Source organism: Rhinolophus ferrumequinum, chromosome 9, assembly GCF_004115265.2.
Source record: "Rhinolophus ferrumequinum isolate MPI-CBG mRhiFer1 chromosome 9, mRhiFer1_v1.p, whole genome shotgun sequence".
Classification (NCBI taxonomy): Eukaryota; Metazoa; Chordata; class Mammalia; order Chiroptera; family Rhinolophidae; genus Rhinolophus; species Rhinolophus ferrumequinum.
The window spans coordinates 28670445-28958802 of NC_046292.1; the positions used below are offsets into that span (position 1 = coordinate 28670445).

At 42.0% G+C, this 288358-nt stretch overlaps 3 protein-coding genes across 20 annotated transcripts; 1 reads left to right on the forward strand and 2 right to left on the reverse strand.

Moving 5' to 3' along the window:
- The first annotated feature begins 28105 nt into the window (after nt 1-28105).
- Nucleotides 28106-55854, forward strand: CTPS1 (CTP synthase 1). 8 transcript variants are annotated; one of them, XM_033115027.1, is made up of 20 exons: nt 28106-28252; nt 31470-31644; nt 33064-33234; nt 35586-35686; nt 36624-36740; nt 39613-39696; nt 40192-40272; nt 43071-43222; nt 44381-44513; nt 45216-45304; nt 46112-46206; nt 46881-46943; nt 48878-48921; nt 50118-50214; nt 52027-52082; nt 52186-52282; nt 52841-52985; nt 53133-53228; nt 53569-53660; nt 54992-55854. In XM_033115027.1, exons 2-19 carry the CDS (start codon nt 31479-31481, stop codon nt 53651-53653), a joined length of 1872 nt encoding a protein of 623 aa, XP_032970918.1. In that variant the 5' UTR covers nt 28106-28252; nt 31470-31478; the 3' UTR covers nt 53654-53660; nt 54992-55854. The 8 variants fall into 8 exon arrangements, with proteins under 8 accessions (XP_032970918.1, XP_032970916.1, XP_032970917.1 ...); XM_033115025.1 differs by having other exon boundaries at nt 54995-55854; XM_033115026.1 differs by having other exon boundaries at nt 53569-53655.
- Nucleotides 55855-59626: 3772 nt separating this feature from the next.
- On the reverse strand, nt 59627-63867 carry SLFNL1 (schlafen like 1). Its single transcript, XM_033115542.1, has 4 exons — nt 63120-63867; nt 60780-61307; nt 60377-60526; nt 59627-59749 (listed from the first exon to the last, which is right to left on the reverse strand). The coding sequence occupies exons 1-4, from the start codon at nt 63504-63506 to the stop codon at nt 59627-59629; spliced, it is 1188 nt and encodes a 395-aa protein (XP_032971433.1). The 5' UTR covers nt 63507-63867.
- Nucleotides 63868-66094: 2227 nt separating this feature from the next.
- SCMH1 (Scm polycomb group protein homolog 1) lies at nt 66095-212495 on the reverse strand. Of its 11 annotated transcripts, none has more exons than XM_033114028.1 (17): nt 212320-212495; nt 185229-185309; nt 170443-170511; nt 169938-169961; nt 161770-161840; nt 150994-151228; nt 133280-133368; nt 128451-128694; nt 103642-103874; nt 100046-100172; nt 86587-86787; nt 84610-84801; nt 76221-76415; nt 73195-73260; nt 68286-68428; nt 67128-67242; nt 66095-66824 (listed from the first exon to the last, which is right to left on the reverse strand). In XM_033114028.1, exons 2-17 carry the CDS (start codon nt 185251-185253, stop codon nt 66817-66819), a joined length of 2037 nt encoding a protein of 678 aa, XP_032969919.1. In that variant the 5' UTR covers nt 185254-185309; nt 212320-212495; the 3' UTR covers nt 66095-66816. The 11 variants fall into 11 exon arrangements, with proteins under 11 accessions (XP_032969919.1, XP_032969918.1, XP_032969917.1 ...); XM_033114027.1 differs by adding an exon at nt 211640-211793 and having other exon boundaries at nt 66095-67242; XM_033114026.1 differs by having other exon boundaries at nt 66095-67242.
- Between the last annotated feature and the right edge of the window lie 75863 nt (nt 212496-288358).

Genomic DNA, 288358 nt, shown 5'->3' on the forward strand with positions numbered 1-288358 from the left:
TATCTTAAAGGGTTCCTGTGAAGATTAAATGGCATGATAAATGTAAAGTGCTGAGAATAGTACCCAGCACATATTGAGGACTGCATGTATGTTGGCCATTATTATTGTAATAAATGTTGTTTTTTGGTTCACAGAGCTGCTCTATAATAGGGAAGACAGGTGTTGAATAACTGATTACACAAATACTATGTAACTGTTTTGAGAAGTATCGAGAAGGAAAAGAACAGTGCACAATGGGAGTATAAAACAGATGGCCTGGACTTGTCCAGACGGTCAATGAAGTCTTCTCAGAGGACATGACATTTAAGCCATGACCAAGGATGAACAGAAGTTGCCAGGCCAAGCAGAGATTGAAAGGTGTTCCAGGCAGAGGGAACAGCATGTGCAAAGACACAGAGTTAGGGAGGAGCTTGACGTTTTGGGGGAATTCAGAGAAGGCCAGAATAATGGAAGCTCAGAGAACAGTGAACAGAGATGGAAGGTGAATTTGCAGAGTGGGGTAGGACATGCCGGGCTTTGGGGCTTCATCCCAGGAGCTTTGGGAAGTAGTGATCATATCTGCATCTTCACAGAACATTCCAGAGACTGGTAGAGGACCCCAGCCGGAGACTGGTCCAGGTGAGAGGAGCTGGTGCTTAGACTGGGGTGCTGGCTGTGGGGAAGGAGAAACGTGTATCAGAGACTGGCTAGGAAACCAAAGAACTGACAGGAAGGCGTGACTAATCGGAAGGGGATGCCATGGGAAGAGAGGCGGTGAGGATGCACCTGGTCTGAGCAAATGGTCTGAGCAAATGAGAAACTGCAGCTGAACCTGCTCACAGGCAGGGGGACGTGACGGTTCTGTTTGGGGCAGGCTGAGTGTGAGGCTGCCATGGGGTTAATACTGTAAGGGGAGGAAAAATAATACGTTAAGTCAAATCACACTATATTAAGAATATAAAAGTAGGCGAAGTAATTATAGGTTGATTAGAGACTTGGGGTTGAGAGAGAGATAACTTGTGTGTGATATCAAAAAAGACTGGGGCTGTTCCTTTTTTTATGGAAAAGAGATTAAAGTGGAGATGGTTTTCGCACAGAGATGTGGGAGGGGGGCTTTGGTGGGGTTTCGACCATGGCAGGCTCACAGCAGTCCCTGGAACTGGCTGAGGTTAGGATCTTGACAGGAAACACACTGCAGACATACTCACTCACTTGTTCATTCAACAAACACCAACTGATTGACTGACTGATGTTCTAGGGTTTGGGGATACAACTGATCTAAATATTCCTTAGCTTCTACGGGAGGAGACAGACAACCAACACGTTAGTATATAATTTAACATCAAATCAACTGCTATAAAGGAAAACAAAGGAGGATCAAGAATAGGAAAGCGACCCGAACACTTTGAGTCGAATGGTCAAAGCCTCTCGGAAGGAGTGTCAATGAAACAATTGAGAAATTACAGATTTCTGATTTGGAAATATACTTGTATACAGGGGTCCCTTTATAGTTTGGTCATCTTTAAATGTAGATTAGTAAATAACTGATATAAGTATTTATAACTTAATAGGTATGAAATCAAAGCCATAAAAATGAACAATGAAATCAACAGGAAATCAATAAAAGAAAATTGTAACAAAAAAAATTTTAGGTCATTCCAGAAGCAGTAACTCATTGAGAGGGATAGATAAATTTGTAAAGCAGGTATGAAAAGGCTCTGGAGTCTTTGATAATCCAATAAATAAAAATGAGGGGAATCACATGAACCCATTGGAAAAAATATTTAAAATTCTTTTCAGATGACACAAATTACTGAACTAAGAGAACATCAAACGTATAATGAACCAATACAAAAGGACATTGATGACAAACTGGGTAATGAATTTCGTAACTTAAGAGAGGATTTAGGATTAGTCAGGAACATATAAAGCGTCCTGAAAGATTTGACAGAGGTCTTCCCAAGTTTGACAACAATCCTAAAGATTTACTCAATGTGACCAATAGCCAGTTGTGAAACTAGAAAAAGATTTTATAAGTTATCAATAAAAAATGTTTTTCCATGCTGGAAAATAAGTCGTGCTGGAGGGAAGGCAGAATCATCTTTCTCTTCTCTCCATAGAAACACAAAATTACAAAATTGTCATGTATGAAGAGGCAAACAAAGAAAATGCAGCTCAAAATGTAAGAAATTGTAAAGGTATGTCAGACATGCAGTTAATAAAAATGTTATGTACTCTTCTGGATTCTGTGACTTTTGAGGTACTTGTCAGCTATTAAAATTTAATAATCTGTTATGATTTATTCTCATTCATTACAAACCTTCACTTTTACACTTGCATTTTTTAGCTATTGCTATCATAATGCTGTGTAACATACCATCCCAAAACTCAGCAGCTTACGACCACAATTATTTATGTGTATCGATCTGCAAATCAGCTGGGGCACTGCAGCTTTAGGCTTCAACAGCTGGGAGTCAAGGATCAGAAGATGGCTCTGCCCCACGGGTCTCATCTTCCACCTGGGACCAGCATGCTAACCAGCGCGTGTCCTTTACATGGTGATGGCAAGATACAATGTGGCGAGGCCCACCCTCAGAAATGACATGCTCTCACTTCCACCCCATTCCAGAATAGCTGCAGGATGATTGCTCTAACAATGAACATTCTGCAAATAAGAGCTTCAGCCATAGCTTGAAATACTTGATACAACAAAATTCTACGTATTGAATTTAAAGTCCACTTACATCATTTCAAGCAATTTCATCTCTCAATGACAGAAAAGAAAGTGTTGTTAGATTCTTTAAATAAAATTTCAATTTTTGTAAGTGCTTAAATGGTTGCAAAAAAGTGGTGGTAATAATTTGTAGAGGCAATTACTTGCAAGTTTTGATCAGGAATTGTGTGTAGCTGTTGCAAACACAAAATCTGATCTAAAAATTTATGTCCACAGAAGCAAGTTCAGATCTCTAGGTCAAATTTTGAAAAGTTTTTTTTGGGAAGTATTTACAAATTTGACATGTAGTATCTTTGCTAGCTGTCTTTTAAGGGGATCCCAGGTACACAGAATTAGATTATCATAAGCCTTGGTTTATGACCCACACGTAACATTGGTCCATGTATATTATACTTGGTTTAGTTATTTATAATAATGTAACGTGTTACGCAAATAACCATACATTGCCCCTCCCATCCCCTGCCTCCCCTCAGCATCACATTTGGACTTTTGTGGATCCTGGAAGCTTTTGTCTTTGCGGGCCTTATCACTCTTATCACACACACACACACACACACACACACACACAAATATATATGTATATGTATTTGATGACTGCATTGGTATGAAGGATATATGAATATTATATATTAAAACATTCTCTTTTGATGTAAAGGTTTATTTTTTTGCTTCTGATTTTAAAGGAAATGAAAATGTTTTCATGGGCCCTAGGCACTGAGTCTACTATATCTAATGACTCAGCCAGCCCCCACGTGAGGTGCCCATCCCCCTGGCTCCGTGCTCATCATTCCTTGTTTCTTTGTGTATCATAATTGATTGTAGCTACGGTACATGTATTCCTTAAAAGAATACTTTTAATGTTGGTCATTTTTACTTTTACTTTTACAAGGATGTCATATTGTATATATTGTTTGAGATGCACTTTCCTCATTAGTGTTAGATTGGTAAAATGAATTTATATTTCAGGCATGTCCCTGTACCTCATGCATTTTGACTGCTGCCTATTGTATATCACGTGTGAGGATATCACAGTTTATTCATCATTATCGCGTCAATGGGCATTTAGGATGGATATTTTTTATCCTGTCCTACAGGAATGAACAACCCCAATATTTCAATGGCTTTAGCACAATTATTGATTTCTAGTTCTCAGTCTCTGAGACTGAGGATCTGCTGGGGAGGGGTCTTTGCCAACATGGAGGCCTGGCGAAGGTGAAGAGGGAATGAATCGTTATAAACAAGTGATGCAGTTGATCCCAGATGGTGTCCAGGTTTTACTCCTCAGAACTCTGCTCTGAGTAAAGCTGCTGGTTCATAAGTTATGTGAATGTTCAACTTCAGAAGTTAATGCCAGACTTTTCGAAAATAGTTTCACCAATTTACATTCCTTGACAATGTGCAAAAGATCCTGGGGGTGAGGGGCGGTCCATATCCTTTCCAACACTTGGTACGACTTTTAATTATTCTAAATTAAATTGATATAAAATGGTGTTTCACTGACACTTCAATTTGCGTTTTTCTGATCACTGGCAATGTTTAACATGTCTTCACATTTATTGGCTATATGTGTTTCTTTCTCTCTGAAATATTGTGCTCCTACTTTTTGTCCATTTTTTCTCTTTTTTAAAAGTTTTCTTCCTTACTGATTTCTAGGAGTTCTTTATATATTCTTCATATTAATCCTTGGTTGCCTCTGTGTATTGAGATTTTTCTCCTACTTGATCGCTTGCCTTTTCACTTTCTTCAAGAAGCTTTTTGTTGAACAAAATTCTTAATTTTAATACAGTGAATTTTGTCAATCTTTCATTTTGTAGTAAATGTCTTTGGGGCCTTATTTAAGAATCTTTCTCTACTCCAACCTCCAAAAGATATTTACCTATATTTTCTACTAAGAGTTTTAATGTTTTACTTTTGAACTTTAAGTCCCTAATCCATGTAGATCTGATCTTTGCATATGTTGTGAAGTCATGTTTTCCAGCCCCATTGTTTGGACATCTTCCCTTTCTTCATCGTGATATGCCACCTCTGCCAGTTACCAAAGTTCCATACCTGTGTGGGTCTGATTCTCCGTCTCTCCATCCCTTCTCATGGGTCAGTCAGTTTGTCCTTATGTCAACACCACCCTGCATTTATAGGGTAGCTTCATAGTGAGTCCTGATTTCTGGTGGGGCAAGGCCCTCCGCCCTGCTCTTCTCAGAAGTGCCTGGTGCACAGCAGGGGTCAGAGGGGAGTTGGACAATCTCTTACATAAAAATGAGACATCTGTGGCAAAGCACAAAGGGTGAGGGACTCAGAATCAAGTCCAGATTGAACCCCAGTTCTGCTCCTTCCAAATGAGTGGCTTCAGGCATGTCAATTTCCCTTTTGAATCTTGGGTTTCTGTGTGTAGACTGGAAGTAATGATGTTATTGAACAAAAGTGTTCTGAGGATCAGATAAAACCAAATATGAGTAGAGATCTTGGTGCCTATTTGTTGACCCTGAGTGTTCCTGAGATGGAGCCCAGAGATGTTAAATGACATGCTTAAGGTCACACGACTAGACTGACCCCATGCTGCCTTCTCCACTGCCAGCATTCAAAGATAATTTCCAGATAAGTTAGTCTTCTCAGTTTCTTTCTTCCTCCCTCTTCTAAAAAAGAAAAAAAAATCCATTTCCGAAAGCTCATGGTACACCATAGTTCCCAATGACCCCATCTGCTTTGGCTCTTTCTTATCTGATTGGAAAAGAATAACACGGATAAGGGTCTCTCAACAATGTTGGAGAGGAAGCCAGGCTTATTTAAAATCCAACTTCTTTTGGCTCTGTTACCACTGGCCTTGGCTGAGCCGTGGTTCAGGGGCATCCGAAAGCAACCAGGTCTGGGCATGGCTTCCAGGAGTGTCCCTGGGCTGACAGTCAAGTACCCTGGAACTCAAAAATCATGGAAATGGTGGTGACCTTGGGGGTTAATTGCCAAAATCAGTCTCTGAGGCAGGGCCCATATCTGTTTTCCCTCTGTCTCTCCTATTTCCACCATGTTCCCTCGCACAGAGCAGGTGCTCAGTGAGTATTTGTTGAATAAATAAATGGATGTGGTTAGAAAGATGCAGAGTCACCTCAAGGAGACAGCTTGACCTTATTCTAAAGACACGTAACACAGCCAGAGAAATGTGTGCAGCTTACCAACAGATGTGCAGATGTGGTAGTCTCACAGAGAGAAAGGTTTGGAAAAGTTATGAGTGTGTTAAAATACAATAATTAAAGTGTGTAACTGGCTCAGAAACTGGTAGAGAGATAAATGGAGTAAAATGAAATCCACAAATAGACCTAAACACATAAGGAAATTTGATATATGATAAGGGTGGCATTTCACATATGTGAGGGGAAAATGCATATTAAGACAATTTATGGGCCATCTGGAAAAAAAATCTAGCTGTGCCCCTAACTCACTGCATACTGTACACTAATATAAAATCCAGATGGACTAAATATTTATAGATTAAAAAAAACAAAACTATTAAAATATCAGAGAATGTTTGTTTTCATAATGGAGCGGAGAAAATCTTTCTAAAACATAACACAAATCCCAGAAGTTATCAAGGAAAAGATGAACAGAGTTGACTACATAACTATTTTTAAACTTCTATGGGTGGAAAAATCTCATGCACACAAAGCAAATGACAAACTAAACTGAAGAAAATATTGATTTCCTCTCCATATCCATTTGACAAATGAGGGCTAAGAAACTGATATGCAAAGAACTCGTACAAATCAACTTTTTAAAAAAGTACAATGGGAAGAAAAGTAAGAAAGAAAAAGATGAGTAAGAAAAACAGACAAATAACCTGGGGAAATGCGTTTTACAGAAGATGGCATTCAAATGGCCACTAAACACATGAAGAGATGCTCGGCTCCACAGAAAAACCAATGCAAGTGAACACAAGGTGATACTATTTCTCATGTATCAGATTGGCAAATATTAAAAGGTGTTGGGGCAGAGTGTCCATGGGTCCTCTTGTCACTGCTGAGAAAGTGCAAATTGGTCCATCAGTGTTGGAGAGAAGTTCACCAGTTTCTGTCAAGATTTTATACTTATGTGTCCTTTGATCCAGTGCATTCTGCCTTTGAGAATTTATTTTATAGAAACACTGGCAAGACTGAGCGAATGTACATATACAGGAAGTTCTCTGCAATATTGTTGGTAATAACAAAAGACTGGAAATACATGTGTATCAGCAGACGATGGAGGAATTCAAAGTATGCGCACACTATAGAGTGGATAAAGAATGAGAGAGCGCTATCCACACATGCCAACGTGGAAAGATGCCCACACTTAGTATTCTATTGTGAAAAAAATATAAGCAAGTTCAATGCATATATACTGTGTTTCCCCGAAAATAAGACCTAGTCTTATATTATAGTAAAATAAGACTGGGTCTTATATTCATTTTTGCTCCAAAAGACGCATTAGAGCTGATGGTCCGGCTAGGTCTTATTTTCGGGGAAACATAGTATTACCTCTATTAGGTTGGTGCAAAAGTAATTGCATTTTAAAAGGTTAAAAATAATTGCAAAAACCACTATACACAATAGCCAAGACATGGAAACAACCGAAATGCCCATCGGTAGATGGCTGGATTAAGAAACTGTGGTACATTTGTACAATGGAGCATTACACAGCCATAAAGAAGAAAGAGATCTTACCATTTGCAACAACATGGATGGACCTAGAGAACATTATGTTAAGTGAAATAAATCAGAGAAAGACAAATACCATATGATCTCACTTATATGTGGAATCTAAAGAAAAGAATAAATGAATGAACTAATCAGAAACAGTCTCAGAGACATAGAGGAAAAACTGAGGGTTCCTAGATGGGAGGGAGAGTGGGAATGAGGGGGAAGGTAAGGGGATTAGAAAGCACAGTCAGTAACCACAAGATGGCCACGGGGATACGAAAGTCAATTTGGGGAATGTAATCAATAATGTTGTAAAGATTTCGTAGGGTATCCGATGGTCTTGTTAGGGAGACCACCTCAGGGATGATGTAGATGCCTGATCACTGCACTGTGCACCTGAAGCTGAAGCTGAACAATAATGAATGTCAACTACAATTTTATATATATATATGTATATATAGTTACAAGAAGTGGAGTACAGCATTAGGAATAGGGACAGTGGAAATGTAATGGCTCTGTGCGATGTCAGAGGGGTAGTGGATGCGGGGAGGGGGGTTGACACTGTGTGAGGGATATAAATGATAAATGTCTATTACATTGTTTTGTGCACCTGAAAGTAATAAAAAAAATAATAATTGCAAAAACTGCAATTACTTTTGCACCAACCTAATAGTATTATCATATAGATAAGATATATATTTAAATGTTATATCTTTATATTTTTTAAATGATCTCCATATTATTTGTATATAAAATGCACATCCATATGTATATATATGATTACGTGTAACTACGTATGTTGGAAATTTACACACCAAATTGTTGACAGCGATTTAGATTGAGGAAAAGGTTGAAATTCACATTTTATTTCTCTGTCACTTAAAATGTTTTCAATGAGTACATATTACTTTTGTAGCAATATTAAAAATCACTTTTATTCAAAATATTTTAACTGACATTTTGGTTTATGTGTCAGTGTTTGTGAGTTGGTTAGTAAAAGTCTGCCTCTGAAGACTGACTTTCAGCCTGCTAACAAATAAGGTTTTCTGCTGGATCATGTTTCCCTCTCCTAGCTATTATAGACTCCTCACCAAGAAATCTGGCTTTATATTGGAGCTCGAGTTTGCAAGGATTGCCCTCTTTCTTGAGGGAGTCAGAAAGGCCACTTGTATTTGCCCAGGACTCACTGGGGCGTAGTAAATATGCCCCAAGTGCAGTCTGGGTGAACCCTTAGCAATTAAGCTATCTTGTTCGGTGTCCCTTTCGCCGTGGGGTTATAGGAGCTGCCTTTCCCAGCACAGACTGTGAGCTCCCCCAGGGCAGGCACCAGGCATGTCCCACTGTTGTCTGTATTCCTAGGAGCCAGCACAGAAAATGTTACTTGACCTAATTTATTAACACAAACATAGACTAAGAGAAATTGCCCACCAGGCAGATGGTGAAACCTGGCTATAAAAGTGGCATAAGGAAGTGAGATTATAGTGAGCTGTGAATGGCAGGAGGGCAAGAGGAGAAAGGGCAGATACAGCAAGTCAGTTTACTGAAGAGCCACTTTTGAGAAAGGGAAGAGGCAGCCAGCACCTTCTCAACATCTTGGATAGGGCTAATGGGGCGTGGAGCTTGTCCATTTTAGGAACAGAGAGGTGGGCAGAGATGTACTCTCTTCTATCCTGCAAAGCCAGTGGGCGAGGATATAATTGGTGTTGCTGCTGCTGACATCTGCAGGAAAACTGCTTTTGTGGTGGAGATAGCTTAATAAAAGCATGTGGAGACAACGTGTTATAGCGCATGAGAAATGGAAAGGTTGGCATGAAATACTTATTTGTCTTTGTATCCCCAGTGTCCAGGGCCTGGCACAGAGCAGGGACTCGGTAGACGCTTGAGCAGGAAGGAAGCAAGGGAGGAGATGGGGATAATGACGCAAGGACATGCAAGCTCTTTTCTACTGTCACGATATCAGGGATGTTGGAGGGGTCCCAGAAGACTGCCTCCACTTCACTGCCCCTCCTTGGACTTCCATATTCTTATGTAGTGGGTGTGGGGGGACAGAGAGCACGTTGGACTAGCTCAGTGATTCTGACCTGGCGTCCCAGGACCCTAGGGAACTCTCAAGATAGAAATGGGTACCATGAGCTATTTTAGTACTTCTAAATGCATGACAGGAATGGTGCATTTTGCTCAGGATAAGACTGTATATGCTGACAGGCCAGGTACTTTCTTTGTGGCTGGAATTCCATCGTCCTCAAGAAACAGGAAAGCATTTGGATCAAGCCCGCTCTGCGGGAGAGCTGACCCAAGTTAGATCATATCTATCTGGTTCGGTCTTTGGCCAAGTGACTAGTCTCTCTTGAGCATTTTTTTCCTCTTCAGTGAAATGGGGGTGAGAACAGTACCCCACATAGAGGCTTATTATGGTGGAGATTAAATGAGCTAGCACACATAAAGCGCTTGGCACTTAGCCTGTCCTGAAATCAGCCTTTGGCAAATGGTAGCTACTATCATTATTAATTCAGGGTTGGAAGTCTGTACATCTCATGCTAATCAGAATCTCTGTACCTATATATATTGATTAATAAATAATAGGAAATGAATAAATTATTAATTACTTAGGGCAACTTTTTGGAAGACGACATTTTTCAAAACATGAGACCCCGCTGGAGAGAAATCAGGAGTGTACATAAGAGGACAGAGATTGAGCCCCTTTGTGTAAGTTCCGTTTCAGCTGGAGTCTAATAAGAGACTAAGATCTCTCCCTTAGGGCCTTGGCATAATTGTTGTCTATTTGGAATGCCTTTCTCTGTCCCCCTCTCTGCATGGCTGACTTCTATGACACCTCCTCCAGGAAGCCTCCCATGGCCCTGGCTCGTCTGAGTTGGGGCCCTTCTGTAGCACACTGGACTCACTCCTTTGAGGGCAGCCACTGCATTGTGCGGTGCTTTTAGACTGGTGATTCTCAACATTGACCATGCATCAGAACCAAGCTAAGGGCTTATTAAAACAGAGGTTGCAGGGCCCCACCTTCAAAGAGGTCTGATTGGGTCCCGAGAATCTGCATTACTCACATGTTCACAGTAGTTGCTGATGCTGCTGCCCGCAGGAATTACACTTTGAGAACCTCTGGTTTAGACCAAGCGTTCTAAGACACCAAAGAGCTTACCTGTTTATCCCCCACTGCACCTTCAGCAGCACCTCAGTCTCAGTTATTATTACATAGAAAGAGAAAGTCAAATAGCAAGGGGAAATACCAAAGATTTCCCAAGGCCTTGTGTGCTCACAGCCAGACAGTGGTGCTGACCTGGCTGGAAGTGTGTCCAGTGTTCCAGGACTGGAGGTGAGTGTCCAAGTAGAGGGCAGAGAAAGCAGGAGGGCCTTATCCTGGGTCATAGCGCCCTCTGGTGTCAACATCTCAGCTCTGCACCTGGAGTTGCAAGTGGATGACAAGAAGGGATGGGTTTTCCCCTCTCCACCTCGCCCTTGTCACAACCAGAGGTAACTTGCTAAAACCCCGCTCTGACCATATTCCCCTTTGTCCATCCCCTGGGTTAAAGCCCACCCATAGCTCTCCACTGCCTTCTGGACAAAGCTAAACATTCAACGTCCTTTGCTGTCTGCCTCCTTCACATAGACACACGCTTGTCTCTCAGTTGCCTGCTGCTCTCCTCCAGAATCCTTTGTTTTATCCACACAGACAGGCCATGGACTTTATGCCTTCCTACATGCTAATCTTCCTAATGGGACTGCAACCACCTTCTCCCTGTAAGAAAATTACTCTTTCTTTAAAGTCAAATGTGACTTCTTCCAGGAAGCCTTCCTGGACTCTCCAAGGCAGAAGTGATTGTTTGTAGGGCCCTGTGCACAGACAACTATAGCAACCTCACAATGCATATAAGTACTAGCTTGTGGGGGTCTGGGTCTTCCTTGAGACCATGAGCAATTTGGGGGCTCCTGACTCAGCTTTATTGTCTCAATAAATGCTTATGGAATTTAAAGAGCTGTTTTTCTACCTCTACTGCTTTGTCTAGCCCCTCCCTCAAACCTGAAAGTCGCTTTCTAGTACCTAAGGCTGCATAGATCCTTAGATGTTATTCATTCATTAATTCGGTCAGCAAACAAGTTGGAGGCCCTCCTAGTGCAGGGGATGCAGAAGAGAATAAAACAAGACAAAGTTCCTGGCCTCTGAGTTTATATTCTAATGGAGGAGAAAGACAACAAAATATATTACATACTGTTAAGCACTGATAAGTGGTATAAAGAAACCTGAGCAGGGATAGCAGTTGATGGAGGGGGTCTATTTTAGGCAACGTGGTTGGGGAATTCTCACTGATGAGGTCATCTTCGAGCCAAGATCTGGACAGAGTGAAGCTTTGACCATGCATACGTCTGGGAGAAGGGTTCCTGGCAGCGTGCAAAGTCCCAGAGGTTGCAGCAGGCTCAGTGTGTTCTAGGAACAGTGAGAAGGCCAGTGTTTGAAGTCAGGCGATCCAGAAGCAGACCCTGAGGTGAGGATTCACGTGCAAGTGATTTATGAAATGCTCCCTTAGGGGGCAAGGTGGGGAGCAACCAAAAAGGGCACTGGGGAATCGGGGCAGGGAAAGGGAGGCCAAGAAAAGGTGTGACTTCAGACAGAAATTGGGGAGGTGGGCTCAGCCTGATCCCGCAGGGAGCTCTGGCACGTGACTTATGCCTTAGAGTCTGAACCAACCCAAGGCAAGGTTGCTGCGACTTTCATGCTCCCATCAAACCCCAGTTTAGGGTCACCCCAAGGAGATGTGAATTCTCAGATGCTTCATGTGGGCAAAGTGGGCTCCAGGAGGCTGAGGGCAGCCCCTGGTCCCCAAAAAGCTACGGGGAATGGGCATTGGAAGCAAAACCATACAAAGCTGGGGACCACACACACAGTAAGGGAAAATGGGGATCAAGGTGGAGCAGTAACGTGATCTATTATAATCAATAAGGCTGAAGAACAGAAGTCAAGGGGAAGAATTATAAGATCCAAGTCAGCTGAGACCAGACTAGATAAACTAATATCTGATTTTCCTCAAGGAGGCGACATGCCAAGCTAAAAAACTACATTTCCCAGCCTTCCTTGCATCTAAGGGTGGCCAGTTCTAGACATTGAGATGTAAGTAGAAGTGTGCTGGAGGCTTCTGAGAAAGCATGGATTTCCTGATGGAGGTAGCACCTCTTCCTCCTTGCTGCTCCCTTCTTGCCTTGAATGTGAACCTGAGGTTGGAGGTAAAGCAGCCATCTTGTAATCATGAGGTCACAATGAGGCAAACATGAGAATAAAAGCTTCATGCTAAGGATGGTGGAGCAGAAAGACAGAAAGCGCCTGAGACCCAGTGATGTGGAGCAGCTGCCCCAGCCTGGGATACCTATCACCAGACTTCTTTTTTTGGAGGAGAATACATCCCTATTTGACGACGTCGTTGACTTTCTACTCCATGCAGCTGCACATCCCCCTGACTGACACTTCCTCCAGTCCATGTGGCTCTACAGAGACTCCCGCCGTGTATGAGCACTGGTTCCTAAGCAAGCGCATTGCACATTTCTGTGCTTTGCCCATTTACAATTTGGGAGCCAAAAAGACTCCACAACGGGCTCTGAGAACTCCTGCAGTATTAAACCTGTACTTAAGCTTTAGCATAGAATCCTCCCAAATTATTTGACCACAGAACTTGTTTTGTCTCGGAATCACTATTTTTATTAGTTAGGACAGAGCTTTCCAACTGGTGTTGTAGCCCATGAATGGGCTACAGGCATGTTGACCTGTTCAACCACTCAAGAACTTACTGCCACTGAAAATATATTTGAACACTTAGGTGGTTCCCTCTGTAAACTTCCTGAATTTGGTAATAATGATTTATGTGGCTAAAATTTTATACAAAGCATCTGCTGCCAGAAAGGGTATGTCACAGCCACATCATGCCACCTCCCCAGAGGTGCTCATCAAGTCACCTCAAGTAGTCTGATTAGGATCCTAGGCATGGCTTGTTTCACAGCTGCAAACATTTTGTTTTGCAAGTACAGATAAAATATTGACGTTTCTTTTACTTAATTTTCTCTTATTTTCCACATTTTCCCCACAGAAGTATGGATATTATTACTAGTTAATGTTAAATGTTTCCATATTGAAAATATTTTTTGTTAATTTCCTCAGTTGCTAATGTCTTGATCGAGTGAATGGCTAGGGATTTTTAACACCACCCTTCAACACAGCTTGATTCTTGATGGAATTTCAGAACGAATTATTGTTTGCTTTTAAAAATGAGAAAATGTTTCTAAAGTTAAAATATACCTACTTTTCCCCAGCAGTTGTAGTCCTAGGGATTTATTTACCCAATACGCAGTGAGTACATAGTATGTCCACAAAAAGACATGCACGGCATGTGTACAGCAGCTTTATTCATAAGAGACCCAATGGGAAACAACGCAACTGTTCATCAACAGATGAATGAATAAATTGTGATTTAGTCACACAATGGAATACCACTAGGCAATAAAAAGAAACAAACTGTAGCTACACGTAACAATAAAAGGATGAATTTCTCAAACGTGACGCTGAGTTGAAAAACCAAGTAAACGAGCACATATTGTATGATTCCATTTATACTAAGTCCTCAAACAGGCAAATCTAACCTATGGTGCTACCGTGTTTCCCCAAAAATAAGACCTAACCAGAAAATAAGCCGTAGCATGATTTTTCAGGATGACATCCCCTGAACATAAGCCCTAATGTGTCTTTTGGAGAAAAAATTAATATAAGACCTTGTCATGCGCGGTCTCTGCTCCCGCTCCCCACATAAGAACACAGGACATGGCGAGGCCAAAAAGGAACACCCACGGAGCCATAGATAGGGGAGTCATACCATTATAGTCTCACCGGCAGCTGGGTTGGAGACACAGGAAGCAGGAGCCACACTATCTGCAACCTGCTGTCCACTTCTCTCTGCCAACGTATCTCACTTTCTAGCTGCAATCCGCTGTGCTAACTGCAATCCCCTCTTGCTGGCTCAGCCACCATCTTCTTGCTAGCCCCCATTTGCTGCTAGCGTAGCCACAGCAGTTATATTACTGGCCAATGACTCACTGGTTACAGCTGACGGCCAACTAGCCACAGCTGATGGCCATCCAATCACAATTGATGGCCATTTACTACCTGAGCCAGCACCTTTCCACATGAGGCTGAGAGCCTGGAAACTGCACTCCTGGCTCTGTCCCCACAGACCTGGTCTTATTTTCAGGGAAACACGGTAGAAATCAGATCAGTGTTTACTTGGGAAGAGATGAAGCTGATTTCTGGGGAGGGTGGATATGGTCTCTCTTTGGATCTGGAAAAGTTCACTGTGTGAGCTGCAGTTCGTGCACTTCACACACCTCACTCTGTGTATTTTATATCTCAATAAAACAATTAAAAACAAAATATATCTAATTCCAAAAATAATTGAAAATAAATTAATCAGATCAATTATTGAAGAGACTAAGACTTTACAGCTTCAGAAAACTGATTTTCAGAATGTTTTTATCATACTCGAATATGAGTAATAGTATATGTTGTTAATTTTCAGAATTTTAATTATGAAATGAAATGAAAATTAGTATTCAATATTTCCTATTTTGCTTACTGAATTTTTTTTTTTAAAAAACAAACAAACTTGAATGCAATGTGTATAAGACATTCTTATACAGGCAAAAGACCTATAGGTATAAAGGCCTATAAGTACTTTAAATAAATTTAACTTTTATGAATAATTATTTTCCCACCCCAATGAACAACTTTTTAATTAAAACTGGGATGTCATCAGAAATCACAATACACAGTAGTACAAAAAAATGTTTGTCATTCAACCGGCAATAAATATACCAAGGGTGACTCCACATGTGTACTCTGGGATCCTCCCTCCAGTTCTGTCCTTTGGCCCAGGAGTCTTATGTCCTAGAAAACTTGTCATGTGAAGCAGGGAGGCCAGGCCATCTCTGCCTACACCTAACTGCAAGCCATTCAGACCTCTAACATTCCCCTATGACCCCTAAGTACCTGTCCCAGTGAGACCATCCAAAGTTGACAGTCCTAGTGAGAACCATCTATCTGGCATTTCCAGATTCTACCCTGAAATGCTTTCCTCAATCCATCACCTGCTCTGTGGTGTTTTCCAAACCATCTTGTTCCCATGCTGTATACCATATAGAAACATGCTCCCTACCAGTGTCCCTGAGAGGTAACATGATACCACCTTGAACCAAGCATTCTTCATAATGTTGAATGGATGCATCAATACTCTGACCCTCCTAGAATGTGACATTCTTCCTCTGCGGGGCCTGAGCCCAGACAACCACACCAAGATAATGACAGACTCTGGACCGAGCATGTTATATTCTTCAAGAACTATAAAAAACGGCATCTTGTCCTGCTGTAACGTATTATTTTGCATAGGCTGCAGCTGAATTCATTCTTTGCTTTGTGATGCATTTTTGTCTTTCACAAGATCCATTCCTCTTTAAAGATAATACGAAGTAGTTTAAGTTGTCATTCATATATGTAGCTTTGTATTTCTCTTGAATCTTAATTCCAAGATCAAATGGAACCCAATTTCTAAGCCAATGCAATGCTATGATCATTGCTCTAACACAACAAAAACTCACACTCTAATCTATCTCACAGCATATAAAAATATAATGTACAGGAATGTTCACTAATAAGAGGAGGAACTCTAAGATAACATACACATTTTTTCAAAGGTCATCTCTTCTATACCTAACTGCAAATCATTCAGCCACTGCACGAAAATATTGATCTTTGGTAAATGTTTATCATTGCAAAACAAAAACCAAAGTTCTTTTTTGAGCTCTGCTACAACACTTTCAGGCAGAGCTCAAGAAACGGGTGGCAAAGTCCTGCCCTTAATAGTCAAAGTCAAAATATCTCGCCCACTTTCAGAATCACTCATTTCACAAGCCCACAGGAAAATCATCAACACTAAATTTGGGGCTGAAGAAGCAAATAGAAAAGTTGTCACTTCCAAAAAATCCTATAGACACACTGAAAACATCTCAGATGACATAGAACCAAAGCTAATTCAGAGGCTCGAAAAAGCTTTTATTGCCGACTAATGACTCTACAGTCAGCAGTAACTATGGTCAGTTAGAAGCAGCAGCAGAGTTCTCAGAACCGGGGAGGAGGAAACAGTCAGAGGCCAATGAGCACCTTCAATTGACTAAGATATGTGACAACACTGGGTGAGTTTGGTCTTCTGGGGTGGCTGTGACAATAACAAAATGTCAAGGCTTTACTTCACAAGTTCATTCCAAAAACCCTGAGATTTGAGCAATGTTCTTTCATGCACAGAAACGTAACGTATGTAAAGAATGTCCTTGGCAATCTGAATTCCACAACAAATGATATAATCAAAATGATGAATTAAACCCCACGCCGCTCAGCCCTGTATCACTTCAGCCTTATGTGAAACAGGACAATAAAACTACTCTCTGCTATTTCATACAGAAATGGGTTGACTCTTCAAAGAAGAGTTTTGTCAAGAGTTTGTAAGTTTAAAACATAATAAAAATAAAATTTGAAAATTGTGAACCAGTTTCACTTTGCAAATTTTTTTGAAGGATAGTCATTAGCTTTAAAAATCTGACTTTCTTAACTGACATTATTGAATGTCTGAATGAACCTGATCAAAAATTGTGAGAATCATCTTAAAGTGTATTTGTGTAGTAATGGGTTAACTCAAAAGTCCTGGGTTGTCAACACCCTGAACATCCCAAGGGTCTTCAAGATTAGCCGTTGACCAGCTCCTGGGAGATAAACTTTGAGTCCTTGGAATCCTGCCTGATGACAATGCTTTCATATCTCTAAGTCCTTGGACCATGTTGCATCAGCTTGACTTCTGGAGGCCTGGAGACTCAGTGTTCAAGGTCAGTCATATATGATTGACCCCTAATTGAAAACCCTGGACTCCAAGGCTAGGTGAGCTTCTCTGGTTGCAACACTTTGTCCATATTTTCATACGTCATTGCTCAGAGAATTAGGTCCTCTCTGTGTAGGAGGATGACTAGAAGCTTTGCTAAGTGTCTCCTGGATTTCACCCAATTGCCTTTCCCCTTCACTGATTTTAATCTGTAATCTTTCAATGTAATAAACTGTAACCCTGAGTATACCAACTTTCCTGAGTTCTGTGAATCCTAGCAAATCATGGAGGTTGAGGGTGGTCTTGGGGACCCCCAACACAATATTAATATGTGCTAACCTCATTATGGATTCAAAGAAAAAACTTACCTTTGGAGAAGTGAAATTACAAACGGGTTACCAGTGAAGGAAGTTGGAGCTATTATTTGAATCCTAAAGAAAAAGTATGAAGACTAATAGGGCAAAGTCCTTGTATGAAGAAAATTTCATCATAGTCTTAAAACACTTGACCTGAACAGAGTATTATTGTATTCTAAAGCCGTTTATGTTACTACAAGAAATTTCAACATTACATTTTTGTCAAAAAAAGACCATTGAAAACCAACAAATGAGTTTCTGACAATTGGAGGAAAAAATGATAGAGATCACTGCCACTCACAGCATGGATTTGTGAAAAAAAAAAAAAAACGTTTCTGTCCATGCTAAGCTTGAAGAGACCTTAATTAGAAAATACAACCAGGAATTTTGTAGCCATTTCAAATTTAGAATCAATTTTTAAAAATCATCTTCCTTTCTCATCAAAAATTTGAAAAGATGTTATTTGGAAGTTTTATTCTAATTCATTATGTACTATTTTCCTAAATACTTTGTAGTTTGTTTATTTTCATAATTATGTACTATCAAGAAAATGCAATTAGTATTTTCACCCAGTCCTATGCAGACATCCCCAAATCTTGTTTACCTTAGTGTGCCCCATACTTGTATAAATACTACCATTTTCTACATGTCCCACGAGGCAAAACACGTTGGGAAGTACTGAGTTAAAAGAGTTTGATTTCTGTAAACAAATTCAAAATAGTGGTGGCTTAAAAATATAGAATTGTATTTCCCCCTCAGGTAACAATCCAGACATAAGCAGTCCGGGGACGTGTGGCGTCTCCTTAGCTCATTGCTCGAATGCATTCCTGCCAGCAAGAAAGAGAAAGAAACCATCATCTATCTAGTTCACGTATTTCGTTGTTGCATTCAACATGTATTGTTAGCTACTCCCCTACCTGCGTTATTGCCCTATTGACTGTAGGCTTTTGGGGCAGGGAGCATCCTCATTACACACAGCAGGCATAGAGGCAGACAGACGTGGGTTCAAGCCCCCTCTCTGCTGATTATAAAGCTGGGGATTTGGGCAAGTACCTACCCTCCCAAAGCCTTTGTTTCCTCATGTGTGAAATGGAGAGAGGAAGAGAATCAGCCACAAAGGGCTGTGTGAGAATTACGTGAGGAATGCAGGTAAAGCACTCAGTACTGAGCCTGGCGTATAGCGTGGGCTGATGGAGCTAGGAATTTTTCTGTATCCCTGGTACCCAGCATGGAGCCTGGTACAGGGGAGTCTGCGTCAGTGTTGGCTGAGATGAACTGAATTGAATCGGGCTCAGGGGAAGGACATTAATTCTCTAACACAGGAGGCCTGCCCTGTGTGCACAGCAGGCTTTGGCAGCCACAGAAAGCCCTAGGTAAAGGTTTTCAGGAACTGACAGTTGGAAGTCAAGCTAATGTGCTCTGAAGGGCTAAGAACACGGGCGGTGTGATGACAGCATCTGCTATACCAGATGACACCATTTTTACATATTTAGGGAAAATTCTCTAGGTATTTCCCACATTTTATCTGGGATGGAGAAGGAGTATTATCAGAAGTGGGCAGTGGCAGAAGAGAGTGATTATTCTCTAGGCCCTGGGTGAAAGGGAAGCAGCGGCTGTTATTCTCTGAAGCGGGGATGTGGTGACAGACAGATGCAGAACCACTTGATCTCTGTGCACCATCAGCTCCTCTTCCCAGAGGCTTGGGCCCACTGGAGTGGGACCTACCCAGAGGCTTCAGCCTCCCAACTTGCCCCTTCCGGTGACCGGACATTCCTGGCTTCTCTACTTCCCAGAAAGCACCTTTGATCGTTTTTTAGAAGGATTTGTGACTGATTCCTTCTCTGACTTCCCCATCTCCCCTCTCGGGACCTCCACTTCCTCAGCTCCTCCTATAGTTGTGCAAAGTCTACGTCATATAATAAACGCCTCATGCCATCAGTGTAAATCCAATTGGTTGGGTCTGTTTTCCCCACTGTTGGTTTGGGTTTGGGCTTTATTTTGAGTTCATGCAGTTTTGATTCATTGATCTAATTTCTTGCTTCCGGAATTTTTACTCCTGTCATTTCTCCTGTTCGCCAGCCCTTATGGTTTTATGTATCTTTAAATACATTTCTTTATTGTAGTTTTGGTGAGGTTTCAGTGGGGAGGAAAAGTTTGATGCGCTGGTTCCATCTACCATCTCAACCAAGAAGTCTTCTCACCCCGGAGGGCTTCCGCGCAGAGTAAACTGTTTGCAGTTTCCTAAAGGGAAAACTCCCCCTGCCTGTGGGACTCTGCACACGATCCCCCCTCCCGCCCACCCCCTCCCATTCCTCCACCCCCTGGCCTCCCTTCCTCTCTATGTTGGCACGTGCCCATCCTTAGAGACATTGCTCTGGGAAGCTGTCCTTGGCCACCTGATGGGTTTGGTGCCGGCACCCTCCTGGGGCTTCCAAGGCACCCCACTGCTTTCCCCCAATACTGTACTGAGCTCAGTATTTCAATTGCCTGTCATCCTGGTGCTTGGGACAGTGCCTAGCACAGGGGAGACACCTACACACGCTCTGTAAATAAAGGAAAGAATTAGATGCTTATTTTGCTGATCCGTTTGCTTTGTTTGCATAATGAGAATCAGAGGAAGATGATTTCTTTCCCTAAAATGGAAGTGGATCTGACAGGAAGGAAGGAGAGAGAAGGTACAATTTAAAGGAGCTATATAGAATGTGGTGAATCTTAAGATTCTTGAAAAAACAAAGAGCTTTTATAGATGACCATATTATTCCCAGTTTGGCTTTACAGAGTCCTGAGAAAACGAATCTATGGTGTTAGAAGTCAGGGTAGTGGTTACACTTAGGGGCGTGGTAAGCGGACGGGAAAGAGGGAGCTTCTGGGTGGCTGGTAATGCTTTGTTTCTTGGCCTAGGTGCTAGTTACATGGATGTGGTCAAATACTCGTATATAAAAATTCATCAAGTTGTACACTAGTGGTTTTTACACTGTTATGTATGTATGTTATACTTTAAAAAAACTTTACAAAATATAAGTAAATAATTTTCAAAAAAAAAACAGCCCTAATTTTTTTCTCCAGAATAACATCACCTCTACTACCTCATCCTCGTCAATCTTTCCAGCTATTTAAACCCACAAACAGATGGGTGTTTTTCCCATATTCCCTTGAACTCTAGTTAACTATATGATGAATGCAGGTATTTTAAAAGGTTGAATCATTTTTTTAAAAAAAACTCTCATCATGTACAACAGGAATCGACGTGCTAATTATATAAACTTGGTAGTTGCTGGATAACCTATGAGTCCTAATTTCCCCCAGGTGTAAAAGGTGCCTTTTGAGTGAGCATGGCATTAATGGCAGGAGTATGAATTGTTCTTGGAGACAGAAATAGATCTCTTAGAGAGATCTTAGATACAGATGTCTGGAGCCTGGCCCCAGAATTTGAAATTATAACTATTGAGTTCTATACATATATTATGGTTCCACTGAGTACTTCCTGGGTGCAAATGTTTCTAAGTCTGTCCATCTCCTGACTGTCCATCCACTTTGCTACATTCCATTAGGTCACTCAATTCTGTGGCAGTTGGGAGAATACTAGGCGCCCAGAGGGAACACGGAGAATATTGACATACTGATCCCTTAGTGATCCTCAGTCCACAAGTGACCCTGGGGAAACATTGCTTGGAAACACCTGAGACCCTTGGATTACTGAGCTGGGCTCGTGTAAGCATTGCTCTGGTGGTGTCTTCCCAGCAACTGAAACACAACAATTGGTTTTCTTGCAAGAACATTCATTTGCCTTTGTCAGATAGGTGGGGAAAAGCCAGATCAGGAGGACGTTAAAAGTCATGAGGTAATTTCACCATCTTGATGCAGTTTATCAAATATTTACTGAGGGCTTGCTACGTGCCCAGCACTGTGCTAGACGCTGTGGACAGAATGCTCTGCCTCTAGGGTTTTGATATTGGAAGTGTGTCGGGGGCCGCAATGTGGTTGGAAGCACGTGGTGGGAGCTTGTCTTGAAGCTCTGTTTGCATAACGAGCACACAGTTTTTACTAGGTAGAGTTTGTTTGAGGTGGTTCTGGAGAGCCTATGGAAGTCTGGGGGAGCTTTCACCACTCCTTCTTGCAGCTACTGGAGCTGAAGAGAGGCAGTTCTTTCTCTGTGTAGAAAGAAGCAAATCCAGGTAATCCCAATATAATATGGTAAATGCTGGGACAGGTGAATAAAGAGAGGGCTCTCTAGATCAGAGGAATGGTACTCAATGTGCATGAGAGGCTGGGAAGGTTTATCACAGGTGGGGATACTGGACATGAGACCTGTTTGCTATGTTTTCTGAACCCAAAAGTCAAAACACCTGATCGGAAAAGTGTTCATTTTCTTGTCTACCCATTTGTTTGCATTCAAATTCTTATAGGGGTTGAATAACAAAATGACATTTGGTTCCATATGTAACACATTACTTTTATTAAAAATAAAATTTCAAGAAATCAGATTATGCCCCAAATCTGGGATATGTGGTGGTGTTAGCAGCTATGGTATGTTTACCAAGTAAGAATTTATTGTTATGCTTGCACAATATAATAACATGTTTTTATAGTGTTTTCTCTTTTTTACTACATTTTCCCCCCTAAATGTATTACTGAGGCACTAGTGTATGATTATACTAAATGGTCACATATAATAGTAACACATATTATGATATACCATACAAGAGACAGATGTCTCTGTCAGATTATTCTGACATGCCATCATATTCCCTGCGCAGGTCATTCATTAATTCTGAGGTGGATATGAATTTTACCCCTAAGCTCAACTGATGAAAGCCTTTGATTTTACCTTGAAGCTCGGAATAGCTTCATTGCACTTATCTCTGAGAGAGTGTAACAGTGAATTTGCTGCCCCTCAAAATCTACCCAGCACTCGGGTTAGAGAACAACCTTCAGAGAGGAACACCAGCAGATGCTTTAGCATTCACCCCTGAACAGGTCTTCAGAGGCTTCTCCCCCACACGGCGTAGTACTGTCATCCTAGTGACTCTGCAGAATCACTTGGCCTGAATTGGGCTTTGTGGCCCTGCCCTCAGCCCTTACTGAGACTCATGAAGAACTGCCCTGTGCCACCGCCTGTGTGTCTGCTCTGTGATGTTGACACCATTCATCTTTCCATTATATACCCTGCGTCCTCTCCAGGAAAACTCGCAGGAGAAATTGATTTCTGATCTCAGTAGCAGGAATAATGGTCCTTCTAATTCAGTCAGGAAACATTTACTGAGCATCTACTACATGTAGGCAGTGGGACGCAGATACACTCAAAAAGAAACCTAGTCTGGCAGGGAACACAGACATCAAATAACTAATTACTTCATCAATTACTATGGTTTTCATAAATGCTAACAAGGAAAAATAGTAGGGGGGACTTAGAGGTGCCAGTAAGGAGAATTAGAGGGTCAGTGAAGGGCTATTTGAAGAAGTGATACTTCTCCTGAGCAGTTGTATGATTTTCTACTTAATCATACCAACCCTCCTCACTTTGGCTGCTGGGATGTTAAAAGTCAAATTTGTGACTCATCTCTAGAAAGGGTGCAGGATTTGGGATCTAATTTAATTTCTGGATTCATTTATTTGTGGAACAAATATTTATCTAATGTTATCTAATGTCTACTGTGTGCCGGGACCAGCTAGACACTAAGCAGGCGACAATACATCAGATAAAGAGGCTCCAGACCTCACAAGACGGAGGTTTGGACAAGAAAATGAACTATTAAAATACGATATGTAGGTGCAATGCTTAGGGAAGTCCAGGAAGGAATAGAAGAATGGGGGAGAAAGGCTAACCCCAACTGGAGGGAAGGAGGCTGTCCAGAAAAGTTACTTTGGGGAATGGAAGGCCAAGCTGAAATGTGACATTGTAAGACAAAGGGGAGGGGCTAGTCCAGCAGTGGTCTGTACAAAGATCCAGATGTGGGGATGGATGGCATGTGTGGGGAGTTCAAGGAGTTCAGTGTGGCTAGAGCATGGAATAGGTCACGTGGCTAGAGAGGTAAACGGAGGCCAGTTTGTGCCTTGCCTTATAAATCAAGCTGTGGTTCTGCCTCTACCCTGAAGGCAAGGAAAGGTCATTGAAGACAAAAAGTTCCTATCCTTATTTTTCCTGTGCCTCATTTTCTCATATTTTATACACACACACACACACACACACACACACACACACACACACACGGCCTTAAATCCTTTCATGAGCAAAGTGAGGGTATAAGCAACTAATTCACTAAATAACACCCTTAAAGAAAGCTAGCTCAAGTGAGGAAAATCCAACATAACACATTCATTCTGAACTAACACGTAGCCAATAAGAAAGAATGTAGACATATTTACAGAGTATCTCTTGAAAGATAAACAAGAAACCGGTCATAGCGGTTGTCTCTGGGAGGAAAACTAGATGGCTGGGGAATAAGTATGGGAAGGAGACTTTTTCTATGTGTTCCTTTTTTCACTTTTTGAATTTTGTACCATTTATGTATTTATTAAAAACAAAATTTAATTTTAGAATAAGTAACCGTGATCTGGGGAAAAAATTACAAATTTCAGTGACTGGTTGCAGTCTCCCTCCTACCCCGTTGCTCCCCCAGATAATCTACTAGAGAGCCAGATTAGGATGACAGCATATTGATATGAAAATGAAAAAAAGAAACCAAAGGAAGCCTTGCTGATGAAACAATTAACAAGATTTAGTGATGGGTAGGATGAGGGGGCAAAACAGAAAACAGGATTCAAAGTGATCCTGTCCCATGTGCGCTCAGGAGGGTGTTTATACTTCTCAGTCTTGTCTTCGTCATATGTAAATAGTAATAATGATGGAGTTGGCATCATAGAACAGTAGTGGGAATTAAATATACTAGGCCCTGGTTATTAAAAGGTGAATAAGACTGTACCAGATAAGGGAACCGAGACACAGAAAGGAGGGGACAGAGAATAGGCAATTTCAGCGCCCTGTGATAAATGTCTTAGGGTGAGCATGGAGTGGACACGGGAAGGACATGGAGGAGGGGTGCTGCTTTCGGTTGGATTCCCTAGGAACGAAGTCTGAGATGGGGTTCTTGTGTAAGTGAATGATAGAGGAATGGTCTGAAGTGAAACCGGTGAGGGAATAAGGGAAGCAAGAGAGGGCAGGGAAGAAGCTAGACAGACGGTGTGTTTAGCTCAGGGTTGGCAAACTTTGGCCTTCAGACCAAATCTGTTTTGGAACACAGCCACAATTATTCTGTTTATGTATTATAAGCTATGGCCACTTTTGTGCTATGAACACGGAGTTGAGTCGCTGTGACTGAGACCGTTCAGCCCACAAAGCTTCGTTTTAACTATCTGGCCCTTTATAGAAAGTTTGCCAACCACTGGTTTAGCTTGGTTTATCCCCGGGTGAACTCTAGAGCCTGAATAGCATTGCAGAATTGTCTCACCTGAAGACAAGGCACCTGGCCTTTTGTACCTTTGCACAGGGCTGATTTCAGGGCCGCATGCTTAGAAGGGCCCCAAACCTGGAGTTCGAGAGAGGTCCAGACTGGAAATATATTTGGGAGTTGTCAGAATATAAATGGTATTTATTTACTTGAATATTTATTTGTATTGTTTATTCATTTTTTGGAATATGTAACACATACACATGATAAAAATGTTTAAAAGGAACAAAAGACTACCATAGAAGGAATTTTTCACCCATTCTATTCCTTAGACACCTTTCTACTCTCCAGAGACAACTACTGTCACTAACTTCTTGTAACCTTTGGAGATATATTTTTTAATTGAAGTGTAACTGGCATACAATGTACCCTATTAGCTTAAGGTATATTTCATAGCAATTTGGTATTTATATACATATGAAATGACCACCACAATGTTATCAACTATCACCATACAAATTATTACATTATTGACTCTATTCTCTATGTTATACATTATATTCCCATGAGTTATTTATTTTATAACTGAAAGTTTGTACCTCTATTCGCCTTCACCTATTTTGCTTATCCCTCCCCTTCCCCCATCTGCTACCAGATGGTTTTCTGTATCTAGATGGTATTTAAAGTTGGAATGAGATTATCTAGAGAATGATTATAGGTGGAGAGGGGATCTTCTGAGTCTTTGGGCATACTGATGTTTACAGCTTAGGAAGAGGAAAGAATGTAGGAAAGGAAACCCAGAAGGGGAGGCCTGTGAAATAGGAGAAAAACAGAGAAAAACTTAGAAGCCAAGTAAAGAACATACGAATACACATATACACTCATACCATGCATACGCAGCCACATTGGTATTTTCATCTGGGACTTGTCAGTCTAGGCTGGTATGCAGAGCAGAGGTCTGGGAACACAGAGGTTAATTTTTGACAAGAGCAGTTTTAGTGGAATTACATGAACAGTAAATAGCCTGATCAGAATGAGTTCGAGGGAGAGGGAAGAAATTGGATACAGCAAGTACAAACACTTTCTAGGAGTTGTGCTGAAAAGGAGCATGGAGAAATGGAGTAGCCAGAGAATGATGTAGTCATGAGAAGGGTTTTGTTTTAAGATGCGAGAAATTGTATCATGCTAGTACAAATGATCTAGTAGAGGGGGAAAACTGATGATGCAGGCGGGGAGAACTACTAGCGTGACGTTCTTGAATAGATGAGAGGATACGGCATTTGAAGCCAAGAGGAGAGGTCGACCTCTAGAAGCATGGATAGTACAGAAGAGAAGGCAGAGCCTTTGTGCGCAGATAACAGATTGATGAATGTGGTTGTAGGAGCTCAAGGAAGTATTCCTGGAGACTTCTATGTTCTCAAATAGGAAGCAAGACCATCAGCTGAGAGACAGCGTCTAGGGGAGGAGATGGTAGAGGTTTGAGGAAGGAGAAGAAAGTGTCAAGTGGTCATCCAGAAGAGTGGCTGAGTTGAATGGCTCATTTTTGTACCTTCTACAGCATCTTCATTATTTCAGCAAGTACGTTCTCAATGTCTATCATGTTCCAGACACTTTGATAAACACCAAATACTTGAAAGAATGTGTGGCCATACACTTCAAACACATTCCAAGTATGTTTTAGATTTGTAGCTGAGTGTAGCTTGGGCAACTTGGCGAAGTAGGATCAGTGGGGAATCCAGATTTGGAAGGAACCAGAAGCCTCCTTATTTTTTTTTTTTAAATCCATTTGTTTGAGTGATTCTCCTGAAATACAAATCTGATCATGTCACACTTTTTAAAAAAATCCTTCAATGAAGACATATACGAACTTGTGAAAAATTGCTTCTAGTGAAGAAAACAGGAACACTGGGGTACAGAGATGAGAGGCTTACTTTTCAAGTCTACCCTTCTGTAGTGTTTGGAGGAAAAAAAATAAACATTTGCATATATTTACTACTCAGAAGAAAAACAAAACCCCCTCTCAGAAAAGTTTCTATGGTTTTCCGCCTTTATGAGAAAGGAAATCCTTAATTTGGTCTATAATACTCTGCATGGTATGGCCCTGCAGACCTCTCCTGCCTAATCTCATCTCTCTCTTCCTTTGGCTCTCTCCAACTCAGCCGTGCTAGGCTGTTTTGGGCCTCACGGCCTTTACACAGGCTTTTCTTCCTGCCTCACTCATACTGACTCTAACCTCTCCCTGCCCTCTCTTTGCCAGTAAACTTCAGGTCTCAGCTTTAAAGACACTTTTTTGGAGAAGAATTCCCTGCCTGCATCTCCAGCCCCCACCAGACTTGGTCAGTCCACGCTGGGCACTCACTCCCCTAGCATTGGCCGCTTCACAGCAAGCACTTAGGAAAATCATGAAGTGTCATTAGCTTATCATCAGTTGGCCTCATCGTTGGACCAAGGACAGGGTCCCTGGGAGCCCAGTACAACGCGTGGTACACAGTAAGTGTTCAGTGACTGTTACCTGGATGACACTGTACGTCTCTGGACCCTTGTCCAACTAAAGCAGCCACCGTCGGGGCAGATGGAGGGGAACACGAGCCAGATGAGGAAGGAGGCAGCGCCTAGCCGCTCTCTTGGCCTTCCTTTTTAGAGGCTGGGGTTCAAGGGTCGCGGCGGGAAAGAGGGGTTGGGGTTCGCACCACCAGGAACCTTCACACACATGCTTCCCAGGCCAGGCGGCTGAGGCACGGTGCAATGGACCTAGCCTTCTCTGGAAGGCTGCTGGGGCAGGGGGCTGCAGCCAGGTGACGGATTTGCCAGATGTAAATCCCAAAACGGCCTCCTCCCCTTCAAGAGAGGAAGCTTGCACAACCGGCTGTGACAAAAGCTGCTGGGCTGAAATGCCACAACCTGCCCGGTCTCGAATAGCTACTTGTCCAGTGGCGGCAGCAGGACCACAACCCCCAGCAGCCAGCTAAGGGAATGGGAGAACCTGTACTCTTCGCGCCTGCGCACTCAGGCTCTGCGCCGCGCGCACCCAGGCCCCACCTCGGGGAGGGCCTGCCCGCGCGCCCCGCCCCCCACCTCTGCGTGCGCACCGCCTAGTGCCCGCCTCTGTGAAAGACTGCTGGGCGCTTGCGGCCGAGCTGCTTCACTGGCTGCGGAGGGTTCACCGCGCACTTCACCCTCCTAGCAACTGAGCCGACTGGAAGTTTGAAGCCTGCTTCAGGTAGGCTGACTCCAGAGATCCCGGGAGAGCTCTTCTCCCGTGCAGGAATCGGCGCGAGCTGATCCCGGCGCGGGACAGCACCACCGTCGGTGACAGACACCGCTCCCACCAATCAGGGTTGAGGTGGCTCGCCGGTCTGCCCAATGAGCTGCGTGCCTAACGGGAGTGGGGCGGGCGACGAGGCCGGCAAGGAGCCGGCTCCCGCGCTCCGGGCCGCATGGCCCGGCGCGGCTAGGGAGACGGGCCGCAGTGGACTTGGGACAGCGGGGAAGGCCGTGGGGCCGGGGTTGCGGGGCCCGGCAGCGCCCTTTTCAGCGTGGCCTGGCTCGGCTGACCAGGAGACTGGGATGGCTCGTGGGATGGAGAGGGCCGTAAAGCTCGGTAGCTCCCTCTGCTCATCCCTCCGGGCGGCTGTCTCTCCATTTGAACTGCCCCGGGCCACGTCCCTCCGGCCTCGAGGCATGGCCGTAGCCACTCGGGGAGGGCGTACGAAGTCCGAGATAGGCCGGTCGCGGTGGGATGGGTTCGGCGGCCTGGCCTCCGGCCCCTCCCGCGCGCCCCTACCCCCGTGGCGGAAGGGGCCTTGGTGCTCGCAGGGCCAGTCCCCTTCGGCCCCACAGCTGGCCGCCTCCCTTCCCGGCCAAGAGTGAAGACGCTGCATTTTAAAGTTCACTACGTTTGCGTGGCGCACTTACTCATTATAATTTTGAAACCTCAGCAGTCCTGTGGCACAGGCTATGTGGGATTCTCACCCCCATTTTACAGATGTAAGGACCAGGTGTGATGTGACAGGTCTCTGTACAAAAGTGATGGAGCTGAAGCTGGATCTCACAACATTTAACAAAACAAAGAAGCTTTTTTTCACCTTTGTTGAATGCCTCTAATGCATCTTTATTTGTTACTCTTGTGCTTGAAAACCTTCTGATGTCTCCATCCATCACGTTCAGAGTAAAGTTCAGATTGGACATTCAAGTTTCCACATGATTGGGCCTCTTGCCTACATTTCCAACTAATTTCCCTCTCTTTCCCTTCCCTCCTCCCCCATCTCTCATCTTGGTCCTACCTCTGTTTTCTGTAGTTAGCCCACACCTTCCTGTTTACTCTGTTCCCTGTCCCATGCTTTAAGTAATGCATTCAGTCCTGCAGGGCCCATTGCAAGTCTCAGGCCAACAAAGCAGGAGCAGTCTATGCCCTCTCCCTTTGGATTTCTCTTACCTTCTAGGTGAGCCATGGTACTTTACCGTGGTGTTGCCACTGAAAGCTTCCTGCTCTCTTCTTCCCCTTTTATCCCCTTCACGTGTTCTCTCTGCTTCTGCCATCACTGGATTACTCATGTCTTTGAAAATGTTTTGTCTCTAACTGGACTGCCAGCAACTTGAGATATGGGCCCCAAAGTGTGGCACAGTAGCACTGACATAGTGGGTAGTCCATGAACGTGAGTGGATGTGTCCTGTCAGCCCCCCACCTGGTCTTTGAGTGCACTGAATATTATTTATTGCCAGGTACTGTGGGAGATTGCAGGAATCACCCCTAAGGAGAGGTGTAACCTTCTCTCAGTAAAATTGGGGCAAATCAAATGTAAATGGATGAAATGAGTTTTCTGTGTAAGTAACTCACTCTGTAACCCACTCAGTGGCTGAGGAATTTCTAGGAACATCCAAAATTTAGTCAGTGCGACCAGACATAGCCACAGGTATATGCCAGGCTAGGACATACCTAAAATCTAGGCAAGTCTGCTACTCATGTATCAGTAAGTAACCATTCAAATGTTAGGGACTTGGAGTCAAATAAGTTTGGAGAAACTGCATACTCTATACCCCTTTTTGGAGATCACGTTGAACGTCAACTTATTAAAGGCTCCCAGAGGTCTTGCATTAAAGAAACCAGTTGACTGTTAACATTTCTCTGATTCATGTGTCTCTAAAACCCTTTTTGGGACTCCCATATGCATTTTGTAGAAACCAGGAAGCATGATTTTGGAAATGCTGCAGTAGGAGATAGAAAGAACAGGACGTGGTTGTGGTGTCTTTCTTGCTGTCTGGGGGGAAGACATTCTAAGCATTCTTATCTCCTTGCCAAGTGTGTTCATTCCTGCCTTGGGGAGGAGCGGGATGGGGCAAACAGGAGCAGAACTCCCGTTTCCTTGTTCCTTTTCTTAGCTATTTTTATTCTAATTTGGCTTCACAGAAAGTGTTCCCAGAGGAGGACCTGACCGGGCCAAAGCAAGCATTCTCTTCTACTTGGTGATTGTGTTTCTCGTTTTGATCACATCTAGGTTTGCTGACCAAAGATGTTTCTGGGCCTCCGATGCTGGGGACCAGTGATACATTTTCCCTGATGAGCCTGTGGCTGTCTCCTCCACCTCTTGCCTATGCTATTGTCCAACCTGCCCTTTGCCTGTGCTGTTCTTCCATCCATCCATCCATCCCTTTTATCTCTCATCAAGTTTGTTTCTTCCAGTCCCTGCCACAACTGTCCTGCTTTTGGATTTAATCTGCCCTCTTTGAGTCCTCTGCCCATTATATGCTTCAGACTGGTTTATTATCTGATGTTCCTTTCCTCCAACATATAAAGCTCTCTTTAGGGCATACCTAAGAGAGATTGCTGGCAGGAGTAAGTGTTAAATTACAGAACAGAACTACCTTTAATTAAAAGATTTTTAGGTGTAGCTGCAACTTCTTTTAAATGTTTAGGTTCTTTCCTCTTATTCAGTCTTCTGTAACCTAGAGGAGCTGTGTTTTTTTTTTTTTTTTTTTTGGTGCTACATTGTAGTTTAGCCAAAGACACTTTCTTTTATGGCGAATCAGTGCTCATCCAAGAGTGAAATTGTGTTCCCCATGTAGGGAAAATAATGAGGCACCTGCGTGTTATCCCACTGTCTGGTGCTGATGTCATCCAACATTTGGGGCGTAGTGTTCTATCAACAGCTTAAAGCTGTTTTTTTGTTTGTTTGTTTGTTTTTTTATTAGGTTGACTCAGGGTTGTTGTTTGTCAAAGCTTAAAAAAAACGATGTTATTTGATTAGCAGTTGTTTTTTAATCGTTTGACTGAAGCAATCCAGTGATCCAAGAACCCACATAACAATATTCTGAAACGTGACAGACAGGGAAACAGGCTCCAAGAAGATTATAGCTAATAAATAGCAGAGCCAGTATTTGAACCTAGATGAGTTTGATTTGTTGAGGTATATTTTATCTATAATTTTGCCTTCTCCCAGGTCAAAACAATGAAGTACATTCTAGTTACTGGTGGTGTTATATCCGGAATTGGAAAAGGGATCATCGCCAGCAGTGTGGGCACAATCCTGAAGTCATGTGGTTTACATGTAACTTCAATTAAAATTGACCCGTACATTAACATTGATGCAGGAACATTCTCTCCTTATGAGCATGGTAAGCAAAATGCGTTCTTATTTTTTCTTTTAAAAATAATTGTGTAGTATGTGGAAGAACATGGCAGCCCTTGGACACTGTGTATATTTTGTGTATCATAACATCCATTTCTTGCCTTCTAAAAAGGTCCTTATAGTAGAATGATGCTTTTCTCACCTGAGCAGATAAGAAGCAGAAATCTTAATATGCAGTGTAGTGCTTAGAAGTAGGGTACGTGAAAAAAAGTTATAAGGAAATAGATTTTTCCCTGATACATGAAAGAGCTTCATAATAGCAAGAATGTGAGGTAACTTACTTTTAGAAGTTGTGAGTTCTCTTCGATAGAGATGGTCATTCAGACGTAGGCCAAAGGACCACTTTGTAGGGATTCAGGCAACAAATCGATGCTGGTGATATGTAAGCTGGAGAATCAGTTTTGCTAACAGATTGGATAATAATATAAATGAGCATCTTCTGAGGTGAGTGAAAGGGAAAAGTTGAAACCATTAAGGGAGGGTAGGAAAAATAGCACTTTTTGTTATTGCTGAGTCCCTTTCAACTGTGTGATGTGTGACTGTCTGGATTACCTAAAAGATTAATCACTTAAAATTGGGGGTATATGTTGAAACATACTTCTTAAGTTTTTAAATTCTGTTTTCATGCTCCTACTTTTTAATGTTGAGGTAAAAATCTATAAGGATGAGTGTTACTAGAGTAAAAACCTTTATATGATAAATAGCAACGGGAAAACGTGGACATACTGTAGCAGTGTTTAATACAGAATTCTTGAGCAGAGCATGAGCTCTCTCTCTGAGGGGGAAAATAAGACATTCTTTCCTTTCCTATTTTTGAGCTTGTCTCTTATTGTGATGGTAGGAATGAACCATTCTGGGCAAAATTTCCAGTATGACGTTTCAAGGAATGAATATTAAACAAAGGAATGGGTGAAACTTTGCAGTTTCACAACTTTGTGTAGGACTAACGTGTAGCCCAGAAGCTGGCTTTTAGAATCAACATGACCTTAATGTATATATCATGTTTAAGTTTTGAATCAAGTCATGCTTTTATCACACTTCAAACCTTGCTCTGCTCAAGTAGGAGACTTTGTTGAAAACAGCAGATGTGCCATACTAACTGTACAGTCCCATATATCCACAGCCTCAGGGCTGTAGTTTCCTTCCATTCTGTACTGTTTCAGAACTCTTCCTGGTTTAGACTGAGTTTGTTGACAGACTGTAAGTGTGAAGTTATCTTTTGGAGAATGGGTGGTGATTTTTCTTTCTTTTGTGTCCTATTTAATTTCCTAGAAATGAATTTCTTTGCTTCATGTATATGTGATGCAAATTTTGTTCTATTTGAGTGTTTATATCTTGGTACGAAAATTGTGCCGTGTCATATGTATTTCTCACTTACCCTAAACATTTTCCCTGTTTACCACAGGCGAGGTTTTTGTGCTGGATGATGGTGGGGAAGTAGACCTTGACCTGGGTAACTATGAGCGTTTCCTTGACATCCGCCTCACCAAGGACAATAATCTGACCACTGGAAAGATATACCAATATGTCATTAACAAGGAACGCAAAGGCGATTACTTGGGGAAAACCGTCCAAGGTAATACTGGCTTTCTCTACAAGGTTTAAAAAATCCTAACCAGTTGAATTTCTTTAGTGTATTGTTAGAGAAATATGCCTTCAGTTGAAAATTCAGGTTTGTATGGCTGTTTACTCAGAAAATAACTTGAAGAAGCCATCGCTGCTCTGTGGATGGCATTGGAGCTGGCATTCCAGCGGCGTGATTGTGGAGTCCAGAGAGCTGTTGTTTTTCTATAGTGATGAGTGTGAAGTGATGAAGGCAACTAGACTAAGGCAGTAAGCCAGACTGCGTGTGTGTGTGTGTGTGTGTGTGTGTGTGTGTGTGTGTGTGTTGGGCATTTGTATGTTTACGCAGTGATAAGGAAAAGAACGTCATGCACATTGGTTTTCAGACTTGTCATCGGTGCTAATGGGTAGGAATTTGAGAAGTGGGTCTCTGGGTCCTCCTGAGCTTTCACCAGCACAGCTTCACTTGTATGTGTTTGCTGTGTTGGGGTTTTACACAGCATTCATTTGAGAAAAGTGCTGCTTTGAAAAGGGTGGGGTTGGAAAACCACTGATCTAGTATAATGGCATAAGTCCAAATTTTGGGGGCTGCTGCAAAGTGGCTGAGTTACAAGTTGTGAGAGTAAATCTGAGTTATAAGAGTAAATCTGCTTTTGGCTTTAGACTTTGCTGGACTGGAAGCCGAAGGTCCCGCTGGCAATGGGCAGCTCCAGACCAGATTCAAGGCTAACTGGGTCATGTTTAGATCTTAGCTCTGCCACTTACCAGTTTTATGAACACGGATGGATTACTTAACCTCTTTGAGATCTAGTTTCCTTTTCTGTAAAATGGAGATAATAACAGTATCTACATCTCTGGGCTGTGAGGAGGATTAAAAAAGCTAACTCAGTAAAGTGTTTCTCTTGAGTTTCTAACACAAAGGGATCAATTAGAAATTATCGTGATCTTCATCATACAGTTTATTGTTCCAGGCCTCCAGTGTGTTTGTCCATTTATTTATTCATCAAATATGTCTTGAATGCTTACTGCAGTCTAACTTGCCTGGGTGCTGGGAATACTTGATGAACAAGATGAAAGAGGCCATTGCCCTCGTGGAGCTTACCTTATGGGAGTGACAAAAACAAGCAGATGGAACAAGACGTCTGATAGGAGCTGTGACGGAAGTAGAGTGAAGAGAGATGGAGGAAGTGGTGGGGAGAGCCAGTTTGGACAGGTGGTCAGGGAAAGCCTCCAAGGAGACGACATGTGAGCCAAGAGGCCAGCCATGAGAGGAATGGAAGGAGGAGGCACGCGTGGCACATACAGAGGCCCAAGGCTGCAAAGGACTTGGTCAGGGAATGGCAGGGAGCCGTTCAGGCTGAGCACAGTGACCCAGGGGGATGGTGGGAGAGGTGGGTGAGGTGGGCTGCAGCCAGGTCCTATGGGACCTTCTGGGCCACAGCCTGGAGTTTGGATTTTACTCAGAGCATAAACTTGGGGAGTGGTGAACTCTGATTTGCATTTTTAAAAGATCACTTTGGCTGATATGTGTGGAATAGATAATGAATATCCTGGTGCTCAAGGCACTGCCGGCTATATACATAGCAAGTTGAATAGTCATGTCTGCCCCTTAGGAATTGGCTTTTGGAGCCTGACAGCTATGATTTTAAACAAAGTGTTCAGTGATAGCTGGCATTTATTGAGCACTGACATGCTAGGCATTCTGCTTAGCATTGTGCTAGTACTGTCTCCACATTTCCACAGCTTTATGAAGTAGAAGCTATTATCTCCACTTCATGGATAGGGAAATTGAGCTTAAGAATAGTTAAGTGATTTGCCGAAAGATCTATACCTAATGAGAGGTGGAACTGAGATGTGAATGCAGACATTCTGAGCCCAGATGCTGTGCTCTTGACTACTCTGCTGCACTGTATTGTCTCTGCTGTGGCTTGTTTCCCGTTGGGGAAAACTGGAAACAATGGAACAGGGTCCTGGCTCATTCCTGGGAAAGCATCCCAGGTGTGATGTGCTCGCCTTCAGCTGTAAGCAGTAGGGTGGCCATGTGGTCTGGTGTATGGTCGTGCAGCCACGGTAGACCCTGCGCAGGGGCAAAAGCGCTAGTGTGGGTAGGATGCCACTCAGCCTGCTTTCTTGTAGTGCTTCCTTTAAGCCACAACTTGGGAAATTTGGAAAGGAGGCCACAGGGAGTATGAACCCAAAGATTTTTTTAAAGGCCATTTTAGAGTGGTCCAAAAAATGTTTTTGTGACCCCTTTGCCTCTCTGTACAGGAACGGAGTGCAGCCATTTGTTGTCACAATAAGTGTATCTGCCTCATCGATGCTGACGGAAAAGTATGAGTCACATGCTTCTTTTCTCTTTCTCAGTTGTCCCTCACATCACAGATGCCATCCAGGAGTGGGTAATGAGACAGGCATTAATACCTGTGGATGAAGATGGCCTAGAACCTCAAGTGTGTGTTATTGAGGTGTGTATGAGTCTTTTCTTTTCTTTTCTTTTTTTTTTTTTATTAGTTTCAGGTGCATCAAACAATGTACTTACTAGTTAGACATTTATCATTTGTATCCCTCACACAGTGACAACCCCCTCCCCCATCCACTACTCCTCTGACATTGCACACACCCATTACATTGCCACTGTCTCTATTGTATGAGTCTTTTCTAAAGTCCATGATGCTGGGGTAGGTGACCAGCTGTACATACTTACCTCCTTAGTCATCAGCAGCTGATAATAATTTCCAGCGAAGCCCTTGATCCTCCTAACTGTGAGGTGGCTGGTGAGGGCACCGTACCAGTCGTATGGAATGACTGTGCCCTCGAAAGATAGACTTTGTCCAGTGAGTCTCCTTTTTCAGCATTTATACATTCATGTAGTATGGACTGTGATGCATTTTCATCTGTCTCTTGAGAAAGTCAGCCGACCTTTGGCTTTCCTCTGACAGGAATATTCATCTCTGAATGTATGAGCCTCCTTTAGTTTCAGTTTCTGGACTCCTGCTTTGCTGATTCTAGCTGCTGGATCTCAGTGTTCCTGAGAAAATAGGAGACTCAAAAGTTCCGGCAGTTTGTTTATAACTGATGCCTTTTAATATACAAATTATTTGTGGCTAAGAAAGTAGATAAGATTTAGGTGTCTTTGCTTTGTGACTCTCATACAAATAAAATAATCAGTACATCTTTCACCTGAATGATGTGGAAAGATCCCTGATAACTTTGGGGTATGGTAAGCCCATCCAAAAAATAATCTTTTAGCACAAAGAAATGTCTAATTACTGTTAACTGATGTTATATGGACCCAAAGAGTTCACATTATACTGTTACCGATCAAGGAATTGAGATGACAGAGTGCAGTTGTTAGAAAACTAAACCACGAGAGGAACCTCTAAAATAACTTTGTTCTTTCAGCTTGGTGGAACAGTGGGAGATATAGAAAGCATGCCCTTTATTGAGGCCTTCCGTCAGTTCCAATTCAAGGTCAAAAGAGAGAACTTTTGTAATATTCACGTCAGTCTAGTTCCTCAGGTAAGGCCTTCAAAACTTTCCTTTGTGGGGATGGAGAGGAGGGGAGAAAAAGATGATTTATCTGTTTTAAATATTTGAGGTGCAGGAAGCAGGGAATAAAAAACTTCTTTATGAATTTTAAATAATTATCATACTTTTTGTAAAGATCCAATGGAAAACATTTGGAAAATTAATCAGAAAAGTAGTAGTTAAAGAAAGTGGATTGAACATGTCTATATGTCTTTACCACATAGTGAAACCCCACTACAACTAGAGTAAAGGGAATATTTTTTAGGACAAAAATTCACAAAGATAAATACTGTACTCAGAGGAGTCATCTGTAACAAAAATTAGGAAAGTGGGTGGACAGTGGAGAAACTGAGCTAGCAGACCTGGGAGAGCTGAATCCTAAGCCTACAGCAGGATAAGCAGAGAAGGAACCCTGTTTGCCCTGCAGAACCCCTTACAGGTCAGGAATGTGCAGTGTCCGGAGAGGGGGTAAAAGTGGGACTCGTAACTGCTGTTCCAGAAGCAATTAGTCCCCACATCTCCTTCCCTAACATGCACAGTGGGGCATCAGCCTCTCCCCCACATTGGCAGAAGACTGTAGATTTTTCCTCTGGAGGGGGTTTCTGGATGAGCAAATACTAGGGACAGTTGAGGGCAGTAAAACTGAACTAAAGACATGGGGGATCGTTGTAATTTTATGCTCTTGATACACCTATCTTCTTTTGTTGCTTGATCCCCAGAATCATCAGAGCCAGGCTTGCACTGTCCATATAGGAGAGTGTAAAATACTTCTTGGTGTATATGACTAGCTTAGGAGGAGAAAACACACTGCCCTCAGGGTCACCCTAGTGAAACAGGCCAGCCAGATTCCCACAGTGAGGACCCTGGTGGACAGGTCTACCCATTCATAGAACTTTCATTTGGCTTTTAAATATGAGCTGGCAGCCCGTGATCACCAGACATTTGGAGAAAGTAACATGCAAGAGACCAAAACAAAACAACAAAAAGAAACTTAGAAGAAATTGAGGCTTGGCAGGGAGCAGAAAACTTAAAAAAGAAAACTAAACAACCTGTCATTAATAACCTGCCATTCCTCAGACTTGAGAGGAAATAAACTGCATTCATTAAACAAGAGCTGGATACTCGAAAGAAGGGAGCATTCAGAGAACAGAAAATAATTCTTAGAAGTTAAAAATTAGATAGCAGAAATAAAAAATTTAAGAGAAAGAAGGTATTTAAGAAAATACTCTAGGAAGTAGAGCAGAAAGATTAAGAGAGAAAATAGGAGAGAAAAAGCAAGAAAGTTAGAGGACTGCTCCAGGAGTTCTAACATGCAAATAATAGGATTTCCAAAAAATAACAGAAATGGAAAGGGAAGTAAACTGAACCAGGGGTCTGCAAACTGCCCCATAGACTAAATCAACCTACTCCACTCCCTGTTTTTGAATATAAAATTGTATGGAAATATAGCCATACCCATATGCTTAGGTATTGCTCATGCTGGTTTTTTTATTTTTTTTTTTTAAGATTTTATTGGGGAAGGGGGAATAGGGCTTTATTGGGAACAGTGTGTTTTTCCCAGGACCCATCAGCTCCAACTCAAGTTGTAGTCCTTTCAATCTTAGTTGTGAAGGGCGCAGCTCTGCTCTAAGTCTAGTTGCTGTTGTTCAATCTTAGTTGCAGGGGCACAGCCCACCATCCCTTGTGGGAGTTGAACCGGCAACTTTGTGGTTGAGAGCATGCGCTCCAACCAACTGAGCCATCCAGCCGCCCAGGAGCTCAGTGGCAGCTCGTTGCCTTCATTCTAGTTGGGAGGGCGCAGCACACTGGCCCATGTGGGAATCAAACCGGCAACCTTGTTGCCCAGAGCTTGCGCTCTAACCAACTGAGCCACCCATCCACCCCGTTCATGCTGCTTTTGTATTAAAACAGCAGAGTTGAGTAGTTGTGACAGAGACTGTTTGGCCAACAAAACCTAAAGTATTTATTATCTGGCCCTTTATAGAAAAAGTTTTCTGATTCATGATTTAAACAATTCAAGGAAATATCCAGAGATGAGTTTCTAGAGTGAAAGGTCCCACTGAATGCCTAGCATATTGAATGAAAAATGACCCATACCAAAGCACATCACTGAAATTTTAGAATAGTGGGGCAGAAATTCTAAAAAGCTCTAAAGAGAAACATCAAGAATCGGTATGGCATTCAGCTTCTCACCAGCAATATGGGAAGCAAAAGGAATTAATAGTAAAGCTGTTTTCTTAAAATTTCTTGGGGAAAATGATTTCCAACCCAGAATTCTATACCCAGCAAACGTATCTGTTAAGTGTAAGAGGAGAATAAAGATAATTTTTATACATAGAAACTCCGCATACCAACAAAACAAAAAAGTCAACCAAGGAAAACAAACATTTGAACCAGAAAGGAAAAGTATGGCACATAGTTTAATGGTGGATAGTATTTAAATACTCAAAAGTATGTGAACACTGAAGAGTGATCATAAGATGGGGGTTTCAGGCACAGGATGGGTGCATGTGTAGTAGTAGAGGGAGTGAGTTCTCATCTAACAGGGGAATCAATAGAAAATGCCTTAAACTAAATGTCAAGAAGTAGCAGTGAACCATACCAGAAGGATCAGTTAAAAGAGCGGAGGAGTTGCTCTCTAGAGTTTGGAAAAGGGCAGAGGGCAGATGAGGGCTGGTGCCGCTAATCTTTAGGACAGACTTTGTAGAACTATTTGACTCTAAAATTTATGCATAATGTAACTTTGACAAAAACAAAAACTAAATTAGATAAATGATCAAATTATCTGTTTCCCTATTAAAAGGGGTTCAGGGAAAATTTTTTAGCATAGAGGAATTAACTTTTTTTTCCTTTTGTATGATAGCCAAGTTCAACAGGGGAACAGAAGACAAAACCCACCCAGAATAGTGTTCGGGAACTCAGAGGCCTTGGGCTTTCCCCGGATCTGGTAAGGTTTCCTGATTACCTAGTTTCGGCATCGTCTTGTGTGCCCAATTAAAATCTCTCCTCCATGGCAGATGACCCCTTTATTTTCTTGGCATGCATTTAGTTAGATGGTGGAGAAATTGGTCTAATACTTTGAGCTGGGGCTGTAGTTTACAAAGGTTTCCTTACCTGGCACATGTGAGGTCGTGTCTTATTTCTCCTCTCAGCCAATCACGTATTCTCCTTTCCCCCTTTCCCAAGAAGATTGATCGCGGAAGCCCCAGTTGGCTCTGGTAATTCAGTGATCTGTCTGTTCATTTGTACTGCCACTGTTACGTTTCTCTAATTTTGGATTTAGGAATTTAGTTTTGAAAACAGGTAATATTTTCATAATTTGCAAGCATTGTGCTAGGAGTTAGCTTAACAATGTGATATCTGTTTTAATTTCAATCAGGAGAAAAATCCAGCTCTTTAATCCCTTCCTTCTGTCTAAATGTCTTATTTTCGTTACTGCCAGGTTGTATGCAGGTGCTCAAATCCTCTCGACACATCAGTGAAAGAGAAAATATCAATGTTCTGCCATGTTGAACCTGAACAAGTAGGTAGAAATTCCATCTTCATGTGAATCACTTTTGCTTCTAATTGTTCTGAAATCTCTTAACCACTTTCGTAAGGCTTGTTGTTATTTTAGAATTTGAGACTGTAGACTGTTCCCTAGAAGAACTGATAACTCATTGGCTCTGTGATTCTCCATTACCTAATGTCTTGTGGTTCCCCGAACATACTTCAACCTCTCCTGCCTCTTTCCCCACTCCTTGTACTATTTGCCCCAGCCATGCTGACTGGGTATCCCCTCCCTCTCTCTTGGCCTAATGACCCTTCTATTCATTTTCATCCTTTGGGGCTTAGCTAGGACACAGTACTGTCTGAGAAGCTTTACCTGCTAAACCTCATCACCCTAGGACCTCAGGTTATTCCTTCTCTAGGCTCACATATACTGGTAGTGAGCCCGTCATACTGCCCCCTTATGTGCACCTATGTGTGTGTATATGTTTGTCTCCCCTCATAGACTTTGAGCTTCTTGAGGTCAAAGACCACCTCATTCAACTTGATATTCCTGGTGCCTAATGTGTAAGGTGTTGTAGGCTCTGAACATATTTTACGCTTTTTTGTTACCTGTGCTAATAGAGGGTATCTATGGTACAGGAAATTAAAAATTTTGGAACCTATAATATATCTAAGCGTGGTTCATGGTACAGAAATTCTAGTGGTGATAAGTTGAGACTGTGGCTTGGTCAAGTTTGGCTGAAGGAGGATAGAAGGGAAGTTGAGATCAAGGGATTTATGATTAAGTTATGGATGCTTTGTTTTATTGCTAGGTTATTTGAGGATCGGGAGACAGAGCAGGGGAACCGAGCTGGCCTAGAGAGGGGAGAAGCAGCCAGATTAAAATAAGAGAAATCTGTTTGTAAGACTACCAGTACGTTAGTCTGGAAGTGAATATAAAAACATTAAAATCATTGGCCTGGCATTGAAGCGAATAGAACAAGAGAAAAGCCTTTGACCATTATAGAGGCAGCTGTCATCTCCATCTCTGTGATGGGTCAAGCTTCAGGGTGTGAGGGTAGCCTGGGGCCTGAGGTCTGTGTTCCTGGGTGTGATTCCTGAGCTGGGAGCTCTGTCAATGGGATTCTGCTTCATACTAAGTATGTGGAACATCAGAATAACTTCATTGTTGTGAACAGCCTTCTTATCATGCACTTCAGTTGTTCTACATAGTTCTATCCTAGCAAATGAAGGCAATTCGTGCCTGTAATAGAATAGCTTGTCATTAAAATTATTCACCTTAAAAATGTGACAAGTATTTCTATTTTTAAATTTGAATTTTAAATCTTATGCCTGTTTTTTAATTAGATTGCTTATCTTGTGTTATAAGAGTTCTTTATATATTCTGAATATAGATCTTTTATCAGAGATGATTTGCACGTTTTTTCCTCCCAGTCTGTGGCTTATCTTTTCTTTTTCTTAATGATCTTTTGGAACACAAAAGCTTTTATGTTTTGATGAACTCCAATTCATCCTTTTTTTTCTTTATAGATGGTGCTTTTGGTATCATATCTAAGCACTCTGTTTAACTAGGGTCATAAAGATTTTTTTCTGTGTTTTCTTTTAAAAGTTTTATAGTTTTAGGTCTTACATTTAGATCTCGGATCCATTGTGAGTTAACTTTTAAATATAATAACTTCAGTAAATGTTGAAATACATCTTTTTGCCTGTAGATATCCAGTTGTTCCAGCCCTATTTGTTGAAAGGACTATCCTTCAGTGATGTTCTATAATTTTCTTTATAAAGGTGTTTGTTAGATTTATTTATCTTTGTAAAGTTGTTTTTTTAGATTTATGTATAAGTATTCATAATTTCTGTTATTATATGAATGGCATATTTTTAAAAATTATATTTCCTGATTAGATATGATGAGTGTATAGGAAACCTGGCTGACTTCAAGTCTAGCTAACCTTACTAAAATTCTGTTAGTTCTGATTGTATACCTGTAAATTCCCTTGGTTTTTATAGATAAACAATAATATTGTATGCAATTAGCTGCAATTGTTTATTATTTTCCTATTCACATACTTTTTTTTCCCTAATCTAATTGTAATGACTAATATCTCTAGTATATCGTTGACTAGAAGTAGTGATAGGGGCCAGTTTTTCCTTGTTCCAGGCTTTATATATTAAGCATTAATATTAAATATCAAGCTAAATGGTGTTTGTTGTGGGTTTTTTATATTTTCACATTTTCCCTAATATTCCTAATTTACCAAGAATTTTTATTATGAATTGGTTTTGAATTTTTAAAAAAATCTACATCTACTGAGGTAATCCTCCCTACCCCCCATTTAATCTGTTCATGTAGTGAATTCCACTGTTAAATTTTCTAATGTGTTGGCTCTCAAAATCAGCTTTCAAGAGTGCTGATGCCTACCTCCAACCCCCAAGGATGGTGTGGGGTGCAGCAGGTTTATGGATTTTTAAAAGCTTCCCCAAATGATTCCAGTGTACAGCCAAGTTTGAGCAGCAATACTCTGGGGACGAATCATACTTCGTCCCCAGAACTACATTTTTTTTTTTTTTTTTAAACTACATTTGTGGTTTGGTTTGTGGTTTTTTGTTTTTGTTTTTGTTTTTTAATGATTTTTGCATCCATGTTCATAAGAGATTAGCCACTATTTTTCTATTCTTGAGTTGGTTATTGGTAATTTATGTTTTTCTAGAATATTGCCCTTTTTTTTCTGTTTTCAAATTTAGAAGTTATTTTCCCAAGGTTATATAGCTAGTCAGAGGCTGTCAACCCAGTTAGTTTTTATTAAATAACCTTTGCTCATGTTTTACCAGGTGATTTGTGTCCACGATGTCTCGTCCATCTACCGAGTCCCCTTGTTGTTAGAGGAGCAGGGGGTGGTAGATTATTTTCTTCGAAGACTTCACCTTCCTATTGAGAGGCAGTCACGAAGAATGCTGATGAAGTGGAAAGAGATGGCTGACAGGTTTGCCTCATAAGAAGGAGTTGGCAGTGCGAGCCTTATTTCTTTTTTTTGTAGGGGCTCAGGAAATTCAACTCTTACTTGTGCTATCAACTCATGTTAAAAAAAGTCTTAATGGTAAAGTGGTGTTAAGAAAGGATCTCAGCTCTTATGTAGTTGCATCATAGATGAGGAGGTCCTGATAGAGCTGGCCCAGGTCCCAGGTCACCAGTGAGTTCAGATTACACATCTGTCATCCTTGTGTCCCATCGACTAGAAAATCAATACAAACAGGCGTCCTAGTGTCAGTGTGTTAGTGCACATATCCGAGGCCCACACCTATGGCTGGCCGTGGCTGCAGCACTCATGAGTAGCACCCCAAATATCGGAGCTGTCTTTGGGAATGCCCTACACCAGCAAAGAATCAGCAAGGATGTCCAGTCTTCTTATTACTGCTGCCAGAAATCAGCACTTTGAGAACTGTCCCCACCCTGCTTTCCTCCTCCTAAAGCTACACATCACATCACATATCTTCACACAGTGTCTCAGAGCACTGGATGGGCCTTAACTGTAGTTGCAAAATCAATATGGTGATATTAATAAACATCTGGGGGGGGCACTTATTCCATTGCTCTGTGGTATTTACTTTCGTTTTGACCTTTTCCCTTTCAGTCTTTGCCCATTTACATGTGTATCTTTTGTAGCTACAAAAATGACACACAGTTTTAGGATCTTTTCATAAAATATAAACATTTTTGCTCAGTTACTAATTAAATTTTATAATGAATTTTTTAATGAATATGGACTATTGTGTGAATGTCCTATAATATATTTCACTATTCTCTTCATCACATTAACTCTTGTAAATTGTCTGTTAGTGTCTGTTAATTTTTTTGCCCTTTGGGATTTTAACTTTTTTTAAAAAACAATATGTTTTTAAAGGGATTTTGAAGCCATCTCTTTGTAACAGCTTCTAAATTCCTATTTTCTTAAAAAGCCAGCCACATTGGTCTGAAAATTGTTTCCTCTTTACTCAGGATGAGTTTTCATAAAACTCAGATAATGGCCACTCCCATTATATTCTTCCCGAACTTGTTTTTCTTCCTTTTAGAAGGGAATTTTGATCTCATGCTTGTATGTACATTCCAAGTAATTTGATGTTTCTTGACCTTTGTTTGATAGATACGATCGCTTGCTGGAGACTTGCTCGATTGCCCTTGTGGGCAAGTACACCAAGTTCTCAGACTCATATGCCTCTGTCATTAAAGCTCTGGAGCATTCTGCACTGGCCATCAACCACAAGCTGGAAATCAAGGTAAGAACGGAGGGACAAGTACAGCTGAGGTGTGAACAGGGAGGCCATCCGCAGTCTCACAGATGCTTTCTATTTTTGGAGCTCAGAATTTCTTTTTAGGAATAAAAAGGTTCATGGTGGGCTGTTGGCTTTGAGAACAGCGTTTTCAGGAAATAATGAAGGTGAGAGATGGTCAGAGTAGAAGCTGAGAGACTGAGTGCTTACATCTGAATATCAAGTGACCGAGTAAAATTGCCCCATGGGAATGGGGGAGCCCTGGCTGGCCAGAGGCACGTTGCACAATTGCTGGTAACCGTTAGCCTCGTCTGTGAAGTGGGAGTGCTAATATCCACCATGTAGAGCCGGGAGGTTTCTCCAACATACGTGTCCAGTCACCCAGCTGGTGCCTGGAGCATGAGCGGCACCGGTAAGTAGTCATGTGATCCGCGCTGCAACATGCTGGGCACAGGCTGAGCAGCTGGAGTGTCGGTGTGGGCCCTGCCTGGGAGTTAAATGATTTTGAAGGAGATGCTTAGAATTGGAACTATAAGAAAGATTTTAAAGTTTATTTTTAAATTATTAGGTTTAAGTATATTAAGACGATCATTTTAAAACTATTTTGAAATTGAGAAAGATGGAACATTGATAATACTTAGAAATTCTAAGAGAACCCAACTCTGGAGTCATGAGCTACTTCTTTTCTCCCCGTCTGAATCCCTCCAGTACATCGATTCCACAGACTTGGAGCCGAGCACCTTGCAGGAGGAGCCTGTGCGCTACCACGAAGCCTGGCAGAAGCTCTGCAGCGCTCAGTGAGTGGGAGCTGCCTTTGGTTTCCAGGGGCTTGGGGGCTGTTTTAATGGGCGGAGTGCTGTGCTTTCATGTGCTGGTTGTTTACGTATCTTTTAATTGTTGGAAAGACTACATACTGCATGATTTAAGCCTTACAAAAATACAGCTTATCAATGTGATTGAATGTGAAGAAAACTTGTTCTCATTTCATTGCTGTTCTTTGCTGTATGCATTTTATTGATGAGGCTTATTTAAAGATTTTTCATCTGGAACATGGATGAGTACCCATCTGTAGAGTCTCATGGTTTGTTTTCAGCAGCTGTTATTTGTAATTGTAAAACATTAGCAAGAATTGCTAGTAGTGGAACAATTGAAGGTTATGGCACCACACAACTATGATTGAGACCCTAGGTCAGTGTGGCACTCGGACCTGACAAGGAAAGGCCCCGTCCTACTTGGGGGAGCGCGTTAAGCCAAGAGGTAAAATAATTGCATCTGTGTAAAATATATATTAAAAATTAGGAAAGAGTCCGTGCCTGGAAAAATACTGTGCAGTAGCAGTATTATAGTTATGTATGCCATCTTTTCTTTACTTGTTATAAGCATTTTACAGTGTTACTAAGAACAGTCCATGGTTTTATGTGTGCTTCCTAAGTTCTTAGTGTTTTCATACAGCTCCTCGGCGGCCCTGAGATCAGCCATAGTCCAGGAGCAAAGTATATGGAGTAACTTGATGGCATCGTGTCCTGGAAATGGCTCCTTGGGTGGTTATTGCGAGCTGGCCTTGTGGAAAGCGGCATCACCTTGTCATGTGCTCTCTTGTACAGTGGAGTGCTGGTTCCGGGGGGATTTGGTGTTCGAGGGACGGAAGGGAAAATCCAAGCAATCGCCTGGGCTCGGAAACAGAAGAAGCCTTTTTTGGGTAAGGAGTAGGAAAGAGAAAGGAAGGTGCCACGTGGGAGCCTGTAAATAAGACGGGATTGCCAAAACTGAGCACAGGTGCTGTCTTTCCAGAGAGCAACTCAGGTCAAAGCCTTTTTGGTTCTGTTTGGGAGAAATTCAAACTCCTTTAAAACGGAGAGTTTAAATTTGTGCGCTGCTTGTAGATGTGGCATTTTCGTTGAACGAAATATGAGTTAGGAAATCCTGTCCATTTACGGAACCCAGCTGCTGGGCGGGACATGGGGGACTGTTTTCCATCCTCACTTGGAACACGAGCTGACTAATTGGGCGAAGTGATTTGGGACGCTTCCTTGTGCTGTAAATTTTACTAGTTTTCAGCTTGACCAGTTGTTAAGTGGGAACTTGATGGGAGAGGGCAAACTTGAATTTTTCAGTACTGAATAGAATATTGTTTGTTTCTAAAATTGAATGACTTCCAAAACCTGGCATCTTCATATATACTTGGATCCAGTGTTTGAAATCCGATACAGATGAAACATAACAGGGGTGCTTGTGTATAGCAGGAAGTTGTGAGAGTTTGTGATTAGAATGCTGTGAACAAACAGGACCCACAGTCCCTGGCAGGCTGGTGGGAAATGCAGGAACGTTGCTTTTGGAGTGGACTGTCATTTGTGTTTCTCTCCTACCTGCAAGGCGTGTGCTTAGGAATGCAGTTGGCGGTGGTTGAGTTTTCAAGAAATGTGCTGGGATGGCAAGGTAAGCGGCTACTTTAAAAACTTGTTAAATTCTTGCTTACATGTCCTGGAGGGCGTGAAGCCTGGTGCCCATTGGGAGGTGGAGAGCCCTGCAGAAGATCAGGCCCGGTCACTCAGTACCTCGTGGGGTGCTAACGGGGAACTGCTGTGTTTGTTGAGGGAAAGCAGGGCTCCTCCAGGCAAAACCCAGAAAGAAGGAAACACTGCTGAGCAAGCAGCCTGGGCTCTCTGCCCCTGCATTTCCTGCTCTGCAGATTCTTGCACTTTGGTTACCATGGCCACCGTCCCTGAACTGGTGTCCAGCGAGAAAACTCTGGCCTGTGTGAGGCTGTGTGGTTATTATGACTTTGGGCTGTAGAGCTGGTCAGCCCTGGGCTCAAATTCTGACTTTGTCATTTTATTGTGGGTGATTTTAGGCAAATTACTGAGGCTCTTTGGGCCTCTGTTTCTTCTGTAAAATGGGGTAATGATGGTACCCACGTCACAGGGTTCTAAGAATGAAATGAAGCATTGCATGTGAGTAGTCGCAGTGCAGGGCTGGCAACTAGGCGCTGTGCCTAGCTAATTGTATCACTGTGTCCAGACCACCCCAAAACTCAGTGATGGCTTCCAACAACAATGGTTTGTTATTTCCCAGTGTTCTGTGGGTTGACTGGTGCTCTGCTCCATGTGGTGTGTCTGAGATGACCCAGCCCTGCATGGAGCTCTGCCCAGCAGGGACGTCGCAACGATCTCTCCACTCAATCACTAGTTCAAACTGAGCTTCCTCACAGCCTGGAGATCGACTGGCTTCCAAAATGACAAGCCCACTGTGCAAGCACCTATCAAGCTTGCTCATGTCCCATAGCCAAGCCCAGAGTCAGCGACGGGAGGGGTGGAAGAGAACCACCACAAGGTGTGAACACGGGGTGCTGTTCATCGGGGTCACCACTGGAAGAGTCTGCCACAGTCCCTTTATTCTCTGTAGCCCAGCTGACAAATACTAGGTTTTCAGACAGAACTTATGAATTCTAAGAAAAATAACCAAAGCAACCTGAAGGAATGTACAAGTGGTCTGGCTTTACAAAGTACAAGTGTTTCTTCTGTGGCCAGCTTGCTGTTGACAGGCTGGGCTCAGTTCACGTTTTTTCTGAGAGGCCGCTTCCTCATAACACCAAGGGGACGGTGGCTCAGTGTTGTGTCCTTTAGTTCTGGCTTCCGAGCTGGCACGTACTATCTGACCACTCACCACCCTAGAGCTAGGCTAGCCCTCTGGGCTCCGTGGACCCTTTCACAGCCATTGCCTCCTGCCACCCACTCGGCCTCCCAGGTGGGTGAGGGACCTGGTGATGAGCTTCCCATCCGTTGAGACCGGGCCTTGGCTTAGGCCCAGCACTAGAACGATACCTAGTATATTTACATAGAAAGAACCAGACACAGTTCCAGGAGCTTGGTGCTTTTCCTTTTAATCTTGAGTGATTTTGCTTATGGTAGACGGTAAATTCAGTAAAGGATAGAAAGGTTATTTGAGTTTTGAAATCAGCGAATTTTGATTTAGCTATTGAGTAAGGCAACTCAGTTAGGGCAACGTATAAGATACTGAGGGTGAAAGAAATAGTACTAATCCATTTTAGAGAGAGTGTCTGAAACGAAAGTGAAAAAAATTGAGATGTGTGAGAACCGTCATAAGATGCTTTATCTAAATAAAGATTATTAGGTTATGTCAGTGGTTTCGATGTCCCCCTTTTATCCAGCTGGACCCCTCTCCCAGAGAGTTACAGATTTAATGGAACAAATTCACCTGCGTGTGGCTGTTTTAGATCTTAAAAATGTCAGTCCTAATTTTTGTTCTGATCACTGAATGGCTTTAAACTTAGGGAGGAAATTGTGATTTAGTGCTTAGGAAACAGTTTTGTTTGTAATTATTTTCATAACACAAGTATTTTGATTTTTCAGATGCCAATTCTACAGAGTTTGACCCCAATACGAGTCATCCTGTGGTGAGTCCAGTGTTTGAATCTCACCAGGGCTTAGAAGGGACGTTTATGAAAGTGATTGATGATGGTTAGAGACAGGAAATGAGACCACTTGGGTCCACCCCAAAGAATCCTGAGGTCCTGTACATTCAGACCTACTGGATAGGAAGAACTTTTATTTCTCATTATGTAATTTCTCACTATTCTTCCCAGTTTGCCACAGAAAGTTTTAAGGGCCAGTACCACCCCAGCCGACTAGGGGGATCCTGAGTAAAATAATTCTCCATCCCCATTCTCCTTAGCTCCCAGGAGCACTTTATAACAATACTGACACGAAACACTTCTAGGCACTTACTATGTGCCAGGCACTGTTCTGCTTCATGTGTGTTGATGCATCGAATCCCCAGCAACCCTGGGTGATGCACACATTGTTAAAGCGCTGCTGCAGTACGGTACTGATTTGTCCCATGGAAACCAACGCTTTTCGAGGCTGCATACCTCGTGTCCTATCTCCTGTCAGAGGAATGTGGCTCGTAGGGGGGGCAGTGCTTGTGTTTGTGTGTGAGCCCCCAGCCCGGGTGGCAGGCCTGTTCTTGATGCTGAGGATGCCCTGATAAAGCTCTTCATCTCAGGGCACTTGAGCAGCTGTGTATATCCTAAGCCCTCAGGAGGAGAAGAGCAAAGGATTGGAAGTGTGGTGGGGGTGGGGGTGGGGGTGGAGCAGGGCACAGACGAAGTCCTCGAGGTCAGGCGGTGCCCAGAGGACCATGGGACTGAGCGATGGCTGGACTGTCATGGCTGGGGTGCCTCGGCCTCTCCGTTCCTCAGACGTTCACGGAGCAGCTCATCAGTCTAGTGGAGGAGACGTGTTATAACATATCCTGTCTGGTACCCAGGAGGCTCTGTTAGTCTTTATGAGAACGTGCCACAGCCCAGCAGCACTTGTGATCCAAAGTGCTGGGGTCAGGAACGGCCCCCAAGGGAGGGAGCAGCTGTGTCTGGTCCTGTAGCTCATGAGGATAAGCTGAAGGATCCAATCCCTGCCCCACGAAGGTTTAAAAATGGCTAGTGGGAAGCATTTTCTCCTGTGACCACATCTCTTACCAGGAAAGGCTGGGGAATGAGAGCTTCCTCACAGGGTTAGGTCCTTCAGTGCCGGGGGTCTCTCTCGAATGGAAGCAGAATTTGGCAGTGCGTGTTTGTTTTTTGAACATGTCCAGGTCATAGACATGCCAGAACACAATCCTGGGCAGATGGGCGGAACCATGAGGCTGGGCAAGAGGAGAACCCTGTTCCAGACCAAGAACTCCGTCATGAGTAAGAGCTGCCTCCCACTGGCTGGGCCTTCAGCTCGCCGCCTCCAGGATGCACGTCTTGGGGTGCTGCTGGGCTCTGGCGTTTTGGTTTCCGGTCTTGCTTTTGAAGTTTTTTTCCCCCTTTCTAGTCGTGCTCTTTTAGGATGTACTGTAATAGGCCAAGCAGCAATGTGGGTCTTAGAAAGGTCACAGGCAGTGCCCTCAGGGAGCAGGGGGACCTTGGGTGTGGATGACTCACCAGAATGAGGAGTTAGGTGAAATCTATTGTAATCTGTTCCTTTCCTATGCTACTTGGTTGAACTGTATGAAACTGCCATTCTGTGTGTGTGTGTGTGTGTGTGTGTTATTTTTTAAAATTAAAGTTTATTGGGGTGACAGTGGTTAGGAAAGTTACACAGGTTTCAGGTATACAATTCCATCTGTGTATCACATTGTGTGTTCACCACCCAGAGTCAGTTCTTCCATCATCCTGTATTTGATCCCTTTTACTCTCATCTACCACCCCCCTCTTCCCTTACCCTCTGGTAACCACTAAACTATTGTCAATGGCTATTGAGTTTTTGTGAAACTACCATTTTTGTGGGACAAAAAATAAACTACATTGTCAATTTCATACAATTCAACCTAAATAGATTTAATTCAAAAAGTAATAACAGGTGCTAAAGATTTAGGGAAAATTTGGGGAGGAAAATATTTAAGAAAATGACTCTATTAGGTTTTCTTGCCCACTGGGAAACTTCTGTCTATATTAGTCTGCTTGGGGCTTCGGTAGCAGCATAGTTGAGTCACTTGATTGTAATGTGGGGACTTTGGTCCCGCTCCCCGCACAAGGACGCAGGATATGGTGAGGCCAAAAAGGAACAACAACGGAGCCATAGATAGGGGAGTCATACCACTATATTCTCTCTGGCGGCTGGTCGAGACACAAAGGCAAACATCTGCCAGTACCCCAACGAACGATCTTCCTGTACCTCAGTCTCACTGGTGGCTGAGCGAGACACAGGAAGTAGGATCCACGTGATCCACAATCCACAATCCGCTTGCTAACTGCACTCGCTAGCCGCAATTCACTTGCTAACCGCACTTGCCAGCTGCTTGCTAGCGTAGCCACGGCAGATATATTAGTGGCTGATGGCCAACTGATCACAGCTGATGGCCATCTACTGCCCAAGCCAGCACCTTTCCACGTGAGGTCGAGAGCCTGGAAACCGCTCTCCGGGACTCTGTCCCGACAGTGATCTTTCAGTCCTTCCATTGCTAATGTTCTGTGGATTTGGAAATGTTACCTGGCAGCCACAAACGAGTCCGTAAAGCAGCCCTCTTGCAAATGCTGCACTTGTTCACAGGCAGCCAGCTCCCAGGTGCCAAGGAGCCTTGACAGCTGTGACTTAACCCCACAGTTGTGGCCCCAGCCACACTGTGTTTTAAGAGCACAGATGTTTTAAGAGCATCTGTGTTCTCGTAAAACAGGGCTTCGGATGTTTGGTGCATCCTGATTTGTTTTCCAAGACAGTTTCCAGCAGAAAAATGCTTTGTGTTCAGAAATCATGTCAGAAATCATGTTTTGAAGGTTGGTGATGAAAGTCTGTTTCTGTTACAGTTTCTCTTGGTGTGGACAGAGTCAAGACTCAAGAATTAGCCTAAATTGTGCTGCTACAAACGGGTAGCTGTGGTTGGCAGGAAAGTCATAGAAATAATCTTCAAAAGGCCTAGCTGTGTAGATGCTAAAAAGTAAACTGGGAAGCAGAATGTGGTTGTGAATAGATGTGTGTGTGTGTGAGAGTGTGTGATCAGAATTCTTTATTTTTGCCAGGGAAACTGTATGGAGATCCAGATTACTTGGAAGAGAGGCACCGCCACAGATTTGAGGTGAGAAATTGAGCTTTGTGACCTATACGTTTTTCTCCTTTCTGTTACTCTGGAAACACAGTAAGTCGAGAGGCCAGCACAATTATTCTTCATCCTTCAACAGGTGAATCCAGTCTTGAAAAAGTGTTTGGAGGAGCAAGGCTTGAAGTTTGTTGGCCAAGATGTTGGAGGAGAGAGAATGGAAATTGTGGAGTTGGAAGGTGATTGCTTGGGCAGTTGTATTTAGTGGATAAGTTAGTAAAGTTTTCTTGGCATGTGGGAAAATATAAAAGTATTAGTTGCTGCCCTTGTCCTAACAGACTTAGGAAGCAACACTGTCTTATGAGGGGAGGGGTCTTGATGAACGAGGTTTTTGGAGCCCTGGGGCACCGGGGGTCTGCAGGATGAGCTTTGTGCTATGGCCTCCTGTGGACAGCTGTTTCACTCCGGCCTCACTTCCTTGTTCTCCAGAATGAGAGTTGGACTTGGTACTTAAGCTGCCCTTCTGGTCTGATGTGACTTACATGACTCAACCCCTTGGAAGTCCGGGGAGCCAGTGTGGGGAACCTGGAGAGGAGGTCCCTTCAGACAGGAGGGTGACGGCATTCTGGAGAGAGGGCATCAGATCTCCCATGCTTTGTGGTTACCTTTACCCAGTTGTTTTCAAATAATTTTAGGGTCTGTGGAAATGGGAAACATTTAACAAGATATTTTTCTCCTCTTTGACATATTATGTGTACATAAATAATGAAGCTGTTTCTTTTGCATTTCTGTTTCAGACCATCCCTTTTTTGTTGGAGTTCAGTACCACCCCGAGTTCCTGTCCAGACCCATCAAGCCTTCCCCACCCTACTTTGGCCTCCTCCTAGCCTCTGTGGGGAGGCTCCCGCATTTCCTCCAGAAAGGCTGCAGGCTCTCGCCCAGGTGGGGTCATGCTTCTCTGGTCCTTCAGGTGGTCACTGATTCGTTACAGCGGGCCATCATCCCATTAGTGACAAGCAGAGCCACAGGAGCTGGGAGCCTGGCTGGGTGCTCCTCACACTGACATGCAAGTGACCTCTCCTTCCCCAGGGTTTTCTCAGGCTACTTCTGTGCTGCCCATGACCTTCCCCCGGCATGGTGGTCAGGTTCCCCTCTCTGTAGCATCTGGGTTCCAGGATCACATTTGTAAGTAGGACCCTGTGGTCCAGGGGGAACTGTGGTTTTTCCCAGGGTGTTGGCCACAACCTGGGTGGTTTCATGCCCCAGTGCACCTTCATCTGGAACCAGTTAGTTACCCTGAGTTGGTGGTTAGAGTATCGTGATTGAAGTATAAATTGAATGCGTATCTTTTATAACTAGGAGAAGAAACTCTACAGCTTTATGCTAAATATATAACGTAGTAAGGAGTCTTTCTGATCTCTGCTGGGTGTAGACGAGCGTCCCTGTGGTAACGGTGGCTACAAAAATAGGGAAGTCGAGCGAGTTTTTGGTGGGAGATGATGAATGAACTATCTGAATTCTGCAGGGACACCTATAGTGACCGAAGTGGAAGCAGCTCCCCTGACTCTGAAATCACTGAATTGAAGTTTCCATCAATAAATCACGACTGATGGTAACGTATGTGATATATTTAAGCTTTAGTTTTTGTTTTGTTTTTAATGGTGATAACACTAGAATTGTAAGACTACCCAAAGTTTAGTGTTGAAAACTTTTATCTGCCAGAGAATGAAGGTGGTAGAGTCAGCATGGGTGTCAAATGGGTAAGAGCCCTCCAAGTGCTGGGCAGTTACCCACCCTGCTTTGGGGGCTCCAGAGGGAGGGTACCTGTCACTGGGCGATTGTCTCCTTACAGATTAAGGTGTGAATGTGACCAAGTCGGGGGTAACTGGACTCATACCCCTTGTTATTTCACATATCTATAAACCTAGAGATCCTGGATAATATGGTATGTGTCGTTTTTGCAGAACCTAAAGCTTTCATCAGGAAGTGTCTTAAACCTGACGTACACAACACCTTTATGCTGATTGCCACTTATTCTGGAAATCACTTACAATCCAAACAATTATTGAACAAGCTTTTGAAGGTTTTTATAGTGACAGGATTTGTAAGTGTATAAAGTGTAGTAGTTGTGGGCACTGCCATGAATTGTATAAAGTCCTGTTAAGATATGTGAGTGAACTGTGTCAGCAAAAATACAGTCTGCTGGTGAGGGTATCAGAAGGGGGTTAGGGGTGTCAGTCAGGAATCTGTGATGTGGTGTGGTCCCATATGTGGGGGGTTCCCACCACCGGTAAGGTGAGCCCCTGCCCAGGGGTACGGGCAGGTAGGTAGCACACCTGACTCTGCACACCTTGTGTTCTCCACCAGTGGGCCTCTGCATCGCACAGGTCTGGTTGAATGGGCACACGACTGCTCCCCTTCCGCCTTGGTTGATTAGCCACCTGGCTTGTGATCACCTCAGCAAGGGGGGCAGGTGGGAGGAGTAGGTTGTATCGGGAGGAGGGCAGTGGTTGCTTATTCTCTGCCAGGTGAGCATTGCAGCCCAGATGGACTCGTTAATCCTCCCCACAAGAGCGTGTCTAGGGGCTGTTGGATAGTCTAAGAAACTGCCACAAAGACAAAGGACGCTTTAAAGGGGTAGGTGTTTGGTCAGTTCGATGGAATTGCAAACGGCCTCTCTAAGCAGAGAATCGCTGTCAGTGGCACTGTTGAGAGGCGGGGATGCTGTGAAAAGAACGCTTGTACTGAGGCAGAGGTGGAGGTTCATGTAAGAGCTTGAAAATGTATGATTCGATAGCAAGTATAAATTTAGCTTGTAATTAGGCTCCTACTACTGGTCTTCAATGAAAAACAGGCATAGTTTACCATAGCAACTGACTGTAAATTCTAACTTTTTTTACTTTAAATGCATATATCATATAATTGCTAATTTTTTTTTTTTTTTTAAGTAGGGGTGATTCTTCAAGAGATCCTTCAGAGTTTACAGCTTTGATTTTACACTCGGCTTTTGACACTTCCTTTAAATTATGTTTTTATTAAGAATATTTTATTATGGGGGAAAGGTGTTTGGAAAACTGTGTGACTTGCATGTCCCATCATGTATATCAGCTCCTACGCAGTTGTGCTCCCTGATGTGTTGACACCGTCATTCTTAGTCCCCCAGCCTCAAACGAGAAGCAGGTGTGTGGGCAGGAGTGGTGACCCACGGGGCTGGTGGAGTGCCTGTCAATCGCCACGTTTCTCCAACTACCTCGAGTCATTGTGGATTTGAGGGTGTCACCTGCTGCCTCCCCAGGGAGGCCTAGAGCATTGTCAACAGAGCCCCACAGGGGTAATTTTAGCCAATGCTTACAACACTTGGTGCTGGTAACCCGAGGGCACTGCTTGCTGCCAAGAGCCGTGGGATCTCTCAGTGCCAACTGTGGCTGGTACTCATTGTCCAAAGGGATGGTCAGAGTTTGGTGTGTCACATGAAATGGCAAGAAGTCTGTGTCTCTCTGAAGTGTGATTTTTAGGAAACCCTGTCCTCTGGCCATGCTTCTCTCCCGGGGCTGGGAGACACTCCTTGCATCAAGGGGTCACTAAAAAAGAAAGAATCTTTTGGGGAAACGGCCTCTAAAACCCTCTCACATGTACACAGCTTTGCTTGAGAGGGACTTCTTCCTTCCAGGATGTTACTGCAGTTGAAATGCAATATGAAAATCTATTTTCTTTATGTGATGTAGCGATAGGCACAGCTGTGTGCCCATTATATTCTGGCTGGACTTGGTGTATACTCTAACTTAAGAAATAAACAATGCAGAACCAGAGACACACTTTGTAATGCTCCTTATGTCATGGCCGGGTGGAAAATGTCTCAGCACGGTGCCAGATGTGCCTGTGTGCGCTCAGCTGAACTCCAGGAGAGGAGCCTTTCTTTTTAATAGGAACCAAAATTTCCCCACATCTTCAAATTTACCTTCTCAGCTTATAAAGGTAGAGATTCCAAGAAGCATGGGTGCTGAGTCTGCTCTTCGCTCTTAAGAAAGGGGGGAGTGGGGCCGGCCTGGTGGCTCAGGTGGTTGGAGCGCCGTGCTCCTAACGCCGAGGTCGTGGTTCGATTCCCACATGGGCCAGTGAGCTGCACCCTCTACAGCTAAGATTGTGAACAATGGCTCTCGCTGGAGCAGGGCTGCTGTGTCCTACACAACTAGACTGAGAAACAATGGTTTGAACCGGAGGCGGGGGAGGCGGGGGGAGGCGGGGGGAGGCGGAAGAAAGAGGAAAAAAAAGGAGGGGGGAGTGGACATGTTATTCATGAAGGAGGGCCTTCTCCGCCCCTCTGCCGGGCAGGGCCCCGGGCCCCTCACACACGTGGCCAGGGAACAGCAGGACCACTTTGTCCCCTGCATATCCTCTGCTCCCCCAGCCTCCTGTGTCCAGGTCACGGGCCTGAATGGTTTTTCCTCCAAAGTGAACTTAGCGATACTGAATCCGTGCTCCTTGTGGCATGTTGGTGACATTGGCACCCACTCACCTGCGGAGCACACGCCTACCCAGGAGCTGTGACCTCTGCAAGTGTGAGAGGTCAGACAGTGATCAGACACTGGGTTGCTTGTCAGTAGTCACAACCTTTACTGATTGATGTTGAGGAATTGAGGATTGGGAAGAAAATGTTTCTCACCATTTGGTCCAGCTCCTCCATCGAGAGATCCAGAAAAGAAGTGGGGGCTCCCTTTTATCCTTTTACTTACTAGTCCAATGCTACCATCCCCACTGAGGCCCAGACGCTGGTGTTCCTGCCTCCGACCAAGAGCAACCCAGCTGCCTCTGTCTCCATTTCTCATGGACCAAAATAAAATGTCTTAATTTACAGAGGTCTTCATACCCATCTTGGTACTTTGAATGTGGCTAATTGGGTGGATCCTCACCTCTTTTCCTACCTGGCGGTCCCATCAGACAGTTTTCAATTGTGTTTATAAAAGTCATTCTGTAAACAGGACTGACATGCCGCCGCCTCCGTTGGTGACAGCAGTGCTCCTTGTAGCAGTGAGGGCTTGGCTGGGGGTGGGGTGGTTTGCAAAAGGCTCACGGTGCTCAGATGTTCCCGCCCCTGCCTTTACGAGTGCCTCAAATGACCAGAGGTGAAGTGCTGGCTACTTGTATAACCTTTCTAGAAAAGGGACCTCAAAAGCCTTTCCAGGGCTCGCAAAGCCAAGCAGCCCTGCCAGCCCGGCTGTGGCAGATGAGACCGTGCCAGGAACAAGGGCTGAAGTCCAGACTGCACAGGAGGGTGGCCTCCATGCCCAGTATTGACTGACCAGTACTCAGGCTTCTTGGGGAGGAGACCTGGCAGGTTTCTCTGGGGTCCCTCACTTCGACCCGGGCAGGCTCTTAGCAGATCGTAGCAGCTCAGTTACAACATGGCTTTCCCTTGCCGTTGTGGAAACCGGCTGTTTCCCAATGAACAGTTCTGGGGATTGTGATGCCTGGGCTAGCATCTAGCATGGAAGCAGGAAAGGGAGGAATGCAGTGCTGGGGAGGGGGATGTAATTTAAAATAGGGTGGGGAGGACATTTCTTGAAGGTGGAGAGAAAAGAAAATAGGAGTCAAACAGCTGTCTGGGGAAGGAACATTCCAAGCAGGGGAAGCAGCCAGTGCAAAGGCCCTGAGGCAAGTGTGCTCATGAAACAGGTTGGTCAGTGTAGCTGGAATGCATGGGCAAAGGGCAGGAGGAGGCGTTAAAGGCAGATGGGTCACGTCCGAGAATTGTGTAGACCACAGTTTGGGTTTTGCTCGTGATAAAATGGGGAGCCCTTGAAGGGCTTTGAATCCAGGCCTGGTCTGATCAGACACTGGTTTTATGGAATCTCTGGTTCTGCTGGTGGAGATGGTGGGGGAAGTGATGAGCAGGACTTCCTCTCCAAGGGGTGGAGGGTGCTTGGAATGGAAGTCAGACTCTTTCTGTGCAGGCACAGGTGTGTGTGCTGGAGAGACATCGTACCAAGCCTGATGATGACAAAGTACGTTGTCACTATGAGGTGTCATCAAAAACTACGGTGAATGTTTAAAAAACGTATTAACAGTAAAAGACACATTGCCATTAATCCCCCTCAAAATACTCCCCCTCGCTTCTATCACACTCACCCCACAGTTCTTGCCACTCTCTGCAGCAGTTCTGGAAGCCCTCTTTCCCAGTGTCTTTAGTTGCACTGTCATGGCTGCCTCGATGTCCTGAATTGATTCAAAACGTTTACCTTTTATGGTCATTTTGACTTTGGGAAAGAGCCAGAAGTTGCATGGTGCTAGATCCGGTGAATAAGGTGGATGAGGACACATCGGAATGTTTTTATTTGACAGAAATTGCCATACCAGAAGCCATGTGTGTCGCCGAGACTTTCCATTGTGATCACAAAATATGGAGAATGCTGCTGCCGAGTGCCATCCAAAGGCAAGGCAGGGATCTTCAATACAGGAAGCGGCGTGTCAAACCTTAGTAAAAGGGTGTGACAAGTTTCAACTTGTTTGGTGCAGTCAGTTGGGTATGAGCTACAGTTGAGAGAAGGAGTGTTTTAAAGTGTGCTGTAAATCACCTTCCATCATGACAATGGTCCGTGTCACACACATCGCTCTGGTATACGGCAATTTCTGTCCAATGAAAACATTACACTGTGTCCTCATCCACCTTATTCACCGGATCTGGCCCCATGTGACTTCTGGCTCTTCCCTAAGGTCAAAATGATTCAGGATATCAAGGCAGCCACGACAGCGCAACTAAAGACACGAAAGAGGACTTCCAGAACTGCTTCAGAAAGTGGTAAGAATGATGGGATAAGTGTGTCCGAAGCGAGGGGTAGTATTTTGAGGGGGATTAATGGCAATGTGTTTTTGCTGTAATACATTTTAAAAAAATTAACCATTCACCGTATTGCTTGATCACACCTTGTATCTTACAGAAGAAGAAACTGAAGCATAGAGGTATGGCACTTTGCCCCAAGGTACCCAGTCTTTAAGGCAGCGCTGGATTGGAACCCGACCATCTGCGCTCCTTCCCCGACAGCTCTGTACTGGGAACCCAGGGCTTGCTCGGCTTCCTGGATGGGGGGTGCTGGGCAGGGGATTCATGACCCAGCTGCATCCAACTGGCTGGCCAAGTGTCCTACAAATAACCTTTCTTGCCCCAGGACCATGTAATTTATTAAAGAGCTATGATAGTCAAGTTCCAGCAAGCCAGAGGTGAGGGCTGCAGAGTAGCCGGTTAGCTCTGTAACCAGTTACTGAATGTGCCTTGCCATCTGCTGAGGGCCTTTTCCAAGATGACAAATTCCTTTCTGGCGTTGTCCAGCCAACTGGAGTTGTGGACCCCAGCTGGGCAAAATGAGCGTTTTAGGGAGAGGGACAGTCCCCTCTAGCTCAGCCCTAGGACAGCTCTAGCCAAGTTTTTACAAGTTCTTTCTGCAGGGAAGGGTCCTTGGTGTTGCTGAAGGAGTGAGGAAGCATGGTGCTCCCGTCGTCTCTGAGCAGAGTTTTATTGGGAGGACTTTGGCTCAAATAGGAAATCCCTGTGTCTCCCCCTTCCTGCCCTCGCTTGCCCACTGGGGCCCTCACAGGACGCAGCAGGTGCAGGAGATGGGCCCATGCTGCTGGAGCTGCTGTTGGAGCTGCTCCTTTTCCATCGTCAAGACCTTCACCTTCTCCTCCAGCTTGCTCAGCTCCGCTGTCCACTTCTGAGGGGTCATTGTAGAAACGGGTGTCTAAGCTGACATTGCCTCAGGCCCGCACACCCTCTACTCAGAGTGAACTGATGGAGGCAGGCAAGGCCCAGAGAGCCTGGGGCGGGGGTGCTGCTCGAGGCCACTGTACTGGCACTGCTATGTGGAGAAGCCAGGTTCCCTGGCCTGCAGTCACCCGTGGGGTCCCGAGAGAAGCTGCCTGACCTGAGGATGACCCATCCTCTGCAGCCTCCTTGAGTACCAGAGGCAGGCTCAGGTGGCAGCCGCCCCTACGCACTGCCCCACTGCTGTGTCCTTCCCTCTCTAGCCTCTGCCTTCTGCTTTTCTGCTATCTGACGGCTTCCCTCCAGCACGTACTGCCACCCCCTACTGTGAAGGCCTCCCCTCAAAATGCAGTCTACATTCCTTGGGGTTATCTCAGAAGGTCTCAGTATTCTACTCTCCTGGTTCCCCAGCCATGCAACAGTGGAATACGGGAGGTAGTGGGGTCATTTCTGTACACTAGGGGCATTGGACCACCAAGGGAACCTGAGGGCTCGCCCAGAACTGTTCAGTGAGTGGTGAAGGGGCCCAGCGCCAGCTTGGCACCCCCATCGCATCCACCCAGTCTTGGCTGCTTACCTGTGTGCACCACTCCTGGATGGCGTGGATGGCCAGTGGGCCCTGGATGCTCCCGTCCCGCCGCAGGAACACCTCCCCCTGGTCTGTCTCGTAGAGTTGCGGCTGCGCCTGGGCCTGGTCCTTGGGGCCGTGCACGCTCAGGCGGATCACCTGGGTAAAGGCAATAGCAGCTGTGGCAGACGCTGCACCAGACTGTTTGCAGCCCACATCTCTCCTTGCTAGCTCCTCCTGGCTCAGTCTTCTGGGGAAGCCTGGTGGCGCTAGAGCAGGGCTGTTTCCACCGTTTTCTCCAGTCACCCGTTTCCCTGTCGCCCGCCGCGCCCAGCACTGCACAGAGTAGATGTAGAGTGATGACATGGTGAATGACAAAACAGCCCCAGAGGACTTCTGTTCCGCAGCTCACCTTGAGGGGCGTGTTGGGGGCGGAGGTGCTGACCACCGGGATGAAGGTGAGCGTGTAGGCATCGGGGAAGACCTGGGGCCTGAAGCCCTGCAGGATGGAGTCCACCAGGATGCGCACGCGGTCCTCGTCGCGGTGGCTACAGCGGATGCCCTGCACCAGGCCGCTGTCCTCGACGCCCACGAACAGACTACCGCCCTCGCTGTTGAGGAAGGCGCACACGTAGCGCCGCACGTGGTGCTTGAAGGTCAGGCTCAGGTACTCGCCGCCGCCCCGCTTGAACTCCAGGTTGCGCGTCTCGCTGCCGAGGAAGGCGCCCTGGAAGAGCCGCTCCTGGCCCCGGATCTCCTGGTGCACGATGGCGCTGTCCGAGCGCGTGCCGCTGGGTGGGTGCCGGGAGCCAGGCTGCCCTAGGGCCCGGGCAGGCGGGGTGTTGACTGGTGGGAGGCTGGGGCTAGGGCTGCGGCCGGCGCTGGGGCCGGAGCTGGGGCCGGAGCTGGGGCCGGAGCTGGGGCCATTGCCCTCCTCCTGCTGGTGTAGAACAAGAGTTGGGAGCCGCGACCAGGACAGTGAGGGGGACAGACTACCAGCACCCCCACCTCCAGCCCCCTGGGGCCCAGCCCACTCAGGCAACCTCTTGTCCCTGCCCAGGCGGAGGGGTCTAATTCTGTCTGACGTCCTGCAGCCAATGCAGGAAACTCAGCTGAGTCAAGCATTTGAACCAGCCACTGCTCCTTTCAGGCTGAGCTGCCCTCTTCCCAGGTGGACTGTGAGATGCACGGCAGGTTAGACGAGTTCTACTTCCCGGAGCTGGGAGCTCGGACACCTGTGGGCCAATCTCTTCCCACTTGGGTTGTGGATAGCCCTCTGAGGCCCAGGACTGGATCATTTCAGGAGATACCTCAGTGCCCTGAGATCCCGATGATAGAGCTTCAGGTCTCTGAACTGAGAGGGGTTCCCTGAGACCCCACCCTTTTCCCGATCTCCCTGAAACCTTTGCTGATCACTGTTTGGACCACTGGCCAGTCCTGAATCTCAACTTTCCTCGAGCTCCCCTGAATCCCCTCCCACGGTTTCTGCTCTCTTTGGGGGCTCTGGCTGCTTTCTTGGTCTGGGCCGCATTGGTCCGCCCCTCACTGGACTCTCTACCTCTAGGCTCTCCCCATTCCATCATCCTCTTTACCGACCCTAGATGCGAGTCAGATGATCACTCCTCCCTTACTGGGTTCTGTGCTGCCTTCCGGGCTCTGGCAGCGGCTTCCAGGGCTGGGAGCTCAGTGTGGGCTGGGGCCTGGTGATAAGGGCCATGTTCTACCAGCCCTGCAGCTCCCAGAGGAGACAGATTTATCAGAGATGTGAGAAACTGTCATACAAATACGAATCAGGCTCACAGGCCTTGAAATGTAAGTCACAGAGCCGTTCAGTTCTGTAACAATTTAAACACCATGGAGTTTGCACGCCTCCCTGCCCCATCCTCCCCCCAAAAAAACAGATACCAAAGATCACCTGTCTCATGGAGTGACCTGCACAGCCTCAGTGACCTGACTGTGTCCCCCCGTCCCCCACAGAAGCCAACCTTTCAGTCCCACTCTGCCTTGGTCTCACCACCCGTGGTGGCCTGGCCTCTGTCCTATGGCCCAGCTTTCTTCCTTAGTTCTTCCTGCAGCCTTCAGCCTGAGCTCCAGGGACACCACACTGCCTGCCCTTCTGCATAGGATGCATTCTGCCTCAGTACTCTGTTTCTCTGTACGAGCCATGTCTCTGCTTAGAACTCCTGTCCCATGCGTAAGTGCCAGCCTGGATTTCACTTCCCCTGCTAATCTGTCCCCAGCAGTGAAGACCTTCCTGTGTCCTCCCACAGCTCTAGGAGGCCAGCTTGCAGCTCTGTCATTGGCTGTGTTGGCTCTGCTCATAGACGGAGGGCTCCTTGAGAGCAGGGCTGAGCCTTGGCTCCCTGCTTTGCTATCTGGCACAGAGCAGGTGTTGATATTTGTCAACTGAATGAAGTGAGCCAAGGAGAAAATCAGGACTCCTGTGTGACCTCAGGCTTGGGCTGGCTCAGACCCAGAGGCCTAGCTGCAGAAGGACCCAGGGAGGAGTCCCATGCATTGGCCTTTCTTCACGTGCTTCCAGGCTGGAGAAAACTGTAAGGGTGTTGTCCCTCTGGGAGTAAGTTGGCAGTGCCAGCTTCAGGCCACAATCATTTGGGTAGCAGCCTCCAAGTTTGCAGATTTGTCCCGTTTCTCACAGACACCCCTCTACCGCCACCCAGCACAGGTCTCTCCCCTGGAGTAGGCTCGGGGGCTTGCAGTCCCAGTGGCTGTGGGAAAACCCCCCACTTACCGCTCTGTGGTTTGTGGGGTCCCGGTCCTCACCCAACACCAGCTGCTTCCCGCGGGCCACCAGCTCCTTGAGGATCTGGTGCTCTTGCAAGGCTGTTTGCAGGCGCCAGGGGAGGGAGGCCAGGGTGTCCCCATGAGCGGCTACCTGCACCAGCGCATAGGCCTTCCGGGGCCGCCTCACCACCTCAATGTGCTCCCGCGCCACTGGCAGCTCCAGCCGCTCCAGGGCATCTCGCAGCAGGCAGGAGAGCACTGGTTCTGAGAACTGGGGGTTCAGGTGGCCCACGTAGAGCGTGTGCTTGTTGGGAGCCACCTTGAGGCCCGAGTCCTCAGGCAGGGACTGTTCTGCAGGGAGCTTCTGCGGGGGCTGCTTGCCTGGGGGCTCCATGAGGGGCTCCTGCACCTGTTAGTGCTGAGCTCTTCCTGGGGGTCTCTGGCACAGAGACCTCAGAAGGGCTTCTGTGATTCCTTAGCGCTGGCTGCTCCTCCCAGGGCCCTGGACTCTCAGCTTGGCCCAGAGCCTCCCAGGGGACTCAAGGGGTGCCAAGGCTCCTGGGAGTTTCACAGATTGGCAGGGGCTGGGCAGAGCCAGAGAGAGAAAGGGCAGAGGGCTGGCAGGAAGGGGCCTGCCACCCACGCTGGGCGTAGGACAGGAAAAGGAAAGTTAGGCAGGGCTGAGCCAGAGAACAGAGCAGTGAGCCTGCCCTTCCATTCCACAGAAGGGCAGACTGAGGAGATATGCCCAACGAGGGACAGAAGGGACCAGGACTCAGGTCGCTGAGGGCCCGCCGTATCCTTCCATTGGCCCAGGGGTCCTGTCTTCCTCCCCCGTCCACAGGCTTGGGGCCTCCTAGGTGCAGTCAGGATTTCCTGCCCACCAGAGATAACTGCTGCCTCCAGACACCAGAGAAACCTCTTCAAGGGCCTTTGGAGAAAAGGTTTTAACCCAGAAGCAGGAGTGGCCCCACTGCTGCTTTTGCTTGCCTGGTGTGAGCCTGGAGTGAGCCCAGTAGATGCTCTGAAATAGTCAGGCTTGGGTCAGAGGGTTTAGAGCAAAGGTTCTTATGCTTTACCAGAAAAATGGCATATAAATATATATATAATTTGAGGAGGCTCGTGGAGTTTCTTTCTAAGAACTCGTAGTCTAGACTGAGTCCTCTGTTTCTGGTTCAGAGAGAAGTGAAGAGGGGCAGGACGAGGAGCAAGGCTGGGGCCCTGCGTACCCCCACTCCGCCTCCCACCAGGCCAGGGGCCTCTCTCCTGCGCTGTACAAACACACCAGCCCCTCCACTTACCCCCCCACACCCAGCCTCCGGTCAGTGTGGCAGGTACCACCAGCCTGCATCTTTTCAGATTGGCTCTTTGAGGGAGTCAGGGCTTGGGGGCCACTTCGGCTGGGGTGGGGGCATTCCGGGCAAACAGGAATAGGAGGAAAAGGGAGGCCTATGGCCCTCATGTCCTGATGATTCCTGGGGGGGCTGTGTGTGGGAGGTGCCAGCGCTGAGCTCCCACAGCCCCCTGACCCCTGGCCAGCAGCTCCCAAGGGCACTTGGGGGCTTGGCATGGGAGGGCAGGGAGAACCAGGGCTGTAGGAAGTGGGAGGGGCCTGTACAACCACCTCTGTGATCTCATGGAGGCAACAATGCCTTCTCTGCCAGCCTCAGGAACTCAGGCAGGAAGGGTTGGGAAGTCAGTCAGGAGGTCCCCCCCACCCCCCCACCCTACCCCCACTGTAAACAGATCCGTACAGCTTGGCCCTGGGGCTCCCTCTGGGCAGCTCCTAGAACCCAGGGGCTGAATATGTACCTCCTTCCTCTGTAATGTCTCTCTAGGCTCTACTGCCCAGGCAGGTCCCTGGTGCTACAAATCTCCCCCCCTTGTCACCATCCCAAGCTCCACTGTGCGCTGATAGGGCCCTGCTACTGCCAGGATTGACCAGAATGCACACAGGTGGTTCTGGGGCTCTCTCTGACACCAGGCCCTTCTCTACGCCAGAGACAGAGGCGGCTGTCCAGAAGAGCCCTGAAAGATAGGTCAAGGCCCTTTTTGGGTGTACCCTGAATGAACAGCACAGCCTACGAGACCCCAGTGTCCAGGAGTCTGGAAAACCGGGGCCTGATGGAGACCACGGTTAGAACCTCACGGTGGCCAAATGGAACAGACATTCTAAGTTAATCATGATGTCAGAACTACTCACTGGTGAGCGCGAGCAGGGCCCTCAGAAGTCTGCTCATTCAAACCCCTCAGAGCCAGATGGACCCAAAGAGGAAATGACTGACCCAAAGCGTCACAGGAAATAGCTGGACTGGCTGGAACCTCAGCCTTGGCCCTGGAAGTCAGATCACTGGGCTTCAAATGCCTACTTTGGCACTTCCTTCCTGGCTATGTGATCTCAGCTTAACTTTCCTCATCTGTGAAACGGGTTTGTTGTGAAGATGGAATGAGATCACTGTAATTCATGTAGAGCAGTTTGTGGGGCGCACAGTAAGTGATATAAAAGTGTTACTATCAATTTATAGGGCACCGCGCTGCTGCCCCCTACACCTTCTTCTAAGGCCCCATGAAAAACAGGGATGTGTGGTCCTGGACAAGAGAACCTGGCCCCCGGCCAGGCTAGGCTGCGTCTTTCCTCAGCCCACGAGGATGAGGATGAGCCCAGCCATGGAGGCTCCTGGGAGCTGCTGACCCCGAACATTGTTCTTCCCGTTCAGGCCCGTGTGGCTGCTGTGCTCACTGCTGCCTCGCTGCACCGGAGCGAAGCCCTCTGAGGGCAAAGAATGGACCCCCACAGTGTCTTTCTGGGGGCGCTGAGCAATGCTGGGGCCCCAGTGGGATTGCTGGAATTAGAACTCTTAAGGATCATCTTGTTTGAGCTCCTCATTTGCCGTATGAGGAAAATAAGACCAAGAGGAGGGGCTGACCTGCCCATTGGAGGCACAGTGATTTGGCTGTTGACTGATTAAAAAGACACTGGCATCTATATTGTTTTTTATTTATAAACAAATCAACATAAAACAAGTCCAGATGGCAGCAGGGCAGCTGTTCTGCTGACCTGCTTGCAAAGGAAGCATGCGGACAGTGCAGTGGGTGCAGCCCGACTCCAGCCTGGAGACCCTTCCCTCCCACCCACCGTAGGGCTTTCTTGGCCTAAAATCACTGGGTCCAACCTTCTTCTGCAGCAGTTCTGGCCAGGGCAAGGAGCTGTGGAGGGGGCAGTGTGGGGCAGGGGACTGCAAAGGGCCCAGAGGAGGGGGAGAGGGCAAGGGGACAGGGACCCTCTCCTCCCCACGTGGGGTGTGTGGTCAAGGCTTTCTGGATCTGTCGATCCCAAAGGGAAAGTGCCCTGGGGTCCGTCCCCTGTAAAGGGACCACGCCTCTCTGGGGCCGGGGCAGGGCAGTCTCTCGCCTCCCGAAACCCCATGTCTGGAGTGAGAGGAGTGGGAACTGAGGGCTTGCCCGAGTGCCAAAAACAATAAATTAACAGTAAGAAAAGATCTTTTTTTAAAAAAGGTAGAGGTTTGCACCATGAGTGTGGAGTCTGGGGATTCTGTGAGGAGAAGGCAGAAGCTGGGGGGCAATGGGTGCCACACCAGGCCCAGCAGGTGGTGAGGGGACTGGGCAGGAGTGTCAATTCAGGGCCCCATCTTCTGAGTCCTCCAGGGTCGGCCCCTTCCTCCATCACTTGGAAGGCGTTCAGTCTAAACTCCTGGTGAGAGGCCAGCCAGACGTGAGAAATAAATACAGGGGACCTCAGAGCCGAGGCAGGGCTGAGGGGAAGAGCAGCGCAAGCCGGGGCCCCACACTCTCCCCTCCTTAGTCCTTCATGGAAGGAGGTATCATGACCAGAGGGGGCAGCAGGGGTGGCTCCGCACCGCCTCCTGGAGTCCTCGGCAGCCCTGAACCCCATGAGGCGCCCGGGAGTGGGCTGATGGCCCTCCTTGGGAGAAGGGGCCACCCCGCCTGCTCCGCCCTCCGCAGTCCAGGCTGCGTCTCCCTGTTCAGAACTTGCCCTGCTTCAGCCGGTCGATGTGGTAGGAGAGCTTCAGCGCGGGCCCCAGCTTCAGCCCCATGTACTTCATCATCACGTCGCTGCGCAGCAGCAGCAGGGCCTTGCCATCGATCTCCTGCAGGTGGGAGGGGGCATCTCAGAGGCTGCTCTGGCTGCCCAGGTTCCCAGGAAGAGGCCACCCAGGGAAGTGCCAGCCACGGAGTCCTGCGAGCCTGCTGTGACACTCAGGCCGCCCTGCTCTCCGCACCTTCTGTCTCCAACCATCCCTTCTCCATAACATCTGCTGAACCCACCGCACTGAGCTCGTCACACGTTTGTACCAACTGCCGCTCTCTGCTGCCTGAGGCAGTCTCCCAGCTCCCAAACCTCTGAAATCCCGCTCAGTTCCCTCTCTTCCAGTCAGTGAACTTGTCACTTCTCACAGCCTGAGTTTATAATGACCCTCCACTGGAATTCTGTGAGTCCTCGTCCTTCCTGAGTGGCAGGGACCCTCCTGAGTGGCAGTGAGCTAGGCACAATGGAGGCGCTTCCTGAGCAGCTCTGGCACCTTCAGGCCTGACCTAACCCAGTGGCATGAGATTTAAATGACCAGTGAGAGGCAGCACATCTGTTCGGAGCGCCCAAAGGGCAGAGCAGCACCAAGCAGCAGGGGCTACGGGGAAATGGCTTTGAGCCCCAAGTCAGGAGGATGGCCACTGCAGGGAGAGCACAGCAGTCCCTGCCGCAGGGCAATGGCGCTTGAAGAGATGGTGGAGGGGCTAGGAGAGGACGGGGGACTGATGAGGGTGGAGAGTGGGGGGCCACTTGGCAAGGGGGTCTGTACCTGGGGCTGAGGCCCCTGGTTCTCAGGCCAAGGCAGGCAGATGGGAGAGCACTAGCTCCTAGGAAAAGAGGAGAGCCTGTCCCCGAGACTGAGCCCTCAGCGTACAGCTCAGGGGGAAAGTGGCTGAATCAGACCCTCCACTGAAGGAGTAAGCTGAACTCAGGGCCCGTGAGGGCTGTTTGAGACCCAAGATTCTGTCTCTAACTTTGTATAGTCCCCTGAGCTCAGTTTCAAGGGACCTGGAACAAATATCTAGCCCATGCCCTTTAAGAGTCTACAAGTCACAGAAACAAGACTCCCAGTGAACGTGGCAGATACCAGGCAGGGGCACCTACGTGTTTACGAAAGAGGTCGGCGTGGGGTCCAAGCTGAGGGTCAGCTTCCCGAATAAACTGCATCACGTCCTCGACTGTCCATGAGGAGGGGTCCCGGCCACTGGGTCGAGAGGCGTCCCGGCTTTCCAGGTATCGGTCTGACCCTGCAAGACGGAAGGTCACCTGCCATCAGGGGTGGCACTGCTTTGTAACTACTCACCCACTCTCCCTGGCACGTCCTGAAAGGACCTGTGGATGAGGCTCACAGCCTGGCCAGGGCAGAGAAACCCACCGGAGGCAGCCGAGGAAGGGAAGGGTTTGCACAAAGGGCCCGAGGGGCTGAGGCTCTTCTTACGTCAAATCTTTGTTCTTTAAGGGTAGATCTGGTTTTGAAAATGGTCAGAAGAAATTTTACATTGAGGCTGTGATTCATCCTGGACCTGAGTCAGGATAACAATGAGGTAAAGGGATTACTCGGGTTCAGAGGGGGGCTGGTGGGCGAGACTTCTTTCACCTTGGCTCTGGGGACCATTTCTAGAGAGACCTCGGGAACTGGGCAAGATTAGAGCACGATTCTGGGGGCCTAGGGATAATACCCTGGGCCTCTTCCAAGGCCTGGACAGTAGGTGACCTCACTACAGCCTAATGCACGGAGGCAGAAAGCAGTTTTGCTTTGGCTACCAGGAATCTCAGTGCTAATTTAGTGCTCTGCTCAGAGCTTTTACCTCACTCTTGGCTCAAATGCCGTTCCTCCCACTTCCCCTGTGGGATCTGGGATCTGTAATTGTGATCATCACCTGCCACAAATCATGTTTCATCCCCTCGGCCTGGAAGGTGCCCCATCTCTACCTTCATTTTCTTTGTTTCCTCGGCAAACTCCATCGTAGTTAAGCAAGAGCTGGCTTCAAGGACCAGCTCCTTTATGAAACTTCTGGTGTAACACTTAAATAATTGGTTTCACAAAGCATTTCATGTATTTCTTGGTTACAGCTCAGCCTCTACACCCTTTCCCTCATCACTCACTCTAATAATCTATTCCCTATAAAGCACTCAAAGCAACCTTTAAAAGTACTGGACCATGGCAGTCCCGAAAAGCTCAATGCAATGGCCTCCCGGCACACATGACATGAAACCTCAAGTCCTTACCGAGGTCTCTAAGGCCCTCGCTTCATCATCTGCCCTTTCTGCCCTTAACCGCACATCCCCGCCCCTCCCCCATCTTTCACTCGCTGTGCTCCAGACACACGAGCTTTCTTTCTGCTACCTGAATAGGCTATGCTTTTATTCTTTGACCTGAAATTTCCTGTCCAGAATGTTCTTTTTCCAGATCTTTGCATACCCAATTCCTTCTCAACATTTGGGCCTCATCTCCAATAGCGATTCCTCAGAGAGGACTTCCCTGATCTCCTACTAAAAGTACTCAATTTCCCACATAATCATTCTCAATCCAATTATTCTAGTTTTCTTCTTTCCTAGCACATATGACTATATAAAATAATTTTATGCATTTGTTTATTATCGTCTTCTATTTTGTTCCTTGCTATGTCCTTATGAAATTGGGATTTATAATAAGAAACATATATTTGGTCTTCATCCTCATTTCTGGCACAAAACTCTTAAAAGTCCTTGTAATTTCCCAAGCGGTCTGAGAAATAAAGGTGTATTTTGTTATTCATAACAAGCCCTTTTCCAGCTACACCTGAGTATGTCAATGAAGTGACTTTTGGAAGGCTCCTAAAGATGGGTGCTGGTTGCCAGGGGAACCAACCAGGTGACTAGAGGGTTAGACCTTTCAGTCCCACCTCCCAACCACCTGGGAAGGGAGAGGGGCTAGACTGAGTTCACTCACCAATGGCTAATGATTTAATCACTCACGCCCGTGTAACGAAGACTCAGTGAAAACCCAAAAGGATGGGCGGGGGTTGCAGAGCTTCCAGCTGGTGAAGACGTGGAAGTGCTGGGAGGGTGGTGTGCCCAGAGAGGGCATGGAAGCTCCACATCCCTTCCCCCATACCTTGCTCTATGCACCTCTTCCGACTGGCTGTTCCTAAATTGTATCCTTTTACAAAAAATCAGTAATCTAGTAAGTCAACAGATTTCCTGAGTTCTGTGAGCCGCTCTAGCAAATTAATCGAACCTGAGGAGGGGATGGTGGGAACCTCCAATTTACAGCAGTTGGTCCGAAGTACAGGCAACAACCTGGACTTTCGACTGGCATCTGAAGGGCAGAGGCAGCGGCAGTCTTGTGGGACGGAGCCCTTAACCTGGGATCTGACTATCTCAGGGTCCATAGTGTCAGAACTGAGCTCAATTGTAGGGCCCCCAGCTGGTGTCGCAGAATTGCTTGGTGTGGAGAGAACCACAAGTCTGGTATCAGAAAAGAAGTAGTGTTGAATAGAGTGTTGAGAGTACGTAGGGGAGACACAGGAGAGGGTTTTCCTTTTACAGTCCCCAACACATGAAAGAGAGCCTGGTCTGCCACAGATGGTCACACGTTTGTTCAATGAATGAATGACCATGTGTAAGTTATTTGTGTATTCTTCTGTCTCCCCCACCAGGCTAGGTCCGCCTTCGGACAGGGCCCTTGCCTTGCTCCTGTCTGTATCCTCATCACCTAAGAGATGCCCAGTCACACAACTAAGTGGCAGAGCTGAAACACACCTGTGAAAGTAGAAGGGACCTACTCTTCAACTATCTCCTGTGAAGGCTGAAAAGCTCTTCCTATTTTCCTGCATTCTGGGTCCCAGGTCTAAAAGCTGAAGCACAGTTTGCTTGGCCCAGCCCCTCCTTCCTGGGGAGAGACCAGCATATTATCACTTAAGCTTGTGGCTGGGCACTGAGCAGACCAGGGGACACGTATGCTGGAGCAAGCAGAGGTAAAGAGAACCACAGAAATTCCAATGGCCTTGTGGGGACAGAGCCCCAGAGAGCAGTTTCCAGGCTCTCGGCCTCACACTAAAGGGTGCTGGCTCAGGTAGTAAATGGCCATCAACTATGATTGGATGGCCATCAGCTGTGGCTAGTTGGCCGTCAGCTGTAACCAGTGAGCCATTGGCCACTAATATAACTGCTGTGGCTACTCTAGCAGAGAGTGGTGCTAGCAAGAAGATGGTGGCTGAGCTGGCAAGCGCGGACTGCAGTTAGGATGGTGGGTTGCGGACAGTGTGGATCCAGCCTCCAGTGAGACTATAGTGCCGCCAGCGAGAATATACTAGTATGACTCCTCTACCTACGGCTCCGTGGGTGTTCCTTTTTGGCCTCACCATGTTCTGCGTTCTTATGTGGGGAGCGGGAGCTGGGCCCCCACAGGCCGCCCTGCACGACAGGCCTTTTAGAGGTGGTAGGAGACAGGAAGCTGGAGAGGGCGCTGCGAGGCAGCCACTTCTCTGTCCTGAAAGTCCACCGTGATGCTAAGAGAGAAACCAAGTGCAGAGACTATGGAGGGCAGAGAGAGGATATACGCACGAAGGACCATCTTAGCTAATCCCCCTACCGGGGGAGCTGGGAATCATACACACACAGACATCTTTACGTGTATACACTATTATATACTATGTGTCAGCCGATTCCTGTTAGAATATACACTCCCCTGAGATGACATTTGTGCAAAGACCCTGAGGCAGAAGAGGGATGGGCACGTTTAAGGTTTAGCACGGCCAATGAGCCAGAGCAGAGTGAATGAGGAGAAGGACCTGGTAGGAAATCACATCTGAGAGGTACCATGTTTCCCCAAAAATAAGTGCTACCCCAAAAATAAGCCCCAGTTAAGAATGTCAGCCAGATGGACGCACTTAGTACATTATGACGGTGTTCCAGAAGAAGATAACATGACTGTATTTGAATAAATGTAGACTGTTGTATATGAAAAAATAAGACATCCTCTGAAAATACGCCCTAAGGTGTCTTTTGGAGCAAAAATTAATATAAGACCCAGTCTTATTTTGGGGGAAATATGGTATAAGACCCGGTCTTATTTTGGGGGAACTATGGTAATAAGACCCGGTCTTATTTTCAGGGAAACGCGGTATGCATGTGTGTGATGGGGTGGGTGGCGTGGTGGTGTAGATAACAGAGAATCTCGTATGCCACTGAAAGACCACTGGCTTTTCTGAGTGATGGAGGTTGGTTCTGAGCCGAGGAGTGACACGAACCATCTTACAACTAAAAGGATCACTCTGATAGTCTGTGCTGATAATAGACGTTAGGGAGCAAGGACAGAAGCGAGAGAGGCCGGCTGAAAATGAGGCTCCTCTAACAGTCCAGACAAGAGGTGACCGTGGCCTGTACCAGGTGGGAGTGGTGAACGTAGTGAACAGTGGTTTGATATATGAACATGAGAAAGAACACCCACCATCGTCGGCTCATTTGACCCTTAACACAACCCTTGAAAAGGAAGTAGCACCATCTTCAGTGTAGAGATAAGGGAACTGAGGCCCGGAGGAGTGAGGCCCAAGACCACATAGCTCGGAAGGAGACAAGCCAGTGCCCTGGCTCTCTTTCCCTACTCCCACTTCTGTAGACAGACTCGAGTTCTCCCCCTTCACCCACTGGTACAGCTGGTCGTTACTCTTCAAGGAGGGCAGAGTGTCTCTGTCTGAGAATGACAAAGGCAGGTGAGGCGCATCCACAGAGGCCAGACTAACAAACTGGCCCCAATCATCCTGGGTTAATGAAATAAGAGAAGGGATAGACTCGACATCTATTAAACTCTCTGAGAGAAACAATTCTAGGGCCAACCAAACAGAGTCCTTTCATAGCCTTATGAGGTTCTTCAGGGTCAGAAGAGATCTCGACCAGCACCTGGCCGACAGGCTCACAATGTATTCCAGAGGAAGAGGGGAGATGCCTGGGGGACAGCAGTGCCATGGGAGGTGCCCCTCACAGAAGCGGGGCCTTGGGGAAGACCGTAACAGCAGGAACACCCTCATACCTGGGGAATGAGTTAGTTTCCAAAACGATCCCATAGCCCTGCTTCCATCTGATCCTTTTAACACTCCTGTGAAAAGACCAGGTCGGTATCACAATCTCCGTTTTGCATATGAGGAACATGAAGATGTGAGAGGTGAGATGACTTACCCACTCTCAAGGCAGGGAATCACCTCTCAGCTCCATCTCCACTCCATCCCACTGCCTTGCTGGGGTTAGGGTGGGGGCAGGGGTGTCCCAGGCTTCTCCCCTGTCTCAGCTGTCCTGAAATCTCTCTCCTGCGGTCACTTCTCTCCACTGCAGGCCTTGCTAACGCAGTCTCCTTATTCTTTCGTACTCCCTACATCCGGCTGGGGGAGGCCACAGTGGGGTCTGGAGGTGGCATTCCCCTGTCTCCCCATCGCTGCTTTGAGGCCATCCTTCTGTGAAAGCGCATGTTCTTCAGAGGCCAAACATGTACCTGACCACTGTTGTCTACAGGTCCCTAGGTTTCCATCCCTTGTTAAATGAAGACGTTCTGGTACTTAGCTTACTACCTTCGGTTCCACCACAATGCCGGCCATGGTCCTCAGAGGCAACCCGTTCCACTCCCTTGCCTCTTCCAGTGACTGTCACCTCTGCTCTACTGCAAACACCTACTGCCAAGGCCACTCTCTGGTTCTTGCCATCACTTGGAACAAATCTACTTCAGAATTTTAAGCATCCCACATTTTAGCCCCAACCTCCCATCTTTCCAGCTCTCCTGGGACTCCTGGCCACTGTAACCCTTGCATCACAAAGATCTTCTGCAGATCCAACTCGGTCCCCCTCATCCTTGAGCTCTGTCTCAGCCTTGCGCTGCCCAGCTGCAGTGCTCATGATCTGAACTACTCTCCCTCCAGCCGCAGCGATTCCTTTACACACCCCTCCCCTCCCTGCCCCTCTTGAACTTCTAGCTCAACGTAAAACCTTAATTCTCAAACTGTCTTTTCTCACTGCACGTCTAGGTTTCTAAGCAGCACAGAAGAAAAGCACACCTACTGCAAGGTGGCAAACTAGTCTCGAAGCACAGCTGGTCCTTTGGTGTTTCCTGCAAAGCATCCCCTTTTCCTTGATCCGGTTCCTCCCGTCTTCTTCTTGAGCCATCTTTCAGCACTCCTGAGCCCTTCCCGGCTCAGCCCTTCCCGGCTCAGCCCTTCCCGGCTCAGCCCTTCCCGGCTCAGCCCTCGCTCCATTCGCCCAAGGCCACATCAATCTCCCCTCCAGTCTCAGAGAACAAGGTGTGCCTCCCTCTGGCTGAAGTCTGATCCATCTGCCTGTGCCCTCCACCCCTAATCCTTCTGACCACCCTCAAGGCCTTGCTTTCTCCTCTTTCCTTATTTCTTCTTGGAAGGCTCCAGTTGTCTGCTGATAAACATGCCCAGGGTGCTCCCACTCTAGAAGACCTTCTTTTGAAGACTATCGTCTTCTTCTCACCAAACTCCCCTTGATGTCCCCATCCACTATAATCTGCCCTTGCCACCCTCCACCATCACTGAAGCTGCTTTTGCGAAGCTCACCAATTACCCACTAATCACCACCATATCCGGTAGGTATTTCTCAGTCCTTATTTTACTGAACCTTGGTAGTGCCGTGTTCGCCTTTAAACACTCTCTGTACCCTTGGCCCCCACAATAACAAATTCTCCTGTTTTTCTATTTGACTACTCCTTTGTCTCCTCGGTGGGATCCTCTTCCTGTTCCCATATGCTGAACTTTGTTGGGCCCCAGGACTCCATCTTTGCTCAACTGTTCTTTTCATTCTTCACACACTCCTGGGAAGTGGGTGTCATTCACCCTACAGCTTTTACCGCCATCTGTATGCTGATGGCTCCCAGATATTTATTTTTAGCTCAGTCCTCTGCCCCGAGAATCAGGCCTGTTGAGCCACTGCCTGCTGGGTATCACCCTTCGTGGGTATCCTGCGTGGGTATCACCACGGGTTCATACCCTTCTTTTTCTTCTAGGCACCACCACCTACCCAGCTGCCCCATCTAGAAACCTGGGAGACATTCCTATTCCCTTCCTTACAATCTTTAAATCTGACTGAATTTACCTCATGAAGAGTTTTCAAATCTCTTCTCTCTTCTGCAAACCTTCACCATTGCCCTAATCCAGGCCTTTCTCACTTCTGGTCTGGCCCATGCTAGTAACCTTGTAACTCTTCTCTCTAGTCTTGTCCTTCCTCAAATCCAGCCACACACAGTAGTCCCTGATCTATTGAAAACACAAACCTTTTTAGGTCTTGTCTCTAATTTAAAAGCCTTGAATAGCTTTGCGTCACCTATAAGATCAACTCCAAATTCTTTAACATGCCATTTATGGCCCTCTGTGATATAACCCCTGACCTTTCAAAGCTTTACTCTCTGAAGTCCCTAAGTAATACCTTTTGTTTCAGCAACACCAAACGACATGTAGTTCCTGGTACAATCTGTGCTCGTTCTTAACCCTTTGCCCTTGTTCATGCTGTCCTCTCTTCCTGGGAAGGTCTCCCTCCCCTACTGCTCCTGATATGGCCATTTCATACAGTCACCCTTTCAAATCTCAGACAGGGCAGCATTTCCTCAAGGAAGCTTCCGCTGGCACCAATCTTGCCTTAGGTGTCCCTTGCAGTTTTCATACCACCAAAGCACACCTCTGTAACTGCAGTAAAGAAGCTGTTTTACACTGATCTGATTAAGCATCTCTCCCACAAGACTGTGAGCTCCTCGAGGGTGAGAGGTGATTGATTTTTGCACCCCCATGCCAAACGCAGGTGTTCAAATAAATGGCTAATGTAGGAATGCATGAATCCTTCCCTGTCTCTCTGGCTCCAGGTCTTCAGCTCTTAGTTTCCGTTACTCTCAAGCCAATCCCAGAGTTTCAGTTACCTCCCAGATACCTAGCCAGGCACAATGGTAAGCCCAGACCCCATCCAACCACCAGGCAGGGGACAACAGAGTGACATCCTTTCTGGCCTCCCAGAGCTCAGGAAGGAGAGAGTGAGGGAGGGCAGGAGCTCAGGTAAGCTTACCCCTGGAGCACAGCCTGCGCACAGCTGAGGCCGTGCTCAATGGGAGGCCACAGGATGGAAGCAAAGGCCGGTACCCAGGGGCTCGAAGATTTTGGGAGGTGCTGACAAGGTTGGTGGGATTCAAGGTGGAGTCCATTGAGTCTGAGTGTGGCTCCAAGGACCGGGCCAGACTATTCCCCAGGACAAAGGTTTCACCTGGAAAAAGAGTAAAACCAGAGTTAGAGTGAGGACTAGCTTGGGAGGACTGCCAGGGTGCTGGCTCCCAGGGACCTGTTTGGGTGGAGCAAGAGGCAGCAAAACTGAGAGCCCTGGGCTGGGTCTCGAGAGGCCTGAGTACCAGTCATGGCTCTCGCTCTCACCAGGGGGACTCAGGCCAGAGCCACTCTCTGGACTTGGATCTCCTCAGAGACCCTTCCTCTCAGACTAGATGGTCTTTGAGGTTTCTTTAGGTCTGGATGTCTTACGCCTTTTCTGGATAAGGAGAACCTTAGAAAAGAGTTGCTCTAGGAAGAGGCGGCCTTACACGCAAGATGCTAGAGCAGAGAATAAGGGCGCTGAACAAGAGTCACATTTGCTTAGATGAGGGCACTTTCGAAGCTTACCCTCTCGACCAGCAGGCCATCTCAGAGAAGCTCCCCGATGCCTGGCTAAACGCCTATCTGTAAAAGATCTGCTCCTAAGTTCCCTCCCTCCTTTCCTATTTGCCTTGTTCTACAGAAACATTCCAAGGAAGCTGGATTGTACAGTGGTGAGGGGGTGAGCACAGAGACCAGAATCTGGGTGGGAATTTGCTCTGCCCCTCAGCAGGCAAGATGCTTCCCTCAGAACCCCAGTCTCCTCATCTATAACACAGGAAGCTCCTTTCTTCCCAGGGGCCTGTGAATATCAAAAGAGTAGCTATGGAAGCCTTTGTAAAGTGAATCTCCTCCTGACATTGCTACACCCAGGCCACCCCCAACACGAGGCAGCAGCCCCTAATCACTGTGCTGCAGAACCTGAAGCAGACTCCATCTCATGACTGGGGTCTGCACAGACCCCAACAGCTCCTCAGCCCTGCCCACAGTTCTCTGCTTATGGGGTATGTCGGGTGCTAAACCATACCACTGTCCTTTGTGGTTTTACTTGGAGTTCAGGTGTTTAGCTTGGCATTCATTTAGCCTCTGATGAACACCATATTCAAACAGATTGTCTCATACACAGTAAGGCGCTGTGGCAAGATCGTTCAGGATTTTAGGATTACTTTTTACTACTCACTTAAAATTGCTTGGTAACCATGGGCTGAAAGTCAAATCCAGCATGAGGCAGATTTCACCTTTATCACAGGGAACTGAACTGATGAAGCCCTTTCTTAGAGAGGATTCTGAAGAGAGAAGTCTCTGAGGCCCCAGGGTACCTCAACCGTGTGCTCTTCCTTTCTGCAGATGAGGGTCTAGTTCTTATTTTCCAGGAGAGATGACTATAGCAGTGTCCCACTTGGAGACAGGAACAGGAACCCAATCCAGGGAACAGGAGGCCTGGGTTCTACACCTTGGCTCTTGTCTTTTACTAGGTATGTGATCCCAGGCAAGTTGTTTGTCTTCTCTGAGCACCAGATTCCTCATTTGTAAAATGGGGGAGAATCATCCTCTGTCATGTTGAGAGCATTAAATGAGGACATGGAATGGGATGGACTTTATAACGGTGAAGATTGTTATTTTAGTCTTCATTCAGAGTTAGCGTGGCAACCTCCATTCTCCGCAATAGCTCAAGAGAAAGATGAAGTCGAGTTTCTGCACTGGTTGGGAGGGTGACCGCACCTTTTCAGTCCTCATTGTACTCAGTGGGGATAGTACCACCTGCTTCACATGAACTAACAGATGTGAAGAATAATTATGGTAACAACGCCCAGGGCTCACCAGATACTGATGAAAATCAGTAAGCGTCTCCTCCTCTCAGCGGGGCTAACAGTGGTAAGAGATCTGGATTCTGAGTCGAGGGGTCTAAAAATCTGGCCTGGTGGCACCTGGACTAGGCAAGGTCATTCATCTTACCCTAATGAGATGCAGGAGGAAATGAAGCGTCATACCCGAGGCTCTGCTGACGGCTGATCCGGGAGGCCTTGGCTGCCTTCAGTAGGGTAATGCTTTCAGGCTGTGCGCTGCAGAGCCCCGAGGGCCTGAGGGAGGCCAAGTGAACAGGGCCCTGGATCTCACCCCAGTTTCTATCAAAACAGCTCTGGTTTTAACGTTTATACACCAGAGCTTCACATAATCTTATCTTTGCAAAAAAGAAGTGCTATTGCTAAAACGAAACAAATTTGGAAATTACTGGCCCAGGGGCCCGAAGGTGGGGTTGGATGACTTGAGTTTTATTTCTAGCACAATCATTCGTCAACAATCACCGCCTTTTTTTCTGGTATTCAGTTTGCCCGTCTATAAAATGGAGATGAAAACCCTTAACCTCGTAAGGTCAACACAAATTGAATTTGCTGTCGAGATGCTGGAGACAGGAAAACAATCAGCATGCGAGGGGCTCATTCAGTCATTCAGCAAAAATTGGTCGAGTGTCCTTTATATGGGAGCCGTTATGCCAGGTCGGGGTGTGCGGGGCTCAACAGGCCGAGGAGGACCTTGCCCTTACGCATTTATTTTTAGTGAGAGGCAGAGCTTCTCTGAGTATCACATTGCAAGACTGACCTTACAAACTAGAGTTCCTAGTGGACGGTGACCGGAGTGATGTTGAGAGGCAAAGACAAATCCTGGGAATGTATAGTCTGGAGAAAAGTCAGGGGGAACAAAACCCCAAAGGCAGGCATGGGAAGGGAAGCGGACTGGAGGCAGACTTGTTCTTTTGGAAGGCAGAGTAGATCGGGGCCGGAGTTATAAGAAGGCAGGTTTCAGGTCAAACAGAGAGGCATTTTAGTAATCAGCAGTGTGCACAACACAACTGCCAAAGGCGACAGGTCATGAGCACCTGTCCTTAGGAGGACTAGAGCACAAGTTGGATGAGCACCCCACCCCGTCTGTTGGGCTAGACAGGAGATCGCCTCTAGAGCACTTTCTTTTCTTTTCTTTTCTTTTTGAGGTTTCAATATTTTATTCAAGTTTAGAGCACTCTCTACTTCTGAGATTCAAGGACTTGGTGCTCACAACCATGCTTTCCCCTTCATGGGGGTGAACTGAATGACCAAGAAACTGGAGCTCTGGATCTAAGAAAACTCTTACACCAACACAGGATCCAGAGATGATGTCATGCAGGGTGTCAGCTCCTGCTCCCCACATAGAACGCAGGACATGGTGAGGCCAAAAAGGAACACCCACGGAGCCATAGGTAGGGGAGTCATACCACTATAGTCTCGCTGGCGGCTGAGTTGGAGACACAGGAAGCAGGAGCCACACGATCTGCAACCTGCCGTCTACTTCTCTCTGCCAACCAACCCCACTTGCTGACTGCAATCCGCGCTTGCTAGCTCAGCCACTATCTTCTTGCTAGCCCCAATTTTGCTGCTAGCGTAGCCACAGCAGTTATATTAGTGGCCAATGGCTCACTGGTTACAGCTGATGGCCAACTAGCCACAGCTGATGGCCATCCAATGACAGTTGATGGCCATTTACTACCCGAGTAAGCACCTTTCCACGTGAGGCCGAGAGCCTGGAAACTGCACTCCTGGCTCTGTCCCCACAGATAAGCACAGGTCTTGCCCATGCGTAAGCCTGTCTCATATAGAAAAATGACCTCTGAACCACATGTCCCATTCTCTCTACTACCCTTGCATTCAATACATATTATGCAATGCTTAGTATGTGATCATGAGAATAGTGTGAAAGATAGATATTTTCCTTCCCCTCACTGAATATTTCATCTAGTGGGGAGGATGATAAAAACAGAAACGATTGTAAATATTACTAAGGAAATGAAAGAAAACACTTTTTTAGATGAGGAAACCCTGAGAGGTCCCCGACAACTGGATGTTTAAACTGTGGCCTGAGGAAGAGTCTAAGTGAACTGTGCCAGACAGTGTGCTTGGTTTTAGGGTTTAATGGATGCCCTAAATGAATCCTAAGCATTGTCTAAACATTCAATTGCTAAGAAAAACGTCAAAGGTTAGGAATACAGTCCAGGACCTAGGACCGCCACCCTGCCCCCAGCACATGCAAAGAAGTCTATGGGAAGGCCAAGGAACTAGCTGGCTTTGGGTGGAACCTGACCATGGGCAGGGATCTGCTGGAAGGCCCCTGGTGCAATGGCTAAGGGCTGCTGCCTGGTCACACAAAGACCTGGAGGTAGAAATTAGATTAGAATATTCAGGGAAATGGGGAAAAACAGTGTAGCTGAAATGGACAGAACAAAGAGATAAGTATGGAGAGGTAGGCAGGGACCAGATCACGCAGGACACTGCAAACCAAAGTAAGACATTGCGTTGACTGTACGTGCATTAGAATGCCACTGATGAGTTTTAGTGGGGGAGTACCACAATCTAATTTAAGCTCTAAAAAGACTATTTGGGCCATTAGTTAGAAAATGGACCAAGAGACATAGGAAGGAGACCAGTAGGCCAGAAAGGATCTCTCAGGCCAGGAGAAGGAGGAAGATGGTGAAGGCCATAGACATGAGAAGATGTACGTGGATTCAAGATACATTTTAGATTCCCACTGCCAGCTAAGGTGGAACATATACACCATCCTGCTTGAACAACTAAAAGAAAAGACAAATGAGTTGTCAGTCATTAGGCATCATGCAGGACAGAACAGTGTACTGTACCTGAAAGAGAGGACACAAACACGGTGAGCCCTAGGCTTGCTCCCAGCTTGCTGTCTGGAGAGTTTCCAGGCCATGCAGTACAGGGAAGGGAAGATGGAACAAAGCCCAGGAGATGGAGCTGAGAATCCAGATAGGCCATGGCAGCTGAAGTTCACAGGCCAGAGCCCCAGAGAGGTGGTTATAACTCCATTTCTTATGTTCAGGAAGGTAGAGCAAAGACTGAGCATGTGAAGCAAAGACACTGAGGATATAAAGACGCTTTGGGCTAGATGGTGTTTTCATTTAGATAATTACACTAACGGTACTTTTAGTTATGAAAGATAAGGCCTGGGTATTGTGTAGACGGGCAATGCTGAGACAAAAGGAAAAAAAAATTATTTTGCACCGTAAATTAATTTTGAGTTGCCTGCTGATGACTTTAAAAAAAAAAAAAGAGTAGGTATGGGATGGAGGGAACAGAGAAATCAGAGGAGAAAGAGAATTCCCAAAACCTAGAGTGGGCCCCAGAAAATCGCAGCAGGCCGAGACCTAAGGTGAAAGAGGACAGTAAAGATATTTACTGTAACAGCTGAGAAACATTAAGATAAAACAAAATGTTAAGTTGCTTCCTGTTCTTTGTGGTAATTCTTCTCCCCCCCCAAACTTACGTACAAGCCTATTATACTAAACAGCCTTGTTAGGTTTTCCCTGAGAGAAATGAAGGATGGGGAACTGGATCAAATGTCTGGGGCAAAGGACTGTAGAGAGAGAGAGAGAGAGAGACCATCAGCTACGGAAGTTGAAAGAGAAAGAAGGGATGAAGAACTGAGTCAGAAGCAGGAATTCACAGCTAGAAAGAAGTACGGGCAACTCCCCAAAATGTGACCTTATTCTAGGTTATGTGGTATGGAGGTTTATTTTCTTTTACTTAGATTTGGATACCAAAGTAAAGGGAAAATCCCCAAATCTAGGAGAACTCCCAGAGTTCTGCAAAAATCTCCAACTAGTTTCCTTGCCTACTGTCTTGCTCCATTTCAATCCATTCTCCCACATAGGTCCCAAGTGAGTTTTCTAAAACTCAAATCTGACTGTCTTACTTGCCTGGCTTTAAACACTTCAATGGGTCCTCACCACTCAATGATATACAAAGTCTATAACATGGTCAAGAGACCCTGACTGGGCCTCTGCCTCCCACTCCAGGCTCATCTCTCACATTTCTCTCTTCTACTTTATATTCCAGCTGTACTGGACATTCATTTTCTCTGAAACAGGCCATGTGTCCTCTTGCCCCTCACATTCTCACATGCTAGGCAATACCGTGTTTCCCCGAAAATAAGACCTAACCGGAAAATCAGCCCTAGCATGATTTTTCAGGATGGCGTCCCCTGAACACGAGCCCTAAGGCGTCTTTTGGAGCAAAACTTAATATAAGACCCGGTCTTATTTTCGGGGAAACATGGTAGGAACATTTTTCATCCTTCCCCTCCTCCATTTCTTTGGGCCTGGGGCATTTTCACCCGATTATCTTACTCCCTCAGGTCCAAGCTTAGATGTCATTTTTTTCTGGAAAGTCTGTAGGGAAAAGGGCTCCACTAAGCACTGACACTGAGATAACAGGTGGCACCTTCAGATGTTGAACTAGCAGAAATGTGTAACCAAACAGAAGGGAGGGAGTGACAAACACCAGAGCCAAAGGGCAAAGCAAAACACAGCCCTTGTCCAGATCAAACTCTTTGGCAGAGGTCTGGGTCATTGATCAGAAAAGAGCAGGAAATGATAAACGATTAGAGGTGGAGCAAAGGGTCAGGAAGGCAAGGAGGCGGGCAGGCAGAAAAGATAAGTAAAGGAACACAGGACTCAGAAATGCAGGCAGTGCTCTGACTTGTCTGGGCAGAGTTAAAATGATCCTTTCTGGGAAGGAAACAGCAACGAGGGTGAGAGCAGCCAAGCTCTGAGCACCCACCGTGAGACACAGGTTGGAGAGCAAACGAGGGTGCACAGAGTCGGTGGAATCTGTTGAAAATGAGGGAAGGGAAGGGGGGCTGCCAGGGGCGGAAGGTGATCACTCTGGTATTGGTCTCTTTCTTGGTGAGGTAAGAAGAGTGGCTAAAGCTTGCTTCCTCTTATCTGGTGGCTGAATCAGAGAGATGCAAACTGGAATAGAATTCCCAGGAAAGGTCATGCCTGTGATGTACACCCCTACCAGTCTCTGCATGCTGCTACCAGTACGTTGTTCTTAGTTCTCAATGCTGCTCTTCCATTGAGGAATTCTGAGTTGCTATTTCTTTGAGAACTCTGTCCCTAGACTAGCAGCTACACTCATGGACATGCAACCCCCTCCCATGCATCCATTCTTCCAGAACCCCAGGTAGACCTAACTGTCATTACTGGAGGCAGCTCAGAACCCCTGAATGCCATTAGCTGGGGATATTTAACAGCCTGCCTTTGTCTGCACCAACTCCACTATGCCCAGTTCAGACTCCCAATGGAACATTCTAATAATAAGTAAGACTACCTTTTTCTGGTCTCAGAGAGTCTGATGCTGAAATTAAGCACTCTAGAACAGGTCAGGTGAGAAAAAGGATCAGTGACGGGGTCACAAATATGTCCAGGGAACAGCTGGTCTGGCCACCACAAGCGGTATTTAAAATTCAGGTTATCTTTTTGTAAGTCACGTAAGCAATGGTCATTTGGGTGCAAAAATATAGAGGGGTAGGGGTGGCTGGGGCTGGGTGAGCAGTCACTTCCCTGAGCATATTCTTCAGAAGTGGCACTTCTATCAGAGGTAATTCTGTTAAGACAATGATAAAAGAACTACAGGGTAGGCTGTGTGGGAACAAGATTTGTGTAGAAGGTCAGACGGGGTCACCTTCCAGACTTACGCTCCCCCATCGACAGACAGCACAGCCCTGACACTGACAGCACCACGTCTCCAATCCTCGGGCCAGGACAAGGTCCACAGGCCTCCTTCAGAGGGCCTTTCCTCCCTCTCTCAACAACGACCTACCTCGCTACGTTTAGGGCCGAGCTTTCCTTCCCTCCCTGTCGTCTGTGTCCTGGGCTCCAGATTAGAGATGCCGTTCCATTCACTCTTTAACCTCTCTCAGAAGTGCTTAGTCACTGATCCGGCCACGTGGCATCCGCTTTCCCGTTGTGGCTCTGGTATGTTAACTAAGAAAGTTATTTTCCAGCCTAGTTAGAAACAGCAGGAACTTGAATTGACTTGCTAGACTGGCAGTGCTAGAGGAGTTAGGGCCACATGCCAAAGGAAAGAGCGGATGGCCAATCACCAGGGAGCAAATTTCTCAATCTGTAGCCTGAGCCTAAGCCCTCCTGCTGAAGACCTAAGCTGGGCCGCTGCTGCCGGACTCCCGCTGGGAGGTGCACTGGGATTTCCCAGTGGCTCCACGTGCAGTTTGGAGCTCAGAAGGGGCGCGAACCACCTTTTTCTGGGGAGAACAATCCAGAGGAAAGAAGGTTAATCCTAGAGACCAGGGACAAAATCCTGAAGAGAGTAACGATGAGAGGAGAACAAAAAGTCTCAGATGTGGCAAAGGGAAGGGACAGGAAACCAGGTCTCTGGATAGTAGGTGCCAGGCTGGCAGGTGTGAGGGCTGCCTGCTACGAGTCCTGCCCCCTTTCTGAGCCCAGGCCCCATCCCAGCTCCTACCTGGTAGGTACCTGTCGTGGCTGTGGCTGTACTCTGTGGTGGTGAGTGACAAGTGAGTCTGTGTAAAGGGCTGGTTGCCAAACAGATTGTCACTGCGAAGGTTGTGGCAGAGTTTCTCCAGGAAGCGGAGGACGTAGGTGATGCTGTTGACTGCTGGGAGGTTGAGGGTGTGCTGCTCCCGGTCAAACACGGCTGTGGAGTGAAGTCAACAGGGCTGAGCATGTCAGCCGGGCAGTGCAGTGCAGGCTGGGCAGGAGGAGTCCAGCCCACAGCTTGCCTCGGGCTTACCTGCTTACACAAAGGCAATCAGTGCCCACGTTTCCTCCCTCCCTCCCTTGAGGGTTTGATTTTTGCCTCCAACTCCAAAGGGCTTGCGATAATGGGAGTGGCAGGACCAAGTCTGTTGCACCCGGGGCTCTGGAATGATTTTACTCAACCTGTGAAAACAACTGTGAACATAATTCTATCTGCTCCATCAGTTGGCTGGGCCTTGTCCAGGAAATCTGTTCATTTAGGGTGCTATTTCCATAAGAACTGCCCCAGGACAGAGGAGCTGGGCAGAAGAGGAGAACACAGCCATCGCCAGCAAGGGGTTAGGTGCACGATCCGATCTGTATAAGGGCACTAGGCTTTCGGCGACATTTGGAACTACGCCATGCTTGGTTTTATTTTACTCCTTATCTACTTCTATTCAAAAAGTACCTGTATAAGCCTTAAAAAGCAAAGGCCTCTGCATTTGTCTCCGAGAGCAGCAATGAAGTGGGGGGGGATGGGTCATTCTCAGGAACAAATTTTGGGGCACAGGAAGAGCCCTAGAGGAGGTGATGGCAGCTGGAGAGGCAGTAACAAAAGACTGGTCGCTGCAGACCGCTGACAGAAGCAAAGGAGAGTCCGGGGTGGCCTCGTCCTCAGAAGGAAAGGAAGGCTTGATTTCCCGCAGTTCTCAGCCTTCCATAACAATTCCGTCCCTGCCTGCTCCGTCCGCCACACAGCCAATCATTCCCTTGCCGGGGCTCGCGCACCACCCTGCACATATTTCTCTACTGTACGCTGCTTTCTCACAGTTAGCTGTGAGATTTTCTTCTTTTCCACCAGGGCAGAGCCTGAGCCTGTCATCTCCCTCCCTCTTTCCCAGCCACTGGCTGGCATAAGCTCTGATGTACAGTCAGGGCTCAGTAAACGTTAGCTAAAAGAACACAGTTGTCTTATTTACGGGATTTTCCGTGTCAGCTGCTTCCTGAGGCTGGATTTTGCAACTTTTTAGAAGGAAGGGGCAGGAAATTATGCCGTAGCATACAGTTAAGATCGAAAGGTTTAGGTCAAGTCTTCATAGGTTTGGTGGGTAAACAATAGGGTTTTGGACTAAGGAAAACTGAAACAGAAATGTGCATGGTAGAAAAAGTGAATATTCTCAGTGAAAACAACATCACCAACAAAAAACACTATGCAGTTGAGTCAGACTCACATAGCAGGAAAGAAAGAGGGAATGACTCTTCCCACTCTGCCCTGGGGTTCGAATTCCTTCTATCGGGCCTGCCTCAGGTCTGGCAAGCTATGGAGTCAAAAGAATGAGAGAAGAGTTCTAGGTTCCCTGCTGCCAGGTGGGAGGATGTGGCAGTCTGGAGACACTCCTGTTGCCACAATACAGCCTGCTCTCAATTGTACCTTCTGGAATGCCTTTAAAGCAACACACACATATATTTTCTGTATGAAGAGGCGAAGCAGGCAGAGAGGAGAGGAGTCTGGTTAGAGGCTCAGTTAAACAGTCTGCGTGGTATTCTACTTGGCAGAAGTATGCATAAGGCTCAGAGGGGCGCTGGGAGTTGAAAATGAGGACTCTCTGAGGAAGGGAATACCTTCACACTTCCCCAAAGCCTACAGATGCAAAGTGGGAACCGGGATGCCTGGTCAGAAATCAGCCAGTTGAGAAGGCCTGGCCTTCTCGCTAGGAGGCCACATCAGCCCAAGGGACCTTACCTGAGATGACCTCACCACCGTGGCCCTGTTTGAGGAAGCTGAAGACAGTTTTCTGGTGATAAGCACAGTCGATGCAAGCCTGGACAGCCTGCTGCAACACCACGGACGCACGGGCTGGCCCAAAATGGTCAGGGAGCTGCTGGACCTTCTTCTTGTCTAAGTGGGGGCCTGTGCTGCCGTTCTTGTTCAAATAAATACAAACTGCAGGATACAAAGAATTAAATTAAAGAAGCTTCCAGAATACTCAGGGTAGAGAAGTTGGAGAACAGTGCTCTCTTCCGTCTTTTGTACCCTGGACTCTGGTCCCGAGCAGGACTCCCAGCTGCTAAGCTGGTGACACACTGTGGGAGGAGGTAGAGGGTGGTTGTGCCCAGCTGCTGTCAGCCTAAATTGCATGACCAAAGGCTCTGGGAAGATAGCCTGCTGGAAGAACAGTCCAGACCAAAAGCCAAGACACAGAACTTACGCTTTGTCTTCTGTGCACTGAAAAGAAAATCTAAACAATTTTCCAGATATATGTACTTTCATTTTTGGTGCTTTGTTGCCTTACATATTCTTTGTGTATCTTACCTTATATGTGTCAGGAGTTGTGGGGCCATGCAAGTGTGTGCTGTGTGTGTGTGTGTGTGTTTGTATGTTTGTGTGTATGTTTGTGTATTTGGTCTTGGATTTAGCATGGTTACACCACACCACTGGTCACCTGCCCTGCTTTCTGTTTTGGGCCTTGGGATACCTTTGTTATCTACATCAACACTCAGGCCAAAAGAAAGTAGTAAAAATAGAAAAAAAATAGAATAAAGAAAAACATGAAAAAGGTTTGAGGGTCCCATCTAGAAATTTGTTTCAGTAGTTTCTCCCATTAAGAGAACTGGGCACTCTCCTAACTGCAACCTCCACCTGGCACTGTGTAGGTCAGGGGCGAGTTGGGCACAGGAGAAGGAGGCTGTCCTACACAGAGCTGCTTCCTTGTCTCTGGAGAGACCCCTCAGCAGCCTTCTCAGCTATGACATTCTCCCTGCTGATCTGCCTGCGAGGCTTCCACTTACATAGGGATCGTCTCCTTTCTTATACTGTCGTGGCTCAAGAACTGAAGAGGTAGGAGGGCAAAATTCTCTTTTGTTATTAGAGGTAAAAAATGGTAAGAGCAGTAGCTATGTGAGCTGGGGCTGGATGGCTGTCCTCTTTTGGCCTCAGGTTTACCATTGGTAAAGTGAGGGGCTGAGCTGGATGGTCTCTGAGGAATTGCCTACCTTTATCGTTCTAATGCTGAGGGGAAGCAGGTGGAGTGAAGAAAATGGACAATGAAAACGGGAGAGGATGTGGAAGGTGACAGGTGAAAAAGAAAGGAAAAAAAGAAAAGGTAAACACGATGAATTGAAATAAATATTTAACTCTGTTTTCTCCTAAAACCCACTAAAATGAGCCAGATAATCACAAAAGAGGAGATAACATAAAATTTTGGAAGCTGGAAAGCAGACTGGCAAGGTAGCAACTGACTTAGCAGACCTAAGAAAGCTGAATCCTTAACCAAGGATGGAGAATGACGAGAACCAAGCTGTTTCATCTTATTCACAAAAGGCCCAGGAATGGGCAGGTGCCTCTAGAGGTGGGCAGTAAGGTAGATCTAATGGTAGAAGAATTGGTTAAGTCTGGTAAGAAATAGAATTTCCATGTCAAAATGTGACTCTTTTGCTGAATACAAAACAAATATGCAAGAACTCAAAGGGATAAAGTAATGAAAATAAATGAAAACATTGTAAGTTCCCAGCAACTTAAGTCATAATAGCCCCCAATGAGAACCAACCCAAATGTCCATCAACAACAGAAGAGCTGTACAAATCGTGAAATATTAATTTATTGGAATACCACTTGGCAGTTAAAAAAAAAAGAACTATTGATAGGGTGCTTCTCAAAACATCATTTTGAGAGAAAGAAACCAGATTGAAAAGAGTACGTAGTATATGATTCCATTAAGAGATGATACAAAATGAAAATAATTCTTTAGATCTCCAACCTTGTACAGGTGAAGAAGACTGAGAAGGCAATCTCTGTTTTCTTATGGAAAAGGAATGATGATTCAGAGGACAAAACCCCGAGTAATGACAAAACAACTCCCAGAAAGTAGTATTGGATCTAATTAAATTGGCAACATGTGCCCAGCTGGATTTCAGAATTACTATAAATCAGTGACTGCTGTGTGTCTCCAGTTTTTCTCCCCTTTGAATGGGTATATCTATAAGTTATCCTATGCCTGTCCCATCATTGTATGTTGGGTATGTGGGGAGCAGACAACAGCTTTAGTTCACAGGTCTTCAGATTGAAAAGAAATACACTCAAGGAGCTGTGCTTGAGAAACTGCACCTGAGGTTTCATTTGTACCTGGATCTGACTTAGATGATGAGCTACTACATCTGTAGCTTGATGTTTCAAAGAATTGAGACTCTTAATGGGGAATCTTGCATGGGGAAGAATGAATATTCCAATGGGAAAAAGTGTAAATAATTTATGTCCAGAGAGTGGACTGACAGTCCCCTTCTCTTGAATCTGGGCTCTGTGACTGCTCGATCAAAAGAATATGGTGGAAATGATGCTATGGTAATTTTGGGTTCAAACATTTAAAAAATGGTAGCCTCCGCCTTCCTGTCTTTTGGGACACTGGCCACCACAGGATGAGGAACCCAGCCACCACAGTACAAGGAAGCGCAAGCTACCGTTTGGAGAGGTCTGTGCAGAGAACAGCCAGCACCAATTTTGCTAGCCATGTGAACGAACCATCTTAGAAATAGATTCTCCAGCCCCAGATGAGCCACCTAATTGATACCATGTGGAAGAGAGATGAGCTGTCTTCATTTTAAAATAGTTGAATATATTGATATTATCTTTTTCAGATATATAAAATGTCATATGACTTTTCTTTTATAGTTTATGCTCATTGTCTTGCTTTAAAAATCCTTCCCAATCTTAAGGTCATAAAGTTATTTTTGTATACTGTCATGCTTTGGTTTTCTACTGCATCCATGAAATAAGAATTGGAGGCTGTAAAAAAATTCGAACTAGGGTCCAGCATGTAAAGGAGCTTGGAATTACCCATTCCATCCTAACAATAAGTAAAAAGCTGAACAAACTGAGAAATCAACAATCCTTTTTAGGTCCATCAGAGAAGTGAGGTCACAGGGCAAACTGCTGCCCCCAAATTTGGAGAGATAGGTGAATACAGAGAATGACAATTTACTAGAGCAGAAACCTCACAGGAACCAGTGCTGTGGTAGGAAAATCTAAACTGTAACCGGCGAGTTGCTGGAAGCTCAGTGTGGACCAGCCTGAGAGTTACTAACTCCAGGGCGTCCCGTTATGAGCTGGTGGTGCACTTTTTTGAGTTTTACCTCCAGGAACTCGACCATGTTCTCACAGTGAGTATCAGAGAAAAATCCCCGCATGCTCCCAGCAGAGGGAAGGGTAAAGAAACCATTTTGAAATATACCAGAACATTCTGTTCTTAACAAGGTCTGCCCTCAGGAGAAATTATTTTACTAGAGCTTAACCTGCTGGGGTGTGATCAGAGCCTCACCTACCTGGGGGAAGCAAAATATGCAACTCCAGCCCCCTACATCCGTCCCGTCCCACCTAAGAGGGGTGGTGGGACTAAGAAGCACTGGTGCAGTTTACAGTCCAGGGGCACAGGATCACCAAAGGACTGAGACCTACTTGTACCGCAGAGTATTTCTCCTCCTACACCTTACTATCACATTACTAAAGGCCTATGTACAAAAATTCCTTTTATCCAGCATATCATGTCTGGCTAGCAAAAGAAAATTAAAAAAAAAAAACAAAGACCAAAAAACCAAAACCAAAACCAAGGTTTACCAAAAGGCAACAAATACAATTTGAAGAGACACAGCAAGCATCAGAACCATATGCAGACACGGCAGGGAAGTAGGAATTATTAAATTGAGAATTTAAAATAACTATGACTGATCTACTAACAGGTCTGATGGATGAAGTAGACAGCATACACACAAATGGGCAATGTATGCAGAGCGATGGGAATTCTAAGAAGAATTAAAAAAAGAAATTCTAGAGATCAAAAACATGGTTATAGAAATGGAGAATGCCTTTGATGGGATCATTTGTAGACTGGATATGACCGAGGAAAGAATTGCTGAGCTTGAGGATAGCTAAATAGAAACACCCAAAACTGAAAAGCAAAGAGAAAAAAGACTGAAAAAACAACAACAAAAAAACAAACACCTAAAATCAACAACCCAGAACAGACTATCGAACAATTGTGGGACAACTACAACAGGTATAACACATACTTTCATAATGGGAATATCAGAATAAGAAATATCTGAAGCAATAACGACAGAGAATTTCCCCAAATTAATGCCAGGCACCAAAGCACAGATCTAGGAAGGTCAGAATAGAAAACAAAGCAAGATAAATGCAAACAAAAAAAAACAACAAACCCTAAAAAAACTGCAACACCTAGGCATATTATATTAAAGTCAAAGAAAATCAAAGATAAAGAAAAAAATCTTAAAAAAAAAATTCAAAGAAAAACCTACCTTACCTACAGAGGACCAACAATAAAAGTTACATCCTTAAAAAACATCTGAGCAAGAAGAGAATGGAATGAAATATTTAAGGTGTTGAGAGAAAACACCCACCAACCTAAAATTCTGCACCCTGCAAAATTATCCTTCAAAAGTGAAAGAGAGCTCTCTTCCTGGGAGTGGCCTGAGGTGACCTCTGAAAATGCTTCACTATTCGCTTGGCCCAGAGAACCCCACAAAGTCATGTAAATCGAGAGGTTCAAATCTATGTGTTAATTTTAAGAACACTTGTGAAACTGCCCAGGCCCTCAAGGATATGCTATCCGAAAAGCCACCAAGTATCTGAAGGATGTCACGTTACAAAAGCAATGTGTGCCATTCCGTCAGTACAATGGTGGAGTTGGAAGGTGTGCTCAGGCCGGACAGTGGGGCTAGACGCAGGGTCGGGGGCCCAAAAAGAATGCAGAATTTTTACTGCACATGTTTAAAATTGCAGAGAGTGATGTTGAACTTAAGGGTTTAGATGCAGACTCTCTGGTCACCGAGCACATCCAGGTGAACAAAGCTCCCAGGGGGCAGCGCAGAGCTTAACAAAGCTCACAGGCGGGTTAACCCACACATGACCTCCCCCTGCTACACTGAGATGGTCCTAACTGAGAAACAGCAGGTTGTTCCTAAGCCAGAAGAGGAGGTTGCTCAGAAGAAAAAGAACTCCCATAAGTGTACTCCCAAAAACTTACGGCCTGGGAGTAAATTCAGCATCAAATAAATGCTAATAAAAGTAAAAGCAAAAAAAAAAAAAAAAGGTGAAAGAGAAAGAGAAATACTTTCTCAGAAAAGAAAAATTGAAGGAGTTTGCTGCTAGTAGACTTGCCTTACAAGAAATGTTAAATAATTTCCTTAGAGAGAAGGAGAATAATATAGCTCAGAAACTTGGATCTACATGAAGAGAAAAAGAGCATCAAAGAAGGAATAAGTGAAGCAAAATAAAACCTTACTTTTCTTATTCATAATTGATCTAATAGATAATAGTTCATTCAAAATAAAAATAGCAACAATGTACTTGATTGTTTTACACACACACACACACATATGTGTATATGTATATGTTTATGTATATTTATGTGCAAATGAAATGAATGATATCAATCATATAAGAGATGGGAAGGAGGAACTAGGATTATTTTGTTATATGTGTGAAGTGGTATAGTGTCATTTGAAAGTAGACTTGGATTAGTTATAATGTATATTGCAAACTCTAAGGAACCCTAACAAAAGTAAAAAAAAGAAGTACAATTAATATGATAAGAAAGGACTGAAAAATGGAATCATATAAACTGCTCAATTAAAACTACAAAAGACAGGTGGATATTCTGCATAAATTCTGTATAAATTTATGCATAAATTCTGTAAATGTCTAACCACTATGCTGTACACCTGAAACTAATATAAAATAATAAGAAAAAAGAAAAACAAGAAAGTGGATGATCCACTAAAAAAAAGCATGAGGAATATAGTTAATAATATTGTAATAACTATGTATGGTGTCAGATGAGTACTAGATTTATTGGGGTGACACTTCATACATTATGTAACTCTCTAATCACTATGTTGCACACCCGAAACTAATATAATATTGTATGTCAACTGTAATTGAAAAATAAAACAATTACTAAAAATATAAAACCACCAGTGGCTAAAAAAGAGTGGAAGACAAAAATAGAAACAAAGAACAAGAGTAACAAATAGAAAACTGTAACAAATACTGTAGATATTTATTCAACTATATCAATAATCACTTTAAATGTCAATGGTCTAAATAAACCAATTAAAAGAGAGATTCTCAAAGTGGATCAAAAACAAGACCCAACTCTATGTTGCCTACAAGAAACCCACTTTAAAAATAAAGACACATCTAGATTATAATTAAAGGGATAGAGAAAGATATACCATGCTAACACTAATTAAAAGAACATCGGAGTAGCTATATTAATTTCAGACAGAGCAGATTTTGAAACAAGGAAAGTTATCACAGATAAATAGGGGCATTAAATAATGATATAGGGAGGGGCCAATTACGTGAGAAGACATATCAATCCGTACCTAACAATAGAGCATCAAAATATGGAAGACAAAAATTGACAGAACTGCAAGAAGAAACAGATGAATCCACTCTTATAGTTGGAGACTGCAATATCCGTCTATCAGAAATGGACAGATTCAGCAGGTAGAAAATCAGTAAGAACATTGTTAAACTCAATAGCATCATCGGTCAACTGGATATAACTGATGTCTATAGACTACTTCATCCAACAACCGCAGAAAATATATTCTCCTCAAGCTCACATGAAATATTCACCACGACGGACCACATTCTGGGCCATAAAACACACATTAACTAAATGAAAGACCTAAATTAAAAAGAGTAGAAATCATGTCTGCTCTTAGAATTAAACAAGAAATCAGTAACAGAAAGAAAGGTTAAAAAAAAGTCCTCAAATAATTGGAGATTAAACAACACACTTCTAATTAACCCATGGGTCAAAAAATAAATCTCAAGAGAAATTTTAAAATATTTTCAATTAAATGAAAATAAAAATACAACTTATCGAAATTTGTGGAATGCAGCAGCAGGAGTACATAGAGGGAAATTTATATCATTGAATGCATATATGAGAAAAGAAGATCTAAAATCTAAGCTTCTACTTTGGGAAACTACTTTGGGAAACTAGAAAAAGAGGAGCAAATTAAATCCAAAGTAAGCAGTAGAAAAGAAATAATAAAAATTAGAGCAGAAATCATGAAGTTGAAAACAGGAAGTCAACAGAGAAAAATCAATAAAACCAAAAGCTCGTTCTTTGAAAAGATCAATAAAATCAATAAGCCTTTAGACAGGCTAAATGAGAGAAAAAGAGAGATGATGCAAGTTATTAAATAACACCAAAAATGAAAGAGGGAACATCACTACAGAGCCATGGTCATTAGAAGGATAATAAAGCACTACTATGAAAAATTCTATGCCCACAAATTTGGTAATATAGATGAAATGGACCAATTCTGTGAAAGACACAAACTCACACAAGAGAAAGACAATTTGGGTAGACCTATGTCTATTGAAAAATTTGAATCAATGATTAATAAACTTCCAAAACAGAAAGTAGCAGGCTCAGATGGAGTCACTGGTGAATTACCAAACATTTAAGAAATACATTTTTACCAATTTTCTATAATCTCTTTCAGAAAACAGAGTCAAAGTAAATACTTCTTAACTCATTCTATGAGGCCTGCGTTAGCCTAAAACCAAAATCAGACAAAGACATGTGAACACTGATAAAGGAAATCTAAACTAAAATTGGATTCAGGAAGGTCCTGTAGAGGAAGCTCTCACGTTATACCACTCTACTGTCAATTACCCAAAATTGAAAGATGTCAGTTACTCCAAACGGGAAGACATCAGTTACAGATCCCAACAGGAAGAGATTTACTTTGCACTCCCAGAAAATACAGCTACTTGAGTATTCCAGCAGGAGCAAGGAGGATTTTCCTCTTGCCCAGCAACAAGTCTAGCCAATGGCAAAGCTGCAGCTCAGTCAACAAGAAACCATGGGCATCCGAACTCTTACTTTCTTCCAGTGAACTTTCATTTCTCTCTTGCTGATGACTTCCTTGTCCCACCTTCCTTTCTTTAAAAGCCTTCCATCTTGTATAACCCCTCATAGTATCTCTCTGTTTGCTAGATGGGATGCTGCCCAATTCATGAATCATTTCATAAAGCTAATTATATCTTCAAATTTACTCAGTTAAATTTTGTTTGTTAACAGACATTACAAGGAAAGAAGATTAGAGACCAATATCTTGCATGAACATAGATACAAAAATCCTCAACAACAATATTAGCAAATTGAATCAACAATATATAAAAAGAATTATACACTACTACCACATGGGATCTATCTTAGGTATACAACGCTGGTTCAGTACGTGAAAGTCAATTAATGTAACCAATCACATCAACAGGCTAAATAAGAAATATCACATGATCATGTCAATAGATGCAGAAAAACCATTTGACAAAAATCCAAGTCCCATTCTTGATAAAAACTCTCAGCAAACTAGAAATAGAAGGGAACTTCCTCAACTTGATAAAGAATATCCAGAAAAAACCTACAGCTCACATCATGCTTCCTGGGGAGAAACTAGAAGCTTCACACTAAGATCAGGAACAAGGTAAGAATGTCCCCCTCTCATCATAACTTTCCAACATCATACTGGAAGTCCTAACTAATGCAATAAGACAAGAAAAGGGGAGAAAAGGTATACAGATTGCGAAGGAAGAAATCAAACTCTCTTTGTTCATAGATGACATGATTGTCTATGTAGAGAATGTGAAAGAATCAACAAAAAAATTCCTGGAACTAATAAGCAATTATAGCAAGGTTGCCAGATACAAGGTTAATATACAAAAGTCAGCTGCTTTCCTATATAACAGCAATGACCAAGTAGAATTTGAAATTAAAAACACAATACCATATTAGCACCTCCAAAAATGAAACAGGTACAAATCTAAAATAAAGTGTGTACAGGATTTATATGAAGAAAACTACAAAATTGATGAGCAAAATAAATAAATAAATAAATAAATAAATAAATAAATAAATAAATAAAGAGCGATACTATGTTTATGGTTAGGAAGACTCATCATTGTCAAGATGTCAGTTCTTCCCAACTTGATCTATAGATTCAATGCAAGCTTAATCAAAATTCCAGCAAGTTTTTTGTGGCTATTGACAAACTGACCTAAAGTTTATATGGAGCAGCAAAGATCCAGAATAGCTAACACAATATTGAAGGAGAACAAAGTTTGAAGATTGACACTACTCAACTTCAAGACTTACTATAAAGTTACAGAAATTAGGATGGTGTGGAACTGGTGAAAGAATAGACAAATAGATCAATGAAACAGAAGAGAGAGCCCAGAAATTGTCCCACATAAATATGTTCTTAATATATGATCTTTGACAAAAGAGCAAAGGCAGTACAGTGGAGCAAAGATAGTCTTTTTAACAAATGGTGCTGAAACAACTAAACAGCCATGTGCAAAAACATGAATCTAGACACAGACCTTACACCTTTCACAAAAAATTTACTCAAAATAGAACACAGACTTAAATGTAAAATTCAAAACTATTGGGGCAGCCGGTGGCTCAGTTGGTTAGAACCACAGGTTCAATTCCCGCATGGGATGGTGGGCTGCGCCCCCTGCAACTAAAGATTGAAAACGGCAACTGGACTTGGAGCCGAGCTGTGCCCTCCACAACTAGATTGAAGGACAACGACTTGGAGCTGATGGGCCCTGGAGAAACACACTATTCCCCAATATTCCCCAATAAAACTTATACAAAAAAAACCCCCACAAAAACTATAAAACTCCTAGAAGATAACATAGTAGAAAATCAAGATGACGTTGGGTATGTCAATGACATTTTAGATACAACACTAAAGGCACGATCCAGGAAACAAATACAGATAACCTGTGAACAACACGGGGGTTAGGAGTGCTGACCCCTGTGCAGTAGAAAAATCTATGGAAAATACTGTTTCGATCTGCTGTTGGTTGAAACTGTGGATGCAAACATCGGGGATATGGAGGGCCAACTGTATATTTATTGAAAAAATTTATGTATAAGTGGACACACACAGTTCAAACCCGTGTTGTTCAAAGGTCAACTGTAATTGATAAGCTACACTCATTAAAATTAAACTCTTCTGCTTTTTAAAAGACAATGTTAAGAGAATGAGAAGACAAGCCTCAGACTGGTAGTAAATATTTTTAAAAGACATCTGATAAATGACTGTTATCTAAAATATACAAAGAAATTTTAAAACTCAACAATAAGAAAATGAACAACCTAATTTTTCAAAAATGGGCCAAAGCTGTTTATAGACACTTAACCAAAGAATATACACAAATGGCAAATAAGCATATGAAAAGATGCTCTACACCATATGTCATTAGAGATATGCAGATTAAAACAATAGTGAGATACCGCTACACATCTATTAGAATGGCCAAAATCCAGAACACAGACACCACCAAATGCTGGTGAGGGTGTGGAGCAATAGGAACTCTCACTCATTGCTGGTGGAAATGGAAAACGGTACAGCCATTTTGGAACACATTTCGGCAATTTCTTACTAAACTAAACATACTCTTACCATATGATCCGGCAATCTCATTCCTTGGTATTTACCCATAGGAACTAAAAACTTATGTCCATACAAAAACCTGCACATGAATGTTTACAGCAGCTTAATTCATAACTGCCAAAACTTGGAAGCAACCAAGATGTCCTTTGGTAGGTGATGGATAAATAAATTATGCATATTATTCAGCCCTAAAAAGAAATGAGCTATCAAGCTGTGAAAAGACATGGAGGAAATTTAAATGCAAGTGAAACAGGTCAATCTGAAAAGGCTACATACTGTATAATTTCAACTATACGGCATTCTGGAAAAGGCAAAATTACAGAGACAGTAAAAAGATGAGTGGTTGCAGGGGTTAGGGGAAAGGGAAGGATCGATAGGCAGAGCAGAGGATTTTTAGGGCAGTTAAACTATTTTGTATAATCCTCTAATGATGAGTACATGTCATTATGCATTTGTGGAAACACATAGAATGTACAACGTCAAGAGAGAATCCTAATGTAAACTATGGACTTTGGGTGGTAATAATATTTCTATGAAGGTTTATCAATTGAAACAAATGGGCCGCTCTGGTGGGGATGTTGTTAACGGAGAAGGCTGTGCATGTGTGGGGGCAGGGAGTAGATGGAAAATCTCTATACCTACGGCTCAACTTTGCTGTGAACCTAAAAAAATAGGAAAAAATTCAGAACACAAAAAAGCTCTTCAGAGCAGACGCAAATATCTAAGAGTGGGGAAGCAGAATATACGCATTTCCTAAATGTATGTGACCAAATTTCCGAAATGTATGCAAAATCCTTTGATGCAGAGCATGTTTTGCAGGACTAAAAGCTAAAAAAAATAGTATATAGACATTCCATTTTCATATATGGAAGTAAAGAAAAAAATTTTAATTACAAGTGATTGCCTTTAGTGAGCAGTGAGTCACAGGAGGATGGGGTCTGTTTGTTTTGTTTTCTGTAATAATTCTTGTAGATCTATTGTTCCTTTAAACGATGGGCATATAGTAACTCTTAAAAAAAGTGTTGCGCAGTTTAAAAAACAAAAGCTAGGTAATAAAGGATACAGTGTGGCCCATAGCTTTTAAACTATGATAGCTTTTATTGTTAACATTTGAAGGGACTATAAGGTAACTTGGATTAATCCTATCATTGTACAGGTGAGAAAACTGAGGCGCAGCCAAGGTCCAATTGAGAATGGTGGCATAGTGATCCATAAAGACTGCTATAGCCTGGCCAAGAGCAGGAAACGAATATAAAGTTAGTTCCCATTTTTCCTGGGCTATGAAATTAAGGCCAAGGATGGGATACCAGCTCAGTGACTGTAGAAGAGATGGTCGGCATCGTTTAAGTGGGATAGTCAGGCATAGTCAGGAAGCTCCCGCTGCTGTGGGTCTTCTAGGTATATTGAAAAGGCACCTAAGTGGTATCTAGAAAGATGTGGGGTAAACCAAGCAGGTCTATAGGCATCTAGGGGGCATGTCATGAGATTGGAAAATGTAATCAATATTTTCACCAAGATGTTCATCTATCTTCTTCCTCATTCTTGGAGCTTAGGTGCAAAGGCCACTGTTCATTAATCTAATGCCACTTGGACTAAGCAAACCCAAAAACTGGCCAGGGCTGGATGCAGATGATGCATTCAGAGAAATCATGTGACAGGACCCTGATGAAGTGCCTCAACTGACAGGAAATGACTACTTCCACTTTGGGAAAGATTTAACTGCTCCTTTTATGTTGAGACAACGCCTGTCTGCTTGAGCTTCTGCTGATTGGTTCTGGGTCTGTCTTTGGAACCTCACAGACAAGTTTTTCCCCCTCTTTAATCTGGACATACATTCCACAGGCAGGCTCTGTTGTCTTCCAAAGGTTATTTGGAGAGGAAACTATGGCTGGCCTTCCCTTCTAGCTCTAACATTCTTGGATATGGGTGGAAATACACTCAACTTCTTCCAAGAAAAAGACTACCCTACTTCCATGGGGATCGTTCCAATTGCTCAGACTTCCCTGAAGAATATGGAGTATCTGCAGCGTGACAAGAATAGGTTTCATGCGTGTATCTTAATTTACACATACAAAAGAGTATTTTTCTTTACAACTGCCCCCGTGGGAGGCTGTGTATCTAAAGGGGGAGCTCTTTTAGAGTTACCTTCATAGAGAGTTTATGAAATGGGAAGAGATAGGAATAATCTAGAGTGATTACCCACCCCCTTCAGCTACCAGATTTTGCTTTGAATCAGTCATTGATTGGTCTCCAGAAGTTCAGTCTCATAGTACCAAGTTTACCACCACTAATGATGTTTAAAAAAATCAGAGCAGGTTCATATGTATTTGAGTGGTGGCAGGAGTACTATAATGCTGGGAGGGTTCTGGAAGGGATCACGCTACACGTGGAGCACCCTGAACTGGAAAGGATGAGTCTTATTACAAACTGGGCCAGGGAGCTCCTGGTACTGCCCTGCCTTCACCCCACCCTCATGTCCCAGTTCTCCAAGCCTGAGTTCACAGAATACCTACCCAAGTTTCTTTGATTGTTTTTAGAGAAACCTCTGAAACTATATAAAATGCCAAAGATAATTTTTTTTTTAAAGATCCTATTTTAAGTTTACACATGGACGGGGACTATTTATTGGTTCAAGGCAAGAGAAAGCACAGGCACTAGGGCCTGGGGCTTGTTGCTGCTAGTACGTCATCTGCTCTTACCTGTGGGGGCCTGCATGGCTGAGCTGGGGATGGTGGCAGCATCTTGGGGTACAGTGCTGGTGTCCGGTTCAGGGGTGCTGGTTGTTGGTGAGGTGGGTGGTGGGTTCAGCAAAGTCCGAGGTTTCCTCTGTCAAAATGGATGGGGAAAAGTTTGCTACCTGTGATAGGTAACTTGTCTTCTCATTCCGCTCTTTCTAGCAGTCAATTCACCCATGAAACTGAAGTATATCTGTAGGTGGGACTGTGTTTTATGTATGTTTTCCACACAGCATCTTGCCTAAAGCTGTATATACAGTAGATGCTTAGTAAAAATTTTCTGAATCTATGTACAAGATTCTGGGCTTCTATACAACCAAAGCTTACTTAGCTCACTTTTTTTCATACTAGATTCAATATTATGATTTGAAGTTCTGTATTAGTTGGGCAGACAAAAGCAAAAATGGGGGGGAAAATGTTGTGGCTGAAGACTAATTTGATGTTGCTTTGTACTTTTTGTCTCTCTTGAAAAATGGAAATGAACCTTCCCCTAACTCTACAAACTACAAACTACTCTACAAACTCTTCCTGCCTCTTCAGTTTATTACCTGCCATTTATTACGTTCAACCTTATACTGCAGTCATCTCTAACTATATTACTTCTCTAAAAACCCTGCAGTTTTACCTGGTCTACACCTTAATAATAATAAACCACCCCTTCTGCTTGAAATGCCCTTTCTTTTTTTATCTTACAAATATCTGTTTATCCAGGAAGTATTTCTAGATTTCCTCTAGTTATGGTCTCTTTGCTGCTCTCTCTGTCACAATTACTGTCATTATGTATTTATGTGCTGGTGTACCTTGTTAGCCTGGAACTTTCTGGGAGTCTGCTTCTGAGTACCATTCCTAGCATGGTACTTGGCATATAATAAGTGTCAGTGAGTGTTTTTCAATGAAGCATACAGTATAGAATACCAATAATGGGGAAGTAATAAAAATGATCTGAGAGACATCTAGTATCTCCTCTAAGCTGGTCAGGGCAGTCTCTGGGGGAGAAAGATCTCAGAAGGTTCTTTCTAAAGTTTTCTAAAAGCCTTTCTGAATGCAAGGAAAACATAATCATCACCGAGGTACATAAATCCCTTTTTACTAAATGTCACATAGGATAGGTACACTGCCGGGAGCTGTATAAACCTGTGTGCCTTCTAGGAGCATATTCTCTAAAGAGATAGCACCAACAACAGCAAGCGTATACTATAAGATGGCCTTGCCTGTGAAAGTAATCATAAAAACACTTATGAAACATGCAAAGTATACATGGGACATGGGCATCTCATATTTTTTGATATTACTAAAAGTGAAAACCCAAATAAGCAATAAGTCAGAGAGGAAAGGAATACCCGTTCAACTTTACTGAGTTGTAGGGTCCCTGAAGGAACAATCCTGGTAAGTAAGGTACCCAAATATTATAGAAGAAAGCAGAAAGATGAAATTACCTTTTCACTCGCTGAGGTAGGTATAATTACATGTATTAGATCTATTCATATATTACCTCATCTCCATTTTATTGGTGAGAAAACTAGGGCTTACAACCTTATTTATGGAAGCATTTCCAAAGTCACAAAGGTGGAGATGACATATAAACCTACGTGTGTCTGCCTTCAAAGTCTATGTTCTAGTCACAAGACCACTTTGCTTCAGAAAGGAATAGAAGGATTACGGGTTAAGGGGAAGCATATACACTTCTAGGAGCAAGCAAAAAGGACAGGAAGAGGAATTAGGGAGTCAAGTGCCAGGCCATAAAATACAAGATAAGATGAGAATTATTGTTTTCAAGAGGGTTGGAAAGAAAGAGGACTTTGGCTACCATGGTTAAGACTGCCCAAGAGCAGAGGCAATCATAGAATCATAGTTCTTATGTTTTGAAGGATCTTAAAGGCCATTTAATCCAACCGTCCATCCATCCAATATTTCTACTTCACTGTCCCTGAAAACATCCCTCCCATATTGTCATCCAGTTCTTGCTGAAATACCTCTAGTGACAGGAGACCACTACTTCCACTTTGGGAAAGATTTAACTGTTCCTTTTATGTTGAGACAACGCCTGTCTTCTTGAGTTTCTGCTTATTGCTTCTGGGTCTGTCTTTGGAACCTCACAGACAAGTTTTTTCTCTCTTTAATCTGTCCTCAAAATGTTGTCATATCATCAAAAGCACAGCTTCTCTGGCCTTGGAAACTTAGGCCTTCAGCCTCTCCTCCACAACATGAGAATGAGAAGAGAATAATGGAAACAAAAATTAATCAGGACCTGGGTTAGGGGTTAGTGATAGTAGGGCAGGAGCATTATGTGTTACACTCAAAGATCAGCATGTGGCATTGAGAATTTAAAGCCAATAAATAAGAGACAATCTCAACTGTAACATCACTAAAACCATCCATCTATCCGTTCTGCATACCCTGAACATCTCACAAGAGATTGAGATTTCAGGCACTGCAGGAGAAAGAAAGAAGAAAAAGATTAGGTTCTCGACCTTGAGGAGCTTGTATCTAGAAGGACTGAAGTCAGCTGGGGGTAATAAACCAAACAAAACCAACCAACCAACCAACCAACCAACCAACCAACCAACCAACCAATCAGCCAACCAACCAGCCAACCAACCAGCCAACCAACCAATCAACCCTAGGGAAGAATTAATGAGATTGGAATGGAATGCCCAAGAGAACTGCGTTATCATCTCCATGTTAGAACTCAGGTAGTCTAGCTCAGGACGGAGCTGCAGAGGAATCCTCTGACAGTTAGGAACTGAATGGAGAAGGTGATACCAAAGGAAGCCCTGGAGAAGTAGCTGAGAACTTCCTTAGGGAAGACATGCATGAAGAACTAGTCATGACTGTACTTTCAGGAACAGTGGTCAGTGAAGCTTGACTCAGCAGTCTTTTCCTACACTAGAGGTGAGTGTTATCTCCCTCAAGAAATATGAGAGAGGGAATATGTGGTAGGACAGCAGTGACCTTGAAACTAGAAGACCTGGAGACCCATCTCCGTAGCCTTCGCTGTTTCTTAGCTACGTGTACTTAGAGAAACCATTTCACATCTCTATGTCTCAATTTACTTAACTATTAAATAACATAAACATTACTCATCTCCTAGAGTTTTGTGAAGATTATGTGATATGTATGTAACGGTGTCTGATACAGCGCCTGAAACTTAGTAGATATTCAATGATTTTTTTTCTTTTAAAGAAGGGGAAGGAATAGAAAAAGAAGGACATTTATAGAGCCAACTTTCTCTTTCTGTTCACATGCCTGGGCATCCACTCTAGGTAGGTTAACAATTAGGAGTAGGGCCTTCCATCTATGGAAGACATTAGACCAGAATTCTTTCGATGTGAGTAACTTTCAAAGTCAAACTTTGTTTCTTATCCACACCATCCTATGTTTAATATTACCAACTCCCAGTTAAGTAGTTCAGTAGGGATGACACTCTAGGAGATTCCTCTGAAAAGCTTACACAAGGGAAAATAGGGCTAGACGTGCCCCTTTCCAAGATGGATGGATACGGATGAGTTACTCCTTTATAACCCTTTATCCCTCTCTGGGAAACCCATATTTTTACCTACCTTACTGCCAGGTTTGGGACCCCTCTTCTTTGGGAATTTCAAAGGTTCAGCTGACTTGGATGGGGTAGAGATGGGATGGGGGATTAGAGGCTTGGGTGTCCGGCCCCGCTTCTTTCCTGGTTTACGCCCCCTCTGTCCTGGTTGATGCTCTAAGACAGTTTTGGTGCTGCTGTGGATGCTGGGCTTCTCAGTGTTCACATCAGGTGCAGGATAGGGACTCTTTGGAATCACAACTGCAAGAAAAAGACTCATTCTATCACCCCCTCCTCCCACCTGCATTCCCATCCCAGCCCGAGAAGAAAAAAAGACTTGCTACTTCCACTTGGGTAGTTTTATCCCAAGAAACTTGTTTCCTGGCACCTGACCTAAATGTTAGAAAATCTCAGAGGAAAAGTGAATTTAGATTGGCTAGAATTGGAAGTTTTAATTATTTCTGGCAGATGCAGAAAAAAATATTAAATTTTTCTCCCCAAGGCATCTAGTTAAAGTATATAAACAGAACCACAGACTTAGCGATGTAATAACTCTTAGAAGCCTCCAATCCTTTCCTGCTAGGAATGAAGATCTGAGGCTCAGAAGAGGAAATGATGCCTTCCTCAGATTACACAGTGAGTTGGGATGAGGACTTAGGTTTTGAAACTAGGCTCTTCAACCAAGTCAGGCATTTTCTACATGGATCTACCTAATGTTTTAGTGAGATTATTGCAGTGAAAGTCGTGAAACATATGGAAATATATACATCTGACAGCATCTCTCCTTACCTTAAAAATCTTTGCTTCGTATTATCTTTAAGGTAGTTCAAATTCTTTACTCTGGTATCAAGGACTTTTGTGACTTTGCCCCTGCCTTGCTCTCCAGTTATATCTGATGTCATTTGCTGTCACCTGCCTCTATGTTCTGGACCCACTATTTTCTGAACACCAAGTCACTCAGGTATGTTGTGTTCTCTATTCTTCCTGGTCAGGTATACATCAATACTCAATTTTCAACACTCAGCTCCAGGGCCAACTCTTATTGAGGCCTTGTCTGACTACACCCCAACTAAGTCAACCCTCTCCCAAAGCATTCTGTCGACGTCTATGTTAGAGTACTTTTAATTTTACTCTAATCATTCATCTTCTCCTTAAACTGAGAATTCTTCAAGGTAAAGGATATCTAATTCATTCTACAAATAATTATTGAGCACTTACTATAAGTTATACACTGTTCTAAGCCTTGGAGATAGATCAGTGAACAAAAGCATAGTTGGAGCTCTGATGGAGCTTATCTTCTAGTGGGGAGACAGAACATAGACAAATAAATACACAATATAATGTTAAGTGCTAGGTAAGTGCTACAATTAAAACTAAAGCAAGGTAAGGAGATAGAGGGGTGAGGAAAGTCTTCTTTGAAGAGATGACATTGCCACAAAGCTCCTAAATGAAATAAAGGCAGAAGATCTGAGGAAAGAGCCTTTCAAGTAGAGGGTACATAACAAGTGCAAAAATTCTGAGATGGGAACATGTTTGTGTGTTTGAGACAGAAAGGAGGTCAGTATGGCTGGAATTGAGTGAGCAAAGGTGAGAGTGGAGAGGAATTAGGTGAGAAAGGGAGTAGCACTAAGATCATGTAGGACTTTGTAGACTGTGAAAATGAACCTGAACTTACTCTAAGTATGAAGGGAAGCCACTGGAGGGTTTTGACAAGGGGAGCGGTAGGATATACTTAAAAGGAACATTCTGGCTGCTCTGGGAGGGGGTGGGCGGTAGAAGAACTGGGGAGACTAGTTAAGAAAACTAACTATAGTGGGCAGGTAGAAGGTAATGTTTCTTATGCTCCAGGTAGGATGTAATAGATTATGGCAAAAACTAGAAAAAGTCAGATAAATTATTGTGAAAAACACTGCAGTGTTGTAGAAATCCCGAGGATTAGATGAACTGCAATTCCAGACCTGGGAGGGAAGGGCTTCTGAGGTAGCTGACACTGTTTTCTTTTCTGAGGGCACTGGCCAATTGGCAGCATGAACTGAGCATTCGTCTTGGCCTGTGCAGAGGGGCTCTACTGGAGGGAAGAGAAATCGGAGAGGGTGTTGTGACAGATTGGAACTTGAGGAGCTCCATGTGTGTGGCCAATTTTCCCCATGGGACATTTGCCGAGTTCTAAGCCTACACACTGGAACTGCGAAGCAGCTGAGAGCTTCTAAAAGGCAAAATGAAATCTCCCTTTTAAGAGACAAGGTCCCACTAGAAGGAGGATGTCTACCTCAAACACAGAGCTGATCTCCACAGAGCTGATCTCCTCTTCGTGATATATGCCATATTTTGAAATTTTAAGAAAAGTGAGAGGTCAAAGAACTAAGCCCCAAACCTCTCAAAGGTAGGATGATCTCCTGCAGTTTTTTAAGGCTGAGGAGATGGAGACCTATTAGGTTGTCAATCAAGAGCTCAAGAGGGCCCATGTCCAAGGAACAGGGATATTTTCACTGGGTACAGAACTCTATGTTGGCAGTTTATATATTTTAGCCCTTTAAGGACTATCTAGATGTGTATGTGTGTGTGCGTACGTGTGTATCTGCCAACCTAGACTTCTATACCCAGTGAAAATATATTCCAAAAATGAAGGTGTATTAATATTTTCAGACAAATCAAAGCTGAGAGAATTTGTCACCAGCAGATTTAAACTGCAGGAAATAGAAAAGAAGTTCTTCAGGCTGAAGGAAAGTAATCCCAGATGGAATGATGGAACTGCAGGAAAGAATGAAGAACATAAGAAAGGGATATATGGGGGCAAATACAAAAGAGTATTGACTATTTAGAACAAGAATTTCAAAAAACAGCTTGCTCGGTTTGTAATATATGTATTAGTAAATTATATGAAGTAATAGCACAAGGGATGGAAGTATGCGGTAAATGGTGCCAAACTTTGTTAAAAGTTTTGCATTATTTGGGGAGTGATTAACAACGCTTATTTGAGGTAGACTTTAATATTAGGTTGGTGCAATAGTAATTGCAGTTTGAAAGGTTAAAAATAATTGCAAAAACCGCAATTACTTTTGCACCAACTTGATAAGTCCAGGATGACTATTTAAAACTAATTAAAAGAATTACACAAGAATGTATCACTAAAAGCTAAGGAGAGAAAAACAGAATAATACAACATAATTAATCTAAAAGAAGGCAAGAAAGAAGGAATAAAGACATGAGGAAGAACTCAGACAAAGAGAAAACAAAAAGCAAAACGCAAAATCGTAGACTGAAATCCAAATAAATAATTTCATTAAATACAAGTGGATTAAGAAAAATAATTAATAGGACAAAATTAAAATACCAGGCCAAAAAAAAAATACCCCAAGTCCCAATTATATCTATTTATAAGAGGGTCTTGAAAAAGAAGGACACTTGAAATATAAGGCCATAGGAAGATAAAAACAAACAGATGGAAAAACATACACCCTGTAAATATTAACCTAAGGAGAGATCATGTGGTTATATTAATATCAGACTAGGCAGTCTTTAAGGAAAGGAGTATAACTAGACTAAAAAGGAAAATTTCAGCAAGATAAAATAGTCATGTGCCACTTAACAACAGGGATACGTTCCGAGAAATGTCGTTAGATTTCATTGTTCTGCAAACATGACAGAGTGTACTTATACAAACCTATTGCTCCTAGGCTACAAACTTGTACAGTATGTTACTCTAATGAATACTGTAGGTAGTTGTAACACAATGGTAAGTATTTGTTTATCTCAACATATCTAGACATGAGTAATGTGTAAGTAATGTGTTGTGCTCTGATGTTACGATGGCTATGACGTCAGTAGGTGATGGAGGAGTTTTTCAGCTCCATTATAATCTTATGGGTCCATTGTTGAGTGAAACAATGATATGGGGTGCATGACTGTAGTCAGTTCAAAAGGAAGCAATAATAACCTTAAATTCCTATGTACCTAATAACACAAAATATATAGAGATCTTTATAAAGTAAAGAACTAAAAGGAGAAATAGACAATTATAAAATTAAAAGCTGGAGATTTTAACATGTCTCTCTCAGTAATTGATAGGTGAAGAAGCTGAAAAAAATAAATAAAGATAGGAAAGATTTGAATAACAACCAACTAATAACATAAATAACTAAATACTCAATCAACCTAATTGACACATATAGGACACTACACCCCATCAATGTAGAATACACATTTTTTTCAAATGTTAATGGAACATGTGGGGCAAAAAAGCAATCCTCAATAAGGTTCAAAGACTTGAAATAATACAGAATATGTTTTCTATCCAAAGTGGAATTTAAATAGAAATCAACAACAGAAAATTAATTAGAAAAACCCCAAATGCTAAGAAATTAAGTGACATATATTTGTAAATAATTCAAGTGTCAAATAAATTAAAATAGAAATTAGAAAAATTTTGGAATTTAAAATTCATAAAAATATGACATATCCAAATGTGTGAAGTTTAGCTACAGCAGTGCTCAGAGGGGAAATTTATAGCTCTAAATGCTTATATTAGAAGAGAAGGAAGGTTAAATATCAATGATCTTATATTTAAAAAAGCTAGGAAAAGAGCATCAAACTAAACTCAAAGAAAGTAAAAGAGAATAACAAATATGAGTGAATAAGTCAGTGAAAAAAGAAAGCAGACATATAATAGTAAAAATTAACAAAGTCAAATTTCTTTGAAAAGATAACCCTTTAACAAGCCTGATCTAAATATAAAGAAAACACAATCTATGAATATCAAGAATAAAAAATATCCTTCAGACATTAAGAAGACAATAACAGGATATTATGAATAACTTTATATAAATAAATTTGAAAATTTAGATAAAATGCCCAACTTCCTTGAAAAACACAAAATATTAAAATGGACACAAGAAAAAACAGAATATGAAGAACCCTATACATAATAAAGAAATTGCGATTGCAATGAAAAACCTTCTGCAAAGAAAATTCCAGATGCAGATGGCTTCACTGGTGAACTCTAGCAAATGTTTAAAGAAGAAATAATAACAAGGGGTCCAAAACCCCTCTAGATAAACAGAGGAAGAGAGAACACTCCCCAACTCATTTTATGAGACCAATGTAACTCTTGCACCAAAATATGACAAAGATATTACAAGGAAACAAAACTATAAACCAAGGGTGTCCAAATTGCAGCCCGCGGGCCGATCCATTTTTTATTGGCCCGCAGCAAATTACAAAAATATATTCAGTTTACGTAAATAAACTAAATTTTATTTAAGGTGAGGCAATACGTACTTCACCTCAAGTGAGTGGCCCGGCTGTTTGTGTATTTTACAGAATATGGCCCTTGGTGAAAAATATTGAAAAAAGTTTGGACACCCCTGCTATAAACTAATGTCCTCATGAACATAGATGCAAAAATCCTTAACAAAATATTAGCAAATTGAATCCAGTAATATATGAAAAGGATAATTAATGTATCATGACTAAGTGGGTTTTATCTTAGGAATACAGAGGTGTTTAACAATAAAAAAAATCAGCTGAACTCATTAGATTAACAAAATAAAGAAGAAAACATATATCATCTCAACAGATGCAGAAAAAGCATTTGACAAAATTCAACACCCATTCACGTTAAAAACTATTAGCAAACTAGGAATAGAAAGGAATTTTCTTATAGAAAAGGGCATCTACAAAAAAAATTCTATAGCTAACAGCATAGTTAATGATGAAATATCGAAGACTTTTTTTTTTTACTGAATTATGGAACAAAACAAAAATATCCATTATCACCACTTGTATTCATCACTGTACTGGAAGCAAATGTAATAAGGAAAGAGAAAGAAATAAAAGCTATAAAGGTAGATTGTAAAGAAGTATTATTTGAACATGACATGATCTTTTATATAAACTGCACCCCCTCTCACCTATGGAATTTATTAAAATAAAAAAATGACTTTTGAAAGGTCACTAGATGCAATTTAATACAAAAATCTATTGTATTTCTATATATATCAATTAGAAAATAAATGTAAAATACCCAAAATCAAATATTCAGTGAAAGATGTGCAAGACATTTACACTAAAAACTATAAAACATTCTGAGAGAAATACAAGAAGCTCTAGATACCTGGCCATGAAAGGATATATCACGTTCATGGCTTGGAAAACTCAATACTGTTAAGCTCTCAATTCTCATCAAATTGATCTATAAAGAGCCAATGGAATTCCAAGCAAAATCCAAACAGATTCTTTTAAATGTGTGAATATGTCTGTAAATTGACAAGTTAATTTTAAATTTTATTAGGAAATGCAAAGGATTTAGAATAGCCGAGTCAATTTTGGTGAATAACAGCAAAGCTCATATCAAGACTCATTAAGAAGTTACAGTAATTAAGACATGTTTATTGGTGTAAGGATGGAAACGGATCCATGGAGCAAAACAGAGAGTCCAGATATAGAGCCACATATGTACAGCCATCTGGTTTATAATAAAGGTGCCCCTTTAATTCTGTGTGTATGCATATATGTGGGGAAAACATAGTCTCGCCAATGAAATTGTGGTGAGTCAAACAAATATCCATATGGAAAAAAAGATGAGACCTGAACCCTCCACTTCACAACAGACACAAAAAATTAATGTGAAAGGTAAAACATTAAACTTCTAGACGAACATAGAGGGGACTATCTTCAAAACTTTGGGGTAAACAAAGATTTATTAAACAGGACACATAAAGCATTAATTATAAAAGACTGACATCTATGCCTTCATTAAAATAAATTCTATTCATCAAAATACTAAGAAAAAAAATCTAGAGTGGGAAAAGATATACAAAACACATACATTAGAAAAGTAACATCCAGAATATATTAAAAAACTCCTAAAAATCTGTAGTAGAAACATGGACAAGTCAATTTAAAAAATGAGTAAGACTCGAAGAGCTATGTCATAAAAATGAATATACAAATAGCCAATAAAAATATGAAAATTTGCTGAACATTATCAGTTATCAGAAAAGTGCAAATTAAAAATATGTAGATGATGTAGTATAGAAATTTTAAAAAATCTAAAAGAAAACAGGAAAAATAGAAGAGGAGGAAAAAAATATGAGACTTTACATCTCCACCAAAACTGCTAAAATTAAAAGAAGTGAAAATACCTAATACTGTGAGGAATACGAAGCAACCAGAATGCTTATACATTGCTGGTGTGTAAATCACTCCAAAAAACTGCTTAGCTTTATATCCTAGCACCCAACAATTCCACTCCTTGGTATATGCCTGAGAGAAATGAGTGGTATGACTACCAAAAGAGAGGTACTAGAATGTTCACAGTAGCATTTTTCTGAAGACTCCCCGGGGGGCATAACAGGCATTATCTAATAAATCTGAAGGTATACATACCCTACGATTCAATCTTAGGAATAAACTCCAGAAAAATTCTTGAACATGGACACTAAGATACGTGTAAACAAATGCTCACAGCATGTTATCTGTAATAACTTAAAACTTGAAATGATACAAATGGGCATTATTCGTAAAATGGATTTTTTTTAATTTAAATTTATTGGGGTGACAATTGTTATTAAAATTACATAGATTTCAGGTGTGCAATTCTATATCACATCATCTATAAATTACATTGTGTGTTCACCACCCAGAGTCAGTTCTCCTTCCATCACCGTATATTTGATGTTATGTAGTTAGTTGTTTTCAGAGAATGGTCTGGGAACCCTTGGGTGTCCTTGAAATCCTTTTGAGGGTCTGTAAGGTGAAAACTATTTTCATGATACTAAAACATTATTTGCCTTTTTCACTCTCATTCTCTCACAGTGGAGTTTTCCAGAGGCTACATGTGTGATATGGAATGTGTGCTTGTATATTATTGTTTTAAAAGCTTCTAAGTTTTAATTTCTAATACAGTGATATGGATAACCCACATAAATAAAGTCTCTTTGGGGTTTTTAAGGATATTGAAGTTTCCTGATACCAAAAGGTTTGAGAACCACTGATCCATAATTATAACCACTTCCTTGCCCTTCTTTTTCTAACACATTTGCCTAGAAAAAAACCAATCCAACCCTCCACCTATTCCATGCCTAAGCCTGAGTAACTAAACGTGCCAAATGATTAACTGATTACTATAAACCCTAAGACTGCCTCATATGTCTTCAGTAAAAAAAGATCATGAAATCTAAGCAGGGTAGAGAGGTAAGTGATTTACTTTGGAATTCCTGCCATCATATGAGAAGGTGCTGCGTTCTTAGATGGTATCTAGCACATGTTTGTAGAATAAGAAAAGGAAATAGATATAAGAGAAGAACTGAACAGGGCTTTACTTGGCTTTTTAACGTCAGAAAATATAGATTTTTCCTTCACTTTTCCCTTAAGGATGGACATAAAAGTCCATTATGCCAACCAGCAATCAAGTTTCTGTCTCTGGCCTGAAAGATCCGGACAGAAGAAGCTAACCAGTTAAACTTAACAGTTCTGAAAAATCAGGGCACACAGGTCATGTGTTAAGTAGCTAGCATGGAAATTAAGCTTCATACTAATTTAAAAGCTGCTTAATAATGGATTTCTTAAGCTACCCTGAGGGATTCCAAGATTTGGAAGTTCTTCCCACCAGGAAGCCCTGTCCTGCCATATCCTAACTTAATTATCCTAGTTGAAAAAAAAAAATGGGTAATGTCAGGGGACCAGGGATCTAATTTTAGTTCTGTCCCTTATGGTGTGACCTTGAGTTTGTCATTTAAACACAATCATTTTTTTATTTTTCCAAATGTAAATAGCTAAATAATTTAATGACTGTCCTACTTCAGAGAAAGATGAAAGATCAGAATATTCCCCAACACATTTTGGTGCTACTAAGGTAGACAGAATTATGCCTTTAATCAACAATACTTTGTCAAAATTCTTATACAAGTAAAAAGACTTGGAGGAGAGTGAGTGACCGTGCAAGGGAAGGGCAGAGGGCAAGGAAGACAGGCACGCAAGACTTGTCAGGCAAGGTTTCCTAGTAAGCGACATGTTAACTCATCTTGAAGAATGAATGGATCTTGCATTAGGAAAAATGCAAGGGGGGAGGGTGAGTAAGGTTACTTCAGACAGAGGAGAAAGTAGGTAGAAAGGTGTGGAGCTGTAAAAAAGCATGGTTATATGAGGACCTGTGGGTACTTCTGTGTAGCTTAAGTCCGTAAGAAGGAGAAAGAGGTACGGCTAGAGAGAGATGCTGGAGTCAGCTTGAGAAGAGTCCATACATATGACATTTAAGGAACCTGCCAGCTCTAATACACAAAGACTCTGCCAAGAGACATAGGGTGGGGACTGTGGTCCTACCCATGGAAACCGGAACGGTGAGGTTCACTGTAAAGGCAGCACAGCTACGGCAGGGTCGCAGCACGTGTACAACTGGTCTCCCCTCCCTGACAAACAGCTGATCTGTGCACATATGCGTGTCTCTAATCCTTATTTTCTTGACTATAACAATGATCAATAATGTCACTAAAAGGCAGACAGAAACTGTTAAGACCAAGAATGGAGAAAGGAAGTAGTTTACACACGGATGCCCCCTAATGATGGAGTTCATTTTGCTTAAAAGGAACTGGCATGTACTGAGCACCTCCTAGGAACGAGGTGCTATACTATTTGCAATGGCAGTGTTTACAATCATCATTGCCAATAAAATTTACTAGGGTGCATAAAAAGCAGTACATACTGGCAGTTAAAACAATGGGCTTTGAAGTCTTGCCTATGAAGCATATATTATTATCTCTAACAGATGAGGCGACTGTAACTTGAGTAACTTGGCCAAGGTCACGTAAGTAATGAGGCGAGGTTGGAATTTCAATCTAGCACGCCTGACTCCAAAGTCCTTGTTCTTCCCTTCATAACGTACAGTTTTCCTCTTATTGACTCAAATCCATTCACTCACTCATTTGGTCATTCATTCATCCAACAAACATTCTGCATTGAGACTATATCATTTGGTAGGCTCTATAGTATGAATCAGAAGTATAAATAAAGAAAAAAGGTCATCTCAGATGGTGATAAGTGCAATGAAGAAAATAAAACAGAGCAATGTGATAATCATTGAGGGATGGTCAAGAAAGGCTCTTTGAGACGGTGACACTGGAGCTGAGACTGGCATGACAAGAAGGGATTGGACATGGAAGATCTAGGCCAAAGGAGACAGCAGGTGTAAAGGCCCTAAGAAAATATGAGCTTGACTCGTTTAAGAAACAAAAGGAAGGCCAGAGAGACTGTCACAGGGTGAATAGAGGAAATATAATGGCACAAGATGAAGTCAGAAAAACAGGGGGTGCCAGGCTTTCGGGATGATGGTGTGGACGTGATCTAATTTACTTTGGAAAAAAAGCACACTGGATACTGTGTGGCGAATGGATTATAGGAAGGCAAGAATGGAAGCTGAGACATGAGTTAGGGTAAGAAAACAATTAGGAGCCTAAGAAATTGAAAAAGAAGCAAAACACTACCTATTTGCAGATGACATGATATATAATACCTGGAAAGCTCTAGACATGTGACATCTAACAGAGTAAGTACTAGTCACATACAGCTAATTTGAGCACTTTGAATGCAACTAGTTTAAACTGAGATGTGTTGTAAGTGTAAAATACACACTGGATTTTGAAGATTTAGTGGGGAAAAAAGAATGTAGAATATTTCATTAATATTGCTTTATACTGATTACATACTAAAATGGTAATATTTTGGATATTATGGATTAAATAAAATGTACTGTTAAAATTAATTTTATCTGTTTCTCTTTACTTTTTTAAATGTGACTAACTAGAAAATTTTACATTACAATATACCTCAAATTATATTTCTATTGGACAGTGCTTCTCTAGAGAATTTATGAAAAAGCTAGCTCAAACAGTGAAAGAAATCAGCAACTGTAACAAGATATATAGCTAACATGCAAAACTCAACAGATTTCATATACTCAAGTAATATCCAGTTAGAGGATGTAATGGAAGGGAAAACCCTGTTTACAACATTGTCTAGAAAGAAGAAGTATTTAGAAATAAAGGTAACAAGAAATATGCAAAATTTATAATGAAAAAAATTACTACTGGAAAACACAAAAGTGGACTTAAACAAATAAAAAGGCATCCTTTGTATATGTCACCAAGTTATTAGTTCTTGCTAAATTAATTTACAAATTTAATGCAATCAATAAAAACATCAAGAAACCTTTTTTTCGTCCTTTTGGAGCTAGACCAGTTGATATTAAATTCATATGACAACAACCCCCATGAACACCTGAAACTAATAATAAAAAGAAAAAACCATGAATATAGTTAAGAAAGTAATGAAAAGGAAGAACTATGAGAGGGGACGAGGCTTATCAGATATTATAACAAACTATAAAGGTTCTATAATCTACGTGAGAGGTAGAAGAGCATACTGGAGAGGGTTAGAAATACAAAGGACAAGAGAAAAGCATGCAAGGTGCTCCGATGGCAAACAATATTTGTGACCCCGATAGTTCTGGGACCCGGAATCACTGTTCTAGTAGAAGATACAGTGAGTGGGAATCCTGTCCTAAGACTTAAGGGTCCCACTGGAGACTCTGAAGAGAGCAGACAGGCTGCGGTCCTGCCCACTCCCCTTTTTTTCTCATTCCTCTCATGCTAATAATTAGTATGAGAACATTCTAATGCTTTGCACTTCACATGGGGTGATTTGGGCAGTATCTGGGACCAGCTGCTCTAGGGGCTGCATACATTAGTAGCAATTTCTAGCCTTTTAACCTTAAATTCAAAGAAATACCATGTCTTCACATGCTAGTTTTTAATCACTCTGGGAACTTTCAATCCTGCTCCAACTTTGGCAATGTGCAACGTGACTAAGTACACAGAAGGGCAAGTGTACTCACCTTACATAAATAATGGATATACAGTAGCTATTTATTTTAGTGTCCTTGAAATTAAAGGTATGTTTAGAAATTAAGTGAGCCTGCCAGAAGCTGGCTTCCGAGTGCCTTTAAGGTTAGGAGAAATTGTATCTTTCATCACAAATTCATCTGGAAAACTGGTCTTCTTGGTTTGTAACTCTGTTGATTGATTTCATATTTAGTTTCCCGGGTTTTATACCTGCCTATGCTTACAGCTGACATATTCTGCTGGTAACATGGTCTACCTCCAAGTCAGCCTTTATTCTATTTATTTAGTTTGACATTAAGTCCATGGTTTGCCCAACATCTTTTCTTACTTAGTCTGCTTCCAGTTCTAAGATTCTCTAGCACTGAAAAAATAAAAGAATGTGGATCAAAAAAGAATATACCTTTTGCTAGAGAAATTTCCTCTGATGTCCCAAATATATTTCTTTCACTCCAACCCCACTACCTTAAATCCGATCCTCATCATCTCTTGCCTTAACCACTGAAATGGCCAAACTAGCTGGTCTACCTTCCTTTAACTTACCGCCACCCATCGCTATCTCTAGCCCCTTATCTAACAGGTCGTAAGGATCTGTCTAAAACATCAACACGATCATGTCACTCTGGGTTAAAACCCTTCAACGGTCTCTTCTTACTTTCTGGGTAAGTCTCTCTGAACAGGCACTGCTTATTATTTTACTTCGTGTGATTTTAATTTTCTGACATATGCCCTGTGTTTTGGTTTTCGGAATCATTTTTTTTTTTTTTTTTTTTTTGGTCTTAGCTTGTGCCTTGTACATGATAGTCCCCCTGGAATGGCCTTTCTTATCGCTTCTTCAGTTGGCTACTAATTCTAGGCATCCTTCAGCAAAGGACACGTGTCAAGAAGCCTTCCCCAACCTTCCCTCTTTTCATCTATTCAGTTTTTACGGTATTATTGAGCTCTGTTTCTGGGTAACTCTTAAATATTTCATTCTACTTTTGACAACTACTTTATAAGCACCAGCTTTCGTAATATACATAAGCTTAAAGTTTTTAATAGTATCCATGAAAAATACTCCTTACTTATCACACAAACAACATATGTCATCTGATAGCTAACCCAAATAAAACTTGATGAAGTGACTTACTCTTACCGGGCCTCAATTTATTTATAAAACAACAGAATTAGACTAGAAAATAACTCACATTTTTTGAGCGCTTACTATGTGCCGATTTTGTTCTAATATATGAACTCATTTCACTCCTTACAATAACCTGTCAGTAGGAACTATTATTGCCTTCAATTTATAGTTGAACAAACTGAGGCTAAAAGAAGTTAACTTGTTCAAAGTCACATAGCTAGTAAATCTCTAAAAAGGTCCTTCCACTTGAAAGTTCTGTGAGAATTCTGTGGTTCTAAAAAATACCCAAATCTGTACGCAGCAGTCAAATCATCAACAACTGTTCCTACTCTATATTCTATTTATCTATATCTCATCTCCTCTAATAAAATTATATTCCCTGCAGTACCTAGCATTCTGGCTAATACACAGTAGGACCTCAATAAGTATTTTTGAAAGAATTTACTGATTTTCAATTTATAGCATCATGTATTACACTGAAAGCCAGGTGTAGGTCAGCCGATGTTACAGGGAAAGATGAGATAAAGAAAATCCAATTAGTCCTCAATGCTAACGTGGCGTTAAAAAAAATAACCCTTTTGTTGTTGTTGGTGTGGTTGGGGGTTAGCTCCTGCCAAGTTAATCAAGATGAGAATTTTATTTCATTTGAGATATGTTAACATAATTCTGAAAACACAAACACACATAAACAAATAAAAAGAAAAAGGAAAAAAAGTGTGGTGACACACTATCACTAAAAGTACAAGGAACCAACCGGAGGCACCATAAGCGCCTATCTAAATAGGCTCCCAAGCGGTATAACGCACAGACTACCAGGAGCTATACCAGGAGTGGAACAAAGGACAGAGAAACCTGCAGATACTCAAAATATCCTGGGGGGGTCCTACCTACTGCCCCAGATGGCTTTTTCAATCCCTTTTATTTCCATGAAAGTTAAATTTTCCAGAAATATCTCAGTTGGCATAGTTGGTTATACAAACTATATACACAGGTGGCTTTACTCAATTATGAATGACTTCCCCTGTGAGAGCTATAGTATTTCATTTTCTATGGCTGAACAGCTGGCAGTGACTGGCCTGGAAAACTGACTTCTCTTGTCCCGATGTACAGTAACTACTCATTGGTGCTTTGAAGGATCTATGTCCCACTCTTGATCCTTCTCATTTTACTTCCAGCACACATTTCAAACTCATCCGAACCCCTACCTGCAGGGCAAAAAAGTGCCCTGGAGTTTCTGGTAGATATCACTATGCATTTCCAAAATCACTGATGGAAACGCCTCCCATGAGAATCACACTTCACAATTCTCAAAGTACTTTAACATTCATTAACTCACTTGATCTTATTTACAATGATCTCAGACCTGAGATATTCACCTAACGGTTGTCTCTAAACTTCCTTTGAGGCATAGAGAAGTGAAGCGTGATACAGTGGAAAGAACATGAATTTAGAAGTCAGAAACCCATACAGCTAGGTTCAAGTCCTTGTAAATCACTTAACCTCTTTGAATTATGCGTTATTATGAGGTTTAACATATTTTTGTGACCTACATCCTTTTCCATGGAAAGTTCCAAATAAGACTGGCTCTACAGTATACGGTGAGTACTGACCGTGTGGACGTGACTGAACTCAGCTCTAAGGTAGGCTTGCATATTTCTACAGATCAGATACTGTACGGTCACTACTGATTTGAATGGAGAAAAGTTATTACGGGGAAAGAGGAGGAATCCTCTTATCTGATAAAAACTTGCACTGAGGAAAATACTTGGTTTATCACAGCCTGGTTATTATGATAAAAGAGAATTATAAAATAATTTTTCAAATCTTGTGAATTACCATTCCCTACCCCTCAGTAGCAAAAAAACAAAACTACCAGAAAATCCCCTTACCTCACATGGCCATTATGTCCTGAAATTCAACTTGTGCTGAGACTAGATAAGAGGTAACATTAAACATCTACTGTGACCATTAGAAAACAGAGAAACAGAAAAAATGCAATGCCTTATTTTCAACAAGTCAGGTCAGAGAATAGACCCCTTTTAAGGGAAGTGAAAGTGCTACTCCATTCTGTAGGTGAGACCATCTCTACTGTGTGAGTTCACTCTCAGCACAACACTGTCAACTGAAATGGATCAAGAAGAGAGTCCAAGCTGATGGGGAGCTTGGAAACTATCCAATCTCAGAAATATCTATGAAAAAAGACCTAGAGGAACAAGAGTATCAAGAGCTATCTGAAAAGGTTCCAGTTGAAACAAGAAACAAAATCTGAGCCACTGGATAACTACTGAAAGCAGATTTCAGGTAAAAAAAAAAAAAAAAAAGAATACTTTTAGCCGTTAGAGCTATCACAAGTCGAAGGAAGGTGATCCTTTGAGAGGTTACAATCTCCCTGGCTCTGGAAGAATTTAAGCAAAGGCTAGATGAATATTTATAGGTGATAGTCTTCAGGCGAGGCCTGAATTGTGTGACTTCTGAGGTTTCCTCTGGGATTCCAGGATTCTATGACTTTTTACCTTCCTGACATCTCGTATTTAATATGAAGGCAACTAACTGAATTTTAACCAAAATAATTTCTAGATGAGAGAGATTGTGGTAAAGAGTGACTCTGAAGTCTTTACATATTGGGAAGATGTTAAGCTCATGTTGGTGGATACAAGTTTTCCAAAATTCTAATATTTGCTTGAAAGTTTGAATTTATCATTTACAACGAATACTTATAGGTTCTCTTCCTTGAAGTGACCAGTTCACTTAATTTTGGAGAAAGTGTCTGCCAAATATCTAAGTCAGTTGTTCTTTTAAGTAAATATGATGTTCCATGAAAAAAAGAGTAGCCACTTTAGCTTGCAACTCAAATAATCAAGTAAGTGCCTTTTCCTGAGATAACCATTACACTTGGCTATTTTAAAGATGAAGAATCTAAACTCACAGAGGATAAAAGACTTGCGAAAGGACATAGAGCTAAAGCTAGGATTTGAACCTAGACCTTTCGGTCTCCAAAGTCCATGCTCTTTCCATTATGTTACCCTGACACCAATAAACAAAACAAGAGAGTATCCGCAGATAAAGGAAGATAAAGAACTAAACATGCCTAGTTATAATAATGAAGGGCATCTGACAGAAGTACTCTGACTTCTAGGTTTCTCCAATAATTCTTAGTTAGGAGTCTTAGCTGCCCTAAAGAATTCATTACCAGATCTCTCTTCCATGCAGAACAACATAGCATATGGAATTGGAAACGGATTCATAAAATGTAAGTAAGCCCAGCTTGTGTGTGTGTGTGTGTGTGTGTGTGTGTGTGTGTGTGTGTCTGCACAACACAGAACATAAACAATGGAAAAAAAAAACAACGGGGAAACCCATTTGGTTTATCAGTTTCCTGGACCAGAATCTTGTTTTCATTCATGGCAGTGTATCATTGGTCTTGGCATAGTAATTTAGAGGATGTGTTCTTTATTAGCTTTGCTCAACTTGGCTGGGTTCAGCTATATGCTGCCAGCTGGGCTGATGCCAAAGCTAAAACTCCATTCCTCTAAATTCCAGTTCATTTGATAAAGCATGGGTTGCCTCCTGCTCCTATCTAACTCAGTTAACACGTTCAGTTCTCCATATCCAGGTTCAGTTCTCCATATCCAGCTCCTTCTTTTCCTCATTACTCGTATTCCTACAGTATCAGTAGAGGACCTCTGCAATTATAAAGACATTTCATGTTTTCCTGGGGACTTTTTAGGCTGATAAATCTATACAGAGTGGGGAAAACAGAAGAATAATTAAATCATGCACGATGGGACCACAAGCCAGCTTCAAAAACCTGAAACTCAGAGGAATGCCTGACCTTAGCTGTCTGGGCAATAGGTAAGAGGGTTCAGAAGCAATTTCAGCAAGTGGAGGGCTAGGTCTTCTCAGAAGATGGTCTGCTAATGTGTCTGGGCAAGTCTAGGGCACCCATAAGAGAGGTGGCATGAAAGCACATTGTGACGAAGCACCTGTTGGTCAGCTCCAGTCAAATGAACACATTCCACTTTTCCTTTGCATAAGACAATGAATCTAAAAAGCTTCCAAACTCTTGCCTTTTTGCCATATCACCTTCATAGGCTGTTTTTCTTTGTTCTGTTTAAAAGTTTTGTCAAGTTTCCCTCATCTTCTTGATATACATGAATGTTTATGTTTTGTTTTTCTTCTAGTAAGGCATTACTGATATTCAGAAATTCTCATTTATAACTATAATATTTCCTCAAAAAATCACCTAGGGAATTAAGGGGAAAATGTAATAACACTGAGTTTATATTACTGGTTTCCAATATAATTTTCCTAAGAACCACATACACTTATTTAAATAGGGGATTTTGCAAGTTGACATGTATTGATGCTGGCACACAGTGCTACAATAAAAGCATGCCAAAGAAAACTACAGGGGTCTAAGTATTCCCAAGAAAACAGCAGGTGTGGTCAAATTTATGAACTGCCTAAGTCATTTCTCACTATTTCCAGGAGTTTGAGAGATGGCCAGCTGTTTCATTACACATGCCAAAAAATCACGACCATTGTCAGGCATCTGTGGTTGGTAAAGGAGGAGCGAGAAGTGAGCTGGAAGGGAAGCATGGGACAGTGTTTTTCTGTCCCTTGGGCAGATATAATTAGAATCAGTGAGAGAACCCAAATCCCTTGTTTCATAATCTAGTACCACTCATTTCATTTCCCATATTCTTAGTTCTATTTGTGTGTACCATAAGTATACAGTACGAGAAAACCAGTTACAGGAGGACTGGCTCATTGCACAAACTTCATCTCATAAATATATTTATTTTTCCTGACCAAAGTAGAGCACTTATAATGCCTCTGTGTGTGCAGTTCTCTTTTCTTGGGGTGATTAGGCATCGTCATTTAGATATAACGAACATACAGTGGGCATCTGCTATGTCTGCATGGTGCTATGCATCTGCACACCCATTTTTTCATTTAAATCAATCAACCTGGGAAGGAGACACTTCTCTGTCAACTCTACTGAGCCTAATGGAATAGGAGGCTGCTCTCCAATTGCCGGATAGATGGATGAATAAAGGCCAGAGTTTCTAGATGTGATTAAAGTACAAGACCAAAACTGGAGTAAGGATAGAGATATTCTCTCTCTCTCTCTCTCTCTCTCTCTCTCTCTCTCTCTGTGTGTGTGTAGGGAGGGAAGAGATGGTATGTCAAATAAAGGCAAGGCCTGGAACTAGTATATCTGAAAGGAGAAAAGGAAAAACAGCCAACTGGCTTTCCTCAATAAGGACACCAAATAATTTGTTTCATTAATTACCCAGTGTGCTCTCACTTTTTCTGACATAGTTAGTGAACACACCATCTCAGGAGACAAGAGGGGCATATTGGTGGCCAGAAGCTTCCTGTAGAGAGGACATGCTCTTGCTTGTTGTGGCTTAGTAGAAAAAGAAGTTGGGTGGAAGTTCAGGTGTAGAGGTGTCCGTACGTTTAATGACAGAGAAATGGGTGAATATAGGCTCAGGGATGAGCCTCTCGAGATGAGTGGCCCTTGCCACTTTTATTTTTAGCCATAAGGTTTCCGAAATTTAAAACATTAGCTTAAATAACTTTTAATGTGCTATTAAAATTGCAGTAGTACTCTCACTTTCATAATTAAGTGAACAATGGCTTTAGATGATAATGAATAGAAATGGAATCAGAAAATACAACATGATCTAGTTCACTCAACAAACATTCCTGAATAACGACTATGTGCCAAGGGCTGGGGATATAAAGATGAAGTTAATAAATTAGTTCCATTTAACAACGACACCAGGACACCTTTCTGAGACAGGACAGAAAGAATAGTTTTAACTCCCTTATTAACGTTTATACTGAAAAATCAGCATTATTTTACATGTTGCAGTGCTAGTAACTACCTATTGAATAAATAAAATAGTTGTCATGGGTGTTACACTTTAAGAACTCACGTTTTGGCTTCTTTGTTTAAAGAATGTGCCATCCCCCCCCCCCCCGCCCCCCATCTTATCCTTTTCACTACGATGTCACTGCCTCGATTCACTCTCTCATCTGGAATGTTATAACAGCGTGTTAATTTACATCTCTGTCTCTAGCTTCTGGAAGCCCCCCAACTGTTCACTGCTACCTGAATAGTTCTTCTAAAACACAGATCCGACCTGTAACTCCACTAATTAAAGCCCAATCAATGGCTCTCACTGTCCTTAGGAGAAGGACCCAGATCCTTAAAATGGTCTAAAGGGAAGCTGTGCATTTCCTGTGCCTTCCTCTCCACGCTTCTCTCTTTCCACTCTTCTCCTTACACCCTACAATCTGGTCATTTAAACATTTTTGAGTTTCTCAACTACACTTTTTTTTTTCTTTTTTAATCTTAGGTCTCCACTGCTCTGTTCCCATGGTTAGCCACAACTCTTTTCTCTTCCTTCTCATTCTGCAAGTCTCAGCTTAGATGTCACTGCATCAGGAAGCCTTCCCTAACCTCCAACTTCCAATCCTCCAGTCTAGGTTAGGGGCCCTTTTGCACTGTTTTACTGCAAATTCGTAATTCTCTATTGGTCTATATGCTCACAAAACTATAAACCAGGGGTGTCCAAACTTTTTTCAACGTTTTTCACCAAGGGCCATAGGCAGTAAAATACACAAACAGCCGGGCCACTCACTCGAGGTGAAGTACGTATTGCCTCACCTGGTTTATTTAACTAAATATATTTTTGGAATTTGCTGCGGGCTAATTAACAATGGATTGCGGACCGCAGTTGGCCCCGCGGGCCGCAGTTTTGACCGCCTGCTATAAACTCTACAGGCAGAACTGATCTATGTGGTGTGACCTACAGGTTAGCCCTGCTTGTGTTATTCTCGCCCCTACCCGAGTTTCTTCTTGTGGAGTTTAGAACTGCAGTTTAATCCTCTTTCTGATCCAGAATCCCAAGTGATTACTGTATAGTTTCCTATGCAGTTTTGCAACAGGAAGAGACCATTCATCAAGTATGGGAAACACTTTTTAAATGTTTCACAGAAAAAAAGGAAGAGATGTTCTGAAAGTTTTGTTTTTAAGCATCCAGGGTAATACTCCTACACATCAACCACAGCACTGAGTCAGATTTTGAAGTTTTCTCTTTGTACAAAAGCACAGGTAGAAAGCGCAGACTGAATGGGTAAAAGAGGCCTGGCTGACCATTTATTCCAACAGGTACACTCAGCATTTCTATTGGACTCCTATATTTGTATCAGTATATAGAGAGCAGCCAGACCCAGCTTACATTATATGAAGTCACAAAAAACTGATGTATAATTCAGAATGCAACAGATTAATTTATAATAAAAATATAAATATGAAGTAGCTTGGATCGCATGTTCTCTTACTGTTGTAAAATTACACAGGAAGCTAAGCTAAAATCTGAAACTGGCTTGTCTAGCCTGAAATCAGAGCAAGGAAGAGTTAAGTGGATTATTATAATGGCTAAAGGCCTAATTAGCATTATAGCAATACTAAGTGGATGGAACTTTTTATTTGGTTTTTAAATTTAAAAAGTAACATATGCCTCTGTTTCAATTTTATTTTAAGTCACACACACAAAAAGTGATGAGCTAAAAAAAAAAAGCTTTTATAACCAAGTACACTGGATTAGTTGCAAGCTTGGTATTTGCTGTCCATCAAAGCTGGCTTGGCCTCAGGAGTGCAGGAGCTAAAAAGGATGTGGCTTAGCAAAGAAGAAACAGCTGGCAAGCAGGTGTCCCCTTAGAGAGGCAGAGCCCTATGTGGGAGGAGGGCAGAGTTAGGTGATAGGTGAGCTGATGGATCTGGGACCAAGTAAGAGAGAGTCATAGGAGTCACTTATTTCCATCCCCAAGATCAGGAAACTATACCGTGTTACAAGGGTGGAAGGGCCCTTAAGGACCATTTATGGAGTTCCACCTCTCACATTCAGAATGACTTGCTCAAAGATATAAAACAAGTTTGTGGCCCAGTTTGGGTTAGACCCAAGTTCAGTGCTCTGACAGGACACTACACTGCTTCTTTCCTATTTCATATCTGGATCTGGAAGCCAAAATCCAGGGTCTCAAGTGAAGCTTTGAAGGGAACCCAAAGGAGAATGGGGAAAGCATAGGGGAGATATCTGTGCAAAGGCAATATGGCTCAAAGTGATGGCCCTGCCAGCTGGTCCTACTGAAAGGTCTCCATGGCCTCTCCCTCTAGACTCGGATATCACTTAATCCTCAGAACTTCACTCATAAATAAAACATATCTGAAAATAATTACACCTAGTTCAGAGTTACCAGGAAGACAGAATGAAACAACATGTGTGAAAGAACATTAAATGAATATTGGTATCTTTTCCTATTTACTGCGAGCAAGAAACAATCTCATATTGCTTTAAATTTTTTTTTTTTTAACATTTGCACACTAATGACCAGCGGTAGAGAAGGAGGAGGAGATAGTATGATTAGAAAGAGAACCGCTAATACACAGAGAACATCTTGTTTTGTGAAATGAGTTGAGTAACCACATTTTTTCCACATTGTATCACTTGCTCCTTAGCCAGGACACTGAGATGGCTGAGGTTCTATTACTGAAAGATGCATTGCAGAACCTACTGAGGGTATGGGGTGGGGAAGGCGGGAGTTGTTGGAAGAAAACCACCTGGCTGCTGGAATGACGACCAAAAGACCTGGTCTGGAAATGCCAACTGGAAGAAGGCTTCTCTCTACCTTCTGAGCCTGGTCCTTCTGATCATCTCTGTTAAAAATCTAAGATCTCCAGAGACACACAAAAGAGGAGAGGAAAACAGTCAGCAAATACCTCTGGAAACATCAACCACACAGTGAGTCATGTTTCTTATCTGTACGGTGTGCAGTCAGAAAGGAATGCATGCCCTGCAAACCCTGGACACAAAGACTCTCAGCTCTTCTGGCTCTTGAGAACTGCCTAACTGCTCTGCGAGATTCGCTGATTAAAATAGCTGAGTTCCCTAGGCAGGAAAGTGAGAAAATAAACCTAACTGAATATAGCCTGGATGAACAAGGCTCACCCTGTTTTAGTCTCAAGTAAACAAAACCGACTCTGCTACCTCTCTCAAGGCAGTTCTCCTCTTGCTGCTTCCACAGAGATATCTCACAGGCTTTGCAGAGGGATGGCAACTGACGTCTCAAACCTGTGCCCGGCACTTGCTTCTTGAAGCATATAGAGGAGTAGCACTTCCCCGATGCAGGAAGTGGGTCTCATTTCCCCCACCCCCCACCTCAAGTCCCCTCCACTTCAATGCCACCAACCTAATCCTAGTCACCCTTGTCTCCTTGTCCATAGATGGTCCACAGATGTCCATAGATGTGACCATGGCACAACCCATTCCTCACAAAGCAACCCAAGTGACTTTTAAAAAAAATAACAGCTTTGATGACATATACATAATTCAAATATCATAAAATTCACCCTTTTAAAAAGTATGTAATTCAGTGTTTTTACTAGATTCAGAGTTGTGCAAACATCATCCCTATTTAATTTTAGAACATATTCATTATCCCAAAAAGAAACCTCGTACCTATTAGCAATCCTTCCCTATTCCCACCCCCAACCCCCGCAGAGCCTGACAACCACTAACCTATTTTTGTCTCTGTGTTTTTGCCTACTCTGGATATTTCATATAAATGCAATCATACAATCTGGTCTTTTGTGACTGGCTTTTTTTCACTTAGCATTAATGTTTTTAAGGTTCATGTATGTTGTAGCATGTATCAGTACTTCATTCCTTTTCATTGCCAAATAGTATTTCCTATGGATATATCATATTTTATTTATCTATTCACCAGAGGATGAACATTTGGGTTATTTCAACTTTTTGGCTATAACGATTAACGCTGCCCTGAACATTCATATGTTTTTGTGTGGACATATGTTTTCTATTCTCTTGAGTATATACCTACAAGTGGAATTGCGGGATCACAGGTAACTCTGTGTTTAATATTTTGAGTACCTTCCAAACTGTTCCCAAAGTGGCAGCAGCATGTGACAATCTTACTAGCAATGTATACGAGTTCCCATTTCTCCACATTCTGTCAACACTCACTACTGTCTCTTTTGATTACGGCCATACCCACGGTGTGAAGTGGTATCTCACTACAGCTTTGATTTGCATTTCCCTATTGACTAATGATGTTGAGAATTTTTTCACCTGCTTACTGGCCATTTGTATACCTTTGGAGAAAAATATATCCAAATCTTTGGCCCATTTTTTTAACTGGGTTAACTGGTCTTTTTTATTTGTTGAGTTGTAAATGTTTTTATGTACTGGATACGAGTGCACGTGATTTTTAAAAAATAAATCAGATTTTGTCACTCCCCTACATGGTAACCTGTACTGATTCCTTACTATGTTTATAATCTAAATTCCCACTCTGGCTTACAAGGTCCTATGTGTTTTGGCCACTCTCTCCTCACGCAGTGCCCTATAGTTGGAGCAGTCATTCTCTGTACCTCTGTATGTCCCAGGGGCCCGCCTGGAATTCTCTTCCCTTGATTGGCTCCTTCTCATCATTTAATTCAACTATCACTTCTTCAGAAATATTTTCCTGAAAAGAAATTGTATCTAGAGAAGCTCCCCCTCCACAAAGAACAAGAAAACTTTTGGCGATGATGAGAAACTGTCTATCTAAAATCAACTTATTTATTTAAACTCAAAATGTTTACTATCTCCTCCCACTAGAATGGAAGTGCCATGAGGTGCTGCTGTTCGTCTTTGTAACTGCTGTATTCTCAGTGTGGTTCACAAGGAGGTGCTCAATAAATAGGTGGTAAATTGAACGAATGAATTCGACAGAAGTTTAGAAGCGACCCAGAGACCGTAAGACGGGTGACTTTCCGTTTCCTCAGATTCATTACTTTTTAGACTTAAGGGGATGAGATTCATATTATTTCCTCTATGACGTAAGAGCGGCTGTGTCACACTGTATCCTGGATAAGCTCCAACATCATCATCATTAGAAACATCATTTACTATTCTATTACTCTGTTGTCCTATTCTAGTACTTATATATATTCTCCCATTGGTAGTGGTTATTTTTATAATAATAGTGTTATAATAATGATAATATAGTGTATTGTAATATATAATACAGTAATATATTACGGTGCAATTACAATAAATATAACAGTATATAATTACTATGATATCAGCAGTAATACAATAAAAATGTGTTTAGCACTTGTTATTTGCCAGATATTAAGTGAGCAATTTACCCATGTGATATTATTTATTCCTCACCATAACTTTATGAAGTAGGTATTCTTTTACAGATGAGGAATTTGAAATTTAGAGAGGTGAACTAACTGCCCCAAAGCCACACAGCTGGTAAAAGGCAGAGCTGGAACTCAACCTAAGTCTATCTTACTTCAAAGCCCATGCTTTTTCCATTCTGCGATAGTGCATCGTAAGTATTTTTATAACGCAATGCTACTCCAGCTCCTATGAAAGCCCCTGAGTCCCGAAGAAGATGTACACCCTGAGAATCACATGACTCAAACTCAGAAATGGGTTAGGAACAAAAGTCAGAGAGATGAGAAGCTGGTTGCCTGAGAATCAACCAAGATATTTAGAGCCAGGAAGTTTTACTTTATCACAAACTCCATGTCTAGCTTTATTTGACATTTTATTCTTACTGCTTCTGATTACTCTTGGGCAGACTTTGTTTTTTTACCTAAACTGCTGGCCCATGCTCCTCCTCTGCCTACTAGTGAGGTTTACTGGTGAAGACATGCTGACCCTGAGAGATCTGAGTAATCTCCATTATCATTGGGGACCTGACTTCAAGAGCTTACAGATGGGCCTTTACCTTTAGTGCCCGGCGGCTGTAGGTTGTCTCCAGTCAAGGAACACCAGCCCACAGGGAAGATGTCCCGGGAGTCGAAGCGGCACCAGTAGTCAAAGGCCCCTCGCCACCCATCAAAAGTGACAAGCACCTCTGAGCCCCGCACCTCCCCAATAGTGGCTGGGCAAATGAAATGAGGGTTCTTCCTGTCCACAGCTTCTAGCTTCATTCCCATTTTGAAGAAGTTGTGAGAAGGTGATGGTGGTTCCTAGATGAGAAACAGAAATACATAGACCTAGACCCAAAGAGAGAGACTATGTATGCCAAAAGACTGACTTTTCTTTGGATTATTAAAAAGTGACTGCTATGTAAGATTTATAATGGAGATTTAGTCTTTCTTTTCAATAAATTTCAATGTATGCCAAAGTATTACTTTGTTAATCCAAACATCTTTGCTTCAGATATTTTTAAGAGTAAAAGGAAACAGATAAAGTTGAATCCCTTTTTGTGCCCTTCCCCTAATCCCATTCTCAGGGTATGTTTTTATGTATATTTGCATATTTTAAAATTTTATCTAACGGTATTATACTGTACCTATCATTCTATAACTTGTTTTCTTTGTTCAATTTTATGTTTTTAAAATTTATCCATGTTGAGGAATTTAGCTCCAGTTCATTGTAACTGCTAACAATAGTTCATTATATATATACATCATAATTGATTCATTCTCTTTTTTGGACATTTAAGGTTTTTCCAATTGTTTACTATTTCAAAAGAGTTTTAATGGCCACTCTTGCACTTCGTTCCTTGGTACACACGTGGGAGGGTTTCTTTAGGGTACATACCTAGGAGCAAAACTGCTGGGTTATAGGATATATATATATATATATATATATATATATATATATATGTATATATATATATACATACATACATATTCTGCTTTATTAAACATTGTTAAATTGTTCTCCAAAGTGGTTTTAACATTGTACACTACTAGAGAGAGTCTTCTCTCTTTTTCTCTCTCCCTTCCTTCCTCCCTTTCTCTGATTCACAATGTAATTGCATAGATAGAGTTCACAAAAAAGTGTCGTATATTCTGTTGTTTCCCTGGTTTTACTGTCTGATCCTGGACCAATAACAATCTTATTAAATGGGCCATCTGGAAGAAAAAAATCCCTCTACTTTGTCATTCTTCAATATTGTTTTGGCTATTCCTTCTCCTTGATCTTTCATATGAATTTGAGAATCAGTTTTTCAAGTTCCACAGAAAAACCCTATTTGGATTTGTCTGGAATCCCAATGAATTAATAAATTAATTTGGAAAGAAATAACCTTTGTATGCATGATATTGAGGTTTCTCATCCATGAACATGATAGCATTTTCCATTTTGTTAAGTATTTTTTAATGTAGTTTTTTTTTCTTTAATATAGATTTTAAAATTTACTCTATAAATATCTCATCCTTTTTACTAACATTTTTCTAGGCATATTACAATTTTATTACTACCATAAATGGTATTTTAAAAAAACTTATTTTCAAAGCATTTGTTGCTGTTAAGTAGAAATGCAACTGATTTTTAAAAACTGATCAACTCATTTAACACTAATTAGCTTATGCTGATTGATAAACCAATTTTTCTGTTTGATTTATCAGTTATTGAGAGATGTATATTAAAATATTCCCTAGTGATTGTGGATTTTCCAAGTAATTATGTCAAATTTTGCTTTATATACTTTGAGGCTATGTTTCTTAGGAGCATGTATATTTATAATTGTTTTATTTTCTTGGTGAACTGTACTTTATCATTAGATACTGACATCTTTAATGCTTTTTAGCATCAAAGTCTCCTTTGTCTAATTTCACTATAGTTCACAGCAGCTTGATTTTGATAAAGGTTTGCCTGGTATATCTTTTATGTTCTTTCACTTTCAACATTTTTGCACCATATTTTAGTAGGGTCTCTTGTAAAAAACATGTAGCTAGATGTAAAAACAATCTAATCTATGTCTGACTACACTGATGAGTGTAAGCTCATTTCTTGTGTTAACGTATATATTTAAATTTATTACAATTATTAAATTGCCTACATTTCTATTTTACTTGATAGTTTAAAGTTCTTTTTTCCTTCTTTACAACTGACTGAATTTTCTTCCCTTTTCCCCACCTCCATTGATTCAGATGTTAACCATTCTATTTATAGTCTTTTAGTGGATCCCCTTAGGATTTTAACTGTATAGCTTACATAAGTCTATAACTCATCTTTATCTCTAGTCCAAACAATACAAAAATCTTAGACTATTTCACTACTCCTGAATTAATAAGTGTTTGATAATTTAGTTCCACATTGTTATACTGACAATCACTTTTATTATAATTGGTTTACACATTTACAGGCAATGCTTGATTAGCTTTATCCACATGTTAACTAGTCTTTCCACATCACTGCTTCTTGCATCTCATTCTTTCTTTCTGGGTTCAATTATCTTCTTGCCGAAATACATTCTTCAGTTGTTCTTTCAGCAGCTATATTAGTATCTGCTTATATTAATTTGTTTGAAAATGACTTGATTTCACATTCATTCTGAAATAGTCTAACTAGATATAAAATTCTAGGTGGATAACTAGTTTTTGTCAGTACTTTGAAGACATTATTCTCTTATCTTTGGCTTGTACTGCTGCTGCCAAGAAATGTGCTGTCAGCCTAACTGTAATTCTTTTGAAGGTATTCTGTGATTACTTGCTCAGATGTTTTCTTTTGACTTAGGTATACCAAAATGGTTTAAGGTATATATATCTTTATTACACACTCTGGAAGATTCTGTCATTATCTTTTCAACTATTGACTCTTTTCTATTCTAAGAATATATCTGGATTTCATGTTTAGCATTATTGGACCTTCTAATATGATTCTCCTGTCTCTTCTCTTTAATTTTTTTTTTAAACATTTTTTTCCCCATTTTTTTTTTTAAGTGTGTTTTTCCAGGCCCCATCAGCTCCAAGTCAAGTAGTTGTTTCAATCTAGTTGTGGAGGGCGCAGCTCACAGTGGCCCATGCAGGGAATGAACCGGAAATCTTATTGTTAAGTGCACCGCACTCTAACAAACTGAGCTAACCAGCCGGCCCTGTCTCTTCTCTTTAATATTTTTCCATCTCTTTACCTCTCTGTGCTGCATTCTGGGGAAATTCCTTACACATCTTTCAGTTAATTCTTCTTTATATCTAAGTTGCTTATACACCTACCTATTAATTTTTAAAGTTAATGGTTAAATTTCATTTCTCAATGTTCATTTATTTATTTTCAAATCTGTCTTTTAAAAAATAGGGTTTTAAATACTTTTCTCATTTAAAAAATTCCTTCTTTTCATTCTTTAATCATTTTCAAATACTTAATTTATAATCTCTATCAGATACTTCTATTACCTGAAAGTCCTTGGGGTTCTAATCTTACTGTTTGTTGTGTCTACTGATGCCTCACCATGTTGGATTTGTTTTGAGGGCTCTGTAATTCTGATCTCAGTACTCATCTTCTTTGGGGACTTCTGTGAAATCTGGGTTTAAAGCATTCAAACCCTCTAGAGAGGTTTTGGGTTTGCTTCTGTCAGGCACTCAGAAATATCTCCATACAACACTGGAGTTCCTGGACAAGACAGGTCCAGTGTCTGAACCCTGGACTTCCAGTGGGATGACTGTGGTATCAAGCCCAGGCAGAGATTCTTCCTCATCAGTGTACTAGTCTTTTCACTAAGGAGTAAACATTTGAAGGATCTGATCTGGTTTTGGATGTGGCAGTCTCGGGTCCACCCCATGGCCTGCTGGGGCCAAGGCCTCATATTCTATCCTACTGCGGCTATTAAAAGACAAGATTCTTGGAAAGTAAGACTGGCAAAGCCCCTTGAATCACCTGTGGGGTCAGGACATACATGCAACACTCTGGTTTGCTTTCTTCATCCTGACCTCTGAAGCGTTTTGTTTCTGGTAAGCTCAGCAAAGCATTTAAAAGAATATGTTGCCTCCCCGCCAATATTTTGAGATATTCTGTAGTGAAAGGGTTTTTAAGTTGCCCCATAGACTATATTCTGGGAGCCAGAGTGCTCTCAGGGTTTAGACTTTAATAGCAGTGTAGACAACCCTAATCTGTCCCCTTTATAGTAACTCTAACCTCATTAAAGCAATTGAGAGCAGACTGAGTGCCTCATCTCTGGAGAATAAGGAAAAATGAATGCAGGTTTGGGATCCCTGTTCCACCACTTACTAGCCATGTGATCTTGGGCAAGTTCCTTACTCAAAAAATTTGTTTCCTTAACTGTTAAATGGAAATAGTAATTCTTGTTTCAGAAAGTGAACTGTGGATATTAAATGAGGTAGTATATATAAACTCCAAACATACTGTACAGTATGTACATACTGTACATACACACTCAAAAAATCGTCGCTTTTCTTTTTCTCTGTTTAGCATATGGACCTTATGAAATTCTAAGATCTATAAGAACAGCTCCTTTTGATTTCCATCATATTTTATGTGTTTTACTAGAAAACACATTTTAACTTAACAACCCTGTGAGGTAGACAGAACCCTACTTCATACACGAGGTTAAAAGGACATAGCTTATTATTGGCAGAGCTGGGACTCAAAAACCAGGAATCCTAACTTATAGTCTAATATTCCTCTGGGCAAAATTGCTACTTCATACGGTACTAAAAAATCCTTCTGCAGAACTAGTTACTAGTTTCTGAGAAGGAATCCTCAGGCCATAAATATAATATAAACATCAGAGGCTCAGTAATTGAAAGAATGTAAGCATTTGACTTTAAGCAGTTTGGAGTTGGTGAAATCTGAGGGACACCGTACCTTGTGGAAAATCCTGATGGGAGCCATCTCTGCTCCATTTAGCGTCTTCAAAAGGAACATGGGCCAAGAGGAGGCATTCAGCCGAAATCCTGTAGCAGACATAATGGGTAACAGATAAAATATGTTTCAAAGGGAATGGCCATATCAAGTTTTCCCTTTGGAATCCAGCTACTCCTGCCACAAAATATGCTGTGATAAGTTACAGAATCATGGATTGTTAGGAAAGGACTTAAAGGTTAAATAGAAGAGATGCCTCATTAGACAGGTGAGGAAATGAGGCCCATAGAGGGAATGTAACTTGCCCAAGTGTAATGTTGCAAAGTAAGCAGTGGAACAAAGTCCCCAACCAAGTTGCCTGACTCCAACACAAGTATTATAGATGGTATGTCATAGTGCCTAAAACGTTTTCCTTGAAAAATCCAAAACAGATGTGAGATAGGATTAACAAATACTTAGAAATGATCTAGACAGTAGAGTAGGTAAATTCTTCTTCTTAATGATCTCTTAAGAAAAAACCAAATATGCCAATTGATAAACTCAATATACAAGTAAATCTTTTTGGTTTATTTCAATATAAACTCACTGTTTCTCTCTCTCTCTCTCTCTCTCTCTCTCTCTCTCTCTCTCTCTCTCTTTCTCTCTCTCTCTCTCTCTCTGGCACGCACACACTCTACTCTTTCACACACACACAGTACAAAACATTTTTCATATTCATTTTTACTTAAACAATTAAGAATCAGGCAATGATGAAGATGGAAGGGATCATCCTATCCCAAAATATTCATTTTACAAAGAGTAAAAAGAAGTTTAATTGTCCAGTTATTCAGCAAGGAAAAGCCAGTGAGAATGCACCATTTAATGAAGAAATTGTAAATTTAAGATCGTTACAGTAGTTAGGTCTCTCCAAGTTCTTCTTTTAATCTAGCTTCAACTGTATCCTGATACACCGAAACCTCCTGCTTTTTCAGTCTCCCAGTCTACTTGAGCTTTCCCATTCCTGACAAAAGAACGGACAGGCGGCACCAAAGCTGCAGAGCTGGAAATAACAGTATCTGATGTCATTGAGCCGTTTACTGTGTGGTACACTGTGCCAAACACTTTCTACTGACGATCTAATTTAATCCTCAAGACGACCCAGTGAGGCAGATACTATCTTCATATCTTCATTTCATAGATGAGAAAAGAGGTACAAAGTAAATTGCTTAAGATTTCAAAGTGAGCAAAGAACAAATACAGTATTGAAACCCAGGCACGATGGCCCTTAAGCCCACCTTCTAAACCACTAAGTTAAATTATCAGAGTGCAGGTAAAATAAAAAAGGAAGAATCAGCTTTTGGGATTAAGTATTAATGAATAACTGAAATTAAAGGGGAAACGGTGAGAAGAGAGGAGAAACTGGAAATAAGAAGAGAATGACCAGCCATATGATTTAAACTTTTAGACTCCAAGCTGGCGAGGCTAAGCCAAGCTTCCCACGGTCAGATTTCTTGGGGCAGCCCACTCACATCAGCAATGGCGACAGCAACGTGCACGTTCCTGGCACGGAGTCTAAAACTGCCACTACTCATTTCTTGGCTTGTCTAGCTTTTCACTGTTTTGGAAAAGACCCCACCCTCATTCTATGTGATTTGTTGGGAATGCCTATTACACAGCTCTAACTACCTAGCTGTGGAATGGAATTACTGAGCTACCTTATTCCCCAACGCCAGGGTGATGTGAGGATCCCCCCATTTCTCCAAATTCAAATGAATCCATCATCTGTCTTGGGGAGGTTCACTGAGAGAATTTTAACACTGAAAGGGACCTCAGTAAAGACTGTGTATTATAGATGACAAAACTGAAGTCTTGACAGGCTAGGAAACTTGTTCATGGTCCTGTAAGTCGCTCTTGCAGAGTCAGGCTGGATAAGGACTTTTCATCTGGTTCCATGCTGCCTCCCAAAGGAAGCACTGATTATGCACAAATTATGGGCCAGGCTCCATGTGCTAAGCATGTTAGCTGCATTATCTCATTTAATCACTACTAGGACTCTGTGAATTAGATACGAGAAAAGCAGCACGGGTTCGGGAGCAAGGCTGCCTCGATTCAAATCTAGCTGACACCTACCTGGTGTGTAACTTTTGGCAAATTACAAAACCTTTCGCTGGCTTTGGTTTCCTCGACAATAAAGTGGCATAAGAATAGGAATTACCTCAATGGGTTCTTCTAAGGATTAGACAGATTAACACATGCAAAGGACTTGAAATGCTACCTGGTACATAATAAGTGTTAGAAAATGCTGGCTATTATTTTTATTATTACAGACGAAAACACTGAGGGTAGAGAAACTAAGTAAAATATCCAAGGTTACTAAGATAGTAAACAGCAGAGGCGGGATTTAAACCCAAGTCCTCCATCTCCAGAGCCTTCATTAATCATCACACTAATATGTTCCAATATTTCATCACTGAGTCCTTCCACACCCTCTCTCTCACTAAAAAAGTTAAAGTCAGAAATTTGTGAAAGCAGGAAGAGAAGAACAAAAACAATAATTTGAGGGTATCCTCAAGTTAAGCAATGGCCTGGGGTGTTTGCAAGGAAAAGGAGAGGTGGGTAAGAAATCCTCACCTCTGAAAGTGGGAGTACCTCAGTGCGTGGACATTTCTTGCTTCCTCCCATCTTCCTGTCAAATAGATTGCCAATTTATATCTCCAGCCCAAACCTCTGCCCTGAGTTTCATGCTCATATTTCCAACGGCCTTATTCTATAACTCAACATGGATGCCAAGAGATCTCAAAATGAGTTAAGTCTAAAACAGAACTCTTGATTTCGCTACCCCCTCCAAACCTTGCCTTTCCTCCCGTCATCTCATCGCAGTTAGTGGTACCGCTTATTAAACCCAGGTGATCAGACCAAAAAGCCTAGACTAAGTCACCCTTGATTCCTCCCCTGCTATTACCCCTCAAATACAATTAATCAGCAAGTCTTGATGGCTCTTTCATCTCCTGTATCCCAAGTCAAACCATTTCTCACCATTCTATAATTCTCACCCACTACTAACCACCCCAATCTAAGCCATAGTCGGACTCTGCCTAGACTACTATGACAGCCTTCTACCCTGATTATGTTAGTCAAAAATTTGTATTCCAATATAGATTTCAAAATATAAACAGGGCTTTCATGATTGAACAAAAAGCAAACTAGATTTCAAGAGATCTAGCGGTCAATCAGGGTTTCCCAGATCTCTGCAAGGCTTTGAAGGTGGTAGTGGGGTCCTTGGGCTATTTGAATGTTACAAAAAGCATAGTGGAAACAATAGCCATCATAAAGCCACACAACATTCCATATCCTTTGGGGCTGGTATTATTGCAACTCCTTTAGCTGACACTGGCTGACACACAGGTCTACACGTGCAGGCCCCTGACAAGCTGTGTCCCTCTGCCTCAAACACCCTTCCTTTCCCTCAAATTTTTCATAGTTAGCTCTTTGCTGAAATCTCAGCTCCTCAGAGGCATTCCTAGACTACCCTACCTAAAACAGCCTCCAAAATCCTGATCCCTTCTGATTTATACTTAGCTCTATCACTGCCTGAATTTCCTTCCTTTTTTCCTTGTAATGTATATGTACTTTCCAACTACAAGCTCCATAAGAGTTTTATTGAAGAAAGAAAAAAAATCTTCACTTATTCAATCGTGGGCCAGGAACTGATGGACGCTTTATCATGCTAGTCCATTAATCCTCACAAAAACCATGGGTGGCAGAGTTTAATGATCTGGCAGGTGAGGCAATTGAAACTCAATGTTAAAAGTCAAAGTAAAGCAACTTACCAGTGGCCACATAACTAAACTAGTAAGTGGCTGAGCTAATATTACAAAGCCAGGTCTCTGGAATTCAAAACCTAGGCATGCTGCAAGTGTTCTGTGCTTACCTCAAAATTACTGATATGGAACCAGTTACAAAAAGAGCTTCCGGTTGCTCCCAAGATGGTGGGACCACTGAAGAAATTAGGCTTCAGCTGTTTCAACTCAACAGTGACCTGGTGAAGCTCTGGACTTACATGCAGATCAACAGGTCTAGAATCTAATTATAGTTCATGCCCTCTGGTGGCAAGTACCAGAACAGCACTCACACAGGAACCACATGTTATGGGCCCTCCTCCCCATCCCGCCATTGTCTTATGTAGTAATTCCAAGCTTTGTGGACTTACTAGACTCTGTGGCTGTCAAGATGATTCCATGACAGTCCCAACTCTTCTCTCCTCCCAGGGGAGCTTTACATGCATGTATATGTACAAATCTATATACAGAAACATGCCACTAACTCACTGTACCACTTTGGACAACTCACTTTCCTTTCCCTGTGTCTGTCTTCGTCAGATGAGAACACTGAATTAAAGCAGTGTTTCCAAACCCAGGTTTGGCAGTCTCTCTAAATTCTTCCCCAAGAGTGAGAGAAACAAGAAGTGGAACTGGAAGAAAGATGCTGAACAAACTGTGTTCCATGAAGCAGTGATTGTATTTGGGAAAGACTGTGACAGGACTCTATGACCACTTTGCTGTTACACCCCCATATACACATTTAAACACAAATTAACTCAGATTAATTTAACTGGGGGTGGCAGTTGTGACTAATTTTGAGATAATTGCATACATGCAGACGGTTCTGGCATTATGCAATGTCAGGAAACTTGCTGCAGGAAAAAAGGAGTTCAGAGAATATTTTAAAAATTAGCTTTATAAACATTGAAGCCACCACGGTTAAAATTACTTCTCTCTACAATTTTCTTTTTGTGTTCCTCCCCACACAAATTTCTATGAACAGAGTTCAAATTTCTGTGACCAGAAAATGAGATATGCTTCTTTTTAAACCCCCCTTTTTATTGACAGGCCCTAAAGGTTACTTAGCAAAGGAAGCTGAGCAGTGACAGGAACATGCAAAGGGTTCCTTTCAAGTCAATGTACCACACAGACACTGGAGCACGTGACCAAGTTTGCTGAGTACGAACTTTGTACCGGGACCCTGACCCGCTTGGTTCGGGACCTCAGCAGAGGCCAGCTTCTGCTCTAGACCAGTGACTCTCAAACTTGGACACTGGAATCCCCTGGGGAGCATTAAAGAAAACATCGGTATCACCCCAGAAATTCTGATTTTACTGATCTAAGGCCTAGGCACTGAAATTTTTAAGAGCTCCCTAAGTGATTCTAACTGGCAGCCAAGTTTGAGAACTGGTGATCCAGACAGCCCTGTTTAGAAGAAAGAATCAGTCTTGAGTAGTAAAAGAGGTCAGTAAAACAATGGGATGTGAGGAAAAGGTTGGCAGCATTGAGATAACGTCACCTGTAAATCATTCTACCCTTCTACCATTTTTCCCTGGAGGACTCTGCAAGGGAGTAATGAATGTTCCTATGTGAACAGAAAACACACACACACACACACACACACACACACACACACACACACACACACACACACACACACACCCCATACAAGATTTTAATGGAGAAGTGTTCTTCTAGAGCAATGCTTTCCAAATATAGATAGACCAATTGCGTTAAGAGTCTCGGGAGAGCCATGTACCATGCAGAATCCCAAGCCCCATTACCTAGAGATTCTGATTCAGCAACTCTGGGGAGAGGTCCAGAGGAGGCCTGGGGAACATGAACACACACACATATATATGTATAATTATATATATAATTTATTTAAAACTTTTTATTTTGAAAAATTTTAAACCTAGAGAAAAGTAGCAAAAACAGTTTATGAACTATGTATCCTTCACCTAGATTCAATAATTAATACATTTTGCCACATTTTCTTTCCATATATCTATACACACTTTTTCCTCTGAACTATGTGAAAGTTAGAGACATCATGACACTTCACCCTTAAATACGTCAGTACATTTGTCCCCAGAACAAGGACATTCTCTTTTAACACTGCAACATTATCATACCCAATAATTTTAGTTAAAAATATTCTTAATTGTCCTCAAAATATTCTTTATAGATATTTAAATTTTTTAAATACCAGATCCAATCAAGAATCACATATTGCATTTGGTTGTCATGTTTCTTTAGTCTCCTTTAATCTGGAATAGCCCTGTTGCCTTTTGTTTTCCATGAAATTGGTATTTTTGAAAAGTCTGGGCTACCTGTGTTATAGAATGTCCCACAAGTTGGATTTTTTCTGATTGTTCCCTTGATGAAATTACATTCATGCTAAACGGTTTTGACAAAAATACTATACAGGTGATGTTGAGTTTGTCTCACTGCATTATTTCAAGAGGCACATGTCAGTTTGTCAAATTATTGAAACTAAATTTGATCACTTGTTACGGGTGACTGACAGATTTTACCACTGCAGTTTCCCTTTGTAATTAATGGGCAATCAGTGGGAAGAAACTCTGAGATTATGTGAATACTCCATTCCCCAATAAGCTTTTTACACTCTGGGTTTAGCATTCATTGATTATCCTTCCCTGAATCAACTAAAATGGTAATTTTCTATCATTCCATTTATATTTATTAGCTGGCATTCTGTAAAGAAGACCTTTCCCTGTGACTTTTGATTTTTTTTCCCTTTTGTGTATCATTAGGGACCCATGGATGCTATTATCATTGTTCTTTTATTTTTATTATTCTTTTTGGTACTCATATTGTTTCAATTTTGGTTAGTAAGAACCCCTTCAAGCTGGCTCCTGTGTCCTTCCTTCTGATATGTCCCCATCATTCTTTGAGACTTCTTTGCTTTCTGGCATAATAAGATGTTCCAGATTCACCTTATATTTTCTCTTCGGCTCAGTCTTGGAATCAGCCATTTCTCCAAGGAGCTTGATTCATTTTAGTGGAGAATGGGATTTAGAAACCAAAATCAAGGTGTGCTCATTGCTTTGAAATATCTCTGGGGTGTCATTGCTTCTAGCCCTTTTCAATGGACAGAGCTTGGAAAATATACACATATGCTACATACATATAAATATATTTATATGTTAAAGTTTAGAGTTCATACAGATATCTCCAATCAAATCCTATACTGCACGGTTCTTCTTCATGTGCTCCCATTCCATATTATTTACTTATTTGCTCTATCTTCAATACATGCAAAATAGTTTCAGATTATGGCAAAGCCATTAACAATATTAAGAAAAGGTCAGAATTTCTTCGCAGTTCCACTTTCTCTTTAAAATATGCACATTAAGGATGTACTGTGAAGGTTCATTGTTCAGATTATTTGATTTAATTATTTTCTCAATGTGATTATGATATCTATTTGAAACACAGTTCACTTTGTTTCTGTTTGTAATCAATTTTAGGATATGCTTTGTTCATCTTTTTTTGGTTTAATTTTATTTATTAAGTAAAACATCTACATAATTCAAAAGTCAAAAGAATATAAAAGGGTATTCTCAGAGAAGTGTCACTCTCATTCCTATAATTTCCACCATATTCCCAAACACTCCCAGTAAGTGGCGTTTTCAGTATTTTCTGGTTTAACATTCCTGTGTTTGTTTTCATAAAACTAAGTAAGTACATAAAAAACAAAATTCATGTATAGTATATATGTGTATGTGTATATATACACACAAATTTCCCCTTTCTCAAAAGTGGCATTAAGTACATTTAAATTGTTGTGCAACCATCACCACCATCCATCTCCAGAACTTTTTCACCTTCCTCAACTGAAAGTCTGTACCCAGTAAACAATAACTCTCCATTCCTCCCCTTCCCTCCAGCTACTGGCAACCACCATTCTATTTTCTGTCTCTGGGAATTTCTCTACATTAGGTACCTCATACAACTGGAATTAGACAGCATTTGTCCTTTGTGACTGGCTTATTTCATTTAGCATAATGTCTTCAAGGGTCAGCCACACTGCAGCATGTGTCAGAATTTCTTTCCTTTTAAAGGCTGGGGAATATTCCATTGTGTGCATAGACCACATTTTGTTTACCCATTCTGTTGATGGACACTTGGGTTGCTTTGATCTTTTGGGCATTGTGAATAATGCTGCTAAACACAGGTATACAAGTATCTGCTGGGACCTCTGCTTTCATTCTTTTGCCTATGTACCTAAAAGTGGAATCCCTTGATCATATGGTAATTCTATTTTTAATTTTTTAAGAAACTGCCATGTTGTTTTTCATAGTGGCTGCACCATTTTACATCCCCAGCTAGCAATACACAAGAGTTCCAATTTCTTCACATCTTTACCAACAGTTATTATTTTCTATTTATTTGATAGTAGCCATCCATCCTAATGAGTGTGAAATGGTTATCTCATTTTGGTTGTGATTTGCATTTCCCTAATGATTAGTGATACTGAGCATCTTCTCGTGTGCTTATTGGTCATTTGTATATCTTCTTTAGAGAAATGTCTATTCAAATCCTTTGCCCATTTGTAAATGAGGTAGTTTTTTCTGTTTTGTATTTTGTGTTAAAGGAGATTATATATGTATATATAGTTAATAACCAGAATATATATGTATATATATTCAGAATATGTATATATGTATTCAGCACGTGCGCACACACACACACACACACACACACACACACACACATTCTGGTTATTAACCCCTTATCAGATATTTAATTTGCAAATATTTTGTCCCATTTCATGAGTTCCCTTCACACTCTGTTGATAGGTTGTTTGATGAACAAAATTTTTAAAATTTTGATGCAATTGAATTTAACTATTTTGTTCTTTCGTTGTCTGTGCTCTTGGTGTCATATCCAAGAAATCAATCCCAAATCCAGTGTCATGAAGCTTTTCCCCTACATTTTCTTCTAAGAGTTTTGTAAGTTTTAGCTCCTACAATAAGGCCTGTGATCCACTTTGAGTTAATTATTATATATGGTGTACAGTGAAGGTCCAATTTCATTCTTTTGCATGGGGATATCCAGTTTTCCCAACACTATTTGTTGAATAGATATGATTTAAAAAACAGCTTTACTGAGATAACTCAAATCCCATAAGTATACAATTTGGAGTTGTGCAAAGATCATTCTACCTATCTAATTTTAGAATATTTTCATCACTCTTCCAAAAAGAAACCCCAGAACTATTAGCAGCCACTCCCATTTCTCCCTTCATCCCAGTCCCCGGAAACTACTAATCTACTTTCTGCCTCTATGGATTTACCTATTTTCTCCTGTGTGGGTTGTCTTTTCACTTTCTTGATAGTGCTTTAAAAGCACAAAAGCTTTTAATTTTGATGAGGTCCAATCTATCTAGTTTTTCTTCTGTTTTTGTGCTTTTGGTGCCATATCTAAGAAACTATTGCCTAATCCAAGACTTACTCCTATGTTTTCTTCTAAGAGTTTCATAGTTTTAGCTCCTACATTTTAGTCTAGCACCCACTTAATAGTTAATTTTTATATGTGGTGTGGAGGGAGGGTCCATCTTCATTCTTTTGTATGTGGATATCCAGTCGTCCCTGAATGTTGTTGAAAATTCCCATTGAATTGTCTCGGCATCTTTATTGAAAATCATTTGAGCAAAAATATATGGGTTTATTTCTGGACTCTTAAATCTAATACATGGACCTATATGTCTATCTCTATGTCAATACCACAATGCCTTATGTATTGTAGTTTTACAGCAAAAGTTTATTTATTTATTTATTTATTTATTTATTTTTTAAATTTATTGGGGTGACAATTGTTAGTAAAATTACATAGATTTCAGGTGTGCAATTCTGTATCACATCATCTATAAATTACATTATGTGTTCACCATCCAGAGTCAGTTCTCCTTCCATCACCACATATTTGATCCCCCTTACCCTCATTACAGCAAAAGTTTTGAAATCGGGAAACATGAGTCCTCAGTAGTGTACTGAATTTTGTCATAGTTCATATGATTTTCTTCCTTATCTTAACATGGTGAATTCCATTAATGAGTTTCCTAAAGTTAGGTCTTCTTTTCATTATCAGAAAAAACATTTTACTTTGCCATAATTAATTATTGTTTTAAATATGTTGAATTCTAATTCCTAATATTTTATTTAGGATTTTTGTAACAATATTCATACATGACTCGTGTGTGTGTGTGTGTGTGTGTGTGTGTGTGTGTGTGTGTTTAAATCAAGTTTAGGTATCAAAGTTCTAAGTGCCTCAAAAAGTATTTGGATATTTTCCTACTTTTTCTATGACCTAGAACTGTGCCGTCTAGTACAGTAGTCACCAACCATTCGGGCTTTTAAGCTCTAAATTACAATGAAATGAAGTTAAAAATTCAGTTCCTTAGTTGCAGCAGCCACACTTCAAGCTCAACAGCCACAGGTGGCTGGTGACTGCCATACTGGATGGCACAGATGCAAACATTTCCATCATCACAGAAAGTTCTGTGGGGCACTGCTGACCCACAGCAACCTCAGTAGCACTGAGATTATCTGGTCTTTAAGGTTTTGTAGGATTTCCCTGTAAAATAATCTGCACATGGTGCTTTACTATAGGTACAGTTCTTTGAAAACTTATGTTTCCTATATATCTGTTTAAATACTGTAATGCTAGTGGGGTCAATTCTGACAAACAGTATTTTTCCATTTTACTTAGCTTTTCAAATGTATTTACATAGAGCTATTTCCTCTTTGTCATTTCTACTTTTGTGTATCTGTGCTTATTCCTTTTTGTCTTTATTAGGGTAACTAGTGGTTTGTGTATTTTGCTGACATTTTTTCCCCAAAGGACTAGTATTTTGATATATTGCTTTTCTATTTTCTGTATCATTAATTTCTCTTTATTTTTATTTTTTTCTCCTTCCTTTGTATTTTCTTTGTATTATGACTCTATTTTAGCTTTTTCAGTTGGGAATTTAAATCCTTAATTTTTATTCTTTCATTTTTATTGATGTCAAGCATTTAAGGCTAGAAATTTTCTTCCAACCACTGCTTTAATTGTATCTCAAAATTCTGATATATAATTTTTATTTATATATTTCAGGAATTTTACAATTTTGGTTTAAATTTACCTTTTTTCAAGCAAGAGTTGTTTAAAGAGTTTTAAATTTCAAAGTGGAAGGGCATTTGCCAGGGCATATAGCTTGATTTGCATACACACAGACACACACACACACACACACACACACACACACACACAAACACACACACACACGGTACTTTATTCATTAAAGTTTTCAATACCTTTACTTTTTGTCCTCTTAGCCTGTCTTTCCTTAAGAGAGACATGTTCAGTCTCCTATTGGTGTGTTTGTAGATCTCTTGGCATCTACCACAATCTCTGGTTTGTGAAGATAGATGATTTGTAATTTGGTACTGAAATATTTTTAACTATTACAATTCCATTGTGAGTTGTGATACCTTTAAGCTCTATAAAGTGGCTTCTTTGTCTTAATGCATCTTGGCCTGAATTCTACCTTGTCTAATATTAGAATTGCAACTTCCGCTATTATATCATTTGAATTTCCTCAGTATACCTTTGATCACTGTTTTATTTTTAGCTTTTCTGATTCACTTTACTTTAGGTATGTCTCCTGTACACCGTATAAAGTTGGATTTAACTTTGAGCACCAATCTGAAAAATTTTTTCTTTTAACAGATGAGTTAAAACCATCTACATTTATTAATATAAATTATGCATTTGGTTTTTACTGTTTTACTTCCTGTGCTTTCCATAATTAGTTTATCTCTTTCTCTCTGTGGTCCATTTCTTGATATTTTTGTTCCTTTGGTATTTAGGAAGTTTAGGAATTTTGTTTTAGTAGTTATGTTTATGCTAACAGCTTTTACGATGTCCTTAATTATTTCCCCCTTATTCTGGCTTCTATTATTTGGCTTATCAGTTTTAAGTGATATTCTTTGATCCTATCTAAACATATTACAGTTGGAAAGCGGTTTTCTTTCTGGTTCCAGTGTTTCTGCTTGGCAGGCTCCTGCCATACTCCAATCTTCTTTGTTACCCATTTCCTGCAGTGCACGGAAGCAGGTAGTAACCAGTGGCCAGCAGCAGCTTCCCCACCTTACATAACCACTGCAGCAGTTTCTCCAGAGACACCTTTCCACGAACAGCTTTTCCAGAGCCCTTGAGGGAAAATTTCTCCCAAGTTCCACTGCTGTGGCACCACAGTGACCTCTCGTCCAGGGAGCCATAGCTGTGGCCCCTCGAACAAGGTCTTTAGCTCAGCACTGAGGATGGGGGAGGGACAGTCTTCCTTGGGCCTTCTATTTCAGCCCCAGTGTAGTGGCCTTCCTTGTGTCTGTATTATACTCTTTGGAGTTCTCTTTCCTTTTGAGTAGCTAATCCCTCATTACTCCCATCCTCTGTTAGAGTTAACAATTATATTAAACTTTCTGCGTTCAAATTACTGTGTGGGTTTTCTCTCTTCATTGGACCTAGGCTGATACACATACTATGCTCCTGTTCTTACCTCTGTTTTTGTCTTAGATTGAACATCTCTTTTTTGGATGAAGTTCTTTCCTTAATTCCTCAGGAAGGGCTTGGGGTTACAGGATTTCCTAAGTTCTTGCACGCTGAAAACTGTTTCATTAAGAATCTTAGTACTTGAAAAACAGTTTGTCTTGATATAAAATCCCTGTTCACCTTTTTTCTCTTGAATTTCTTGAAAACATTGCTTCACTTCATCTTGCTTTGTATTTTGCTATTGAGAAGTATGATGTGCACCATGACGTTCCTTCCCCTGTGTATAATTTGGCCTTTTTGCTGGAGGTTTAGAGAACTTTCTTTCTTGTTAGAGTGTACTTGTTTTACTAGACTATGTCTTAGGGTTGACTAATCTGAATCTCTTTTCCCAGGAATAAGGTAGGCTCTTTCAATATGCAGGTTCAGGTCTTTATTTTTTAGACATTTTTCTTGTATTATAATTTTAAGTATTGATTCTATTCCATTGTTTTATCTTCTCCAGGGACTCCAATTATACATGCATATATACATATACACACTGGATCTTTGTTGACTAGGTTCTATATCTATTAGTTCCTTTCTGATACTTTTTAACCTTTTTTATTATCTTGGCAATTTTTATATTATATTATATTATATTATTATACAATATTCTCCGTTGGACCTGTTGTCCCATTTGGCAGCCTGAAATTGAGTTTTCAATTGAGGTTATTTTGTCTGTCTTCATTTTTTTCCTAGAGTTTGGAGAATTCTATTTTTATATCTTCTTGTCTACTGTGCATTTCTAGTCTGATATTTAAAATTATGATCCAAAGTATTTTTTCATATCTATCAATACTTGCTTAATTCAAATTGGGTTGTACAAACGTTTTCCTCTGGTTAGTCATTGATTTTGGCAGTAGAATTTTTAGTAGTTAAAACGGTTTTATCCTCCTCTGCTTTTCGTCTATAGAAACATTTTATGGATGTTGACTGCTGTTTTCTAATCAGTTGAAATGTCTTACATTTTTCTTTTCTGACAAGCAAACGTTGGAGGTTCTGTTTTGGAAAGGCTCTCGAGTCATGAGTATTTCTGTTGGCATAGTGAAATGCGGTTTCTTTAGTAGATGAGCCTGTTTGGGATGGGATGAGAAGGTTGGTATGTCTTTTGATTTTATGATTCTCTTTTGTTTCTGTATAAATTACCACCCTTTGCTTCCTTCTTTTCCTTCAGGATTAAGTCTCCCTTTCCCCCAAATGTAGTTATCTTCCCAAAGCTGCTATCTCTAGCCCCTTACATTTTCAACTCACTTTTTCCCTTCTGATTCACCAGTAGCCAATGCTCTAATCCAGTAGGTCTTAGCTCTGTTCTCTGTATTTTCCACTCTGAATGGGACTATCTTTTTCTGGAGGTGATTTTGGCTACGTAAACCCTCTGCTGCCCTCTCTCTTTTTTAATGTAGTTCCCACCTACATAAAACTCTCCATACTGGTATGAATCTGGTATTGGCTGTATTGGTTTCACATCTCTATATCTGAAAATGTAGGCTAACATCTAATTGAAATTTGTGATATTCTTGACAGCTAGTTATGTTTAGGCGTGAGTTATGGGTGGATTGATTTCCTCTCCTTTTTGATCTGTACATTTATGAAGAATTTATGGAAATATTTTGAGTTAGATGGTCACCATTATTTCTGGGACCTTGTATTTTTTAACAGCCTCTCAAGATACTTCTAAATAATGATTCATAAAGTAGGTTGAGAATAATCCAGTAACCATGTGGCTATCAAAAGGACTGATGAGTATTTCCATACTACTAGGAGTCATTTTAGGACATATTGTTAAATGAAAAAAGAAGGTCGAGAAAAGCATGTATAGTATGCTTCGTTTATATAAGAAGGTGGAGGATACATATCTATATATGTACACACACATACACATACATGGATATATTTGTTTATATTTTAAAAAATGGACTATAAACTATAAAAGAAAGTGGTTACCTATGCAGAGGAAACAAATAGAATGAAGGGGATTTCTCTGAGTATACTTTGTTTTATAGAGTTGATTTTATGAACAATGTATATCATTTATGTATGTATAAAGTAAAAATTTTAAAAAGCAATCTAAAAATCAAAAATAAAATGAAACAAGTCAATCTTGGCTTATATCAAGTTGGTAGCACTGCTACCCAGAGAGAAACTAATCCAGCTGACCTTGTAGCACATTATTTGACTGTACTTCCCTTGAGAGTAAGAAAAAAAAGAAATGCAAATAACTCAAACACTGTTCGTGCTCATAATGGTGGTAATACTGGAATCGTTATCCTGAGGGTATTGTATGAGTACTTTAGGATAAAGCAAATGAGTAATTTTGTTAGTGACATAGAGAACTAGAGTTTTGTTGTGGTACAAAGGAGATACAGGTTTAAAAGAATAAAGATGAAATAAGTAAAAACAGCATGGTCTTGAATTTTAGTAGCAAGTATCAAGATGAACTAATGACTTTTATCTTAAAAAAAAAAAAAGGATGTTCCTACCTCTCTATACCAAAAACATCTGGAAAGTATGACCAACCCACTAGCATTGAGCACTCTAGTGCTCAGATTATGGTCTCTAAATAGTACTTCCCATTAAAAGGAGTTCTAAAAGAAATAGCTGATTCCATTTGGGGCAAGAAATGTACACAATAAGCAAGGAACATTTTGAAATTCCAAAAATCCAAGAGAGCTATCAAATAGTCAGGAAACAACTTGATGAGGTTCCTATGAGGCCAAAGATGGAATGATTCAAGAATCAATAAACACAATGAGTGCAATGAAATGAAACACATCAAATATGTATGAATCTTTGAGTTTATAATACTCAACAACAAGAAAACCCTCCTTAAACATTTTTGGAGGATGTTAGTAAAGCAATTCATAATTTTAAAAATTGGTAAATAAAAGAATTAAGCATTTAAACCATCTTTCTTGTATGCACTATGCCTAAGAATAATCAAATGGTTGCTAGAAGTTTATTGTAATAGGTATATTCCATTTAATTTATGTAGATAGAATGATAAGATTAACATTTCCCATTTTGCAAGCATAGTAAATTACTGAACCTAAATCAGAGGTCAGCAAACAATAGTCAGCAAACTGGCCACCGGTTTTGTAAATAAAGTGTTATTAGAACACAGCCTTGCCTGTTTGTTTACGTATTGTCTATGGCTGTTTTTGCATTATAAAGAAAATTCGAGTGCTGCAATAGAGAATCTATAGCGTGTAAACCTGAAATATTTACTATCTGACCTGTTAGAAAAATCTGTCAGCCCTTGATCTAGACCACAAGCAGTAATGACTGCTACATACACGTATCACAATCGTGAAAGACAATCAGACCACATATGAGGTCTGACAATTAAGGTCGCGAACTGATCCTAGAAAAAGTGCTACATACCTCATTGCTGAGCATCACTACAGTCACCTTCGGAAGTACTTCCCTTGGGAAGCTATGCACCAACAACAGTACCTAGTCTACCCTTCAAAGCAGTTTTGGAACTCTTTTTCTGGAATGGCCATCAGAGCTGTCATCATATTACCCTTGATGTCTTGAATGTCATCAAAATGTCTTCCTTTCAATAGTTCCTTTATCTTCAGGTAAAAAAAGAAGTCACTGGGGGCCATATCAGGTGAGTAGGGAGGGTGATCCAATACAGTTATTTGTTTACTGGCTAAAAGCTCCTTCACAGACAGTGCCGTGTGAGCTGGTGCATTGCCGTGATGCAAGAGCCATGAATTGTTGGCGAAAAGTTCAGGTCATCTTCATTTAATTTTTTCACGCAGCCTTTTCAGCACTTGCAAATAGTAAACTTGGTTAACTTTCCATCCAGTTGGTACAAATTCATAATGAATAATCCCTCTGACATCAAAAAAGTTTAGCAATAGTGGTGCAACAAAGTTCGTGAACTTAATTGCCAGACCTCGAATGCTTCCTAACAGAAGTAAACCATCTATGAAATATTGTTATGAAAAAACAGAACCTGCATCTAATCAAGCCTCTAGATCTAACTACCAATTTCTAGGAAAGAGAAGATAGAGAAACATGTTAAGTGATACTAGAGAGATACAATCGGCAAAATCTAATTGTGGGAAATTATGAAGACAAATGACTTAGGTTTTCAACTTAATAAACTGCAAGAAAAAATTAAGAGAGAAGGAAAACCCAAAGATTAAAAGATATGTAAGGGACGTATCAACCAACTGCAATATGTGGATTTTATTTGGATCCTGATTCAGAGAAACTATAACAGAGAGAGAAAAAAGAGGGAGACAGACAGAGAGAGAGACACAATAGGCAAAATTTAAACACTATTTGTTGATATTAAAAATTATCATTAGTTTATTTACATGTGATGTTATTATAATTATGTTTTAAAATGTTATCTATGAATGATATATACTAAATATTTAATGATAAAATGATACTATGGGCAGTTGGGCAGAAGGAGCAGAGAGTTGTAATGGTACAAATAAAACAAGACTAACTCTGTTGATAATTATCAAGGATAAGGGACACATGGACGTGCTATTCTTTCTACTTTTGTATATGTTTGAAATTTTACATTACAAATAATTTTTAATGGGGGAAAATGCTAAATAACCACCTGGGGAACTCTTTCAAACAGTACATGTCCTTTAATTCTCAATTAATCTAGCACAGCCTCCTGATGGGAACATAGCCCAAAGCCCGTAACCCATCTCTCTCTGTCCTCCATGGAGAATCACTGAAATAATGACTCATAGTAACTGAGACACTGGCTAAATCTCTCAGGTATACTGAGGCAAAAAAAAAAAAAAAAAGGTGAATCTGATCTGGAGGAAAAAAAATCTAGGGGGGTTATTAGTTTAAGTAAAATAATGCATTTTATATTGGATAATTAATTCAAAGTGAGAAAATTCCCAGGACCACATGAGAATTTAGGGGAAAGGCAAAAAGGGACCCTTATAACAGTCATCCTTTCTACTGGGAGATTTTCCCCTCACCTCTTATTATCATTGTAGAATTTGGTGAAAGCTCTGTGGTTTTTTGTGGCAGATTAAATGGCAAAACCTTCTTCCATTCTCTCAGGGTAAATGGGAACTAACAAAAAAGGATGATAGGTTTGGTTTTTTGTTAGAAAAAGGAGAGTTTGAGAGATGCTTGGATGTCATAAGTTAAAGTAGAGAGGAAGATGTCCAGATTTTACAGCTCATTTTATTTTGCGTGGGCCTTTTCTTTTGGGCCATATGAAAAAGAAGGGATAAACAGGGGATCCTAGGCTTTCCCAAAATGGCATGTACAATTTTGGAAAGTAACAAGTTGGCTAAGGAGAGCTTGGGTCTAGTTACTCACCCAGAGGGGGCTGCAGCATACCCCCATTCTTCTCACAGTTCCCCACAGGCTGGATTTCAGCTGAGTCAACCAGCCGCCAGAAGTCATTCTTGTTGTCGCTGCCATCAAGACGAAGACGGAGGCGAGCACCTGTCAGTCCAACGACTGTGGCAATACAGGTGGATGTGGTGTTCCTGGGGTCCTGTGCTTCCAATTTCATGCTGATCTTGAACTCGTTGCTTGGAGGTGTGTAGGACTGAGGAGAACAAGCCATGGGGATTAGGCAGACTAAGGTAAATGGCATTTTCAGTAAGGATGTTAAGAGATGGAACCTGAAAACTTATGCTTTGGACTCAAACATGTTACAGCTGGGCCAGGGACAACCACCCTGAATTATTTATTGCCTAACACTCAGGAAGGGTTACATGCAAAAGAAACACTGAAAGGGAAGATGAAGGGGAAAAAATTACTTTTCACTAAAGCATCAAGTATTGACTCACAAATAAGAAAAGGACAAGAGTGCCTCAGATGGTCTTAACTTGAAGGCTTTCTCATCTTACCTTCTCTAACTCCCTCATCCTCCAGGTATTCAGGTTTTCTTTTCAGAAATCATCCTGTTTACCTATCAGATCCTTAGTGTCTCTTTATGGAGCATTTCAATATATTGGTTTGTATATCCACCACACAGACTAACTACTGGGGGTTAATTTTTTTCTTATTTTGACATTTACTTATAAATCAATTCATATTTTTAAAAACAATTTTAAGTAATAATTGACATACAATAAACTATACACTTTAGTAAGTCTTGACATATGTATACATCCATGATACCATATACATCATATACAGCCTTGAAACCATCACCACAATCAAGATAATAAACGTGGACTTGTTCTCTCATGTCCCTTGATAATCCCTCTGTCTAGCCCTTCCCAGACCCCTGTACTCAGACAAACAAGTGATCTCCTTTCTATCACTGATTGATTTGCACTTTCTACTCTTAAGTGGAATCATAGAGAACATACTATTGTTTTTTGGTTTAGCTTTTTTCACTCAGCATGACTATTTTGATATTCATCCATATTGCTGAATACATCAATAATCCATTTCTTTTGTTTTTTTTAAAGACTTTTTTAAGAGCAGTTTTAAGTTCACGACAAAATTGAGAGGAAGGTTTAGAGATTTCCCATATACACCCTGCCCCCACATACACAGTCTCTCCTTTTACCAGCATCCCATACCACAGGGGTAAATTTGTTACAATGATGAACCTATCTATATTCATACATCCTAATTACCTAGAGTCCACAGTTTACATTAGGGTTCTGTCTTGGTCTTGTACATTCTATGGCTTTGGTCAAATGTATAATGACATATATCGACCATTATAGTATCATACAAAGTAGTTTCACTGCCCTAAAAATCCTGTGATTTGCTTATTCATCCCTCCCATTCAACCATTGGCAACTACTGATCTTTTTACTGTCTCCATAATTTTGCCTTTTCCAGAATGTCCATATAGTTGAAATCATACAGTAAGTAGCCCTTTCAGATCGGCCTCTTTCCCTTAGTAATATGCATTTAAGTTTCCTCCATGTCTTTTCATGCTTGATAGCTCATTTCTTTTTAGGGCTGAATACTACTACTTGGTCTGGCTATACCACAATTTATTTATCCATTCACCTACTGAAGGACATGTTGGTTGCTTCCAAGTTTCGGCAATTATGAATAAAGCTGCAATAAACATCATGTGCAGGTTTTTGTGTGCTAGTAAGTTTTCAGGTCTTTTGGGTAAACATCAAGGAATGTGATTGCTGCATTATATGGTAAGAGTATGTTTAGTTTTGTAAGAACTCACCAACCTGTCTTACAAAATGGCCGCACTATTTTGCATTCCCACAAGCAATGAGTGAGAATTACTGCTGCTCCACATCCCCGCTAGCATTTTTGGTGGTGTCAGTGTCTGGATTTTGACCATTCTAATAGGTGTGTAGTATCTCATTGTTTTAATTTGCATTTGGAACATTTTTTCATTTGCTTTTTTAACATACCTTTTTTGGTGAGGTGTCTAAGATCTTTGGCCTATTTTTCAATTAAGTTGTTGATTTTCTTATTGTTGAGTTTTTAAGTATTCTTTGTACATTTGGCATAACAATCCTTTATCAGATGTGTCTTTTGCATGTATTTTTCTCCCAGTCTGTGGTTTGTCTTATTCTCTTAAAAGTGGCTTTCGCAGAGCAGAAGTTTTTAATTTTAATGAAGTCCAGTTTATCAATTATTTCTTTCACAGATCATGACTTTGGTGTTGTATCCAAAAAGTTATTACTGTACCCAAGATCATCTTATTTTTCTCTTATGTTAAATTTCAGGAGTTTTAAGTTTTACATTTAGAGCTGTGATCTATTTCAAATTAATTTTTTTGAAGGGAGTAAGGTCTAGATTATTTTTCTGCATGAGGCTGTTCAGCTGTTTCAGCACCATTTGTTGAAAAGACTATCTTTGCTCCATTGTACTTACTGCCTTTGCTTGTTTGTCAAAGATCAGTTGACTATATTTACGTGGGACTATTTTGGGGCTCTTTATCTGTTTCATTAATCTATCTGCCTCTTCTTTTGCCAATATCTCTGTCTTGATTATGGTAGCTTTATAGATAAGTCTTGAATTTGGGTAGTGTCAGTCTTCAAAGTTTGTTCTTCAATATTGTGTTGGCTCTTCTGGATCTTTTGATAAACTTTAGAATCAGTTTGGTCAATATCCACAAAATAACTTGATGGAACTTTGATTAAGCTTGCACTGAATCTATGAATCAAGTTGGGAAGAACTGACATTTTGACAATATTGAGTCTTCCTATTCTTGAACATGGATTATCTCTCTATTTTTAAATTCTTTGATTCTGTTCATCAGAATTTTGTAGTTTCCCTCAGATAAATTTGATACATGTTTTGTTAGATTTATACCTAAGTACTTCATTTTTGGGGGTGCTAATATAAATTGTTTGTTTTTAATTTCAAATTCCACTTTTTAATTGCTGGTATATAGAAAAGCAATTGGCTTTTGTATATTAACCATGTATCCTGCAACCTTGCAATAGTTGCTTATTAGTTCCAGAAATATTTTTGTTGATTCTTTTAGATTTCCTACATAGACAATCATGTCATCTGCAAGCAAAGAGAGTTTTACTCCTTCCTTTCTCCCCAATCTGTAAATCTTTTATTTTTTTTTCTTATTTTATTGCAATAGCTAGGACTTCTAGTATGATGTTGAAAATATGAAAATATGAGCCACAGATTTGGAGAAAATATTGGCAAATGATATAGCTGACAGTAATACTCTCCAGAATGATCTACTGATTTGAAGTAATTATATATATTTAAATATATGAAAAGGAGATGTGAGAGGGACACACTTGTCTTATGCCTGATCTTAGTGGGAAAGCTTCTACTTTCTCACCATTAAGTATGATGTTGGCTATAGGGTTTTGTTTTTTTTTTAATAGATATTAGTATGATGCTGGCTATAGGGTTTGTTTATAGATATTATCATTCAGCATAACTATTACGATATTTATCCATACTGTTGAATGTATCAATAATCCATTTCTTTTTATTGCTGAGTAGTATATCATGCTGATGAACACTTGGTGTGCTCCCAGTTTTTGACTATTACAAATAAATCTTCTATGAAATCCATGTACAAATCTCTGTATGGAAAAATACTTTCCATACATATTTTAGAAATATCTAAAAGTGGAATGAATGGATCCTTTAATAGGTATATGTTTAACTCACGTACCAGAAAATTTACATTTTTACAGTGTAATTTAGTGGTTTTTACTATATTCAGAGGCAAACATCACTCCACCTAAACTTGGAACATTTTCATTATTCTCCCCAAAGAAACCCCATACCCATTAGCATTAGCATTCTCCCCTCAGCCCAGTCCCTGGAAACCATTCATCTATTTTCTGTTTCTATGGATTCAGAGATTTAATATATGGATATTCTGGAGATTTAATATAAATAAAATTTTACAATATGTGAGTAACTCTTTTCTTCACTTAGCATAATGTTTACAAGGTTAATCTGTAGTGTATATCACTACCTCATTCATTTTATTGCTGAATAATATTCCATTGTATGGATATACTACATTGTGCTTATCCATTCATCAATTGATGGACATTTGGGTTGTTTCCTCCTTTTGCGTATTATGTATAATGATGCCTTCAACATTTGTGTATAAGTTTTTGTGTGGTCATATGTTTTCATTTCTCTTGGATATATACCTAGGAGTGAGACTGCTGGGTTATGTGGTAATTCTGTGTTTAACATGTTGAGTAACTTGCAAACTGGTTCCTAAAATGGCTACAGCATTTTACAATCTCACCAGCTATATATGAAGGGTCCAATTTCTCTATATTCTCACCAACACTTTATTGTCTGCCTTTTTGATTTCAGCTATCCTAGCAAATGTGAACTGGTATCTCATTGCAGTTTTGATTTATATTTCTAAAGACTAATGATGTTAAGCATCTTTTATATGCTTGTTGGCCATTTGTATATGGAGAAACAGCTATTCAAATTCTTTGCCCATTTAAAACATAAGTTATTTGTCTTAAAGTTGAGGTGGTAAGAGTTCTTCACATCTTCTGGATACAAGTTCCTTATCAGATACATGATTTACAAATGTTTTCTCCCATTGTGTGGGTTGTCTTTTCACTTTACTGAGAGTATCTTTGGAAGCACAAAAGCTTTTCATTTTGATGAAGTCCAATCTATCTAGTTTTTCCTCTGTTTGTGCTTTTGGAGACGTATCGAAAACCACTGCCTAATATGCAAGGTCATGAAGATTAACTCCTAAGTCTTCTTCTGAGAGTTTCATAGTTTTAGCTCTCACATTTACTTCTATCATCCACTTCGAGTTAGTTTTTATACATGGTGTGGAGGTAGAGTCCAGCTTCATTTTTTTGCATGTGGATATCTAGTTGTCCCTGCATCAGTTGAAAATTCCCACCGAATTGTCTTGGCATCTTTATCGAAAATCAATTGAGCATAAATGTATGAGTTATTTCTGGACTCTCAAATTTAGTCCACTGATCTATATGTCTATCTTTACGCAAGTACCACAATGTCTTTCTTGACTACTGTAGGTTTGTAGTAAGTTTTGAAATCAGGAAATGTGAATCCTTTACCTTTGTTCTCTTTTCCGAAACTGTTTTGGCTATTCTGGGTCCCTTGTATTTCTGTATGAATTTTAGGGTCAACTTGTCAATTTTTGCAAAACAGGCAGTTGGGATTTTGATAATAATTACTTCAAATCAGTAGATCAATCTGGAGAGTATTACTGTCAGCTATGTAATTTGCCAATATTTTCTCCACATCTATGGCTCATATTTTCATTTTCTTACCAACGTCTTCTAAGGAGCAGAAGTTCTTAATTTTGGCAAAGTCTATTTTATGATTTTTTTAAAAATGGGGCATGCTTTTGGTAAGCTGTTTTCTAAAGTTTTCTTTACGTAAGTTTTGTATATTTGATATAGTTCATTCATAAATATTAACTTTTTGCTGCTATTGTAAAATGGGAGTTTCTCTTCCATTATATCTCTATTTGAGTTACTTTTTACCATAGAGTAAAATTCTGGCTTTAGTACTGTGGTATCAATTACTTTTTTTCAAGCTAAGGATGTATAATTCAATTCCTAATTTATTTAGTGGGTTTTTTTTCAGTAGTATGCTGAAGTTTTTCTGCTGAACTATTTTCCAAAGTACTTGAACTATTTTACATTTTCACCAGTAGTTTATGAAAATTCCATTTGCTCCACATCCTTGCCATTATTAGTAGGGGGTTAGTCTTTTTTCATCAGAGATATTTAAATAAATGTACAGTGATGTCTCATTAAGCTTTTACTTTCTGTTTTCCTAATGAAATGATGTTGACCATCAATTCATGTGCTTATTTGCCACCCATATATTTTCTATGGTTTTCATTCTAATCTTTCAATTTGGAGCCCTTTAATTTCTTTTTTCTTTTTTTTTTTTTTTTGGCCTGGTTGCATTGGTAATACAACTTTGAATAGGAGTGGCAAGAGCAGACATCCTTGACTTGTTCCTGACCTTAAAGAAAAAGCATCTAGTCTTACCATTAAGTACGATGTTATCTGTAGATTTAGGGTTTAGGATTTAGAAAATTCCCTTCTATTTCTTGTTTGCTGAGAGTTTTTATTAGTAATGGACATTAGATTTTGTCAAATGTTTTTTTCTGCATCTATTCAGGTGATCATATTCTTTTTTCATTAGTGCATTCATATAGTAAATTACACTGAATTATTTTTGAATATTAAATCAATCTTGCATTCTTGAAATTAAACCCCACTCGGCCATGAATTATTTTTATATATTGTTGGATTCAATTTCCTAAAATTTTGTTCAGAATTATTAAATGTATTTTCATGTGCGATGTCACTTTGTAGTTTTCTTTTCTATCAGTGTGTTTGCCTGGTTTTAGTATTAGAGTAATGCTTGCCTCATAGAATGAGATGGGAGGTATTCCCTTCTCTTAAATTTTTTGGAAGAGTCTGTAGAATTTGCATTATTTTTTCCTTAAATGTATGTAACAATTCACCAGTGAAGTCATTGAGGCCTGGAATTTTCTACAAATTAAATTTCTGTAACAGAAATAGTGCTATTCAGATGTTTTATCTTCTTAAGTGAGCTTTGGTAATTTGTGTCATTCATGAAATTATCCATTCATCTAAGTCGTCAAATTTAAAGACATAACTTTGTTCATTATTATCCTTTGTTCTTTATTATCCTTTTAATATCTATAGAATCGATAGTGATGTTACCTCTTTCAGTTTTGATATTAATAATTTGTGTTTTCTTTCCTTTTGTTCTTGATCAATCTGTCCAGAGGTTTATCACTTTTATTGATCAGAGCCAAGAAGCAGCTTTTGGTTTCAATGATTTTCTCTATTATCTTTGTTTTTTATTAGATTTATTTATGCTCTAATCTTGATTTATGCTCTATTGCCTTTCCTCTAATTACTTTGGTGTTAACTTGCTCTTTTTTCCTTGCTTTTTAAAGTGGAAATTGAGGTCACTAAATGAAACTTCTCTTCTTTTCTAACATAGGTATTTAGTGCTATATATTCCCCTCTAAATACTGCTTTAGCAGCATACCACAAATTCTTAAATGTTATGCTTCCATTTTCATTTAGTTGAAAATACTTTCTAATGTCCCTAAATGTCCCTAATGTCCCATGGGTATTTAGAAATGTGATATTTAGTCTCCAAATATTTGGAGATCTTCCAGATAACTTTCTGCTACTGATTTTTAATTTAATTCCAAAGTATCAGAGGACATACTTTGCATTACTTAAATCCTTTTAAATTTATCAAGCCTTATTTTATTGTCCAGAATATGGTCTAACTTGGCAAATGTTCTGTGTGTAGTTGAAAAGAGCATATATTCTATTGTTGTTGGAGCGTGTCTATCAGGTCAAGTAGGTTGATAGTGCTGTTCAAGTCTACTATATACTTGCTGATTTTCTTCTACTTGTTCTTTAACTATAGAGAAGAGTATTAAAAGTCTGACCATAGATAAATTTCTTCTTACAGTTCTATCATTTTTTGCTTCAGGTAAGGATTATCTGATACCTTAGCATGATGGAATTACCTTCTTTAGCCCTGGTAATATTCTTTGCTTTCAAATTAATATAGACAATGTCAGTCAGCATGGTATATCATTTTTCATTCTTTTACTTTTAACCTACTTGTGTCTTTATACCGGGGTGTCAAAAAAATGTATACAAGTGGACACTTTGGTCAACGTTGCTCAAGCAGTAGTTTGCTGTAATCAGAAGTGTCTGGACGCTGATGGTAACCACTTTGAGCACCTCTTGTAATTGCAGAAGCCAAATGTGACTTGTATTCATCTTTTGTTGTTGGTATATATTGAGTATTACAATTTTAATACAATTTTCCTTTCTTAAAATGGTATACATTTTTTTTGGCACCCTCTGTATTTAAAGTGTAATTTCTTTCAAACAGTATGTAATTGCATCTTGCTTTTTATCCAATGTGACAATCTCAGGCTTTTAATCAGGGCATTTAAACCATTTATAATTAATTTGATTATTGATATGGCTGGATTTAAATCTACCATATTGCTATTTGTTTTCTATTATTTTAGTGGTTGCTTTGGGGTTTATAGTAAATATATTTAACTTATCAGTCTATCTTCCAGTAATATTATACTACTTCATGTGTAAGACTCTTACACTAGTATATTTAAGATTTCTCCCCTCGTGGCCTTTAAGCTTAGTGTTATCATACGTTTACTTATACATCTGTTAGTCACATCTACAATGAAATATTGTTGTTGTTTACACAATTATCGAGAGAGATTTAAACAATATGAAAAAACACCTTATGTCTTTACCTTTGTATTTACAACTACCAGTGATTTTCATTCCTTTGTATAGATATGTAATTCCATCTGGTATCATTTTCCTTCTGTTTGATGGACTTGAATATTTCTTTGTAGTGAGTCTTCTGGTGATGAATTATTTCAGTGTTTGTATGTCTGAAAATATCTTTACTTTGCCTTCATTTTTGGAAGATCTTTTTGCTGGATATAGAACTCTCGGTTGACAGTTTTTCTTTTGGTACTTTAAAGATGTTACTCAACTTTCTTCTTGTTTGTTTTGTTTCTGACAAGAAAATATAATGTCATTCTTATCTTAGTTCTCCTGTATGTAAAGTACCTTTTTTCTCTGGCTGCTTTTAAGATGTTCTCTATTACTAGTTTTAAGCATTTGTGATATGCCTTAGTGGAGTTTTCTTCTTGTTTCATTTTCCTCTTTGGGGGTATTCACTGAACTTTTTAGATCTGTGGATTCAGTTTTCATCAATTTTGGAAAATTTTTAGCCATGATCTCTTCAAATATTTTTCTGTCCCCCACTCTTCTCTCCTTTGGGCATTCCAATTACATGTTCTATAAAGTTATCACATGGAACTTGAAGTTATCCAGTGGCTCACTGATGTGTTCTTTTTTAAGTTCTTTTTTCTCTTTGTGTTTCATTTTGGATAGTTTCTATTGCTATGTCTTAAAGTTTACCAATCTTTTCTTCTACCATGAATACCATCCAGTGTGTATTTTATTTTGCACATCATAGTTCAAAGAGTCTCTTTTATATCTTCCATGTCTCTGCTTAACTTTTAAACATTTGGAATACAATTAAAATAATTGTTTTAATGTTTTGTCTACTATTCTAAGATCTGTATAGGTTCTGAGTCTGGTTCACTGATTGGTTATTCTGCTCATTATTGGTTGTTTTCCTGCCTCTTTACATGCCTGCTTTGATCAGATGCCAGACATTGTGAATTTTACCTGATAGGTGCTGGATAGTTTTGCATTCCCTTCTTGTGCTTTGTTCTTAGATTCAGTTAAGTTACTTGGAAATATTTTGATCATCTTGAGTCTTGCTTGTATGATTTACTAGGCAGGTCCAGATCAGTGTTCACTTTAAGGCTAATTATTTCCCACCAGTGAGCAAGATCTTCCTCAGTATTTCACCCAATGTCACATGGATTGAGATCTTCCAGTCTAGCTGGTGGGATCAGGCACTATTCCCAGCCCAGTGTGAGCGCCAGGCTCTATTCCTTCTAATCCTCACAGATGTTTTTTTCCCTTGGCTTTGGGTAGTTTCTGCACACTCATACACAGAGTAATAGTACTTTGCTGAATACTTGAAGGGAGATCTCTGCAGATCTTTGATTTTTTTCTTTCTGTGCAGCAATCTCATCTCTGACACTGCATCCTGCAAATTCTAGCCACCTTGATTTCCCTGGATGCTCAGCTCTATCTCCTCATATTAGGGAGTCACCTGGGCTCAGCTTGGGTTCCCATTCCCTGGGCCATGGTCTCAAAACACTCTTAAGGCAGTAAGCTGGGAAATCATAAGGTGCTCACGTCATTTGTTTTCCATTTCTAAGAGATCACTGTGCTTCAGTAACTTGAAAACAATTGTTTAAATATTTTGTCTTTTAAAAAAAATTATTTTGGGTGGGAGTATTAATTTAGTCCCTATTATTTCAAATGAGCAGAAGTTCTGAGTTTGTACTTTTATTTAGCGTATAGATAAAATTCAAACTCAAAGTAAAATGTTGACAGTTTGAGGAAATAACCATAGAATACTAAAGGAAGGGAGTGGTAAGTAACTTCTTAATGTTTAGCTCTGCATAGCACAGTACACTAATTTGCTTACCAGAGTTAATATATACTGATATAGTCAACATTATCTATGCATTGTGTGGGGCACTTAATCCTACGTGGGAAGCTCTGAATGACCTGTGATGAACTCCTAAACACTCCCCCTCAGGGAATCCTTCATAGGTTTCAGTGCCAGTATTTTTATGGAAAGAGAAGACTGTGGCAGGGCTGTTGAGTACAGAGAAACAAATACTTCTCTACTTTCAAGAACTGCCTAGGAGCTATAACTATATTTTCTACCTGTCCTAAAAGAGCTATAGTATAAATTAGTTATTATTTTCAGTAACACAGAATATCTTCAAGGAGGTGAAGAAAGAAAAGGTGTTACTTGGGATGAAGTTGAGGAGAATGTCTGCTGCCAAAACTCATAGTGAGTCTTAAGTTGCATTCTTTCCATAGAAGTTTATTCTTGGTCCTTCAGGTGAGAAGCCCAAGGGTTCCCACCTCATGTTTGACATGTCCAAGGACCAGAAAAAACCTATTTGCCTCCCACCTACTGAAGATGTTGAGAATCAATTACCTGCTTGAAGCAATGGACAGGCGCTGGGACTGAACATGTTTCTTTTAGGTATTTGTCCCAGGTAAAATGACCTGTAAAGGAAATAGAAATCTCTATCACAGTCAACTTCCTAAAAAATGCTTTCAGGATGTAACCTACACTAAACATTAGGTTCTTTTCAGACTGGTGTGGAGCATAAGTAAACTTATTTTTCCCTGTTTGGGCTCAAAGGAATATTAGGGGGAGGAATCTAGGTGACCTAAGTGTATCATTTTAGATCTATGTTTTTAAATCGTAGTCTAAAGATGATCTCAGGTGTTTTTCATGTTAGTCCCGAAAGTGATCCAAAATACCAGAGCAAGATATACCAGTTTCTCAAAGAAGTGCCCAGGAAGTTTGTGGAAAATAGAACAAAAGATGTAAAAAGTGGATGAGGAGATTCCTTCTGAACAACCTAACTCCTGGAGAGGTCCCTTATTGCCATCAGGTGATAGCGTATAACACCCAATATGGTTGGATCCTTTCTCAGCTCAAAAAGAATGAAGGAAAGGCTATCCGGAGACATTAGGTAAGAGGACTAGACGGTAGAAAAAGCCAGAATGAGTAAGATTATACTTGAATCCTCACTCTAAAAACTGGTTATCTCTCACCCACCCCCAGCCCAACTCCTGTCCCCACCACTGTTCTGAGGCGCAAAATGACAAAGATCTGGTAATTTAGAGATAAGTAGGTCCTCGGTAGCATTTATGATGACAGTAACTAAGAATAAATTGGGAGTCTACAGAATCTTCTAGCCTCTTGAAGTAGCCTTAGTGCCTCTCAAAGTTTAAGGAACACTGCACTAAAGAAACAATCTTTATGTGACATCATGCTGGGGCCAGGGAAAACATTTTTAAGAGACATCTTATTGGACTGCAAAAGTTTACCAAGTTCTTTATTAAAGGTTAAACCAGTTACCAATCTCCCCCTAATACCCACCCAGAGGAGACCCCATGATGGTGCAGGGAAGGTCCTAGAGACTGTCACAAGCTAAAACAGTGTAGCAAACCAGCATTTCCTGAAGTTTCCTCTGCAGTGCAGCAGCACAGGGCCCCTTTGGGCCATGCAGAAAACACTAGATGCTGGGAATAAAAATGAGTCACTGAATGATGAAATCTAAATCACTTCAAAGATGATGCCAAGACTTTATACTCTATTGACTTTATAGCTTCTGTTTTAAAACCAGTTCCTTTCCCACAACTCTTAACCAAGCCAAATAAATTTGGCCAGAAATCACTGTCAGTTCTAAACCATTACATGAACTGGCCAATGATTAATCATCTTGAAGAGACAGTTAGTCCATAGGGTAAATGAGATGGATATTTCCTGGAGCCAAGATTTAAAGAGCTTATCAGAATTTAATAAAGAGTTTGCTCTTAGCTGAGACGGCCCTAAGGCAAGGACTGAAAACATTTCATCAGTATTTGCTGTTAGAAAGGGGAAACGTTACAAATTATTATTCCATTCTCATAAATAAAAGATTAAGTCAAAGAATAAGTCTTAGATTTGAGTGGACTGCAACTCTTGAACTCTAGCATCTATAGCAGCACTGTCCACTAAAACATTCTGAGATGATAGAAATGTTTTTGTATTTGTGCTGTTCAGAAATGTAGCCACTTGCCAAATATATCCATTACACACTTACAATGTGGCTAGTGTGAGTGAGGAATTAAATTTTTAATTTTATTTAATTTTAATTAATTTAAATTTAAATAGCTACATGTGGCTGACAGATACTGTGGAGGCAGTGCAGGTCTAGAAGTGTAGTCAGTCCTGGGTAATTGCCTGTATAATATTAACTTGAGTTCTGACCAAAAGCACCCAAGAGACTTTGGTTTTAGGAATTATGGCAGCATCAGGGGTACCAAAATCATTCAGATATTAATTACAGTTCTCTATTACACATATCAATTATGGTAATCAATGCCTATTATACAGGCAAGAAACCTCATATCTGTCCCCTATTACCAACAGAATGAAAAGCAATCTCTTCGTTAAAAGCAGTTCACCCCCTGAAGGTTGACTGGTTTGAATCATACCTAGATTAGTATTTTTCTTATATTTGACTCCTTAGGCTATTTAAGGCTTAGTCTCTTATTATCAGGTAAATTGCAAAATAACTTAAGTTTTAGTTTGTCAACCCCTGGTGTATATCATTGATTCCTAAATGTCGCCTATCGTCACAATTTCCTGAACAATTTTTCTCATTTCTTTAAACAGAGTTCTGGGCCCTACCTTCAGAGGTTCTCATTCAGTAGGCTCTAAGGGTGGTATGAGAATCTGTATTTTTAAAGGCTCACTAGGTGATTCTGATTAACATCTGTGTCTAGAAACTGCTGGTGTAGTTAAAAGAATGTGATATTGAGAGTCAGAAGCTGCCAGTTGAAGTCTTGTTTCTGTAAGTAACTATCTTGGATAAATTACGTAAGCCTTCCAAGCATCAGTTTGCTCATCTAAAGGTGGAGATGATATCTGTCTCACAAGATTGTACATACACTCATTCATTCAATAAATATTTATTAAACTTCCAAGTGCAAAAGCATGGAGTTAGGTGTTAGGGGAAAAAGATGGACATGGTTCCTAAATTCATGGGGCTTGCAGTCCAGAGATAAGCAGAGACAGTAAATAACACAAATAATCTGGTACAATTATGATAAATTTAAGTTAATAAGGTAGTACAGGTTGCTTTGAGAATGCAGAACAGGGAAATCTAATCCATACTTGGGTGTCAATAATTATTGTGAAGATTAACATTATTAGCTAATGTAAGTATAATGTTTTATAATTTACAGAGTGATTTCAATTATACACTCAACTGATGATTGAATATCTTCTGTGTGTCTAATTTTGTGCTGGGATAAGGCAGGAGGTACCTGCCTTCATGGCATTTACATTCTGGCACATGATGAGACACAATTAACACATACCAAATAAATAAGGTAATAAGGGATAAGTACTTGAAGGAAAAAAAATAACGTGATGTGACAGAAGGAGACTGGAACTATCTTAGATGGGAATTTATGGACACTCTACAAAGGAAACATCTGAGCTGAGACCTTATATTAGCATTACTGAATAATGCTAATAAAAGTGTTTTATAAACTGTAATGCACACATCATGATAGTTAACATTTATTATTAGGAAACAAGATCTCTGCCCTGAAGAGTCTTACCAACTACATAGAAATACCTTTAAAAAAGTAAAAGTCCCCAAAAGCACAAGAGATCCACCTGGTTGTATGTGTGAATCCCTTTCTCCAATATTCATTGATTCAACAAATATTTATTGAGCATCTACTACTATATGCCAAGCCTGGTTCTAAGCACTGGTGGAACATAGCAAAGAACAAAAGAGCCAAAGTCTCTGCCCACATGGAGCTTACATTCTAAGGAGGAAGAGACAATAAATAAATGAACAAATAAACATGTATCAGTTGGTCCAGAGGATAACAGAGACACCAGATAATAATTATGCAATTCCTGGCCCTTTTCGAATAAAGAAATAATAAAGCAAGGTAAGAGGGAAAGGGAGTGCCAAGAATGTGTGTGCTAATTTAGGCAGGATAGTCAAGAAAGGAATCTTGATGCGGTGATATAACAGTTAATACCTGAAAGGTTTCTCCAGACTCTGTTTGAATACTTCCAATGATGAGAAACTCATTATTTGCTATTGTTTAATAGTACAAATGGATAGCCTTTAACCTTTACAGTCAGCCAAAGTCTGCCTTCTTCTAACCTCTACCTCCTGATCCTTGGCATAATATATCTAATCTCTCTAAATATGTCCCAAATCCCTCAACTGCTAATTTGGCATGGTTATGTAATAAGGTACCTCCCTCCAGTCATGCTGGCTACTGTTCTGGCCACATTCCTCTACAAGAATCTACTTCATTCTACCTAAAGTGTGTAACCCAAATTCCTAACAGCAACAGTCTTTAGACCAGAAATTCCACTCCAAGATTACTGTTTGGAAAGTGTTCCACTGTGGAGATGTACCATAATTTACATAACTTAACAACAGTATTTGTTAAATGCTATTAATGGTCATTTAAGTGTTTTATAATATTCAATGATATCTTTGTGCACACATCTTTTATCACTTTTAGTTCCTAAGAGTGAGATTAATGGACAAAGAGCATACATATTTTATATTTTGATACAATATAGTTCCTGCCAATAGTACACAGAACTACGTTTCTTAATTCTTGCTAAAACTGTTTGAATAATTTAAATAATTTTGATAAATCTTATCAGTGAAAAAATTGTATTGTTAGACTTTTATTTGCAATTCTTTGATTACTAATAAAATTGAAGGCTTACTAGTCAGTTTGTATTTTATTTTTGCCATTTTTCACTGAGATATTCTTTTGTTTTCTCACAGATTCTAAAAGTTCTTTATAGATTAAGGACATTTGTATTTGTCATATGTTGAAGACATTTGTCTCAGTCTGATAGGATTTGCCCTTGAATTTCTCAGTCTTTTCTTTTATGGCTTCTTGGTTTTCATATCATGCTTTCTTTACTTCAATATTTTAAATTTTAGCTCATGTTTTCTTCTAGGATTTCTCAGGTTTCATTTTTTTTTTTTTTTACATTTAAATGTTTGATCTATTTGCCCTATTTGTGAGACAAATGAGGCAAAGATACAGCTTTCCTTTTCACCTTTATCCAATAAATGTGCTTCAACATCACTTATTGAAAACCATCTTTTCCCCACTGATTTGAAACGTCACCTTGATGATATATTAATTTCTTATATACACTTGGATCTATTTCAGGTCTCTATATTCTGTTCCTCTTATCAGTCTATTCCAGTACCAGAAGTACTTGGTTTCATATAATTTCATAATCAACTTAGATACATGACTGAGCAAGTCCATTTCATAAGTCATACCCTCAACCTTATGTTTTCTTGGCCTTTTCAAATGATTAATAAGTTGTGGCACATCTAGCATGAATAAAACCCAGTTACTCTAAAATATCCAAAGCTCAGTTTATGAGATACACAGTAGTTCATTCTCAAAACATTGCCCGTAGGTCTTTTAGATCAATAGCTTGATATTTGTTAATGGATCATCTAAAGATAAAACACCAAACCAAAACCAGAATTTATGACACTACCTGTCTTCCCAGAACAAATCCATCCATTTCCCTATCTCCTATAACATCATGCTCACACCTTTACTTTCACACTCATCACATTTTATCATCATAATAATTTATGTAAGCTCTTCACAGATAGGAGCTATCTTTTATTCATTTTTTAAAATCATTGCTGTTTAACACAGTGCCTGAAACTTAATAGAGGTTAAATAAAAGTTTAGTGAATAAAAAGAAGCAAGCAAGTAATAGTTCTACTCTTTTGTGGACTAGTAAATTTACACCTTGGGATATTAAATTTAGTTCCGGGAGCTATACTCTAAGAGGGATAGAACAAACCAAAGCCTAAATGGTGACCTAAGTGGTGAAGGAACACAAAACCATGTGACCTGAGGGCCAGCCGAAGAAACAATGAACATTTAGCATGAATAAGAAAGCAAAATCTCAGAGCTATTTCTTCCTCCATCTAACAAATATTTATAGTGTATACCAAAGCACTGTGTGGGTGCTGGAGATGCAACCATAATCAGAATACTGGTCTTGCCTGCATAGAGCTTCAGTCTAATGAGGGACAGAGCCGAAAGAGTCAACTCTTACAAACTGTGGTAAGTGCTCCGCTTGGAGATGAAGGTGCTCCAGGGGCACCTAGAGGGTTTGTGCAAGGATTCCCAGAGGAAGTAAAGTCTAAGAGTCAGCCAAAGAGGAAAGTCAAATTTTTTCCCCCAGGAAGAAAGAAAAGCATGTATAAAGGCCCAGAAGTGAGAAAACGCAGTTTTTAAAATTGAATCTTTTGGTATGGGTACTGGGTGGAGTTTAAACAAATAGTTTAGCAAAGAGGTTGTAGATAAAATCAGCATTCATGTATCAGAGCTCCTCATACACCACTTTAATGCGAAGAGAAATCATTGAAGGGTTTGGGGACAGTCATTCTGTCTACAGTGTGAAGAGCGGACTGGAGGAGGGTAAGGCTGGAGGCAGGAAGACTAGTTAGGAAGCTGTTCTAATAACCTAGGTATTAGATGATGGTCGCTCAAACTAGGGAAGTCACAGCGTGGCAGTGAGAAGGCTGTCTCTAGAGCTGCTTTCTAATAACTAGAGGCCAGTGAGTAAAAAAATTGGCTAAACCTACTACTACTCCATATGGCCCTAAAATTATGACTAACAGAATTTACAAAGAAACAGATATTGGCCCAATAATTATGTCTAAATATGACATGAGTTACCTAAGGAGGTTGTAAGTTCCAACAACTTTGAGGAGTTCAACACAAGACAATTTATAAGAAATTCAAAATGTTGAATTTTGAAATGCTGGGCCAAATTAGATTATTTTGAGGCCTCTTCCAAACTCTGAGATTCTAAGAATCTACTGAGTTTTATTTCAATTTGGTATTTGGGGATGCTCTCTCTGTTTTATGGGCAAAAGGAAATATGTAGGACTAATTTATCAGAGGATATGCCTGGCTGTGCTACCTTTACTCCAATAAGAAAAAACATACTTTCAAATTTTAACATCACTTTGTGTACTTTGTGTTAAACTGAATATCCACTTTTCACAGTTCCCTGTCAACAAAATAGGTCACTGTAATATACCTTAAGTTGTCACTGAACTAGAATTGTTCTTATCATAAGCAACAAAACCAAAAACAGCAGCCGCCATCACTGAGTGCCTGCCATTCGACGGTGCCATCCATACTATGTTCGACATCTCCCATATTCACTATAACCTGAAAAGTAGGTTTTATTTCCATTTTAAAGATGAGGAAATAGGCTCAGGAAGATTAAGTAATTTTCCTGAGGTCACAAAACTGGTAAATGGGGAATAGGAATTTGAACCAAGGCCTGTCTGATTCTTACGTCCATGTTTTTTCTAACACACAATAGCACCTCAGAAAGCTTGAGGAAAGTTTTAAGGAATAATAAAAAGTGACTATCATTTATTGTTTATCAAGTGCCAGGCACTTTACCTGCATTATTTCATTTCATTCATTTCTTCAGCTCATATTCATAGAATGCTTCACTTCAAAGAATGTCACAAAATCTGACTTAAAGTCTGAGGATAGTCACTGAACAGGATGAAAATAATAATCCTCCAAAGTTGAAAAGTATTTGAGTGTTTTTAAGATTTTTTCACATCCATTAGCTCATGTAATCTTCTTAATAACCCTGTTAAGCAGGCAGAATGGATTATTATCCCCATTTTACAAGTCAGAAAACTAAGGATCAGAGTCACAAAGTTACTAAGTGGCAGAGCTGGCTTTCAGAGAACCCAGGAGTTCTACTACTTTACATTATCTTCCTTGTGGGCAATGAAAGTAATATGTTACTGGAAGAAAAGGTAGGAGAAAGCAAATAGACAATGATAATAACAGAGCTGAACATATGAAGTTGCAGTAACAAAATATATAAAAATACTCGAACAAAAATTGATAAAGGATATCAATATTCGGGTAACATTTAGAAGTATTTTAAAGACCTCTAAAAAGTTAAGACTGATGTTTATGTAGAAACCCTGAAAGCTGATTGAGAAATATTAATATTAGTTTTTGTTCTCAAATCCTAGTTCTAAAGTACACTCTGCAGGGATGAAAACCAAATGCAATATTAATCTGACTTTTGTTATTTGGTATTTTAATATTTTAGTTTTTATTTAGTTAAAAAAAATTACAAAATCTTTAGGTTTAATTTCTCATGAATAATTTATTCTGGGATAATCCCACCAAATTCTGAATTATGGATGGTGGGGGTTTGTTTTAGCTCTGGATTTAGTGATTTAAGAAGCTATTTCCAGTTTGGTTCAATTCCCATCCTCCTTTTACTCTATGTTAAGTCTCCCCCACCCCCACTTTCTGTTGGCTTGGTCTGTTGGCCTCCTGATAAGGAGGCTTTGACATGGCAGCTGAGATGAATTACACCAGCTCGTTAGACACACAAGAGCACAGTATTCACTAGTTTATGAGACAGAGACACATGGAATTCTTTTCCTACTTACAGTCTAAGCCCTGACTTAGTAATTCCCCTTATTTAACAGAAACACAAGAAAAATATCTTACCTAGCTCCAGGAAGTCAGTAGCTTCTATTAAAGAAAAAAAATGTTACAGCATAAGTCATCATGACAAATGTACCAAAATGATAGAAAGGTGAAGTTCTGGGGTAAAATTAGGGAGTTTGAGAGTTTGGGCTTGAGAGTTTGTCTAGCCCATTTCTGTCATTTCAAAAGATACTGCGTTTAGTAGTAGTAGGTGTGGAAGTACACTACGCAATCCTGCCTTATTCCCAAGTCTAAACTCTCCAAAGCTAGGGCCGTCCAGAGAGGCTAAGCAACTGTACCTAAAGCTATAAACTAACTTGGGATTATCAGTACTTCAAATCTAAGTTTCCTGATTTCCAGCTCAACACAAAGCAGATTGCTTTTGACAGATACCTATATAAACAACAATATTTGCTTTTGTTTTAACCAGTGAGCTCTTTGTACACTCAGACCTCTAAAAGCAAAGGTTTTATGGGAAGAGACATCAAATAAAAGTTTAGTGTGCTAAACAGAGTTTTTTTCTTACCTGGATACTGGGATGCAGACTCTGACAGGTGACCATATTTGTGTTTTCTAACATCACTCCAGTCTATTTCTGTGGGAAAAGAGAGGACAGTCACGTGCAAGAAAATACAAGAGTCAATACTTGTCCAATTTAGCAGTATGTATCAATGGTTTTTAATAAAGTAATCTACTCCTGAGACTTTATTCTAAGGAAACAATCCAAAACACAGAAAAAAAGATTTTATTTTAAAAGCTTAAATATTGTTTAGAAATTTAATTGTGTGCGTATGTGTGTGTGTGTGTGGTGGGGGGAACAGACCTAAATGTTCAAAACAGAAGACTGATTAAGTTACTGTAATACATTCACTTAACAAAGTATTTTCCAGCTGTTAAACTTTTTACAAAGGCTGAACAGCAAAATAGGAACATGTTTAATTACGTTATCTGGTGAAGTTTGGGATCAAAAATTATATTCATGAAATAACAATTATGTAAAAAATGAAAACAGCACCTCTGTCCTGAGCTGAATTGTGCCCTCCCCCGCCCCCATTACGTTGAAGTTGTCACTCCCAAGTACCTCAGAATGTGACTATTTGGAGACAGGGTCTTCATGGAGATAAGTCAGTTAAAATGAGGTCATTAGGGTGGGCCCTCACACAATATGTAAGAAGAGGAAAGTTGGACAGAGATAGGTACATGATGTGAAAACAAAGGGAGAAGATGGACATCTATAAGCCAAGGAGAGGGGATTCAGAAGAAAACAACCCGGCCGACAGCTTGATTTTGGACTTCTAGCTTCTAGAACTGTGAGAAAATAAATTTCTGTTGTTTAAATTACCCAGTCTGTAGTCTTTGTTATGGCAGCTCTCCCAAACTAATACAAATTATCATTAGAAACAATTATTAGAAAAAAAAGTACACACAGCAAATATAAACAACTAGTTATCTTTGGGTGGTGGTACTGTTTTTTCCCACTTTCTATTTTCTAATCTCATGTAGTTTCAAATTTTCTATAAAGAGGATACATTATATAATAGAAATACATTTTCCTTGTTTGAAAATTGAGATTCATCTACTGACCATCTACTGACCCTACCCATCGATCACACGTCATGTTTTCACTTCTCTTCCTACACAACCCAGATTCCATTGTCCCTCATTAAAATCGCTCCCTGGCAAACACACTTAACTCCCTCTAAGCCTTAATCCTAACTCTGGGTAAAGTCACTTATCCACCTATACCATGCCTACCCCAACAGCTCACGAGTGCTGAAGAAGAACAAATGCAAGCTTACTGGTCTAACTTTACATTCCTGGCCATAATTCTCAAATGCTTCACACTACTTCACAATGTCTAGAAAGCACACCACATTTTCCTACTAAGTTTGATTTTCCACTTTCCAATGAAAACAAACAAACAAACTCAAATTCCTATCCTTTTCTCTCTCCTTATACTCCAAATATTCCCTCCCTCATTCACTCTTAGGAGGATAACTTTAATTCAGGATTCACTGAGAGAACAGAAATAAAGGATAGGAACGTTCTATATGCCACTCATATCAGAAAGGTACACACTTGCTCTTGTTTAGTGGTGTATCCCCAATGCACAGAATAGTAGCAGATGCTCAGGTAACGTTTGGTGAATGAATGAAGCTCCTCATTCATCCTTCTTTCTGACTTCTCTCCTGTTGCCTGTTGCTGCGGATGAAGTGTCTCTGTTTTTATCAAAAGCTAACCCTCCATTTACGCTCCAGATCCCATTTCCTCTCATCCTCTTAAGAACTTTACAAGCATTCCCCTTCTAATCGGTTGCATCAACATTCTTACTACTCCATCATCTCCTATCAAAACAAACATACAAGACCCCAAACAACCCCCCGCCACACACACAACCCTCTTAACCCCACATCTATCCCTCTGCTATAGCCTGTTTCTCTGCTCTCCTTCATGGGAAAACTTATTTTAAGAGTTGTCTATAGTCACTTCCTCCTCATTTCCTCACAGTATCGCCTCATTCAAAATAGGGTTTTCTGCTCACCGCTCCATTGAGATTACTCCCGAATTCCTATTTCCAGCACTGGCTTCTTCTTGGAACTCCACACTTACATATACAGTTACCTGGAGTCCATCTCTACATGGTTATCAATCAGATATTTCAAACTGTTGAAACAGTCTGGCTAAAACAGAATGTCACCTCTTGCCAACCTGTTCCTCTTTTTGTCTTCCCCAAACTAGTAAATGGCATTTCCATCATCTAGTTGCTCAAGCCAAATATCCTTGAAATTATCCTTGATGCCTCCATTTCCTTTACAATCACATCCAATCCATCAGTTGTTCTGCTGGACCATATCCCAAATCCACCTACCGTTCTTAATCCCACCACTCTTACTCCAGTTCAAGTCGCCATTACTTCTTACCTGGAACATTGCAACAGCCTGCTAATTTGTTTTCCTGTTTCTACTCTTGCTCTACTTCAGCCTATTCTCCACATAGAGGTCAGAGTGAGCATTTTAAAACATAAAACAGCCTTCCACTGAGTTGAGGGTGCCTTACAAAGCTATGCAGGATCTGGCTCCTGCCACTTCTCTGTTTATCTGTTATGACTTTTCCCTTTTCCACTACACTCCAATCACACCGGTCAGTGTCCCACGCCAAGTAGGTGCTTTCTGTCCTGGTTTGATGTCTGTCTCTCCAGTAATCTGCCATGTTTATTCTCCTCTAAATAATTATTAAAGATTACCAAGTTGGTCAGGCTTTAAAATTGCTGACAGACAAAAGATATTTGGGTATCATAACTGAATTTATGTTAAAGCTTTTTCGCAATTATTTTATAATTAGAAAGAATGTATTCTTAAAAATTAAATACCAATATATAGTCTATTCATATACAAGTTTGTAGTATTACATCACTTAAGTAAAGCTGAGCTACCAGTATATATATTAGGTTGGTACAAAAGTAATTGTGGTTTTTGCAATTATTTTTAACCTTTTAAACCGCAATTACTTTTGCACCAACCTAATAAAACTAATTCAGGAAGCCATGATAAATAAAAAGCAGGCTGCAAGATCGTTAATAAATCAATATTTAAAAGGAACCAATGCAATTTAGGAAAAGATATGCTAGTAATGACAAAAAAATGAAAGCCAGACTTAATGGCAAAGCAAAATAAACAAAATGATTAATAAACTTAACTGGGCAGAAAGGCATCAAACCAAAATGCAACTTAAGACAATGAAAAAGGAACTTCTGAAAAGAAATATTTGAAATTCCAGGCATAAACTAGTGGAACCTGGAAAGCAGCACCCAAATAAGAAAAGGAGACAACAACTACCTCGCAAAATGCTTAATTTTTAAGCATCACCATACATTCCTCAGTAGATTAGAAAATTGTCCCTGTATCAATTCCTAAATGAATAGAATACAGCATGTGAGAACTCCACACTTTTCAAAGCATTCTAATAATAATGGCCACATTTCAGAGTATATATTATGATATGTAGCTATAATTTTGAAATTACTAGTTTTGTTTTATCCCTTTTCCCTTTCTTATGTTTCTTCTCTGGTAGTCCCTACTCCAGTTAACAGTAACAAACCAGAAACCTGAAATCCTCCTTAATTGTCTGTCTCCCTTGCTCTTCAAATCAATAGGTTATCAAATTCTACCAGTTCCTCCTCTAAAATGACGACCATCTCCTCTTCTCTTCCACTGCCTCGGTTCCTATTCTAAGTTTAAGATTTCATTATTTCTCACCTTGACCAGTAAAAACAGTTACTTAATTCCTGTCTGATCTCACCCCTTTCCAATCCATACTTCGTTATTAATTTTCTAAAATACAAATAAGATAAAACTTGTCATTACCTCATTTAAAAGTCTTTACCGATCAAGCCCTAAACTGTATCCAAACATCATAAAGATGTCACAGTCGTTCATATCTCTGGTCTTACTCCTCTTTCTCTATTGAGGAGATTCCTATTTATTTCTCTATTATGGTGAAGGAGAAATATTACTTTGCAATAACATCCCCAAGCAGAATACAGTACTATCTCTACCTCCTATTTCTGTGCCTGTCACAGAGTACCAGAGCTAAATATTACTAAGTCAGTCAGTCATTCCTGGGTCTTGGCACACAGCAAGCACTCAAAAAAACAAAAGAGAGAGAGAAAAGTTTGTCCTTTTTCCAAACTCAGAAATAGTTATACAATGAGAGAAAAATTACAGATGTTGAGAAGTCAATACTTAAATGCACGCTTTCATCAAAACAGTTTTGACATAGAGATGATACTTAGATACAGACGTGTAATAAGGCACTCGCCCTTCACCCTAGAAGAGGGAGAAAAATGCATAATGGACAGTGCCATGTTGGAAACTGTCGTTCAGTGTGGCTGAAGCAGAAGGGGGTATGATAAGAGAAGTCAAATGTGGGCACTGTCAGTGGCTACACTTTTTCCTATAACGGAGAACGCAGATCTACAATACGCAGGAAGTCAATGAGCAGAGCAGCAGAGGTGACGGATGGAAGAGAGAATATGGCCTATGAGAACCTTGGTTCTGGAGGCCCATTTACACCCGTGCTTTTCATATGGCTTAATTGTTCAACCTCCCTAGCAATGAAAAGAATCATAAGTATTTTAGATGTAGAGACAAAAGAAAAGACCTTAGAGAAAATATCATTTTAGTGTCAAGTGGAAGAGCAAGCCTGACTTAATATCAGACAAGACAAATCATCCCACCTCAGAAACTACGCTTAAGCATAAAGCGATTTTAGCTTTAAAGATTTCTGCTAAGGTTTTTAGTTTTCACAAACCTCAAATTTTATTTAAAATCTAAACTCTGAATTTTATATTTTTCTATTTAATTCAACTAATATTATTAAAAATAGCACTATAAAAATGGTAAGAATGCATACCTTCCAGAAATGGCCACCCATTTTAAGGACATTTAAGTAAGATAATATAATACAAAATGTCTAGTATGGTGCCTAACACAGAACAAATTCATTAAATAGGCTTTTCTTTCTTTCCTTTCTTAATAATAATCTCTAGTGTAGTTGAACTATTATAGAAATATTTTTAAATATTTAAAAAGCAAAACTTCCAACCCCCTGTCATGACCTGGAAAATTCGTGTTAATGACAATAAGGACATTATGGCTAAAAGAAAAGACTAATGAGTGATCTAATTAGTAATGAAAAATTCCTTAAATTCCGTCGTTGCTACGGCTTTTAATCCCTCTACCTCCAAGATAGGAGGGTAAAAACATATTTACCACTAGGCTGCATAGTCAATGAACTAAAAACTGGTCAAGGAGTTAAGAGGTTTAATTAAATATTTATTCCTGGATCCACCAATATCTTGCTCTGATCTCTCTGACAAGTTAGTTTCTCTGTATGTTAATTAATTTCTCTATCTATAGCATGGGTGTGGGAAGAAAGGGAGATACTTATTACCCTGTAAAGTACTGAGATTTTTTAACTATCAACAAGTTAGGCAACATTGTGAGAAAAGTAGGATAGTCAGATACTTTTTTTTTTTGCTTATTAGAATATCTCAGGGTTGGACAGTACCTTATAGCAAGTACCACAGGTTTAATTTAACTAAGCTTCAATATCCACAGAAATAAAGCAGATGGATATTTGTTATATTCGGTCCCATGCAAATATTGAATATAAATATAGTTTTTAACTAACCAGGTTAAGCCAGAAAATCAAAATGTACTAAAAAATCCATAACATGTTGTTATGGACTGATCTGTGTTCTCACAAAATCGGTATATTAAAAGTCCTAATCTCCAATGTAACTATTTGGAGACAGGACTTTTAAACAACTAACTAAGATTAAATGAGGTCATGGGGTGGGGTCTTAATCTGATAGGACTGGTGTCCTTACAAGAAGAGGAAGAAACACCAGCGGTATCGCTCTCTGTCTCTGTCTCTCTCTCCTTCCACAAACGCATACAGAGAAAAAGGCTAGTTGAGGACACAGAGAGAAGGTGCTGTCTGTGAGCCAAGGATAGAGGCCTCACCAGAAACCAGCCCTGCTAACATCTTGATCTTGGATTTCCAGCCTCAGAAACTGTGAGAAAATAAATTTCTGTTGTTTTCAGCCGCCCAGCCTGTGGTATTTTGTTACGGCAGCCCTCCCTGACTAATACACATGGTCATAGGACAAATGAAGCTGCAGCAATTCTCTGAGAGTACTTCATGCAACATTAGTCAGTTTTCTAGTTGCTCTAAAGAAATTTCACTCTTTCTTTTACCACAGTCTGATTGGTGGTAAAGTAGAGCAGAACAAAACAAAATACTGAATTGAAAGTTACAATTTTATTCTGTTTTGAATCTCAACTCTATTTTTCCCTTAAAGACTACTTTTCCTTAAAGACTTTAGGCACTGAGCCTAAATTTCCTTATCAGTAAAATAGGAATGGTAATCCCAGTGCTACTTGCTTCACTAGGTTGTTGTGAAGAACAAACGAAAAAATGGCTTTAAAGGTGTATAATACAGATAATCGGGATTATTAAGGACAAACTTGCTGTTCACCACCTTTCTTAGAGGCAAAACTCAGACCGTGAATAATACAATGTACATACTTACAAAAAGGACATTAGAATCTCCTGTTACTAGTTAGCCCCTAAGTATTCTAATATTTATAATTTGAGTAACTACTCTAGGAATATCTGCTAGAACTACTTCTACTTTACTTCTTCTCCCTTTGGCTTCCTCTCACTGTTGCCCGTGACTTTTAAAAATTAGGGTAATGTTATCTTTTGAGGGGGTAAGTGAACGTGCCTGTATTTATTTCAAAACACAGTAATGAAGGCTGGAGAAGGAAGAATGACCTGAATTCTTCCATTTTCCAGAGCCCTGAAACATTAAGAGAGTAGTCTCTCATATCCTCTATGATTTCTGAGAAAAGTGTGTGAGAGCATAGACTAGTAATATCTAAAGCAAAGCTGTCCAACAGAACTTTATGTGATGATGGAAAAGTTCTAGATCTCCACTGTTTAATGGGTAGCCAGCCACCAGCAACATGTGCTTTATTCAGCACTTGAAACGTGGCTAGTGTGACTCAAGAGTTGTATTTTTAATTGCATTTAAATTTTTATTAAATTTAAAAAGACACACGTGTCCAGTGGCTACTGTACTAGACAGTGCAGATCTAGCAAATGTAAAAACTCTGATATTTCTAGAAACGATTGAGAGAAAGAAAATATGTAATAGAAAAATCTACAAGGCTATGGAAGCATCCTTTCAAAATGTGACAAAACAATCAGAGCAGGTCACACTTTGAAGCAAAGAAAAGTAGAAAAAAATTCTTCATATATTGTGATATTAAAAATTCAGTTGTAAATTATTGCTTATATATTAAAATAGCAATGAAAATTATTAACATTAAATAGCATTATTTTTAAGTGTTTACTATGTGCATGACATTGTGCTAAGAATTTCATAAAAACCATCCTGTTGAAACCTCCCCAATACAATACCACTTAGTATGGTATCATTACCCCTTTTTACAAATGAGGAAATGATACACAGGGAGGTTGAAGAAGTTTCTAAAAGGTTACAGTCAGTAGGAAAGACAGGATTTGAACACAAACTATGCTCTTAACAAGACTGCCTCTCTCCTTAAAACAAATAAACAAACTCATGAAAAAGAACCCTTACAAATGCTTGTAACATAGAAATACCCACCTTGGGAAGAACTATAACCAGATGTGACTGTGGATAGTCTATCCATTTCACTGCAGTACAAACTGAAGCACTGATGTGTATTAGCTTGATCTGGACACTGAATAAGATTAGGCATAGTCTATCCCAGAATATTTAATTTCACGAGGTAAAAATTAAACAGAGGATGTCCGTAGGTAGCATGTTTTAAATATTCCCAGAGCTTGGAAAATACAAAGGTAGTAATGCAGGCTTACATGCACATACCAATGAGAGAGAGGGAGGGGAGGAAGGGAGGAAGGGAACAGGGAAGAAGGATGCTTCCCCCAGAAATGAAAACTAGAAAATATAAAAAAGAAGCATCAAATGTACTTCTGAAAACCCATTAAGACAGAACCCTTTCAGTGTTAGATAACAGTTGTGGTTTTAATAAGCCGTAATCCTACGGCGATAAGCACAGAGATCAAAATGGAAATGCTGGGAGCAGAACAATTGCCTCCTCTGTGTCATGGAGGACACACCTCAGGGGAGGCAGAAGACAGACACGGGACTGGTCTCATGTCCATAGGGACATGCCACAGGGATGTGCCACTGATAAGCCACTCTCTCCTATTAACAAGTATTCCTAGGCTCAGCTGATCCTTTGCCTCCAGCTCTCCTTCATTTACTTTGCTCCCGTTAGAGAGAAATGTGATGAGATGGTAATACTCCTCTGGGATTGGGGGGGAGGGGAAGCAAGCTAGGCAATCACTTTCTCAAAGAGAGCAATAAATCCTGTCTTCTGCATGCAGCAGATGTGAACAAAGAAGATGAAGCAGATCTCTCCTTGGTGATCATGCCTCCCCCACTCCCTCTATAGCAATTACACATCTCTGCACGTGCACAGAGAAGAACCACCAGAGAACATCAATATTTCCTTTAACAAGCAAAGCAGCTAGCAATGAGTAGCTGATGAAAACGCACAGAAGCCATAATTCCCTTTGTCTTACAGGCTGTCCGAGTAGACTTCAGCTGTGTATAAGACTTACCCTTTCCAGAGGCTTACAGAAGTGTGATCCAGAGCATAAGAGAAGCTAATGCCTTTACGGTGCTTCTAGCCCATGCTTCTTGAACAGGGAAGAAGTTTATTTGCACCAATGGTGCCACATCATACTTCCAGGCAGGTATATATGGATCTGATGTCATGAAATAAGTAGCCTGCACCACCACCACCACCACCACCACCATCCTGCTCATTTGGGTCAGCACATTTCAGAAGTAGAGTTTTATGTTCAAATCTAGGTCCTATACTCTGAGTGAGATACAGACACACAATCTCATTAAAAGGAAAGCAAGAGGATAGTGAGGGTTTAAGAAACTAGGGAGGTTTAACCAGGGGAAACAGCAGAGATGTGTGCAAGTATCTGGAGTGTTCTCCTACACAGGAGAGATGAGATTTGCTTTATTTGTTCAATATTACCCCAAGGGAGAGAACTAGGACTAGTTGGTGGAAGCTACAGACAGATAGGGTTCAGCTTATTACTAGGAACTTTCTGGCAGCCAGAGGTATCCAACAGTGGAATGAACTCTCTGGGAAGGAAAGATACGAATCTGCCATCATTGAGGGTACGGAAGCAGAGGTAAGATAACCTGGTGGAGATATTAAACCATCAGGGGGAACAGGAAGGCCCTGAAAACCCAAGATCCTGTAATTTAAGGGGGGTATGGTTTCATCCTTACTACACTGTGCAACTTTAGGTTTGTGGCGTGGACAGTGTACACACCTACAACACCGACTCTCTCTCTGAAGGCTTACAGAGCGTGATATGGGGGCAGAACAAATTAGCATCATCCTCATCACCTTCTTCCCCTTCCGCTTCCTCCTCTACGGCCCCTATTAGCACTCTGGTAGGCACTTTACATACCTGATCTCTGACTTTTGAAAGTCAAGTTCCAGCTAGGCTACTGTGAGACTCTGAGCCAGTAACACATCATCTTTGGTTTTTAACTTTCCTCAGTTGTAAAATGAAGTGTTGAACGTGATCTATAAGGTCCCTTTCAGGTTCTATCACATTGTAAGTCTATGGGGCAGTAGCAGCAGGGGCCCAGCTCAACTATTTCCTCTGTATCCCCTACAACTTAACCTGGCAGATACTCTGAAATATCTTCCATCTTTGAAATAATGAACAATGGGTGCTGCCTTTATTTTACACAGTAACTATAGTCCCAAAAAGTGTAAATGGAATTTTTAAATAAAAAATGAAGTATATTTTGAGCACACCAGGATGGTTAGTTGAAATTATAGTTGGTTATTAAAATTATAGATGGTTAGTTATAAAAGTAAATCCAATGTCTGCTGTAAAGTAACTTGTTCTACAAATTCGAATTTTATATACTGGATTTTCTCCTATACTACTTTGTTCTCCACTCAAATCAACCATGTCAAAGCCACATTGGAGACCTTTCCTTTGTGCTTGGTAATCAGTCTACTGGTATACCAGAACTACAGGTTTGTAAAGAATGTTAAAACTCATTTAGTTCAATACCTCCTCCTCCTCCTCCCTCCAATTCCAACAATCCTAGCTAATGCTTGAAGCTTCTTTCTACCATCTCTACCAAGTCTTTGCTTTTCCTTCAGTGAGGAAGATCCCACATCTCCCCAGGAAGTTCCTTTCACTCTTGGCAGTGGATCTTGGTCTTAGGGAAGTAGTTCTCAATGCTTTTTGTATCTCAGTACCCATGAGGCAATCCCAGCATACTTCCATCAGTAATAGTAGTTTCATACAAAACCAAATTTCTAATAGAGGTTCTCTCTCTCTCTCTCTCTCTCTCTCTCTCTCTCTCTCTCTCTCTCTCTCTCTCTCGAGAGAGAGAGAGATGGTGATGAGAGAAACTTTCCCTTTTCATTTGATATACTTCTGTAGGCAATTTTTTCATAGTACACATATATTACTTTAAAGCATACATCATACTTTTTTTTTTTTTTAAAGTAGCCCAAGGGGATAAATGTTTACTATAGCAGTGATAGGGAAGTGGATGAGAACAAATCCTCTTAGGGGAACAAAACAGAATGAGAGGGAATGGTGTGTGTGTTACGATTTGACAACCTCCAATGACTGATATGCTTGGGTGCGAGAGGGGGAGGCAGGGCGGTTTGAATTGATTGTAATATACTTGGGAGGAGATTGAATGCCACCCACCTCTTTGAAAATCACTACTAATCACTATCTCAATGGAGTATGCCAGTTCTTCAGGCATTTCAAGGCAGATTTTATGTGTGCAAAGAAGGTTAACAGCTTTCCAGTCTCATCAAGGTTACACTCAATGACTAACTGTATAACATGTCTCACCGTGTAAGGCATCTGCCTCCTTTTCCCTCCCCTCTGCCTAATCCACAGTATACTATTCTAACTGGGCTCTCTGCCTTCCAGCATTGCTCTTCTATGGTATGTTCATTTTTTCTTACTGTGATGGAATAGCAAGCATACTCCCTAATTACTCAGACTAATTACCTTACTCTAAGCTTAAGGGTGCTTTTATCAAATATCCCCAGATTTCCCTCCTTTATTATGAAAACTTTGAAGCCAGACTGCCTGGGTTCAGATCTGGTTCTATCTCTTACTAGTCGTATAATCTTAGCCAAGTAACTTGACCCCCTGTGTCTTGGTTTCCTCATTGGCAAAATAAAGACAATACAGCAATTACCTCATATATCCTGTTTCCCCGAAAATAAGATCTAGCCGGACAATCAGCTCTTTTTGGAGCAAAAAATTAATATAAGACCCAGTATTATGATATGATATATGATATGATATGATATGATATGATATGATATGATATGATATAATGTTGCGGAAAACAGCGAGGACCGAGAAACTCAAGCGGCACGCAGAGATCAGGGCGAACACAGCTTTATTTCACCGGCGGGCTCAGCGGGATCGTTCCCAAAGACTGAGCACTTGCTGGGGTCGGGCATTTTGGTTACATACCATCGGGCTTTCGGGTTTGGGGCGTTTGCGCCATTGTTATTGCAGTGCTAGAGGATTGGTTAAAGCTGGCCAGGGTGCTGGGAAGGTCTCTAATGGCTGTGATGGCTAGATATTGATCGGACAGGAAAGCCTCTAATGGCTGTTATCGCCGGTGACTACTCTAACGTGCTGGGAAAGTTCCTAGCGGCTATGGTCGCTGGGAACTGCTCTAACAATAAGACCTGGTATTTATGATATGATATGATATGATATGCTATGATATGATATATGATATGATATGATATAAGACCCGGTCTTATATTACAGTAAAATACGACCAGATCTTACATTAATTTTTGCTCCAAAAGACGCATTAGAACCGATTGTCCGGCTAGGTCTTATTTTCGGGGAAACACAGTAGCTGCTGGATTAAATTGGATACACATAAAGCACTAAGAACAGTACTTGGCACATAGTAGACACTCCATCAATGCTAATTTGTACTGTTGCTTCCTTCTCCTTCGTCATCATCATCATCATCATCATCACGCCCTGCTACTACTTAGGAAACTATCTTACTACAGGCCCAGAATGTTCCCTTGATAATTTCTTTCCTTTGGATTTCTGTGTTCTTTCTTTCTCAATTCCAAGCATTCTTGACATTTCATCTCTTCAACATAACTCTCTCTGACAACTTGGATTGAAGTGGAACTTTCTCCCTTAGCATACCTCCTGTATGGCCTGTTTATATTGCATTATGATGCGTGCTCAGGCTTCATCAATTCAGGTTCCTTTTCTCTTCATACCTCTATTCAAAACCCACCTCCTAGCGCAGGGATTGGAAAACTTTTTCTGTAAAGGGCCAAGTGGCGCTTTTATGAGACATATGGTTTCTGTTGGAACTATCCAACTTTGCCACTGCAGCATGAGAGCAGCAAGAGATAACATATTAACAATGAACATGGCTATGTGCCAATAAATCTGTATTTACAAAAACAGGCAGCAGACAGGATTTGGCCTATGGGCCATCGTTTGCCAATACCTGAACTTGAGGAATCCTTCCCTAAGTAATTCTGCCTGGCTGTGATCATCCCATTTCAAGCATGTACTGTATTCATTTGCATATATTTATAAGCTTCTAAGTATTTTTATGTGGTCATTCTCCCACTTAACATACAGATCCTTTAAAGAAAGCTGTTCTTTCATTCTTTAAACAAAATGTATCTAAGCCTAGGAGTAACGCAGGGTATTAAGCATACAAAGACAAATAAGTCCCAGACTATGCTCACAAAGAACTCACAGATTAGTAGGACAGATAGTAATTCAAATGTACAATCATAATATAACATAAAATTTTGGGCTAACAGAGATTCGTTATACAAAGTGCTCTGGGAAAACAGAACGGAATGATTAACTTTGCTTCAGGAGCTGAGGAAAACTTCATGGAAGTGATGAAGTTGAGCTAGGATTATCAGAAGAAAGATGAATAGGCATTTTAGGCAAAGGGAATATGGTACAAAGGTACTAAGGCGTGGAAATGAACAGTATTCAGAGAGCAGCCAGCAGTGTATTATAGATGTACAAGGGTAGGGTAAGTTACAGAGACAAATGACAGGAACTGAGTGAGATGAGACTAGATAAGTAGGTAAGCAGCAACCTGTGAAGCTCCTCGTTTGCCATACTAATACAATGTTGAAGTGTTTGGTGTCATCCAAAGGATTATGTTAGACATTCAATATCTATCAAGATCTGGCTTATTTTAATGGTATTTTACATCTACATAGGGGTTTTAACTTTTTTTCATACTTTTACATACATTATTTCCAATGTTCATACAGCTTCCATACTTACATGCCTACTAAATTCTGATACAAATTATGAACCTGTGATGTAGTGAGAAGGGAAAGATTTAGAGGCAAAAGATCGAGGACTAAAATCTTGCCATTCATTGTAACAAGATTTTGATAAGTCTCTCTTTTTTTTAATGATGGAATAATGTATATTTAATCTTAAAACTATACAAAATACTTCTATATCTCTATAATAATTGTTCCTTGATTGAGGGTGGTCACTGGCAACAATAATTTTCAATGTACTCTGCTATGACTATAGAATATATAAGATATTTGACTGTTCATACTTTCTCCTTGATAAATGTTATGTAAAAGAATAAATGAATCCCTTAGTATATAAACCCCTAAATGTAATCTACCTTATTTACATTTTTAAGCATAATATTTCCATCCTACTCCCAAGTTAAACCTTCAAATACTAAGCCACTCTTGTGAATATAGGAGACCCTTAATAAGTGCTTGTTGAAATGATTTACATCTGAAAATATTCCACGATGTATTTGGAGCAATGTCTCCAAAAGGGCATTGTGAAGAATTCTTTCTCTGCAGCGTGATCCTCAAGTATGAGTTCCAGAATCACATACAATGGTGACACATCTATACTGTATTACCCTTTTGGAGACTTTAAAAGTGTTAGTTTATTTGGGCTTTGGTAAGTTTTTTTTTTCTTTTTAATTAAAGTTTATTGGGGTGACAATTGTTAGTAAAGTTACATAGATTTCAGGTGTACAATTCTGTATTACACCATCTATAAATCCCATTGTGTGTTCACTACCCAGAGTCAGTTCTCCTTCCATCACCATATATTTGATCACCTTTAGCCTCATCTACCACCACCCCCTTACCCTCTGGTAACCACTAAACTATTGTCTGTGTCTATGAGTTTTTGTTTCTCATTTGTTTGTCTTGTTCTTTTGTTGTTTTTGGTTTATATACCACATATCAGTGAAATCATATGTTCTCTGCTTTTTCTGTCTGACTTATTTCGGTTAGCATTATAATCTCAAGATCCATCCATGTTGTCACAAATGGTCCTATTTTATCTTTTCTTACCGCCGAATAGTATTCCATGAATAAGTCTCTTAATCCCTCATTGTTTCCATAAAACAGGAATAGTTATAGTACTCACTTCATAAGATAACTGTAAAGACAGTATGAGATAATTATGTGAAGGATTCTTTGCAAACCATAAAGAGCTGTATAAATGATACATGGGATTTGTTAAAATTGCAGGATAAGTTGGCAAGGGTGAGATTCTTTTACTCACTCTAATCACTTTTTGCAACACATACATTCATACACAGCCAACTCTCTATTATGCATAAACATAGATTCTGACCTTTTCGAGGATCTGATTTTTGCATGGTACCATCAGCTATACCAAATAGGAAATTGTTCCTCTTTAGCAGGATGGAGAAATCTAGAAGCAAAAGATAGAAAAAAATTATAAATGTGAACTACTATAGATCAAAGGAGACATGCAGTGAAACTCAGTTTTTATCAGAGGAAAGCAGCAGTCTGGACTCCCAGACTTGGTTCCCAAGGGCAGCAATTTGGTTAGGTTTCCAATTTCCAGGATCGGTCCCTCAGCTTTGTGGGTTCAGAATCCTGATTCTGTTAAAAACAGAACAGATTTTTTGAGGGCAGGTCTATAGGTCATTAAACAATGATGGACAAACTAGAATGTTAATTTATTAATTTACTGTGAAAAATATAACAGCCACATGAACTAAAATATTGTACACTAAAAACTACAAAGCTCTGCTAAAGGAAATTAAAGAAACCATAAATAAATAGAAAGACATCCCATGTTCATGAATTAGAAGACTAAAACTGTTAAGATGACAATTATACCCAAAGTGAACTACAGACTCAATGCAATCCCTATCAAAATCCCAATGATGTTTTTTGCAGAAATATAAAAAAGCTATCCTAAAATTCATATGGAATTTCAAAGGACCTTGAATAGTTTAAACAATCTTGAAAATGAAAAAACAAAGTTGGAGGACTCACGCTTCCTGATTTCAAAACTTATTACAAAGCTATAGTAATTAAAACAGTGTGGTACTGCCAATAAGGACAGACATACAGACCAACGGAATAGAACAGAGGGCCCAGAAATAAACCCTAACATGTACAAACAATTTTCGACATAGGTGCCAAGACCATTCATGGGAAAAGGATGCTTTATAAAACAAATGGGAAAACCTGGATACCCATATGCAAATGAAGTAGAACCTTTACCTTACACCATATACAAAAATTAACTCAAAATACATCAAGGAACTAAACATAAGAGCTAAAATTATAAAACTTTTATGAGAAAACATAGGGGAAAATCTTCATGACATTGGATTTGACAATGATTCTTGGATATGTCATCTAAACCACAGTCAACAACATAAAAAAAAAACAGATAAATTGGATTTCATTAAAATAAACATTTGTGCATCAAAGGACACTATCATGAGAGTCAAGAGACAACCTACAGAATGGGAGAGGATACTGGCAGATCATATATCTGATAAGGGATTAATATCTATACATAAAGAACTCCTACAATTCAACAAAAAATCTTCAAATAACCCAACTCATAAATGGGCAAGTGACTTGCATAGACATTTCTCCATTCATCTGTACAGATGGCCAATAAGCAAATGAAAATATACTCAACATCATTAATCATTAGGGAGCTGCAAATCAAAATCACAATGAGATACCACTTCACACCCATTTGGATGGCTATTATAAAAACAAACAAACAAACAAACAAACAAACAAACAAAAATAGTAAGTATTGTTGACGATGTGGAGAAATTAGAACTCTTGAGAATTGCTAAGGGGAATGAAAAACAGTGCACCTGTTGTGGAAAATCTCAAAAAGTTCAACACAGAATTACCATATGATCTAACAACTCCACTCCTGGGTACATACCCAAAATAACTGAAAGCAAGGACTGAAACAGATACTTGTTTGTAGCAGCATTATTCACAAGAGCCAAAGGGTAGAAACAATCCAAGTGTCCATCAATAAATGAACAGATAAACAAATACGGTATATACATACAATGGAATATTATTCAGCTCTAAAAAGGAATACAATTCTGATACTTACTACAACATGGAAGAATCTTAAAAACATTATGCTCAGTGAAATAAACCAAAAACAAAAGGTCCAATATTGCATGATTCCACTTACATTTGGTGACTAGAACATGAAAATTCATAGAGATGGAAAGTAGAACAGAGGTTACCAGGCGCTGAGCAGAGTGAGTCATGGAGAGTTATGATTTAATGGGTTGAGAGTCTCTGTTTGGGATGATGAAAAAGTTCTAAAGATGGATAGTGCTGGGGCCCACAAAACATTGTAAATGTATTTAATATATTAAAATGGTTAAAATGGTGGATTTTATGTTATGTATATTTTACCAGAAAAGAAAAGAAACAGGCAACAGGCAGATTTCCACCAGGGTTTAACAGTCCCATTCAACCATCTCACAATAGGAATACAAAAAGTTTCAGAGGGACTTTCAAGAAATTAACTCCTGAAGTTAACAGCATTCTGTTTCCTGGCTAATCCTAGATGTAACCTGCTGTCAACTTTCTTTATGACCTCCCATTTAGCATGTTTCCAAGCTGGTATCTTCTGATAAATACATCCTTTCTTTGGATAACATTACTCTATATATAGCAAGTGGTGCAGATAGGCTTTCGATTTGAATATTAACTCTGTACTAGCTGTGGAAACTTAGACAAGTTACTAAATGTCTCTGGGCCTCAATTTCTGTATCTTTACAGCAGAAATAATAGTGTCTACTCCAAAGGGATTTTGAGGCTGGAATGGCATTATCTATTTTAATGAATTAATATAAATAAGTATCTGATAGCTAGGGGGTTCCTCTCCACCTCCCTAACTTTTTGTCACATTACTGACCCCTCATGAAGCCAGTTCTCTGTACCCTGGCTCCAGGGCATCCGTGAGGTACAGTCATCACCACAGCTCTCTGTGGTTTGGAGGGCCTTGCTAGTATCTCTATCCGAAACTTCTCAAAGGCCAACGTCCAAATGACCAAAAGCAAATGTAAACAAATTCATTTTCTGCCTATCTCACAAACCTCTCCTTATACACTTCTATCCTCCCTGAGGCCAGAGACTGTCATAGGCTTATTTTATATTCCACAAATTGCCTAGCAGAAAGAGAAAATAACTTTCTCAATTTTTTAAATTGAATTTTCAACAATTCTAAGTTTTTTATAACAGGATCTTGCATAAATTTCCAAGTACAGAAGTTCTATTTCTATACTTGTAGTACAAAAACAGTAAGTATGGTTCTTTTGCAGCGACAAGAAACTAAGAAAAATATATAAGGTGTTACCGGGTGTGATAATGACCATTTCACAGCCTACTACATGATAACTGGCATGTACTAAAAGTGTCACAAATAACAGAGTAAGTCCAATATCCCACTATGAAAAAATTCAATAATGAAACTGACCCAATATAAGAAAAAATTATATTACACAAATCAGAAAAAGATCTATTTAATCTCCACTTAAAAAGCAAAACATCAAATCACACAATGATCAGAGAATAGCATCAAATCAATATTCACATTCCTGATTTTACTCCTAGACCACAGTGCTCAGACATTCAATTTCACCTTATCTGACTGACCGAAACTTCTTCAACTACACCAATTAGGATTATCATCAGTATATATTTACTAAACATGCCTAGGCATAAAACTGGAATTAGGAGACAAAGAACCACAACAGAACAAAGAAATTGAAAGGTTACAAGGAAAGGCTAGAATCGCTTTGTGAAATAAACTTTCATATTGTTAACTTATGGAACCATCATAGGAGAAGGGAAACAATTACGCGCTAGGTTCTGTGCTAATAAGCACTTTAAAATAACTTTTTTATTACAGTATAAGAATAAGAATATACAGTGTACAGTATAAAAATATACATTCTGAAAGGTACACAAATCATAAGTATGCAGCTCAATGAACTTTTACAGTGTGTCTCCAAACCAAGGAAGAGACGATTACGAAGACACAAAGTACTACTTTTGTATCCTCTCCCAATCATTACTTCACTCAAGAGTAAACATTGTCTTGACTTCCATCACTATAGATTAGTTTTGCCTGTTTAAACTTTATATAAATAAAATTATGTTACATGTACTCTTTTTTTAATGTCCACTGCCTTCCACTGAACATTTTGTTTGTGAGAATCATCCATGGGGCTCCTCCTAGGCATTTTTACCTTCATTACTTGATTTAAAGCACCCAACAATTCTGGCATTTCCCATTTAAGCTAAAAAAAAAAAAGCTGAGGTTCTAAAGTTAAACAAGATTAATTAAGGCATCCAAGGTCACATGGCTATTAAACAGAAAAGCTAAAATTAAAGATCATCTAATTTCAAAGTTCATGCTCTTTTAGCTCCAATATGCTAGCCTATTATATAGTTTAAAGGCAACATGAAGTCAATCCCTTCCTTAGTTTACTTATTATAGGCCATATATATGTAACCAGCAGGGGTGTCCAAAGTGCGGTCTGCAATCCATTGTTAATTGGCCCACAACAAATTCCAAAAATATATTTAGTTTACTTAAATAAACCAGGTGAGGCAATAGGTACTTCACCTCGAGTGAGTGAACCGGCTGTTTGTGTACTTTCCCGCATATGGCCCTTGGTGAAAAACGTTGAAAGAAGTTTAGAGTCTAGAGGCTTAGCAAATAGTCAAGTACTATGCAAATGTAAGAAATGATGATTGCCACAGGAAGGAGCTACCTATGGCAGTGGCTTTCAAACATTATTTGTGGAGCAGCTGGATGGCTCAGTTGGTTAGAGCCTGAGCTTGCAACAACAAGGTTGCCAGTTCAATTCCCACATGGGATGGTGGGCTGCGCCCCCTGCAATTAAGATTGAAAATGGCGACTGGACTTGGAGCTGATGGGCCCTGGACAAACACACTATTCCTCAATAATAATAAAAAAATTTTTAAATGAAAAAACAAATTGTCCCTATCTTAATTAAAAAAAAAAATAAAAACACCTTATTTGATTGTGGCCCACAGGCTTAAATCTAGGCATTCTTACAACAATATGCATTTCTGACAGACCTTATATTCTGTATTCTGTAAAAGTCATGTACTAAAAATGGGTTTGTGGGAAAAATAGGAACAGACTACTAAAAGCCCATGGAACTCTGTATCCTTTACACACACACGATGTGTGTGAGTCACTAACAAAAGGTTAAATGAGGCTCAACACACTAAATTAAAAAGAAGGAAGAAGGGCGCAATCCATTTTAGAATAATTTCCAACTAAAATGATTATTTTAAATAAAGTTTTAATGTGTAATGAATCAAACAAACCTGTAACTCTCCAGAACATTAAGCTTCTAAGTGACTTTCTTCCCCAAGGTTTTCTGGAGTGAAGATTTGAATGCATGCCACCATCTGCAGACGAAGCCACTTAATAAAAGCTTTTCATGGTGACAAAATTAAAATCTTAGCTCAGACTCATATGGCTTTGGGGACCCATAAGAGACTAATAACCCCTTTATCATTTTTTTATCTGTTCACACTGCCCAAACAGACCTTTGAAAGATGTCTATGCTACAACTACTAGAGATCTATCAGGTTCTGATAGGATAGAGTCCTGTATAGAAAATTACCTCCTTAGACAGAGCCCTGAGAATAGATGAAATCCTCATCTGCTTAGGCCACAGGAGACAGGTACATAAAGTAATTTGGGCTCACTGACAGAGCCACATCTATAAGCCATTTTGTAATCACCCCCACCACACACACACGCACACACACACAGTCTCAAGTTCTTAGCCTAAAAAAGGTGAGTTATGAATCCTTGGCATTATCCATGGTCTTTAGGAATCTCACAGAATTACAAACCTGGAACAATTATGGTTTCTTTGTACCAAGAAACTGAGATGCAACTTAGACCTAAACTTGGCCTGGTTCATTCTTTGTCATTGAGTAGTCACTTCCTCAGGGCTTCAAATTCTTCACCTGAAAACCAGGAGGTTAGAACTCTATAATGCTTTCCCAGGCAGTCCCATATTTACTACAAACTAGCTGCATGCCTGTTTCTTCATCATCCACATCAAGTGTCTGATTTTAAGGTTTCACAGAAAATCCTGTTGTTACTGAAATAAGGGAAATTTATCAAGTGATATCAGCTACTCAGGCAACTGTTCTGACAATCATTTCTGGTTGGGAAACTTTTGAGACTACCTTTTTCTTCATTGTAACAGGAAGGCCAGAGACTACAAAGGGGCTTCCAGTTGAAATGTTTTCTGTGAAACCAAAACAGTACAGCAATCTAAGGAAAGGGCTTTCTTCTCTAGAAACTGATTTTATTGAGAGGGCACAGAATAATCTTTGGGTGGTATAAAGTTAAGACATATTACAGATTTAAAAAAATCATTTGGGGGTGATACAGAAAGAATATATAAGCATGCCAAACAGCTAAGGCAGAAGAGTAGTACCATTTGCTAAGAGTATTTACTAGGAATCTTCTTTGTGCTAACTTGAGAATAAAGCCTCTTTTAAAAAGTCAAAAACCTTTGTATATAGCAGCAGGCATCAAGAAGCATGAGAAGAAAAAAAACATATGTCTAGTTTCACGTCAGAGACAAGTTTATGGTTGGTTGATTGGCTTTCTGAGTTTTTTGTTTGGTTTTGTATCCCAGAAATTTAGCCTTTAGGACATAAGATGCCTTTCTCAACTTCCTCAGATTTTGAACCAGGACTTTATCCCTTATTTAAGATCTACTTTAATTCTTCCTCATTTTAAGTCTCGGGTTCATTGGACCAGGATTAGTGGTAGACTTTATTTTAGAGAACAATTTTATATCGTAGTACTAGTTCAGAGAACTCCAGATAGTTATTTCATCAACATCATTGATAAGTGTCTAAGCTGTGCAATGCTCTTTCACACAGAGCAGTGATGCATACTTTTTTCCCACCATGACACACCTGAAGAATACGAAACACTCCTAATCAGTGGGGGCAGACTCATTAAAGGCACTGATTTTCAGCCAGAAGGTAAGAGGTAGGATTAATTTGATAGGGAGGGAGGCTCCACTGGGTGAAGGTGTTTTGGAATCTCCAGGTGTTTGTGTCGTTGGAAAAAGCATCTCCCTCAGTCCATATGCTTTTTCCACTGCCCTTCCTAAGCCCCAGCGTCTAGGAGTGTCATCCAACAGAAATATAATTTACGCCACTTATGTCATTTTAACTTCTCTAGTAGTCACATTTTTAAAAAGAAAACAGGTAAAAATTATTTAATAATGCATTTTATTTAACACAATATATTGAAATGTTATTTTAAAAGTGAATGAAAATAGATTTTTACATTAAGTCTTCAAAATCCGGTGTATATTTACAATTATAGCTTATCTCAATTCAGATGCTAAATTTTTATCAGATACTTGATTCAGATGTCATAAAATTTACAGTTAAAAAAGATTTATATATTGTTATTTAAAACATACTTAAAATTTTCCAATAACTGTACAAAGGATCAGTTTCTAAATTTAGTTAAAATTAAATAAGATTTACAATTTAGTACTTAAGTCACACTAAACACGTGGCTATTGTGTTAACCCATATCTTAAGGAAATAATAAAATTAAATATTAAGTACTTACTATCGTGTTTCCCCAAAAAATAAGACCGGGTCTTATATTAATTTTTGCTCCAAAAGACGCATTAGGGCTTATGTTCAGGGGATGTCATCCTAAAAAATCATTCTAGGGCTTCTTTTCCGGTTAGGTCTGATTTTGCAGAGAAACACGGTATGTGCCAAGCATTGTTCTACGCATTTTACTTGTACTAAATTGCTCAATTCTCACAACACTGTAAGGTGGGTACTATTATTATCTTCATTTTATTGATAAGAAAACCAGTACAGAGAGATCTTATAATTTGCCCAAAGTTATTCCATTAGTAAATGGTGGAGCTGGGACTCAAAGCAAGGTAATTTGGCCCATTTCTTGTTTCTGAGGCTTAGGGTTTTTCCAGGGAAAACTGGGCTACTTATAATACTAGGCCCTAGGAGTAAATGCAATCTTTTGCCTATGTTTGGTTAGAGGCTCTCAGCATTGGCTGACTTTATTAGATGTCCCTATCTTGATTATATGTTAATGTAAATTAGCTCATGTCACCTCCCCCGCCTTAAAATCTTCCGAAGGCTCCCCACAGCACTTAAAATTACACCCAATACCTTACCCTGACCTACATCATGCATGATCTGATCCTGACGACCTCCACCACGACCTCCCCCTACCGCTCTCATCTATTCACTTAGCTCCAGCCACATTGACCTTCTCTCCTCTTCATGCGTGCCAACTCCTTATTACTTTAGGGCCTTTACACTACCTGGAATGCACCACCTCATATTCATATGACTGGCTTATCATTCAGCTCTTAGCTTAAATGTCACCTCCTCAAAACTGCTGGTTGCTAGAAGGGTGGGGGGTGGGGATGAGGGAGAAGGGGAAGGGATTAGACAGCATGAGTTGGTAACTGCAATATTGCCACGGGGTATGAAAGGCAGTGTGGGGACTATAACCAATAATGTTGTAAAGATTTTGTTGGGTATCCGATGGGCACATGTCTTACTAGGGAGACCACTTCATGGACGGTGTAGATGCTTGACCTCTGCACTGTACACCTGAAGCTGAAGCTGAATGATACTGTATGTCAACTGTAATATATATAATCACAGGATATGGAGTATAGCATAGGGAATAGAGTCAGTGGAATTGTAATAGATACATACGATGTCAGAGGGGCAATAGATCGGGGCAGGGGGTTATCACTTTGTGAGGGGTGAAATGTCTAAGTATTGCATTGTTTTTTGCACCTCCTCAAAGAACCCTTCCCTGACCACTCAATCTCGTCACCTAGTCTCTCTTATCGTACCACTCTTAATTCTCCACAGCAGTTAGCACTATTTAATATTTTCCTTGTCTATTTATTTGTCTCCTCCAGCACTGGGATATCTGTATCCCAGCACTCGGAATAGTGCCTGGTATAGAGGAGGCACTCAATAAGTATTTTTGAATGAAACGAATGCTCATCATTAAGAAAAAAAAGGAATAAAATTCAAAAACTACATGACCAGAGCACCGTGGCTATTTTCTGAATTTAAAAAAGAATATATTTGGATGGTTTGTAATTTAGACTTAGATGATTTCTGAGAGAGAAAAAGTTATGGAAAATCTCTTAAAATGAAACAAAAACAAGCTGGGTCCTTTATCTGTAAATTACTCTCAAATCTGACAGAATCATTACCTAAAGGTAATGAGAGGATGAAAGGAGTTGAGAGAATATAATTTAGCTTTTCAAAGACTTTTCTGCATACAGTCCTCACAGCTTATTAAAGAAATCCACATAACACAAAGGCAAATTCTATCTGATTAAAACTCATTTAAAAGACATGCACTTGCAGACTGGTGCAGCCGCTATGGACGGCAGGGTGCAGGTTCCTCAAAAAATTAAGAGTAGAATTACCCTATGACCCAGCAATCCCTCTCCTGGTATCTACCCCAAAAATCTGAAAACATTTATCCATAAAGACATATGTGCTCCAATGTTCATTGCAGCTTTATTTACGGTGGCCAAGACATGGAAACAACCAAAGTGTCCTTCGATAGATGAATGGATAAAGAAGTTGTGGTATATATACACAATGAAATACTATTCGGCAGTAAGAAAAGATGAAATAGTACCATTTGCGACAACATGGATGGATCTTGAGATTATAATGCTGAGTGAAATAAGTCAGATAGAAAAAGTTAAGAACAATATGATTTCACTGATATGTGGTATATAAACCAAAAACAACAAAAGAAAAAGACAAACAAATGAGAAACAAAAACTCATAGACACAGACAATAGTTTAGTGGTTACGTGGTTACCAGAGGGGAAGGGGGGTGGGTGGTGGGAGATGAGGGTAAGGGGGATCAAATATGTGGTGATGGAAGGAGAACTGACTCTGGGTGGTGAACACACAATGGGATTTATAGATGATGTAATACAGAATTGTACACCTGAAATCTGTGTAACTTTACCAACAATTGTCAAACCAACACACTTTAATTTAAAAAAAAAGACATGTACTGAGATGACAAAAGAAGATATTAAAAATATGAGAAAGTACACAGCTACTTAGCAGCACTGGAAAACAGGGAAGAGTACCATCAAAGAATCAGAAACTTTGAAGAATTTCTGAAAAATTTCATCTAAATGGAGCTATATAATGGAGAAAATCAATCCATTGCTGAGAGTCTCTAACAAACATAGGTAAAGGATTGTGTTTAATCTTAGGGTGTACTAAACAGACCAACTATCTGGGGAAAAAACCCAAGGTAAGAAAAAAGAAATGGGAATTGATGGCAAGTATTGGTACCTGAGATTTTAAGACCTGTGCTAGCATCTCACTCGATACAAAGCTTCCAGCTGCAGTGTTTGCTTCCAGGCACAAAATGTACAATACTAATTTTATTAAAGTTTAAAGAAACTTTAAAAGGAGAAAGCGACAAGCACTACTATGAAGAATCTACTCTGAATGTGACATTGAGAAAAGATTAACTGAAGGCATTCTCAAGAAAATGCAATGGGATGAGTGTAGGAGCGCTTCTCAAAGCTGCGCTCTCTCAAAGCTCGACCTTGGGCAATAGTGGAAAGGTGGGTAGGGTAGAGCAGAGACCAAAGGAAAGAACAAACATTGTTTTTCAGCACTTTTACATATGACCATTTCATCACAACAAATATGAAAAGTAGATGATATTCTCTCTCTCCCTCTCTCTCTCATCACTAAGGCTCAGAGAGTACCTTAACCAAGTTACTTGGATATCAGTGAATATTAAGCCTGATCAAGCTTGGGATCAAAATATGCATATAGGTTTTAAAGTCTACCTAAAATATAAATCTATCTCTATCATTTATTTTCCACAGGTATCCAAGAAAGTGACTCTATCTCAGCTTTACTTGGAGAAGCACTTTAAATAACATGTGAAATACACTTTATAAAACACAATACTTTTGCAATATATAATACAAAATATAAATGACTTCCAATTTCAGTCCTTTATAATTTTCAGTTAACTGACTTTCATATTATTTTATTTGTATTATAGTTATTTATATACATCTTTTACAGTTCTTTTAGCACAATAAGTCCCTTGAAATTAATATGCAGATCTGATTCATTCCTACACGCACTGTAACAGTACCTGGTTAGTAGTTTAATGAAACGTTTGCTTACATAAAGAATGGGATCCTCACAGTAGATATGCAACGTGACCAGGACACTATTCACATTATCCTTATTAAACACTTGAAGAAACAGAGGCAGAATAAACTCTGATGCTATTTCTCAGCTAAAAAACTCATTTGTTGAGCTAGGGTTCCAGTCTTTTCCTATTGCACCACTGACTCAAAAAAGATACTAAGCCTGATTCTCCAACTGAGACTCTGGCAGGGTGTCCAAAGGAAAAAGCTTAGTTATTTTTTAAATGTTTGGAAAATCCTAAAATATGGATCTTAATGTGAATATAAAATATTTGTCAACTTTCTGATTTGTTTTATTGAGACAGAGTGGTAGAAGGAAAGTGAAAGTACTTCTTAAAAATCCTCAACTTGGTTATAAGTTACCTAAAACCCGACAAAAACGGAAGTTGAAATGTTAACAGCTAACATTTATATCAGTTCTTGGGAGCAATTCTATGTATATATTTCATATGATTATCCATAATATCCAGTGAGAAATTACTATTATTCCCATTTCACTGATGAGGAAATTTCAATTAGAGAGTTGGGTGGTTGAACTGGGATTTGAAACAATGTAGGTCACGCTCTTTGCAGCATACCATGTTGTTATTACTTGCTTGCACAAAGCTAATCAATAGTCTTCTGATTGGTCTCTCCTAGTTCCATCCCATTATGTGTATGGCAACCAGAGTAATCCTTCAAAAATAAACAGTCACTCACGTCGCCTCTGTTTCAAATACTTCAACAGTCATGTAGCCAACAGAACGAAACCCCCCAGCCCTGGCACTGCATATACAGCCCTTCAAAACCCATAAACCCTTTAAAGTTTGGCCCAACTACTTCTCCGGCCTCGTCTACCCATCTTCTCCTTCTCTTTACCTCTAGCCCTAAGTTATTCTAAATGACCTACAGCCCCTCAGCTCCGCTGCAACTAAGTTCCTCTTCCCATCATACACTCAACTTGTCACCTTACAACTCATGCTTCAACATTTAACTCAGAAATCAATGTACCCTCAGCCTTCTTAGCTCTTTTCCCTAATCATTTCCTCTTCTGTGCTATATTGACATCTGGTTCATACTCATAGCATTTAAACACTGTATTACAATTACTTATCTACCTCCCCTCCCTATTTGGCAGTGAAGCCCCACGGGACGTCTTAGTCACCTTCACACCCCTCGGGGCTAAAATACTGCCTGACAGTAGCAAGCATCAGGTACATTTTTGTTGAGTTGAAATCAAATACACTCACTTAGAAAGTACACAAGTGTTAAAAAAGGATTTGGATTTTGCAAAATATACAGTTTCAAAGGGGGAAAAGAACCCAAAGTCCTTTAACTGAACCATGTATAAGAATGGCAGCTGCCCTGAAGGTCCTGCGAGCACTCTGTGCCCCAGCTGGGCTCCAGAAGGTTCATTACTTTCATATTACCACTGTGGCAATTTTTAATGAGCTCAGCGCAAGCAAGATAAATTGAAATGACAGCCCTGGCAACAAACATCTCTTATTTATCACCAGAACTAGTCTCTCACTAACAGTGCCATGGATAAGCCTTCTTCAAAGCAAAACAATATTTGTAGAGTATCTTCTAAGAGACCTGCAAACACTGACTGGCACTAAGGGGAACCCCCCAAAATATAAGTCCTCATTAGGACAGGCAAAGAATGTATTCTTGAAAAATAACTGAACAACACAGATGTCCAGTAGAAGCAATGATAAAGGACTCATTATGTAGTTCATCATTTATGGGTCAACTGCCTACCCAAGGGCTAACTGAAGTGCCACTGGCGCTCTTCTTGCTTCAGGTGTCACAACAGTATGCATGAGGAGGAAACCAAGAACCAGTACGAGGCATTCCGGCAGAAGGAAGGTCTGTCTGTAAAACTAAAGCCCTTACCTCTCCAAAAGTTTGAGGGCTTCTTGGTATCAAAGCATCCCTACCAATGATTTAAGGCTGCTCTTCTGAGATAAAGCCAAACGATAAGCTGTTGACATAACGAAAGTAAACTTTATAGCGCAACTAGACACAAACATGGTTGAAAAGAGAGAAAGAAAAATGCCAGGAAACCCTGTAGATACAGGGAGATACACACACTCCCTGTCCTTCACTGTATCCACGTAACACCCATTTTGGCTTCTTAGGGCTGCCTTAACAAAATGCGATCAACTGGATGTAATAAACAACAGAAATTTATCTTCTCACAGTTTCAGAGGTAGAAGTCTGGAATAAAGGTGTTGGCAGGGTCATGCTCTCTCTGAAGTCTGCAGGAGAAGATCCTGCCTTGCCTCTTCCAGCTGTGGCAGCCCACGGGAACTAATACAGATTTTGGTACTGCTGAGAGTGGAGTGCTGCTCTAATAAATACTTGAAAATGAGGAAGTGGCTTTGGAATTGGTAGAGAAATATTGCCTGGAAGAGACAGTTGGTAGAAATAGGTACATTAAAGGTGCTCCTAGTGAGGTCTTAGGAAGAAGTAATGAACATGTTATTTGACACTAGAAGAAAGACAATTCTTATTACAGTGGCAGAAAACTTGTCTGAATTGTGTTCAACCATTGTGTGACCTTGTAAGTGATGAATTTGGATATTTAGTTGAGGAGATTTCTAAGCAAAGTGTTGAAATGTGGTCTAGTTTGTCCTTGGTGCTTATAATAAAATATGAGAAAAGATAAATTGAAGAACAAATTGTTAAGTTAAAAAAGGAACCAGCACTTAGTAATTTGGAAAATTCTCTGCCTATCCGTGTGTTCTGGAAACAGGGTCAAGGGTGTGGCTGGACAATCATTTGCCTGACTCATGGATACAACCATCACAAAAGCTAGGAATAGAGATATGGTGTTATATGTACATACATATATACTATATATAGTCTTTACTTCATTCTCCATCATGACAACACTCCGTGTCACACAACGCTTCTGGTATATGGCAATTTCTGTCAAATAAAAACATGATGCTGTGTCCTCATCCACCTTATTCACTGGATCTGGCACCATGTGACGTCTGGCTCTTCCCCAAAGTCAAAATGATTCAAGACATCAAGACAGCCATGACAGGGCAACTAAAGACATTTCGTGAAAGAGGACTTCCAGAACTGCTTTAGAAAGTGGCAAGAATGGGATAAGTGTGTTTGAAGCAAGGGGGAGTATTTTGAGAGGGATTAATAGCAATGTGTCTTTTACTGTAATACATTTTTGTTTAAACATTCACTGTATTTTGTGATCACACCTCATATATATGTATACACATACATATATGTATGCATGCGTGTGTGTGTGTATTTATCTAGAAAAGATCTGTGGAGGATCCCTCTTGTAAGATGGTTTGGACCCCATGAGTTGCATGGGAGACTGACAAGGTTTGGAGGATTTCATACCAGCTGACGGGCTGCCAGCCTAAACTAGAAGGGAAAGAGAGGGGGAAAAAATGAAGGAAGAGTAACACCAAGGGCAGCACCACAAAAGCAGATCCCTGGGCCAATGGGACCCTGTTGGGAAAAGGGTGGGACTGCCCCAGAAGGCCAGAGGACAGAGCATGGAGCCACAGAGGATTTTCCCCAGGCCTTGAGATTGAATAAAATTTGCCCTGCTGGGTGGGTTATGAATTTCCTTTAGAGTAGTGACCCTTTTAATCCTTCCATTTTCTCCCTTTTGTAATGGAAATATCTTTCCTATGCCTGTCCTACTATTGTATCTTAGAAGCAGATAACTTATTTTCAGGTCCACAGACAGAAATTTTTTTCCAGGATAGACCATACTAGAGTCTCACCTATACCTGATATAGAACTGACCATATAATGGAAGATTTATTTGTGGGCTCTCTATCCTATTCCAATCTATACGTTTCTATGCCAGTACCATGCTGTTTCGATTACTGTAGCTTTATAGTATTGTTTGCTGTCAGGGATCATGATACCTCCCACTTTGCTGTTTCTCAAGATTTCTTTGGCTATTCACGGTCTTTGTGATTCCATATAAATTTTAGGATTAGTTGTTCTAATTCTGAAAAGAATGCCACTGGGATTTTAATAGGGTCTGTGCTTGTTATTTCTTAATATGTGTTTCAGACGATCAGACAAATTGGGGAAATACTAGCTTAGGCTAAAGTTTAACTAACATTCAACAAGTCTGGTTGAGGAGCCCATAGTATATGAAATGGCAGTTGTTATTTCCCAGTAATACAGAGGAAGGACAATACAACAATATTTATTTAAAACATACTACGAGTCTACCACTGTACCAGAAAACACCATGGTATACAGTGGGCACTAAAAGTTTAAGATGTTGCTTTGCCTTCCAGGATCTGTGTTCTTTTAATTTGTAGAAAAAGTAAAACTTAAAATACATCAGGACTGCTGAACCTGCCTGATCAATGAAATAATCTAAGGATCTTTTTTGTAGATCAGGGATGGCAGACATGGGATTTAAACCCCTATCCATCAGACAACAAATCTATTTCCAAAATACAGTTAGTGTAAAACACAGTTCCCTCTCAATATAAGGTAAAGGAGCACATACAAAAAAATTAGGAATAATAAAAATAGTCCATTAATCCAAATTTGAATTTAACTAACAGATATTGAGTACTTACAATGTAAACATTTACTGTATTAGACACCTAAATATTGATTTTCATTAATAAATGATAAGAAAACACCAGGAAATTAGTTGACATTTCTCTTTTCAGCCTAATGATTTATTTATATGCCATCAGTAAGGGATTTAACAAATTAAAAGAAAATTGTTAGTACTGAGAATAAAGAAGCCCAAAAACCATTACCTAACATTTCACCAAATTCAATTAGTAGTTCTCAGGAAGACAACTTTGACATGGAAGTGTCAGGGTCAGCATAGAAAGAATCTATTTGTTGGTAAGGTAGTTAATCGAATTCAGCCCAAACAACCAATTCTTGTTTATTCATTATGCAAAGTTGCCTTGAGTAATTGAGTGTTGTGGAAATCTGAAGGCTAAGAGTTGGGGAGTTTGAAGAGTAGGTTCTGGGCCAATACTGAAGCAAGAGAATTGCAAACTCTACTGGTATTTGTTTAGTAATATGTCCTAAGCTTTCTGTGAGAGGACATCTAGGGTCATTAAATATTTACAGAAAGATTTCTGTGAGTGGTTTCCTTCAAATGTAGGTACAACTAAAACTGATGATGAAGATATACTTAGTAGAAGTATACACTGTGATTAAGTGATTTCTCAAAGTTTTTTCTTAAAACTAAATCCAAGACTTTTAAACTGACCTCACTCCAATAATCATACTAATCTCATAAAGCATTTGCAGAAAAAATATCCAACTCACACTCATACACAGTGGTAATACCGTGTTGCCCCGAAAATAAGACCTAGCTGTACCATCAGCTCTAATGCGTCTTTAGGAGCAAAAATTATAATATAAGACCCAGTATTATATTTATTTTATTATATTATTATATTACATTACATTACATTACATTACATTACATTACATTATATTATATTATATTATACCCAGTCTCATATTATAGTAAAATAAGACAGGATCTTATATTAATTTTTGCCCCAAAAGACCCATTAGAGCTGACTGTCTGGCTAGGTCTTTTTTTCGGGGAAACACGGTAGGTAGTAGCACTTTTTTTAGTGTCACACAAATAGATCAAAAAAATAACACTCCTTTGTGACCTGAATCATTTTTGTTCAGGACTTAGTCACAATCCTTCCAAATAATTGAACTGTGCTTTCAGTTAACGAGCAATATTATGTAGTAAGACTTTTTTACATTTGTTGGAGTCCTCTCTGTTGACTAGCAGTTGGCATATTTTTGTCATCTACATGTGTAAGACCCCGAGGTGGAAAAAGTTTACGTGACATCTATCTAGAATACACTTTGGCACATGAATCTATCAACAGATGGTAACTTGTTGGTACCATCAAATGAGTCAACCAAATTGGGAACATTTTATGAAGAAATGTGCTTTAATTAAATCCCAAAGAAATAGCGTGTAAAATTATTTTAATTTTATTATAACTTTTCAAAAATATGGTTTTATTTTAGAACAATTTCAGATTTACAGAAAATCTACAAAGATAGTTCAGAGTTCCCATGTATTCTGCACAGCTTCCACTATTATTAACATCTTATGTTAGTATGGTACATTTGTTACAATTAATGAATCAATATCGATACATTATTAACTAAAGTCCACATTTTATTGAGAATTTCCTCAGTTTTTACCTATCCTTTTTCTGCTCCAGGACCCCATCCAAGAAAACACTTTACATGTAGTTGTCATGTCTCCTTAGGTTCTTCTTGGCTGACAGTTTCTCATATTTTCCTTGTTTGATTACCTTGGTAGTTTTGAGGAACAGTTGTCAGGTATTTTGTAGAATGCCCCTCAACTGGGACTTGTCTGATGTTTTTCTCGTGATTAGACTAGAGTTATAGATTTGAGGGAGGAAGACCACTGAAGTCGGAATACTTTTATCCCAACTATCTCTTGGATAGTCAGCTCACTGAGGGAAGCAACCACGTCTTAGTCTCACCTTTGTATCCTTAGCAGGTCGCCGGCAAATGTTTTGATTAAGGAGGAGGAGGTGGGCATACATCAAAGGTTGAGAGGGTACAGAAACTTTGCAATTTATTAAAATATAAGCACTGATCTTAACAAGGAAACTGTTCGTACAAATTAAAAAATACTCGTGACTCTGATTCACTAAAGTGTTTTATTTGTCTATTCTAGGATCCTTCCAGTTTGCCTACATTGTTTGGTGAGATGGGATATATTCAGTACAAAGAAAACAAAGTCAATTCTTACAAGTAAACCTTGCTTCCTATAGTGGTAAAGTTTCGGAATTATATAACACAGCTTGTAGGGAGGGTACATGGTGAAATGGAAAGGGCATTAGGGTTAATGTCAGGCTGGTCTGGGTCTGAAACTGAGTCCTCTCACTTATAACTTGTATGATTTGGCAGATATCTGGTGGATGAGAACAATATGTGTTTGCATGTTACAATGTATCTGATAGATACTCAAAAAATATTATTCCTTTTCTGAGCATGGTATGTTGCACAGAGATGGTATGCTTTAAAATACATCCTGGAATAAGGCAGGATATGTATAAACAAACAAACAGAAGATGCCAGTTACTTTTATAATGAATAAATTCTAAAGCAAGTTCACATACCTTTATGTTTTTTTAAGTAGTTAATGAATGCCTGACATATAGCAGCCACTCAAGTGGTTGATGATTCTCCCATCAGATTTCTTGAAGAAGAATCAAGAGAATCAAATTCCAGTTTTTATGACTTTGGACAAACCATGTCCCTTTTTTAGGCTTTGGTTTCTTCACTGAATAACTGACCTAATAGTCACAGAATTTGAGAGTTGGAAGAAATCTTAGAAGTGATTAGCTGCTACAACACCCCCTTACCTAAGTCACAGAGCCAGTGAATGGCAGATGGGGACTTGAATTGGGACTCAACCACCAAGCCATCTTTCCACATATCATGCTGCTTAGAGGGTCTTTCACCTTCTTGCCTATAAAATACTGGAGAACTACTGATCTTTAGACTATCATCCAATTCTGAAATATACTAAATCAACAACAGCCTATGTTCTATCTTTATTAAAAGCAGAACATACAGAATAAACAAAATTGTCAATATTAATCCTAGTTAGCATTTTAGAGAAACTAAAATAAATATAGACAGCAGAGGATTAAAATTCTTTCACTTGTGTTGATATATCAAATACTTAAATATAGTGAGGATCTATTTTGAATAGTTTCCCTGGCTCCATCTTCTCTATAATTAAATGGAATTATAATCATTGGCCCAACGAACTGGTGGGCCAATTCAGTAGATTGAATCAGTACTATTCTGAGATATCCACATCTTTATTATCTTGGTATCCCTTACTGTACCTAAGAGCATGATTTTTTTGTTGTTGTTACCCAATGGTCTCTGTAGTATTCCTACTCTATCTCCTTAGGAACTTTCATTGCTGACTCGTCCTTCCTTTTTGAAACTTAACTGTTTTTCCTTGGCATTCAAAACACCACTTTCTCCTGATTTTGCTTATTCAGTGATTCAGAATATAGCTTATTAGCCAAGAATATAGACTTTGGGCCTATAATAGAACACCAGAGTTCAAATCCTGGTCCTACCACTTGTTAACCCTGTGACCTTGGACAGATTACTTAAGTGCCTATTTTCCCCGCTGGGATTATCTGTTTTTATGTATATAAAATTGTATAGTAAATGCTATACAGATATTTGCTGTTATTTTTGTTCCCAATCTTAGTCTCTTCCTCAACTGCACTTCTCTGACCTCTACCTACTCCCGCTGGGGGATTCCATCCATTCAAAGGGGTCTTTACTTCTGTCTGGAAGGCCCTCTTTCTTCTCCTCACTCTCTATCTAGTAAATTCCTTCTCAACCTTTAACATCCAGTTTAAATGTCATTCTCTCTCTCTCTCTCTGGAGCCTTTCCAAAGATTATCTCCATCCTTCTGCCTTGGTAGTCAATTTCTTTGTGTTCCCAAAGTACTCTGAATATATTTCAATGAGAATACTTGTTTTATTAGATTGAATGAGGTTGAGCCATTTCAAATTGCCTGTATTGAACAATTTTAGACCTATAAAAACAAAAATTTTGCATGATTTACCCTAATAACATCTTTATATTTCTGCTACCCTCTTTCCCTGCATTATATTCATAACAAGAACTATATGCAATTATTCCTCAAACATGCATATACAATACTTCAAATATATAAAACGGTATAAAGAATAATGAATAACACCCATATAGCCACAAACTAACGGAAAAAATATTTATCAATAAAATTAACAGCCTGTGTGCTCTTCCCAGCATTATTACCAGTCTTTTCCCCCCACCCTACCCTTCAGAGATACACCCTACCCTTAACTGGTATATATCATTACCACGCATTTCTTGTGAGATTCCCCCACGTTACTATATAGATCTAGTTCACTCATTCATTCTCATTATTGTATGCAATTCTATTAGGTAAATATACCACAATATTTTCATTCTTTTATTGTGAGACATTTGGACTAATTTGGATTTTCTGTTACACTCATAATAATGTTGTATGAATATTTCTGTATGTCTCTTTTTGCATACATTGGAGAGTTTCTAAAGGGTATTTACCTAGGAGTAAAACTGTTGGATAGTAGGCTAGATGCATCTTAGTTCTAATAGATATTGACTAGTTGTTCTTCACCATGGCTTTGCAACTTGTATTCCCATCAACAGTGTCGAAGAGTTCCCTTAATTCCACATTCCCACCAATATTTGGTATTATCAGATTCTTAATTTTCGCCCATCTAATAGGTGTGAAATGACATCTCATTAGAGCTTTAATTAGCCTATAACAAATTACTGGTAAATTAGTAATGTTTAATTACTAATAAACATTTAAGTTGCCTCTTTCATGTCTTGTCATTTTTCTATTGATTGATCTTTTTCAAATCTATGTGTAGGAATCCTTTGTTATTACAGATAGTAATATTTAGTTATTATGTGCCACAAATATATTTTTTAATTCTGTGGTCTGCATTTGCATTTTTAAAATTACGCATTCATCTTTACCACTGTACATAGCACATCAGTATCTGCGGAATGAATGAGTGAAAAACTGAATACACATAAATTAGACAACATTTTTAAGTTCCTACATTCCCTTGTTTTGGAATTGTGACCCTCTATGCCTATTAGGCTTTATAAACTTTTATATTCCCAAATTTATTTTAGAAATTCATTTATTTTTAAAGAAATAAATTTAATCTGGTTTGGAGACTTTCCGGCAGTCCCTTGAGATAACTGGAGATAAGACAGAGGACCAAAAAATCAGAGTTAGAAGTTTAAAATTCTCAATCATCTAAGATAAATTGGTTGTGTACTCTCTTTTCAAATATCTCCAAGAACAAGTATGCTGGTTCTCATGTTTTCTGCTACACTTTACAGGACATAATGACTAAATAGACTTTATTTCCATGATGTTTGAATGCCCCAAAGGAAATTCTACATAAGCATGAGTGTAAAGCAATTATAAGAAATAACAAAACACTTAGAAATGTGCTTATAATACACAAGAAGAAAGAGGTTTAGTTTGGGATTTTACCCAGACAGGACAGGACAACGGAACAAAGGAATGGAGAATAACGGCAAAAAAGAGAATGAAGTAAGTGGTAGACTAAGAAAATTGAGCTGGATAGGGAAGGAAGTAAAGATAGGCCTTGATGAGGTCAAATAAACAGGTCTAGTGGGGACAAAGGTCAGGTAAAAGGAGAAATTGTGAACAAAGCTGTATGTCTTCATTCATAATTTCAGAGGTGCGCCATTTTTGGGCGACAATAAGGCCTATGGTGTGACTTTGGGAATTGATTTCCTAAAAAAATGATCACAGAAGAGGCCACTGTGTTGGAGAAATAATCTTCCATATGAATATTGAACTTACTCAGGATGAAGACAGAAATTAAGTTGAAGAAGACTGTGTGTGCTCTGTCCTAAATGAGACAAAAGATCTATACAAAAGAAGACGAGAGTGGTAGAGCCTTTGTGCCAGAGAGCACAGGGGATTTTAAGATTTGGAGATAATGACCTAGAATAGTGGTATGTAAAAAAACTAGTCATCCTTATCTCTCTCCTTTTGCACAGCAGTGATGTGGGAGCATAAGCTGCACCCAAGACATATTGCCCTCCATGGCTAAGGAGAGAGCCTGGCTTCCATTTAAGCCAGAACACACACAAAAACATCCAGTAAAATGGTTAACAGTGTAGGAGTTTCAGAGAATGAGTGGAAAGGTTTGAGAGGGAGCTCACTGCAAGCAGGGTTGGGAGAGAGGAAGAGGAAGCCGAAACAGCACGAAACAGCACGGGAATAACAGTATATAGCAGGAGACAGATGATTAGAGGTCTGGGGCAAAGATAACAGATGATAAGATCTGCTGGGTTTATATGGCCGTAAGCTTATCAAAATAATTAGTTCTAGCAATTCCCTGGTAGCTAGGGAGTTAGCACTGAGGCCTTTGCAATAGTGTGGTTAAATTCCTTCATTTACAGATTTGGAGAGAGGGGGCCGACATTTGAGCACTTAGCATGTAACCAACATTATGTTAAGTGCTTTACACATACTGTCTTAGTTAAACCTTACACCTACCTACGCCTTCCCTCGTTTTATAAAGGAGGGAGCTGAGGATCAGAGGCAAGGTGACCAGCCCTGGATTATATAATTAATATTTAGTGATATTGAGGAGCCCAGACTTCTCTGCAAATCGAAATCAGTACAGTAGTATAAAAAAGACAGAATTTGAAATCGGACCATTTTTAGTCACTTTCTACCAGAAATCTTATATGTTCTTTAACTCCACTAAGCCTACCTACCAAAAAGGTTATTGCAAAGATTAAATCACAACTACAAAACACATTTTAGCACTTATTTTTTTAACCTAAAATTGGCCTACAGAAGAACTTAATTTCCATGTGAAATTTCTTACTTGGTTTACTTCAAACACGAATCCAAAGTTTCTGAATTAATGGTTATAAATTCTACAGATAGGAAACTGAGGTAGGGAAAGAAGATGTCCAATCTATACCTCTCCAGAACCTGGAATATCTAGAGTCAAGTCCAAACTCCATAGCTGCAGGTCTTTAATACTATGGCCCAACTCATCTCTCCAGCCCCATCTCAAACTACTGACTTACACAAATACAATGCACCTGTGGCAACTACCCATTTTTAACAAACACATCTTATACTTTCCCCACTTTGCATCTTCACCTAAATTATTTAATCTACTGAAATTTATTCTCCAAGGCCCAAATGAAATTCATCTTGAGTGTTGATGCCTAACCTTGTTTCCAAATGTTTAAAATGATGGCTCCTCCCTCTGAATTCCTACATCTCTTTACTGTTAACTCCTTTAGAGTACTTATTGCCATATAATTTAGGTAAAGAATGAAAAAAATTTCATTATCTGCCAGCAGAGCTGAGGTTCCTTAAAGGTATTTGGAAAAGAACATCTACTTTGCATCTATGAAGTGCCAATTGCTTTTCTAGTTTATGTGTGTGTGTGTGTGTGTGTGTGTGTGTGTGTATGTATATATACACACATATATACATACACACACACACACACTATTTCATGTAATCTTTGGGACACTCTATGAAATAGGAATTTATTTTTTACAGATAAGGACAATGAAAGTCACAGAAGTTAAACAATCTGCTTACAGTCCTAAGGCCAGTGACAGGGCCTAGGCAGATCTGATTGTTTCCTATCCACTCATTGATCATCAGGAAAAATCCTCCATTGCCTTTGTCACTAAGCATTAGCAGAAAGGATTTGATATAGGGTATTTGCCCTCCTACTTTCCAAGACTAAGAACAGACTCTTCAGAGCAAACAGAATGATTAATATGAGTCCTGAATAAAGATGAAGAGATCAGAAGCTTGCTTCCAGGAAGGAAAAGTCAAAATTCATTACTTTTCCACTCTCGTGTTTAAAAACCCCTCCTTCTTTGAGGTTTATACCATCTGGCTGTACTGCTCTCTACCCTTCTCCTCATCTGTCATCCACCATCCTTCTGATTAATCCCCTATATTCACTGCACCTGGGTCACAATCTTCCTCTCTTTCCTACATTCCAGCATCCCACATCACTTCACTATCCGCACAGAAGACTCATTAAATACCATAGTTCCTTGTCATACTCAGCTTCCCTGACCTGTGGACCCACACACAGACTAGCCGTTGTCTAGAACAGCTCCAGATCAGACCATTTAACTTCCCCTTCTAATTTAATATTCCACTTTCTGACCATAACCTCCTTTTTTTCTAGTTTACTTCCACCACATTTGCTCATGGATCTAACTTAAGACATCGTAAAATCTTCAAGTCCAAAACTGAACTCATTATCCAGTGTTTCTTGTCTCAGTTAATGTCCCCACAATCCCCCTAGTATCCAAACCAAAAACCTTAGCATCACGCTGGACTGCTCATCCTCTCATCTGCACATCCAATCAATCATAAAGCCATCATTCCTTTCTTCTTACCCTCATGACTACATTTTAAAAATGTTATTCAACCATGTCTGATAAAAGCCTTTTAGTGATTTTTAAAAAATCATTCACTGAATTAATTTCAAGATACTTATGCATATAAGGTCCACCTAAAGCCTCTGCTTGTATTTCCAGCCTCACAATTTACCACTCGCATCTTCACTGTATTTTCTTAGCAGTCCCAAACTGCCTGTGGTTCTCTATGCAAGCCATTCCTTTTCTCACATTGATGCCTTTCCTCAGGCTGTGTTCTCTGTTTGAAGCACACTTTTTACTCATCTTTGCCTGACTTACTCCTAGTTACCATTTAAGATTTGGGTCAGGTGTCATCTCTTCCCAAGGCTTGTCCCTCAAGTCCTAGGCTAGCCAAAGTGCCCTCACCTGGGGCATTATATGCATAACTCTTACCTTTTATTCTGAGATGTCCTGTTTTAGCATCTAATTTACTAGCTGCACAAAGATTGGAAATGGATCTTATTCATCTCTGTATACCCAGTTAAAGCACAATGCCTGACACACAGTACACACATAAACGTAGATAGAATAAAGGTTAGAACATGTTGAACTTAAGTTTTCAGTGGAATATTCACACCAGTTCTTTCTCACAGTTTTTAGCATTTCCTACCATTAACTTTAAGTCCTTTGAAAGGAAGGAACCAGGGCCTTTCCTGGCTCTGTACAGTTCGATACAGAATGGTGTTACATAAATTTTTATCCAATTTACATAAAGGGCAACAGCATTTGCATAAACATACCAGAAACCAACATTTGACATGTATGCTACAAATTTCAAAAACACTGAACAACTTAAAAAATGAAGACGTAAGAACAAAGATAAAGAACGGATTCTGACTGCTCTTATGTGCTTGTCTATGTCATAAAAACAGTGAAATTTTGCTGAGAATTTGAACAAGATACAAGAGATTGGCATTTTGTCTTCAAGGCCATCACAGCTCTGATGGGCTTAAAAATTTACTACAGGGTTGCTTAGGCAGAGGTTTAGGACGTTGCTAAAAGACCCTTTTTAAAAACTTAACACCACATACCACGGATAAGTGATTTGAAAAGCAAGTAAAAAATAATACTGGTAAGTGAGCAACAAAAAAATGTTCTTTTTCATTGTAATTTTGGGCCTTCTGCTGGCAGTTAGAAATAGAGCATAGATAGAGTTCAACGTAATAAAGCATTTCCCTTTCCAGCTAAATATTAAATTGCAGTTTGGCACCAAAACGGGTCTCAATCCTTTTTCAGAGTAAAAATAATAAACCCTTCTATTTGTATGGTGCATTGTGACACTTTGAGATACATTAGCTCATTTGATAGTGTTTACAGACATTGAAAACATGAGGGAAAACCCAAAAATTTCCACAAAGTAGGATCTCTCTTTTTTTTTTAACCAACAGTACAAGATTTTTTTAAAAAGTTAAAAACAGTACAGAAATAAGGAAGGAATAATTACTTTTTATTTAAGCAGGACAATTATTTGGGGCCAAGGAGCTTCTTGGGGAAACTTAATAGGTTTCGTCTCCTCACTCACATTAAGAAGCTCTCCTTTGAAGGGGACGGGGCAAAGCAGAGCATATTCAGAGACCGCATCCGAGAACCACAGCACAAGAGAATCAAGTAAAGGAACTGGAGTTAGTGACGACAACACAAGGCTCCAGGGACACGATTACTTTCTTCAGGTAGCTTAAAAGGGTGTCCATAAGGAAGAATGGCAGATAGCTGCTTCTTTCAACCAAAAATATTTCTAAAACCAACGCAGTCTAGGACCAGAATGGGTTTCCTTGGGAAGAGATCAGTTTCCCATCACTGGAAGAGGTGTTCAAACAGGTAGGTTAAATTATTAGGCTAGAATTTGGGATTTTCAAAGCTACCCTGTTTCCCTGAAAATAAGAAATAGCCAGACAATCAGCTCTAACGCGTCTTTTGGAGCAAAAATTAATATAAGACCGGGTCTTATGTAACACCCGGTCTTATAGTAAAATAAGGCCGGGTATTATATTACATTACATTACATTACATTACACTATACAAGACCCGGTCTTACAGTAAAATAAGACTGGGTCTTATATTAATTTTTGCTCCCAAAGACACGTTAGAGCTGATTGTCTGGCTAGGCTTATTTTCGGGGAAACACGGTACTTTGGCATGGGATGAGAGAAAGAGACCCTAGAAGACTTTAAATTCCCTTCCAGACGCCAGATGTTTTGGGGTTCAGCCATCTCCTGGAAACTCTTTTTCATTCCTCTGGGGCTGGCCCACAGCTGTGCCCACGTGTCTAGCCCTCCTGGCAGCTTGCTCACCTGGGTGCCCAGCGGCTTCTCTCCACCCCCATCCCACGCGCACCCCCAGAAGTCTGAGGTTTGAAACCTGCTCTCTCCGCCCGTTTCCGGAGGCACACGTGAGTTGTCCCCGCGCTGCTGGAGCCAGCTGGAGGATCGCTGCTGACAGCTCCGAGCCCTTCGCGCCCCGGACCTTCCGTTGAGCCATGTCTCCCGCCGACCTCGGTCGAACCGGGACCCGGCTGGCGAAGACCCACAGATATCTCTCAGCTCTTGCGTCCGCACAGACCCACAGACCCACGCGCAGACTGACAGCCACTCTGACTCCCGGCCTTTGGCCCAAAGCCAACCCTCCCGGACCGACCCCAGCCCCGCGGGCCTGGATAGAGAGGCTCCTACACGGACCGCCCTACGATGCCAAACCACCAAACGTCCCCCTGTCCATGGGGTCCCCGCGCCGAGGCCCCCGGGAAGCCCCAGCGCGTCCGGGCCTCCAGCGGGACACTGGGCCCAGCCGGCTCCCCCGCGGATGCAGAACCGGGCGCCCGGGCTCCAGGCCCGGGTGACACGGCAGGGAAGGGCCGCGACCGCGCTCGGACCACCGACAGGCCAACCCGCCCCGACAGACGGACAGCCGGGCCCGGAGGGGCGGGGGCAGCGGGCGGCCAGGTCCCACCGCCTCCTCCTCGCCCCGGGCGGCCCCTGGTGGCCCAGTCCCCTTAGGGCGCCGGCTGCCCCGGCTCGCGGAAGCTGGCGCTAGGCGCTTACCTGCGGGCACCGGGCGGCGCGGAGCGGCTCATTCCCTTCCCGCCGCCATGTTTCCGCTGCTCAGGGAGCGAGGGAGGACGCGCAAAGGGGGCGTGTGGGGGCGGCACCGGAGAGCGGCGGGCGGGCGGCGGGGGGCTCCACCGAGGCGGTGACTGCGGTAGCTGAGGCGGGGGAGAGGCGGGGGACGACGAGGGGCGGGGCAGGGGCTCCCCGGCCCCCAGCCCCTCCTGCCGCGAGGTGGCGCGCTCCTTGGCGGTTGGGCCCGCGCAGAAGGCGGGGAGGCGGGGCGGTGTGGCGAGGGCGCCACCGTGCGGTGTGGGGCGGGCGCTGCCCCCTGACGGGCTCTCGCCGCTGCTTCTATTGGACGGGTAAACCGAGGCCTGAAGAGAGCTCTGGGTCTCGGGTTCGAGTCCAGCCGACGCGTGTCACCCACTCCAAGGCCACGCGTTGGTTTGTGAGGGATATGGCGGACCTAAGAGCGGTTAGGTTCTGGCCCCGAAGCCCGCCCGGCTGACGCGAGGCGCAGCCTCGTGAGGAGAGTGGGCGCTCCCGGGGCTCGAATCCCTGCCCTGCTCGTGACCAGTTATGATGGATGACCTTGAGCAAGTGACTGCGCATCTCTACCCCAGGGCCTTTATCTCTAACGTGACAGCACTTAATCCAAAGGGATGGTGTGAGGACAAAAGAAATGAATGCTTGTAAAGCCCACGGAACAGTGCGGAGATCTCGTAAGTACATGCCCAGTAAGTATAAGCTCCCATGCGCCTTCATCGGTTCACCTAGTCAATCAGCGTTGAAGCCTAGGTGCCAGACCCTGTACCTGGGACCATTATTTCCGGGCCCGTGAGCACTCTGCTCCAGTCCTTAGGCTCACCGCCACCTCCCCCCCAGATCAGCCGTTTTAGCAGAGGAAACTGAAGGTCAGGGAGGTGAGGCTACTTGTCCAAGGTCACCGAGCCAGTAAATGACTGAGTGAAGATGCATCTTCAGCCTTTCAAACTTTAGAGCCTGTGTTCTACCTGCCCAGAGTGGTCAGCTCAGTTAGGGTGAGCCAAAGGAGTCAAACACTATTCAACTTAGCTCTTGAAAGAGTCTGACAGGGGAAGCTATTTTCAGGCGGAGAAAAGGCTGTGTGCAAAGGCATGAAGACTCCATACCGTGTGGTAGGCTGGTGTGGCAGGAGGATGGGAGACGCGGACATGGTGTGCTGCTGCTGAGGTTAGACAGGGAAAGGAAGCCAGAACGTGGAAGGAGGTCCTCGTCTTCTGGAATGACATCGGATGTCCTGTATACTAGCTTAGAACTTATTTCGTAGGCCAGTGGTTTTCATATTGCGGTCCTGGGATTCCTGGGTGTCCCTGAGTTCCTTTCAGGGGTCAGTGAACTCAAAATTATTTTTATAACAATGTTAAACATTTTTTGCTTTTTTCACTCTCATTCTCTCACTGGCATACAGTGACATTTTCCATAGACTATAGGACATATGATATTGCAACAGGTTAAATGCAAAAACAGATTTTAGAATCCAGCTGTCTTCTTTCACGCCACGTGTTAAAGAGATTTGCGCAAATGTAGGACACCTCTCTTCTCATTAATATTTTGTTTTAGAAAACAGGTATTTTTCATTAAAAATGTAATGGGTTTATCATTGTAAATTTTAAATGAATTAGTAAAACGTTAGAAATGTCTCAGTTCTAATTTCTAATATAATAAATGTTGATAGAAGTAACCAAGTGCACATGAAAAAGCTCCTTGGGGTCCTCAGTAATTTTTAAGCGTGGAAAGGGGTCCTGAGAACAAAAGGTTTCTGAATGCCTGCTATTGGCAATAAGCTACGGAAGTTTTAAGCAGGGAGTGACTTAATCAGATTTGCATTTCAGAAAGAGGTTTCAAGATCTAAGCCAGGCCTTGAGAGATGAGTTCACAAGGCACAAGCAGTCCAGGTAGAGGGATAGAATAGGAAAGTGCAGGGCTGGTAAGCGGAAGAGCCAGGACCCACATGACTGGTCTTTTTCTTCCTAATTTGGCATTGCCTTACCACTTGACAGGGAAGCTCGAAGGTGAGTGTTTTAGCCCTTTATTTCCACTCCTGTGTAGTGAAGATTCTGCTCATGTTTGCTGTAGATGCTGCTGCTCTTTCTGACCCCAGCAGCCTCTTACCTCTCCTTGTTGCCCATTTTCTGAGAAGCAATCAAGTCAGAGAGGCAGATGAGAGGAAAGGAAGAGGTTACCAATGACAGCGTGCGTGGGCATGGGAACTGTGGCTGACGTCCTCCCAGGCTACCCAGCCCAGGGTTATCCTTCTCATACTCCTAGGGCTCTTCAGGCATTGAGAGGGAAAACAAGTGTATCGACACCTCTGCTGTCTGGAAAGCTGCTTTTGAAGAAAAGTTCCCCCAGCGTGCTGAGGCTCTGTTCCTTTCCCATTTAAGAAAAAGCATCCATAGCAGATAAAAATATTTTATATTAACCTTGAAAACAACACAAGAGAAAATGATGCAATCAAGAAACGGAGTAAACACGAGATAGATGAGGTTGCCGCTCGTGTAACATGGCACTGTTTTATAGCAAACTTTTTTTTTTATTTGTAAGTACACACTAACGGTAAAATGTATAGTATAGTAAATTTACTGTAGTATTTACTATATAGTATAGTATTACTAGTATAGTATTATAGTATTATAGTATTACTATATAGTATATAGTATTTACTATATAGTATAGTAAATACTATAACGGTAAAAATGTATAGTATAGTAAATACATAAACCAGTAACATAGTTGTTTATTATCATTTTCAGTACTCTATACTGTATATAACTGTATGAGGTGTGATTAAAAAAATACGGCGAATGCTGCTGCCGAGTGCCATCAAATGGAAAGGCAGGGATCTTCAATATGGGAAGCAGCGCATCGAACCTTAGTAACAGGGTGTGACAAGTTTCAACTTCTTCAGTGCAGTCAGTCAGGTATGAGCTACGGTTGAGAGAAGGAGTGTTTTAAAGTGTGCCTTAAATCATCCTCTATCATGACAACGCTCTGTGTCACACGGAGTCTGGTATACGGCAATTTCTGTCAAATAAAAACACGACGGTGTGTCCTCATCCACCTTATTCACTGGATCTGGCACCGTCTGACTTCTGGCTCTTCCCCAAAGTCAGAATGATTCAGGACATCGAAGTAGCCGTGACAGGGCAACTAAAGACACTCATGAAAGAGGACTTCCAGAACTGCTTTAGAAAGTGGCAAGAATGATGGGATAAGTGTGTTCGAAGCAAAGGGTAGTATTTTAAGGGGGATTAATGGCAATGTATCTTTTACTGTAATAAATTTTTTTTAACTTAAACATTGACCATAGTTTTTTATCACACCTCGTATATGCTATACTTTTATACGACTGGCAGAGCAATAGGTTTGTTTACACCAGCATTGCCACAAATGCGTGACTAATGCGTTGCACTGACTTTTCAAAAACTACATCACTAGGTGATAGAAATTTTTTATCTGCATTATAATCGTATGTGACTACTGTTGTATATTCAGTTCCTTGTTGACTGAAATGTCATGTGGTGCATGAGTGTAAAAATTTATTAGAACTCAGGCTTTCTGTGGCGTCTTTTGTGCCACAATGCGCCTTATAACCAGCAAAGCCTACAATGTTTACTCTCTGGCCATTTACAGGAAAATTTGCCAACCCCTGGTCTAGAGCTATATATAATAACATGAAAATATCTTAGAGATGCACTGAACGAAAAAAGATAAGCAGTATGATACCACATATAAAGTTTAAAAATAAAACAATACCAATTTTGTTTAGGGACACATGTATAAAGGCATGCATAGAAATGTGTCCCCCTCCATCTCATCAACAGAGAACCTCTCTCACACCAAATCCCACTCACTTTTTGAATCTCAAATATCCCCTTCTTCAACCAGTCAGAGAAAACTCTCAGCTTTTAAAATACTTAAAATTAATGTGAGATCCCAAACCATAAAACTAGAAGAAAATACAAGCAGAAAACTCTCTGACATTGCTCTTAATAATATTTTTTCTGATATATCTCTTTGGGCAAGAAAAAATAAACAAATGTGACTACATCAAACTTAAAAGTTCTTGCACAGCAAAGGATACCACCAGCAAATGAAAAGACAGCTTACTGAGTGGGAGAAGACAGTCGCCAATGATACATCCGATAAGTGGTTAATATCCAACATTTATAAAGGATTCATGCATCTTGACACAAAAAACCTAACAACACAATTAACATGGGCAGAGGACCAGAACAGACATTTCTCCAAAGAGGACATACAGACTAATAGACATATGAAAAGATACTAGACGTTACTAATCATTAGAGAAATGCAAATTAAAACCACAATGAGATATCACCTCAAGCGTGTCAGAATGGCTATCATCAATAAATCAACAAACAAGTGTTGGGAAGAATGTGGAAAAAGGGACCCCTGGTGCACTGTTGGTGGGATTGCAAATTGGTGCAGCCACTATGGAAAACAGTATGGAGGTTCCTCGAAAGATTAGAAGTAGAACTACCTCATGACTCAGCAATTCCACTTTGGATATTTATCTGAAGAAATCCATAACACTAATTTGAAAAGATATATGCACTTCTGTGTTCATTGCAGCATTATTTACAATAGCCAAGACATGGAAGCAACCTACGTGCCCATTCATAGACAATCGGATAAAGAAGTGGTTCATATATTAAAAGGAATATTACTCAGCAAAAAACATCAATGAAATCTTACCATTTGCAACAACATGGATGGACCTGGAGGGTATTATGCTAAGTGAAATAAGTCAGACAGAGAAAGACAAATACCATATGATCTCACTTATATGTGGAATCTAAAGAACAAAATAAACAAATAAACAAAACAGAAACAGACTCATAGATACAGAGAACAAACTGATGGTTGCCAGATGGGAGGAGTGTTGGGGGGCTGGGTGAGAAAGGTGAAGGGATTAAGGAGTACAGATTGGTATTTACAAAATAGTCAGGGTGATGTAAAGTATAGCATAAGGATTATAATCAATAATGTAATAACTATGTATTATGCCAGATGGGTACTAGACTAATTGGAGGGATAACATCATAAATTATATAAATGTCTAACCACTATGCTGTACACCTGAAACTAATATAAAATAATATTGAATGTCAGCTATAATTGAAAAAAATTTAAAAGGAGGGGGAAGGGGAAGGTGAATAAGAGTTTTAAATTTCCAGTTATAAAATAAATAAGTCATGGGGATATAATGTACATGGGGACATAATGACTATAGTCAACAAATATTGTAATAACATTGTATAATGTCAGATGGTTACTAGACCCATTGTGGTGATCACTTCTTTAGGTATATAAATGTTGAATAATTGTTATATGTCTGAAACTAACATAATATTGTATGTTAGCTATATTTTAATAAAAACAATTTTAAAGAAAAAAAACCCTCAATAAAATTTTATATCTTAAAAAACAAAAACTTATGATTAGGTCAGGTACATTCAGATAATCTCTCCACTTAAAGGCAACTGTGCCATATAACATAAACTAATCAGAGGAGTAAAATTTATCACATTCACTGTCCTGGGATTATGTAGGATGTGTTATATCAGTGGCCAGGAATCTTGGGGGCCATCTTAGAATTCACCCTGCTACACCCAATGGGAAATGTTCTTTTAAATATTTCTCTGTGAACTTCCATGGCAGCTTGTTCTGTACTCTCTCCGTGGCACAATATGCGTTGTATTGTCATGATCAGGATTGGATATATTTTAAAACTCCTTTTCTATGCTGAAAGTTTCTTGAGATCAGGAACCTTGTTTGCCCGTGTAGTTCCAATGACTCAGACAAGTCTTTGTATGAAAGAGATATTCCTACATGTTTGCTGAAAAAGATCAAAAGTGTACATATTGTCTTTGGAAGCCCTGCTCTTTTTCTTTTCCTTCTTTTTTTGTTAGTTTCAGGTGTACAAAACAACATAATGATTAGACATTTACACCCCTCACGAAGTGATAACCCCACCAAGTCTACTACTACTCTGACATCGTACATAGCTATGACAATGCCATCGATTATATTCCCTATGTTGTACTTTACATCCCGTGGTATATATAGTCACGTATTGTGTATATATATGTGTGTACATATATATACATATACAATGATAGTTGACATTCAACATTATTTTACGTTGGTTTCAGGTGTATAGCACAGTGCTTAGGCATTTATATAATTCCCCTCCCATAAATCCAGTACCCATCTGACACCCTACATAGTCTTTGCAACATTATTGATTATATTCCCATACTGTATTTCACATCTCTATGACTATTTTGTGACTGCCCTGCTTCCTTTTAAGATCCAGCTGAAAACTTCCCTGAGGCTTCTCAGGAAAAATTAATTGTTCCCTCCTCTGGGCTGCTACTTGGTAAGTATCTTTGTATGAAATGTATCACATTGTAATATCTTAAGTTAGACTGTAGTTTCCTTGAGGGTAGTTCTTCACTTTGATTCCACTTAGTATCTCAGGGCACAGCACATCCTAGATTTCATGAATTGCTAATGTTTGAATTTTTTAAAAGGAGATGAAAGGGGTTTAAAAACCAAGCGGCAGATAAAGAATGGATTTGGGCTAGGACCAAACCCTTGGAGAAGGTCACAGGTTGGGGGAAGCCAAGAAGTACAGAGGCAATGGAGAAGGGAAAAAAAATGGGCAAATCAGTTAGGATGTAATTTTTTTTAATTTTTAAGAAAGTTGCTAAAAAACCCCAGGCCTACTGTTTTATATATTACATTAAGGAGTAAACCTGGTAGAACCCTCCATAAGGGACAGCAAGAAGGAGCAATTATTCTGGGGCTGACAATCAAGGGAACAGTATCTTACTTTTACCATGCTGGTGGGTAGATAGTGACCCCAAGGGAGAGTTGGTGAAGGAAAATGAAAAGATGGCTTTGGTGCTTAAACAAAATGGGGGTGCTGGTGAGGGGGGCACTGAAACACACAAGAGCCCTTAACCTTCCTGATTTGAATGTTTTTCCTTTCACACCTTGTATTTGGCCTTTTGTGACTCCTTTTATGCTTCAAGGCTGCTTAAGATCATTAATGGGCAGTTTGACCAGACTTCATCTGTATACTAAGTTTGGGATCAGAAGAATGGTTGGAATTTTTCTGATCTGATTCACCAGGAACCCTGAATTTCCTAGAAACAATTAGGAGGGTGGGATAACAGAGTCTGCTGTTAGAGCTAGAAGTGGGCTTAGTATCACCAAAACACACACCTGAGATTAGCAGGATGATGCTGAATAATCAAAGGATGTCACAGAGACTTTAGTTCTGAAATCATCGTCAAAGGGCAGATTCTTTTAGACCCTCCCTCCAGCCACTTTGCTCACAGCCCACATGTTTGCTGGGGAACTGGCCATCTGGTCAGTTATTGAGTGTTCCCTGTGCAAGACTCTTGGGAGGGACACCCAAATGGCATAGCACTTCCCCTCCAAGAACTCACAATCTCATGAGGAAAGGTATTATAATACAAGGCAGAGAGTTGTGTCACAGGGGAAATACAATCAAAATGTGGTGGTGTTTGGAAGACATTCAGGAAGGGCCTCATAGAGAAGATGGTATTTTAGGTAGACCTTGACTGGTAGGAAAGTTAGAGGTGGAGGAGGGAGATTAGGGGAATTATGTGGAGAAGGCATAATAAGACAGGGACAGAAACCCAAGGGGCATATTTAAGAAGTGGCAAGTAGTTTTGTGCTGCTGCAGCTGACGGCCCATAGGGAGAGTCATGGGGTATGAGCTGGACAGAGAGAATGAGGCTTAGTTATGGAGCATCTCAACCCTCAGCCAAGAATCCTGAGAGCAGGTAGGGGAGGGTGAGCAGACGATTTGCAAGAGTGGAGGGAGGGAGGGGGCCAGTGAGCGCGGAGCAGAAGTACAGTGTTCGGTCAGCTTTGTCAGGCTCTTGCCGTTTTCTTTGCCCGGATTGCCTCTGCTCAGCCTCTTCTTCGTCATTTTGTGCATCCTGTGGCCCATCACAAACGCCATCGCCAAGAAGCCTTGCTCCAACCCTCCAACTCTGAGCTCCCCACACCTACCGTTGACCCTTTCGGTGACTTTCACCACAGCCTACCCTGTTAGAGAGGCATTTTAATCTCTATCTTTTGTGAATCCTGAATACATTGGCAAATTTTGGTAAGAGTCTTTAAGTCTAATACAATTCACTTCCTCTTACATATTCTGCCTGTAACTTGGGGAAGCAGGGCCATGATGCTCCATCTCTGACTAGCATTTCTGTAAACATGGTAAACAGACCATAGGTTAGAACGCCTTCCCACTCAGTTAGCCAGAGGCTGAGATTAGACAGGACACTGGAATTCATCGAGTCTTCATTTTCCTGGCGAGGAGGCCCAGAGAGGTGCAGTAACTAGCTCAAAGTTACATAGTGAGTTAAAGATATGAAATAATAGATGTGAGCATTTTTTCACAGTGCCTAACACGTAACACACTGAATCATCGTGTCTACCTCCCCAGCCTCTAACTTTAAACACCAACTGCTTGTAATTTGTCCCCCATTGTAGGGGAACTTTGTGCTGTTACTTGCATTGGAGACCCTGCTCATACATGAACCTTTGTCTTCTCCCTTCTGGTCTCTTCTTCCTGCCTTCACCTGGTTAACTCTTACTTATCAATTAAGATTCCCTTCCCCAGGAAGCTTCCCCTGATCCCTTTTCTTCCATCCTTACTCCAGATGTGTTAAATGCTCCTCCTCTTGCTCTCTGAGGAGGCTGGGCACATTCTTTCATCATTGCACTTGTCAGGTCGTGTGCATCTCATGTGCTTCTGTGCCCATCTTCCACCTGAGGGTAAACTCCAAAGGGTTGGATCTCTGTCTGAGTTCGTTACATGCTCAGCACCTCATGCCATACCTGGACCATAGTGGTGTTCAGTTGGTATTTATGGAGTGAATGTGCACAGTGGGGCCCTCTCAGGCCCAGGCCACAGACCAGAGAGGCAGCCTCCTCATCGTCTGCTCTGTAGCTGTAACTTCCAGGGCCCCGACTGGACTGCTCTTCAGATTCTGATGGTGTGCATACTTTGCAGAGGAGTGCTGAGCCTCATATCTATCTCATTGTTTATCCAAGACACTTCTGCTCTTGTTCCTCTTATAAAATACCAAATAAAAATAGTTCCAGGAAGCTACGTGGCTGAGAAATTCCAGGCTCTGTCTGAGCTCCGGGATGAAGACTGTTATTGTTAGGAAGTTGGCCATTAATCCAACCTGCCTTTTCTCTGTTCTGTGGTTCCACTCCCTTCTAAAGACACTGATTCTTTTTGTCCTCAGTTGCCCTTAAGCCTGTCACTAGCTAGTAACTGGAAAAAAAAATAAATAACTTGACAGCAGTTGATATAAAAATGATGCAGAGGTATCAGTTGGCCCCAAGCACGATGTGCTCTGGGCTTGTGACTTTAAGTTAACTCACTCTCCAAGTGCCTCAGCAGATGGTTAGTGTCCTCATCTATAAGATGGGAGAAATCACACCTACCTTACCGGATTATTGCAAGAGTGAAAGAAAATCAGATAGGCAGAAGTTCCTGGCACACAGTAAAGGTTAAAGAAATGTTACATCTAACAGAGGTTGTAATCCTCTTACTTCATTCTGCCACAGCCAACTTCATCTGGGCTATTAAGTTTTGTCCTAGGCAGTGTATTTTAAGAGAGATGTTGACAAATTATCACTCAGAGGCAAGTGACCAAGATGATAAGAATCTGAAAATCAGACTTTACAATATACAGCTGAAAGAGTTGGTAACATTTAGCCTAGAGAAGAAATAACTAAGAATAGAATGGTATAGGGCAAAGCCTTAGATAGGCCTTCAAATAACTGAAGGGCTGACTTCTGGAAAAGGATTAAGCCTCAATTCCATTTCATAAATATTTACGGAACACCTGTGATGTGTCAGGCGCTGGGAATGCAAAGAAAAGTAAAATACAATCTTGAGGATCTTGGACTACAAAGGACTGCGACGGTTGTTGCAGAGGTGTGTACAATGTGCTGGGAGAAAGCAGAGCAGAATGAATTCTGCAGAGACTGACTAGAGAAGGCTTCTCCAAGGAAGTGACATTTGCGGGGACATGAAAGGAAAACTAGGATTTCATTAGGCAGACAGAGAGGGGAAAGGCATGCAGGGGCCAGTTCAGCATGTGCAGAGACAGGAAGGCCTCTTGGAAGACCTAGGATGTCTGAAAGAGTAGAGGGAAATGAGCCTGCGAAGTCCAGCTGGAGCCAGATTGTCAAGGGCCTTGGGTATTAAGCTAAAGAGTTTCTACTATTTACCTGGAGTGGGCATTAAAGAGACCACATAAAATTGCCTTTGATAAGGCATTTTTATTTTAAAAGGAAAGCTGAAAGGGCTTCATGGAAGAGAGACAGAAGGCAGGGGAGACAGGGCATCTCAGCGTTCTGAAGAGTTACACATGGGCTTGAATCTTCCATTTATCGTAGGTAAACTTGGGCACATTATTTACTCTCTGAACTTCCCCACCCCACCCCCCCAGTCTTATATTGGGATGATCACATCTATTTTAAAGGGATATTTTAAGAATCAAGTGAGGTAATGTGTCTAAGCCCCTCACATGTGCCTGGAACCCGAATGGTGCTCAATAAGTGAGTACCATTTCCTTTTTTTCCTGTCTCTTAATGGATAGAGTAGACAGAGAAACAGAGTTCTGCTCGATGAACCTGGGAATCACGACCAACAGGATACATTCCCTTGGAAAAAATGAATATATCACTGGATATGTTCGAGGAAGCTATTTCTTTGGTGGAAGGGGAGCGGAACCAGATAAACCTCTAAAGTCCCTTTCTGCTATGAGACTTTATGACTGTATCACCTAAGTACTATGGAGATGGTCAAGAACCTGAGGGTTGATACAGCCTTGTAGTACTGACCTTGTCGAAAGCAGCCCATTGGACCCAACGGAAATGAATCTTTCTCAAAATGAACATTTTTATTGAAGTGTACAAATTAAAAAGACCCAACCTAAACTGATAACAGTCCCCCAGGAGTAGATAACCCTAGTACAGGAGAAAAAGCTGTGGCTTTGAAGCTTCGGGGCCTACATTCCCGTGTCAGAAATTAAGGATTTTGCTGTATGGTCTCGTGCAGCTCATTCCCAATGACTTGGCCTCAGTTTCTCCATCAGAAAGATGGGGATGGTGAGCCTCTCAGAGGTCTTCTATTACTACACTCTAGGATTCTGGGAGTCTAGGTTATTAAGATCATGAAAATATGGATGTAAAAATATTAGGAGATTCCAGGGTTCCCAAGGAAACTTTATCACTCACAGGTTATACATATGTCTCAATTAACAGCATCAAACTCCATAAAATATATTTTAAAATGTGTCACATGCATGGGAGTGAGACTCATTTAACATTCCTCTTAGAATTAGAACTTTGGAATTCAGTGCATTTCAATTCTCAGCATTCACTTAGCTGCAAATTGGATGATTTCGTATTTCTGGTTGAGAGAGAAGACTTTTTCCAGTATGGCAATGAAATAAAAACATCAGTCATCTGTCACAGAAGGAAGAGATTGTTTTCTCTCTATGTTAACTTCAGGGCCTAGATGCCGCCTCATCTGGAAGCAGATACAAATGAAGACTGGGTGCTAGGACAGCCCTGTTTTTGACATGTTCTTCCCTCTGACGGCATGTCCTCCTGGCCAAGTCCTGCTCATCCTGCTCGAAACCTGGCTTTCCTGTTCCCTCCACTCGCTACGCTGCCCCGGCATGGTGTATCTGTTACAGCATTCATCTTGATGGACGGTAAATATTGCATGCGTGACTAGTTATTCTCTGTGAATGGGTAAGGCGCACGGCACTAACATTTGTTGAGCACCTGCAATGTGCCCGGCATATATATCCTCTCACATAATCCACACAGCAATACTTATGGAGTAGGCATCCCCTCTTTAGCTGAGGAAACAAAGGTCAGAGAAGTGAAATGACTTGCTCAAGAACGTACAACTAGTCAGTAACTGAGACCAGCTTTGAATCAGGCCTTTTTGGCTCCAAAGCCCAGGAGCTTTAGATTTTTCATGCCCTTTTCTTGTCTCACTCATCTCTGTAACCTGAACTCTGAGGATAGGCCCAGACTTGGCTATGTATCACTTGTGGTGGTTGAATGGCAATCCAGTTGTGTTCAATCAATCAGTACAGATTTACTGAATGGAGCAAGGGGCTGGGGAGCCACAGAGGAGAAGGTAATTGGGTGGGGATCGAGCTAGCCTTTCCTTGACTTGCAGTGAGCTTCTGGAGACTTCTACTTCAAAATGAATACTCTCATTAGCCTTGGTGGTATCTCAGCTCAGCAGGAGAGGCTGTGATACTCTCTTGACAAGGCCAGCTGGCAGGATAGACTTGATTAAACCAAATTAGTTTCACATCCTTCTAACAACCCTGCTTCAAGGTCTTAGTGTCATAGGAGGAACAGAACTCAAACACAACTATCATACGTATGAAAAGGGCTGTATGAGAGGCTGTACAAGATTCTAAGCAGAATGGAGGGAGTGATTAATTCTGCCAATAAGAATTAAGGAGAATTTTACAGAGAAGGTGGCATTTGAGCTGGGACTCAACGGGTAAGTAGCTGTAAAACAGGAACCAAAAGAATGCTCTGAGAACAGTTAAAATGCAGATTCTAGGGTCCTACCTCCAGAGATTCAAGACACATTTTTAACAAGACCCTCAGATTATTATTTTTTTCCAATTTATTTTATTTTTAAGAAGATTTTTCTTAAAATATAGCTAATATACTGTCACACGGGGCGGCCTGCGGGGTCTCTGGTCCTGCTCCCCACATAAGAACGCAGGACATGGTGAGGCCAAACAGGAACACCCACGGAGCCATAGGTAGGGGAGTCATATCACTATATTCTCGCTGGCGGCATCCGCCTCTCTGCAATCCCCTCTTGCTAGCTCAGCCACCATCTTGTTGCTAGCCCCCATTTTCTGCTAGCATAGCCATGGCAGTTATATTAGTGGCCAATGGCTCACTGGTTATAGCTGACGGCCAACTAGCCACAGCTGATGGCCATCCAATGACAGTTGATGGCCATTTACTACCTGAGCCAGCACCTTTCCACGTGAGGCTGAGAGCCTGGAAACTGCACTCCTGGCTCTGTCCCCACATTGCTGCTTTTAGGATTCTCTCTTTGTCTTTAACCTTTGCCATGCTAATTATAATGTAACTTGGTGTGGGCCTGTTTGGGTTCCTCTTGTTTGGGACTCTCTGCACTTCCTGGACTTGTATATCTCTTTCCTTTTTCAGTCATTATTTCTTCAAAAAGCTTCTTAAGCCCTTGCTTTCTCTCTTCTACTTCTGGTACCCCTATGATGTGAATGTTGGTATGCTTGATGTTGTCCCAGAGATCTCTTAAACTATCTTCATTTTATTGGACTCTTTTTTTTTTTTTTTGCTGTTTTGATTGGGTATTTTCTGCTACCTTGTCTTCCAAATTGTTGATTCAATCCTCTGCTTCATCTAGTCTCTTGGTGATTCCTTCTAGAAGTCTTCATTCTAATTATTGTATTTTTCACTTCTGACTGGTTCTTTTTTTATGCTTTTTTATGTCCTTTTCTATGCTTGCGATCTCTTTGTTGAAGTTCTCACTTTGTTGAAGTTCCTTGAACCTCCTTATAACTATTGTTTTGAACTCTGTATCTGGTAGGTTGCTTGCCTCGATTTTGTTTGGTTCTTTTTCTGGAGTTTTCTTCTGTTCTTTCATTTGGGATGTATTTCTCTGTTTCCTCATTTTGTCTGCCTCTTTGTTTGTTTTTATGTATTAGGTAGATCTGCTACATTTCCCAGTCTTGTCCAGGTGGCCTTATGTAGTACGTGTCCTGTGGGGCTCAGTGGCACAGTCTCCCTGGTCACCACACCAGGTGTTCCAGGAGTGTCCTTTGTGTGGGTTGTGTGTGCCCTCCTGTTATAGTTGAGCCTTGGTTGGTATTGGTATGTCATTGAGTGGGACTGACCTTCAGGCTGATTGTCTGTGGGGTTTGGCCACATCCACAACTTACAGGCTGCTGTATGGGGGGCTTACCCCACTGAGTGGGATCTGCCCCAGTGAGCTCTGGTGACTGTTGAGACTGCCCATTGGGTGTGCTGGTTGTGGGGCTAATTGGGCAGTGCTCTGCTGTGTGGTCTGAAGCCAATCTCCAAGTATGTTGATTCTGGGGCTGCTTTCAAGGGGCTCTGGTGCAGGCCCAGGTCACCCACTGCCTGTGACTGGCCAGGGACTACCTGGTAAGAGCTACAAAGTGATCACAATTGTTCACTGTCTGTGCTAACCCTGGAGGTGCATGGGAGAGGCCACACTGTGAACCAAAGTTGTCTGCCGCCAGTATTGGGCCTGGGGTAGCTCTGTCCTGGGGTAGCCAGGATACCCCAAGGCCTGCTGCCACCTGCCATCTCCCTTAAGGTTCAGTCACTGATAAAGCCTCGTGTCATATGCAAATTAGATGAGGCAGGGTATCAGGGAGTCACTAGAGTGGGAAGAGTTGTGGTCACCAGGTTAATGTAGATTCTGGTTTGGTGCCAGTGCTGAGCCTGAAGCTACTCAGCAAAAGTCTCAGAACATACTGAGGCCAGTTGCTGCCCACGTGGGGTCTGTCAGACTCTGATAGTTTTCTAAGAAAGAGTGTAGTGTGGGCAGGGCTAGCTGCTCTTAGAGAAAGTGCCTCCAGGTGTTGGGGGAGTTAAGTGGAGCGGGGTCCCAGTGAGTCAGCAGGGCGGAGCTGCAGAGCTCACCAGACCAATCAGATTCAGATTTGGCCGTAAGTGTAGAGGGAGGGCTCAATAGAGGAAAGATGGCTCTAGCCTGCCGGCTGCATGGGAGAAAGTCCCCTCACAGGGAAAATGGAAACTGTCTTCCAGTCCTCATCCGGAAGCCACAGAACTCAGTCTGTCCCCCCATATATCTCCAACACCCTGCGAGTTACTGTCCCTCTGCTGGAGCCCAAGGTGAGTTCCTGGGAGTGAGAGACTCTGTGTGAGGGCCCTTCAAGAGGCTGCCTGGGTTTCCCACAGCCTTCCATCCCACCCAGATGGTCAAAATCCCCACTGTGTTTCACAGCCAGATGTTGTGGGGGCTCCTCTTCCTGGCACCAGTAATCTGGGCTGGGGAGGCCGGTGTGGGGCTGGGGTACCTTGCTCCTCTGGGGGTAAGCTTTGCGGCCAAGATATCCCTCCTGGTCCTCAAGTGCCTCACGGAGGTTTGGGGTTAGCCAGTTCTGTAAGTCCACCCCTCCTACCAGTCTTTACATGGCTTCTTTATATGCTTAGTTATAAAACTTCTGTTCAGCCAGACTTCAGATGGTTCTCCAGGTTGATTTTTCTATAAGTTAGTTGTACTTTTAATGTGTTCACAGAAGGAAGCAGGCACAGTGTTTATCTACTCTATCTTCTTGGATCTCTCTAGACCAGGGGTGTCCAAACTTTTTTCACCGTTTTTCACCAAGGGCCATATGCGGTAAAACACACAAACAGCCGGGCCACTCACTCGAGGTGAAGTACGTATTGCCTCACCTGGCTTATTTAAGTAAACTAAATATATTTTTGGAATTTGCCGCGGGCCAATTAACAATGGATTGCTGGCCGCAGTTGGCCCGCGGGCCGCAGTTTTGATACCCCTGCTCTAGACCCTCAGATTATTTTGACACAAAGAAATTACAGAGCACATGGTTGTTAATGATAAAATCACATCCAAGCAAGGTTGAGGTTCAGTTTGCCTTTACTCTGATGGGAGCTGTTCCCAATCATATCCCCACTAATGTTTATAAATCCTTTCCCTTACAGAAGGGAGGAAGCCAGTGGTGTGCTGGTAAATGTTTTAATGACTGGCTCTCTGGGGAAAAAAAAAAAACAAACAAAAATCCCTGATTTATAGCATTTGCCAATATCCATGGTGTAAATACTCACACTCTCACTCCCTCCGTTTTGCTTAGAATCTTGTAGTCTCTCACATAGTCATTTTCATATGTATGATAGTTGTTTTTGAGTTCTGTTCCTTCTATGACACTAAGACCTTGAAGCGGGGTTTTTTAGAAAGATGTGAAACTAATTTGGTTTAAACAAGGCTGATATCAAGCCACCAAAGGGACATCACTGAACACTGAACTGGGAAGAGATACACGCCATTGCCTCTTGCAAGCTGGTAGGAACCAGATTCAGCAACCACTGGAGGAAGTCCAGATAGAGGGGACCTTCCTCCCTGGGCCTCAATTTTCCCAGTTATAAAACAAGAATCATGAAGGCTTCTGATCTCTGACGGAGTATGCTTTACTCGTGACTAATTATTGGGCCTTACTGGTGCTATGGGGCTAGAGAGGCTGAATGCAGGTGGCGAGGTTGCCAGGGCACTCAGGGCTAGGGGGACAGCGTGGACTCAGCTCTGTTCATCCCTTCTTTCTCTTTCAGGGAGGGTAGTGGAGCTCACAGGCTGAGTGTAAGAAGCATGGGCTTTGGAGTCTGTATGGCTTCAAATCCTGGTCTCAGTACTTACCAGCTTCTGAAACTTGCCCTCAGTTTCCCTATCTGTAAAGTAGGGGCATTAATACTGTACCTGTCCCACAGAATAGTTGTGAAGATTAAATGAGATAAAGTCTGGCATGTGGTAAGATTTCTATAACTATTAGTCTCTCTCCTTGTCTCCATTTCTTCCCTTACATTATACATACATGCATGTGTGTGTGTGTGCGTATTCCACTATTCCATGATGGGGACTGAACTTCCACCATTTAAATCTTCGTCAATGCCCCATAACAAAAGACAGACCACTAGGAACACACCTGTGGTCAAAGTTGGGTGTATTACTTGCTGCACGAAGGACATGGCACTCCTTGTGGACCTGGGGAATCTCAGAAAGAGTGTTAGAGGGGCTCGTAATAAGCAGGAGTTTGCTCTAGGTTAGGTGCTGTCAGATGTCAGAGGTAATTCGGTGATTAGATATCCTAATTTTTATCTGAGAAGGGGAATGGAGCTCGTAAAGAAACCATCGTCACTCATGTTGCCCAGGAGAGGGGGATGTTGGTCATTCTTATGATTTTGTGCAGTGTTCTTGTTTTAGTCTGTATTCAGACATGATTATGGAGTGATACATTGTTTTTGTCTTGCTGCATCACAATTTTAGTGACCTTGTCTGGTTTTGATGTTCTGTGCACTTACTAATGTTCAGCAGGAGAACGCCATGGCCTAGCTGGGCCAGCCCAGCAGACCACAGAGAGGGTGGCTGTCTTCTTTCTCATTTTATTTATCCACAAAACATTTACTGGTATCCTTTAGGCATAGTCACACATATTATCTCATTTAAACCTCACAGCGTAATCCTGGGAGGAATAATTATCTCCATTTTATAGATAAGGAAACTAACTCTGAAAGATGAGTGACTTTCCAAATTTACCCAGTTTTAAAATTTTAAAAAGATAGTCTCTGGCGACTTGAGTCCAGAACTGTCCAGCTCCACATCCAGGGCTCATTCCATTAAGCCCCTCCGTAAAGAATGAGGCACCGAGGAGGATAAGGAACACTCTCTTTTGCCATCTGGAAGTGATTGCCATTCCCGGCAAGACGGGCTCACCCTGCTCAAGGCCTTGACAAACCAGAGCTGAGTGCTGGGCACACCGGCGAGGCACACACCTGGCTTCCAATGGGCATAGTGGTTTGGTATCGTTGAGAAGGCGGGCACCTGGGCACCCAGACTTGCCAGTAACGCCCCATGTGACCTGCAATAAGTCATTTTTCCACCCTGAGCCTTAGTTTCTTTGATAATCTAAGAGCTCCTGAGTTCAGAAAATCTATGAATAAATATTTATTGAGTGAATATGTGGAATGAATGAATGAAGAAATGAAAGTCTAACCAGGAAGGAATGGATTTTCTGTAGTCAATATTTTGTGTTTTTCCCCCACCGTTCTCCTCTGTCTGGTTTGCTTGGTTCTATCCTCTCCTGTCCTCCCCTTGGTTCCTACCTCTGCTGCCCTCCGAGCCCTCTCTCCATCATATCTAGGGCTCCTTTGTCCTCTCCTCCCTCAGCCTCAGTGACTTCAGCCCTCCTTTCCAGCTGTTCCTGCCACAGCCTGTGGCCACCTCCAACCACTGTTCCCTGTAACCCCCTCCAGCCCTGCTCAGCTTGCTGATCCAGGAGTCCCTCAGAGGGAGGCCCTTAGAGGGGTCTGGGTCCTGCCTTAGAAATGATCCAGGCCCAGAGACAGGGCACAATTTACCCATAGTCACTTAGCAACTGAGCATGAGTCACAAACAGAACCCAGGCATCCTGATTGCTGGTTACACCTTATCTTCTGGGAAAGATCTGTTTGTTTGTTTGTTTGTTTGTTTAAGATTTTCATTAAAATACAGCTAACATACAATATTATATTAGTTTCAGGTGTACACAATAATTATTAAACATTTACATACCTAAAGAAGTGATCACCATAAGTCCAGCAACCATCTGACACCATGCCACGCTATTACAATATTATTGACTATATTCCCAATGCTGTACAGTACATCCCCATGACTTATTTGTTTTATATCTGAAGATTTAAACCTTTTATTCCCCTTCACCTTTCCCCCCTTTTCTAATTTTTCAATTACATTTGACATTCAATATTATTTTATATTGATTTCAGGTGTATAGCATAATGGCTAGACATTTGTATAATTTAAGAAATTATCCCCCTGACTAGTCTAGTACCCACCTGGCACTATACATAGTTATTACCATATTATTGACTATATTCCCTATGCTTTGCTTTACCTCCCCAAGACTGTTTTATAATGACCAATTTATACTTCTTAATCCCTTCACCTTTTTTAGCCTGTCCCCCAACCCCCCCAGCTATCACACCAATAAATCTAGTACCCATCTGACACCATACATATTTATTACAATATTATTGACTATATTCCTTATGCTGTACCCTTCATCCCCATGACTACTGTGTAACAACCAATCTGTACATCTTAATCCCTTCCCCTTTTTCATTCATTCCCAACCCCCCTTCAGTCTGGCCACCATCAAAATGTTCTCCGTATCTATGAGTTTGTTTTTGTTTTGTTTGTTTGTTTATTTTGTTCTTTAGATTCCACATATAAGCGAAATCACATTGCATCCATCTTTCTCTATCTGACCCTCCACTCAACACCATACCCTCCAGGCCCATCCATGCCCCCACAGATGGCAAGGACCTATTCCCTTCCATGGCCGAGCAATCTTATATTATATATATGTACCACCTCCTCTTTACCCATTCATCCATCAATAGACACCCAGGCTGCCTCCACATCTTGGCCATTGTAAACAATGCTGCAATGAACATATGGATGCACACGTCCGCTCGGAGTAGCATTTTGGGTTTCTTCAGGTAAATATCCAGAAGTGGGGTTACTGGGTTCTTCTTTGTCACTTGTTATAGCTTTTGTTTTAAAGTCTATTTTTTTCTGGTATAAATATTGCTACCATGCTTATTTAGTTAGTTAGTTAGTTAGTTAGTTAGTTAGTTAGTTAGTTAGTTAGTTCCATTTTCATGAAATATCTTTTCCCCATCCCTTTACTTTCAGTCTGCATGTCTTTTGATCGGAAGTGAGTCTCTTGTAGGCAGCGTATGTAATGGTCTTGTTTTCTTATCCATTCAGCCAATCTATCTTTTGATTAGAGCATTTAATCCATTTATATTGAAAGTAATTGTTGATAGATATGTAGTTAATGCCCTTTTATTATTCATATTTTTTATTTTTTTGTCTTAAAGAAGTTCCTCTAACATTCCTTGTAATACACATTTGGTGATGATGAGCTCCTTCAGCTTTTTCTTGTCTGGGAAGCTCTTTATCTGTCCTTTGATCCTAAATGATAGCTTTGCTGGGTAGAGTGATCTTGGTTGTAGGTCCTTACTTGTCATCACTTTGAGTACTTCCTGCCAGTGCCTTCTGTTCTGTAAAGTTTCCGTTGAGGAATCAGTTCACAGTCTTATGAAAAATCCCTTGTAGGTAACTAACTGCTTTTCTCTTGCTGCTTTTAAGATTCTCTCTTTGTCTTGAACCTTTGGCATTTTAACTATGATGTTTCTTGGTGTGGGCCTCTTTGGGTTCATCTGGTTTGGGACTCTCTGAATTTTTTTGGCTTGTATATTTATTTCCTTCACCACGTTAGGGAAGTTTTCAGTCATTATTCTTCAAACAGGTTTTCAATTCCTTGCTTTCTCTCTTCTCCTTCTGGTACCCCTATGATGCAAATTTGGTATGCTTGATGTTGTCCCAGAAGTCCCTTAAACTCTCTTCAATTTTTTGGATTCTTTTTTCTTTTTTGTTGTTCTGATTGGGTAGTTTCTGCTACCTTATCTTCTAAATCTCTGATTCGATCCTCTGCTTCATCTAATCTGTTGATTCCCTGTAATGTATTCTTCATTTCCATTATTGTATTCTTTATTTCTGACTGGTTCATTTTTATGTTTTCTATCTACGTTTTTATGTTTCCTATCTCTTTGTTGAAATTCTCCCTGAGAGCATTGAGCATCCTCATAACCAGTGTTTGGAACTCTGAATCTGTTAGATTGCTTTTCTCCATTTTGTTTAGCTCTTTTTCTAGAGCATTGTTCTGTTGTTTTATTTGGGAGATGTTTCTTTGTCTCCCCATTTTAGCTGCCTCCTTGTGTTTGTTTCTATGTAGGGATGCTCTCTCTCCCAGTCTTAGTAAGGTGGCCTTATGTAGTAGGTGTCCTGTGGGGCCCAGTGGCAGTCTCCCTGGTCACCAGAACCAAGTGCTCCAGGTGTGTCCTTTGTGTGGGTTGTGTGCCTCTTGTAGTTGAGACTTGATTGCTATTTGCACATGAATGGGAGGGATTGACCCTCAGGCTGATTGGTTGTGAGGACTGGCTATGATTACATTGGAGGAGCTGTTGTGCAGGGGTGACCCTGTAGAGCAGGGTTTGCTTTAGCGGGGCTCTGGTGCTTGTCCAGTCTACCCTTTGGGTGTGTTGTCCTCGGAGGTGGCTGAGTAGGTGTGGCCGCTGGGCCTGCCAGCCCAGGGTCTTTGGGGAGGGGACCAGCTGTAGGCCAAGTTCAGCTGCAGTCTGCGCCCTGTTCAGGGCCACCTGGCACGAGCCACAAAGCAATCCAGAAATGGCTGCCACCCACGCTGTACTTGGAGGTACTTGGAGGTGCCTTGAGAAGCCAAGCTGTGAACCAAGGCTGCTTGTTGCTAGTGTCGGGCTTAGGGCTGCTCAGCCAGAGGTACGGGACATGCTGAAGCTAGATGCTGCTTGTTTGGGTTTTGTGAACCTTTGAGAAATTTTAGGAAAGTTTGCAGCATGAGCCAAGTCAGGCCATTTATATGGAAAAACCACTGGAAGTGGCTTGGTTGTGCCCAAAAGTTGGCTGGGGCATGGTCTCCAGGAATCACTAGGGCAGGGCAGACGAAAGGTGACAGCCAATTTGATGGAGAGTCAGACACATGGTGTCTGCCTTTGTCTGCACACAGCGGGGAGGAGGGCTCAACAAAGAAACAATGACTTCTGCCAGCTCCTCCATCTGGGAGAAAACTGCCCCTCCAGCCGTCTCCCTGAAGCCAGACAATTCGGTTCCTCCTTGTGTGTCCCAGGCATCTTTTGAGCTTCTTCCCCAGCACTGGAGCTCAGAATGAGTAAGTCTGTTGACAAGTAAGTCCGTACGCAGTGCCTTTAAGAGGAGCACCTGGGCGTGCAGCCACCCCCCATCTCACTCAGTCACAATCTCTGCTGGTTTTCACAGCCAGAAGTTATGGGGACTTCTCTCCCCAGCACTGAGACCCTGGGCTGAGGGGGAGCTGAGACCCCTTTCTCCTGGGGGTGGCAGGAGCTGGGGGGCGGTGGCGGGACCTCCACAGCCAAGATATCCCTCGTGATTTTTAATGGTCACATACAGGTGTGGGACCAGCCCGTTTTGCATCTTTGGCTCTCCTGCCAGTCTTGAGGTGGCTTCTTCTGTGTGCCCGTGGTTGTAAGGCTTCAGTTCACTAGACATCAGGTGATTCTCACAATGGTTTTTCTGTGGTTTGATTGTAATTGATGTGGTCCTGAGAAGAGATGAGCACAGCATTTACCTACCCCACCATCTTGACCAGAAAATGGGAAAGGTCTGTTTTTATTTGAAGCCTGTAAACTGTAGTACTTCAGTATGTTGATGCAACACACATTTGTTGACCAGTCTCCTGTACTGGGTTCTAGAGACAGGAAGAATGAAACACTGTCTGTGCCTCTAAGAAATTCTAGTCAAGTGAGGAGACAAATAAATAGATAATTACATCGTAAGTGTTCCAGTTGCTATGTAGACAAAATTCTGCAGGAAGATGGAGAGGGAGCAAGGGACTGCAAGGGATAGAGAGAAGGTCATAATGTTTCAGTTGGGTCTTGAAGTATGGGTAGGAGTTTACCAAGCAGATAGTGGGTTGGTGGGGGTAGAGTAGTATTGCAGTCAGGGGTAGCTACTTAACAGGTAGCAAAGCATGGAGATATTGAAGAACATAGCAGAAGTCTCAAAGAATATAGCAGCAGTGGTAATACAAGAAAAAAATTGTCCTGGAACGAGGACTTTGGTTTCAATTCTGCCACAGGGTCACTGGGTGCCTTTAAGAAAATCAACCTCCTCATGTCTGAATTACCTCCTCTCTCTAGGAAGATGCCCATAGACCTTATAGCTGTAGAGCTGTTCTAGCCAAAGTGGTAGCCACTAGCCACAAGGCACTATTTAAATTTAAATTAATTAAAATTAAATAAAATTTAAAATTCAGTTCCTCAGGTGCACTAGCCACATTTCAAGTGCTCAAAAGCTACTGGTGGATAGTGGCCACCATATTGGACAGCACAGATATTGAACACTTCCGTCGTCTCAGAAAGTTCTGTTGGGCAGTACTGCTCCAGAGGCCTCTGATTTCTGAAAAGGAAAGGGATTTGTCCCATCACATAAGAAGATCTCCAGCCTCCCACCTGCCTGTTTAGGAGGAGATCCCAGAGAACAGGATGGAGAGAACACACCATTCCACTGCCCAGCCCTGGTTCCTGTCGCACAGCGACCCAGCTGAGAGGACAGGGGTTCTTTGTTCCTTTGTCATACATGCTATTTTCTGATTTAACCATGTGAAGATCTATCACAATACCTGGCCTATAATGAACATAAATGTTCATTTTAAACTAGTCCACTCCCCACTTGCCTTATGAGAAAAGAGGCCCAGAGTGGTCTAGCCTAGGGCTCAGGTCTGCAGATTTCCAAGCTATCTTGAATGATGGAATTTAGGGTACAATAATGGTCTTTGGACATCCTTTTGTCAGTAGCACTTCAGGTTTTATTTAAATTGTAATCCAGGTGATCCTATAAGGAATCTGTGTTTCAGACCTTTGGTGTTAGCTTATCTGTGGCAACAAGTATGGCAGTATCTTAGAGCTCGTAGGAATTAAACCCTGGAAACCCTGTTTGTAATGCACAAGACTTTCATGCAATCTGGTTCAATGGTTTAACAAAGAAACAAAACAAAAAATTAGATGGCAGGTAGAATCGATGTATATTTTTTAAAAGAACATCTAGTCTGTACAAGAACTGTTTTGAGAGAGTCTAACAGATAACAACACTATGAGGTGGGGAGGTGAGCACTTTCACTATCCTTTCTTTGCAGACAGGGACATGGAGGCCCGAATGAGTCAGTCATTCAAGATGTAACTGCTATTACATGGCAAAGCTGGGACTCTCCAGACAGTGGCCTGAGAGCCCAGAATTTTAACCATCGTCTAGAGCCCTCTCCACTCTGCAAATGCTGAACATCAGGACTTGAAGGCAGCTTCAGGATTATTTAGTCCCATTCTTTTCTTAATTATAGTGATGCAGAAGACCACAAAGGGGCACTGATCTGCCTAAGGCTATTCCGTAAGTTTTTTATGGCAGACCTTGAACCTGAACATGGGTCTCCTGACTCCTGTTCAGTGTTCTCTTTGCTCCACTACTTTAAAAGAGCCTAATAAATAAAATGATCCCCTGAGCATCTTCTGGTGGCCCAGGCTGCACTGGTACTTTTGTGAAAAAAACCTTGGACTTGCAGAGAGAGAAGCCCTGGAATCAAACCTTACCTCGGTGGCTTACTGCTTAAGCAAGTCACTTTATGTTTCAGCCTTAATTTCTCCAGATGAAGAGTAAGAATGTAATTACCTTAAGGATTAAAGCAGAGTGCCTGGCACAAAGTAATTGCTCAAGAAATAGGAGTGTGTTCTAAAGACACAGGTCCTGCCCTCTACAGTCCAGATGTGCAGGCAACACTGATATGCAAGGAGGGATTGGGGGACAGCAGAGAGCAGGCTTTGTTGGCAGGTTAGACAATGAATGTTAGGACAGTTAATGTGCTGTTGGCTCCATCTAGCAAAGGAGTCTTCAACCGTAAGGTGATTCACCATCAAGAAATCATCCCGTTAAGGCTGGCCTGCAGGAACCAGACAAGACACTAGGTGGCACTAGTGGTCCACCTGGGAACGAGGAGAGACCAGCAGACAACCAGCACCGATGATCATGGTTTTCGTTCTTGTTGCTTCTAGGACATGGGCCTGGAGAGGAAGAGACCCCCGGGGACTGAGGGTCAGGGTGCTGTGCACCAGGAAATAAGGATAAACCAGAATTTCATACTCTTTACCTCTATTACTCGTCACTGCGACCCTTTTAAATATCATCTCAGTTAAGGCATTGTGACTCACAGAGGTTAAATACTTTCCCCGAGGGATACTATTAAGCAGTGGATCCAGGATTCGAATCTGAGCCCAGTAATTCCAAAGCCCACCTCTTTCCAGGAAAATATGTTCTTCCAGCCAGTGGAGCCACTCTACCGACAGAGACTCAACAGGATGTGAAGGGAGGAAACACCAGCAAATAGAACACAGAATTAAAACAGCCCCTCACCTGCGACCTCTCTACACCAGGTCCCCATCCCTTTCCATCTGGTCCACCGCAATCGTTTCCTAATCCATCTTCCTGCTTTCCTTCTTGCACCCCTGGGGTCTGTCCTCCACTGTGATCTTGCCAAAATGAAACCACATCATGTTATTCCCCAATTCAAAACCCCTCCAGTGGCCTCTGATTCCAATGGAACAAATTTCTCACCATAGCTGCAAGCAGTGGTGTGCTGGTAAATGCTCAACAGCAGGTTCTCAGGGGCGGGGAGCCCTGATTTGTAGCATATGCTAATTGTGATGTGCATTCCCCCTCCATGGCCAATTTCAAGCTTCCGACGTGACCTCACTGAACAATAAATGCTCCAGAGCCAGTCTGAGTTGGCTCCAGCATGCTGCTGCACCAAGGCCCCCGATGTAGGGTCTGGCCCCAGACTACTTCTCCAGGCCAACTGCTCCTCCCTCTGCCCCTGCTCGCTCTGCTGGACCCCTGGTCTTCTCACTGTCTCTCAACATACCAAGCACACTTCCACCTCGGGGCTTAGGCACTTGCTCTTCTCTCTGTTTGGGATTCTCTTCCACTAGATCTGTGCATAACTTGCTGTATCACTTCCTTCTGTTCTCTACTCAAATGTTGCAGACGCCTTCCCCGAACAACTTACCTAAGCTATACTAACTTTCCCCCTGCATAACTTTTATTCCCTTATTCTGCTTTATTTTTCTCTGAGGGCACCAAGTATTCTCTGATAAGAAATGATAGACTTATTCATACTTCTTTGTCTAGGTCATCATTGTATCCCCACCCCTAGAACAGGCCTGGCTCAAAGAAGGTACTCAATAAATATTTATTGGATTAACAGGTGAGTAATTGCCTTTCCTCTACATGTAATGGGCCCCCACGTAAGGGCCACGCCTCACACAGGTTCAGTGACTGGACACGTGAAACCCCCACCAGAATCACAGGATCAGAGCCTGAATCATCAGCATAAACCTAGTTCTGGGCAGGGTCCCTGGAGTCTAGGGAGAAAGATCAACCACTAGGGAAGGTGAATGTGTAGAGAAAAAATTAATCCCACTTTAAAAAGCCCATAAACTAAAATTCTGAAATACACGAGGAAAACTAATGTTGATGAAGATAGCCAACCCAGTCAATAATTGGGAGAACGACTCTACTACAGACAAAAGTAAAATAATAGAGTTGTCTGAAAACAACTTCAAAATAAATGTTAAAGCTCTTCAGAGAAAGTCAGGAATAATATTTATCCATAAAAAGAGAACAGTAAATTATAAAGGAAAAATAAGCAGAAAGGAAAACCATTTAGAAACTTTGAGAATGAGAAATATAGTTATTGAAATAAAATGAGAAGACAGAATAAATCTAGGTTAGATGTAGTAGAAGATAAGTTAGTTGAAAGAGAGAACTGGGGATTTCACCCAAGATGCAGCAAGAGAGAAAGAGATAAATTATGGAAAAGAGCACTGTAGAAGTTAGAGAGGTTCTAATTCAATAAATAGGATGCAGACACTGTTAGTTCCTGGCCCACTTTACCTCGGCTGACCCCAGCAGTCACCTGAAGCCAGCTTTGTATAGGATAACTTCTTGCGCCTCCACATGAGGTCATTTTCTGGTGGCAGGAGCATGCTCAGCTTGTACAAAGGACAGGCAGAGTCCGGGGGTGGGGTTTAGCCCCAGGAAAGACCCTCACCCAATAGGAGACATTAGTTCATGGATAAATGCTCCAGCTTCCTTGCCCCCACGGTGGGACAATTATGCGCCTGTTTCACATAGTCTCCCACAGGTCCCACGGCGGGATGGAGCCTCAGTTGCTCTCAACAGTAACCTGCTCGTGATCACATCCTTTGTTGGCTTTGCTCCCTTCCCTGTCTCATTTTGCTCTGCTCTGCTGTGCTTCCTCACATCTTCTCCCAGATAAACTGCTTGCACCCAGATCCTTGTCTTGGGGTCTGCTTATGGGAAACCTAAACTAAGACAGGCAGGAAAAGAAACTTAAACAAGAGACAAGTCCATTTCTCTATCCTGGAGAAGTGCTCCAGCACTAGGAAGTTTAGGGTAACCTCATTGAGACCCAGGCTCCTTCTATCTGGCTTCTCCTCTGTGGTCCAAGGTGGCTTCACCAGCTCCAGTGCCTCATGTATTTTCCGGATAGCAGGAAGAAAGACAGGTCAACAACTAGCACACTCCTTTTCCTGACAGACATTTCAAGGAAGTTCCCCAAGACTCATGCTTTTGACCAATGTGCATCCATAACCCAGTTAGATGTCCATATGTAGCTAAAAGAAAGACTGAGAAGTATAATCCTTATTCCAAATGGCCATGTACCTACTTAAAAGTCAGAAATTCTATTTCCTAGGAAAAAGGGGGACAATAGATCCTGGGGGACAACTGGCATTCTGTACCCCCAAACAATTAAGAAACATGGAGTATAGGTTGAGAGAATGCTAGGTGGGAGTTCTAGGAGAACAGAGGGAATGCAGAAGCAAGATTAAAGAAATAACTGTTGAGAATTTTCCAGAATTAAAAAGACATGAAAGCTCAGATCCAAAGTGCATACACAATGCTGAACAGAAGAAATAAAAGTAAATTCACACCTAGACATGCTGTAGTAAAACTACGGCATACAAAGGATAAAGAGAACATGTGAAAGCTCCTACAAAGGCATCCTGCACTCCTGGGACCCCGTCCAGGACCGGGTTTCATGCTGATGACTCAAGGCTGTCATCCTGTGATGCTGGTGGGGGTTCACATCTAGTCACGGAACCTGCATGAGGGTTGCCCTGACGTTCATGAGGCCCTTCTGCCCGAGGGAGCCAAATTCCTGGCTATCCGCCTGCTTCTGCACCCGGAATCCCAGCTTCCACGTCATATAGCCCTTTGTGTGTCTGCTGGTATTCCTGGTCCACAAAGACGTTGTTCCTGGTTTGAGCATGGCTACTCTTGTTTTGAATTTATTTTTTTCTATCCTTTCTGTGTGTAGTGCATGGAGGTGGGTGGGATTCGGAACATGAATTCACAGGACCACCCTAACCAGAATCTTCTGGACCCTTTGACTCTCCCCAGAGTGGAGACACGCTACCTGTGATAGGACTATTTCCAGGAGCCAGGCATGCAGATACAAGGAAGGAGGGAGTCCGCCCTTCTGGATATTTCTGTTTTCTTCCCCAAGGAGACACAGGCCCTGGAGGACCCAAAGAGCCCCCTGAAGTCAACGTATTTGGGCCTCCTGGCCTCCCAGCCTCTTGGTTCACTGTGCCTTCCGTCTCCCAAGTCATTCCATCTCGGGGCTTCCTGCCAACACTGCACTTCAAAGGTCTTCCCTGCCGCGGGGCTGTAGGTGTTCACGCCATATTTGAATTTCAACGAGGGACCCAAAAAGACGTTCTCATCTTTAAAATGTACAGAAATAGAATTCAAGTGGCAGAATGACAGGCGGTGTGTGGGGTCGATTGGCTGGGTCAGAGGTATCACACCTGGCTGGCGGCAAGAGCTTTCTGACAACAGGAGCTGTCGGGCAAGGAATGGATGCTGTCACTGGGGTAACTCAAGCAGCGAATGGTTGACCTTCCACTGGGCTCCGTGCAGGGCCCCGGATGGAGGGGGCTTACAGCAGGAAGGAGGAGTCTGGGCGAAGCAAACAAAACAGCTCCACAAAAGCATTCTGCACAATGAAAAGTGTCACTAAAAAGTTCTTACTGTTCTAAGAGGCTACGCTGCTATTCTGAAAGCCAGCCTCACTCCCCACACTGATGTATTTCCAAAAGCACATCCTACTGCCACTTGTGGGCCCTGAAAATTGGGTATTTGTTTCTCTTTGGGGGACCTCATCTGTGAATGAAAGGGGTGGACTCAAGCCTAGTGGTTCTCGGTGTCTCCACCAGCAGATCTCAGAGTCCAGGCAACACAGGACTTCCCCACTGCTCCCAAAAACTCAGCCTCCTCAGTCCACCCACGCATGTCCACCCACCTGTGTGACCCCTTCCAAACAGGTGGCCACACCTGCCAGCACGACCACCCTTCAACACTTGCATTATCTGTAGTGTTTTACAGTTACCATAGCAGTGAGATTTATCTTCATCTTTTACAATTTAAAAATACTAATGGAATTACTGTTTTTGTCTTGTGTTCTAAAGCCAAAGCATTTTTCTCTCAATGCTATCATGTTTGTGATGCCTGTATAGAATCCCAGAAAAATGGATATTCCCCCCCCAACTGTGATGGGGCTCAAACTTTTATAGCATGATTGGCAGCATATAAGAGATTTTACAGCATGGTTGGTGGCATACAGGGGCTTTTATAACGTGGTTGGTGGCATATAATGGGCTCCCCTAAGGGCTCTCTTGGTGCTGACCTCCCTTTCTGGCCCCAGCAGGTGAAGGCGGGGCCTTTGCAGTCCAGTGCCCTTGTGGTGGCCTGTGGCTGCCTCAAAGAAGGAAAGGACTTCATAGTTATTGAGCACTGTGCCTTTCACAAGTGCTGTCCCTTAAGTCTGTATAGCAACCCGTTTTACAGACGAGGAATCTGGCCCAGGCTGGTGAAGTGATTTGCCCGAAGTCACACAGCCAGGAAGAGGCAGAGAGCACTGTCCTCTCAGTCATGTTTTCTCCCAATTCTCCAGTTGGTTTCTGGTCAGCCTTCTATTCTCAGGGAGAATTTCTGCTTAAGTAAGACTTTCTATGTGGATTATAACACTTAGGTAATGACCTATTGTCAATGACTATTTTAGCTGTCATCTGTGTGGCACTTAACATTTTGGGAATGCTTTTCTGATTATAAGAATAATGTGTGATCTGGTTTTGTTTGTTTGTTTGTTGTTGATTTTGCTAACTTTATTTGGGTAACTTTATATTTTAAAATAGTTACAGATTCACAGGAAGTTGCAAAAATAGTGCAGAGAGGTCACATGACCCCTCTCCCAGTTTTCCCCAGCGGTGCCATATCAAAACGAGGACACTGACATTGGCACAATGTATAGGTCTGTGTCATTTTGTCACATGTGCAGATTCACGTAACCACCACTGCAATCAAGATACAAAACGATTCCATCACCACAAAGAGCTCCCTTGTGCCACCCTATGAAGTCACACCCACCGCTTTCTTCTCACCACCGCTCACGTCTGGCAATCACTTATCTTCTACCCATTTCTACAATTTTGTCATGTCATGTAAATGGAATCACACAGTATGTAACCTCGTGAGGTTGACTTTTTTCACTCAGGATAATGCCCTTGAGATCCACCCAAGTTATTACAGGTAGCAATCCTTGGTTCCTTTTTACTGTTAAGTAGTATTCCATGAGTGGTCAGTTTTTTTAAAAAATTGGAAGTACAGAGAATGCATAGAAAAATATAGAAAAAAAATCCTAAGCCCCCATATTGGAGGGTGGCGATCGCCTGGTTTCCTTCTTGCCCAGGTCAGGACTGGCTTAGGTCCGAGGACTTGTTGGGCAGACCCTCTGCAGACCCACGTGCAAAGTCAGGAGAGACAAGACAGGGAGAAGACAAAGCCATTCGCCCCAAACCCCACCGTTCCCTCTCCTCTTCTTTAAGGGCCTCCATCTGGCTGCTGTTTCCTCTCTCTTTGCATCTTTGTCTCTTTTCTTTTTTTCTCCTCTCTTTCTCCTCGCCCCGTGTGTCTCCATCTGTCTCTCTGAGTCAGTCTCTCTCTTTTTTCTCAAACCACAAAACATGGCTAAATGCAATTTCCATTGAGTGCAAAATCTTGTGTCTGTGGTTCATTATTCTGTCTGGATTCGTACATGTTTTCAATTGCATAATTCCCCTCCTTCCTCATTTTCTCCCCAAGACTTTCTCCCACATAATATGAGCATTTGGGGGCCAGCTTTTGACAGTTCTGCCTTTGAATGCTGTGAAAACTAGAGCGAGTGCCTCTTTCAGTCCTGCACCACCGGGGGAGCTTGGTTGGCAAGTTCCCGGGGTTCCTGCAGTGCTTTGTCCCTTCGGCCAGTCCTGGGGGCAGGAGTGCCCCTTTAGCAGCTCCTAAGAAGGCCAAGGCTTCGGCCTGCCTTGGGAAAGTTCAAAGGGCATTCTGATGGCCAGCTAAAGACCTTCGATCCCTAGGTGACCGCGGCATTAGGTCCAAGGTCACCACTCTGGATGTTCAGAGCCTTAAACATCTGGACCAACCCTATTCATTCATTTATTCTTTCAGTGGCATATGACTGGGCAATACAGCCTCTTGTTCCAACAGCCATTGCGGTTTTGAAATGGGGTTGATGGACAATAACTTAAATATTCAATAAGAAGAGAACAGTTAAATACGTCGTGAGATGTCCTGTAGGATCAAACATTTAAAAGTCATTAAAAATCATGGTTTGGAGAGTTTACAGAATGGAAAAATACTCATGATATGCCATTAGAATCCCAATGATGTAAAAATACGCAGGCACGGAAAAATGGCTCAGAGAAAAGGCACCCAAGTGTTAATAGTTCTTATTCTGGGTTGTGGGATTGTAGATGACTTTAAAATTTTTTCTTAATGTTCACAACAAGCGTGTTTTATCTTTATAATCATAAACAGATATGCATTATTGAAACTAAATGAACTCTGCTAGATAAAAAGTCGTTTCTGCAGCTCTCCCCTCAAGTAGTGGTTTAGGGATTCAGCACCTCCCTGCCCGGAGAGGGCAGACCCCTGTCCAGGCATCTTTCCTCGAGCTCAGGGTCCTGCTATGGGGCCAGGTGGAAAGCCATGCTCTGCATTGCAGCTGTGTGGCTGCCTTGCCCACCCCATTATGTTTCAGATGGAGTTTGTGGAGCAGGCAGGTCCTGCCTGATGCCTCTGCATCTTTGAACCACACTTCTGAAGCCAGGCCCTGCCCCACTCCCCTGATGCAGTGGCCTTGGTCCTGTTCGCAGCCTAGGGTGGATGAGATGTCCCTGTGGCCCCTGCGTGCTTAGCACGCACCCTTCCCCCACAGCAGCCGTGCAGTCTGACCTGCTGGGAGCTGGCAGGGCAATAGCCTTTCAGAGGTGTGCAGAGAACCCCGAGCTCCCTGGTTCCCGGCCCAGAGTACTAGGAGCCCCAACTCCATCCTGAACTCCTACCTGAGAGCGAGAACCTGAGAGAAGACGATGAGTCCCATATCCATACGGAAAATTACATATAGTGTCTGGAGCACATTTTTTTTGACGAAGGGATTTTTCAGTCAGTTCTGAGTGGAAGTGAAGTCTGTAGTCCGGCTGCCTCAGTAATGGCTTAGGGCTGGGCTCTGAAGCCAGTCTGCGTTGGTTCTAATCCCAGTTCCAGCACCTTGGGCGAGTTCCTTTCCCTCCCTGTGCCTCAGTTTCCCAGGGGGTAATAATAGTACCTACTCCATAGAATCTTTGTGTGGATTAAAGACGTTAATTTGCGTAAAGACTTTAGAGCAGAGCCTGTGTCGGGGTGGCTCCCAGTGACTGTCAGCTGCTATTCTCATTATTCTGCCGTGCGTTCGTGGGAATGGGAAGGCAGCGTACTTGACATTGGGGCTCTCCCAGAAAAGCCCAGATGTGAGTCTCTGTGATGAATGCCAAATGAGGATTACCAATTAAAAGCCCTGCCTCAAATCCGTTCCTAAGTGGGGCAGGGTGTAAATAAATACAGGCTGAGGGAGAGGGAAACTGGTGGAGGGAAGGGAGACTAGGGAGTAAAGCCCACACTTGGCCTTGAAGAAGGGCAGGAGGATAAAGGGCTTGGCCAGGAGGACCTGGGAGCCCCATGGGAGCAGAGGGAGATGTAAAAGTACCAGGCTTCTTTAGAAAAGGTGGAATTCCCCTGGGGCAGGGGTTCCACGGATGGGGCTGGGACAAGGGGTATTTTTGAATCTGTACTTGCAATGCCCTTCCATTTCCAGATGCCATCATCTCACAACCACTCTGAAGGGTAGATTCGCATATAAATGAGGAAAGAAGGCTCAGATTGGGCCATGACTTGCTCAGGACCCTGTGCCTGCGGGATGGCAGTGGGAGAGCGTGGGGGATGGAGCTGACATTTGAATCCAGGGCTGTAAGTCCACACACACCTCTGCTCCTGCTTTCCCCAGGCCGGAAGCTTCTGATCCAGGGTGGGGTGGGGAGGGCTGTGGTGTTGGAAGGGACACCTGCCTGCAGGGAGAGGGAGAGGCTGCGGGGGAAACCTAGCCCCAGGTGTGGGAGAGACCCAGCGCTGCTGGGCAGCCACATGGGGAAAGAGCAGAAAGTAGGTCAGTCACGCAGGAGATGGAGTGTGAAATTAATGAGCACGCAGGAGCTGGAATAGTCACCTTCCAGGAGAGGGGAGGAGAAATGCAGTCCCTGTGGGAGAGGCGGTGGGGCCTGGGGGCTGGAGCAGGTGGGGAGGAGGAGTGGGTATCGGTGTTTTCTCTCCTTGGACCCCACTGGGGGCACATCATGGGGCAGGACAAGGAAATGATGGCAGAGTATTAGGGGCAGGGACGGGCAGAGGGAGCTGGCAGTAGAAGCTCTATGAAGGCAGGACCATGTTTGTGTTCTTTATGGCTGACTGACTCTTGCTGCCCAGGACAGCGTCTGGCCTGTGACGGGCTTATGTGACTGAAGACATGAATAGACAGCTCTGCTGTGTACATCGTGGGGTGACCTGAGGAAGTGAGGCCCTTGTTCCTTAGTGGTAGAAGGAGCGTCAAGTGAATTCGGTAACGTTTGCTGAGTATCTGCCATGTGCTAGGTGCTGGGGACACAGGGATTTATAAGATACAGTCCTTTACCTTTCTGAGCTCACCACCTAATGGAAAGACAGCTTAGTAACAGGTCCTAGGCACAAAAACGGATAGTGGGGACACAGAGAAGAGACAGTTCTGCTGGGGGCGTGCTTGGGGTACAACTGCTTAGAGGAAGTAACTCAACAGCTGGGTTTGAAGGTTGAGAACAGGGCCGCATTACGAGTTTTGGGGGTCCTAGACACTTTGCCTACACACACTCATGGGCCTCTTCCTACACACACACACACACACACACACACACACAATTAAAACTAATAATGCACACATAAAATTAAAAAGTATATTTTACGACCTTGCTGGTATAAAGGCAAATTATTAACATTACATGTTACAACATTTTCTTTGACCTAAAAGTTCATTTTTTTCCCTTCTGATTTTAAAAGAAATGAAAACGTTTTCGTGGGCCCCTAAACGTGTTGTGGGCCGGTGGCACTGTCCTGCTGTGCCTAACGGATAAGCGGCCCGGCTAAGAAGGAATTTGCTTGTCCAGCAAGACAGACAAGGCACTTTCAGGTAAAGAGAACAGGCCCACCAGGTGTGTGCGAAGACACAGAAGCATGAGGGTGCCAGGAAGCTCTCACAAGAGCAGGTTGTCCTGAGAGGTGGGACACTAGGTATTTGAAGAGATGGGCAGGCGACAGAATAGGAAATGTCAGATGGAGGTACGCTGACTTGAACGCTGTTTCATGAACCCAGGACCTTAAAGGGTTTAAACCATATCAGAAGTTCTGGAACAGAGTTCAGAGGTGGCTGGTGAGAAGGGCTGATTTCTGGACCTCGATTCCAGAGGCTCTGCCAGGAATGGTGATGGGCGCTTGCTAAAGTCTCTCCAAGCTCCCCCCACACCGGCAAGGACAAGGCTGGGGGCCTAGAGGGCTGGAGAAGTGGGACTCCAAGCTGGCTCTTGCTTTCTCTCCACAGTGCAACACTGAGTTTCTTGGGGCTGCAGGGACCTGCTCCTAGAACTTCTTCTCAAAAGAGCTTCTGAGCCCTGGATAGAGGGAATGCAGGGGGGATTCTGAAAAGGCTGTGGGCTTTGATGAGAGATGGATCTGAGCTCGAGTCCCAGAGATGCCACCTACGAGCTCTGTGACCCTGGCACAAAGCTTCACTGTGTGAGCCTCAGCTCCTTTGCAAATATAGGATGCAGCTCTTCCCTATGGGGCTGTGAAGGGGTTACATGGGATTGTGTATAAGGCGAGGGCAGGACACAGACACGTCAGGGGTCCATCAGGAGCAACAGCGCCCATGCGATTGTCCGCCAGTGTTCCCTGGAGGCCCACCAGGTGCCAGGTGAGCACCAGGATGTGCTGGCAAATACCGTGGACATGGCCCTGCTCTCAAGGTCACACTTCTTGACCCCTCATCTCTCCAATCGCCATGTTGGGAGCTACTTATTGCTGACTTGGGGCACACCTGGCTTCTGGGGCATCCCAGTTGGCCAGAGCTTGACCGGGGCCATCATACACAGAGATTCTCCAGGGAGCTGTCTTCTCTAGCTGGGCCCTTAAAACTCAGGATCCTTCAACTGGAACCAGCCAACTTGTTACTTTCCATGGGAAGTTCCTTTCATGCTGGTTCAGTGCTTTATTCATATTCACAGAAGCCCTGTAGGGGCCGGTCAGGGATTATGCTCCTGCTTTTACACACAGATGAGGAAGGGAAAAGAGGTGACTCACCCCAACTACAAAGAATAAACGACTTGAGAGCTAAGACTTGAACTCACGTTGGTCTGATTCTAAAGCCCAGCGCTGACTTGGGGGCAGAGCTGGTGGACTCTGAATCTAAGGGAGATGTGGCACCGCAGACAAAGATGATTTGAGCCCTCTCACCCTGGGGATGGCTTCTGACCTCCAACCCCAGGTCCATCAGCCCTGCCAGTGAGTAGGAGGGTGGGACCTGCAGGGGAGAGTCGGGGATTTTAAATCATACACTTCTGGAGTCAGGGGGTCCCAGAGGTTTCTGCTCTGGCCCTCACCGATCAGCAAACACACAGATGGCTTTGTACATGCCATGCGGGGCACTCGGTGTGCAAAGAATGTGATATTTCTTACCCCTCCAGGAGCTCACAGTCTAGAGCAAGTTTTCTCCACCTTGGCACTCTTGACACTTGGGGCTGGGTAATTCTTGTAGGAGGCTGTGCATTATGGGATGTAACAGCATCTCTGGCCTCTACCCATTAGATGCCAGTAACATCCCCCCAATTGTGATAACCAAAAATGTCCCCATACTTTGTCAAATCCCCTTGGGAGTACATTCCCCCTGGTTGAGAACCACTGGCTTAGGGAGAAGGGGAGGCTGCCTCTTCAATACTGTGTGCTGAATGCTGTGCCAGAGGTGAGCACAGGTGCCTTGTGGCACAGAAGGCAGGAGAGGCTTCTGGGAAACTGGATCTGACAGTGGTAAGGCCCAGGTCATACACCAAGTTCTCAATGGAGTTGGGATTCCAGCCCAGGATCCCTGGGCCTTGCTCTGGAGCTTCCTTCCCAGACATCTCGCTGCTTCTCTCCAAGGCCATCGCTCCCCTGCTTGCCTGATGGGAGTGGCTTCTGTTCTGGGAAGCTAGCCACACTGGTTTGAGCAGTCTGGCCCTCTCTGCCCCGGGTTGGTCTCATGGTCTTGCCATAGAGCTGGTGCCCAATAAGCTTTCACGCATGTTAAGAAAGGCTCTGCTCGTCCCCTGGGATAGCCTTCAGAAAGCTGACTGGGTGGCCACTTAAGTACTGTGCTTATGCTAAGAACAATCCTTCAACCAAGTGCTTCAGTGTAAGTATTTCCAGGTTCCCAGGAACCGCTGAAACATGTGAAGTAGAAAGCTCTGCAGCCTCTGTGCCTAGAGACGGCTCGCCTTGCTCTGCCCGTCAGCAGCTGTGTGACCCAGACAGAAGCCCTTCATTCTGCAAAGTCTCCGCTTCCTGATCTATAAAGCGGGCACACCACCCCTTCCTTGGCTCCTCACAGTGTCCTGGGGAGAACATTTACTGTTTTATAGGAAAAGATTTTATAGACAGAAAAGTCTTAAACATGTTAACTGTTTTCTGAGTTTGCAAGAAGCATTAGGGAGGTCGGTGTTCTGTTTTTTTGTTTTTTTTTTCCTTTCTTTTCAAAATTATTATTTGAACTGTCATCCACACATTTAACAAATATTTATTATATGCTAAGAACCCAGCAGGGAACACAGTGAATGGTAACTAGACAATAAACAAGAGAATGTAGGTATAGACGGTATGTTAGGTGGTAACAAATGCAAAAGGGGAAGAAACAATCATGCAAAGAAGGTGGGGGGGATGTTGAAATTTTATTGTGTTGGTGCAAAAATACTTGTGGTTTAAAAGGTTAAAAATAATTGCCAAAACCGCAATTACATTTGCACCAACCTAATAGTTAGGGAAGATCCCTCTGGAAGGTGACATTTGAGTAAAAACCTGAAAGGCGGTGAGGGAGCAGGTTATGCCGATGTCGTCCCAGACAGAAAGAACAGTAAACACCATACCCAGGATGTTAGGAACAGTGAGGAAGCCTTGGGGTGAGGACATGGGGGTAGGGTGGGAGGGTGGGGTGGGAGTGGAGTGGGGGAAGGGAGGTTCCGGGGGTGGAGAAGTGTGGTGAGGGGAAGCAGGTCCCAAGTGGCCTCCAGACCACTGTGGGAACCTGGGCTCTTGCTCTGGGCCGGAAGTCCAGTGGTGGGTCCTGGGTGGAGAAGTGTCAGAAGTGTCCTTCTGCTTCAGGACAGAACTTGCTGAGACCGGCTACACGGCAGGTGTTTCTCATACGTTGTTGCGAATCCTCCCAAGGACCCAGTAAAAAAACTAATCCAGCTTCCTAGGTAGTTCAGAGACGTCTGGAGTCCTTGACAGAGCAAGGACTTGACCCCCAGTCTGTCCAAGCTCTTGGTATTTCTGTTAGGCCACTCCACTGCCCCTGGCTGGACCCTGTCTACCCTAAATCCTCGTTGAGACAAAAAAACAAGCTTATAGTGAGTTAAGATTATTTTTGCCCCACTAAAGAGCACTTGTTGAAGACTCACTCATCTCTTATGTGTTAACTGTTAACTGTCACTCTAGTTACCATCCAGAGATGCCCTTAGAATAGGAAAAAAGAAAAAAGGCAGCAAAAGCTTGTTAGAATCAGGAGACCTGAGCTCTGATTTACACTCTGCCATATTGCTACTGCTTCATCTTCTCAGTTTTCTTGTCTTAAAAACCCGTGACTTGCCCTTCTCAAGATAGTAGTTAGGACAGGAGCCAGCTCTGAGAGGGGAAGGGAACCCCTAGATCCAGCCTTCCTCCCTCTGCCTAGCTGTAGTAAAGGCTGAGTGCCCCTAGGTGGCGCAGCTTTCCTAGGCTGAGCCCCCAGCAGCTGCTGCCAAATGGGTGGGAAGATTTGGGGGAGACTGAGGGGCAAAGATGATACTGGAAACCAATAAAATGGGAGTTTGAGGTAGAATTCTGCATCTGTTGATTCCTGCTGTTCCTCCAGTGGGTGCTGTGGAAGTTAGTGGGGCAGGGAACCCCAACCACCTGGCCAGCAGATCTAGCTGTGGGACCCTAGGGGCTGCAGCCCTTGGTTGAGTGATGAAGGGCCGGGGGTGTGTGCAGTGCAGCACCCATTCTCTTTTCCAGATGAGGAAGCTGAAGGCCGGATAGTAGGGGGTTGCCCAGTCACCCTGGGGGTCAGGGATAGAACAACTGCCCAGCTGGCCCCTCTGCTGATTAAATGCTCCCGGCAGGACCCCTGATGAAAGCACGTATGCCACCCCCTTGGGTAGCCTCCTCTTCTCCTGGGTTTCTTCCTGGATTGTCCCTCCTTCCTCTGCCTCCCTGGATGCTCTCAGGAGAGGCGGGGAGAGCAGTCATTTGCTCCTTATGTAAAGAGCTCTGTCTCTGAGCGGTAGAACACTTGTTGAGGGGCCAGGAGACCAGTGTAGAACAGCTCTGTCACTACCTTGGGAACATGTGCCTCGGGCACGTGGCTCTTCTCTCCCTCTCTGCCTTCTGCACCCTTATCTGTAAAGTGGGGTGAGAAAGAAAGAGAAGGTTGGGCTGGATATCACCAAGGTCGATTCCTAGCACAGGCAGTTTGACTTGTACTTAAAGCTTCACTTCTGTCCATCAGGGAACAGGTGTGTGTGTGTGTGTGGAGGCTCCAGTTCTCTCATTTAAAAAACATGGGGGAGTGGACTGGATGATGTGTCATTCTGGCTCTGACATTCCAGCTTGGCAAGGATGAGAGACAGTCACAGAGGCCAAAACCATCCCCTCTGAACTGCCAACACATGATGACTGCCCCCTTCCTGGGAGGTGCAGACCTGCTTCCCTCAGTGGTCTCCAGAAGGGGCCCTGCAAAGTGGAACCATGGCCCCCCCCTCAAGACTGGCCTCCTTCCCAGCTGCCTCTGGAGGCCCAGGAGGAGAAGCTCTTCCTCCCCCTTGCAGGGCTGAAACCCATCTGCACATCCAAAGGGTGTTCCTTCCTGGGCTTGATTACTAATCGTCTGCTTCCCTGGCCAGACGAGCCTCTCGGTGACCTTGGGCTCTTTCCAAAATCAAATCTTCCTTCAAAGGAAGCAGGAGATTGGTCACCACTGAAGAAATTCAGAGAATGACAGCTGGAGGGAAGAGTCTGAGAGGAAGGGGAGAAAACACCCACTTATTGTCAGCCAGCCATGCGCTCGCACTGTCAGGCCCCTCCCCAGACATTGACTCATTTAATCCCAGCAATCACAAATTAAGTATTACAATCCCGTTTTCAGATGAAGAACCATGGGGATGGGAGTGATATTGTCCACAGTTGCACAGCTAGTGAATGGAGGAGCTGGGGTTTAATCCAGGTCACTGACTGCACAGCCCACCCTTGTCCCAAAGGAACATACCAAGGCATGGAGGAATCACAGCACATGGGTCGGAAACCATGGATTCTGGCTCCAGCTTGGCAGCTGAACGTGTGTTATGTGACGGCTAACACTTGAGAGCATTTTACAGTTTCAAAGTGATAACCACACAGTGTCTTATTTGATTCTCAGCTCAGTCCATTGTACAGATCAGGAAACTGAGGCTCACATACGTTTTTAGTGACTTGCCCAGTTGTGGACGTACAGTGGCTGGGCTGGCTTTGCATCAGGTCTTTTGATGCCAGAATTTGTGGGACTCACGAATAAAGCTGATTCTTTAACAAGCCTCTTGGATTCATTTTTCCCATTTCTGAAAATGAGGGTTTGGGTTAGATTAGTAGTTCCCAGACCCTTCTATTTAAATGAAAAATTGTGGAACTCATAGAATTTGGCAACTTAAAATTTTGTCAAGTAAGGACACTTGGAAAAAAAATAACATTTTACCTTCGAAAAGCTAGGAGGATATAATCTCAGTGTAGCAGGGAGAAAAATAAAATAACAGAACAGAATTCCTCTTAGAAATGAGCTAAATTGTATTTAGCATAACACCTTGATGAGCCATTGTAGTCGTACCTAACAGCTCTGGGCCTGGCTGGAGTCGGCCAGAAGAGAAATGGAACTAGAATAATTCTCTGCAAAATAATTGATTTGCAACTGAGGGCTTAGAAGGATGAGCAAGCTAGTGACATGCAGGGGAGAGGCTGCGAGAAGCAGTCCAGACACAGAGCAGGGGGCTCGAGTCCCAGAGACCACCTGTGAAATTTCCCAAGTGAGAGGCAGAGAATGCCCAATGGATCCTAAGGAGAATGATGTCCAGTATTCAGTTTCAACCAGCAGGTGTCTGTTTTCCTGTGCTTGTCATCTTGCTAATACCCCGGTCTCCCGGCAAAGTACCCTTGCACAGTGCAGAAGCTCAGTGCATGGAACCTGGGCAGCTGAAGGTTAGGAGTTCCTTGGTTAGGGATCTTTGGAGTCTGGCAGACCTGAGCCGGAGGTCTTGCTCCATCACTTGGAAGTTACATGAGTTCTCTAAGCTTCAGTCTCCTTCTCTGCGAAATGGATGTACTTATTCCCTGCCTTGGAGGGTGATATGAGAAATAAGTGGGACCATGAACTTCGTGTGGTACCTGGTACTTGAGCCCTTTGTAAGGGACCACTTAGCTGCCTGTTATTATTAACCATGGTTATTCAGATAGTCACCGTTTTTTTCACAGTGGCAAGCTTGTCGGAGGTTTCTGTTTGTTTGTTTTGTTTGAGGAGATGATAGCTTTTGCTGCTCTTAAATCCAGCCAGGGTCAGGCAAGAGTATCATCTGGAAAAGGGGAGGGAAGGGGACAGGGTGTCAAACTCCACACCGCATCCCTCCAGCCCTTCCTGCTTTCTCAAGGCTGAGCGCTGTCTGTGTCTGAGAATCTGTCCCCTTGGAAATGACAGCATCTCCTTCCAGGGCTGTGCCCAGAGGGCAGGGCTCCTGCCAAGGTCAGGCTGAGGCCTGGGGGAGAAGGTGGGAGAAAGACAAAGGAGAGGGGGAGGAAGCAGGAGGAGATGTGAAGAGGAAGGAAAGGAGCTTCCAGGACTGACCATCAGTCACTGAGACATAGGAGGTGTTTGCACACGTGCACGAATATGTGACCACACTTGTGCATTAGGTAGCAGGTGCATGTGGTTTGCGTGTCTGGGTGGGACTGTGTATGAATGAGTGTGTGAATACGTCAGTGTGTGAGCATATCAGTGTGTGACTCTGCATGTGAGCAGTTGGCTGTGTGTGTGTGCATGTGTGTGTGTGTGTGTGTGTAAGAGGCTCATTGCACATGTGCCTCTGGTCAGCATGGGTGTGCTGGGGTTGCCAGTTGTGAGTGGGGTTGCCTGTTTGACTCTGTGACTGAATGTGAGCGGAGTCTCTGTCCTGTAGGAGTACCTGGGCAGGGCTCAGGGTGTAAGGGGACCCCTGAGACTGGGCTCTCTAAAAGGAGTGACCTTCTGCAGCTTCCTTCAGGAGCCCCTGCCTCCCCACTTCATCCCACCCTCACCAACTGACTGTGTCCCTTCCTGGTCTGTAGCAGCACCCCCAGCACCCACTCTACACCTGCTGGCTGCTGGCCTCAACAGTGGGGTGGGGAGGAGAAAGGAAGGGAGGGAGGAGGAGGAGTGACCGGCCTCCTACCCCCAACCCTTGGTGCTGCCAGGGAAACATCCTCTTCCCACCCCCACCCCAATCACCGTGATTCCTGCTGTGAGGGAGAGAGGAACCCTCTGTTTCCATGGCAACATAGCAGCCCTGCTTCTCAGCCTGAGCCCAGGCTCCTCTGAGCCGTGGAAGGAGTGGGAAGAAAGCCCCTCCTCAGGCTTTTGAGACCCTACCAAGTGCCTCACCTTACACTCCCCACCCCAGGCCCCCTGCTCATAACTCCACTGGAGCTCCTGAAGCACACCCGTGCCCCCACCACAGCTCCCAGGGTCTGGGAACCTGTCTTGTCTGTAAGGGACCAGATCTGAGCACGAGCTGTGGAGAGTGACAGGATGGGGTTGAATTCCAGTCTTCACCTGTAAAACGGTACTAACGTTACTGCCTCTCAGGCTTCTTGTGAGGAGCACACAAAACAGTACCTGTGGAAGGGCTTTGCACACGCAGCTTGTGCGGTCAGTGTGTGGCCGGTGTGCGGTATGAACTGGCCCAGCCTCTCTGCAGGGGGGCCTTCCCCCTGCCCCTCCACTTCCGTTCTCCCTCCCGTAGGAACACGCACGTGCACAGAGAGGTACTCACGAGCTGCTGGGGTAGGGTGCTCGCTAATGGTGAAAAATTGGAAATGACCCCAGTGTCCATGAGCAGAGAAGTGGGTAAATGCACCATGTGCATCCTCAGTCTTACAGCTCTTCAAAAGTGTGTCTGTGGGGCCGGCCCGGTGGCTCAGGCGGTTGGAGCTCCATGCTCCTAAGTTCGAAGGCTGCCGGTTCGATTCCCACATGGGCCAGTGGGCTCTCAACCACAAGGTTGCCAGTTCAATTCCTCAAATTCCGCAAGGGATGGTGGGCTCTGCCCCCTGCAACTAAGATTGAACACGGCACCTTGAGCTGACCTGCCTCCTGGATGGCTCAGTTGGTTGGAGCGTGTCTTCTCAACCACAAGGTTGCCAGTTCGACTCCCGCAAGGGATGGTGGGCTGTGCCCCTGCAACTAGCAACAGCAACTGGACCTGGAGCTGAGCTGCGCCCTCCACAACTAAGACCGAAAGGACAACAACTTGAAGCTGAACGGCACCCTCCACAACTAAGATTGAACGGACAACAAACGACTTGGGAAAAAGTCCTGGAGGTACACGCTGTTCCCCAATAAAGTCCTGTTTCCCTTCCCCAGTAAAAAATACAAAAGAAAGAAAGTGTGTCTGTGTGTGCTGACGGGGCACAATCACTAAGATGTATGGCGAAGTCAAAAAAGTCAAGTTGAAGAATAGGTACAGTACAATCTCATCTATTAAGCATTATTGTTAGCACGTGAACAAGTGTAGGTGGGTAAACGCCTGGAAGTGCGCTGCGAGCAGTCAGACCAGCCTGTTGGCTGTAGTTACTCCAAGGAGGAGTGGGATTGGGGAGAGGGCAGTGAAGGTAACTTCGACTTTTTCCTCTATAGCTCTCTGATCTGTTTGCCTATATAGCGAATGTAAATTTAAAATTATGTGCCACTATTGTTGTAGTTGAAGAGAGAAGGCATATGGGAGACAATCAGAGAAGAGGGCAAGAGAGTACAGAATGCAGTATGTACTAGAGAAGTTTGGAGGAGAGAGGGAGAGTCAGGAGGGCGTCCGGGAGGAGGAGGAAGGTGAGCTGGATCTCAGAGCAAGAGTAGAACTGAGACTTGGAGCAGAGGGAAGGGGCAGTCCAGGCACAAGTGAAAGGTGGGAAATGAGGGCAGGTACGACCCGGAGAGGAACCCTGAAGTAGAAAGAGCAGGGGAGCTGGCCTCAGATGATTAGGGACGATTCCTGTCTCAGCCACGTCCTGCAGCTACTACCATCCTGGTGAAATCCCTCATGGTCAATGTCCTCCTCTATAAATGGGCATAATTGTACAAACTTGCTGGATGTTGTGAAGACTGTTTGCCATCAGTGTAGGGCAAGCTGCAATGTGACATGTAGGTGTGAATTTATTGTTGATTCTTTCAGGGGAAAGAGAGAAGGCAGATTGTGTTGTAGTCTGGCTGTTTGCCAACTCCTGGCAAACTCTGGTCAACCCTTGACCAGCCTGGCCCGGCCTGGTCAAGGCTCACACTCAAGGTGGTAGGAAATATGGAGCCAGCTTGGATTCCTAAGCAAGGGAAAGAAGTTAAGATCCAAAAATGACAAAAATCTTTATTTAGGATACACATTATGCCAATCATAAGCTATGTATTTTAGCATATTTATTCAGTCTTCACAAGTACTTTATGAGGTGAGTATGCCTATTTTTACAAGTGCGGAAACAGAAATTCAGAGAAATTCACTCATTCGTTCATTCATTCATTCATTCATTCATTCATCAAATACAGATTGAGCAGCTCCCATCATTCTAGTTACTGAGCAAATGAAAAGTCCCTGTCCCCATGGAGTTTACAGCCTGGTAGGAGAGACAGATAGTAAAACAAATAAATCTATGAGAATATCAGCTGATAATGAGAGCTGTGCATAAAACAAAGCTGAGTCTGGATCAGGCTATGGTAGGAAGGTCGCTCCGCCTTTTAAGCAGAGAGTTGAATAAAGAAATTGTATGAATATTCTGAGCAGAGGCCATAGCTCAGGCAAAGGCCCTGAGGTGGGAGCCGGTTTCTGTAATCAAGGTGGAGCAAGAAGGCAGGTGTGGTTGTGGTGTGGCGGGCAGGTGTGGCGAGAGAGTGGGTGAGGTTGGAGAGAAGTGAGGGACGTGGGGGTGCAGATTGTGTGGGCCGCTGGAGATCAAGCAAAGACTGCGGATTTAATTCTACCTGTGCTGGGAAGCCACGGAGGAGTTTGGTCAGGAAAATAACATAATCTCAGATTTATGTTTTAAAAGGATCCCTCTGGCCACCGAATGTGGGCAAGACAATAAATAGGAGGCATAAGTGGGAGCAGAAGGGTTAATCAGCAAGCGACTGTATGAGTCCAGGTGAGAAGAGGAAGACAGTTTCGACCACAGTGGCAGATGTATAGATGGTAAACAGCAGTCAGATTTGAAATGTATTTTAGAAACAGAACCAACAGGGTCTCCTTTGGCTTGGATGTGGGCTGTGAGATAAAGAGGAGAGGAAAGGGTGATTCCAAGGCTTCGGGTCTGAGCAACTGGGTCAAGGGAGTCGCCCTTTACTGAAAGGGGGTGGTGGGGGAGGAGCAGGTTTGGGGGCAATCAGGATTCACTTTAATTTTGAGATGCTTGAGACATCTAAATGGAGATGTCAGGTAGGTAGCTGGATGTATGAGATGGGAGTTCAGGAGGATGTCAGGACTGTGGATATAAATTGGGAAGTTGTCAGCATGTAAATGTTGTTTAAAGCCAGGGGATAAGATTAGATCACGTAGAGAGCGTAGCTAGAGCAGCGAAGGGCTCCTGGGTGCTTCAGTGTAGGGAAGAGCAGGGCTGGGAGAACAGGAGGACTCACGCAGGATCACCCTGGAAGAACTCTGCTGACCGAGGGGAGGCAGTGACTCTCAGAATCATTCAGCCTTGTTAAAACACCCCCAGTAGGTCTGGGGTGAGGCCCAAGACTTGCATTTCTAACACGTGGATGCTGCCACCACTGCCACTGGTGCGGAGGCGACTGGTCTGGGGCAGGAGGAGCTGCCGTCAGAGCACAGATTTTGGAGCCAGTTAGAACTGATTTCAAACCCAGGCTCTACAAGTAACTTGCTGTAGGGTCTTGGGCAAGACATTGTCTGTTCCTGAGCCTCAGTGTCCTTATCTGTAAAAAGGGAACAATATCACCTATGACTCAGGGTTGTTGTGAGGGTCCAGCAAATCAGCATGTTTTCAGCTTCTAGCATTGAGCCCAGACAAGCTGGCATTTCAGGAGCTGTTATCTCTACTCCCGGGGAAGCACTGGGGCAGGCAGGGTGAGCCCGGGTCCCCACTCCGATGGCCCCAGGTAGGCAGCTGGAGAGAGACTGCTCTGTTTTGATGCTTTGCCTCAGGCCATTCCTGAGACCTGGGTCCCTGGGAAGGGAGGCCGTGCCTGGCCAGCCGCCACCCATGGAGTCTGCTGTCTTGTGAGCACTTCTGTCACCTCCCGTTTCTCCGCCTCTATGAAGGGCCCTTCCTGCGCCAGTGCTTGGAGAGCTCCTCTGTCCGTCCCTTCATCTCCTCCTGTCTCCAGTGACCAGTGACTGCTTTTCCTCACCCTCTACCCCCACCCCAGACCTTGTCAGTCAGCTTCCCCTGAAAGGGAGTGTAGCCTGACAGCCGGAGCCTGGCCTTTACTCAGGCTGACGAGGGCACAGCAGTCAGGGACAGGGGCAAGCTGTCATCTCCACAGCCCAGTGACATGGGGCTGCTGACGCTGCCAGCTTAAGGCTAAATGGGGACGAGCACAAAAGAGCGTGCGAGAAAGCACTAGAGTTACGGTAGGTATGCGATACGTGTTCATCACTTGTCCTCCTTCTCTCCATCTCTCCCCACCTCATGCCAAAGCCTCCCCCTCTGGTGGCTGCAGAGCCAGCCCAAGCCTGAATATGCTGAGAGGAGGCTGCCTCCCCCTCACCCACCCCCCGTTGCTATTTAATGCCGTTAACAATGGATTCATTAACTGGGATTAATCTCATATACCAGCTCTCTATCCCCTTGGCTATTAATCACTCACTTCATTAACAGGACAGCATTAGCCAACCTGGGAACGAGACATGGCGTCCATACCAAGTACCTGTGTCTGCACCCTCTCCTCTTTCCTCCTCACTGGTGCATGTTCTCGGCGCCTTTCTGCTTCGGCCCCGGCTTCCGCCTCAGCCAAGCAGAACGTGGGTGTCTCTCTCCCCATGTTTCCCACTGTGGCCTTGTCTCTGCCCCTGGTACCTCCCAAGTGTCCCTTTCACTCTTTTGCCTCCCAATCCGGGGCCTAACACATAGTAGGTTCTCATTACAGGTTGGCTGACCAAAGTGCAGAGAGATACAAATATAGAAACACCAATTCCAGGAGGCTCATTTTTTAAAATTGCCTTTTTCTGTTTACTAAGATAATATATGCTCAGTGCACAAAATCCAAGCAACACGAGAAAGGGAGAAAGGAGAAAATAAAAGTTCCCTGAAATCCCACCATCTCAAGATAATAACCTTTAGCGATTTGGTGAGCATCCTCTCAGATCTTGAGTGATATATGTATAATTTTACCTAAATGGGATTATACTATGCGTGCTGTTTTGCAACCTGCTTCTCCACTCAACAATATGCTGTCAAAATCTTTCCATATCAGTGAATAGAAATATACCTCATACTTTTTAATGGTTGCATAGCATTTTGTTTTACGGAAGTAACATAATTTAGTCAATGGATCCTCTACTGATGAACATTTATATTGTTCCCAGTTTTCCTCTGACATATTTGATACAGAGGGCCACATCCTTGTATATACATCTCTGTGCACTTGCCTAATTAACTCCTTAAGATTGATTCCCAGGAGTGGAATTTCTAGGACAAAGGGTTAACACAATTAACATTTTGGTATAATATAGTATGGTAGAGCTAGATATGCCTGGGATTCAATACCAGTTTTGTCATTTCCCAGCAAAGGGATCTTGGGCAAATTACTTAACCTCTCTGGGCTTCAGTTTTCTCATCTGTAAAATGGGGATAACGATAAGATTGACTTTATGAGATTACTGTTTGGAGTAAATAAGCACTTACATGCAAAGCACTTCGATGGATGCCCAGCACGTAGTAAGAGCTGTAGCTATTAGCTACTGCTATGGGGACATCGGCCCACTGGCCTCCAGGAACACTGAACCTGTCTCATCTCTCCCAACAGCAGTGTGGAAGAGAGCTCCTTTCCTTACACCACTGCCAACAATAGACACCCTTGTCAAGTTTTTATTTTGGGTTTTTTTTTCTTTTTTTGTAGCTTTTTATTCCCAATTTTTAATTTTTTTTTTACTGTGGTAAAATACATGTAACATGCAACTTACCATTTTAATGATTTTTAAGTGCACGGTTCTGTGGCATTAAGTACGTTCACACTGTTGTGTGACCATCACCATCATCCATCTCCAGAACTCTTTACATCTTGTAAAACTGAAACTCTTTACTCATTAAACAATAGCACTACTTTCCCTCCTGCCCCCAGGTCCTGCAACCACCATTTTACTTTCTATCTCTGATTTTGACTACTCAAAGTACCACCTCATATAAGTGGAATTATATAGTATTTGTCTTTTTGTGACGGGCTTATTTTACTTAGCATAATCTCCTCAAGATTCTTCTATCTGGTAGCATATGTCAGCATTTACTTCCTCCTTAAGGATAAATAATATTTCATTTTATGTATATACCACATTTTGCTTATCCATTCACCCATCGATGAATACTTAAGTCTCTTCCATGTTTTAGCTATTGCAAATAATGCTATGAATATAGGTGTACAGATATCTCTTCAAGACCCTGCTTTCAATTCTTTTGGGTATATAATCAGTAGTGGAATTGCTAAATCATATGGTAATTCTATTTTTAATTTTTTGAGGAACCACCATACTGTTTACCACAGTGGCTATATCATTTTACATTCCTACAAACAGTGCACAAGAGTTTTAATTTATCTACATCCTCACCAGCACTTGTTACTTTCTGGTTTTTTTCTTTTCTTTTTTCTTTTTTTGATAGTAGCCATCCTAAAGGCATGAGGTGGTATCTCATGGTAGTTTTGATTTACATTTTCTTAATGGTTAGTGATGTTGAATATCTTCTCATGTGTTTATTGACCATCTGTATACCTTTCTTGGAGACACGTCTATTCAAATCCTTTGCCCATTTTTGAATTGTTTTTTTGTTGTTGTTGAGTTTTAGTTTTCGACATATTCTGGATATTAACACCTTATCAGATATACCATTTGCAAATATTTTGGCCCAGTCTGTAGGTTGCTTTTTTACCCTGTCGATATTGTCAGTTAATGCCCCCAAATTTTAAATTTTCATTAAGTCTAATGTATTTTATTTATTTATTTTTGCCTATGCCGTTGTTGTCAAATCCAAGAAATCATTGCTAAATCCAATGTTGTGAAGTTCTGCCCTATGTGTTCTTCTAAGAATGTTTATGGTTTTAGGCCTTAAGTTTAAGTCGTTAATCCATTTTGAGTTTATTTTTGTGTATGGTGTTAGGCTAGGGTCCAACTTCTTTGTTTTGCATGTGGATAACTGGATATTCAGTTATATTAGCACCATTTGTTGAAAAGGCTATCCTTTCCCTATTGAATGCTCTTGGCACACTTGTCAAAAATAATTTGACCATATATGCAAAGGTTTATTTCTGGGCTTTCTATTCTATTCCACTGGTCTATATGTCTGTAGATTTCTTTGGATAGTATTGCTATCCTAACAATATTACATCTTCGAATTCATGACCGTGGTGTGGGAGACAGCCCTTTTCCTTACCTTCCCCTTGTCAGTTTTAGAAAAAACTTTTACCCACCTGAAAGGTGACAGTTGATACCTTTTTTTCATTTGCATTTCTTTGATCAGTATACTTAGTTCTTAACTGGCATTCATATTTCATTTGTGAGTTGCTCATCATGTTCTTTGCCCAGTTCTCTATTGGAATATTGACCTTTTTTGGTATTTGTGGGAACTCTTTTATATATTAGTGCTAATATTCCTAATGGTTTTCTACTTTATCCTGACTTTCAATCTTATTTATTTTTTGTCCTTCATAAGTACTTGATTTTTATGTGGGTTAGTCTACCAGGATTTTCCTTTATAACTTTTGTATTTTGTATCATGCTTAGAGAGGCCACTTTTCTTTAAAATAATACAAATATTCACTTTGCTTTAATACTTACGTGGTTTCACTTTTTACCACTTAGGTTTTTATTCCTTTGAATTTATTTTTGTGTAAAGAGTGAAGTATGATTTCAGCTTTACTGTTTTCCAAATGGTTGGTCAGTTATCCCAATAGCATTTGATTATTTGATCTTTCCCCCAGTGGGGACCAGAGAAGGAACAAGTGTAAATAAATAATGTTCTAAGACAAAAGGATGCCAACAGGTTAAAAGAGCAGTTCTGGACAAGCTTCCCCAGAATCTGCTGGCAGCTAATCCCTGGGGAATCCCTCTTCACTGCGGTCCTGCTCACCCTTACCGGGCAGAGGCAGGATATTAGAGGGACTGAGCCAGACTCCACATTACAATCAGAAACCCCTTCCAGAAGGCTCTACGTGTGCACGACAGCCTTGTTCCCCTCAGCAGTTGAGAAGAAAATCTGTCCTGCTTGTTTTGGAGTCACTAACAAGTCGCCTTGTAACTTTGGATCTTAGTCAGCCTCCCTTCCTCCCATCACCTCATCTCTGTCAGGCACTCCAGCCATTCACCCAGCTATCATACCAGCACGGAAGCAATCCATCCTGTCTCCTGCATCCATACTGCCACTGCCCAGCAGGGAGCATCGGCTCCAGGGGTAGCTTCAGAACTACCTGTCCTCAGGAAGGTAGCCCAGAGCTGTGGCCGTTTGTGTGTGGGTTTGGAGGTCACAGAGAGGGAAGGCAGAGTGACAGGAGCAGTAGCTCCCATGCTGCCCTTTGTGTCTACGCCCCAGGTTCAGGCTGCTGGGATCCTCTGTGCTGATTTGTTTAAGGAGCTTGGATTTGCTATGGTCTGGACACAGAGAGGAGTTTGTCCTCGAGTCTGTGGCCAAGTGCTCAGCACAGGGATCCTGGATGTCACAGGGATGATAGCAGCATCTTGTGGTCCTCTTTCTGGGAGACAGAGCCTTTATGTGACCTCCATGCCTCACTCCGATCCTCAGCTCATGGCTGAAGCTTGGCTCTGGGGCCAGCAGGACAGGAACAGGCAGGCCTGGAGTTTAAGGCAGGCACATCGCCAGGCTGGGCAGTCATCTCGGGCACTGAGCGTGAATTATGGTACCAGGGCTCGTGGAGCTGGCACAAATCATGAGGCTGTCAGGCACAGGAAAAGGCACTGCCTGCCCTCCTCCCCCAGCAGAATTGATGGGCTCAGGGCCTGAGTCTGAGTTCAAGATGATTGGACTTGACGATGTTTCATTTCCCCAGAATGCTCCTGGTGAAAAGCTTGTCACCCAGGACCGTGCACGTGTATATTTACCATTATACGTGACTTGATGTGACTGTGCAGGAAGGTGAGTTTCTGCATCACTGTCTGTATGGGTCGGACTTTATTCTTGCGGGACTGACTGTGCCTCTGAAATTGGTGCGAGCTTTGTAGGGAGCAGTGTGGCTTTTGTGTCGTGTGACTGAGTGGGGTGCTCACAAGGGTGAGCCAGACTCCACATTACAATCAGAAACCCCTTCCAGAAGGCTCCACGTGTGCACGACAGCCTTGTTCCCCTCAGCAGTTGAGGAGTGGAGTTTATATGTTTTGAGTGTGGCTATATGGCAGTGTGTGTGTGTGTGTGTGTGTGTGTGTGTTTGTGTGTTGAAGAAAGAGTCCAGGAGGCTTGAGTCAGTGTGCCTGGGAGGCTGACGTGGCTACAAACCAAGAAAGGGGCAATAGGAGGGAAAGCAGGTTGGGAAGGACAGTTTGGGGTGTGATGAGTCTGAGGTCTTGGCAGAACATCAAGGGGAGACATCTGGAGAAGCTGGACTGGGGCTCCAGGGACAGTAGAGGACAGGAGGCCCTTGGCTTAGCCTGCCTTCCAAATGTGTTCAGATGACCGTGCGCTGGGGCATGTGACCTTTGGCTGGAACGAGGTGAACACTCACACATACCTACCTCCCTCTGAAGGCTGAAAGCATACATGCTGTGTTAATCCCAGCTGGACATAGTTCAATAGGAAATTTCCAAGAGTTGCTGGAATGGCATAAAATAATCCCGATGGCGAGAGTCAGGGAAAACTTCCTCGCAGAGGTAAATATTCAGCGGAATCATAAGGAAAAGAGAATGCAGAGGGAAGAAGAGAATATTCTGGTTTTAGCGATGGAGAATAGGGACAGATTCTGCAAGACAGGGGGCTGGGACAGCAAACCATTTTGATGACAATGAGCTCCTAGCAGTCAGGGGCTGTTGTTTATTCATCACAGCATTTCTAGCACCTTGTGCAGGAGTAGGCAGCCTGTCTGTTGAGTTTTCTTGGAGTCAAAGTCTGAACCACTATAACTAGGGAGAATTCAGGTAGTTTACTGAAGGGGAACTTTGAAATCTACACAAGACACTGGTGAGGACAGATGGGAGTGGGGAGGGTATGTTAGGTATCTAAAGGGGCGCCCAGCCCTGCTCAACCCCTTCAACCTGTAGCCCTCCATACCTTCCCTGTTTTTTCTCCAAACAGGCCTCTGCACACTCGCTTCCTCCATGACCTGTCTTCTAAGCTCTTGGTCCTAAACCACTATCCTGCATTCATCTTCCTCATTGCTTCCTGATCTTCCCAAGCTCTGACCTTGACTCGGTTTCCTGATTATAGCCTTGCCAGCCTCAACACATGGAGCAGCTTCTGTCTGATCTCTTGCTGAATAAGCCAGGGGACCAGACAAAGGGCAGCTCAGCTACAGAGCAGAACACCCAGGACTTGGGAAGAGCCTGTTTATCCTCAGTTATAAGGACAGGATGCAATGCAAAAAGGTACGAGTTATATTCAGGGAACCAAGGTCCAAGACATGGTAAAAGGTCTAACGCTAGATTGCTGGGGGCTAGAGGGCAAGAGGGCTATGTGTCATAATCAAATCTCCAACAAGGCGACTGTCCTGGTGGGTAAGAGGAATGCTGCGACAGGGAGTGAAGTGTGGGGGTCCGCACAGGTATATGAACAGGGGTCAGCCTCAGAGGCACAGGCCATGAGCAGGGGTGCCTGGGACCAGAGGTAGAGCAGGCTCCTGGATATTAGTAACACCTCACACTCAGCAGCCTTAAATGATGAGAAAACTCATGATCACACATAATAGGAGCTACCTCCAGGGAAGGAGGAGGAAGAGGAGCTCCTGATGACTCAAGGATGTCATCACAGACCCAGATTCTTTCTGTCTTGCTGCTACCCTCAGTGTTAATTTTGTCCTCAGGATGGCTCCCCTCATGATCACAAAAGGGCTGCCCCAGATCCAGGCATCATCAGGCTCTTCCTTATATGCCTGTGCCTAAACCGATCGCTGGCAGGGGAGTGGGATTGCCAATACTGACTGATGCAAGTAGAGGAGAGGAGAAGAGGGGAGGGGAAAGGCGGGGAGGGTCATCTCAAATGACAGGTTCCTAGATCTGATCTCCAAGTGTAGAGCTCTTGCCTCGATAGCTTGCCCAAAGCTCTGTCTTGCACCCATTACCCTCTGGCACTGGTGGAGACGTGGTGGAACAGATAATTCATTGCCTATCCAACATCCAACACCTTGTTCCTAACAGAAGTCTAGATGAGTTCAGGAATTTTCCTTCCTACACGAGGCCTGTGCTTCAGAGCCGCTGGCCCCAGCCCAGGGGAGAACCCTCCTCTTCCTTCCTTTCTCCCCTCCCCTCCCCTCTTTTCCTCTCCTCTACTTGCATATTCAGTGCTTCCTTCTGCCTCAGGGCCTTTGCATAGAATTATCTTCCTCAGCTTTTCCTCTTTCATTCCCCTACCTCCTTCACCTCACTCTTAGATTAGGTCACACAGCCTTTGGTATATTTTCATAGCCTTCTACAAATCTCTTTGCTGCCCTATGGAACTTGTTTATATACACTGCTAGACTGCAGGCTCCTTGTGGGCCAGGAAAGTGTCTATCTTCTCTGACAGTTTATGAGCACAGAAATGGCGTGACCACCATGAGCTCAAGGGCAATGAGGACACCAGTGTGCATAGAAGGGTTAAGGAGGGCAGCCAGGATCCTGTGCTCGTCATCCAGGCACAAGGTTCCAGCCACAGAACCAGTGTTGGGTGAATCGATAATGACATTATGGAGACAAGATGGGTGAGTGTTGGGGGCAACACCACTGAGTGGTGGTGCCAGAGACCTGGTGCGAAATGAGGATGATAATTTTATCTACCTTATAGGGTTATTGGGAAGAGTAAATGAGACAAGGTGTATCAAGAACTTAGTCTTATAGAGTCAGTAGGTGCTTGGTAAATAATTGGACCTTGACTTTGTCTTTACCAACTTTATACACTAACTGATTTATTGCCCCCAGTCTCCATCCCAAGCCAGTTCTGAATTAGTCCTAGTTCTCTTTCTCATCCTAACAACTCCCAGCTTGGGTTCTACCAGGACCGTACTCTCTACCATGCGTAACCTTCCTGAGCCTGTTTCTTCTTCCAGTTAAATGGAGTCATAATGCTCTCCCTGCCCCCACGTGGCTGACATGCGGGTCAAATCAGATAACACATTTCAGGGTGCTTTAGAAACTGTAAAGGACTGCGAACATGTAAGGAATTACTGTTCTTATTATTTTGTCAGAGCTGGGCTCATTCCTGGGCCTGGCATCTGCTTTGACTTTCTTGGTTCCTGTTTCTTGCTCAGTCTCCGTTTTCTTGCAGCCACCCACGATTCTGGCACTGACAGTGTAAGGATAGAAGATGACACCCAGGGAGTTTGAAGATAGAAAGAAAAAGAAGAAACGTGACAACAACCATAGTCCCCTCTCATTCCCCGGCTCAGGGATGACCCCACTACCTTTCCAAGTCAGCTAGACCCCAAGTCTGGGCATTATCCACGTTCCGGTTAGCTGTTGTTACATAATAAACATATACTTAGTAATTTAAAGCAGAAATTTCTTATTATCTCTCACGGTTTTGAGGGTTGACTCTGATAAGTAGTTCTAACTCGTGGATTCTGGTAACGCCGTAGTCAGAGGGCAGCTGGGGCTGGAGTCATCTGAAGTTGTGACTCGATGGGACATCCAAGAGAGCATCTTTCACTCACATGTCTGGTACTTGGGTTGGAATGGCGGGAAAGCTGAGGACGAGCCAGGCATTTCTCCTTCTCCATGGCTACCTTGGGCTTTCTCATAGCATAATGGTCTTGGCATTGTAAGACTTTTTGCATGGCTGCGGGCTTCTCCCGGAGTGAGCATTCTGAGGACCAAAGTGGGGGCTTCATGGTTTCTTCCGACCTAGCTGCAGGAGTCATGAGGCATCGCTTTTGCTGCATTCTACTGGTTACAAGGCTAACCCAGATTTGGTGTGGGAGGGGAGTACTCAAGGGCCTGGAAACAAGAAGGTATGGCTTGTTGGGAAGCCATCTTTGCAGACGAGCTAGCAAGAGCCTAGTCTGGACTGGAACACTGCTCTGTGGAGCCCTCTCAAAGGTCAAGGCTTGGGAGGGGGTCAAGGGAGGCAGCAGTAAAGGTAACTGAGCAGCTAGGACTCTCAGCCCCCAACTTTAGCATTTATTTATTTATTAGTATTTTGGATTTTCCCAAAGCATGTAAGGTAAATGAAAAGTTCTGAGGCTCACTTTGCCAAGGAAGAGGTACAGATGGTAAATAAGCATATGGAAATATGCTCAACAACACTAATCACTGGGGAGATGCACAATAAAACACAGTGAGGAATTGCCACGCAACTATTAGAATGAATAAAGCAATAATAATAATAATAACAACAATAATAGTTAAAAAGCTGATACTATCACATGTTGCCAAGAATAAGACCAACTGGAGTTTACCCACATTACCTGTAGGAAGGCCAGAAGGTACAGACACTTTGGAAAACGGTTTGGCAGTTTCTTGTGAAGTTAGGATGTTGCTATGAATCCAGCAATTCCATTCTGAGGTATTGACCCCAGAGAAGTGAGAAGATACAAGCACCAAAGACCTGTACATGAATGTTCCCAGCAGCTTTCTTCGTAATAGCCCCAAACCAGAAAACAAACCCCCCCAACTCAAGTGCCCATCAAACAGTGACCAAATAAACTAATTGTGGTACGTCTATACAATGGAATACATCTCAGCAAGAAAACAGAATGAACGACTGATACACACAATTTCATGGCTGAATCTCAAAAGGATTGTGCAGAGTAAAAAAAAACCAGCCAGAAAGGCTATATACTGTACAGTTGCCCTGTGATAATGTGGAAAGGGCAAAACTACAGTGACAGAAAGCAGATCAGTGGTTGCCAGGGGCTGGCAGTGGGGCAAAGGGGTTGAGTCCAAAGAGGTACCAGGGAACCTTGTGGGGTGATGGAAATGTTCCATGACTTGATTATGGTGGTGGTTACTCAACTACACACGTTTGTCAAAATTCATCAAACTGTATACTTACTTAAACAGGTGAATTTTCCTGAGCATAAATCATGCATCTCAATGCAGAGACTCCTCATTCTCCTGCATGTCCCCTCATGTCTATCTAATCAGTCGCCAAGCCCTTCCCTGGGGGTGTTTCCGGTGTCCGGTTACCAGTGCACTAATCCCAGTCGTGTCTCCTACCTCTGTGCCTCTTCATGGACACTCTTTTCTCTACTCAGGGCCTGGATAACTCTTTTTTATCCTTCGGGCTTGCAGCTAAATCTCACTTTCCCAAAGAGGCCTTTCTCCCTCTCCAATCTAAATTAGGTATCCCTTTTTACTTGCAGGTAATCAATTGCTCTTCCTTCTTTTCTTTTCTTTTTTTAAAACATCATTCTTTTTCGGGGGAGAATACTGGGGAACAGTGTGTTTCTCCAGGGCCCATCAGCTCCAAGTCATTGTCCTTCAATCTACTTGTGGAGGGAACAGCTCCGTTCCAAATCCAGTTGCTCTTTTCAACCTTAGTTGCAGGGAGCACAGCCCACCATCCCATGCGGGAATTGAACTGGCAACCTTGCTGTTGAGAGCTCGCTCTCTAACAAACTGAGCCATCCAGCCACCCCTCTGGAAGCTCAGCAGCCACTCGTTGCTTTCAATCTAGTTGTGGAGGGTGCAGCTCACTGGCCCACATGGGAATCGAACAGGCAACCCCATTGATCGTAGCTCACGCTCCAACCAACTGAGCCATCTGGACGCCTGAAGTCTTCCTTCTTTAATAGAATGTAAACTCCATGAGGACAGGGACTATGCTTCCTTCATCTCTGGCACAAAATTACCACTTAGTTTGTTTCATGAATTAATAAACATGAGAATGATGTCTACATCTTCCTTTGGAGTTCCATATTGCACAAATTTGTTTTTTCACAAGCATGCAGCACTTTTTCGATTTTCACATATTTTTAACTCTACTTGTTAAGAATTGAAACAATTTAGGGGTGGCCGGTTGGCTCAGTTGGTTAGAGCTCATGACACCAAGGTCACTGGTTCGATTCCTACACGAGTCAGTGAGCTGTGCCCTCCACAACTAGATTGAAAACAATGACTTGACTTGGAGCTGATGGGTCCTGGAAAAACCCACTGTTCCCCAATATTCCCCAATAAAAATTAAAAAAAAAAGAATTGTAACAATTTAAAAGTACATAGAGTGAAGAGTGAAGGTCTTTTATACATACACAGAGTTTTCAAGAATAAAAATGAGGTTCTTCCTTTCCCTGTTGGTACATAGAAACCTCATTTATTCTTTTTAACAATTATGTAATATTCCAGAGTGTGGTTATACCATGGTAAACATTATTTAATCTTTAATGGGAATTTAGGGGTGCCCCCAACCCCTATGTTTTAATGTTTTCCTATTTAAAATGCTGCGTTATACATTGGCACGTACGTGTGAGCATTGCTGAAGAACAGATACCTAGGAAATTATTGAGCTGTTAGGAAAGAAGATGAATGTATTTTAGATGTAGAAATAGCTACTCTATTTCAAAAAGATGTATGCGAATGTGTATTGTCACCACCATCTGTGAGAGAGCCCATGTTTCCACACCCTCACCAACTCTGGGTAGCATCAACCTTGCCAATTTTCACCGCTCAGGTTAAAATGCGATCTCATCATTTTAATTTACATCCCCTGCTGAGGTTGTGCATATCTTCTGAGGTTGTGCATATTACTGAGGTTGTGCATATTACTGAGGTTGTGCATATTACTGAGGTTGTGCATATTACTGAGGTTGTGCATATCTTCATATGATTATTAGCTATTTGTATGTCTTGTACTGTGAAATCTTGGTTATATCTTTTGCCCATTTTTATAGAATTGTATGTTTTTGTCTTATTGATTTGTAGGAATTCCTTGTGTGTGTCTGATATGGAAATAATCCGTTTGAAAGTTATAAATAATTTTGGGGGGTGATAGATATGTTCATTCTTGATTTTGGTGATGGATTCACAGGTGTATACTAATGTCAAAACTCATCAAATTGTATGCTTTAAATATGTGCAGTTTATTGTATGTCAATCATACCTCAATCACGCTGTTTTAAGAAGAAAGTTACATAATTAGTAATGTATTTTTCTCCCAGTTTTACTTTTTCTTTAAATTTTATTTTTTGTCATATAGAAGTTTTATATATCGAGTATTTATATAATATTCTGCAGTTATCATAGGTTTGTGACTTAGGCAAGTTACCTAACCTCTCTGTGCCTCCATATTTATAGGTAAAATGAGGCTAAGAGTACCTATTGCATATGTTTGTTGTGAGGATTAAATGAATTAATACACATTAAAAGTTTTTAAAATGGTAACCACCACAGGACACCATGCAATAAGTATTAACTATTACCAATGTTTGGGGTCTCATATCTTACTTAGGAAACCCTTTTCCATTCCAATATTATAAGAATATTCTCCTTTATTTTCTTCTACTAATTACATAGTTTTTAATATTTAGGTCTTTTAATTCATTGAAAGGTTAGTCTTGTAGATAGTGTGAGGCATGGGTAAAGTTTTATTATTTTCCCAGTCGATAGATAGTTGTCCCGATACTATTTATCGCATAACCCATCCTGTCTGCACTAATTTGAAATATCGTCGGACCTAAATAGTAAATCCCCATGTACCGTGTTTCCCCAAAAATAAGACCTACCCTGAAAATAAGCCCCAGTTAAAACTGTCAGCCAGATGGACGCATTTTGTACCATGTTTCCCCAAAAAATAAGACTTAACTGGAAAACAAGCCCTGGCATGAATTTTCAGGATGACATCCTCTGAGCATCAGCCCTAATGCGTCTTTCGGAGCAAAACGTAATATAAGACCCGGTCTTATTTTCGGGGAAACGCGGTATAAACAGGTTTGTTTCTCAGCTCAAATTGAGCCCTTTGCTCTCTCTGTTTATTCCTCTGCTAACACTTCCTACTGGTAAATTATAATCGCTTCCTCCAACTCCAATCCCGTCATATATTCAAATAGATCATTTTTCAATACCTTGGCCTCTCCGTTCCTTGATTTCTACTACGATCTGTTTTTCCACCCCGCCTCAGCCCCTCATGGCCACGGTCACGCCACAGACCTGATCGTGCCCAGTGGCTCTGACACGTCCATAACCCAAGGTAAGCAGTTCACCTCTCTGATCATCACTTCTGAACTTTTCAGCTCATTCTTCTTGTTCTTCTACTCTAACAATTTTTTAGCCCACAGGACCTGCAATCTATTGACCCTTCTATGTTTTCACTGTCCTTACTTTCCACTCTACGCATGGTTCACCGTCAAAATTTCTTATTATTTATATCATATTCTGGAGTTACCATAGCTGTGTGACTTAGGCAAGTTACCTAATCTCTCTGTTCCTTGCCCTTCACTCAATAGGCCAATTCTCAACCTGACTAACTGCAGTTCTCCATATGCTCCCTCTTTTTCCTGTGCGACTGAATGAGTCTGGAGAAAAACACAAGACAGGCTGACCAGTCTCATTTGAAATTCATGGCCACTGAGCTCAAGTGGACTCCTGGTGTTGTAGGTAAAGGTGACTGTCCATTTACTCTCCTAGTCTCCCATTTAATACCTTCTCAACTCTCCTCGAAAGACTTGAACAGCCACTTCATAAAAGAAAATATCCAAATGGCCATTAAATGTATGAAAATGTGCTCAACCTTATTAGTCATCAAAGGAATAATGGAAAGTAAAACCTTCATGGGGCTGACACACCTATCAGAATGGCTAAAATTAAAAAGGCCTGGGGCAGTACCAGGTGTTGCCAAGGATGTGGAACAACTGGATTGCCCTGCTGGTGGGAGTATACATTGATACAACCACTTTGGAAAACTGTTTGGCAATATCTGCAAAAGCTGAACGTACACTTACCCTACGATCCCGCAATCTCACACCTATTGTATATACCAAACAGAGATGCATGCACTTGGGCACCAAAAGACATGTTCCATCATGTTCATAGTGACATTAAACATAATAGCACAAACAGTAAACTATCCAAAGACCCATCTATCAAGAATAGAATGGATATGGAAATTGTGGAATAGCCTACTATATGTCAATGAAAATGAATGGACTGTTGCTACATTCAATATCTCACAAACAATGCTGAGTGAAAGTCATAGTGTATGATTCTATTATATACATTTCAAAGACAGCAGAATTAATTTATGGTTAGAATAGTGGTTACCTTGGAGAGGAGCAAGCAGCTGATGACTGGGCACGAGGGGCCTTTAGGGGTGCTGGCAGTGCTTTCTTTCCCGATCTAGGTAGGAGTCACACAGCTAAACTTGTGAAAACCTGCTGAATTTTACACTCAGGATTTGTGCACTCCTTTCTATGCATGTTATACTTCCACAGAAAGTTATTATATATGTGTACATGTATGGGTATATACGTATATAGATAAGTATATATACATATAAATATACGTATTTGCATTCCTCTCTTGACCCCACTTTCATTTCCAGCTGTTTTCTCCTTCACATCACAGCCAAAGTCAAAAAAGTTGTTTATGTTTATGGTCTTCAAGTTTTTAACCCCAGCATTCTCCTAAAATTGCTCTTGCTAGGGTCACCAATGACATATGTATTGCAAAATGTCATGGTCAATCGCAGACCTCATTGTACTTGACCTGTCGACAGAATTTGACACATATGGCCCTTCTGTTAGACACACCTTTGTCACCTGACTTCCAGGACACCACTCTGATTCTCTGACTTCTCTGGACACTAGTCTCAGACTCCATTGCCAGTCCTGCCTCTTCTCCCCCTAAACATGGGTATGCTTCAGGGGTTAGTTAGGTGACCTGTTCTCTGCTCTCTCTACACTCACTCTATTGGTGTGCATTGATGAGTTTCTCAGCTTTTTCTACCTATGCACTGATGACTCCCAAATTTATATCTTGGATCTCTTTCCTGAGAGACCTCATTATCCAATGGCCACCTTGATATATTCACATAGATGTTTAATGGGCACCTCAAACTGAACATGTCCCCAAACAAACTTCTCGTCTCCTTCCATCCCCTCAATCTGCACCTCCTCAGGAAATGATAAGCCTGTTTTTCCAGGTGCTCAGGTCCAAAACCTTGTAGTAATCTTCAACTCCTCTTTCTCTTACTTCTTGCATTCCCATCTATAAGCAAACCGTTTGTCTCTATCACTTTTCATCACCTCCAAAGCTATTAGTTTGAAGCAAGCCACCTTCATTTCTCAACTGGAAGATTCCATTAGTCCCCTAATAGGTATCCCTTTTTCCGTCCTTATCTCCTTCTTTCAGGCAGGATCCACCCAGGACAACAGAAACCACTTCATGAAGGGAGAAGGTAATACTGAAAACTGGTTACACAGGTGATAGAAGAGCTGAGAAGGCAAATAGGGCACTGGGAGGCAGCCCGAGATTATCCACAGCAGGGAGCTGTGCCCACCTGTAGACTGTAGAGATGACAGGAAAAGGTGATATTACCCACTCCCAAGGGCCAGAGTTATTTTGAAAGAAGCTGCAACCAAGGCAGGGCTATTTGGTAGGAGCTGGAGGCACAGAGCAGAGTCTAGTGATTACTCCCAGGAAAGGAGGAAGAGCCAGCTTCTCCCTTATTCCAGCCCTCTAATCACCTACCAGGCCTCTCATTGGCCAGATTCTGCCACAAGGCAGCTGACAGGACCCTCACAAACAGCGTGCAGGGTCATCACCTTGCCAGAGGAGTGGGTGTCGGAGGGTGATAAATGGGTCTGAGGCAAAGATGTCAAGGACTAGAACACTCCATCGTCTGTTCACCCCTAGGACAGATCCAGGTCTTGGGCTTAAAACATACGCAGTTTGGGGGCGCACTTCATTACGAAAAAATTAAAAGCTGGAAAACACTAAATTCGGAATGAAAGTAAATATTTATTTAGATGAAAAAAGAAATCACAGAATATTACAAAATTTTAAAAGGCAGCTAAATATCACAAACATGTGACATAAATCCAGAAAAATAAGTTTTATTAATTACCTGGCATACTTCTATATCACCTTTTCCCCTATATTTTTTGGCTGCTTATTTCTTGTCATACCTTTTCCTATGACAAGTTTTTTTCATAGAAGTAATATAAAGTCTTCCCTACTTCAGTTAAGTTTTTTTTTTTTAAATAGTTTAGAAAAACTTCCTCCACTTTCACAACTTATTGGTAGAGTAAATTTTTAGAATTGTCAAATTAGGGAGAGCTCTATCAAGTGTCTTTTATATGTGAACTTTAAGAATTCTGGGTCTTTCAAATTTTCTTGGGCAGTGATTAATTTTTAAAAATTCTGTGAGCTGACAACCCACAGTGAAATCTCTCAAGTCACTATCCTGGATAAGTCAACTCAGTGGGTGGTAGGCAGATTTCTAGAAGCCATCCTTGCTGCAGGACAGCTGGCAACAACTTCAAATAACTTGGAAAGAACTATAAACCACACAAATATACTAAACTCAAACTAAAGGTATCTCTGACTCAATTTTCCTCACTGCGGTGCCATTCCAGCCCTGAGAGTTGATATAGTAGAAAAATCAAGAAAGAGGTCAAGTGGTCTTAACCAATTGTGGTTATGATATCTTACTTTTGCAAATTTGACAAAGCATATGACCATGTGAATGCATTGGAAGGGGCCTGTGCAAGCGTAGAGTTCTGAAATTTGAGCTTCATTAGCTTTATGGCAAATGGTCACCCTGGCCACATTCCTGGTTACCCATAGCAGAGTGGTTCTTTCAAAGTGAAAATTGAATTATGGACTCCTCTGCTCTAGGCGCTGGAAAGGCTCAACATCTCATTCAGAGTAAAAGTTTTTACACCACTTCCAAGGCCCCCCCCACTCCTCACTAAACCCATTTCCTGGTCTCCTTCCTCTGGCTCCTGCTGGCTTTTTTCTGTCCCTCTAGCATTCCAGAGCCTCTGTGCTTGCTTTTCCCTCTGTCTGAAACTCAGTTCTCCCATATACATGCTTGTTTTACACCCTCTCTTCCCTGAGGCCTTTGTTCACATACCTTCTGTATTTGTTTCCTGCTGTGGTTGTGACCAATGACCACAAACTTAGTGGCTTAACACACCACAGCTTTATTACCTTATAGGCTGGAGGTCAGAAGTCTGAAATGGGCTGGCCAGGCTCTTTCCTTCTGCCGACTCTAGAAGAGAACCCATTTTCTGCATTTTCCCGTTTCCGGAGGCCACCTACATTCCCTGGCTCATAGCTGTATCACTCACACCTCCTTCTCTGATTCTGAAACTCCGGCCTCTGTCTTTGCCCACGTAAGGACCCTTGTGATTACATAGGACCCACCTGGATAATCAGAATCATCTCCTCCCTCAAGACCGTTAATTTAATCACACTCGTAAAGTCCTTTTACGCTGTGTAGTCTAACATTTTCTCAGGTTCTGGGATTAGGACATGGATATCCTTAGGGAGGAGGGGCATTATTTTGTCTGTCTCATCTTGCCAGTAAGACCCTCGCCAGTCATCCTTGTAAAATGTTGTTCACAGTGGGCATCTTGTCCTGCCCCTGCCTGAGAAGGAAGGTTTCCTGTGACCCACAGGTATATGTGACGTTTGTTGCAGTTAGAAACCTGTTACGTATCAGTCAGGGCTCTACCAGAGAAACAGAACAACTAGGAGATACATATTAAAAGATTCATTGCAAGGAATTGGTTTATATGATTGTGGGGAATGGCTAGGCAAATCCAAAATCTACAGGGCATGCTGTCAGAAGGGCAAGTTGGAACTCTCAGGCATGAGTTGAGGCTGTGTGGCCCACAGCTGGAATTTCTTCTTCTGGAAAGTCTCAGTTCTGCTCTTAAATCCTTTCAACTGATTGAATCAGACCCATCCAGATAATCTAGGATAATCTCCCTTAGCTAAAGTCACATAATTATAGACTTTAATTATACTACAAAATACCTTCCCAGTAACACTTAGATTAGTGTCTGCTTGAATAACTGGGGATCATAGTCTAGCCAAGTAGACCCACAAAACTGAGCATTGCAGGACCCTTTACTGGTTAAGGAAGCTTATTACAGATTTTTGTCATCTTACAGAGGAGACCATTTAATTTTCTTTCTTTAATGTACCACTATAGTAAATTTAAAAAATGAAGTTTAGTTTGTAATTGGTCTTACATAGCTAGATTAAATTTGCTACCATTTTATTTATTAATTGTACATCTATGTAATTGTGATTGGGCTACACTACTTTCTGGTGAGTGCTATCTTTGTTCAACTTTGGTATGTTGGGGTTAGTGGGTTCAGTTGAAAATGATGGAAAATTCAACCTTAGGTGATTTAAACATTGGTTCAGAGAGCTGAAGGGTTCGGGGGAGGGCATACCTGAAGGCATGGCTGCATTCAGGGCTCAATGCTGTGATCAATGTTCATTTTCTCTCCATCTCTTGGTCCCGCTTTCCCCTTGTGTCAACTTTAGTCTCCACATGGCAGACAAGGATGTGTAGCCTCAGTGTCAAGGGCAACTTCTTCGCAGAAGTCACTGAAAAAAACCTCTTGCGTTTCATTTTTCTGAACAGGATCATATGCCCAAATCATTCCAATGGTGGGTGGAAAGCAAAGCTTGATGAGGTTTGGGGGCCCAGCCCTGGAACTAGGGATGGTATCACCTTCCCTGGAAGTATGTGTGTATAGACATAGAGTAGGGTGGAGAGAGCTCCTTCTGAGGAAAATCAGAGTTTGGTACTAGAAGGATGAATGAACGTTGAGGAGCAAAACAACAGATGTCTACTCTAGTTGTGCTAGCCCATCAGAATAGATTGGGACATTTTCCATCTTTGTTTTATGCTCTATAACCATTTAAATAACAGAACTTATTTGTTCCTTGAAGGTTTGATATAACTCACTGCTAAATCCATTCTGGGCCTAATGCCATTTTCCAAAGTATATCTCTGATGATCTGATTTCTTGTTTGTATATTAGCATTTTTACCTCTTCTTGGGCCATTAAGGGAAAAAAATAAATGAAAGAAGCAGAACTGGGTTGGATTTACCAAGTCTACATTTGTTTTTCGTTTCATTAACTTCTGCTTTTATCTCTTTTATCTCTGTTAATTCCTTATTTCTATAGAGGTTTTCTTTCCCCCAGCTGCTTGATTTTGATTCTCTTTCCTGTTTTCTAATAAATGTGTTCAAAGCTATAAGTGTTTCTATAAATACTGCATTGGCCTTGACAATTGGTTTCATTATGTGGTTCTCCCAGTGTCATTTACTTATAAATAGTCATTTCCATTTTGAGTTTCTCCTTAACCTGAGAGTTATATAAAACAGTATGTTAAATTTTTCAAGTCGCTGAGTTTTTGCTATATTGTTTTGCTACTCTCTTGTCTTTGAATCTATTTTTTTAAAAACATTTTAGTCAGAAAATATAGCCTATATGATTTCCACTTTTTGGAATTAAGAATTTGCTTCCAGTCAATTTTAATAGGTGATCAATTTTTGTAAATGTACCATACACATAAAAAAAGAATGTGTAAATGTATATTATCAGTTCAGTAAACTTTCTTACAAAAATCTCAAATCAAAAATTTTAATTATATTGTTTAAATTCTCCTATAGCGTTGCTTATTTTTGTTTACTTGATGTATCAATTTTTGAAGAGGCAGGTAGAAATCAAGTATTATTACAGGTTTGAAAATTTTTCTTTGTAGTTCTAAAACTATTTCTATATTTTGATACTCAGTTGTTTAGTACAACATTTACTTGATTGTCATATCCTCTTGGTAGATTATAGGTGCTTTTGTAAGTGCTTTTATTTTGAATTCTGTATAATCTGATACTAATATTTCTATGCCTTCATTTTGTTTTGTTAGCATATATTCATTTCTCATCCTGTTATTTAATCTTTTTGCGTTATATTGTTTTAAATGTGACTCTTTAAAATAACTGCTTTGGGTGACCGGATGGTTCAGTTGGTTAGAGCACCAGCTCTGAACAACAGGGTTGCCGGTTCAGTTCTCACATGGGCCATTGAGTTACGCCCTCCACTACTAGATTGAAGGCAATGAGCTGCTGCTGAGCTGCCAGAGGAGCGGCCAGATGGCTCAGTTGGTTAGAGCACGAGCTCTCAACTACAAGGTTACCAGTTCAATTTCCGCATGGGATGGTGGGCTCCGCCCCCTGCAACTAAAGAATGAAAATGGCGACTGGACTTGGAGTTGAGCTGCGCCCTCCACAACTAGATTGAAGGACAACGACTTGGAGCTGATGGTCCCTGGAGAAACACACTGTTCCCCAATATTCCCCAATAAAAATTTAAAAATAAAATAAAATAACTGCATTATGTATAGATATGTGGTTATACACACATATGTATGTATGATGTTGTTGAGATTTCTTTCACCCATTCTGAAAGTCTCTGTCATTTAACAGGAGAGTTTAACCCATTCATATTTATTGTGATTTTCATGTTTGGATTTCTCCCCTGCTTTCTGTTTGATCAAGTTGTCTTTACTTTGGTTTTTTCCTAAATTTTTGCATGTTATATGTACTATTTCTATTTTTCTAGTGCTATAAATTTTTAATAAACTTAGGGCTTTTTCTTCTAAGAGTATTTTATTTATTTATTTATTTATTTATTTATTTATTTATTTATTTATTTATTGGGGAATATTGGGGAACAGTGTGTTTTTCCTGGACCCATCAGCTCCATGTCAAATCATTGTTTTCAACCAAGTTGTGGAGGGCACAGCTCATTGGTCCATGTGGGAATCAAACCGGCGACCTTGGTGTTATGAGCACCGCACTCTAACCACTGAGCCAACCGGCCACCCAGCCTGAGTATTTTGAACTTTCTTCTATCTTTCCTATTTTGTTGAAACTTTAGTTCCAAGTGTTATTATTTTACTTTATTTACATACTTTTATATAAATTATTCATTAAAATTGTATGAATATTTATAGATTCATTTTCATTTACTATTCAGACTCTTAGACATTTTCTGATTTTTTTTCTTTAAAAAATTTTAAAATCCTATGACATTCTCTTTTTTGAATTCCTTTTTTTGTGCTTTTCCTTTTTTTGTGCAGTACATAATTATTTCTTCAGAGGGAGTGAATGAATAAAAGTAAATTTTCTTTGTCCTTTATTATCAGAAAATATCTTGGATTTGCTTTCATGCTTGACAGTTTGTCTGATGTAGGACTGCAGGTTCAAAATAATCCAGAAGCATTGAGAATTTTGTTTTTCTTTTGTAATTTAGAAATGTCACCAGGATGTGTCTTTTTAATGTTTTCTGCTTAGTAGTTGGTGGGGTATTTTTTTTAATAGTTTGAGGTATTAAATCTTTCTCCAGGTCTGGAAAATGTTTTTAAATTATAACTTTAATTATTTTATCACCTGTAGTCTCTGTTATCTTAGTCTAAACTCCTATAAGATAAGTATTAGGTCTTGAATTTTCTCAGATTTTGTATCTCATATTTTGTTTTCAGTTTACCTTCTAGGGAATTTTCTTGACTATCTTCATGATTTTAATTTTCAAGGATGATTTCTTTTTATTCATTGCTTCTTTTTCATAGAAGTCTACTCTTAATTTATAAAAACAAATTTCTTTGGACTCTCTCTGAGGATACAATGTAGAATTCTTTTAAAGCTCCCCCTCTGTCTTCTACATCATCTCCATTTCCTCTGGGTTAAACTATTTTGATTTTTCATCTTGTTTTTTTTTTTTTTTTCCTTACTCTTGGTTTGCCTCATAGGTGATCCATGATAGTCATTTCAGGTTTATAAATTTAAAATTAGGTTGATTAATATAGTCCTGCGTAGACTTACTTCCAGGGTGGAACTTTTCCTGGAAGGGAGGTTGTCTGCTACTCTGTGTAAACGAGAGAATACAGGGGGCTTGCTCACTGTAGGCTTCTCTTTAGGAAGAGTGAGGGGACCACACACAGGCAGGCTGGGGAACCTCATGATTGCTGAAGTAAGGAAGACTTTGTTCTATATGTGAAGTACTTTAATATATTTCACTCCTGAGCAGGACTGCCTCATCATCTTTTCTTCCTTTTCCCCTTCCTACTCCCATTACAGCTGCTTCTCTGGCCTCAATACCTACATAGTCATCCTTCCTGTATCAGGTGTCTAGTGCCACGTAACAAAACACTCCGGAACTCAGTGCCTTAAAATGACTTGTTATTTCCCATGATTCTGTGGATTTCTTGGGCTCATTCTTTTATTCCACATGGCATTGGCTAGACCCCTTCTTGTTGCTGCATTCGTTGGGTCGGAAGCCTCCAGAAGCTTCACTTTTATGTCTGGGGCCTTGACACTGGCTGGCTGCTGAAGTAGCTAGTTTCTCCACCAGGTGGCCTCTTTCTCCACATGGCTTTTTACCCTCCAGAGCCTCTTTCTCCAGGAGAATAGGGTGGACTTCTTACAGAATGGTGGCCAGTTTCCAAAGGGCAGTATTCCAAGGAGACAAGCCCCCAAAATTGCATCATGCTTGTTAATGGCCCATTGATAAAGCAAGTTACATTGCCAGTCCAAAATCAATGTGTAAGGAACTCCACAAGGATATGAATACTGAGAGGATGGTTCATTGCCATCAATGTAACAGTTTACCACACCTCCTAAGGTAGCTCTTTCATTTTGTTTAGAAAGCTGTCTGCCAGGATTCCGTATCAGAGAATGGACCCAAGCCAGTCTTTATATGTTGGGAGAGGAAGGGGCTGGCTAACCACTGTTTGTGCGATAGTTCTTTACCTGATGGTTGCATTGTGGCCTGCTCCCTGTTCCCTGTACTTGGATTCTCCCCAGGGCTCTGTTGAAAAAGACAGTTTATATGTCTTTAGCCAATTTCTTCTGTGCTGACTTAACCACTCTGGTTTTCTGCATAAATCTGATTCTATCTGCTTTTTATCTTCTAGAAAGTCTTCAAACATTTCTGATCTACTGATGCCATGATTTATCATTTTCTTGGACTGATGTGGATGTATTCTTTTTATGTCTCTTTCTATAATTTCAAGGAAATTTGATGAAGGAGGGGAGGAAATCGTATGTGCTTCAAACACCATCTTGAACCACAAGAACAAGCAAAAAAATGTAAAGTATATTCACATTGTAAAAAAGGAAAAGAAAGTAGTGAGAGTCCTCTCGCTATGGGTATGCACACACCCAACAGGATTGCTAAAGAGAAGTGGTGGTTAGACTAGAGCAGTTTTGCTCTTTGCCAGTTCTGAGATATTGGAGGTGCTGTTGCTTCAGCCTCTTCTTTCTCAGGAGTTTGGGCTGAGGAGTTAATGCTGATCCTTTTAATCCAAGCACCTGCTGGGAGGAGGACTGAGACCTTTGCAGCTGGCTTTGTAGATGAGCTGGTTAAGACTCCTCACATTGCAGTTTAGGAAACAAGGCACAGAGATGGTCACACAGGTCACCCTGCAAATCAGCAGCTGGGGTTCAAACCTGGGCCTCCTGACACCTAATCCTGCCATCTTTCCACCACACCTTTCCCTGCATTTTGTCCCACTTTGTACCTCCACGCACCCCTCGGAGAAGTCCAGAGTCTTACTGTCTGCAGTTGACCCAGGCAGTACTCCACCACAGGATACCCACAGACGAAGGATTTGAGGCTAAATTTGCCCCAAATGAGACAGATGTCTGTCTGGCCCCGTTTGGGAGGCCAAAAGGCGATTATTTGAGCTGGAGATGACAGCAATGTTTTGGTCATAGATTCTCCTTCTCCCTCCAGCACCCTCTCTCCCCCACTCTGTTATCTATTTACCTATCTATTTACGTGAGCCTTTTTCCCCCCAATGAATTACATCCGTAAAGCAGTAAAATGTTATGTATTTGCAAGGCCCATAATCTTTAAAAGCCCAGTGATGCCAGCTCCAGACAGCAGCGAGCTCCCTCCAGTATGTTAATAGATAGTATTAGGGCAATAATGAAAACACTTGAGACAAGTAAGCTCCTATCAAAAGCTGAGTAATAGGGCTTCGCTGAGTGAATCACAATGCAGAAGAGATTAAGACGTCTGCCGTTGTGCAGTGTCTATTCAGACTAACAGCTGCTCTGTTTCTGATTAAAATGGGGTTGGGGAAACCTTTTTGAGCAAGTCCCCTTTTTATTCTGCCCTGTCCTCACCCTGTCCACCTTCACCTCCACACACAGGCACCTTCATTTGCACTTAGCCACAGCCATTCTCACACACACACACACACACACACACACACAAGTCACACACACATTGCATCATCACACACACACAGAGCCACAGTGGCACACACAGCCAGCAGTGCTGATACCGCTACACTGATGCATCCAAGCACGTACACACAACCACATCCTTGCACACAGGCACACACGAACACACTCTCTCACAAACTCAAGGCTTCAGCCAGTCTCACACACATTTAATTACAATCTGCCACAAACACAGTCTCATATACGCATTAAATTGCAATCTGTCACACACGCTCAGAGTCATACACGGCGTCACAACCAGACACTCAGAGACAATCTAACCAAAGTCAAAGACCCACACATACCTGGCTGGTCACATCCACATAAAGCCTTAGCAAGTCCTCCAGTACAGAATCACACTGTGATCACAGGTAGCCACATACACACAATCCGTCATTGGCAGACTGTCACATGGACTCCTATACACATACATCCACAATCATAAATACTCACACAACCACAGCCCAGGTCCGAGTGAAGTTATGCCTTTCCTTACATGTGCACACGCACGTGCACGCATACACACATACACACACAGCTGGTCTGTGCACCTGCAAACCCCCAGCCACAAGTACGCACGTAGTACAAGTCACAGACACGTCTGGGCACACACAGGCAGAGACGCTGCTCTGCACACCCTTCCAGATGTGACCAAGGCACAGACCTGACTAGAAGCCCATGGGAGGGCTCTAAGCTGGTTCACAGCCTCATGAGGGAGAAAAATCCTCAGAGGCAGGCATCAGGTTCCCCATTCTCCAATCCTTGCAAGGCTGTAGCATTGAAGGGGGAACTGGAATCGTTTCTGCGGTGCCTGAGTATAGATTTCTGACTCTGAGTGGAACTGCAGATTTAGACTCAGGAGACTTCAGAGCTGTCCAAGGATAAAATGGCCTTCGGCAGGTTGTGAGTGCTCCATCCGTGGAGGTGTGCATGTGGAGGCTGGACAGCCACATGGCAAGGATGATGAGGAGGGACTCCAGCATTGCACAAGGGTGAACTAGATGCCCTGAAGGTCCATCCCAATCCCGGATCTGTGCCCTGAGCTTCCGTATGTCCTTGTGCCATCAGTGACTCCAGCTCTCCAGATAGATGTCGCGAGTCCTGCCCTGCCCTTCTCCCTTTATGTGACTTCTCTTCCAAGACCATTTTAAGCTGACAACTTCAATCTCTTTCTCGGACTCTAGGCTCACGGGGAGATGCAGGTGCAGTAAGCCAGGAAATGATTCAGACTCAACCTCCATCTTATCCCGAGGGACCTGGTAGAGCCCTTTGTTTGTTTGTTTGTTTGTTTGTTGGGTTGGTTGGTTTTTGGCAGGGCCTTTGGAGACTGACTTGGGTGTCTCCTGGATGGAAGGCCCTAGGCCACCAAACTAGAAGCGTCACACCTCTGCAGCCAGCAGGATCTTTGCTAAGCAGCTGATCAGTCCCAGGTCAGGCTTTGGGAGGAGACTGGGGACTTCCTGCCTAAAACTGCACTTGGCAGCCTCCAGGCTATAGCTGGTGGCTGTAACCCAACCCCCTTCCAGCCTCCTTTCCCTGGGAACCCATCTCCACCCTAGGGGGTATCTCACCACACCTTTCTCCCGAAGCAGACCACTCCCTCAGACCTCATGTTCATGTTCATCCCTCCACCTGGGATGCCTTCCCCTGGCCCTCACAGTGATATCTGCACTTGTCCAAAACCCAGCCACCCAGCATGAATGCACAATATTCAGGAAGCAGCCTCCGAATTCCTGGCCTAGGATGAATCCTTTCCTGTGTGTTCTCCCACAGCCATTGCTTTTCCCCTACTAGAGCATGTACATCCATCTTCCATGCCAGGGGCAGGGGCAGGGGCAGGCAGAGTGGGTGTGCTGCTCAAGGCGGTGGGAGTGGGAGCAGTCCAGAGCTGAATGGACCAGCCTACTAGCCAGGAAGGAGACCCAGCTCCTTATGGAGCAGAGTCAAGGACATAATTGGTAGGATGACTCTCAGATTCAACTACGGTCTGATTTGGGGGCTTGGGGATTGAGCCTGATGGAGCTGGCTGGAGTGGTCTCCCTTGGCTGATGCTGCCTGAAATGGAAGAGCTTGTTCTGTGGCCCAGAAAGTCTGGCTCGTGAGACACCCCTCACAAAGGAAGCAACACAGGGCTAGGACTGGGACAGGACTGACATGGGAGCAGGTTCAGAACAAGCCACATTGTCCAGGAGCGCTGGCATCTGCAGCCACCTTCAGGGGCCTGTAGGGATGTCGGGGGTCAGAGCTTAGGCAGACCCCACAGGCCACATCCAGGGGGTGATGGCAAAACCAAGAGAATGAAGAAGTGATTCAGAAACCAGATACTCAAAATCTAGATGGCTCAGAAGAGCCCTTCAAAAGCAGCCTGGTAGGATCTGAGTTCCAGGAGCTTGTCTGGGCACATAAGTAGCCACAAAAGATTGGTACTTATGACCACCATGTACTTAGGTCATCTGTCCACCGTGTTTCTCCCTTATTAGATGGGGAGTCTCTCCAGTAAAGACAATGTAGTATGCCTTTGGGGTCTCCCCTCTACGCTTTGCACAGTGTCTGGCACATAACACATTCTCAGCAGGTTTTTGTAACATTTGAATTCTGCCTCTGATTCTGGATCCATGGTTTGGACTTGACCTTCAGGCCCTATCTGGCCTCTGAAGCCCCGCCCCTTCCCCCGCACCCCCATAGCTGCCCTCACCTGATTTACCTGCAGTGGGTCTCCTTCCGGTTCCCAGGACCCATCCTGGCTGACCTTAGGGCCTGCAACCTGGCTTTTAGAAACTTGACCCCAAGCCTCCTTCGTTGCTGCTGAGGTGGCATCTCCTCATTTGCTGTCCATAAGGCCAGGTCCCCCTCAGAACCCATCCAGCACCCCAGTTCTATTGATGGAATTTCCATTTATTCCCTGTTTATTCATTCAACAAATATTTACTTCATATTTTCATTGACCAGTTCTCAATCTTCACCTTACCTGGGCTGTCATTACTTTTAACGCAGAGGATCACTTCTGCCCCTTGAGACGCTTTTCTTATTCGTCTTCTAGAGCCCACGCTGGCCTGGCTTTTCTCTTCCCTTATGACTCCCCTGCTCAGTCTCCATTGTTGGTTTTCCCCCATCTCCCCAACTTCTTTTTTATTTATTAGACTTGTTGGGCCCCAACTTCTTAATGCTGCGCTGCTCCAGTTTGTCCTTCTGCCTTTTCTCTTTGCCTACCCTCACTTCCCAAGGGGTCTTCTCCAAGCTCATGGTTTTAGGTACCATCTATCTGCCGATGACCCTCAAGTCTCAAGTGTATTTCTTCAGCCCAGAACTCTGCCCTGAACTCCAGATTTGTGTATCCACCTGCTTGCTCAACTTTTCCATCTGGATGTCTATTATGCATCTCAAACTTTAAACAAATTCCTAATGACTACCTCCAAAATTGTCTCTCCACAGTCAGCTCAAGCTTGATAAATGCTAACTCCATAAATGGTAACTTCCAGTTGCTCAGACCAAACACTCTGGAATCTTCTCTCCACTCCTGCTCAAACTCAGTCTGAACCACCCTCATCTCTTGCCTGGATCACTGCAATGGCCTCAGACTGGTCTCTGTGCTTCTGTCTTTGTCCCACCTGCCGAGGCTCCAGCCACTTGCCCAGTTCTTACCTACCCCTTTTCCTAACATGCCAGCTATGGGCTGGGGGGCTTGACCCATCAGTGTCTCTTCCTCTCCCCTGTGCCATTAGCCTGGCTTCCATTCCTACGATCTTGAACTTCCAGATGGAGATGTCATCTGAGAAGCGACAGAGACAACCCTTCTGTTCCTGCCTTCTCTCTTTTCCATCTGCCCTCTGTCACTATAGTCCCAGCATTTTTGTGCCCACACTTAACAGTCCTGAGCAAAGAAAGACCAGGCCTAAATCCAGTCCCTTGACCAATACCTCGGACCCAAGAGCCTGCCAGGAGCCCAAGGGCATTGGGGTGGGGGCACTTAGAAACTGGGACATTTCTTTTGTACTAGGCCCTTATATTCCCCGTGTCCTTTGACCTTCACAGCAATCCTGTGAGGCATGAGTAAGTTCCTCACCTATAGGTAAGGGGAAAGAGGAAAGAGAACTCACTTGACCACAGCTACACAGCTAGTCAGGATGTGAGCCTACGTCATCCGACCCCAGGGTTTATGCTTCTTCTACCTGCGTGATCCTTAGAGATCAAGTTGCTTTCCTCCCCACCCTCCCCACCTCCCACTTCCCATTTACAGAAAAGGGCACTGAAATTGGAGGTGGGGAGTGTTTTCCCCAAGGTCACAGAGTCAGCAACTGAGCCCGGTGGAGGACCCAGGTCTCCAGGTGCTGCTGTCCCCCAGCAGACCCAGAGGCAGCAGGGTTCATACACCCCAAGGCCAGGCCCTCCTCCCCTATGGCTCAGCTCCTGACTCCCTAAGGTCCAGAGCCCTAAATAGAACAAGCCATGCTGTCTCCCTGCTTGGAGAGGGGAAGGCAGCTGTGGCAGTTGCAGCAGGCGGAGAGAAATTTCCCCCTTCTGTAGATTGGATCAGTCACTCTCAGAATTGATGGCAACAGCTTCATCACGAAGATCTAATGCTTTAATTATGTTGTGACATGACCTGACACGGGGGTGGCATTTGATGGATTCTCTGGTGTCATCAGCACGGCCCTGACATAGGAAAGTGGCAGAAGGCAGGGGGTGGGGGACGAGGAAGGGCTCCCGGTGGGAGACATGTCCTCTCAGGCCCCCTCCACCTTTCCCTGTTCCTTGTCTCCCAGGCCAGCTCTTCTGCAGTGGGGACTGGAGAGGAGGAGGAGCAGCGTGTGTGCAGGAAGGGTGATGTGCCCTTCTGGAATGGACTGGATCCTGGGAGGGGGCCCAGGGCGCGCGCGTGCATGTGTGTGCATATGTGAGCACGCGCCTAGATACACAGGGAGGTCTGAGCAGGTGAGAGGATTCAGATCCATGTTGGAGAAGCAACAGCTGAATTGCTGTCTGGCCCGCAAAGGTCTAGGAGGTGCAGGGTGGGTCGCAGGTCCTGGGACTATCAAGAGGCGGAAGGAGCAGATGCACTCATGCAGCCTTGGACGGCAGAGCTGGGACCCACAGAGGGAATCTCCAGGGAGGCAGGCTTAGCTCAGCACGTGCCCAGCCATGGAATGGGCAGTCCAGGGAGGCAGCAAGCAACCCGTCCAGGGCAAAGCCTGCCAGGACTGACGCACACGGGATTCCTTTACTTGGGAGACACTTGGTGACTAATGACTTCCGGGGCCAGGATTTCCTGTATCTGTGGGTAAGCCGGTGAGTGTGTTTATCGCCCTCTCGTTTTCCCCCAGCCCAATGGCCAGCTCAGGGTTGTGCAGGGTCCTCGGTATGGCGAGAGTGAGAGGCAACCTGCTCCTCTCAGCCCAAGCCCCTTGCCAGGATGCTGGTGTGCACACCCCTCCTCTGTCCCCTCTCCCCATCCCATTCCTGTGGCAAGCTGTCCCTCCATAAGCTGGGCAGGCTCCAGGGAGGCCCAGTCCTGAGTCAGCTGGAGTGAGAGTGGAGGTTTGAAGGGGCGGGGGGGGGGGGGGGGGGGGGTGGAGATGCCTGTTGGTGGCGCTCCCTCTGGGTCAGGCACTGGCGAGATCCTCATGGCGAGATCCTCAGGACCACCTGGAACTAGGACTGAGCCGTTATCCCATCTTGCAGTGGAGGCCAGTAAAGCGCAGAGACACGAAATTGCCTGCCAAGGCTACATGGCTAGGAAGTGGATTGGATTCAATTTGCAAATGTTTGTTAAGTATGCCAGTCCCTGTGGAAGAAGCTGCAGATTCCGACTGTAATCTCTGGCCTCGAGAAGCACAGCGTGCGCCCACAGCCCTCTCTCTCATTCGGATGTCACTGCCTCTTCCA

Excerpts from the sequence above, each read along its gene's own strand:
- CTPS1 (XM_033115027.1), top strand. The coding sequence starts at position 31,479 with ATGAAGTACATTCTAGTTACTGGTGGTGTTATATCCGGAATTGGAAAA. Across the intron at positions 31,645-33,063 it reads ATTCTCTCCTTATGAGCATG|GCGAGGTTTTTGTGCTGGAT; the intron begins GTAAGCAAAATG and ends TGTTTACCACAG. Across the intron at positions 45,305-46,111 it reads CAGAAGCTCTGCAGCGCTCA|TGGAGTGCTGGTTCCGGGGG; the intron begins GTGAGTGGGAGC and ends TCTCTTGTACAG.
- SLFNL1 (XM_033115542.1), bottom strand. The coding sequence starts at position 63,506 with ATGGAGCCCCCAGGCAAGCAGCCCCCGCAGAAGCTCCCTGCAGAACAG. Across the intron at positions 61,308-63,119 it reads ACCCCACAAACCACAGAGCG|CAGGAGGAGGGCAATGGCCC; the intron begins GTAAGTGGGGGG and ends GTTCTACACCAG. Across the intron at positions 59,750-60,376 it reads TCCAGGAGTGGTGCACACAG|AAGTGGACAGCGGAGCTGAG; the intron begins GTAAGCAGCCAA and ends ATGACCCCTCAG.
- SCMH1 (XM_033114026.1), bottom strand. The coding sequence starts at position 185,253 with ATGCAAAAATCAGATCCTCGAAAAG. Across the intron at positions 133,369-150,993 it reads TATGCTGCAGCCCCCTCTGG|GATTTCGGCTGAATGCCTCC; the intron begins GTGAGTAACTAG and ends TGTCTGCTACAG. Across the intron at positions 100,173-103,641 it reads GTCCCAAACCTGGCAGTAAG|AGGAAACCTCGGACTTTGCT; the intron begins GTAGGTAAAAAT and ends CCATTTTGACAG.